At 47.1% G+C, this 268,624-nt stretch overlaps 2 protein-coding genes and 1 long non-coding RNA gene across 5 annotated transcripts; 2 read left to right on the top strand and 1 right to left on the bottom strand.

Moving 5' to 3' along the window:
• The first annotated feature begins 33,583 nt into the window (after positions 1–33,583).
• Positions 33,584–167,501, top strand: LOC141099689 (uncharacterized). Its single transcript, XM_073587650.1, is given in 10 exon segments — positions 33,584–33,619; positions 86,509–86,688; positions 86,763–86,886; positions 86,970–87,067; positions 87,266–87,356; positions 92,718–94,051; positions 141,457–141,469; positions 141,549–141,646; positions 141,844–141,934; positions 166,430–167,501. Coding segments are annotated over 10 exon segments (3,084 nt in total). The 3' UTR covers positions 167,449–167,501.
• Positions 167,502–188,656: 21,155 nt separating this feature from the next.
• On the bottom strand, positions 188,657–253,800 carry LOC141099673 (oocyte zinc finger protein XlCOF8.4-like). Of its 3 annotated transcripts, none has more exons than XM_073587634.1 (7): positions 253,702–253,800; positions 199,171–199,320; positions 198,862–199,041; positions 198,646–198,769; positions 198,408–198,562; positions 198,176–198,266; positions 188,657–189,538 (listed from the first exon to the last, which is right to left on the bottom strand). In XM_073587634.1, the coding sequence occupies exons 2-7, from the start codon at positions 199,246–199,248 to the stop codon at positions 188,853–188,855; spliced, it is 1,314 nt and encodes a 437-aa protein (XP_073443735.1). In that variant the 5' UTR covers positions 199,249–199,320; positions 253,702–253,800; the 3' UTR covers positions 188,657–188,852. The 3 variants fall into 3 exon arrangements, with proteins under 3 accessions (XP_073443735.1, XP_073443736.1, XP_073443737.1); XM_073587635.1 differs by having other exon boundaries at positions 188,657–189,535; XM_073587636.1 differs by having other exon boundaries at positions 198,465–198,562.
• Positions 216,105–222,829, top strand: LOC141099675 (uncharacterized). Its single transcript, XR_012234504.1, has 2 exons — positions 216,105–216,322; positions 221,699–222,829. It is a non-coding gene; the product is annotated as an uncharacterized lncRNA (long non-coding RNA).
• Positions 253,801–268,624: the final 14,824 nt, after the last annotated feature.

Here is a 268,624-nt window from a genome sequence, read left to right as displayed (position 1 = left end):
GTGTACGGAGCGGAGCCGCGTGTGTGCGAGGTGTACGGAGCGGAGCCGTGTGTGTACGAGGTGTACGGAGCGGAGCCGTGTGTGTACGGAGCGGAGCCGTGTGTGTACGAGGTGTACGGAGCGGAGCCGTGTGTGTACGAGGTGTACGGAGCGGAGCCATGTGTGTACGAGGTGTACGGAGCGGAGCCGTGTGTGTACAAGGTGTGCGCTGTGGAGCCCTTTGTGTACGAGGTGTACAGAGCGGAGCCGTGTGTGTACGAGGTGTACGGAGCGGAGACGTGTGTGTACGAGGTGTACGGAGCGGAGCCGTGTGTGTACGAGGTGTACGGAGCGGAGCCGTGTGTGTACGAGGTGAACGGAGCGGAGCCGTGTGTGTACGAGGTGTACGGAGCGGAGCCGTGTGTGTACAAGGTGTGCGGTGTGGAGCCCTTTGTGTACGAGGTGTACAGAGCGGAGCCGTGTGTGTACGAGGTGTACGGAGCGGAACAGTGTGTGTTCGAGGTGTACGGAGCGGAACAGTGTGTGTTCGAGGTGTACGGAGCGGAGCCGTGTGTGTTCGAGTTGTACGGAGCGGAACAGTGTGTGTTCGAGGTGTACGGAGCGGAGCCGCGTGTGTGCGAGGTGTACGGAGCGGAGCCGCGTGTGTGCGAGGTGTACGGAGCGGAGCCGCGTGTGTGCGAGGTGTACGGAGCGGAGCCGCGTGTGTGCGAGGTGTACGGAGCGGAGCTGTGTGTGTACGAGGTGTACGGAGCGGAGCCGTGTGTGTACGGAGCGGAGCCGTGTGTGTACGAGGTGTACGGAGCGGAGCCGTGTGTGTACGAGGTGTACGGAGCGGAGCCATGTGTGTACGAGGTGTACGGAGCGGAGCCGTGTGTGTACAAGGTGTGCGCTGTGGAGCCCTTTGTGTACGAGGTGTACAGAGCGGAGCCGTGTGTGTACGAGGTGTACGGAGCGGAGACGTGTGTGTACGAGGTGTACGGAGCGGAGCCGTGTGTGTACGAGGTGTACGGAGCGGAGCCGTGTGTGTACGAGGTGAACGGAGCGGAGCCGTGTGTGTACGAGGTGTACGGAGCGGAGCCGTGTGTGTACAAGGTGTGCGGTGTGGAGCCCTTTGTGTACGAGGTGTACAGAGCGGAGCCGTGTGTGTACGAGGTGTACGGAGCGGAGCCGTGTGTGTACGAGGTGTACGGAGCGGTGTGTGTACAAGGTGTGCGGTGCGGAGCCCTTTGTGTACGAGGTGTACAGAGCGGAGCCGTGTGTGTACGAGGTGTATGGAGCGGAGCCGTGTGTGTACGAGGTGTACGGAGCGGAGCCGTGTGTGTACGAGGTGTGCGGTGCGGAGCCCTTTGTGTACGTGGTGTACAGAGCGGAGCCGCGTGTGTACGAGGTGTAAGGAGCGCAGCCCTGTGTGTTCTATGTGTACGGAGCGGAGCCGTGTGTGTACGAGATGTACGGAGCGGAGTCATGTATGAGGTGTACGGTGCGGAGCCCTGTGTGTACGAGGTGTAAGGAGCACAGCTGTGTGTACGAGGTGTACAGAGTGGAGACGTGTGCGTACGAGGTGTACGGAGCGGAGCCGTGTTTGTACGTGGTGTACGGAGCAGAGCCATGTGTGTACGAGGTGTACGGAGCGGAGCCGTGTGTGTACGAGGTGCACGGAGCGGAGCCGCTTGTGTACGAGGTGTACAGAGCGGAGCCGCTTGTGTAGGAGGTGTACGGAGCGGAGCCGCGTGTGTACGAGGTGTACGGAGCAGAGCCGTGTGTGTACGAGGTGTACGGAGCGGAGCCGTGTGTGTATAAGGTGTGAGGTGCGGAGCCCTTTGTGTACGAGGTGTACGGAGCGGAGCCGCGTGTGTGCGAGGTGTACGGAGCGGAGCCGCGTGTGTGCGAGGTGTACGGAGCGGAGCCGCGTGTGTGCGAGGTGTACGGAGCGGAGCCGTGTGTGTACGAGGTGTACGGAGCGGAGCCGTGTGTGTACGGAGCGGAGCCGTGTGTGTACGAGGTGTACGGAGCGGAGCCGTGTGTGTACGAGGTGTACGGAGCGGAGCCATGTGTGTACGAGGTGTACGGAGCGGAGCCGTGTGTGTACAAGGTGTGCGCTGTGGAGCCCTTTGTGTACGAGGTGTACAGAGCGGAGCCGTGTGTGTACGAGGTGTACGGAGCGGAGACGTGTGTGTACGAGGTGTACGGAGCGGAGCCGTGTGTGTACGAGGTGTACGGAGCGGAGCCGTGTGTGTACGAGGTGAACGGAGCGGAGCCGTGTGTGTACGAGGTGTACGGAGCGGAGCTGTGTGTGTACAAGGTGTGCGGTGTGGAGCCCTTTGTGTACGAGGTGTACAGAGCGGAGCCGTGTGTGTACGAGGTGTACGGAGCGGAACAGTGTGTGTTCGAGGTGTACGGAGCGGAACAGTGTGTGTTCGAGGTGTACGGAGCGGAGCCGTGTGTGTTCGAGTTGTACGGAGCGGAACAGTGTGTGTTCGAGGTGTACGGAGCGGAGCCGCGTGTGTGCGAGGTGTACGGAGCGGAGCCGCGTGTGTGCGAGGTGTACGGAGCGGAGCCGCGTGTGTGCGAGGTGTACGGAGCGGAGCCGCGTGTGTGCGAGGTGTACGGAGCGGAGCCGTGTGTGTACGAGGTGTACGGAGCGGAGCCGTGTGTGTACGGAGCGGAGCCGTGTGTGTACGAGGTGTACGGAGCGGAGCCGTGTGTGTACGAGGTGTACGGAGCGGAGCCATGTGTGTACGAGGTGTACGGAGCGGAGCCGTGTGTGTACAAGGTGTGCGCTGTGGAGCCCTTTGTGTACGAGGTGTACAGAGCGGAGCCGTGTGTGTACGAGGTGTACGGAGCGGAGACGTGTGTGTACGAGGTGTACGGAGCGGAGCCGTGTGTGTACGAGGTGTACGGAGCGGAGCCGTGTGTGTACGAGGTGAACGGAGCGGAGCCGTGTGTGTACGAGGTGTACGGAGCGGAGCCGTGTGTGTACAAGGTGTGCGGTGTGGAGCCCTTTGTGTACGAGGTGTACAGAGCGGAGCCGTGTGTGTACGAGGTGTACGGAGCGGAGCCGTGTGTGTACGAGGTGTACGGAGCGGTGTGTGTACAAGGTGTGCGGTGCGGAGCCCTTTGTGTACGAGGTGTACAGAGCGGAGCCGTGTGTGTACGAGGTGTATGGAGCGGAGCCGTGTGTGTACGAGGTGTACGGAGCGGAGCCGTGTGTGTACGAGGTGTGCGGTGCGGAGCCCTTTGTGTACGTGGTGTACAGAGCGGAGCCGCGTGTGTACGAGGTGTAAGGAGCGCAGCCCTGTGTGTTCTATGTGTACGGAGCGGAGCCGTGTGTGTACGAGATGTACGGAGCGGAGTCATGTATGAGGTGTACGGTGCGGAGCCCTGTGTGTACGAGGTGTAAGGAGCACAGCTGTGTGTACGAGGTGTACAGAGTGGAGACGTGTGCGTACGAGGTGTACGGAGCGGAGCCGTGTTTGTACGTGGTGTACGGAGCAGAGCCATGTGTGTACGAGGTGTACGGAGCGGAGCCGTGTGTGTACGAGGTGCACGGAGCGGAGCCGCTTGTGTACGAGGTGTACAGAGCGGAGCCGCTTGTGTAGGAGGTGTACGGAGCGGAGCCGCGTGTGTACGAGGTGTACGGAGCAGAGCCGTGTGTGTACGAGGTGTACGGAGCGGAGCCGTGTGTGTATAAGGTGTGAGGTGCGGAGCCCTTTGTGTACGAGGTGTACAGAGCGGAGCCGTGTGTGTACGAGTTGTACGGAGCGGAGCCGTGTGTGTACGAGGTGTACGGAGCGGAGCCGCGTGTGTACGAGGTGTACGGAGTGGAGCTGTGTGTGTACAAGGTGTGCGGTGCGGAGCCCTTTGTGTACGAGGTGTACAGAGCGGAGCCGTGTGTGTACGAGGTGTACGGAGCGGAGCCGCATGTGTACGAGGTGTAAGGAGCACAGCCCTGTGTGAACTAGGTGTACGGAGCGGAGCCGTGTGTGTACGAGATGTACGGAGCGGAGTCATGTATGAGGTGTACGGTGCGGAGCCCTGTGTGTATGAGGTGTAAGGAGCACAGCCCTGTGTGTACAAGGTGTACGGAGCGGAGACGTGTGTGTACGAGGTGTACAGAGCAGAGACGTGTGTACGAGGTGTACGGAGCGGAGACGTGTGTGTACGAGGTGTACGGAGCGGAGCTGTGTGTGTACGAGGTGTACGGAGCGGAGCCGTGTGTGTACGAGGTGTACGGAGCGGAGCCGTGTGTGTACGAGGTGAAATGTTTTAGACTCAAATTTTTCTATTTCACAGAGAGTAAAATGGAGCCATAATTTACACGGAAATTTCTCCATAAACCTGAGGTCAGGAATGACTGCACACGGCCGGGTTCCAATGGGGAGAGTCACTGTTTTGCTTTTGGAGCACTAATTTGGCAGTCCTAGCTTGTGGGGGCCAATTGTAAAGCCCCCGATGTTTGTGGACAACATACGACCCCCTAAGGTTACCCCATTTCAGACCCTGTACCCATCAGGGAAGTCATCTATGAGTGTAATGGGCATTTTTATCTTACAGGTGTCACTGATTTCTTTACTACTTGCTGTGAAGATAATATTACATGTGTTCCGAGGTGCAGCGAGGGGTTCAGCCCAAGGACATCTGAGTGGGCTCCTAACCAGATGTTATGATGGTGCCTCACATGCCTTGTCAGTGCCTCTCTTCTCACTATGGTCACTGCAGCTTCTCAGTGGGTCGACCTCCCAGGGCTATGGGGTACTCGGAACCAGGCCCTATGAGCTTCAATGGGAGATGTCACGGCAGCTGGGACCCGGCCCGTGGCCCTGGGTGCCCATTGTAAAAGGAGTTGTTGCAGTGTGCTTAGAGTGATGAAAGTTTATGAGTGATTCGTGACGCCACCTGTGGTGTTCGGCAATACAGATTTAAGCCGACGCTGCAGACAGATCCTGTGGGACAGATGGTGTGGTGCAGCAGTGATGTTATAGCCCTCCACAGGCAGGGCTGTAGTCCCAGGGCAGTGTAGAGACGCGTTGCAGGAATGGTGCAGTGTAGGCACAGGGATGCAGCGGTGCCAGGTGTGTGTGAGGCGGGAATGAGTGGAGGACACCAGGGCATGTCGTTCCAAAGCTTTACTCACAGTCTGTTGTACAAACAGGTGCCTGCCTCCATGCCGTGTCCTCCAGGTCAGGGACTCAGTCAACCTCCAGGCCAGATGGAATACTCCTTTCCAACACTCCGCCAACATGTACCTTTCTGAACGTCTCCTCTTATAGCGCCTTTAAATGAAGTACTCCTAGTAATGAGTTACACTGGAGTTCCTCCTGTCCAATGTTCTTATGAACTCTACTTGTACGGCAGACAGCTGTAGCCTGCTTCGGGGACTCCTTGCTACTAAGTCCCGGCTCACTATCCAGTTGCTGTTGTGCCCCCAAGTCTTGTGTGGGAATAAAGCGGTCACTCCTTCTATTCCTCCGGTGTCTGCTGCAGGACCATTAGTTTTGTGAGTTCATTCTCCCCTTCACCTTTGATGTCTGATGAACTCCCTCTGCTGGTGAAGAGAGGTAGTGAAATTGATTGGGATGGGAAGAACCTGTCATCTGAATAGGCGGAGTGTGATTGGACATCTGGAATTTCTGAGTGGATATAAGGCAGCCGACGCCCTGCTGGGCTGCTGGTGATCCTTTCTGCTCTGAGCTCTTGCATCCAGTTTAGTTCCTGTCTACTAAAAGCTAAGTTTTTGCCCTGCTATTATTCCATGAGATTTTGTCTGGTTTCCTTAGTGTTTATATTCAGCCAGTCCTGGTTGGGACTGGCTGAATTCCATTTTTGTCTCTGATCAGTTTATCTCTTTGCTCTGTTTTCAGAATATACCTGAGTGCTGATATAGTGATTTTGAAGTCTAGCGACTTCAGGGCCTTTTTCCCTATCAGATGGTTGGGACATTTTTGGTAGGGTTTTTTGCGGATTGCAGCCAGCATCTTTTCTGTCCTGTCCTATCTAGTTAGTTGGGCCCCATCGTTTGCTCAGTCTGTCTTTCTGTCTGTGTTTGTGTTTTCATCTGTATTTCACCGACAATATATGTTGGGGGCTATCTATTGCTTTGGGGTCTGCTCTGGGGCAGTTTAGATTTCCCCTTTCCTTCTTTAGGCTTATGTAGTTCTCCGGCTGTGACGAGGGGTCTAGGGCACCGTAGGAACCCCCCATGGCTACTGTTAGTTGTGGTGTATAGGATCTGGGGTCTTCAATCTGATAGCTACCAACCTCTCCGGTTTTCTGGACTTAGCTTGTATTTTTGTTTTCTCCTCCTCCGGTGACTCATTCATAACACATTAGTATCCATACAACCTCGGGGATTGGGCTCCGGCCTTGCGCTTAGAACTTCTAGGAAGGGTTCTCTTTTAACCCACGTCCTCTGTTCTCTTTTACTGCTCACGTTCCTTACTAATCTTTCTTTCTTTGGAAAATCAGGCTTTCAGTCTATGTTGCTCTCTCTCTCTCTTCCTTTCCTGTGCCAGCAGACCCAGGTCACTGGGATCTGCTGCAGCACTTCCATCCATCTAACCCCCTCTCTCCGGGGATCTTCTTCTCTTTCCTTACTCAACAACTGACTCCTCTCCCAAACTCTTCCCGCTCTCTTTAATGTAAACTAAACTCCACCCACCACCCAGCACGTTTCGTGTTCCAAGCAGGGAGCCACCAATGGGTGCTTTGCTGCACTCCAAGCAGGGAGCCGCCGAAGGTGCTTTTCTACACTACATTGTGGTGTGGGGTGCAGGTGTTGGAGTGTGGTCAGGAGTCTCCAAGTTACCTGAATGGTGGGGTACCACACCTCAGGAGGAGGTGCAGTACCTCTGTGGCAGCTGAGCCTCAGGGGTGCCACATACCCCCCGTTAAACACAGCACGTCCGCAGGCTGCAAGGGAAACAAAGTTGACAATACAGGAACATACAAATTTTTATATTGCATAATGAACATGTCTTATACGAAACTTCCCAATGTGGGAGGCACTGTTTCTTGAATGTTACAAACAGTTCAACTGTCTATCAATATTTAAAGTTATGCTACCTAATTTAAAGTGCTATGGAAGCAAATAGTAACACTTTTTCTAGCAATACATTGCTTTCTGTCATTCTTCACATTTTCTACTTTTCTTCTTCTTACTCTTAATTGACAACTGCTGGTGTCTGGTTCATCATCTGCATATTTTTGTTCAATTCTCCCACCAGCTACTAACCTCCCTAAATCAGACATTTCCCTCTCTGTGGGTGGTACCACAATAACACCCCGGCAGCAGGCACGCTGTCTAGGCGTTATGTTTGACACCAATCTCTCCTTCACATCCCATATACAATCTCTTTCCCACTCTTGCCGCTTACACCTAAAGAACATCTCTAGAATCCACCCTTTTCTCACCATGGAAACAACAAAAACCCTCACTGTAGCATTGATCCACTCCCGCCTGGATTACTGCAATGCTCTATTAATTGGCCTCCCCGTCACTCGACTCTATCCCCTCTCCAGTCCATACTTAATGCAGCAGCCAGGGTTGTCCATCTGGCTAATCGGTACTCGGACGTGTCCTCTCTTCGTCAGTCATTACACTGGCTGCCCATTCATTATAGGATCCAATTCAAAGTACTTGTTCTCACCCACAAAGCTCTCCACGGTGCGGCACCCCCCTACATCTTTTCCCTCATTTCTGTCTATCGGCCTAGCCGATCGCTACGCTCTGCAAATAACTTTCGACTAACCTCTGCACTAATCCGTACCTCCCACTCCCGACTCCAAGACTTCTCCCGTGCTGCTCCTATCCTCTGGAATGCTCTACCCCAAGAAATTAGGACTAACCTCAATTTGCATAGTTTTAGGCGCTCCCTCAAAACACATTTGTTCAGAGTGGCTTATCACGTTCACTAATCAAAGTCATTCTATGTGTAAGTGTGCGTGTGTAGCCCATTCACTATCTCCATCCATCCTTCACTCCCTCAAGATGGCTGGATCTTCATTGTAAATATACAATTGTAAATACACACCTGTACTTTGTATCTCCCTCACCTCATTGTAGATTGTAAGCTCTCACGAGCAGGGTCGTCTTATTTCGTCTTATTTTGCTTTAATTATTGTATTGTTAACGTTGTTACTTATGGCTTGTGTTTTGAAACTGTTAAACTGTAAAGCGCTGCGGAATATGTTGGCACTATATAAATAAAGATTATTATTATTATTAATAATTCTCACATCTTTATTCAAACATTGTAAAACATTCACTATATTTCTTTCTCAATTAAACCCTATAAAATCTGTCATTAATACTTTCACTACACACTATCACTTTCTAGTTTCTTGTTCAAAAATACTAAGCATTATTTCTAAGTGCAAAGAGTAGACATTAGACCGGCCATCATGTCTGGAAATGTCCTTATAACGAGGTAGTCCTTGTTCCAAGGGAAGGTTCCTATGTAAAACCAAGAGAGAGCACCTAAAGAGGTGCAAACTATTTACATTAGCAGTTCTGGATCACTCAGCGTCCATGATCTCCACAGTTCAAGTGTAACGGCTACCAATCAAACTGGGCAACAACTGGATCCAATGGGAAAAAACAAGAAAACAAAAACATGATAACCAAAATAGAAAAACAAGCACTACGGTGGAAATACCCTCCTGGGTAACAAAAGTTAGTTTAAATCAACATTATGGCAGGTTATCCCCTCCTGGGGTTCTGGAAGCTGGTTGCTTGGGCTGCTTCCAGGGGAGATGCTCTGGGTATCCAGATGGGTTGATGAATCGCTGATCCTCGGTAGGAATTCTGGAGACAGCTGCTGCCTGAGGTACAGCAGGGGTAGGCATATCAGCTGTTGCTGGTGATGTCTCTGCCATCAGTAAGTCGGTAGGAGTGGCAGCTAGTATCAATGGATAATGTTCTTCATCCTCTGGGGGCACTGCTGCTCTGGTCCTTGGTCTAACATCTAGGGATGCCGTGGCCTGTTGTTGACGTAGGTAGGAGGCTACACGGGGGTTTTGCAGCTGCGGCCAAGAGAACCCATGATGCGTTTCAATGTCCCGAAGCAGCCTAGACTCGTCCAAGCCCTGAAGGTGTCGTGTGGTGCGCGCCTATTTCAACCGCACCCTCCTCAGCAGGGATTTCTTCCACCTTCCCATCTCCGTCAGCCTAATGCCCCTGGACAACTCGTCCAATACCCCCATTTCAAGCTCCAGCAGGCCAGCCTCCGACAATGAGAATTCGGGGGGTAGCCCGTTAGGAGGGCCAGCATCTATACCTAGTGCCTCCCGGCGGTGCAGTCTCGGCTCCGGTGCAGGCACGGTGCGGGTCCTGGTGGCAACGGTGGTAGTCAGGGCTGCCCGCGTAGATATGAGTGACGGCGGTGGAACAGATGGCGGCTCCCGGTCCGCGGGGGCCTCCGGTGGGACCTGCGCGGCCGTGTCAGGTCCAGACGGGAGCTCCTCTTCCTCCGCTTCAACTCCCAAAGCCTCACACAGCGGCGATGGTAATGGAGAGATTGCAAAGGATGCTGCAGGTGGTATTGCAGCAGTCGCAGGCTCTACAGGGTTTGCCTGGGGGAGATCCGGTGCAGCGATGGCGGGTACCGGTGACTGGGGTACCGCGGGTGTAGGCCCCTCCTGGGCACGCTGCAGATTCAAGGTCCATAAGGCTTCCTGTCTCAGTCGTAAACGGTGCGTCAGCTGGGCAATCTCGTCTTCCAGCTGCTGGCGGTTCATCCTGGAAGCCGGGTCAGAGCCTTCAGCCATTGCGCCGGGGAGATTCAGCTCAACCTCCTCGCGCTCCGCAGGCCTCCTCCCTTCTCCTTCCAATATGGCGTTCTCGCATTCTTCCTGCCTGGGCTCTTTTCCCGCCACTGGCTCTCGACCCTCCTTCTAAGGGTGGCGTCTTCTTCCTACTTCTCCATACCAAGCCAGTATGCGAACCCCTCGGGGGGTGGGCCATGTTGCTGTCGCATAGAAGTTCAGACAGGGGAGGCCCAGGACAGTCTGCGCTCTTTTCTTAGGACCACCCATATTGTCACACCCTTCTTCACCACACCGGCGGCCATTTTTAGCGTTCATTTTACAGTCTATTGAATTGGGTCTTCTGCACATTTCAAAAGATTTGAGTCTTAGGCACACAGAACCCGATGGCATCGGATCTCGTCATCCTGTTCGTGACGCCAAAGTTGGGTCGCCCTCCCAGGGCTGTGGGGTACTCGGTACCGGGCCCAATGAGCTTCAATGGGAGATGTCACGGCAGCTGGGACCCGGCCCGTGGCCCTGGGTGCCTATTGTAAAAGGAGTTGTTGCAGTGTGCTTAGAGTGATGAAAGTTTATGAGTGATTCGTGATGCCACCTGTGGCGTTCGGCAATAGAGATGTAAGCCGACGCTGCAGACAGATCCTCTGGGACAGATGGTGTGGTGCAGCATTGATGTTATAGCCCTCCACAGGCAGGGCTGTAGTCCCAGGGCAGTGTAGAGACGCGTTGCAGGAATGGTGCAGTGTAGGCACAGGGATGCAGCGGTGCCAGGTGTGTGTGATGCAGGAATGAGTAGAGGACACCAGGGCATGTAGTTCCAAAGCTTTACTCACAGTCTGTGGTACAAACAGATGCTGCAGCACTTCCATCCATCTATCCCTCTCTCCGGGGATCTTCTTCTCTTTCCTTACTCAACAACTGACTCCTCTCCCAAACTCTCCCCGCTCTCTTTAATGTAAACTAAACTCCACCCACCACCCAGCACGTTTCGTGTTCCAAGCAGGGAGCCACCAATGGGTGCTTTGCTGCACTCCAAGCAGGGAGCCGCCGAAGGTGCTTTTCTACACTACATTGTGGTGTGGGGTGCAGGTGTTGGAGTGTGGTCAGGAGTCTCCAAGTTACCTGAATGGTGGGGTACCACACCTCAGGAGGAGGTGCAGTACCTCTGTGGCAGCTGAGCCTCAGGGGTGCCACATACCCCCCCGTTAAACACAGCACGTCCGCAGGCTGCAAGGGAAACAAAGTTGACAATACAGGAACATACAAATTTTTATATTGCATAATGAACATGTCTTATACGAAACTTCCCAATGTGGGAGGCACTGTTTCTTGAACGTTACAAACAGTTCAACTGTCTATCAATATTTAAAGTTATGCTACCTAATTTAAAGTGCCATGGAAGCAAATAGTAACACATTTTCTAGCAATACATTGCTTTCTGTCATTCTTCACATTTTCTACTTTTCTTCTTCTTACTCTTAATTGACAACTGCTGGTGTCTGGTTCATCATCTGCATATTTTTGTTCAATTCTCCCACCAGCTACTAACCTCCCTAAATCAGACATTTCCCTCTCTGTGGGTGGTACCACAATAACACCCCGGCAGCAGGCACGCTGTCTAGGCGTTATGTTTGACACCAATCTCTCCTTCACATCCCATATACAATCTCTTTCCCACTCTTGCCGCTTACACCTAAAGAACATCTCTAGAATCCACCCTTTTCTCACCATGGAAACAACAAAAACCCTCACTGTAGCATTGATCCACTCCCGCCTTGATTACTGCAATGCTCTATTAATTGGCCTCCCCGTCACTCGACTCTATCCCCTCTCCAGTCCATACTTAATGCAGCAGCCAGGGTTGTCCATCTGGCTAATCGGTACTCGGACGTGTCCTCTCTTCGTCAGTCATTACACTGGCTGTCCATTCATTATAGGATCCAATTGAAAGTACTTGTTCTCACCCACAAAGCTCTCCACGGTGCGGCACCCCCCTACATCTTTTCCCTCATTTCTGTCTATCGGCCTAGCTGATCGCTGCGCTCTGCAAATGACTTTCGACTAACCTCTGCACTAATCCGTACCTCCCACTCCCGACTCCAAGACTTCTCCCGTGCTGCTCCTATCCTCTGGAATGCTCTACCCCAAGAAATTAGGACTAACCTCAATTTGCATAGTTTTAGGCGCTCCCTCAAAACACATTTGTTCAGAGTGGCTTATCACGTTCACTAATCAAAGTCATTCTATGTGTAAGTGTGCGTGTGTAGCCCATTCACTATCTCCATCCATCCTTCACTCCCTCAAGATGGCTGGATCTTCATTGTAAATATACAATTGTAAATACACACCTGTACTTTGTATCTCCCTCACCTCATTGTAGATTGTAAGCTCTCACGAGCAGGGTCGTCTTATTTCGTCTTATTTTGCTTTAATTATTGTATTGTTAACGTTGTTACTTATGGCTTGTGTTTTGAAACTGTTAAACTGTAAAGCGCTGCGGAATATGTTGGCGCTATATAAATAAAGATTATTATTATTATTAATAATTCTCACATCTTTATTCAAACATTGTAAAACATTCACTATATTTCTTTCTCAATTAAACCCTATAAAATCTGTCATTAATACTTTCACTACACACTATCACTTTCTAGTTTCTTGTTCAAAAATACTAAGCATTATTTCTAAGTGCAAAGAGTAGACATTGGACCGGCCATCATGTCTGGAAATGTCCTTATAACGAGGTAGTCCTTGTTCCAAGGGAAGGTTCCTATGTAAAACCAAGAGAGAGCACCTAAAGAGGTGCAAACTATTTACATTAGCAGTTCTGGATCACTCAGCGTCCATGATCTCCACAGTTCAAGTGTAACGGCTACCAATCAAACTGGGCAACAACTGGATCCAATGGGAAAAAACAAGAAAACAAAAACATGATAACCAAAATAGAAAAACAAGCACTACGGTGGAAATACCCTCCTGGGTAACAAAAGTTAGTTTAAATCAACATTATGGCTGGTTATCCCCTCCTGGGGTTCTGGAAGCTGGTTGCTTGGGCTGCTTCCAGGGGAGATGCTCTGGGTATCCAGATGGGTTGATGAATCGCTGATCCTCGGTAGGAATTCTGGAGACAGCTGCTGCCTGAGGTACAGCAGGGGTAGGCATATCAGCTGTTGCTGGTGATGTCTCTGCCATCAGTAAGTCGGTAGGAGTGGCAGCTGGTATCAATGGATAATGTTCTTCATCCTCTGGGGGCACTGCTGCTCTGGTCCTTGGTCTAACATCTAGGGATGCCGTGGCCTGTTGTTGACGTAGGTAGGAGGCTACACGGGGGTTTTGCAGCTGCGGCCAAGAGAACCCATGATGCGTTTCAATGTCCCGAAGCAGCCTAGACTCGTCCAAGCCCTGAAGGTGTCGTGTGGTGCGCGCCTATTCCAACCGCACCCTCCTCAGCAGGGATTTCTTCCACCTTCCCATCTCCGTCAGCCTAATGCCCCTGGACAACTCGTCCAATACCCCCATTTCAAGCTCCAGCAGGCCAGCCTCCGACAATGAGAATTCGGGGGGTAGCCCGTTAGGAGGGCCAGCATCTATACCTAGTGCCTCCCGGCAGTGCAGTCTCGGCTCCGGTGCAGGCACGGTGCGGGTCCTGGTGGCAACGGTGGTAGTCAGGGCTGCCCGGGTAGATATGAGTGACGGCGGTGGAACAGATGGCAGCTCCCGGTCCGCGGGGGCCTCCGGTGGGACCTGCGCGGCCGTGTCAGGTCCAGACGGGAGCTCCTCTTCCTCCGCTTCAACTCCCAAAGCCTCACACAGCGGCGATGGTAATGGAGAGATTGCAAAGGATGCTGCAGGTGGTATTGCAGCAGTCGCAGGCTCTACAGGGTTTGCCTGGGGGAGATCCGGTGCAGCGATGGCGGGTACCGGTGACTGGGGTACCGCGGGTGTAGGCCCCTCCTGGGCACGCTGCAGATTCAAGGTCCATAAGGCTTCCTGTCTCAGTCGTAAACGGTGCGTCAGCTGGGCAATCTCGTCTTCCAGCTGCTGGCGGTTCATCCTGGAAGCCGGGTCAGAGCCTTCAGCCATTGCGCCGGGGAGATTCAGCTCAACCTCCTCGCGCTCCGCAGGCCTCCTCCCTTCTCCTTCCAATATGGCGTTCTCGCATTCTTCCTGCCTGGGCTCTTTTCCCGCCACTGGCTCTCGACCCTCCTTCTAAGGGCGGCGTCTTCTTCCTACTTCTCCATACCAAGCCAGTATACGAACCCCTCGGGGGGTGGGCCATGTTGCTGTCGCATAGAAGTTCAGACAGGGGAGGCCCAGGACAGTCTGCGCTCTTTTCTTAGGACCACCCATATTGTCACACCCTTCTTCACCACACCGGTGGCCATTTTTAGCATTCATTTTACAGTCTATTGAATTGGGTCTTCTGCACATTTCAAAAGATTTGAGTCTTAGGCACACAGAACCCGATGGCATCGGATCTCGTCATCCTGTTCGTGACGCCAAAGTTGGGTCGCCCTCCCAGGGCTGTGGGGTACTCGGTACCGGGCCCAATGAGCTTCAATGGGAGATGTCACGGCAGCTGGGACCCGGCCCGTGGCCCTGGGTGCCCATTGTAAAAGGAGTTGTTGCAGTGTGCTTAGAGTGATGAAAGTTTATGAGTGATTCGTGATGCCACCTGTGGCGTTCGGCAATAGAGATGTAAGCCGACGCTGCAGACAGATCCTCTGGGACAGATGGTGTGGTGCAGCATTGATGTTATAGCCCTCCACAGGCAGGGCTGTAGTCCCAGGGCAGTGTAGAGACGCGTTGCAGGAATGGTGCAGTGTAGGCACAGGGATGCAGCGGTGCCAGGTGTGTGTGATGCAGGAATGAGTGGAGGACACCAGGGCATGTAGTTCCAAAGCTTTACTCACAGTCTGTGGTACAAACAGATGCTGCAGCACTTCCATCCATCTATCCCTCTCTCCGGGGATCTTCTTCTCTTTCCTTACTCAACAACTGACTCCTCTCCCAAACTCTCCTGGCTCTCTTTAATGTAAACTAAACTCCACCCACCACCCAGCACGTTTCGTGTTCCAAGCAGGGAGCCACCAATGGGTGCTTTGCTGCACTCCAAGCAGGGAGCCGCCGAAGGTGCTTTTCTACACTACATTGTGGTGTGGGGTGCAGGTGTTGGAGTGTGGTCAGGAGTCTCCAAGTTACCTGAATGGTGGGGTACCACACCTCAGGAGGAGGTGCAGTACCTCTGTGGCAGCTGAGCCTCAGGGGTGCCACATACCCCCCCGTTAAACACAGCACGTCCGCAGGCTGCAAGGGAAACAAAGTTGACAATACAGGAACATACAAATTTTTATATTGCATAATGAACATGTCTTATACGAAACTTCCCAATGTGGGAGGCACTGTTTCTTGAACGTTACAAACAGTTCAACTGTCTTTCAATATTTAAAGTTATGCTACCTAATTTAAAGTGCCATGGAAGCAAATAGTAACACATTTTCTAGCAATACATTGCTTTCTGTCATTCTTCACATTTTCTACTTTTCTTCTTCTTACTCTTAATTGACAACTGCTGGTGTCTGGTTCATCATCTGCATATTTTTGTTCAATTCTCCCACCAGCTACTAACCTCCCTAAATCAGACATTTCCCTCTCTGTGGGTGGTACCACAATAACACCCGGCAGCAGGCACACTGTCTAGGCGTTATGTTTGACACCAATCTCTCCTTCACATCCCATATACAATCTCTTTCCCACTCTTGCCGCTTACACCTAAAGAACATCTCTAGAATCCACCATTTTCTCACCATGGAAACAACAAAAACCCTCACTGTAGCATTGATCCACTCCCGCCTGGATTACTGCAATGCTCTATTAATTGGCCTCCCCGTCACTCGACTCTATCCCCTCTCCAGTCCATACTTAATGCAGCAGCCAGGGTTGTCCATCTGGCTAATCGGTACTCGGACGTGTCCTCTCTTCGTCAGTCATTACACTGGCTGCCCATTCATTATAGGATCCAATTCAAAGTACTTGTTCTCACCCACAAAGCTCTCCACAGTGCGGCACCCCCCTACATCTTTTCCCTCATTTCTGTCTATCGGCCTAGCCGATCGCTGCGCTCTGCAAATGACTTTCGACTAACCTCTGCACTAATCCGTACCTCCCATTCCCGACTCCAAGACTTCTCCCATGCTGCTCCTATCCTCTGGAATGCTCTACCCCAAGAAATTAGGACTAACCTCAATTTGCATAGTTTTAGGCGCTCCCTCAAAACACATTTGTTCAGAGTGGCTTATCACGTTCACTAATCAAAGTCATTCTATGTGTAAGTGTGCGTGTGTAGCCCATTCACTATCTCCATCCATCCTTCACTCCCTCAAGATGGCTGGATCTTCATTGTAAATATACAATTGTAAATACACACCTGTACTTTGTATCTCCCTCACCTCATTGTAGATTGTAAGCTCTCACGAGCAGGGTTGTCTTATTTCGTCTTATTTTGCTTTAATTATTGTATTGTTAACGTTGTTACTTATGGCTTGTGTTTTGAAACTGTTAAACTGTAAAGCGCTGCGGAATATGTTGGCGCTATATAAATAAAGATTATTATTATTATTAATAATTCTCACATCTTTATTCAAACATTGGCAGGGTTGTAGTCCCAGGGCAGTGTAGAGACGCGTTGCAGGAATGGTGCAGTGTAGGCACAGGGATGCAGCGGTGCCAGGTGTGTGTGATGCAGGAATGAGTGGAGGACACCAGGGCATGTAGTTCCAAAGCTTTACTCACAGTCTGTGGTACAAACAGGTGCCTGCCTCCGTGCCGTGTCCTCCGGGTCTGGGACTCAGTCAACCTCCAGGCCAGATGGAATACTCCTTTCCAAGATTCCGCCAACATGTGCCTTTCTAAACGTCTCCTCTTATAGCGCTTTTAAATGAAGTACTCCTAGTACTGAGTTACACTGGAGTGCCTCCTGTCCGATGTTTTTATGAACTCTACTTGTACAGCAGGCAGCTGTAGCCTGCTTCGGGGACTCCTTGCTACTAAGTCCCGGCTCACTATCCAGTTGCTGTTGTGCCCCCAAGTCTTGTGTGGGAATAAAGCAGTCACTCCTTCTATTCCTCCGGTGTCTGCTGCAGGACCATTAGTATCCATACAACCTCGGGGACCGGGCCCCGGCCTTGCGCTTAGAACTTCTAGGAAGTGTTCTCTTCTAACCCACGTCCTCTGTTCTCTTTTACTCCTCACGTTCCGTACTAATCTTTCTTTCTATGGAAAATCAGGCTTTCAGTCTATGTTTCTCTCTCTCTCTTCCTTTCCCGTGCCAGCAGACCCAGGTCACTGGGATCTGCTGCAGCACTTCCATCCATCTATCCCTCTCTCCGGGGATCTTCTTCTCTTTCCTTACTCAACAACTGACTCCTCTCCCAAACTCTCCCCGCTCTCTTTAATGTAAACTAAACTCCACCCACCACCCAGCACGTTTCGTGTTCCAAGCAGGGAGCCACCAATGGGTGCTTTGCTACACTCCAAGCAGGGAGCCGCCGAAGGTGCTTTGCTATACTACTTTGTGGTGTGGGGTGCAGGTGTTGGAGTGTGGTCAGGAGTCTCCACCTTACCTGAATGGTGAGTTACCACACCTCAGGAGGAGGTGCAGTACCTCTGTGGCGGCTGAGCCTCAGGAGCGCCACATCAGCATGTTGTTTCCATTTAGCCTTAGGGGGATTGGCCAGTCTGTACAGGAATTTAACCCCGCTGTGTCCTTCACAGATTAGGTTCCCCAGACTATCCCGTGCCGGCAGGTCCTATATTAGGCAGCTCCACCATCCGCCCTCTGCTTGATGTTGATTCGTAGGCAGTTCACTTTCCCTGTTGTACCTCACACTCGAGTCTCTGACCCACCAATCAGCTGAGGTAGTCTTGGGGACTACCCTGGAGTAGTTCCTGGTGTCTACCGGCTGTCCAGCCTGTCCTCTGCACCAGTAGCTCTAGTGAAGACCCGGTGGACACCTAGTTACACCTCTCTAGAGTAAGCCTGGCAGATGGTGCAGTGGGTCCACATCCACCAATGTTACACCAAGTAACTGTGCACACCTCACAACTTTTGAAGCACAGAAAGAGGCACAGATCATGAGACGCACATAGCAGCAAATTTTGGCCTCACCCTAATCCACGGCCATTTACCACTGCTTTCTCCCCCAGCAGGAGGAGTTGTCAGAAGGACACTGGTAGTGTGGGAAATTCAGCAGACGCCTGAGACTGCAGGGTGTAGACCCAAATCCGGGACTGACCGCTGTATCCGGGACAGTTGGGACTAGAGATGAGCAGGTGGATTCATGGCTCTCTGGTCCAGCGTGCGTGGGACCTGGGGATTATTTTTTGTGCCGTCATTCACAGTCGGAGCCTCCAGAACGTTCTCCTCTTTATGTAGTGTCACTATACGACATCCGGCTTATTTGTGCCTGTAAGGCCGTGTTCACACATTGCAGAAATACGGTGTTTTTTGTTTTCTGCAGGATCCGCACCATCTCCAATAACGATCTTCTCCCCCTTATTTGATACGTTCTTGGTGCAGATGTGAAGCCGCGGTTATAATGCGCTTTTTAGAGGACAGAAAAGCTTTGATTCTGCACTTAATAAAGTTTCTGCAGTTTTTTACCTGCAATTTTAGACACATAGAAGAGAAGAAAAAGCCCCAAATCGGCACAGATCAGCCGCGTCCTCGGGCGCACAGCGGGCACCTTTTATGGTAAAGTAGTTTTTATTAAAGATTTATTTACATAAATGAGGTAAAGAAAAAGGGGAGACAGATTATAAATACCCAGTAATACAGACAAGAACCAAACAACAGCAAAAAAGAGAAATGTAAAGTCATGAAAGAGAGAGGCAGAATAAAGGGGAGAAAGGGTTAAGGAGGAGAAAGGGTTAAGGAGGAGATTGGGGAAGGAAAAATAGGGTTTGTTAACCCCTTAGAGACCTTGCCCTTTTTCGTTTTTGCGTTTCTGTTTTTCGCTCCCCTTCTTCCCACAGCCATAACTTTTTTATGTTTCCGTCAGTATGGCCATGTTAGGACTTGTTTTTTGCGGGACAAGTTGTGCTTTGGAACGACATCATTGGTTTCACCATATCGTGTACTCAAAAATGGGAAAAAAATTCCAAGGGCAGTGAAATTGCAAAAAAGTGTAATGTCACAACTTCTTTTGGATTTTCTTTTTACCATATTCACCAAACGCTAAGACTGCCCTGCCATTATGATTCTCCAAGTCATTACAGGTTCATAGACACCAGACAGGTCTCAGTTCTTTTGTATTTAAGTGGTAAAAAAAATCCAAAAATTGTTGGAAAAAAATTGCTCCATTTTCGTGATTTGGGGTTGGGTGAGGGCTTATTGTTTGTGCGCCCAGCTGATGTTTTTATTGATCCCATTTTGGTGCAGATACGATTTTTTGATCATCCGTTATTACATTTTAATGCAATGTAGCGGCGACAAAAAAACCTTAATTCTGGCATTTTGCCTTTTTTTCTCACTACGCCGTCTAGTGATCGGGTTGTTCCTTTCTTTATTGATAGATCGGGCGATTCTGAACGCGGCGATACCAAACTTGTGTATGTTTTATTTTTCTTTTGTTTTATTTTGAATGGTGCGAAAGGGGGGGGATCTGAACTGTTATATTTTTTTATTTCTTTAATATTTTTAAAAACTTTTTTTTTACTTTTGGCCTGCTTCAATAGTTTCCATAACTTTGCAAAGGAATACATGGATTTCATCCGCGCTGCCCAATTGATGACATTCCAGAAGGGTAATAAAGTTTGACAGTGGTTTATTCTACGCATTTCAAGGTTTTTTGAACCTCTTCTTCAGGAATTACCACATGAAGCATACACAGGTGATGCATTAAGTACACACAGATTTAAAAAAATGAGCTCCAGTCAGATGACAGATGTGAAAGTTCATAGTTAGCAGACAGTATAAATATTCATAGTAAGAGTTAGAAGCTGTTCTTATATTCACGTCTATTATAATTTCACAGGTGGTGAACAAAAGGAAAAAAATAAGGAAAAATAAAAACACATATATACTGAGCAAGAAAAGCAAATCTCGGACACGAACTCCTAGAGATCTGCCTCAGCTTCCTCCAGCTCTGCCGCCCGACAATCGGACCACTCAGCTATACTAACAAGCTCCTGCAAGCGGATCCGATGTGGAAGAGACATAGGATGAAATAAACCATTAGATAAACATTAAATTGTAAGGATCTAAATTTTAATCAATTAAAAATAAATGTTTTATTAATAAAAAAATAATATACATTTTTTTTAAATCTCAGGTTTGGCTTATTATAAAAAAAAAGGGAATCACTCATCTGCCAAAGCTCAGTGGCAGAGTGGGAAGGACGATGTGCTCCCCACCCGCAATATTACACTCAGGATCGCACTGCAGGAGGAGCACACGGCGCTTCTCCCAATACCACACGGCTGTTACATCTCCCGCACAGAGCCAGATTATACAGCGACCGGTGTAAGTCACATCCCAAAGTTTAAAAACTCACTCCTTCAGCAGCGTTATTAACACCAAATGAGGATAGCAAATCATGTCAGAGGATGATTTCTTTAGGACAAAGGAATGATTGGTTCTATATAAATATTTCTGAGAGGAATATTAACAAACTTAGAAAAATATATATATATACCAGTAATCATTTTTATAATTGTACTGGGGTCCACAGACAGTCCGGAAAGAGGAGAGGGTTAATGCTCTGTAGAACTACTATTTCTCTGAGTGGAGATAGAGTAGAAAAAAAAACAGTGTTTAGGGCTTTCCCTTACCCGCTCTGCGGGAAAAAGAGAGAGTGACGCTATATTAGTAATTATGGTGTAAAATGTATCAGGAAGGACCAAGAACACCTAACAAGGGGGACAATCACTTATTTGGCGTTACTCATCCAATTTTCTAACCGCAGCACCATCAGTTTAATCCTATTACTGTGGAGTGCTTATAGTTAATAAGTCTCTAAATTTAAAGGGCTTACTAGACATAAAGGAGTATGATGGAAATAATTATATTAAAAACACATTAAAAATGCTTCCCTTATAAAACAAGAATAAGATCTTTTATAACAATTAAATAATCATCAGGTATTTCATGGTGAAATTCCTTATAAACTCCCATAGGAAAATAAATATCAAAGGGCCTCCATAAATATCAAAAAAATATAAATAAATACATATAACAACCTCCATTAATAAATTAAATAAAAACCTCTGTGATCTCATGAAGACCCTGTGGTTTGAGGCTTCTTAATTTATAGATCCAATACACCTGTTTCCTGTTTAATTTCAGAATCCTATTTGGAATATGAGTAGGGATATGATCAATAGGAATAATTTGTAACTTATTAAAATCTTTATTATGAACTAAGGTATAATGTCTCAAAAGACCATGGGTAAGAAGTAGAGATGAGCGACTTTGCCTTTTTTCGGGTCGAGTCGGGTTTCACGAAACCCGACTTTCGCAAAAGTCGGGTCGAACGAAATCGGCCGATTATTGTGAAAAGTCGAAGGCCGACTGAAACACGAAACCCAATGCAAGTCAATGGGGAAGAAAAGTCGGCAGGGAGTGGAGGACAGGAAACACACCTACAGTGCCCATTTTAATGCCAAAAGCATCAATTCTTATTCCTTAAGCTTGTCAACCTTAATTTACTTTATAATAATAGTTAGGCATTGAAAACTGGGGGTTATTTGGCTAAAGTTGTGGGGGTGTAGTGCTGGCTCCAGATTTTCATGGGCCCAGGGCCAAAGAGTGTCAGTGCGCCCCTTTAACACATGCCACAATTCATGATCCTTTGACACGGCAGAGAAATAGCGGTATAGTACAATGAAAAATACTTCACTTCTTACATCTCATGACTGATATCCATTTTAAATTCTCCAATAGCTCCAAAAGCAGACAGTATATTCCTCCATACAGTATTATGGCCACCGCATAGTGCGTCATACAGAGTAATGAGGCCCATATATTTCTCCATACAGAATCATTGGTCCCATATAATGTTCCATACAGTATATGATGAGCTCCACATAATGCTACAGTATATGTTGTTCACCATGGATGAAGCTCCAGTGTCTTATGGGCCCAAATAATGCTCCATATATAATGGGCCCCATTTCTAATGCTCCAGTGTATAATGGGCCCTGTAAATGCTGCTCCAGTGACTGATGTCCACCTTTGGAATGCTCCAGTGTATGGTGGGCCCCAGATATCATTCTCCAGAGTATCGTGCTCTCCAAAAATTGCTCCCAACCTTTAAAACAATTAAATAAGTCTCCTCGCTAGGGAATCCCTGTACTCTGGACTCCTCGTCGCCCCATCTTCCATCTCTCTGCACTTGGACTGTTTAGGTAGAGGGCGTACAGACGTGATGTCATCGCGCTCTTTGACCAGAATGTCACTGTCAGGAAAAGTGTTTGGTTTCCGGGGGCAGTATGGTTGCAAAGCTGAACCTTAAAGGAATGTCCAGAAGGGCACCACCAGGAGTGGAGCCTGCGGCTTAATTGGACTCAACATGGGCAACCTCAACCATGCCATCCACAAAAAAGCTGCACAGATTGCAAGCTTAATTCCGTTAACGAACAAGACTCAGGCATGCCCCCGCGGTCCGCGTCCAGCTTTCTAGAGGGACACGCAAGGCTCTGGCATGCGAGATCGGCCAATAACAGGTCTGTCATGCCCTTACATGTCTGGGGCTGCACACGTGCTACAATGAAAGGACCAGCGTGTATCGCTTACAGGTGCGGATAACACGCTGAACCCCGTTAGTGATGGGGATCTGGGATTACAAGCATTTCCCAGTGAGTGCAGGTCAACCGTAATTCAGGAATTAGGCCTAAAGGGCAATCCAGAAAGAATGTGAAAAAACTAAGTGCCCAAACCACAGGTGCTGTAGCTTGCTTAACAGCTGGGCTCCTCTGCTGAGTAGCACACAGTTCTTACATAAACAGGCGGCATAGCTTGGTTCACGGGTGCCCAACTCTGCTGAGTAGCATACACAGTTACTAGGCCCAAAGTATTAAGTGGTGTAAATGCAGTCAAAAACTGGTTCTTTCATAAACAGGCGGCATAGCTCGGTTCACGGGTGGGCTCCTCTTCTGAGTAGCAGACACAGTTACTAGGCCCAAAGGGATTTTCAGGACAATATTAAAAAATTATTAGAAACACACACAGTGTAGCTCCTTCACAGGTGTAGTACACCGCTGGCTACCAGACACCGCTACTATGCCCTAAAACTGTCTATTATCATTGAAAACCATTATTAATGTGAAAAAAAGATACACTTTTGTTTAACGAAACGTTCTCGAACGGAAACTCGAACAGCCGAATTTTAATCAAAGTGTTGTAGTTCGACGAACGGATCTAACACCGCCCAAAACAGCTAGAATTTGAACTTGGCCAACAGTTCCACTCAAACACCACTCATCTGTAATCAGGAGGCAGACTCAGATGGTCTCAGGCACAGTATGGATTCGACAAGATTGCAGAAAGTTGAGAAAGGGTACAGTATCTCCGGATAACAGGTATATATAGCAGAGTTTAAACATTTAAAATCTCCGTGTTTATTTCCGGAGTACGACAAAGACACTCACAGCCTCAGTATGGATTCGACAATATTGCAGAAAGTTGAGAAAGGGTACAGTATCTCCGGATAACAGGTATATATAGAATAGTTTAAACATTTAAAATCTCCGTGTTCTCAGTATGGATTAGACAACAATCTAAAAAGCAGAAAAAAGGAAATGTTTTTGAAGCATACACCAGTATACACTGTTGGGGTATTTTTAAATCTTCATATATATTTCTGTCTCAGTAAGACAGTCCAGACTCTCCGCAAGAGGAAACGAGATGGATAAAAGTACAGACATAAAGTCGAGTGATTGCAGAAATTTAGGAATTACTAATCACGGGAAAAACTCCCAGGAGAATTCTCAGAGGCGATGCTGACCCTCAATTACTTTGTGTGTGGAGACAGCGAAAACAGTTCTTTGTGAATAAAGTGTTGCTGTATCGCAGTACCGTTGATCCCATCAGCGTTACTCATCTCCATCAAATTTTGATCACAAGGAGAGATGTAGACATGGTCCTCACTGCCTATCATGATCTGTCAGGTAACTTTGGAGTGAAAAAGACACAAGCCACAGGCTGTAGGCGATTCTATTGGATTGGCATGAGAGGGCACATTTAAAAATGTGGGCAGGAATGTCACACGTCTGTGAGTAGGAAAACTGTGAAAGCTGATGATAAACCAGCACTGCATCTCATTGTGAGTCGACGTCCATAACAAATGGAAGCCATTGATCATCTGAAGAAAGAGCCCAGCAGGACAGGGCATAGCTACGTCTTAACCATCATCTATCAGTTCACCAAATTTGTAGTGGCAGTCCCAGTGAAGGATTTAACAGCCCAGACTACACAGTGGTGGAGCAGGGAGAGGTAAGTATTGCAAGTGCTGGGGCCCTGAGCCAGCAGGGGGGGCCCACTCGTGAGCGGCGGTACTGGCACAGGGCCCCACATAGTATGCCGGTGTGTCTGACGGCGGGTGTGCACCCCCACCATCAGAGACACTTGATTGTACTATGAGGGAACCTGTGCCAGTGCCGTCGCCCAAGAGTGTGCCCACCCACCTGTCCAGGGCAACGGCACTCGCACGGGTGTGTGCGCCAGGTGGTGACCCCGGCCCTGTGGGGGGAGGCAGCCCAGTTAGGGAGGTGGAAAAAATGTCATATGTTGATGTTGGACACTCAGCAGCTGCAAATGGAGGAATTGGAGAAGTCTGAGGAAGAGGAGGACAAAAGCGAGCCATTTTTCTGGCAACCTATGTGTCAGCAGGGGAAGGTGGGACAAAATCCTTTGAAACCCATGCATGGTTCATTTTAATGAAGGTTAGATCATCAACATTTTTGGTCGACATACGGGTCCTTTTTTCTGTCAGGATTGATCCAGCAGCACTGAAGACTCTTTCGGATAGCACACTAGCAGCAGGGCAAGCGAGCTCCAGTAAGGCATATTGTGCCAATTCAGGCCAGGTGTCCAGTTTACAGGCCTAATAGTCAAAGGGGAATGACCTGTGAGGGAGAACATCGATATGGGAGTAGTTTGTAACCATAGATGACAACTGCTGTCTCCTGTCACTTTCAATCGATGCAGTATTATCAGTCGTGTGAGCGGTACTTGAAAAACCAGTCCACAACATGGTCATGAAACCCCTGTCTCCAACGCCACTTCGGATGTGTGCACCACGAACACCTCTTCCATGTTGCACCATACGGCTCGTGTGAGAACCATCACCGCTGCTGTGCACTGGGAATGCCTTAAACAAACGGTTTACCAGAGTTGCTTGTTTGTTAGCCAATATTAGCTCTAGGTTCTCCTGTGGCATGATGTTTTGGAATTTGCCTTTATAGCATGGATCCAGGATGCTGGCCAATCAGTAGTCGTCATCGTTCATCATTTTGGCAATGCGGGGGTCCCTTTTTAGGATCTGCAAGGCATAATCACACATGTGGGCCAATGTTCCAGGTGTCAATGATGCACTGCGAGTGCTGGGTGGAGGAGCACTTTCTGGCAAATCCACTTCCCTCCAGTCATGCACAAACCCTGTACCTGACCTTGCCACGCCAACATTTTCTCTTGCCCCCTGAGAAGCATCCTCCTCCCCTAAATAATCATCCCCATCATCCTCGTCCTCCTTCTCTTCCTCTTCCTCCTCCACCTCATCCAGGAGAGTTCCCTGAGCAGACAATGGCTGACTGTCATCAAGGCTTCACCCTTCCTCTTCCTCCTCGGCTGCAGACACCTGCTCCTTAATGTGCGTCAAAGTTTGCATGAGCAGACGCATAAGTGGGATGCTCATGCTTATGATGGCGTCATCTGCGCTTACCAGCCATGTGCATTTCTCAGAACACTGAAGGACTTTACAGAAGTCTTTCAGCTTCGACCACTGCACATCAGACAACTCCATGTCTGCCCTCAAACTGCCTGCCCGTGTATCCTCCCACAAATGCATTACAGCCTGCCTCTGTTCGCAAAGCCTCTAAACCATGTGCAGGGTTGAGTTCCACCTTGTTGCAACATCGATAATTAAGCGGTGCTTGGGAAGGTGGAGCAATCGCTGCAGCTTCTGCATACGACTGAAGTGTACGGGCGACCGGCGGATGTGCGAGCACAGTCTTCGCACCTTATGGAGCAGGGCTGTTAACGCCGGATAATTATTGAGGAAGCACTGCACCACCAGGTTCAAGGTGTGAGCCAGGGCTATGGCTGCCACAAAATTCTGGCCTTTATCACTAACTACCTTGCCTGCCTCAAGATGTAGACTGCCCAGCCATGACTAAGTTTGTCGCTGCAAGTAGTCAGCCAGTACCACTGCGGTGTGTCTGTTGTCGCCCAAACACATCATCTTCAACACAGCCTGCTGACGCTTACCACTAGCTGATCGATAGTGGGACACCTCGGGTGCAACACTGGCAGCTGCGGATGGAGTGCTCGTGCGACTGCGCTCTGTGGATGACCTTTCGCTTCTGGAGGAGGAGGAGGAGGGTTGAACGCCTACAGCCAACTGTTTACTATACCGTGGGCTAGGCAGCACTGTCCCACCGCCGCTGTCCCCTGTGGACCCTGCATCCACCACATTAACCCAGTGCGCAGTGATGGACACGTAATGGCCCTGGCCATGCCTACTAGACCATGCATCTGTTGTGAGGTGCACCTTTCCACTCACTGATTGCTTGAGTGCATGGACAATGCGGTCTTTCAAATGCAGGTGGAGGGCTGGGATGGCTTTTCGAGAAAAGAAATGTTGACTGGGTAGATCATAGCGTGGTACTGCGTAGGCCATGAGCTCGCGGAAAGCTTCACTTTCAACCAACTGGCAGGGCATCATCTCTAACGAGATTAGTTTGACAATGTGGGCGTTCAAACACAGTGTACGCGGATGAGAGGATGAGTACTTTCTTGTCCTACTCAGAGTCTCTGGTAGGGTGAGCTGGACTTGAGAGCTGCATATGGTGGAACTAGCAGTGGACATGGCGTACTGAGAGAGGGTTGGTGATGGTGATGGTGTTAGTGGTCTTGCTGATGGCCTAGATTCAGTCTTTCGTAGCAATAACATTGTGATTCCCTGACTGCTTTGGCCTTGCGACGACACCTCAACATTTGCTGCTGGTGGTGTGCTAACCGGTGGGCTTACAGTGGGGGCAGCGATGTAGCATTGCTGACTACCTTCATTTGGAGCAGGTGCACATGTGGTACGTGAAGTTTGGTAGTCCATCCACGCTTACAAGTGCATGGTGGTTAAATGTCTAAGCATGCAACTGGTATTCAAATTTCTCAGATTTTTCCCTCGGTAAAGGTCTTTGCGCACTTCTTACAGATAACCTTTGCCTGATCATTAGGATTTTGTTCAAAAAAGTGCCACACTGCACTCTTCCTACTGTGGAAGACTTTGTGAAGCCTTGCACGCTGTGCTAATTTGACCGTCTGGCCAAGCTGTCCTGCAACTCTTTTGGCTTTTGTAACCCATTTTTGGACTGCTACGGGCCTGCCAGATAACAGCTGTTGCAATGTCGATGCCTGCTGCGGATCCTCCTCCTCTTCTGAGCTATTGGCAGCGGCACCCTCTTCCCCCAATGGATGCCAATCTGGGTCAACAACTGGGTCATCCATCACCTCCTCTTCAATTGCATGTGCACCTTCCTCTGTGTCACCGTGTAAGGTGGTATAGTATGCGGGAAGGGGCACCTGAGTCTCATCAGGGTCAGATTCTGGCTCAGTACACTGCGAGGACAATGTAGTGCTCTGAGTGAATGTACCAGCAGAAAAATCTAGCAGTGGCTGTGCATCAGTGCACTCCATGTCAGATTCATCCTGGACTGGGGAATTCACGATTTGACTTGATAACCCAGGCATGGTATGTGAAAAGAGCTCCATGGAGAAATCTGTAGTGTGGCCTGCCGCATCCTTCACTTTTGGTAGGGGTGAAGGACACAAGGAAAGGTGTTGTTCCTGACCAGGAGCCTCCACTGACAACTCAGTGCTTTTATTTTTTGAAACTTCAGAAGAGGAGGCGATAGAGCTTGAGGCTGTGTCAGCAATGTTAGCCAAAACTTGTTCCTGAAGCTCCGGCTTTAAAAGCGGTTTACCTACTCCCAGAAAAGGGAGCCTTTGAGGCCTTGTGGAGCCAGACGATGACGCAGGCTCAACACCTCCTGCCTTAGGTGCTATTGTGCTTTTGCCACTACCAGCAGATGCAGCACCACCACCACCACCATCAGTACCAGCTGGCCACCCCCGCCCACGTTCACGGCCTCTTCCACCATACTTCCTCATTTTTGGGAAAATGTACCCAAAATACCACCAGCTAGCTATATGGTACTGTAAAACAAGGTACAAGGTGTATATAGTATTGGGGAGAATTTGAAGCTCCCTACAGATGTTAATGAGGCTGACAATGATGCTCTCAGTCCAAGTATGGCGGCAGGCAGCCTAATAAGCAGGACTGCTGCACACAAATGTGTGGAAAAATGAACGCTTGGTAACTGTGCAGAAAAGAGGATGAAAAGTATTTTTGCTTTTAAAAAAGCAGTTTGCACAGCAGTGTGCAAACAGCAATGCAGCTATCAGGGAGCCTTATAAGGCGGCCTAATAACCAAGAAAGCTGATGCACAAAAATATAGCCTCCCCTGTCACTGCACACAGTGTTGTGTTGTAAGTGGAAATCGCTACCAGCAGAAGCAGTTTTTGATTTGTTCTTCCCTGCCTAACGCTCTCCCTTATTCAGAATCAGCAGCAGCAACCTCTCCCTCCCTATGCTAAGATCGGCAGAAGTAAGATGGCGGTTGACGTGCACGCCCTTTTATAGCCCCTGTGATGCCACACAAAGCCAGCCAATCACTTGCATGCCCTTCTCAAAGATGGTGGTGACCGCTGCCCATGTCATCGCATTGCCCACAGTGTGCGTCCTCCATCATTGGCTGAAAAAGGGCGCTGGAAGCATCATTTGAAACGCGACTTTGGCGCTCTGGTCGCCGACCTCATGGCCGACCTCACGCTATGGTCGGGTTTCGTTTCATGAAACCCGACTTTAGCAAAAGTCGGCGACTTATGAACTTGACCGACCCGTTTCGCTCAACTCTACCTATCGCATTATATTATGGGGGAGCATTATACCCCTATGGGGGAGCATTATACCCCTATGAGAGAGCATTATGGGGGTGCATAATACCCCTATGGGTTATATTATACCCCTATGGGGGTGCATTATACTGCTATATATGACTATGGGATGCATTATACAATTAGGGATGACTATGGGACAATATGCAGAGACATGAGGCAGAATGCGTGGACACGTGGGGTCCAGAATGTGGGATATTATTACTATAGGGGCTAATTAAAGGATATTATTTTTGAGGTTACTGTTTTCAGTGTGGGGGAGGAGAGGTCCTGTCACTATGCATGGTGACATGGTCGCTTTTTTCATCTGGCGTAGTATAGAAGTTGGGCAAAAATAGGGGAATGTACTATAGATTACTGTGTTATTTTATGCAGAGACGAGTCCTGGTTGGAAGAAGTGATCGTGGTCTGAACTGGATGAAGAAGAGAAGCGAAGATGAAGGACTTTAACTAGAGATGTCACTGGTGAGTCAGTGTGTTACCTGTACACTGACACTATGTAATGTATACTATATACATAGCTCCTGTGCATAATGTCACTAGTGATCACAGTATTACCTGTACACTGACACTATATACAGAGCTCCTGTGTATAATGTCACAGGTGATCACTGTATTACCTGTACACGGACACTGTATACTAAGTACAGATCCCCTGTGTATAATGGCATTAGTACTATGTTTTTATTTTATTAATGATCAGTATTGTAATATTCAATCACTATGTGGTGGTAATATGTGATCTGGTCATGATGTGGTGGCATTTGTTCCTTGTATGTGCTATTATTCGGTAACTATGTGGTGGTAATATGTGGTCAGGTCATGGTGTGGCAGTATTTCTTCCTTATATGTGCTATTATTCGGTCAATGTGGTGGTAATATATTGTCTAGTTATATTTTGGTGGTATTTATTCCCTGTATGTGGTAATATTTGGTCACTATGTGGTGGTAATATGTGATCTGGTCATGGTGCGGTGGTATTTTTCCCTTGTATGTGATGCTAATGGTCATTTTAAAAAGGGGGGAAGAAAGTAACAAAGTGATGAGACCACTGGAAAATTAGTGCAAGATGTGCCATTAATGAGGAAAGACTGCTATCTGCTGGCCAGCCAAAATCAAGTGGAACCAAAGTGCACTAGAAGATTTGCAGGATTAAGGACCTTGCAGTGCCAGACTGGCCATCTTGCAATTCTGGCAAATGGCAGAAGTGCCTGTCTGGTTGTGGGCTGCCTTATCTGCTATGTTGCTAACAGAATCGGCTTCCTCAAGATGCGCATACTTTTAACAGTTGTGACGGAGCACAAAGTCACTGGCTTCGTCACTTATCCCAGCCAGCTGTGGGCGTCCCTTCTATCTTCGGCCTGCTGGAGTCCAGCACTAAGCAAGGAACATTGTCGGTGCAAAGATCCATTGCGAGAATGGCTAGAAGAAGAGACAGACACTGCGGAGGATGAGGAATCTCGATTAGGTGAGTATAGGGATTATTTTTTCTTTTTTGGGAGCTCTGGGGTACAATCGCACTATATAGGGTGCTGAGAGTTGGACCATCATAGTAGATAAGGGGCTGTATGATTCATCCATGAGGTCTAGACTGGGGACAAGGTCTATGTGAATGCCGGGTCCATTAGTTTTGACGGTCCTTTTCAGGAATGGGACCGAGTGACATTTATTAAACAACAAGGGCCCCGTGGACAGTATGCTGTGGCGGTAAAAATGGTCTCCAGCATCAAAGAGAGACAGGCACAGGAAGCGCAGTATTGCGTGTAGCCGTCTGCAATGATCGTAGTCCCTACAGAAAGTCAGAGGCGCCCTTAAAGGAAGCGGTGGCCACAATTGGGTCACGGGAGCAGGAAGCTCCAGGTACCATGAATCTGCCGCTGATAGAGGAAAGGAGCAGGAGAAAGAGCGGAGAGTCCTCCTCCAGCTGGTCTTCTGGCAACACGTTTATAATAATTCAGGACCAGAATGCGGCCCATTATTCCAGTCGCAAGGAGAGCAAGGAGTGAAGGCAGCCCCTAAAATGAACTGGATGTGCTAGTTGCATGGATTGACGTGCAGGAGAGACTGTTCCGTATCTGTGAAAGGGTAGTGAGCCCTGGACGGGACCAGGACTTGGTGTCAGTGGTGGCCAGTATGGTCACAGTTGAAGGACTGTTTGTTTTTCTTCTACCCCATATCCAAGTTTATTTGTGCACGTTTGCACACCCCCTGCTGGATTACGGGACTAAAACCTGAAGGGGTTAATCACCCTTGGAAACAGTAATGGACTGTGTGTGGCTGCTTTATGTACTGGACTGTTTTAACCCTGAACTTTTCCTCTTTTAACCCTGTACTGTCCTCTGATAAAAGCAGCCCACTTGTTTTGTTAAGGGTCCGTACTCTGCTAAAGGAGGAAGGGGGAAAAATCTGAACAGGAGGAACCGAGGAGCAAGTCAGGTCAGGACTATATGTACTGTTGTTGTTAAAGGGAACCTGTCACCCCCCCAGGGCGTTTTTCACTTAAAGAGCCACCTTCAGCAGCACTAAGGCTGCATTCTGTGAAGGTGGCTCTTCTTTCTCTGATCCCCAGTAATGCCAAAATATTGACTTTTATAATTAGCTCCTCATACCTGTAATGTGTCCCACAGGTATGATGTGTCCCCCATATCAGTCGCCTACCATCCGTCAACCATGCCTGTGCAGCGCCTCGGCGCCGCCCACCATCTGTCCATCATGATGCCCTGTGTATCGCTGCCTCCTCTGGATTTGAATCCCGGCGCCTGCGCTGTGACAAGTGTTCTTGGGCATGCGCAGTGCGCGCTGCCTGAGAACGACATCAGGCTATTGCGTCTGCGCGTTGTGGAGGCTCCAGCCACGCAGTGTGAATATGTCATAACACATTGCAGGGCGGGATCTGGGGCCTCCACAACGCGTAGGCGCAATAGCCTGATATCGGTTCTAGGGCAGCGCGCACTACGCATGCCCGAGAATGCTTGTCACAGCGCAGGCACCAGGATTCAAATCAAGAGGAGGTAGCGACGCATGAGGCATCATGATGGACAGATGGTGGGTGGCGCTGAGGCCCTGCTCAGGCATGATTGACGGATGGTAGGCGGCTGATATGGGGGACACATCATACCTATGGGACACATTACAGGTAAGAGGAGCTAATTATAAAAGTCAATATTTTGGCATTACTGGGGGTCAGAAAAAGAAGATCCACCTTCACAGAATGCAGCCTTAGTGCTGCTGAAGGTGGCTCTTTAACTGAAAAATGCCCCTGGGGGGGTGACAGGTTCCCTTTAAGATGAGTCCCAGGAGACCGAGGTCAGTCGGACCCACACTAAAGGAACTTGAATTCATTTCTTGGTGGGCTCTAACCAAGTGGAGCCAGGGTCACGTTTGACCCTCAGCAGCATTGGACATAGGCTGTACCAACTGTATATATGTTTAAAAAAAAATTCTAACAGTTTTAAGCTTACAGGTACCGCCATGTTCAGGCATGACCATATTTTAGGAGGGAGGAGTGTAAGGAGGTGGCGGGGACCCTCACATTCCTCCTCTTCGCTGGACGCTGTTCTCATGGTTACATGTGGCACCTCATTGTTCACTAACATTATTATACTTGTTATGTACTGTAATGTGATGTATGTGTCATGTACAATGTATAGGCTTAGGGCCAGGATAGGATCTTAGATGGTATAGGACCGTAGGGGGATTAGAATAGAGGGGGTCATCATAGAGAAAAGGAATAGAATAAAATAGATTAGGAGTGTTAGTTAGGTACAGTTAGCATAGAGGTTTGTCAGTAGGGTGGAGTCAGAGTTGAGCAGGGCAGAGCATAGGGATATAGTCAGGACACTTCCTGGATAGGCAGCAGAGCCCGGGCAGCCTTGCCTAGGGCAAGGTGCAAGGAGCAGTGAAAGAGACAGTCTGCCGGCTGTGGAGGTACAGCTGCTACAGCAGGAAGGGGTCCCAGGCTGAGGATCGTGCAGGTGGGCACCAGCTTAAGGATTGTCTCAAGAAGGATCCGGGGTCTACGACCGAGGCAGGAGTAGCTGAGATGTCTTTCCTAGAACCTTTCCGTATTGGAACCGGACAAGGGAATGGCAGGGAGTTGGTGACACTGAAGGCATTGGATAACACCCGAGCATGCTTGGATCAGACGTTATCAGAGCATGTTCGCTCAACACTAAATACCATATACAGTAATTGACTTACAAGTTTAATTCGTTCTGTGGCCGAGCTCTTAACTCAATTTGCTTGTATATCAAATTTAATGTCCCCATTAAAATGAAATGAAATTAATCCGTTCCAGCCCCCCAAAAACCACACCAATTATTTTATTAGGAGTTTTAAAAAAGATTCATTAACAGCAAAATTAACAGAAGAATGAACCAAAAAATAACCATTATCCTATGAACAGCCCCATGTCAAATACATGCAGCATGCAGTGCTTAAAATAGAGTCCACCTGAGGAAAATGGCAACGTTGGTAATACCAAAAACCTGTGTGCAGCAAAAGATGGTAAGGTCCTGAATCACAAGAACAGGTAAAAAGATCTGACAGAGCAACTCACTTTTTTAGGACCCATAGTTGAAGAATGAAGCAATGACAGAGGTGCTTGCACGGCAGGGTAACCACGAGGTGAGTGGTGTAAGCTCGCTCGCTTGTAACTCAGATCTCGGCTCACATCATAAAGCTGACAGAGCGACGGCTCGCATCTCGCAAAATTCATAAGTAGATGCACTCGTTAGTCAAGGTATTACTATAATGTACTGCTTTTTATAAATTTTATAGAAAACAGCAACTGCTAGGGGAGGGCAGGAGGGGTATCTGCCCCCGGTTCAGCCGGCAAGGGAACACCGTTGATCCGGCGGTCCGAGGAGATTTCCCGGAGGTTGCATTATGGGTCAGGCAGACTATGAGTCGGCTGTTCTCTGAGACGGATGTCAAGCTCAGAGAAGATGAAGTGCGCCGGATCCCAGTGATCAATTGTACTTGCATTTTTCAGACGGACTGAGCACAATTGAAGTCCTGACCACCGGGATATGGCGATGTCAGCAGCGTGATCAAGTCTTGTGATCACCCTGTTGGCGTCATTCGACGGCGCCTCAGAGGCGCAAACAGCATCGGTGCTAAGTGCTCCAACGGAACTGAAGAAACTGACGATTTATTGTAATGGGGTTGGGTAGATTTGAATACACAGCTTGGGGGGCAAGGAAGAGATGTATGCGTATACAATATGGGGAGAGGGAAAAATCTGAGACAGCAAATAAACCCTAACTAAAGTCTACTAAAATATAACTTTTATTGATAAATTATATAATAATAAGATTAAAGTGCAATTAGAAATACAATAGTTGCTGATAGTAGAGGGATAAATTTAGCCAGACCATTAGCCAACAGGATAGGTATACTGTATAAAGCAGTAGAGCTATCACTACTGGGATACAATTTCCCAGGTACTGGAATATAAGGTATTTATCTGGCCAATGGGATACAATTATCCAGATTTAGAGACAACTAGCTGAAGAGCCCGGCGCTGCCCGGGCATAGTAACTAACTGTGGTTAGTTATAGCAAATTATAATTATCCTCCATCCCATAGACCCGTGCCCATATACCCATCATACATATCCACCATCCCATAGGCCTCTGCCCATATACCCATCATACATATCCTCCATCCCATAGTCGAGTGCCCATATACCCATCATACATATCCTCCATCCCATAGTCCCGTGCCCATATACCCATCACACATCCTTCATCTCATAGTCCCATGCCCATATACCCATCATACATATCCTCCATCCCATAGTCCCGTGCCCATATACCCATCATACATATCCACCATCCCATAGTCCCATGCCCATATACCCATCACACATCCTCCATCCCATAGTCCCGTGCCCATATACCAGTCATACATATCGTCCATCCCATAGTCCCATGCCCATATACCCGTCATACATATCCACCAACCCATAGGCCCGTGCCCATATACCCGTCATACATATCCACCAACCCATAGGCCCGTGCCCATATACCCGTCATACATATCCTCCATCCCACAGTCCGGTGCCCATATACCCATCACACATCCTCCATCCCATAGTCCCGTGCCCATATACCCGTCATACATATCCACCAACCCATAGGCCCGTACCCATATACCCGTCATACATATCCTCCATCCCATAGTCCCGTGCCCATATACCCGTCATACATATCCTCCATCCCATAGTCCCGTTCCCATATACCCGTCATACATATCCTCCATCCCATAGTCCGGTGCCCATATACTCATCACACATCCTCCATCCCATAGTCAACCATTATGACATCATAATGAGCGGTGGCAGGGCTTGCAACCTATGATGACATCAGCGTCACCATGGCAACCATTGTGACATCATAATGAGGGGCGGGGCTTGATGCGCACACACTGCTTCCCCAGTATGCAGATAGCGGCATTATGACATCATAATGAGGGGTGGGGCTTGACGCGCACACAGTTTTTCCCCTCAGTATGTAGATAGGGCAAAATTGTTTGGTGAATTGGAACGCGCAGGGTTAAAATTTCACCTCACAACATAGCTTAGGACGCTCTAGGGGTCCAGACGTGTGGCCAAATTTTGTGGCTGTAGCTGCGACGGTGCGGATGCCTATCCCGGACATACACACATACATACACACACACACACACACTTTGAGCTTTATATATTAGATGTATCAGTGACCATTCACTTACAGGATATAACTACACAGATTTAAGAGATAGAGGACTAAATAATAGTGTTAATAACAAGTCTCTACAGGAATACAGTTACCCCGGACAAAGCTCAACCTCTCTCTGTAGTGTTGTATATTAGTAATCGATGGTAATTGGTAATGCCAACTTGTCAGTTGTTATGTGCGGAGACTGATCGGAATACTGACCGGCATGTTGTAGCTCGTATTCAACTACTGCCCTCTGCTGCTCACAAACACTTGCCAACATATGTAATGTGGGGTTCCAGAGTATGGTCACGTCGCACACCAGTGTGTGAACTGGCACTTGCAAGAGCTGCTGAAGCACTGCTAGATCAGCGGCAGCTGTAGCTGACTTGTGGAAATGGGCGCACACGAGGCGTTCCTTCACAAGTTGCTCAGGCAAATCGGGGTGTTATGCCTGTGTGGTAACTCACTTGGGAAAATAGGTTATACACTAAATAGCTGCAACTGACCCTGACGGTTCTTGTACAGAATAGATCTCTTGGCACCGCAGTCCCTAGTGGTGCCGACGGGGCAGAGCTAGCCCAACCACAGACTAGGAGATGGCAACTTGGACCTATCTTCCTAAAAGGCTGTCAAATTGCTTCATGTTCCTTCTAAAGAACTGGAGGACAAAGCAGAATGTGAATTCAAGTATTTATTCCTTCCAGATTAAATATTAGAACATCCATGGTACAAGATTAAAAACATGTTCATTCTGACGCGTTTCTGGCTGAAGACCTTAGTCGTAAAATAATCTTGTACCATGAATGTTCTAACTTTTAACCTGGATGGAATAAAGGTGACTTGAATTTTATATTCTTCTGTGATACGCTCAGCCGCCACAGAGGTACTGCACCTCCTCCTGAGGTGTGTGGTGCCCCACCACCCAGGTAAGTTGGAGACTCCTGACCACGCTCCAGCACTCGCACCCCACACAACAGAGTAGTTCAGCAAAGCCACATTGCGGCTCCTTGATTAGAGAGTAGCAGAGCACCTTTGATGGTTCCCTGCTTGGAACACGAAACGTGCTGGGAGGCGGGTGGAGTTGAGAATACATAAGAGTGGGAAGGTTTTGGATTACAGGTCAGTCTGGGAGAGGAAGCCAGTCAGAGAGGAGTGAGGAAAGAAGATCCCTGAGAGAGGAATAGAGGAAGGAGGTGCTGCAGCAGACCTCAGTGACCTGGGTCTGCTGGCACGGGAAAGGAAAGAAGGAGAAAGACATTGAACAGAAACCTGATCTTCCATAAGAGAGAGAGATTAGAACGGAACGAAGGAGTAAAGGGAACAGAGAGGATGTGGGTTAGAGGAAGAACCCTGCCTAGAAGTTCTAAGCGCAAGGCCGGGGCCCGGTCCCCGAGGTTGTATGGACACTAATGGTTCTGCAGCAGACACCAGTGGAGTAGTGGGCTGTAAATGCACTACTCCCATCTAAGACTTGGGGGCACAACAGCAACTTGGATAGTGAGCCGGGACTCAGGAGTGAGGAGTCCCCGAAGCAGGCTACAGCTGTCTGCCGTACAAGTAGAGTTCTTGGGAACATCTGTCAGGAGGAACTCCAGTGTAACTCAGTACTAGGAGATCTTCACACTTAAAGGCGCTATAAGAGGAGACGTTCAGAAAGGTACATGTTGGCGGAGTGTTGGAAGGGAGCATTCCATCTGACCTGGAGATTGATTGAGCCTCTGACCCGGAGGACACAGTACGGAGGCAGGCACCTGTGTGTACTACAGACTGTGAGTAAAGCTTTGGAACTACAAGCCCTGGTGTCCTCCATTGATTCTTGCGTCAACACACCCAGCACTGCTACATCTGGGTACCAGCTTCGACACTGCTTGTGCCTCTCCTCTAACTCCACATCTACACTGCCCTGGGGCTATAGCTTCACCTGTGGGGAGCTTCACCATCTTGGCTGCAACACACCACCAGCCCCAGAGGATCTGCAAGCAGCATCGGCTTAACATCTCACTTGCCGAACACCACAGGTGGCCTCACGAACTATTCCATTCACTACATTCTACCATGCAAACTCCCCCTATTAATTGGGCGCCCAGGGCCACGGACCGGGTCCCCGCTGCTGTGACACATCCCGCCGACACCAGCCCGGTACCGAGTACCCCACAGCCCTGGGAGGGCGACCCATATCTGTCACTAGTAGTCAACAGTTACTGGATTTAGTCATAACTGACTCACGAAGCGGCGATACGCGTGGGGCCTCTTCCCACTCTCTCTTCTTGTCCCCCTCGGGACTTCTAGCCGCCCCCATGTCAGTGTCTGGCTTTCTCATTTTGGGTGATCATACTTTTATTTCATTATAGCATTCTCAGTCAGTTATGCCCATTTTTTGACGTCATCTGTATTGTCACAACTATTTTAGGGTGACTTCTTTGCATACATGCTTTGGTATATGTGGGAGTCTCTATTTTCTGACTGTTTATACCTGTGTAATGGGAAATGATGTTGATTAGTCGCATCCTGCATGTACCATCACCCATTCTGTTTATATTTGTAGTTATAGGTTCATTTATCATTATCACCGTATGACACATGTATTTTCTTTCTGCATATGCTGGGGGCGGCCATTCACCCATTACATGGGTTGTATTTAAGGCTTATGGGCCTTTTGGGGAGTTTTGGGCTATTGGTTTGTTGTGTATTTTAAATGTTTTTAAAGTTACCATGTCCATGATGAAATAAAGGTTTTCTCACTTTTTATATACGGAGGTGTATACCGTGTTATTTGGCTTTTCTTTTTCTCCGTGTCTTTTGGCTTCATTAGTTTATAGGCTAGGTGCTGCACTCTATTTGGGATCATTATTGACATTAGTGTACCCTTTTTTGGTTAGCGTTGGCCTCATACTATATACAAAGCGCTATGTGAGGGCTGATATTGAATATAGAGAGGATATGTGGGGGCTCATACTGTATATAGAGAGGCTAGGTGGGTTCTTACAGTGTATGTGGAGGGGCTATGTAAGGGCTCATACTGTATGTAGGAAGCTAGGTGTGAGCTCTTACAGTATATAGAGGTATAAAGGGGGCTGTATATGGGTTCATATGGTATGTAGGGGGTGTCAACATATTTAATTCTACTCAATATTAAGTTATACAATTATTATTAATATAAAATAATAATTGTAATTAATATGTTATGGTCTCTCATATAGCCCCTTGGGAAAATAGCCCAATCCTGGTATATAGTAACATTGTCTATAGTGTCCTCCCCTATTTACTGGCCATTTATCCTACAGTAGCATGTCCACCTCCACATCCAACCATCCATATCATCTAATCTTCTGTAATACTGGGATATATGGGTTATTATTGTTGATTTATCACTGTTCACATCAGTGGAAACTACTCCGGAATTACAATGTATGGTAATAATGACATTGTGGCATTTTTTGAAAGTTTTAAGAGGTCAAGATGGATAATTAGAGTCAATTTCATTTATATGGTAATGAATTGGTTGTATGGCCTGCTCTGGTCTCTTTAAATAACTGCTGCTCCTGCTGCTGATGTCACGGAATGTTGAGGTTTCTGGCTCCGCCCCCTTGCCTTATGACATCACACACATTGTGTATGGAGCTGCAGAGCCAACATTCCGTCTGACAGTTGCAGACGGTGGAGAGAGCGGTAAGTCGGCTCTATGTCATCTCTTGTTGTGTCCTTCATTCTCTTCTATCATCTATTTCTCATTTATTTTTTATTCATTATGGAGTCTTTATTCTATATAATACAAGCAGGTCCAAAATAATTAGTGAACCCCTCAGATTAGGAGCTGTCCAAGCATTACAGCTCTTCCACCAATAGTAAAGGGAGATATATAGGGTGTGACGGGATTTATCTACAAGCCCAGAAATGACAGCGATCTACCGATTATCCATCACATGATTCTGGCTTCTGACTTTCTTGCTCATCAGCTCCATAGATTAGTTATAATTGAGAGAATCCCCTCAGCCAGAACTGGAACATGACGACTTCTCGATTTTTAGGCCATGTATTGTTAGAGAATCATCCAAATCTGGGAGATTAAAGTTATATCCTGTAAAGGGAACACTTGTAACATGACGATAACTATGTAATTGTCGGATGTTATTGAGACATATAGTAATATACAGTCCAGATCAAAAATATAAATCCAACCAATATTGGGAAATCCTTGTACAAAACCGATGTATATACATATTAGCTCCATATGCAGTGAAGCTAGTCAGATCTTCCCCCACATTGGAGGATTCATATCGTTTGATCTCTAGTATATTGGGCAATGCACTTCAATGGAAGGGAGGTTCTTGGCTCCGCCCACTTTAGCTCTTTTTTGTCATTTCACGGAATGTTTTGGTGGTTAGTTTTGCCCCATAAGCTACTACTTGTGATGTCACCAAATGTTTTGGTTGTTGGCGTCACCTCCATTAGCTTCTACTTGTGATGTCACTAATGAGGATAGTAGCCCTTCAGAAGACAATGGCGCTTGACTGCCTGTTAGCAGTTGAAGGGGGCACTTGCGCTGTTATAGGTGAGCAATGCTGCTCCTAGAAGATGCACATGATTCAATAATGGATAAAGTAAAGGAGCTGCAGCAAAAAGCTGGAGATATATCCAAGGAGGGATGGAATCCCTTTTTCTGGATGGGGTCTATCAGAGTTGGGTTAAATAATTTACTCTCAACTTTTCAAAAGCCCACACAGTATTGGTAGTGATAGGATTGATGGTGTTGAGCTTGATTGCCTGGAAATTATTAATGTGCAGGAAATTAATTATATATTGGAGCCACTGGAAGACACAGGCAGAAGAGGGACACTGTGCACGAACAATATATGGATCCTTTGCAGCCCAATAACTCATCATAATGCCCAATTTCATCTGCTTTGGAGGTTGAAATGGGTCCCCTTACCTCTTGGCCCGTGGGCAGTTGCACAATTTGCACCAATAACATGTCCAACCCTGTCCACCCCTGAATGGAACCACAGCTACAGAGGTGACCGTCTGATAGCCTAGCTCGACTACCCACCTCTCCTGAAGACCCTTTCAGCTTTTTGAGACTTGGGTGGAGGACATCATCTCTGAAAATAGGGTCCCACAGCTGCACCCCAACAGTTTGAGCAGACACTCCTAAATGAGTAAATAGCCTGAGATCAGAAGGAGGCGCATAGCCCCTCACTGTGTCACTGAGGATGATAGCATTCTCCAGGGATTACTCTGGACTGTTTCTTGTGGTGGGATGCAGGTCTGGACAGCTGTCGTCATCCTATTAGATAGATAAGAATTAATATATGTGTGTTTATGCTTTAAAGGTAATCTGTCACCCCCAAGACGTATATGACCTATTAATATGGGCATACAGGTAATAGAAATGTTACGCTAGACCTACCTGTATGACTCATATTAATGGTCTTGTGGATATATTATGTCTTTATGCTAAAGATCAGCCCAATAACTCATCATAATGCACAATTGTATCTGCTTTGGAGGTGGAAATGGGTCCCCTTACCTCTTGGCCCGTGGGCAATTTCACAATTTGTACCAATAACATGTCCACCCCTGAATAGTACCATAGGAAGGATGACTACAGCTACAGAGGTGACCGTCTGATAGCCTAGCTCGACTACCCACCTCTCCTGAAGACCCTTTCAGCTTTTTGAGACTTGGGTGGAGGACATCATCTCTGAAAATAGGGTCCCACAGCTGTACCCCAACAGTTTGAGCAGACACTCCTAAATGAGTAAATAGCCTGAGATCAGAAGGGGGCGCATAGCCCCTCACTGTGTCACTGAGGATGATAGCATTCTCCAGGGATTACTCTGGACTGTTTCTTGTGGTGGGATGCAGGTCTGGACGGCTGTCGTCATCATATTATATATATTAATTCTTATCTATGTGTGTTTATGCTTTAAAGGTAATCTGTCACCCCTCCGAGACGTATATGACCTATTAATATGGGCATACAGGTAATAGAAATGTTACGCTAGTCCTACCTGTATGCCTCATATTAATGGTCTTGTTATGGAGAAATGTTACATTTTTTTAAGTTAATGAGTTCTTCCAGGCACTGGGGCTTGCATTGCCTGGAAGAAATCCCTGCCTTCTCTCTTCATTGTAATACTAACCCCCTCTCATGCACGGCAGTTTTGGCCCTGCAATCCCACTCCTGCGCCCTGCACTCCCCCAGAAATACATATCTCATCCTCCCTTCTATGGGTACTGCACTCAGGGATCTTCTGCAGAGGTGCCGGCGCCTTCCGCTCCAGTAATCTCTGGTGTGCGCGCCGACAAGGTGCATGGCTCAGGCGCAGGATTCTGGGGCTATTACTGGCGCTGATGGGAGGAGGGTAGTATTGTAATGAGGAGAGAGGGCAGGGATTTCTTCCAGGCAGAGAATGCCCCGGAGCCTGGAAGAAATCATTAATGTAAAGACAAAATATAACATTTCTCCACAACAAGACGGTTAATATGAGGCATACAGGTAAGACTAGTACCTATTACCTGTGTGCCCATATTAATAGGTCATATATGACCTTGGGGGGGTGACAGTTTCCTTTTAATATAGATTGACTGAATACTTAGATGAAATGGCAACTGTAAGTAGCCAGGAATGGATGCCTGACATCCCATGATCTATGTAGACTAGCTACATACTTCATGTAGGCAGGAACAGGGCCGCCATCAGGGCATTACTGCCCTTACTAGTGTATGGTGTCCGGTGAGCAGAAGCAAAGAGGGGGGTCGGAGCTGCTTCAGTTCCTTAGATTGTGTGCAATACTCTTTGTTGTTTTTATATTATGTTTCTCTGAACTCACAAAATGACCTTATTTTCATTGTGTTATATGTTATTGTTATATGTGTTGTTTTTGTTTTGTCTGTTTTCTTTGTTTTCTCTTTTGTTATTGGCACTGTAATTTTGCACTTTATGTAATTGACCAAAGGATTTAACTAAATGACTCTTATGAAAATAGATTTAGTTAGCAAAATATTTAGTGGGAATGTGTTATGAAGGTTTTATGTTTTGGGCATTGTCCACTCTCTAGTTATTATTAACCAATGAGTATATTATTATTATTTATTATTATAGCACCATTTATTCCATGGCGCTTTACATATGAGGAAGGGTATACATAATAAAAACAAGTAGCCTAATCTTAAACAATACAAGTCACGACTGGTACAGGAGGAGCGAGGACCCTGCCCGTGAGGCCTCACGATCTACAATTATATGAGATGATTAAAAGGCATTTAGTGCAGAAATTCAGCATAGCCTATATTTCTATTTCTCATATTCCATATTTGTTGCTGTAATTCAAGAAAGGCCATATTAGTAAGAGCCCTATCATCTCAAACACATTCGTGACCAATAACCAGAACATGGCCAATCCTTCATAGTTAATAAAGTTTTGCAATAATTGAGTTTAAAGTATGTAACCCTTATATCATAAAATAATAAATAAACAGAAACGACTTTTCTAATAGACTGGCACTTCCAGAAGAGATCCCTTATTAGCAGTCACCTCATAATTATAACAAGCAGGATTACAATGGGAGAAAACAGAATCAACCATTCTCAGTAGGTAATGTCACAGCTCACCTCTTCCCCCTTCCTGCACAATGACATCTGCATGTAATGTCACTAAACGTAAGAAAATGAATAGAAAACTCTCCCAAGGAAATAGAGTCCTCTATAACGTGTTATGATATATATACACATGTATATGTCACTAGATCCTTATACAGGTGTATAATGAGGCCTCACTGTACAGGAGAGACCGGAGCGAGGAGCAGGGGCCTGATCACAAGAGCTGACAATCTGAGGAGACAGCAATGCTGAATAACAGTCTACACTGCGTCACTAGAGCCTGATACAGGGGTATAATGAGGCCTCACTGTACAGGAGAGACCGGAGTGAGGAGCAGGGGCCTGATCACAAGAGCTGACAATCTGAGGAAACAGCAATGCTGAATAACAGTCTACACTGCATCACTAGATCCTTATACAGGGGTATAATGAGGCCTCACTGTACAGGAGAGACCGGAGCGAGGAGCAGGGGCCTGATCACAAGAGCTGACAATCTGAGGACACAGCAATGCTGAATAACAGTCTACACTGCGTCAATAGATCCTTATACAGGGATATAATGAGGCCTCACTGTACAGGAGAGACCGGAGCGAGGAGCAGGGGCCTGATCACAAGAGCTGACAATCTGAGGAGACAGCAATGCTGAATAACAGTCTACACTGCGTCACTAGATCCTTATACAGGGGTATAATGAGGCCTCACTGTACAGGAGAGACCGGAGCGAGGAGCAGGGGCCTGATCACAAGAGCTGACAATCTGAGGACACAGCAATGCTGAATAACAGTCTACACTGCGTCACTAGATCCTTATACAGGGGTATAATGAGGCCTCACTGTACAGGAGAGACCGGAGCGAGGAGCAGGGGCCTGATCACAAGAGCTGACAATCTGAGGACACAGCAATGCTGAATAACAGTCTACACTGCGTCAATAGATCCTTATACAGGGATATAATGAGGCCTCACTGTACAGGAGAGACCGGAGCGAGGAGCAGGGGCCTGATCACAAGAGCTGACAATCTGAGGAGACAGCAATGCTGAATAACAGTCTACACTGCGTCACTAGATCCTTATACAGGGGTATAATGAGGCCTCACTGTACAGGAGAGACCGGAGCGAGGAGCAGAGGCCTGATCACAAGAGCTGACAATCTGAGGAGACAGCAATGCTGAATAACAGTCTACACTGCGTCACTAGATCCTTATACAGGGGTATAATGAGGCCTCGCTGTACAGGAGAGACCGGAGCGAGGAGCAGGGGCCTGATCACAAGAGCTGACAATCTGAGGAGACAGCAATGCTGAATAACAGTCTACACTGCGTCACTAGATCCTTATACAGGGGTATAATGAGGCCTCACTGTACAGGAGAGACCGGAGCGAGGAGCAGAGGCCTGATCACAAGAGCTGACAATCTGAGGAAACAGCAATGCTCAATAACAGTCTACACTGCGTCACTAGATCCTTATACAGGGGTATAATGAGGCCTCACTGTACAGGAGAGACCGGAGCGAGGAGCAGGGGCCTGATCACAAGAGCTGACAATCTGAGGAGACAGCAATGCTGAATAACAGTCTACACTGCGTCACTAGATCCTTATACAGAGGTATAATGAGGCCTCACTGTACAGGAGAGACCGGAGCGAGTAGCAGGGGCCTGATCACAAGAGCTGACAATCTGAGGAGACAGCAATGCTGAATAAGAGTCTACACTGCGTCACTAGATCCTTATACAGGTGTATAATGAGGCCTCACTGTACAGGAGAGACCGGAGCGAGGAGCAGGGGCCTGATCACAAGAGCTGACAATCTGAGGAAACAGCAATGCTGAATAACAGTCTACACTGCGTCACTAGATCCTTATACAGGGGTATAATGAGGCCTCACTGTACAGGAGAGACCGGAGCGAGGAGCAGAGGCCTGATCACAAGAGCTGACAATCTGAGGAAACAGCAATGCTGAATAACAGTCTACACTGCGTCACTAGATCCTTATACAGGGGTATAATGAGGCCTCACTGTACAGGAGAGACCGGAGCGAGGAGCAGGGGCCTGATCACAAGAGCTGACAATCTGAGGAAACAGCAATGCTGAATAACAGTCTACACTGCGTCACTAGATCCTTATACAGGGGTATAATGAGGCCTCACTGTACAGGAGAGACCGGAGCGAGGAGCAGGGGCCTGATCACAAGAGCTGACAATCTGAGGAAACAGCAATGCTGAATAACAGTCTACACTGCGTCACTAGATCCTTATACAGGGGTATAATGGGGCCTCACTGTACAGGAGAGACCGGAGCGAGGAGCAGCGGCCTGATCACAAGAGCTGACAATCTGAGGAGACAGCAATGCTGAATAACAGTCTACACTGCGTCACTAGATCCTTATACAGGGGTATAATGAGGCCTCACTGTACAGGAGAGACCGGAGCGAGGAGCAGAGGCCTGATCACAAGAGCTGACAATCTGAGGAAACAGCAATGCTGAATAACAGTCTACACTGCGTCACTAGATCCTTATACAGGGGTATAATGAAGCCTCACTGTACAGGAGAGACCGGAGCGAGGAGCAGAGGCCTGATCACAAGAGCTGACAATCTGAGGAGACAGCAATGCTGAATAACAGTCTACACTGCGTCACTAGATCCTTATACAGGGGTATAATGAGGCCTCACTGTACAGGAGAGACCGGAGCGAGGAGCAGGGGCCTGATCACAAGAGCTGACAATCTGAGGAGACAGCAATGCTGAATAACAGTCTACACTGCGTCACTAGATCCTTATACAGGGGTATAATGAGGCCTCACTGTACAGGAGAGACCGGAGCGAGGAGCAGGGGCCTGATCACAAGAGCTGACAATCTGAGGAGACAGGAATGCTAAATAACAGTCTAAACTGCGTCACTAGATCCTTATACAGAGGTATAATGAGGCCTCACTGTACAGGAGAGAACGGAGCGAGGAGCGGGGGCCTGATCACAAGAGCCGACAATCTGAGGAAACAGCAATGCTGAATAACAGTCTACACTGCGTCACCAGATCCTTATACAGGGGTATAATGAGGCCTCACTGTACAGGAGAGACCGGAGCGAGGAGCAGAGGCCTGATCACAAGAGCTGACAATCTGAGGACACAGCAATGCTGAATAACAGTCTACACTGCGTCACTAGATCCTTATACAGGGGTATAATGAGACCTCACTGTACAGGAGAGACCGGAGCGAAGAGCCGGAGCCTGATCACAAGAGCTGACAATCTGAGGAGACAGCAATGCTGAATAACAGTCTACACTGCATCACTAGATCCTTATACAGGGGTATAATGAGGCCTCACTGTACAGGAGAGACCGGAGCGAGGAGCAGGAGCCTGATCACAAGAGCTGACAATCTGAGGAAGCAGCAATGCTGAATAACAGTCTACACTGCATCACTAGATCCTTATACAGGGGTATAATGAGGCCTCACTGTACAGGAGAGACCGGAGCGAGGAGCAGGGGCCTGATCACAAGAGCTGACAATCTGAGGAAACAGCAATGCTGAATAACAGTCTACACTGCGTCACTAGATCCTTATACAGGGGTATAATGAGGCCTCACTGTACAGGAGAGACTGGAGCGAGGAGCAGGGGCCTGATCACAAGAGCCGACAATCTGAGGAAACAGCAATGCTGAATAACAGTCTACACTGCGTCACTAGATCCTTATACAGGGGTATAATGAGGCCTCACTGTACAGGAGAGACCGGAGCGAGGAGCAGGGGCCTGATCACAAGAGCTGACAATCTGAGGAAACAGCAATGCTGAATAACAGTCTACACTGCGTCACTAGATCCTTATACAGGGGTATAATGAGGCCTCACTGTACAGGAGAGACCGGAGCGAGGAGCAGAGGCCTGATCACAAGAGCTGACAACCTGAGGACACAGCAATGCTGAATAACAGTCTACACTGCGTCACTAGATCCTTATACAGGGGTATAATGAGGCCTCACTGTACAGGAGAGACCGGAGCGAGGAGCAGGGGCCTGATCACAAGAGCTGACAATCTGAGGACACAGCAATGCTGAATAACAGTCTACACTGCGTCACTAGATCCTTATACAGGAGTATAATGAGGTCTCACTGTACAGGAGAGACCGGAGCGAGGAGCAGAGGCCTGATCACAAGAGCTGACAATCTGAGGACACAGCAATGCTGAATAACAGTCTACACTGCGTCACTAGATCCTTATACAGGGGTATAATGAGGCCTCACTGTACAGTAGAGACCGGAGGGAGGAGCGGGGGCCTGATCACAAGAGCTGACAATCTGAGGAGACAGGAATGCTGAATAACAGTCTAAACTGCGTCACTAGATCCTTATACAGGGGTATAATGAGGCCTCACTGTACAGGAGAGACCGGAGCGAGGAGCAGGGGCCTGATCACAAGAGCTGACAATCTGAGGAAACAGCAATGCTGAATAACAGTCTACACTGCGTCACTAGATCCTTATACAGGGGTATAATGAGGCCTCACTGTACAGGAGAGACCGGAGCGAGGAGCGGGGGCCTGATCACAAGAGCCGACAATCTGAGGAAACAGCAATGCTGAATAACAGTCTACACTGCGTCACTAGATCCTTATACAGGGGTATAATGAGGCATCACTGTACAGGAGAGACCGGAGCGAGGAGCGGGGGCCTGATCACAAGAGCTGACAATCTGAGGAAACAGCAATGCTGAATAACAGTCTACACTGCGTCACTAGATCCTTATACAGGGGTATAATGAGGCCTCACTGTACGGGAGAGACCGGAGCGAGGAGCAAGGGCCTGATCACAAGAGCTGACAATCTGAGGAGACAGCAATGCTGAATAACAGTCTACACTGCGTCACTAGCTCCTTATACAGGGGTATAATGAGGCCTCACTGTACAGGAAAGACCGGAGCGAGGAGCAGGGGCCTGATCACAAGAGCTGACAATCTGAGGACACAGCAATGCTGAATAACAGTCTACACTGCGTCACTAGATCCTTATACAGGTGTATAATGAGGTCTCACTGTACAGGAGAGACCGGAGCGAGGAGCAGGGGCCTGATCACAAGAGCTGACAATCTGAGGAAACAGCAATGCTGAATAACAGTCTACACTGCGTCACTAGATCCTTATACAGGGGTATAATGAGGCCTCACTGTACAGGAGAGACCGGAGCGAGGAGCAGGGGCCTGATCACAAGAGCTGACAATCTGAGGAAACAGCAATGCTGAATAACAGTCTACACTGCGTCACTAGATCCTTATACAGGGGTATAATGAGGCCTCACTGTACAGGAGAGACCGGAGCGAGGAGCAGTGGCCTGATCACAAGAGCTGACAATCTGAGGAGACAGCAATGCTGAATAACAGTCTACACTGCGTCACTAGCTCCTTATACAGGGGTATAATGAGGCCTCACTGTACAGGAGAGACCGGAGCGAGGAGCAGGGGAATGATCACAAGAGCTGACAATCTGACGAGACAGCGATGCTGAATAACAGTCTACACTGCGTCACTAGATCCTTATACAGGGGTATAATGAGGCCTCACTGTACAGGAGAGATCGGAGCGAGGAGCAGAGGCCTGATCACAAGAGCTGACAATCTGAGGAGACAGCAATGCTGAATAACAGTCTACACTGCGTCACTAGATCCTTATACAGGGGTATAATGAGGCCTCACTGTACAGGAGAGACCGGAGCGAGGAGCAGGAGCCTGATCACAAGAGCTGACAATCTGAGGAAGCAGCAATGCTGAATAACAGTCTACACTGCATCACTAGATCCTTATACAGGGGTATAATGAGGCCTCACTGTACAGGAGAGACCGGAGCGAGGAGCAGGGGCCTGATCACAAGAGCTGACAATCTGAGGAAACAGCAATGCTGAATAACAGTCTACACTGCATCACTAGATCCTTATACAGGGGTATAATGAGGCCTCACTGTACAGGAGAGACCGGAGCGAGGAGCACGGGCCTGATCACAAGAGCTGACAATCTGAGGAGACAGCAATGCTGAATAACAGTCTACACTGCGTCACTAGATCCTTATACAGGGGTATAATGAGGCCTCATTGTACAGGAGAGACCGGAGCGAGGAGCAGGGGCCTGATCACAAGAGCTGACAATCTGAGGAGACAGCAATGCTGAATAACAGTCTACACTGCCTCACTAGATCCTTATACAGTGGTATAATGAGGCCTCACTGTACAGGAGAGACCGGAGGGAGGAGCGGGGGCCTGATCACAAGAGCTGACAATCTGAGGAAACAGCAATGCTGAATAACAGTCTACACTGCATCACTAGATCCTTATACAGGGGTATAATGAGGCCTCACTGTACAGGAGAGACCGGAGCGAGGAGCACGGGCCTGATCACAAGAGCTGACAATCTGAGGAGACAGCAATGCTGAATAACAGTCTACACTGCGTCACTAGATCCTTATACAGGGGTATAATGAGGCCTCATTGTACAGGAGAGACCGTAGCGAGGAGCACGGGCCTGATCACAAGAGCTGACAATCTGAGGAGACAGCAATGCTGAATAACAGTCTACACTGCCTCACTAGATCCTTATACAGTGGTATAATGAGGCCTCACTGTACAGGAGAGACCGGAGGGAGGAGCGGGGGCCTGATCACAAGAGCTGACAATCTGAGGAGACAGCAATGCTGAATAACAGTCTACACTGGGTCACTAGATCCTTATACAGGTGTATAATGAGGTCTCACTGTACAGGAGAGACCGGAGCGAGGAGCAGGGGCCTGATGACAAGAGCTGACAATCTGAGGAAATAGCAATGCTGAATAACAGTCTACACTGCGTCACTAGATCCTTATACAGGGGTATAATGAGGCCTCACTGTACAGGAGAGACCGGAGCGAGGAGCAGGGGCCTGATCACAAGAGCTGACAATCTGAGGAGACAGCAATGCGGAATAACAGTCTACACTGCGTCACTAGATCCTTATACAGGGGTATAATGAGGCCTCACTGTACAGGAGAGACCGGAGCGAGGAGCCGGGGCCCGATCACAAGAGCTGACAATCTGAGGAGACAGCAATGCGGAATAACAGTCTACACTGCGTCACTAGATCCTTATACAGGGGTATAATGAGGCCTCACTGTACAGGAGAGACCGGAGCGAGGAGCCGGGGCCCGATCACAAGAGCTGACAATCTGAGGAGACAGCAATGCGGAATAACAGTCTACACTGCGTCACTAGATCCTTATACAGGGGTATAATGAGGCCTCACTGTACAGGAGAGACCGGAGCGAGGAGCAGGGGCCTGATCACAAGAGCTGACAATCTGAGGAGACAGCAATGCTGAATAACAGTCTACACTGTGTCACTAGATCCTTATACAGGGGTATAATGAGACCTCACTGTACAGGAGAGACCGGAGCGAGGAGCAGGGGCCTGATCACAAGAGCTGACAATCTGAGGAGACAGCAATGCTGAATAACAGTCTACACTGCGTCACTAGATCCTTATACAGGGGTATAATGAGGCCTCACTGTACAGGAGAGACCGGAGCGAGGAGCAGGGGCCTGATCACAAGAGCTGACAATTTGAGGAGACAGCAATGCGGAATAACAGTCTACACTGCGTCACTAGATCCTTATACAGGGGTATAATGAGGCCTCACTGTACAGGAGAGACCGGAGCGAGGAGCAGGGGCCTGATCACAAGAGCTGACAATCTGAGGAGACAGCAATGCTGAATAACAGTCTACACTGCGTCACTAGATCCTTATACAGGGGTATAATGAGGCCTTACTGTACAGGAGAGACCGGAGCGAGGAGCGGGGGCCTGATCACAAGAGCTGACAATCTGAGGAGACAGCAATGCTGAATAACAGTCTACACTGCGTCACTAGATCCTTATACAGGGGTATAATGATGTCTCACTGTACAGGAGAGACCGGAGCGAGGAGCAGAGGCCTGATCACAAGAGCTCACAATCTGAGGAGACAGCAATGCTGAATAACAGTCTACACTGCGTCACTAGATCCTTATACAGGGGTATAATGAGGCCTCACTATACAGGAGAGACCGGAGCGAGGAGCAGGGGCCTGATCACAAGAGCCGACAATCTGAGGACACAGCAATGCTGAATAACAGTCTACACTGCGTCACTAGATCCTTATACAGGGGTATAATGAGGCCTCATTGTACAGGAGAGATCGGAGCGAGGAGCGGGGGCCTGATCACAAGAGCTGACAATCTGAGGACACAGCAATGCTGAATAACAGTCTTCACTGCGTCACTAGATCCTTATACAGGGGTATAATGAGGCCTCACTGTACAGGAGAGACCGGAGCGAGGAGCAGGGGCCTGATCACAAGAGCTGACAATCTGAGGACACAGCAATGCTGAATAACAGTCTACACTGCCTCACTAGATCCTTATACAGGGGTATAATGAGGCCTCACTGTACAGGAGAGACCGGAGCGAGGAGCAGGGGCCTGATCACAAGAGCTGACAATCTGAGGACACAGCAATGCTGAATAACAGTCTTCACTGCGTCACTAGATCCTTATACAGGGGTATAATGAGACCTCACTGTACAGGAGAGACCAGAGCAAGGAGCAGGGGCCTGATCACAAGAGCTGACAATCTGAGGAGACAGCAATGCTGAATAACAGTCTACACTGCGTCACTAGATCCTTATACAGGGATAAAATAAGGCCTCACTGTACAGGAGAGACCAGAGCAAGGAGCAGTGGCCTGATCACAAGAGCTGACAATCTGAGGACACAGCAATGCTGAATAACAGTCTACACTGAATCACTAGATCCTTATACAGGGGTATAATGAGGTCTCACTGTACAGGAGAGACCGGAGCGAGGAGCCAGGGACTGATCACAAGAGCTGACAATCTGAGGACACAGCAATGCTGAATAACAGTCTACACTGAATCACTAGATCCTTATACAGGGGTATAATGAGGTCTCACTGTACAGGAGAGACCGGAGCGAGGAGCAGGGGCCTGATCACAAGAGCTGACAATCTGAGGACACAGCAATGCTGAATAACAGTCTACACTGCGTCACTAGATCCTTATACAGGGGTATAATGAGGCCTCACTGTACAGGAGAGACCGGAGCGAGGAGCAGGGGCCTGATCACAAGAGCTGACAATCTGAGGAGACAGCAATGCTGAATAACAGTCTACACTGTGTCACTAGATCCTTATACAGGGGTATAATGAGGCCTCACTGTACAGGAGAGACCGGAGCGAGGAGCAGGAGCCTGATCACAAGAGCTGACAATCTGAGGAAACAGCAATGCTGAATAACAGTCTACACTGCGTCACTAGATCCTTATACAGGGGTATAATGAGGCCTCACTGTACAGGAGAGACCGGAGCGAGGAGCAGGGGCCTGATCACAAGAGCTGACAATCTGAGGACACAGCAATGCTGAATAACAGTCTACACTGCGTCACTAGATCCTTAGACAGGGGTATAATGAGGCCTCACTGTACAGGAGAGACCGGAGCGAGGAGCAGAGGCCTGATCACAAGAGCTGACAATCTGAGGAGACAGCAATGCTGAATAACAGTCTACACTGTGTCACTAGATCCTTATACAGGGGTATAATGAGGCCTCACTGTACAGGAGAGACCGGAGCGAGGAGCAGGAGCCTGATCACAAGAGCTGACAATCTGAGGAAACAGCAATGCTGAATAACAGTCTACACTGCGTCACTAGATCCTTATACAGGGGTATAATGAGGCCTCACTGTACAGGAGAGACCGGAGCGAGGAGCGGGGGCCTGATCACAAGAGCTGACAATCTGAGGAAACAGCAATGCTGAATAACAGTCTACACTGCGTCACTAGATCCTTATACAGGGGTATAATGATGTCTCACTGTACAGGAGAGACCGGAGCGAGGAGCAGGGGCCTGATCACAAGAGCTGACAATCTGAGGAGACAGCAATGCTGAATAACAGTCTACACTGCGTCACTAGATCCTTATACAGGGGTATAATGAGGCCTCACTGTACAGGAGAGACCGGAGCGAGGAGCGGGGGCCTGATCACAAGAGCTGACAATCTGAGGAAACAGCAATGCTGAATAACAGACTACACTGCGTCACTAGATCCTTATACAGGGGTATAATGATGTCTCACTGTACAGGAGAGACCGGAGCGAGGAGCAGGGGCCTGATCACAAGAGCTGACAATCTGAGGAGACAGCAATGCTGAATAAAAGTCTACACTGCGTCACTAGATCCTTATACAGGGGTATAATGAGGCCTTACTGTACAGGAGAGACCGGAGCGAGGAGCGGGGGCCTGATCACAAGAGCTGACAATCTGAGGAAACAGCAATGCTGAATAACAGACTACACTGCGTCACTAGATCCTTATACAGGGGTATAATGATGTCTCACTGTACAGGAGAGACCGGAGCGAGGAGCAGGGGCCTGATCACAAGAGCTGACAATCTGAGGAGACAGCGATGCTGAATAACAGTCTACACTGCGTCACTAGATCCTTATACAGGGGTATAATGAGGCCTCACTGTACAGGAGAGACCGGAGCGAGGAGCAGAGGCCTGATCACAAGAGCTGACAATCTGAGGAGACAGCAATGCTGAATAACAGTCTACACTGCGTCACTAGATCCTTATACAGGGGTATAATGAGGCCTCATTGTACAGGAGAGATCGGAGCGAGGAGCGGGGGCCTGAACACAAGAGCTGACAATCTGAGGACACAGCAATGCTGAATAACAGTCTACACTGCGTCACTAGATCCTTATACAGGGGTATAATGAGGCCTCACTGTACAGGAGAGACCGGAGCGAGGAGCAGGGGCCTGATCACAAGAGCTGACAATCTGAGGACACAGCAATGCTGAATAACAGTCTTCACTGCGTCACTAGATCCTTATACAGGGGTATAATGAGACCTCACTGTACAGGAGAGACCAGAGCAAGGAGCAGGGGCCTGATCACAAGAGCTGACAATCTGAGGAGACAGCAATGCTGAATAACAGACTACACTGCGTCACTAGCTCCTTATACAGGGGTATAATGAGGCCTCACTGTACAGGAGAGACCGGAGCGAGGAGCAGGGGCCTGATCACAAGAGCTGACAATCTGAGGACACAGCAATGCTGAATAACAGTCTACACTGCGTCACTAGATCCTTATACAGGGGTATAATGAGGCCTCACTGTACAGGAGAGACCGGAGCGAGGAGCAGGGGCCTGATCACAAGAGCTGACAATCTGAGGACACAGCAATGCTGAATAACAGTCTACACTGAATCACTAGATCCTTATACAGGGGTATAATGAGGTCTCACCGTACAGAAGAGACCGGAACGAGGAGCAGGGGCCTGATCACAAGAGCTGACAATCTGAGGAGACAGCAATGCTGAATAACAGTCTACACTGCGTCACTAGAGCCTTATACAGGGGTATAATGAGGCCTCACTGTACAGGAGAGACCGGAGCGAGGAGCAGGGGCCTGATCACAAGAGCTGACAATCTGAGGAGACAGCAATGCTGAATAACAGTCTACACTGAATCACTAGATCCTTATACAGGGGTATAATGAGGTCTCACCGTACAGAAGAGACCGGAACGAGGAGCAGGGGCCTGATCACAAGAGCTGACAATCTGAGGAGACAGCAATGCTGAATAACAGTCTACACTGCGTCACTAGATCCTTATACAGGGGTATAATCAGGCCTCACTGTACAGGAGAGACCGGAGCGAGGAGCAGAGGCCTGATCACAAGAGCTGACAATCTGAGGAGACAGCAATGCTGAATAACAGACTACACTGCGTCACTAGATCCTTATACAGGGGTATAATGAGGCCTCACTGTACAGGAGATACCGGAGCGAGGAGCCGGGGCCTGATCACAAGAGCTGACAATCTGAGGAGACAGCAATGCTGAATAACAGACTACACTGCGTCACTATATTCTTATACAGGGGTATAATGAGGCCTCACTGTACAGGAGAGACCGGAGCGAGGAGCCGGGGCCTGATCACAAGAGCTGACAATCTGAGGAGACAGCAATGCGGAATAACAGTCTACACTGCGTCACTAGATCCTTATACAGGGGTATAATGAGGCCTCACTGTACAGGAGTGACCGGAGCGAGGAGCAGGGGCCTGATCACAAGAGCTGACAATCTGAGGAGACAGCAATGCTGAATAACAGTCTATACTGTGTCACTAGATCCTTATACAGGGGTATAATGAGGCCTCACTGAACAGGAGAGACCGGAGCGAGGAGCCGGGGCCTGATCACAAGAGCTGACAATCTGAGGAAACAGCAATGCTGAATAACAGTCTACACTGCGTCACTAGATCCTTATACAGGGGTATAATGAGGCCTCACTGAACAGGAGAGACCGGAGCGAGGAGCCGGGGCCTGATCACAAGAGCTGACAATCTGAGGAGACAGCAATGCTGAATAACAGTCTACACTGCGTCACTAGATCCTTATACAGGGGTATAATGAGGCCTCACTGAACAGGAGAGACCGGAGCGAGGAGCCGGGGCCTGATCACAAGAGCTGACAATCTGAGGAGACAGCAATGCTGAATAACAGTCTACACTGCGTCACTAGATCCTTATACAGGGGTATAATGAGGCCTCACTGAACAGGAGAGACCGGAGCGAGGAGCCGGGGCCTGATCACAAGAGCTGACAATCTGAGGAGACAGCAATGCTGAATAACAGTCTACACTGCATCACTAGATCCTTATACAGGGGTATAATGAGGCCTCACTGAACAGGAGAGACCGGAGCGAGGAGCCGGGGCCTGATCACAAGAGCTGACAATCTGAGGAAACAGCAATGCTGAATAACAGTCTACACTGCGTCACTAGATCCTTATACAGGGGTATAATGAGGCCTCACTGAACAGGAGAGACCGGAGCGAGGAGCAGAGGCCTGATCACAAGAGCTGACAATCTGAGGAAACAGCAATGCTGAATAACAGTCTACACTGCGTCACTAGATCCTTATACAGGGGTATAATGAGGCCTCACTGAACAGGAGAGACCGGAGCGAGGAGCAGAGGCCTGATCACAAGAGCTGACAATCTGAGGAAACAGCAATGCTGAATAACAGTCTACACTGCGTCACTAGATCCTTATACAGGGGTATAATGAGGCCTCACTGAACAGGAGAGACCGGAGCGAGGAGCAGAGGCCTGATCACAAGAGCTGACAATCTGAGGACACAGCAATGCTGAATAACAGTCTACACTGCATCACTAGATCCTTATACAGGGGTATAATGAGGCCTCACTGTACAGGAGAGACCGGAGCGAGGAGCAGAGGCCTGATCACAAGAGCTGACAATCTGAGGACACAGCAATGCTGAATAACAGTCTACACTGCGTCACTAGATCCTTATACAGGGGTATAATGAAGCCTCACTGTACAGGAGAGACCGGAGCGAGGAGCAGGGGCCTGATCACAAGAGCTGACAATCTGAGGAGACAGCAATGCTGAATAACAGTCTACACTGCGTCACTAGATCCTTATACAGGGGTATAATGAGGCCTCACTGAACAGGAGAGACCGGAGCGAGGAGCAGGGGCCTGATCACAAGAGCTGACAATCTGAGGACACAGCAATGCTGAATAACAGTCTACACTGCGTCACTAGATCCTTATACAGGGGTATAATGAGGCCTCACTGTACAGGAGAGACCGGAGCGAGGATCAGGGGCCTGTTCACAAGAGCTGACAATCTGAGGACACAGCAATGCTGAATAACAGTCTACACTGCATCACTAGATCCTTATACAGGGGTATAATGAGGCCTCACTGTACAGGAGAGACCGGAGCGAGGATCAGGGGCCTGTTCACAAGAGCTGACAATCTGAGGACACAGCAATGCTGAATAACAGTCTACACTGCATCACTAGATCCTTATACAGGGGTATAATGAGGCCTCACTGTACAGGAGAGACCGGAGCGAGGAGCAGGGGCCTGATCACAAGAGCTGACAATCTGAGGACACAGCAATGCTGAATAACAGTCTACACTGCATCACTAGATCCTTATACAGGGGTATAATGAGGCCTCACTGTATAGGAGAGACCGGAGCGAGGAGCAGGGGCCTGGTCACAAGAGCTGACAATCTGAGGAGACAGCAATGCTGAATAACAGTCTACACTGCGTCACTAGATCCTTATACAGGGGTATAATGAGGCCTCACTGTACAGGAGAGACCGGAGCGAGGAGCAGGGGCCTGATCACAAGAGCTGACAATCTGAGGGAACAGCAATGCTGAATAACAGTCTACACTGCGTCACTAGCTCCTTATACAGGGGTATAATGAGGACTCACTGTACAGGAGAGACCGGAGCGAGGAGCAGGGGCCTGATCACAAGAGCTGACAATCTGAGGAAACAGCAATGCTGAATAACAGTCTACACTGCGTCACTAGATCCTTATACAGGGGTATAATGAGACCTCACTGTACAGGAGAGACCGGAGCGAGGAGCAGGGGCCTGATCACAAGAGCTGACAATCTGAGGACACAGCAATGCTGAATAACAGTCTACACTGCGTCACTAGATCCTTATACAGGGGTATAATGAGGCCTCACTGTACAGGAGAGACCGGAGCGAGGAGCAGGGGCCTGATCACAAGAGCTGACAATCTGAGGAGACAGCAATGCTGAATAACAGTCTACACTGCGTCACTAGATCCTTATACAGGGGTATAATGAGGCCTCACTGTACAGGAGAGACCGGAGCGACGAGCAGGGGCCTGATCACAAGAGCTGACAATCTGAAGAGACAGCAATGCTGAATAACAGTCTACACTGCGTCACTAGATCCTTATACAGGGGTATAATGAGGCCTCACTGTACAGGAGAGACCGGAGCGAGGAGCAGAGGCCTGATCACAAGAGCTGACAATCTGAGGACACAGCAATGCTGAATAACAGTCTACACTGCATCACTAGATCCTTATACAGGGGTATAATGAGGCCTCACTGTACAGGAGAGACCGGAGCGAGGAGCAGGGGCCTGATCACAAGAGCTGACAATCTGAGGACACAGCAATGCTGAATAACAGTCTACACTGCATCACTAGATCCTTATACAGGGGTATAATGAGGCCTCACTGTACAGGAGAGACCGGAGCGAGGAGCAGGGGCCTGATCACAAGAGCTGACAATCTGAAGAGACAGCAATGCTGAATAACAGTCTACACTGCGTCACTAGATCCTTATACAGGGGTATAATGAGGCCTCACTGTACAGGAGAGACCGGAGCGAGAAGCAGAGGCCTGATCACAAGAGCTGACAATCTGAGGACACAGCAATGCTGAATAACAGTCTACACTGCATCACTAGATCCTTATACAGGGGTATAATGAGGCCTCACTGTACAGGAGAGACCGGAGCGAGGAGCAGGGGCCTGATCACAAGAGCTGACAATCTGAAGAGACAGCAATGCTGAATAACAGTCTACACTGCGTCACTAGATCCTTATACAGGGGTATAATGAGGCCTCACTGTACAGGAGAGACCGGAGCGAGGAGCAGGGGCCTGATCACAAGAGCTGACAATCTGAAGAGACAGCAATGCTGAATAACAGTCTACACTGCGTCACTAGATCCTTATACAGGGGTATAATGAGGCCTCACTGTACAGGAGAGACCGGAGCGAGGAGCAGAGGCCTGATCACAAGAGCTGACAATCTGAGGACACAGCAATGCTGAATAACAGTCTACACTGCATCACTAGATCCTTATACAGGGGTATAATGAGGCCTCACTGTACAGGAGAGACCGGAGCGAGGAGCAGGGGCCTGATCACAAGAGCTGACAATCTGAGGACACAGCAATGCTGAATAACAGTCTACACTGCATCACTAGATCCTTATACAGGGGTATAATGAGGCCTCACTGTACAGGAGAGACCGGAGCGAGGAGCAGGGGCCTGATCACAAGAGCTGACAATCTGAGGAGACAGCAATGCTGAATAACAGTCTACACTGCGTCACTAGATCCTTATACAGGGGTATAATGAGGCCTCACTGTACAGGAGAGACCGGAGCGAGGAGCAGAGGCCTGATCACAAGAGCTGACAATCTGAGGACACAGCAATGCTGAATAACAGTCTACACTGCATCACTAGATCCTTATACAGGGGTATAATGAGGCCTCACTGTACAGGAGAGACCGGAGCGAGGAGCAGGGGCCTGATCACAAGAGCTGACAATCTGAAGAGACAGCAATGCTGAATAACAGTCTACACTGCGTCACTAGATCCTTATACAGGGGTCTAATGAGGCCTCACTGTACAGGAGAGACCGGAGCGAGGAGCAGGTGCCTGATCACAAGAGCTGACAATCTGAGGACACAGCAATGCTGAATAACAGTCTACACTGCGTCACTAGATCCTTATACAGGGGTATAATGAGGCCTCACTGTACAGGACAGACCGGAGCGAGGAGCAGGGGCCTGATCACAAGAGCTGACAATCGGAGGAGACAGCAATGCTGAATAACAGTCTACATTGCGTCACTAGATCCTTATACAGGGGTATAATCAGGCCTCACTGTACAGGAGAGACCGGAGCGAGGAGCAGAGGCCTGACCACAAGAGCTGACAATCTGAGGAGACAGCAATGCTGAATAACAGTCTACACTGCGTCACTAGATCCTTATACAGGGGTATAATGAGGCCTCACTGTACAGGAGAGACCGGAGCGAGGAGCCGGGGCCTGATCACAAGAGCTGACAATCTGAGGAGACAGCAATGCTGAATAACAGACTACACTGCGTCACTATATTCTTATACAGGGGTATAATGAGGCCTCACTGTACAGGAGAGACCGGAGCGAGGAGCCGGGGCCCGATCACAAGAGCTGACAATCTGAGGAGACAGCAATGCGGAATAACAGTCTACACTGCATCACTAGAACCTTATAAAGGGGTATAATGAGGCCTCACTGTACAGGAGAGACCGGAGCGAGGAGCCGGGGCCTGATCACAAGAGCTGACAATCTGAGGAGACAGCAATGCGGAATAACAGTCTACACTGCGTCACTAGATCCTTATACAGGGGTATAATGAGGCCTCACTGTACAGGAGAGACCGGAGCGAGGAGCAGAGGCCTGATCACAAGAGCTGACAATCTGAGGAAACAGCAATGCTGAATAACAGTCTACACTGCGTCACTAGATCCTTATACAGGGGTATAATGAGGCCTCACTGAACAGGAGAGACCGGAGCGAGGAGCAGAGGCCTGATCACAAGAGCTGACAATCTGAGGAAACAGCAATGCTGAATAACAGTCTACACTGCGTCACTAGATCCTTATACAGGGGTATAATGAGGCCTCACTGTACAGGAGAGACCGGAGCGAGGAGCAGGGGCCTGATCACAAGAGCTGACAATCTGAGGAGACAGCAATGCTGAATAACAGTCTACACTGCGTCACTAGTCCTTATACAGGGGTATAATGAGGCCTCACTGTACAGGAGAGACCGGAGCGAGGAGCAGGGGCCTGATCACAAGAGCTGACAATCTGAGGAGACAGCAATGCTGAATAACAGTCTACACTGCGTCACTAGATCCTTATACAGGGGTATAATGAGGCATCACTGAACAGGAGAGACCGGAGCGAGGAGCCGGGGCCTGATCACAAGAGCTGACAATCTGAGGAGACAGCAATGCTGAATAACAGTCTACACTGCGTCACTAGATCCTTATACAGGGGTATAATGAGGCCTCACTGTACAGGAGAGACCGGAGCGAGGAGCAGGGGCCTGATCACAAGAGCTGACAATCTGAAGAGACAGCAATGCTGAATAACAGTCTACACTGCGTCACTAGATCCTTATACAGGGGTATAATGAGGCCTCACTGTACAGGAGAGACCGGAGCGAGGAGCAGGGGCCTGATCACAAGAGCTGACAATCTGAGGACACAGCAATGCTGAATAACAGACTACACTGCGTCACTAGATCCTTATACAGGGGTATAATGAGGCCTCACTGTACAGGAGAGACCGGAGCGAGGAGCAGGGGCCTGATCACAAGAGCTGACAATCTGAGGAAACAGCAATGCTGAATAACAGTCTACACTGCGTCACTAGATCCTTACACAGGGGAATAATGAGACCTCACTGTACAGGAGATACCGGAGCGAGGAGCAGGGGCCTGATCACAAGATCTGACAATCTGAGGAGACAGCAATGCTGAATAACAGTCTACACTGCATCACTAGATCCTTATACAGGGGTATAATGAGACCTCACTGTACAGGAGAGACCGGAGCGAGGAGCAGGGGCCTGATCACAAGAGCTGACAATCTGAGGAGACAGCAATGCTGAATAACAGTCTACACTGCGTCACTAGATCCTTATACAGGGGTATAATGAGGCCTCACTGTACAGGAGAGACCGGAGCGAGGAGCAGAGGCCTGATCACAAGAGCTGACAATCTGAGGACACAGCAATGCTGAATAACAGTCTACACTGCGTCACTAGATCCTTATACAGGGGTATAATGAGGCCTCACTGTACAGGAGAGACCGGAGCGAGGAGCAGGGGCCTGATCACAAGAGCTGACAATCTGAGGAGACAGCAATGCTGAATAACAGTCTACACTGCGTCACTAGATCCTTATACAGGGGTATAATGAGGCCTCACTGTACAGGAGAGACCGGAGCGAGGAGCAGAGGCCTGATCACAAGAGCTGACAATCTGAGGAGACAGCAATGCTGAATAACAGTCTACACTGCGTCACTAGTTCCTTATACAGGGGTATAATGAGGCCTCACTGAACAGGAGAGACCGGAGCGAGGAGCAGAGGCCTGATCACAAGAGCTGACAATCTGAGGAGACAGCAATGCTGAATAACAGGCTACACTGCGTCACTAGATCCTTATACAGGGGTATAATGAGGCCTCACTGTACAGGAGAGACCGGAGCGAGGAGCAGAGGCCTGATCACAAGAGCTGACAATCTGAGGACCCAGCAATGCTGAATAACAGTCTACACTGCGTCACTAGATCCTTATACAGGGGTATAATGAGGCCTCACTGTACAGGAGAGACCGGAGCGAGGAGCAGAGGCCTGATCACAAGAGCTGACAATCTGAGGACACAGCAATGCTGAATAACAGTCTACACTGCATCACTAGATCCTTATACAGGGGTATAATGAGGCCTCACTGTACAGGAGAGACCGGAGCGAGGAGCAGGGGCCTGATCACAAGAGCTGACAATCTGAGGAGACAGCAATGCTGAATAACAGTCTACACTGCGTCACTAGATCCTTATACAGGGGTATAATGAGGCCTCACTGAACAGGAGAGACCGGAGCGAGGAGCAGGGGCCTGATCACAAGAGCTGACAATCTGAGGAGACAGCAATGCTGAATAACAGTCTACACTGCGTCACTAGATCCTTATACAGGGGTATAATGAGGCCTCACTGTACAGGAGAGACCGGAGCGAGGAGCAGGGGCCTGATCACAAGAGCTGACAATCTGAGGAGACAGCAATGCTGAATAACAGTCTACACTGCGTCACTAGATCCTTATACAGGGGTATAATGAGGCCTCACTGTACAGGAGAGACCGGAGCGAGGAGCCGGGGCCTGATCACAAGAGCTGACAATCTGAGGAGACAGCAATGCTGAATAACAGTCTACACTGCGTCACTAGATCCTTATACAGGGGTATAATGAGGCCTCACTGAACAGGAGAGACCGGAGCGAGGAGCAGGGGCCTGATCACAAGAGCTGACAATCTGAGGAGACAGCAATGCTGAATAACAATCTACACTGCGTCACTAGATCCTTATACAGGGGTATAATGAAGCCTCACTGTACCGGACAGACCGGATCGAGGAGCAGGGGAATGATCACAAGAGCTGACAATCTGAGGACACAGCAATGCTGAATAACAGTCTACACTGCATCACTAGATCCTTATACAGGGGTATAATGAGGCCTCACTGTACAGGAGAGACCGGAGCGAGGAGCAGGGGCCTGATCACAAGAGCTGACAATCTGAGGAGACAGCAATGCTGAATAACAGTCTACACTGCATCACTAGATCCTTATACAGGGGTATAATGAGGCCTCACTGTACAGGAGAGACCGGAGCGAGGAGCAGGGGCCTGATCACAAGAGCTGAGAATCTGAGGAAACAGCAATGCTGAATAACAGTCTACACTGCGTCACTAGATCCTTATACAGGGGTATAATGAGGCCTCACTGTACAGGAGAGACTGGAGCGAGGAGCAGGGGCCTGATCACAAGAGCTGACAATCTGAGGAGACAGCAATGCTGAATAACAGTCTACACTGCGTCACTAGATCCTTATACAGGGGTATAATGAGGCCTCATTGTACAGGAGAGACCGGAGCGAGGAGCAGAGGCCTGATCACAAGAGCTGACAATCTGAGGAAACAGCAATGCTGAATAACAGACTACACTGCGTCACTAGATCCTTATACAGGGGTATAATGAAGCCTCACTGTACAGGAGAGACCGGAGCGAGGAGCCGGGGCCTGATCACAAGAGCTGACAATCTGAGGACACAGCAATGCTGAAAAACAGTCTACACTGCGTCACTAGATCCTTATACATGGGTATAATGAGACATCACTATACAGGAGAGACCGGAGCGAGGAGCAGGGGCCTGATCACAAGAGCTGACAATCTGAGGACACAGCAATGCTGAATAACAGTCTACACTGCGTCACTAGATCCTTATACAGGGGTATAATGAAGCCTCACTGTACAGGAGAGACCGGAGCGAGGAGCCGGGGCCTGATCACAAGAGCTGACAATCTGAGGACACAGCAATGCTGAAAAACAGTCTACACTGCGTCACTAGATCCTTATACATGGGTATAATGAGACATCACTATACAGGAGAGACCGGAGCGAGGAGCAGGGGCCTGATCACAAGAGCTGACAATCTGAGGACACAGCAATGCTGAATAACAGTCTACACTGCGTCACTAGATCCTTATACAGGGGTATAATGAGGCCTCACTGTACAGGAGAGACCGGAGCGAGGAGCAGAGGACTGATCACAAGAGCTGACAATCTGAGGAGACAGCAATGCTGAATAACAGTCTACACTGCGTCACTAGATCCTTATACAGGGGTATAATGAAACCTCACTGTACAGGAGAGAGCGGAGCGAGGAGCAGGGGCCTGATCACAAGAGCTGACAATCTGAGGAGACAGCAATGCTGAATAACAGTCTACACTGCGTCACTAGATCCTTATACAGGGGTATAATGAGGTCTCACTGTACAGGAGAGACCGGAGCGAGGAGCAGGGGCCTGATCACAAGAGCTGACAATCTTAGGACACAGCAATGCTGAATAACAGTCTACACTGCATCACTAGATCCTTATACAGGGGTATAATGAGGTCTCACTGTACAGGAGAGACCGGAGCGAGGAGCAGGAGCCTGATCACAAGAGCTGACAATCTGAGGAGACAGCAATGCTGAATAACAGTCTACACTGTGTCACTAGATCCTTATACAGGGGTATAATGAGGCCTCACTGTACAGGAGAGACCGGAGCGAGGAGCAGGGGCCTGATCACAAGAGCTGACAATCTGAGGAGACAGCAATGCTGAATAACAGTCTACACTGCGTCACTAGATCCTTATACAGGGGTATAATGAGGTCTCACTGTACAGGAGAGACCGGAGCGAGGAGCAGGGGCCTGATCACAAGAGCTGACAATCTTAGGACACAGCAATGCTGAATAACAGTCTACACTGCATCACTAGATCCTTATACAGGGGTATAATGAGGTCTCACTGTACAGGAGAGACCGGAGCGAGGAGCAGGAGCCTGATCACAAGAGCTGACAATCTGAGGAGACAGCAATGCTGAATAACAGTCTACACTGCATCACTAGAGCCTTATACAGGGGTATAATGAGGCCTCACTGTACAGGAGAGACCGGAGCGAGGAGCAGGGGCCTGATCACAAGAGCTGACAATCTGAGGAAACAGCAATGCTGAATAACAGTCTACACTGTGTCACTAGATCCTTATACAGGGGTATAATGAGGCCTCACTGTACAGGAGAGACCGGAGCGAGGAGCAGGGGCCTGATCACAAGAGCTGACAATCTGAGGACACAGCAATGCTGAATAACAGTCTACACTGCGTCACTAGATCCTTATACAGGGGTATAATGAGGCCTCACTGTACAGGAGAGACCGGAGCGAGGAGCGGAGGCCTGATCACAAGAGCTGACAATCTGAGGAGACAGCAATGCTGAATAACAGTCTACACTGCGTCACTAGATCCTTATACAGGGGTATAATGAGACCTCACTGTACAGGAGAGACCGGAGCGAGGAGCAGAGGCCTGATCACAAGAGCTGACAATCTGAGGAGACAGCAATGCTGAATAACAGTCTACACTGCGTCACTAGAGCCTTATACAGGGGTATAATGAGGCCTCACTGTACAGGAGAGACCGGAGCGAGGAGCAGGGGCCTGATCACAAGAGCTGACAATCTGAGGACACAGCAATGCTGAATAACAGTCTACACTGCGTCACTAGATCCTTATACAGGGGTATAATGAGGCCTCACTGTACAGGAGAGACCGAAGCGAGGAGCAGGAGCCTGATCACAAGAGCTGACAATCTGAGGAGACAGCAATGCTGAATAACAGTCTACACTGCGTCACTAGAGCCTTATACAGGGGTATAATGAGGCCTCACTGTGCAGGAGAGACCGGAGAGAGGAGCAGGGGCCTTATCACAAGAACTGACAATCTGAGGACACAGCAATGCTGAATAACATTCTACACTGCGTCACTAGCTCCTTATACAGGGGTATAATGAGACCTCACTGTACAGGAGAAACCGGAGCGAGGAGCAGGGGCCTTATCACAAGAACTGACAATCTGAGGAGACAGCAATGCTGAATAACAGTCTACACTGCGTCACTAGCTCCTTATACAGGGGTATAATGAGACCTCACTGTACAGGAGATAACGGAGCGAGGAGCAGGGGCCTGATCACAAGAGCTGACAATCTGAGGACACAGCAATGCTGAATAACAGTCTACACTGCGTCACTAGATCCTTATACAGGGGTATAATGAGACCTCACTGTACAGGAGAGACCGGAGCGAGGAGCAGGGGCCTGATCACAAGAGCTGACAATCTGAGGACACAGCAATGCTGAATAACAGTCTACACTGCGTCACTAGATCCTTATACAGGGGTATAATGAGGCCTCACTGTACAGGAGAGACTGGAGCGAGGAGCAGGGGCCTGATCACAAGAGCTGACAATCTGAGGACACAGCAATGCTGAATAACAGTCTACACTGCGTCACTAGATCCTTATACAGGTGTATAATGAGGCCTCACTGTACAGGAGAGACCGGAGCGAGGATCAGGGGCCTGTTCACAAGAGCTGACAATCTGAGGACACAGCAATGCTGAATAACAGTCTACACTGCGTCACTAGATCCTTATACAGGGGTATAATGAGGCCTCACTGTACAGGAGAGACCGGAGCGAGGAGCCGGGGCCTGTTCACAAGAGCTGACAATCTGAGGAGACAGCAATGCTGAATAACAGTCTACACTGCGTCACCAGATCCTTATACAGGGGTATAATGAGGCCTCACTGTACAGGAGAGACCGGAGCGAGGAGCGGAGGCCTGATCACAAGAGCTGACAATCTGAGGAGACAGCAATGCTGAATAACAGTCTACACTGCGTCACTAGATCCTTATACAGGGGTATAATGAGGCCTCACTCTACAGGAGAGACCGGAGCGAGGAGCGGAGGCCTGTTCACAAGAGCTGACAATCTGAGGAGACAGCAATGCTGAATAACAGTCTACACTGCGTCACTAGATCCTTATACAGGGGTATAATGTGGCCTCACTGTACAGGAGAGACCGGATCGAGGATCAGGGGCCTGTTCACAAGAGCTGACAATCTGAGGAGACAGCAATGCTGAATAACAGTCTACACTGCGTCACCAGATCCTTATACAGGGGTATAATGAGGCCTCACTGTACAGGAGAGACCGGAGCGAGGAGCAGGGGCCTGATCACAAGAGCTGACAATCTGAGGAGACAGCAATGCTGAATAACAGTCTACACTGCATCACTAGATCCTTATACAGGGGTATAATGAGGCCTCACTGTACAGGAGAGACCGGAGCGAGGAGCCGGGGCCTGATCACAAGAGCTGACAATCTGAGGAAACAGCAATGCTGAATAACAGTCTACACTGCATTACTAGATCCTTATACAGGGGTATAATGAGACCTCACTGTACAGGAGAGACCGGAGCGAGGAGCAGGGGCCTGATCACAAGAGCTGACAATCTGAGGAAACAGCAATGCTGAATAACAGTCTACACTGCATTACTAGATCCTTATACAGGGGTATAATGAGACCTCACTGTACAGGAGAGACCGGAGCGAGGAGCAGGGGCCTGTTCACAAGAGCTGACAATCTGAGGAAACAGCAATGCTGAATAACAGTCTACACTGCATTACTAGATCCTTATACAGGGGTATAATGAGACCTCACTGTACAGGAGAGACCGGAGCGAGGAGCAGGGGCCTCATCACAAGAGCTGACAATCTGAGGACACAGCAATGCTGAATAACAGTCTACACTGCATTACTAGATCCTTATACAGGGGTATAATGAGGCCTCACTGTACAGGAGAGAGCGGAGCGAGGATCAGGGGCCTGTTCACAAGAGCTGACAATCTGAGGACACAGCAATGCTGAATAACAGTCTACACTGCGTCACTAGATCCTTATACAGGAGTATAATGAGGCCTCACTGTACAGGAGAGACCGGAGCGAGGAGCAGGGGCCTGATCACAAGAGCTGACAATCTGAGGAGACAGCAATACTGAATAACAGTCTACACTGCGTCACTAGATCCTTATACAGGGGTATAATGAGGCCTCACTGTACAGGAGAGACCGGAGCGAGGAGCAGGGGCCTGATCACAAGAGCTGACAATCTGAGGAGACAGCAATGCTGAATAACAGTCTACACTGCGTCACTAGATCCTTATACAGGGGTATAATGAGGCCTCACTGTACAGGAGAGACCGGAGCGAGGAGCAGGGGCCTGTTCTCAAGAGCTGACAATCTGAGGACACAGCAATGCTGAATAACAGTCTACACTGCGTCACTAGATCCTTATACAGGGGTATAATGAGGCCTCACTGTACAGGAGAGACCGAAGCGAGGAGCAGGGGCCTGTTCACAAGAGCTGACAATCTGAGGACACAGCAATGCTGAATAACAGTCTACACTGCGTCACTAGATCCTTATACAGGGGTATAATGAGGCCTCACTTTACAGGAGAGACCGGAGCGAGGAGCAGGGGCCTGATCACAAGAGCTGACAATCTGAGGACACAGCAATGCTGAATAACAGTCTACACTGCGTCACTAGATCCTTATACAGGGGTATAATGAGGTCTCAATGTACAGGAGAGACCGGAGCGAGGAGCAGAGGCCTGATCACAAGAGCTGACAATCTGAGGAGACAGCAATGCTGAATAACAGTCTACACTGCGTCACTAGATCCTTATACAGGGGTATAATGAGGCCTCACTGTACAGGAGAGACCGGAGCGAGGAGCAGGGGCCTGTTCACAAGAGCTGACAATCTGAGGACACAGCAATGCTGAATAACAGTCTACACTGCGTCACTAGATCCTTATACAGGGGTATAATGAGGCCTCACTGTACAGGAGAGACCGGAGCAAAGAGCAGAGGCCTGATCACAAGAGCTGACAATCTGAGGAGACAGCAATGCTGAATAACAGTCTACACTGCGTCACTAGATCCTTATACAGGGGTATAATGAGGCCTCACTGTACAGGAGAGACCGGAGCGAGGAGCAGGGGCCTGATCACAAGAGCTGACAATCTGAGGAGACAGCAATGCTGAATAACAGTCTACACTGCGTCACTAGATCCTTATACAGGTGTATAATGAGGCCACACTGTACAGGAGAGACCGGAGCGAGGAGCAGAGGCCTGATCACAAGAGCTGACAATCTGAGGAGACAGCAATGCTGAATAACAGTCTACACTGCATCACTAGATCCTTATACAGGGGTATAATGAGGCCTCACTGTACAGGAGAGATCGGAGCGAGGAGCAGGGGCCTGATCACAAGAGCTGACAATCTGAGGAGACAGCAATGCTGAATAACAGACTACACTGCGTCACTAGCTCCTTATACAGGGGTATAATGAGGCCTCACTTTACAGGAGAGACCGGAGCGAGGAGCAGGGGCCTGATCACAAGAGCTGACAATCTGAGGACACAGCAATGCTGAATAACAGTCTACACTGCGTCACTAGCTCCTTATACAGGGGTATAATGAGGCCTCACTTTACAGGAGAGACCGGAGCGAGGAGCAGAGGCCTGATCACAAGAGCCGACAATCTGAGGACACAGCAATGCTGAATAACAGTCTACACTACGTCACTAGATCCTTATACAGGGGTATAATGAGGCCTCACTGTACAGGAGAGACCGGAGCGAGGAGCAGGGGCCTGATCACAAGAGCTGACAATCTGAGGACACAGCAATGCTGAATAACAGTCTACACTGCGTCACTAGCTCCTTATACAGGGGTATAATGAGGCCTCACTTTACAGGAGAGACCGGAGCGAGGAGCAGAGGCCTGATCACAAGAGCTGACAATCTGAGGAGACAGCAATGATGAATAACAGTCTACACTGCGTCACTAGATCCTTATACAGGGGTATAATGAGGCCTCACTGTACAGGAGAGACCGGAGCGAGGAGCAGGGGCCTGATCACAAGAGCTGACAATCTGAGGAGACAGCAATGCTGAATAACAGTCTACACTGCGTCACTAGATCCTTATACAGGAGTATAATGAGACCTCACTGTACAGGAGAGACCGGAGCGAGGAGCAGAGGCCTGATCACAAGAGCTGACAATCTGAGGAAACAGCAATGCTGAATAACAGTCTACACTGCGTCACTAGATCCTTATACAGGGGTATAATGAGGCCTCACTGTACAGGAGAGACCGGAGCGAGGAGCAGGGGCCTGATCACAAGAGCTGACAATCTGAGGAGACAGCAATGCTGAATAACAGTCTACACTGCGTCACTAGATCCTTATACAGGGGTATAATGAGGCCTCACTGTACAGGAGAGACCGGAGCGAGGAGCAGGGGCCTGATCACAAGAGCTGACAATCTGAGGAGACAGCAATGCTGAATAACAGTCTACACTGCGTCACTAGATCCTTATACAGGAGTATAATGAGACCTCACTGTACAGGAGAGACCGGAGCGAGGAGCAGAGGCCTGATCACAAGAGCTGACAATCTGAGGAAACAGCAATGCTGAATAACAGTCTACACTGCGTCACTAGATCCTTATACAGGGGTATAATGAGGCCTCACTGTACAGGAGAGACCGGAGCGAGGAGCAGGGGCCTGATCACAAGAGCTGACAATCTGAGGAGACAGCAATGCTGAATAACAGTCTACACTGCGTCACTAGATCCTTATACAGGGGTATAATGAGGCCTCACTGTACAGGAGAGACCGGAGCGAGGAGCAGAGGCCTGATCACAAGAGCTGACAATCTGAGGAGACAGCAATGCTGAATAACACTCTACACTGCGTCACTAGATCCTTATACAGGGGTATAATGAGGCCTCACTGTACAGGAGAGACCGGAGCGAGGAGCAGGGGCCTGATCACAAGAGCTGACAATCTGAGGAGACAGCAATGCTGAATAACACTCTACACTGCATCACTAGATCCTTATACAGGGGTATAATGAGGCCTCACTGTACAGGAGAGACCGGAGCGAGGAGCAGGGGCCTGATCACAAGAGCTGACAATCTGAGGACACAGCAATGCTGAATAACAGTCTACACTGCGTCACTAGATCCTTATACAGGGGTATAATGAGGCCTCACTGTACAGGAGAGACCGGAGCGAGGAGCATGGGCCTGACAACAAGAGCTGACAATCTGAGGAGACAGCAATGCTGAATAACAGTCTACACTGCGTCACTAGATCCTTATACAGGGGTATAATGAGGCCTCACTGTACAGGAGAGACTGGAGCGAGGAGCAGGGGCCTGATCACAAGAGCTGACAATCTGAGGAGACAGCAATGCTGAATAACAGTCTACACTGCGTCACTAGATCCTTATACAGGGGTATAATGAGGCCTCACTGTACAGGAGAGACCGGTGCGAGGAGCAGGGGCCTGATCACAAGAGCTGACAATCTGAGGAGACAGCAATGCTGAATAACACTCTACACTGCGTCACTAGATCCTTATACAGGGGTATAATGAGGCCTCACTGTACAGGAGAGACCGGAGCGAGGAGCAGGGGCCTGATCACAAGAGCTGACAATCTGAGGAGACAGCAATGCTGAATAACAGTCTACACTGCATCACTAGATCCTTATACAGGGGTATAATGAGGCCTCACTGTACAGGAGAGACTGGAGCGAGGAGCAGGGGCCTGATCACAAGAGCTGACAATCTGAGGACACAGCAATGCTGAATAACAGTCTACACTGCGTCACTAGATCCTTATACAGGGGTATAATGAGGCCTCACTGTACAGGAGAGAGCGGAGCGAGGAGCAGGGGCCTGATCACAAGAGCTGACAATCTGAGGACACAGCAATGCTGAATAACAGTCTACACTGCGTCACTAGATCCTTATACAGGTGTATAATGAGGCCTCACTGTACAGGAGAGACCGGAGCGAGGAGCAGGGGCCTGATCACAAGAGCTGACAATGTGAGGAGACTGCAATGCTGAATAACAGTCTACACTGCGTCACTAGATCCTTATACAGTGGTATAATGAGGACTCACTGTACAGGAGAGACCGGAGCGAGGAGCAGGGGCCTGATCACAAGAGCTGACAATCTGAGGACACAGCAATGCTGAATAACAGTCTACACTGCGTCACTAGATCCTTATACAGGGGAATAATGAGGCCTCACTGTACAGGAGAGACCGGAGCGAGGAGCAGGGGCCTGATCACAAGAGCTGACAATCTGAGGACACAGCAATGCTGAATAACAGTCTACACTGCATCACTAGATCCTTATACAGTGGTATAATGAGGACTCACTGTACAGGAGAGACCGGAGCGAGGAGCAGGGGCCTGATCACAAGAGCTGACAATGTGAGGAGACAGCAATGCTGAATAACAGTCTACACTGCGTCACTAGATCCTTATACAGGGGTATAATGAGGCCTCACTGTACAGGAGAGACTGGAGCGAGGAGCAGGGGCCTGATCACAAGAGCTGACAATCTGAGGAGACAGCAATGCTGAATAACAGTCTACACTGCGTCACTAGATCCTTATACAGGGGTATAATGAGGCCTCACTGTACAGGAGAGACCGGAGCGAGGAGCAGAGGCCTGATCACAAGAGCTGACAATCTGAGGAGACAGCAATGCTGAATAACACTCTACACTGCATCACTAGATCCTTATACAGGGGTATAATGAGGCCTCACTGTACAGGAGAGACCGGAGCGAGGAGCAGGGGCCTGATCACAAGAGCTGACAATCTGAGGACACAGCAATGCTGAATAACAGTCTACACTGCGTCACTAGATCCTTATACAGGGGTATAATGAGGCCTCACTGTACAGGAGAGACTGGAGCGAGGAGCAGGGGCCTGATCACAAGAGCTGACAATCTGAGGAGACAGCAATGCTGAATAACAGTCTACACTGCGTCACTAGATCCTTATACAGGGGTATAATGAGGCCTCACTGTACAGGAGAGACCGGAGCGAGGAGCAGAGGCCTGATCACAAGAGCTGACAATCTGAGGACACAGCAATGCTGAATAACAGTCTACACTGCGTCACTAGATCCTTATACAGGTGTATAATGAGGCCTCACTGTACAGGAGAGACTGGAGCGAGGAGCAGGGGCCTGATCACAAGAGCTGACAATCTGAGGAGACAGCAATGCTGAATAACAGTCTACACTGCGTCACTAGATCCTTATACAGGTGTATAATGAGGCCTCACTGTACAGGAGAGACCGGAGCGAGGAGCAGAGGCCTGATCACAAGAGCTGACAATGTGAGGAGACAGCAATGCTGAATAACAGTCTACACTGCGTCACTAGATCCTTATACAGGGGTATAATGAGGCCTCACTGTACAGGAGAGACCGGAGCGAGGAGCAGGGGCCTGATCACAAGAGCTGACAATCTGAGGAGACAGCAATGCTGAATAACAGTCTACACTGCGTTACTAGATCCTTATACAGGGGTATAATGAGGCCTCACTGTACAGGAGAGACTGGAGCGAGGAGCAGGGGCCTGATCACAAGAGCTGACAATCTGAGGAGACAGCAATGCTGAATAACAGTCTACACTGCGTCACTAGATCCTTATACAGGTGTATAATGAGGCCTCACTGTACAGGAGAGACCGGAGCGAGGAGCAGAGGCCTGATCACAAGAGCTGACAATGTGAGGAGACAGCAATGCTGAATAACAGTCTACACTGCGTCACTAGATCCTTATACAGGGGTATAATGAGGCCTCACTGTACAGGAGAGACCGGAGCGAGGAGCAGGGGCCTGATCACAAAAGCTGACAATCTGAGGACACAGCAATGCTGAATAACAGTCTACACTGCGTCACTAGATCCTTATACAGGGGTATAATGAGGCCTCACTGTACAGGAGAGACCGGAGCGAGGAGCAGGGGCCTGATCACAAGAGCTGACAATCTGAGGAAACAGCAATGCTGAATAACAGTCTACACTGCGTCACTAGATCCTTATACAGGGGTATAATGAGGCCTCACTGTACAGGAGAGACTGGAGCGAGGAGCAGGGGCCTGATCACAAGAGCTGACAATCTGAGGAGACAGCAATGCTGAATAACAGTCTACACTGCGTCACTAGATCCTTATACAGGGGTATAATGAGGCCTCACTGTACAGGAGAGACCGGAGCGAGAAGCAGGGGCCTGATCACAAGAGCTGACAATCTGAGGACACAGCAATGCTGAATAACAGTCTACACTGCGTCACTAGATCCTTATACAGGTGTATAATGAGGCCTCACTGTACAGGAGAGACCGGAGCGAGGAGCAGGGGCCTGATCACAAGAGCTGACAATCTGAGGACACAGCAATGCTGAATAACAGTCTACACTGCGTCACTAGATCCTTATACAGGGGTATAATGAGGCCTCACTGTACAGGAGAGACCGGAGCGAGGAGCAGGGGCCTGATCACAAGAGCTGACAATCTGAGGACACAGCAATGCTGAATAACAGTCTACACTGCGTCACTAGATCCTTATACAGGGGTATAATGAGGCCTCACTGTACAGGAGAGACCGGAGCGAGGAGCATGGGCCTGACAACAAGAGCTGACAATCTGAGGAGACAGCAATGCTGAATAACAGTCTACACTGCGTCACTAGATCCTTATACAGGGGTATAATGAGGCCTCACTGTACAGGAGAGACCGGAGCGAGGAGCAGAGGCCTGATCACAAGAGCTGACAATCTGAGGAGACAGCAATGCTGAATAACAGTCTACACTGCGTCACTAGATCCTTATACAGGGGTATAATGAGGCCTCACTGTACAGGAGAGACCGGAGCGAGGAGCAGGGGCCTGATCACAAGAGCTGACAATCTGAGGACACAGCAATGCTGAATAACACTCTACACTGCGTCACTAGATCCTTATACAGGGGTATAATGAGGCCTCACTGTACAGGAGAGACCGGAGCGAGGAGCAGGGGCCTGATCACAAGAGCTGACAATCTGAGGACACAGCAATGCTGAATAACAGTCTACACTGCGTCACTAGATCCTTATACAGGGGTATAATGAGGCCTCACTGTACAGGAGAGACCGGAGCGAGGAGCAGAGGCCTGATCACAAGAGCTGACAATCTGAGGAGACAGCAATGCTGAATAACACTCTACACTGCGTCACTAGATCCTTATACAGGGGTATAATGAGGCCTCACTGTACAGGAGAGACCGGAGCGAGGAGCAGGGGCCTGATCACAAGAGCTGACAATCTGAGGACACAGCAATGCTGAATAACAGTCTACACTGCGTCACTAGATCCTTATACAGGGGTATAATGAGGCCTCACTGTACAGGAGAGACTGGAGCGAGGAGCAGGGGCCTGATCACAAGAGCTGACAATCTGAGGAGACAGCAATGCTGAATAACAGTCTACACTGCGTCACTAGATCCTTATACAGGGGTATAATGAGGCCTCACTGTACAGGAGAGACCGGAGCGAGGAGCAGAGGCCTGATCACAAGAGCTGACAATCTGAGGACACAGCAATGCTGAATAACAGTCTACACTGCGTCACTAGATCCTTATACAGGTGTATAATGAGGCCTCACTGTACAGGAGATACCGGAGCGAGGAGCAGGGGCCTGATCACAAGAGCTGACAATCTGAGGAGACAGCAATGCTGAATAACAGTCTACACTGCGTCACTAGATCCTTATACAGGTGTATAATGAGGCCTCACTGTACAGGAGAGACCGGAGCGAGGAGCGGGGGCCTGATCACAAGAGCTGACAATGTGAGGAGACAGCAATGCTGAATAACAGTCTACACTGCGTCACTAGATCCTTATACAGGGGTATAATGAGGCCTCACTGTACAGGAGAGACTGGAGCGAGGAGCAGGGGCCTGATCACAAGAGCTGACAATCTGAGGAGACAGCAATGCTGAATAACAGTCTACACTGCGTCACTAGATCCTTATACAGGGGTATAATGAGGCCTCACTGTACAGGAGAGACCGGAGCGAGGAGCAGAGGCCTGATCACAAGAGCTGACAATGTGAGGAGACAGCAATGCTGAATAACAGTCTACACTGCGTCACTAGATCCTTATACAGGGGTATAATGAGGCCTCACTGTACAGGAGAGACTGGAGCGAGGAGCAGGGGCCTGATCACAAGAGCTGACAATCTGAGGAGACAGCAATGCTGAATAACAGTCTACACTGCGTCACTAGATCCTTATACAGGGGTATAATGAGGCCTCACTGTACAGGAGAGACCGGAGCGAGAAGCAGGGGCCTGATCACAAGAGCTGACAATCTGAGGACACAGCAATGCTGAATAACAGTCTACACTGCGTCACTAGATCCTTATACAGGTGTATAATGAGGCCTCACTGTACAGGAGAGACCGGAGCGAGGAGCAGGGGCCTGATCACAAGAGCTGACAATCTGAGGACACAGCAATGCTGAATAACAGTCTACACTGCGTCACTAGATCCTTATACAGGGGTATAATGAGGCCTCACTGTACAGGAGAGACCGGAGCGAGGAGCAGGGGCCTGATCACAAGAGCTGACAATCTGAGGACACAGCAATGCTGAATAACAGTCTACACTGCGTCACTAGATCCTTATACAGGGGTATAATGAGGCCTCACTGTACAGGAGAGACCGGAGCGAGGAGCATGGGCCTGACAACAAGAGCTGACAATCTGAGGAGACAGCAATGCTGAATAACAGTCTACACTGCGTCACTAGATCCTTATACAGGGGTATAATGAGGCCTCACTGTACAGGAGAGACTGGAGCGAGGAGCAGGGGCCTGATCACAAGAGCTGACAATCTGAGGAGACAGCAATGCTGAATAACAGTCTACACTGCGTCACTAGATCCTTATACAGGGGTATAATGAGGCCTCACTGTACAGGAGAGACCGGAGCGAGGAGCAGAGGCCTGATCACAAGAGCTGACAATCTGAGGAGACAGCAATGCTGAATAACACTCTACACTGCGTCACTAGATCCTCATACAGGGGTATAATGAGGCCTCACTGTACAGGAGAGACCGGAGCGAGGAGCAGGGGCCTGATCACAAGAGCTGACAATCTGAGGAGACAGCAATGCTGAATAACACTCTACACTGCATCACTAGATCCTTATACAGGGGTATAATGAGGCCTCACTGTACAGGAGAGACCGGAGCGAGGAGCAGGGGCCTGATCACAAGAGCTGACAATCTGAGGACACAGCAATGCTGAATAACAGTCTACACTGCATCACTAGATCCTTATACAGGGGTATAATGAGGCCTCACTGTACAGGAGAGACTGGAGCGAGGAGCAGGGGCCTGATCACAAGAGCTGACAATCTGAGGACACAGCAATGCTGAATAACAGTCTACACTGCGTCACTAGATCCTTATACAGGGGTATAATGAGGCCTCACTGTACAGGAGAGACCGGAGCGAGGAGCAGGGGCCTGATCACAAGAGCTGACAATCTGAGGACACAGCAATGCTGAATAACAGTCTACACTGCGTCACTAGATCCTTATACAGGGGTATAATGAGGCCTCACTGTACAGGAGAGACCGGAGCGAGGAGCGGGGGCCTGATCACAAGAGCTGACAATCTGAGGAGACAGCAATGCTGAATAACAGTCTACACTGCGTCACTAGATCCTTATACAGGGGTATAATGAGGCCTCACTGTACAGGAGAGACCGGAGCAAGGAGCATGGGCCTGACAACAAGAGCTGACAATCTGAGGAGACAGCAATGCTGAATAACAGTCTACACTGCGTCACTAGATCCTTATACAGGGGTATAATGAGGCCTCACTGTACAGGAGAGACCGGAGCGAGGAGCAGAGGCCTGATCACAAGAGCTGACAATCTGAGGAGACAGCAATGCTGAATAACAGTCTACACTGCGTCACTAGATCCTTATACAGGGGTATAATGAGGCCTCACTGTACAGGAGAGACCGGAGCGAGGAGCAGAGGCCTGATCACAAGAGCTGACAATCTGAGGAGACAGCAATGCTGAATAACACTCTACACTGCGTCACTAGATCCTTATACAGGGGTATAATGAGGCCTCACTGTACAGGAGAGACCGGAGCGAGGAGCAGGGGCCTGATCACAAGAGCTGACAATGTGAGGAGACAGCAATGCTGAATAACAGTCTACACTGCGTCACTAGATCCTTATACAGGGGTATAATGAGGCCTCACTGTACAGGAGAGACTGGAGCGAGGAGCAGGGGCCTGATCACAAGAGCTGACAATCTGAGGAGACAGCAATGCTGAATAACAGTCTACACTGCGTCACTAGATCCTTATACAGGGGTATAATGAGGCCTCACTGTACAGGAGAGACCGGAGCGAGGAGCAGAGGCCTGATCACAAGAGCTGACAATCTGAGGAGACAGCAATGCTGAATAACAGTCTACACTGCGTCACTAGATCCTTATACAGGGGTATAATGAGGCCTCACTGTACAGGAGAGACTGGAGCGAGGAGCAGGGGCCTGATCACAAGAGCTGACAATCTGAGGAGACAGCAATGCTGAATAACAGTCTACACTGCGTCACTAGATCCTTATACAGGGGTATAATGAGGCCTCACTGTACAGGAGAGACCGGAGCGAGAAGCAGGGGCCTGATCACAAGAGCTGACAATCTGAGGACACAGCAATGCTGAATAACAGTCTACACTGCGTCACTAGATCCTTATACAGGTGTATAATGAGGCCTCACTGTACAGGAGAGACCGGAGCGAGGAGCAGGGGCCTGATCTCAAGAGCTGACAATCTGAGGACACAGCAATGCTGAATAACAGTCTACACTGCGTCACTAGATCCTTATACAGGGGTATAATGAGGCCTCACTGTACAGGAGAGACCGGAGCGAGGAGCAGGGGCCTGATCACAAGAGCTGACAATCTGAGGACACAGCAATGCTGAATAACAGTCTACACTGCGTCACTAGATCCTTATACAGGGGTATAATGAGGCCTCACTGTACAGGAGAGACCGGAGCGAGGAGCATGGGCCTGACAACAAGAGCTGACAATCTGAGGAGACAGCAATGCTGAATAACAGTCTACACTGCGTCACTAGATCCTTATACAGGGGTATAATGAGGCCTCACTGTACAGGAGAGACTGGAGCGAGGAGCAGGGGCCTGATCACAAGAGCTGACAATCTGAGGAGACAGCAATGCTGAATAACAGTCTACACTGCGTCACTAGATCCTTATACAGGGGTATAATGAGGCCTCACTGTACAGGAGAGACCGGAGCGAGGAGCAGAGGCCTGATCACAAGAGCTGACAATCTGAGGAGACAGCAATGCTGAATAACACTCTACACTGCGTCACTAGATCCTTATACAGGGGTATAATGAGGCCTCACCGTACAGGAGAGACCGGAGCGAGGAGCAGGGGCCTGATCACAAGAGCTGACAATCTGAGGAGACAGCAATGCTGAATAACACTCTACACTGCATCACTAGATCCTTATACAGGGGTATAATGAGGCCTCACTGTACAGGAGAGACCGGAGCGAGGAGCAGGGGCCTGATCACAAGAGCTGACAATCTGAGGACACAGCAATGCTGAATAACAGTCTACACTGCATCACTAGATCCTTATACAGGGGTATAATGAGGCCTCACTGTACAGGAGAGACTGGAGCGAGGAGCAGGGGCCTGATCACAAGAGCTGACAATCTGAGGACACAGCAATGCTGAATAACAGTCTACACTGCGTCACTAGATCCTTATACAGGGGTATAATGAGGCCTCACTGTACAGGAGAGACCGGAGCGAGGAGCAGGGGCCTGATCACAAGAGCTGACAATCTGAGGACACAGCAATGCTGAATAACAGTCTACACTGCGTCACTAGATCCTTATACAGGGGTATAATGAGGCCTCACTGTACAGGAGAGACCGGAGCGAGGAGCAGGGGCCTGACAACAAGAGCTGACAATCTGAGGAGACAGCAATGCTGAATAACAGTCTACACTGCGTCACTAGATCCTTATACAGGGGTATAATGAGGCCTCACTGTACAGGAGAGACCGGAGCGAGGAGCAGGGGCCTGATCACAAGAGCTGACAATCTGAGGACACAGCAATGCTGAATAACAGTCTACACTGCGTCACTAGATCCTTATACAGGGGTATAATGAGGCCTCACTGTACAGGAGAGACCGGAGCGAGGAGCAGGGGCCTGATCACAAGAGCTGACAATCTGAGGAGACAGCAATGCTGAATAACAGTCTACACTGCGTCACTAGATCCTTATACAGGGGTATAATGAGGCCTCACTGTACAGGAGAGACCGGAGCGAGGAGCAGAGGCCTGATCACAAGAGCTGACAATCTGAGGAGACAGCAATGCTGAATAACAGTCTACACTGCCTCACTAGTTCCTTATACAGGGGTATAATGAGGCCTCACTGTACAGGAGAGACCGGAGCGAGGAGCAGGGGCCTGATCACAAGAGCTGACAATCTGAGGAGACAGCAATGCTGAATAACAGTCTACACTGCGTCACTAGAGCCTTATACAGGGGTATAATGAGGCCTCACTGTACAGGAGACACCGGAGCGAGGAGCAGGGGCCTGATCACAAGAGCTGACAATCTGAGGAGACAGCAATGCTGAATAACAGTCTACACTGCGTCACTAGATCCTTATACAGGGGTATAATGAGGCCTCACTGTACAGGAGAGACCGGAGCGAGGAGCAGGGGCCTGATCACAAGAGCTGACAATCTGAGGAGACAGCTATGCTGAATAACAGTCTACACTGCGTCACTAGATCCTTATACAGGGGTATAATGAGGCCTCACTGTACAGGAGAGACCGGAGCGAGGAGCAGGGGCCTGACAACAAGAGCTGACAATCTGAGGAGACAGCAATGCTGAATAACAGTCTACACTGCGTCACTAGATCCTTATACAGGGGTATAATGAGGCCTCACTGTACAGGAGAGACCGGAGCGAGGAGCAGGGGCCTGATCACAAGAGCTGACAATCTGAGGAAACAGTAATGCTGAATAACAGTCTACACTGCGTCACTATATCCTTATACAGGGGTATAATGAGGCCTCACTGTACAGGAGAGACCGGAGCGAGGAGCAGGGGCCTGATCACAAGAGCTGACAATCTGAGGAGACAGCTATGCTGAATAACAGTCTACACTGCGTCACTAGATCCTTATACAGGGGTATAATGAGGACTCACTGTACAGGAGAGACCGGAGCGAGGAGCAGGGGCCTGATCACAAGAGCTGACAATCTGAGGACACAGCAATGCTGAATAACAGTCTACACTGCGTCACTAGATCCTTATACAGGGGTATAATGAGGCCTCACTGTACAGGAGAGACCGGAGCGAGGAGCAGAGGCCTGATCACAAGAGCTGACAATCTGAGGAGACAGCAATGCTGAATAACAGTCTACACTGCCTCACTAGATCCTTATACAGGGGTATAATGAGGCCTCACTGTACAGGAGAGACCGGAGCGAGGAGCAGAGGCCTGATCACAAGAGCTGACAATCTGAGGAGACAGCAATGCTGAATAACAGTCTACACTGCATCACTAGATCCTTATACAGGGGTATAATGAGGCCTCACTGTACAGGAGAGACCGGAGCGAGGAGCAGGGGCCTGATCACAAGAGCTGACAATCTGAGGAGACAGCAATGCTGAATAACAGTCTACACTGCGTCACTAGATCCTTATACAGGGGTATAATGAGGCCTCACTGTACAGGAGAGACCGGAGCGAGGAGCAGGGGCCTGATCACAAGAGCTGACAATCTGAGGAGACAGCAATGCTGAATAACAGTCTACACTGCCTCACTAGATCCTTATACAGGGGTATAATGAGGCCTCACTGTACAGGAGAGACCGGAGCGAGGAGCAGGGGCCTGATCACAAGAGCTGACAATCTGAGGAGACAGCAATGCTGAATAACAGTCTACACTGCGTCACTAGATCCTTATACAGGGGTATAATGAGGCCTCACTGTACAGGAGAGACCGGAGCGAGGAGCAGGGGCCTGATCACAAGAGCTGACAATCTGAGGAGACAGCAATGCTGAATAACAGTCTACACTGCCTCACTAGATCCTTATACAGGGGTATAATGAGGCCTCACTGTACAGGAGAGACCGGAGCGAGGAGCAGGGGCCTGATCACAAGAGCTGACAATCTGAGGAGACAGCAATGCTGAATAACAGTCTACACTGCGTCACTAGATCCTTATACAGGGGTATAATGAGGCCTCACTGTACAGGAGAGACCGGAGCGAGGAGCAGGGGCCTGATCACAAGAGCTGACAATCTGAGGAGACAGCAATGCTGAATAACAGTCTACACTGCGTCACTAGATCCTTATACAGGGGTATAATGAGGCCTCACTGTACAGGAGAGACCGGAGCGAGGAGCTGGGGCCTGATCACAAGAGCTGACAATCTGAGGAAACAGCAATGCTGAATAACAGTCTACACTGCATCACTAGATCCTTATACAGGGGTATAATGAGGCCTCACTGTACAGGAGAGACCGGAGCGAGGAGCAGGGGCCTGATCACAAGAGCTGACAATCTGAGGAGACAGCAATGCTGAATAACAGTCTACACTGCGTCACTAGATCCTTATACAGGGGTATACTGAGACCTCACTGTATAGGAGAGACTGGAGCGAGGAGAAGGGGCCTGATCACAAGAGCTGACAATCTGAGGAAACAGCAATGCTGAATAACAGTCTACACTGCGTCACTAGATCCTTATACAGGGGTATAATGAGACCTCACTGTACAGGAGAGACCGGAGCGAGGAGCAGGGGCCTGATCACAAGAGCTGACAATCTGAGGAGACAGCAATGCTGAATAACAGTCTACACTGCGTCACTAGATCCTTATACAGGGGTATAATGAGGCCTCACTGTACAGGAGAGACCGGAGCGAGGAGCAGAGGCCTGATCACAAGAGCTTACAATCTGAAGACACAGCAATGCTGAATAACAGTCTACACTGCCTCACTAGATCCTTATACAGGGGTATAATGAGGCCTCACTGTACAGGAGAGACTGGAGCGAGGAGCAGGGGCCTGATCACAAGAGCTGACAATCTGAGGAGACAGCAATGCTGAATAACAGTCTACACTGCGTCACTAGATCCTTATACAGGGGTATAATGAGGCCTCACTGTACAGGAGAGACCGGAGCGAGGAGCAGGGGCCTGATCACAAGAGCTGACAATCTGAGGACACAGCAATGCTGAATAACAGTCTACACTGCGTCACTAGATCCTTATACAGGGGTATAATGAGGCCTCACTGTACAGGAGAGACCGGAGCGAGGAGCAGAGGCCTGATCACAAGAGCTGACAATCTGAGGACACAGCAATGCTGAATAACAGTCTACACTGCGTCACTAGATCCTTATACAGGGGTATAATGAGGCCTCACTGTACAGGAGAGACCGGAGCGAGGAGCAGAGGCCTGATCACAAGAGCTGACAATCTGAGGAGACAGCAATGCTGAATAACAGTCTACACTGCGTCACTAGATCCTTATACAGGGGTATAATGAGGCCTCACTGTACAGGAGAGACTGGAGCGAGGAGCAGGAGCCTGATCACAAGAGCTGACAATCTGAGGACACAGCAATGCTGAATAACAGTCTACACTGCATCACTAGATCCTTATACAGGGGTATAATGAGGCCTCACTGTACAGGAGAGACCGGAGCGAGGAGCAGGGGCCTGATCACAAAAGCTGACAATCTGAGGACACAGCAATGCTGAATAACAGTCTACACTGCGTCACTAGATCCTTATACAGGGGTATAATGAGGCCTCACTGTACAGGAGAGACCGGAGCGAGGAGCAGAGGCCTGATCACAAGAGCTGACAATCTGAGGACACAGCAATGCTGAATAACAGTCTACACTGCGTCACTAGATCCTTATACAGGGGTATAATGAGGCCTCACTGTACAGGAGAGACCGGAGCGAGGAGCAGGGGCCTGATCACAAAAGCTGACAATCTGAGGACACAGCAATGCTGAATAACAGTCTACACTGCGTCACTAGATCCTTATACAGGGGTATAATGAGGCCTCACTGTACAGGAGAGACCGGAGCGAGGAGCAGGGGCCTGATCACAAGAGCTGACAATCTGAGGACACAGCAATGCTGAATAACAGTCTACACTGCGTCACTAGATCCTTATACAGGGGTATAATGAGGCCTCACTGTACAGGAGAGACCGGAGCGAGGAGCAGGGGCCTGATCACAAAAGCTGACAATCTGAGGACACAGCAATGCTGAATAACAGTCTACACTGCGTCACTAGATCCTTATACAGGGGTATAATGAGGCCTCACTGTACAGGCAAAGACCTAAAACGAGGACTGTGGAAAACGGATTTCTATTTAAAAAAGAGCAAAACTTCCCATCACGTCTTCACTCCGGAGATCATGTGACCCCTGACTCCTCCCCTCCTGTGACCTCATCACAGGTCCTGTGCACAGAGCAGTCATATATGTGGCGGACACTCCTGGACCTTCTGCTTTCTGGGCCGATTCCTCCTGTGAGTCCTATTAACCCTTTCGCTCCCTCTCTTCTCCTTTCTGACAGGACAATCTCTGAATTCGGACAGTGTGACAGGAATTTCAGCAATGTGGAAGGAGAAAATGACAATTTTACTGTTTTCCTCACAGAAATGTGACTTTCCCCCCAATGTATCATTGTCCTAAAGGTGACAGGAGCGCTGAGGCCGCACAGTGCGCCGTGTCTCCTGAGTGCCGATACCCCACAGGCTCGGGAGGGAAGGGGCGCCATTGTGGCTGGGATAGACGGCGGACGCCGTGTGACGTGTGAAGAGCGCCGACACCAGAACAGCAGAGACCCCACAAGTGGCCCCGTGTTACCCCCTCCACCTCTGGGGACTCATCTAGGGGGCCGGGAGGATTATTAACCCTCAGGGGTTCACAGAATTGTGTAACATTGAGCGGAGGAATGAAATGTTCCCACTAAAATGTCGCTCTGTCCCCAAATCTGTAATTATCACACGGGAGAAGAGGAGAAAACAGAAACCACTTGTTCCACAATTTCCCCTGAGCGCCGATACCCCATAAGGGGCCGGACACTCCTCAGGAGGGAAGGAGCGCCGTCTGACAGGGCATAGTCTGCTCTTATGGTGTTAGGGGCCATGTCACATTATCAGAGCCCCCAATAAGAGGCGCCATGTTACACCCGCCACCTCTCAATTACTCATCTGTCTCCCAGAATTTTATACCATTGGGCGATGAAGAAAAAATAATTACATTTTACCACAAAAATAGTCTTAGCCCCAGATCATGCCATAGAAGGTGACAGAGCTGAGAGAGACTGGATTGTTGGAGCCGCCTGAAGAAGGAGCCGCTGTGCTCTGCAAGCTGCAAACATTCTATTATCTGGTTATAAAGGCGTCACTCCGAGAATAGTTATATCATCATTGGGCACAAAAGTCTTCACATCCATCTTGTAATATAGGAAAGCCTAAGGCCAGAAATAAACCCCATAAATCACTGTACATGGAGACTTTGGGGTCAGATCATTTCTGTCCGTTGTGTTTGTGGAAACTAAAAATCTTTTCTAAAAGCCTCAAACTTCTGTGTGTGACTCAGAGCTGAGATCTAACGTGAGAGAAGATTCCAGTGCGGGAAGACGGGAAACCTTCATATAGACGGCCGGTGGGGATGGAGGCAGTGACCGACTCTGGCCAAATCTGTCTCTAGAGCCGCAGTAGAAGATGAAGATGTCGCCTCATCATGAAGGAGTTATTTCTCATGTCGCGTGTAATGAATATCTCCTGCAGTATTGCTAATGCCGATTCCAGTGTCGGTAATGAGACGAGAATTAGCGTTATGGAAGATGAGTCTATGAGGAACGTGTTCAGCTGCCGACTCCGAGGAGGAAACTGCTTGTTGTCTGTGGCCTAAATATATAGGTTTTATTAGTAGATGTCAGGGAAGAAAACTAAACCCTGTAAGATAATAAATCTCCTCATATGTTTCCCTTATTATCTCCAGTAATTGTATTATTACACAGGATTCTTATGATGTTACATCGGATCATCTTCTTCTCATTCAGGTCTCTACAATATCGGATCCTCTCAGTGAAGATCTTCTACAGAAGAGAATTTTCCTGATTTACCCATCAAGGATGGATATGGACAGAGACAGGATGGCGGAGAGGATGTTACACCTCACCCTAGAGATCCTCTTCCGTCTCACTGGAGAGGTGAGAGATTCTGATGACGTCACATTACATCATTCTTATCTATGGGAATAACAGATGAACAGAACTGGAGAGGTGAGGACTCTGGGAATGTCTGTAGTGAGATTTATTAATGTGTCTCTCCATAACCAGGATTACACAGTGGTGAAGAAGACCTCTAGTGATCGCTGTCAGGACCCTGTGTCTGAGGGATGGGGAAGACCCCTGAGCCCAATCACGGGGCCTCCACCTCAACCCTTGATCCATGAGGACATCAATGACCAGAAGATCCTAGAACTCACCTACAAGATGATTGAGCTGCTGACTGGAGAGGTGACACTGCTGGGACATTATACAGTAACACTATGAAGGGATCGGGGGGATGACGGTATCATTGTATGTGTCAGGTTCCTATAAGGTGTCAGGATGTCGCTGTCTATTTCTCCATGGAGGAGTGGGAGTATTTAGAAGGACATAGAGATCTGTACAAGAACGTCATAATGGAGGTTCCCCAGCCCCTCACATCTCCAGGTAATAGACAGGACTAAATACACACGGCCTATAATTATCTGTATGTAGAGAATGAATTCAGTCCCTGTATGTGTTTCCTCCAGATCTATCCAGTAAGAGGACAACACCAGAGAGATGTCCCCGTCCTCTTCCTCCACAGGACTGTAACCAAGAAGATCCCAGTGCTCCTCAGGATCATCAGGTAGATGGAGAGAACGTGTCAGGAGATCTCCCCTGTGATGTGTAGACGGCTGTGAAGGTCTTGTGCTCAATCTTGTTTTATCCACCAGTATTATATGTTTTATACTTGTGTAATGAGAACGGTGGAGATGGCAGGATTAGAGCTGATCATAGATGGGACGTCTCCATCTGTCAGTGACTTTTACAATATTTGTTTCAGGGTGAAGATCTGACCCATATTAATACTACAGACACATATGTGAGGGGTGATGAGCGGTGTAAAGAGGAGATTCCCACATATGACTACCCAGGTGAGTAGTAACCACTGAATGCAGAGAAGTCACAGATTCCTCTCAGTCACCGGCTGTGGCTGCTTTATCGGTGGGGTAGTCCGGCCGTATTACCATGATCACCATTTTTCCTCTAGACCACAACATTCTCCTCCACCCAAAACTGTTCAAATTACTTTGGGCAGTGAAAGCCCTTTTCTATAGAACTTACAGCCAATTACATTGTTTTTGATCCTAAGGAATTCAGATTACTGCACAATCTCTCCTGATATGGGGAGCAATATTATTTTCTCTGATCTTCTGGTCAGGATCCATAGTAGCTCCAATGGTCCACCATAAATGAGGGCAACTCTGGTTTACTGTTGTGTAATCTGTATTTGTAGTTTTCAGTTAATGAGATTCTCGTGCTCTGGGGCGGGGCTGTGGGTGGGGCTGTGGGCGGGGCTTTATGTGGTGCTCTGATTACATATTCATCTGTATTGGCTTATGACAGGTCGCTGACCCCTCACTGACCTGCCCCCATTATTACATAATGCATATAATAGCATTGATATTATTGGTGATAATGCCTATAATATTGTGGCTATTGTGAGGCTTAGAAAAAAATTACATCCAGCAAAATGTCACCGGCGATGGCGGCGCCTGCGCAGTAGCCTCTATATCAACTATATCAATTTTTTTTGTTAGGAAGTTATAAGGGTTAAAAGTTAAACAGTGATTTCTCATTTTTACAACAAAATTTACAAAACCATTTTTTTAGGGACCACCTCACATTTGAAGTGAGTTTGGGGGGTCAATATGACAGAAAATACCCAAAAGTGACACCATTCTAAAAACTGCACCCCTCCAGGTGCTCAAAACCACATTCAAGAAGTTTATTAACCCTTCAGGTGCTTCACAGGAATGAATGGAATGTGGAAATAAAAATAAACCTTTACTTTTCTTTCACACAAATTTTCCTTTAGACTTATTTTTTTTTTTACTTTCACAAGGGTAACAGGAGAAAATGGACGATCTACTGTGGGAGATCTACTGTTTGGGCACACGGTAGGGCTGAGAAGGGAAGGCGCTCCATTTGATTTTTTGAATGTAAAATATGCTGGAATAATTAGCGGTTGCCATGTTGCGTTTGGAGAGCCCCTGATGTGTCTAACCAGTGGAAACCCTCAACAAGTGACACCATTTTGGAAACTAGACCCCTTAGGGAACTTATCTAGATGTGTATTGAGCACCTTCAACCCACAGGTGCTTCACAGAAGTTTATAACATGGCACCATGCAAATAAAAAAAAAAAAAGATTTTTCACAAATCTTTTTAGCTCCATATTTTCCTTTTTCATAAGGGGAACAGGAGAAATTTCTCCATACAATTTATTGTGCACTTTCTCCTGAGCACGCCGATACCCCATATGTGGGAGAATACTACTGTTTGGGCGCATGGCAGAGCTCGGAAAGGAAGGAGCGCCATATTGGAGAGCAGATTTTGCTGGAATTGTTTGTGGGTGACATGTCACATTGTCAGAGCCCCTGAGGTGCCAGAACTGCATAAGCCCCAAAAGTGACTGCATTTTACCAAATACTTCCCTGAATGAATTCTTCTCGTGGTGCAGTGAGCATACTGACACCACAGCTGTTCCATAGAAAATTATACCATTGGGCAGTGAAGAAAAAATAATTACATTTTTACCACTAAAATGTTGTTTTAACCCCTGATATTACATTGGAAAATATATAGATAGGTAAATGGTCACTACACCCAGAGATGAATTAACAGAGAGGAGTCGTTTCCAATTCCCAGAGGGGTGTCATTTCCAAAATGGGGTCACTTCAGGGGGGATTCTGCTGTTGTGGCACTTTGGAGAGCCGCTAAGTGCCAGAACAACAGAATCCCCCCTGAAGTGACCCCATTTTGGAAATGACCCCCCTCTGGGAATTCATCTATGGATATAGTGACCATTTTCACTACATGGATGATTTCCAGAAACACGTAGAGGAAGATTCAGAGCAAAAATTGTAAAAATGTCATTGTAGTGCCCAATATATTGTGCCCAGCTTGTGTCTGGAGACCTCCCCCCACCTACCCCCGGAAATTGTTAAGTCAGCTCTACTCAAATGTGTCTGTCACTAAATAAACCAAATGCTTGAATGTCAAAACAGTTCAAAAACGTGGTTCTGTGTGGGAGATTGTAAAGCAGTCATGGAGGCATAAGGCTGGCAGTGATGGGCATTGTGGGTAATAATAGCGGGGATCATGCCTCATTCCTCTCTAGGAACATACACGACATCTTCTCTGGGGGTTCTTTCTTGTTTCAGTTACTGGGATGAGTGCAATAAAATGTCGCTCAGTGAGTCTTCTGACATCTTCACATTCTAAAGGATTGGCGGGGACAAAATTATCAAAAACAAGATTTTCAGTGACCTTTTCATGATGATCAAGGAAAGTATCTGCATTTCTGGCTTTTTTGTATAACGCAAAGGAATTATATGTGGCCACCTGCAACAAATACATGACTAACTTTTTATACCAGACATATGATTTTCTTGATACCTGGTATCGCTGTAGAACCTGATCTGCAAGGTCCACACCCCCATATATTTGTTGTAGTCACTGACAGACACAGGTTTTGGAGTAGTGGATCCCTGTTGGTCTGCAGTGGCCCTTGTGGCATCTGTGTGGATCGAGCTCAGGATAAATATATCTTTTTTATCCTTATACTTAAGCGCAAGCAGCTCTCCATTGTGTAAAGCCCCTGACTGCCCCTTTCAGAACTTTTTGCTGACCAATGATTGTGGAAACCCCTGACGGTTTTTGCGAATGGTCCCACAAGCCCCTATGTTATGTTCAACCAGACTTTTAAATAGGGGTATGCTGGTGTAGTAGTTGTCAACATACAGATTGGAGCCTTTTTGTAGAATTGGAGTTATCAGCTCCCAACCAATTTTTCCAGATGTCCCCAGATAAGTAGGGCCTCCTGGTGGGTTTAGTTGGCTGTCTTTCCCCTCATAAATGTGAAAAGCTGATGTGTATCCGGTTGAACTCTCGCACATTTTATAGAGCTTTATTCTGAACCTTGCCCTCTTAGAAGGAATAAATTGCTTGAGGTGCAGTCTTCCTTTGAATTTTACAAGGGACTCATCAATGGAAATGTTTTCTGTTGGGGTGTAGAGCTTTAAGAACTTTTCTGTCAAGTCTTTGATGATGGGTCTGATTTTGAATAGTCTGTCATGTTCTGGGGCATTTCTGGGCAGACATTGACTATTGTCATTAAAATGCTAAAATCTCATGAGCATTTGATAACGGGTCCTCGGAAGAACAGCAGAAAACATAGGGGTGGCTTGAACAGGGCGGTTGGACCAATAGGACTGAATGCTCGTTTTTTAACAAGCCCCATAGCGAATGTAAGTCCTAAAAATGTTTTCATTTCTAGGACATTAGTTGGTTCCATAAATTTGACCTAGCATAATAGGATCGTGGATTCTGGCTGATGAATTGGGACGCATATAATTTGTAGGACAATATGCTCTAGCAAGCTATCTGTCAGAAACAAATTAAAAATAATAATTGGTCCAAAATTTTCCACCTCCACATTTATACCAGGAATGGCATTAAAATTAGGGATGAATGGAGTAGCCGAATCCGAATCTTTCCATCTAGGAAATGCTACATCAAGAGGCAAAGCCCCTTGGACATTGGTGTGCACCAATTCACGAGCACTAGGGACAGTTCTAGTACTGGGCATTGTTCCCTGAGTTGGAGACATTTCTCCAGAAGCGCTATTTGTCCTTCTTGTTGTACTGGTCCTTGTGTGTGAGGATGGACCAGAATCACTGCTCATTTCTGAGCTATCACTGTCGCTGCTACTAAAGCCCTCGAAATCCACATCGCCATCTGACACTGCACTTTCTTCACTGTCAGAACATAAAAGTGCATAAGCCTCCTCTGCACTATAAAACTGACCGGCCATTTTATTCGTTTTTATTTTTTTACCGGAAATTGAAAACTACGACGTGACCAAATATTTGGGGAAACATTTGAGAAAAGCCTAATTCTTTAGCCTAATCCTAACTTTAGGATAAACCCTAGCTTTAGCCCCAACACTAACCCTAACTATAGCACTAACCCTAACCTGCCTTATCTGTTTTTTACTTTATAGCACAATCACTGACTGACACAGCTGTTCCCAGCAGCACTTGTAACACTGTTTCTCCTCTAATCTCTCACTGACAGGAGATCTGAGGAGAAACAGCGTTTTTATGGGGCAGATCGCCCGGGAAAGTTCACTGCTGCAACAAACTTTCCTAGTGATTTGACTCATTGGCTGGTGTGACGCTGACGTCATCAGGACCTGAACCAGTCAGATGTCAATGAGGTCGAGGGTCACAGGATGTGTTGTGCGGCGAAATCCCCTAGTTATAAGGTACGTGGGGTCCCGATGAGCACAAAACCGCCGACTGTAGACAAACGTCCGCGCTGCACAAAGCCCTGCTAGCGCCGATGTTTATCTAACGTTGGTGGTCACGAAGCGGTTAAGTTAAGGGTACAATCATTTCTATCCAGGCCTATTTCATGAGTTTTATTTTTTTTTTCATTCTGTGGAAGCATGGCTGAAAAGCAATGTCTGACTTTCATTTGCTCATTTTCATAGATTTTTTATTTATTATTACTTTTGTCAGATTCAAGTTATTTCTGTGACCATTGTGGGTTTTTCTGTCATCAAACGAGGGGTATCAACAATTTTAACCACGTGTGTAGGAGGAGTGAATATTTTGACTCCACGGCCACTTCCCGGAAATTAACACGCAGTGGATGTTGGAGAGTGAAAATTACACATTTGCCATTTTCTTACCCAGCACATAGTGCCCAGATTGTGCTCCAGGAGACACACACCACAAATTAAGTGGGTTCTTCTCACTATAATATTGCTAAATACAGGGATCCTAAATGTTGTTTGCGCACACTGCAAGACTCTGAAGTGAGAGCGGATTTTGCTGGATTGGTTTATGGAAACCTTGTTGCTTTTCAACAGCCTTTGAGTCACTAATAGTGCGGGAACCTCTGTCTTTCCAATGACAGATGATGGACCTGAGTGGGGACTTGTTTTTGTGAGATGAGAATTGGTATTATTTTCTCCCACATAACATTGATTGTTCATTCTGCCTCCCAAATATTGAATAAAAAGAAACCAAACAGTTGAACACCGCACACTACTGGTTCATCCAACAAGGTTTTCTATTAGACTGTGAACGGTCATTGTCTTGGTAAATAATTAAAGTTTTTTACATAGCTTGCCATTTTTATGGACAGTTTAAGTAGAAATGTTCAAAAATATAAAACTCAAGGATATTTTATTAAAAATAATTGTTTTATTTTATTTTATTTTAGCAGATGACTGTACCAGGAGATCAGAGGGACAGCTGACATCTTCAAGTTTTAAATCTGATGATCTTGAGATCCTACAAGATACAACTGAAGTGAATGCCATTACTCCAGATATACCATCATCCATTCACAGCAAAGATCTGTCATCTGATCCTATGAAACAGGTCCCATCTTCTGATTCATTACTGACTACTAAGAAAAATCAAAGTCACAAAAGAGGCATTACAAAACAAACTGCTCCTTTAGCAAAGAAGCTTTTTTCATGTTCAGAATGTGGGAAATGTTTTGCACGTAAATCACTGCTTGTTGCTCACCATAGAACTCACACAGGGGAGAAGCCTTTTTCCTGTTCAGAATGTGGGAAATGTTTTAATCAGAAATCGGTTCTTGATAGACACCAGAGAACTCACACAGGGGAGAAGCCTTTTTCCTGTTCAGAATGTGGGAAATGTTTTACACATAAATCAGATTTTGTTACACACCATAGAACGCACACAGGAGAGAAGCCTTTTTCCTGTTCAGAATGTGGGAAATGTTTTCACAAAAAATCACTTTTTCTTATTCACCATAGAACTCACACAGGAGAGAAGGCTTTTTCCTGTTCAGAATGTGGGAAATGTTTTAACCAGAAATGGCATCTTGTTAGTCACCAGAGAACTCACACGGGGGAGAAGCCATTTTCCTGTTCAGAATGTGGGAAATGTTTTAACCAGAAAAGGAATCTTAATGAACACCAAAGAACTCACACAGGAGAGAAGCCTTTTTCCTGTTCAGAATGTGGGAAATGTTTTAACCAGAAATGGCATCTTGTTAGTCACCAGAGAACTCACACGGGGGAGAAGCCATTTTCCTGTTCAGAATGTGGGAAATGTTTTAACCAGAAATGGCATCTTGATCGCCATCAGAGCAGTCACACAGGGGAGAAGCCTTTTTCCTGTTCAAAATGTGGGAAATGTTTTAACCAGAAAGGGAATCTTAATGAACACCAAAGAACTCACACAGGGGAGAAGCCTTTTTCATGTTCAGAATGTGGGAAATGTTTTAACCAGAAAGGGAATCTTGATATACACCAAAGAACTCACACAGGAGAGAAGCCTTTTTCCTGTTCAGAATGTGGGAAATGTTTTAACCAGAAATCAGATTTGGTTACTCACCATAGAACTCACACAGGGGAGAAGCCTTTTTCCTGTTCAGATTGTGGGAAATATTTTAACCGGAAAGGGAATCTTGTTAGACATCAGAGCAGTCACACAGAGGAGAAGCCTTTTTCATTTTCTTAATGTGGGAAATATTTTACTTGGAAATCAACTGTTAATAAACATCAGAGATGTCACATAGGGGAGAAGCCTTTTTTATGTTCATAATGTTGAAATAGTTTTAATGGCGAGTACTCCGGCAGCTGTGCTCTGCTTGTGAGCAACGCATTATGTCCCTGCCATGTGCTGCTTACAAGCATGAACCAGTTGCTGGTATCAGAGCAGGATTCAGCAAGGGAGCGCCGGGTAGGTAAGTGTAATGCTTTTTAATAATGTTTTGTGATGGGGCCATGGATACCAGGATGGGGGCCAATTATAAGGATTGGGCTATGCATACCAGGACTGGAATGGGGGGCCAGTCATACCCGAATAGTGATGGTGCCCTGCATACTAGGAAGAGATGGGGGCCCTGCATACCAGGATAAGGATGGGGGCCAAGCATACTACGATGAGATGGGGCACTGCATACCAGGAGCGGGATGGGGCCAATCATGCCACAATAGGATGGGACCCTGCATACTAGGATAAGGATGGGGCCATGCATACTAGGATAGGGATGAGGGATCTATGTATACCAGGGTAGGGATGAGGGGGCCATGTGTATCAGAATAGGGATGAGGGGACCATATATACCAGGATAAGGGATATTAAGTACAGAATTAACCACATTTTTTGCTTCTATTTTTTTTTCCTAATTTCCTCTAAACCTAGGTGCGTCTTATAGTCCAAAAAACACGGTATATATTTTTTTTTTCTCCGTGAACTCATTCCTTATGTTTGGCCTCATTAAAATAAAAACACTCATACTCCGCTGGCGTGCCGGCTCCACTTCAGTGGTGTTGAGACTCACTGTCCCGAGGCTTATGTGAGGTTCTCACATCACACGAGCCCTGCGCCCAATCAGCATCAGCTTCACTGTTCCTTCCTTTGGATATATTGAACATGAACAGGAAGCCAGGGCTGCGGCTGCTCTCTGACGGCCTCATGATGCTTGATTTGTCCGAAGGTGGGGACAGTGACGTCAGTGCTGATTGGGCACAGGGCTCACATCACGTAGCAACCTCAAGAGACCCAAGAAAGCAGATACCGACAACCTTTTTAAACATCAAAAATCCAACACAGGGAAAAGTCATTATTATACCTAGAGTGTGAGAAATGAATTACAGGAAAATCGTATTTTGTTAACAATGAAAAATAACTCAGACGAGGAGAACCTATATATATTATTCACAAATTGTACAAAAACATGATGCACGCGGCGTGCGTTCAAGAATGGAATATTATATGGGAGTTTTATAGGATAAATTCAAGGTGAGAATATTATATGGGAGTTTTATAGGATAAATTCAAGGTGAGAATATTATATGGGAGTTTTATAGGATAAATTCAAGGTGAGAATATTATATGGGAGTTTTATAGAATAAATTCAAGGTGAGAATATTATATGGGAGTTTTATAGGATAAACCAAATACCAACAGAAAATAAACCACCCAAAACAAACATTTATCAGTAAAAATAACTCTTTATTAGGTAAAGTATGAAAGAATTGCTCCATATTCCGATACCCGTCACATCTTCATTTTTCATGATCTTGGGTTGGGTGAAGGCTTATTTTTTGTGTGCCGAGCTGACGTTTTTAATGATACTATTTTGGTGCAGATATGATCTTCTGATCGCCTATTATTGTATTTTAATGCAATAGTGTGGGAACCAAAAAAAACTTAATTCTGGCATTTTTTTACGTTTTTCTCATTATGCCGTTTAGTGATCGGGTTAATTCTTTTTTTATGTTGATAGATCGGGTGATTCTGAATGCAGCAATACCAAATATGTATTTTTTTATTGTTTTATTTTAAATGGGGCAAAAGGGGAATTTGAACTTTTATATTTTTTTTTTACTTTTTTAATATTTTTAAAAACATTTTTTTTTTTTTACTTTTGGCATTGTGAAGATATAGAGCATTGTTCCTTAATTAACCAGACGACTATTTTTTAGCAAACGAAGAATAATAGAATGTTATCTGTATGTTGGCTTTAAATTTAAGTGTTGATTTCTAGTTGGTCAAGAAAACAGACTTTTGTTTGTGTAAGCCGGTGATATTGACTTTTATTGTGCGCTTATCCTTGATCACTAGTGATGTTTGCTGATATGCTAATTATGCATTGTGTTATGGAGCCAGTTTGTTGACTTCTAAAGCAGAGAGGGAAAAATGATGCAAATAGTTTAAATAATCAAGTAATGCTATAATAATCTCATCTCCATTCTTACCCTTTATGTAAATACTGAATGAGGGACACTTGTTAAGTGTTCAAATAGGTTACAGGCCTCTGTATAAAGAGACAGAGAGAGAAACAGCCAGAGAGATTCTGCCAAGACATCCATACATCCCAAAAGGACCAGAGACAGGACGGCAGCCATTTACATCATGGCTCCATCACGAAGGTCACGGATCTATCATTCTATAGGAAACAACCTAGGGGTTTTCAGCCTTGGTTGGAAGAAAACAGATCTGCTCCATTGACCATCGCTGAACCATGGATACGTTTGGGGAAGCCAGGTTGTGATTCTCGGATCAAGTGGCCTTGCACCTTGTATGGACTCAATGGACTGTCATCTTCCTACACTTGTTGTTACCCCATCTCTGTGTGCGTGCCACAGGTGGAGTAGTTGACAGCTGACATGTGCCGGAAAAGATGTGGGCTCAGTGATGGAGCCCACATCAAAGGAAGGGAGTCCGACATTGGAATACATTTATGCCAAATGTCGGAAAGGGATTAAAGGGGATTGTTTTTACAGAGACAGAAGTGGTAATCAATCATGTATACATACAGATAATTACAAAAATACACAGCTTCTAATGGTAAATAGTATAGAGTTAAGACAAAAAAATATAATTTGTGTAAACCATGTGTAGCTATAAAAATGCAGGCAAATGTCAAATGTTGTAACTCCACAAATAATTAAGAGTGGTGTAAGGTATGAAAGTGTGGTGTACTTAATTATTTGTACCAACTGGGGGTCTGTATGTGGGAGAGACAGGGCAAAAACTTAGAACAAGGATGAATTCTCACAACTACACAATAAGAGAAAAAAGAATAGATCTACCTGTGGCAAAACATTTTTGTAGCCCTGATCACAGCACCATGGACATGAAATTACTTGTATTAAAAAGGTAACTTCAAATCTCAGAGAAACAGAAGGATCTGGGAGTATAAACTCATGACAGCCTTTGACACTCAATGCAGGAATGAATGTGTCGCATGGATTCATGTCTTTTTATATCAATTAAGGAATTTTCTCAGACCTAGTGGGGCATCACAACACAGAACCAGACCCCTATCAGGGGACAATAAAACTTTCACACTCCTAATCTATGAACTGTTCCAATATTTATGACCACCACTGTTTATCCCTCTCCCATAATGATAGTTCTACTTCACGTCATTTGTCTTACCTATTGCATTATGTCTGTGCTATGTGATTCTTCAGATTTTGTATTATTCTATGCCTGAAGAGACCTGAATTGTCTGGAAAGCTTGCAATGTGTTACCATCTTTTCAGTTAGCCATTAACCCCTTTACCCCAAGGGTGGTTTGCACGTTAATGCCCGGGCCAATTTTTACAATTCTGACCACTGTCCCTTTATGAGATAATAACTCTGGAACGCTTCCATGGATCCCGGTGATTCTGACATTGTTTTCTCATGACATATTTTACTTCATGTTAGTTTTAAAATTTCTTTGACATGACTTGCGTTTATTTGTAAAAAAATGGAAATTTGGTGGAAAATTTTGCAATTTTCCAATTTTGAATTTTCATGCCCATTAATCACACAGATATGTCACACAAAAGACTTAATAACATTTCCCACATGTCTACTTTACATCAACACAATTTTGGAACCAAAATTTTTTTGTTAGGAAGTTATAAAAGTTAGAAGTTGACCAGCCATTTCTCATTTCTACAACACCATTTTTTTTTTAGGGACCACATCAAATTTGAAGTCACTTTGAGGGGTCTATATGATAGAAAATACCCAAAAGTGATACCATTTTGAGAGCTGCATCCCTCAAGGTGCTCAAAACCACATGTCAGAAGTTTATTAACCCTTCTGGTGCTTCACAGGAATTTTTGGAATGTTTTAAAAAAAAAAAAAATGAACATTTAACTTTTTTTTATAAAAACATTGCTTCAGATCCAATTATTTTTTTCCCCAAGGCTAACAGGAGATTTTGGACTGCAAAAGTTATTGTGCAATTTTTTCTGAGTACGCTGATACCTGATATGTGGGGGTAAACCACTGTTTGGGCGCATGGTAGAGCTTGGAAGGGAAGGAGCGCCGTTTGACTTTTTCAACACAAAATTGGCTGGAATTGAGATTGGACGCCATGTTGCGTTTGGATAGCCCCTGATGTGCATAAACAGTGGAAACCCCCACAAGTGACCCCTTTTTGGAAAATACACACCCCAAGGAACTTATCTAGATGTGTGATATGAACTTTGAACCCCCAGGTATTTCACTAAAGTTTATAGCGTCTGGGCGTAAAAATATGAAAATCATTTTTTCCACAAACATGATTTTTAGTCCCCAATATTTTATTTTCCCAAGGGTAACAGTAGAAATTGGACGTCAAAAGTTGTTGTCCAATTTGTCCTGAGTACACTGATGCACCATATGTGGCAGAAAACTACTGTATGGGTGCACATTGGGGCTCGGAAGGGAAGTAGTGACGTTTTAGAATGCAGACTTTGATGGAATGGTCTGCCGGTGTCATGTCGCATTTGGAGAGCCCCTGATGTGCCTAAACAGTGGAAACCTCCCACAAGTGACCCCATTTTGGAAACTAGACCCCCCAGGGAACTTATCTAAATGTGTGGTGAGCACTTTGAACCTCAAGTGCTTCACAGAAGTTTATAACGTAGAGCCATAAAAGTAAAAAATATTTTTTTCCACAAAAATGATATTTTCTAAGCCAATTTTTTATTTTCTCAAGGGAAACAGAAGAAATTGGACCCCAAGAGTTATTGTGCTAATTGTCCTGAGTGCGCTGATACCCCATATGTTGGGGTAAGCCACTGTTTAGGTGCATGGCAGAGCTCAAAATGGAAGGAGCGCCACATTTTACTGTTATGGTTTGAAGGTGCCATGACACACTGGGAGAGCCCATGAAGTGCCAGAACAGTAGAACCCCCTATAAGTGACCCCATTTTATGAATTACACCTCATAATGAATTCATCTAGGGTTTGCAGTGATCATATAGACATCATAGGTGTGTCACAGAATTTTATACCATTGGGCAGCCATGCGGAGAGACTCGGGAGGAACGGAGCACTATTTGCCTATTCAAGTGAATGGGTCTGTGCACATGTCAGTGTGTTTCCACGGACCGTTTGTCCATGAGCAAAACACGCTGATGTCGATTTTTAATGTCAGCGTGGGCCACAAAACAGCCAGCATACGTGCACACATAAAACACATGGATGTCATTCATGTGACACGCATCGGCACCGGGGAAGAAGCGGTACAGTAAGCGCTGTTCCCCAGCTCCAGGTGCTGAACACGACTCTCATCATTCTCCCCTGCTTGTGCCGATCGCCGCCACAGTACCAGTACCAGAAATATCAGGACATGTGAATGAGGTGTTATAGCGGGTTTTTACGCTTGGCAGCTGTCACACACTAAAAGATGCTTTTCATTGTAAAAATAGTTTTTGCATCACCACATTTTGAGAGCTATAATTTTTTGACATTTTTTGATTGCTTTTTATTCTGATTTTTGGACGCAGAATGAACAAAAACCATCAATTCATGAATTTCTTTTGGGGGGGGGGCGTTTATACCGTTCCAGGTGTGGTAAAATTGATAAAGCAGTTTTATTCTTCGGGTCAGTACGATTACAGCAATACCTCATTTATATCATTTTTTTATGTTTATACAATAAAAACTTTTATATAAAAAATTATTTTTTCATCGCTTTTTCTTAGAGCTATAACTTTTTTATTTTTCCGCTGATGACACTGTATGGGGGCTTTTTTTTTTGCGGGACAAGATGTTTTCAGCGGTACCATGTTTATTTATTGATCACGTGTTTTTCCACTTTTTGCTTGGCGGTATGATGACAAAGCGTTGTTTTTTGCCTTTGCTTTTATGGTGTTCACTAAAGGGGTTACCTAGTGGAACAGTTTTATAGGGCGGGTCGTTATGGACTTGGCAATACCAAATATGTGTACTTTTATTGTTTAGATTTTTTTAATTCAAATATTTAATGTTAATAAAAAAGTCAATATTTATTCTATTATTTTTTATTTATTTTTTTTATATTTTTACAATTAGTTACATGTTTTTTTATTTCATTCTATCTTTTACACTTTGTCCCACTATGGGACAGTCATTTTTTGCAGGCTGATCGCTTTTATGGCAGGCAGATGAAGCAGCATCCCCATGTTATAGAACAGGGGTGGGGAATCTTCTTTCTTCCAATGGCCATTTGGATATTTATACCATCCTTCGGGGGCCGTACAAACTCCGCCCACAAAGTACATCCTGACTCTGGCACTGGTTTCATGACTCAATCTTTTATTGTATGCCCTTCAATGTTCAGTAGTGAACACTGCGTGTGTGTGCTAACAGAGCAAGAAGAAATTAATGAGCTTCTGGCAATCAAAATACAACTCCCTGCCCAAGAATGCAGTCCCTGAGAATATGCTCGGGGGCCTGATAAAAGGTCATTGAGGGCCGTAAATGGCCCTGGAGCTTGAGGTTACCCACCCCTGCTATAGAAGCTGTCAGCGCTACACTTAGTGCCGTGACACTGAGAGACCGCCTGACTTGCACTGCGCATGACCAGGAAGTTTCTTAACCCCCGGATCGTGACAACATCGGGTTACCATGGCAGTGATCACGACCTTGCGTCATGTTGTGGGGTCTCCGATCCAAAGGCAGAGGGACTGTCAGCCCTCTGCCTGCTCCTGGAATGCTGTGATCGTGTTCGATTGCAGTATTTCAGGGGTTAAAATGCCGGGAGCGGTCTGTGACTGCTCCTGGCACTTAGTGCTGGGTGTCAGCTGTGAGAATCAGCTGACACCTGGCCGCGATCGGCCGCACACCACTCGTGTGTGCGGGCGATCGCCGAGACATACTATTCCGTCAATGGTCAAATTGGCCCAGGTAACATGGACGGAATAGTACGTCTGATGTCAGAAAGGGCTTAAACACTATACCACCCTGTTATGAATGGGTCACCGACGAGAAAAAAGCAAAACAAGTTAAGTCACAGAAAACCAGAGAGGTTGGTAACTATGCAGATTGCAGATCCCTGATCCTACCACACAACTAGCAGCAGCCGTGGAGTGTACCTACGATGTTCCTAGACGCCCGTCACGGCCGGAGGACTAAATAAGCCTGAAGCATGAAAAGGGGAAAACTAACTGCCCCAGAGCAGACCCCAAAGGAATAGATAGCCCCCACACATGTATTGACGGTGAAAAAAGATGAAGGCACAAACAGGCAGGAAAATAGGTTGAGCAAACAATGGGACCCAAACTAACTAGAGAGGAAAGGAAAGACACTGTCTGCAACCTGCAAAAAACCCTACAAAAATAATGTCCAACACTTCTGATAGCAAAATTAACCCTGAAGTCACTAGACTTCTCCCACTATATCAGCACTCTGAAATATTCTGAGACAGAGCAAAAAGAGACCAAACTAGTAAGGGACAAAAAGCAAATTGGCAAAATACTGATAAATAAGAGTGGAAATTAAGCACAGCCCCCAGCAGGGGCTGGCTGACCACACAAAAAACTGAATAGACCAACAAAATCAAGTGTGAACATTAGCAGAAAAACAGCTTTAGATGACTGGAACAGAGCTGAAAACCAAGACCTGACAAGCCAGAAGGAATCACCAGCAACTGAATAGGGCATCGGCTGTCTTAAATCCAATCTGAGACTCCTGAGATCCAATCATCATCCTCATTCTCAGGTGGCAGATCACCGATCAAATCAGCCTCACTACCTCCTGTTACCACCAGAGGGAGTCTGGAAGGAGAACTCACAACTGGTGAACCAGAGAATGAACTCACAACAGTAGACCCCTTGAGGAGGGGTCACCGAAGCCTCATCCACGCCACCAGGCCGATCAGGATGGGCCCGGTGAAAAGCACGAACCAATCTATTGGCATGAATATCGGAGGCAGAGACCCAAGAATTATCCTCCTGACCATAACCCTTCCATTTGACCAAATACTGGAGTCTCCGTCTAACCAAACGAGAATCCCATATTTTCTCTACCTCATATTCCACATTGCCTTCAACCAACACAGGGTCAGGAGGTGCTGCCATAGGAACCACTGGCTCAACAAACCTCTTCAACAGAAATTTGTGAAATACGTTATGGATCTTGAACATAACTGGAAGAGCCAATCGAAACGAAACAGGATTAAGAATTTCCAAACTCTTATAAGGACCAATAAATCTTGGCTTAAATTTAGGAGATGCAACCTTCATAGGAATATTCTTAGACGACAACCAAACCATATCACCCACTTTAAACTGGGGACCAATGGTCCTATGTCGGTTGGAAAATCGCTGGGCCTTTTCCTGAGAGAGTGACAACTTATCCACCACTTGGTCCCATATCTGATGCATTCTCTTAACCACAGTGTCCACACCTGGGCAGGACGAAGATTCCACTTGCCCTGAAGAGAATCGAGGATGAAACCCAAAATTACAGAAAAAGCGTGACATCAAAGTGGCAGAACTAGCTCTATTGTTCAGTGCGAATTCGGCCAAGGGCAAAAATTAGACCCAATCATCCTGATCAGCAGATATAAAGCATCTCAAATAAGACTCCAAGGTCTGGTTTGTTCTCTCAGTCTGTCCATTGGTCTGGGGATGAAATGCGGAGGATAAGGATAACTGAATTCTCAGATAGGAACAAAAGGCTTTCCAGAATCTGGAAACAAACTGGACTCCTGTCGGACACAAAGTTCTCAGGAATCCCATGTAACCGAACCACCTGTTGTAAAAACAAGGGCACCAACTCAGCGGAAGATGGCAACTTTGGGAGTGGTACAAGATGGACCATCTTTGAAAATCTATCACAAATCACCCAGATAACAGTCATTGTCTGAGAGACAGGAAGATCAGAAATACAATCCATTGAGATATGGGTCCATGGCCTCTTGGGCACCGGCAAGGGCATCAGCAACCCACTAGAATAAGAACAGGGTTTAGACCGAGAACAAGTCCCACAGGACTGTACAAAATTCCTGACGTCACGAGATAAGGTAGGCCACCAAAAGGACCGACTCACCAAATCTATGGTACCAAAAATACCTGGATGACCAGCCAATCCGGAGCAATGAATTTCAGACATCACTCTCTTTCTCCACTGGTCAGGAACATGCAATTTTCCCATAGGGCAACACTCAGGTTTATCCTCCTGAAATTCCTCCAGGGCACGTCTCAAATCGGGCGAAATGGCAGAAAGAACTACCCCCTCACCTAGGATGGTAACAGGCTTGGTCACATTAAGAGAATCAGCAAAGAAACTCCTAGAAAGGGCATCTGCCTTAACATTCTTAGTGCCCGGAAGAAAAGAGACCACAAAATTAAAACGCGTGAAAAAGAAGGCCCATCTAGCCTGTCTAGGATTCAAGCGTTTGGCCGACTCCAGATAAATTAAATTCTTGTGATCGGTGAGGACCACAACTTGATGTCTAGCTCCCTCCAACCAATGTCTCCACTCCTCAAATGCCCACTTCATGGCCAACAATTCCCGATTCCCCACGTCATAGTTGCGTTCAGATGGGGAGAACTTTTGAGAAAAGAAGGTACAGGGATTCATCTTAGAAGTCACAGGGTCTTTTTGGGACAAAACAGCTCCTGCACCAATCTCAGAAGCATCTACCTCCACCTGAAATGGAAGTGAGACATCAGGTTGTCGTAAAACTGGAGCTGAAGTAAATCTCTGCTTAAGCTCCTGAAATGCTGAGATAGCCTCGGGAGACCAATTCAGCACATCAGCGCCCTTCTTGGTCAGATCAGTCAGTGGTTTGACAATACCAGAAAAATTACCTGTAAATTTACGATAGAAATTAGCAAAACCCAAAAACTTCTGGAGGGCCTTCAAAGAAGTAGGCTGAACCCAATCATAAATGGCCTGTACCTTGGCCGGGTCCATTTCAATAGTCGATGGAGATAAGATAAATCCCAAAAATGAAATCCTCTGTACACCAAAGAGGCATTTCGATCCCTTAACAAACGGAATTCTCCCTCAAAATCCGGAACACAGTCCGGACGTGTGCCACATGAGAATCCCAATCACTAGAAAAGATCAAAATATCATCCAGATAGATGATCAAAAACTTATCCACAAAGTCACGGAAAATATCATTCATAAAGGACTGGAAGACAGAAGGGGCATTAGTGAGCCCAAAAGGCATCACCAGGTACTCAAAATGTCCCTCCGGAGTATTAAAGGCCGTCTTCCATTCATCCCCGTGCTTGATGTGAATAAGATTATATGCCCCCCTGAGGTCAAGCTTAGTAAACCAGCAGGCACTCTTAACTCTGGAGAATAAATCAGACATCAGAGGTAACGGGTACTGATATTTAACCATCATCTTGTTAAGGGAACGATAATCAATACACGGTCTTAATGAACCATCTTTCTTGGCCACAAAAAAAAACCCAGCACCTAAAGGTGACGAGGATGGTCTAATATGACCCTTCTCCAATGACTCCTTAATATAGGATCACATAGCTTCATGTTCGGGTACTGATAAGTTGAAAAGCCGACCCTTGGGAAATTTACACCCAGGCATCAACTCAATTGCACAGTCATAACTCCTATGAGGAGGCAAAGACGCAGACTTACTCTCACTAAATACATCAGAAAAATCAGCCAGATAATCAGGAATATCATGAGACTGAGGAGAGGTGGAGAAAACAGGAGCGTCTCTAAGAACACACTGACAACCCCAACTCACCACAGACCCAGATTTCCAATCCAAAACTGGATTATGAGTTTGCAACCAAGGAAAACCCAGAACAATAGTATCATGCAAATTATGCAGCACCAAAAATTTACAATTTTCTTGGTGGTCTGGGGCAACTCGCATTGTCACCTGGGTCCAAAACTGAGGTTTATTCTCCGCCAAAGGAGTAGCATCAATACCCCTCAAAGGAATTGGCATCCGCAGAGGCGTCATGGACAAACCACAATGTTTAGCAAAGTTCAAATCCATCAGATTCAATGCTGCTCCTGAATCCACAAAAGACTTCGTGGAAAACGCGGATAAGGAGCAGATCAGAGTAATTGCCAAAAGGAACTTAGGTTGTATACTGCCCACAGCAAATGTGTGTGCAAAACGTTTCTCTCGTTTTGGGCAGACAGAAATAATATGAGAGGCATCTCCACAGAAAAAACACAGCTTATTACGCCTTCTAAACTCCTGACGTTGCGCCCTAGACAAAACCCCATCACATTGCATAGGTTCAGACGTTTGTTCAAAAGGTGGCAGCGCCTCCCGTGTAGTTTTACGTTCACGTAAACGCTGATCAACTTGAATGGCTAATGACATAGAATCATCCAGACCAGGGGGAATAGGAAATCCCACCATAACATCTTTTACAGTCTCTGATAAACCCTTCTGAAAGAGAGCTGCCAATGCACCATCATTCCATGTAGTAAGGACCGCCCACTTTTGGAATTTTTGACAGTATAACTCTGCAGAATCCTGACCCTGGTTTAATGCCAACAGGGTTCTCTCAGCTTGATCAACAGCATTAGGTTCATCATACAACAACCCCAAGGCTTGAAAAAATGCATCCACATTAGTCAGAATAGGATTTTCAGGTGTCAGAGAAAAAGCCCAATCCTGGGGATCGCCGCGCAGCAAGGAGATGACAATTTTAACCTACTGCACAGACCTCCCCGATGAGTTAGGCTTCAAGGCCAGAAATAATTTACAATTATTCTTAAAATTCAAAAATTTAGACCGATCCCCAGAAAACACATCAGGAGTAGGGATCTTAGGTTCAGCAGCATGTGACTGAATGAGGTAGATGGAAATTCCCTGCACTTCAGCAGCCAGCTGCTCCACACGATCAGACAATTGCTTTATCTCCATTAGGAAAAAGAAAAAAAAATCCTCCTACGGCCCCAGAGAAAAAAGAGGAAAAAATATTTTTAAAAAAATTCTGACACTTTTTTTAACAACTTTTTCCTGCTTTTGAGTACCGTAGAATCTGCGGTATGGCTGGTGATTCTGTTATGAATGGGTCACCGAGGAGAAAAAAGCAAAACAAGCTAAGCCACAGAAAACCAGAAAGGTTGGTAACTATGCAGATTTCAGATCCCTGATCCTACCACACAACTAGCAGCAGCCGTGGAGCGTACCTACGATGTTCCTAGACGCCCGTCACGGCCGGAGGACTAAATAAGCCTGAAGCATGAAAAGGGGAAAACTAACTGCCCCAGAGCAGACCCCAAAGGAATAGATAGCCCCCACACATGTATTGACGGTGAAACAAGATGAAAGCACAAACACAGGCAGGAAAATAGGTTGAGCAAGCGATGGGGCCCAAACTAACTAGAGAGGAAAGGAAAGGAAAGACACTGCAAAAAACCCTACAAAAATAATGTCCAACACTTCTGATAGCAAAATTAACCCTGAAGTCACTAGACTTCTCCCACTATATCAGCACTCTCAAATATTCTGAGACAGAGCAAAAAGAGACCAAACTAGTACGGGACAAAAAGCAAATTGGCAAAATACTGATAAATAAGAGTGGAAATTCGGCACAGCCCTCAGCAGGGGCTGGCTGACCACACAAAAAACTGAATAGACCAACAAAATCAAGTGTGAACATTAGCAGAAAAACTTGGCTTAGATGACTGGAACAGAGCTGAAAACCAAGAGCTGACAAGCCAGAAGGAATCACCAGCAACTGAATAGGGCGTCGGCTGTATTAAATCCAATCTGAGACTCCTGAGATCCAATCGTCATCCTCATTCTCAGGTGGCAGATCTCCAGCGATCAAATCATCCTCACTACCTCCTGTTACCACCAGAGGGAGTCTGGAAGGAGAACTCACAACTGGTGAACCAGAGAATGAACTCACAACACCACCCCTCTTATTTATTGTATTACGCTGCCTTTGAAACTAAATAATTACCGCATGATGAAAATCAGCTTAAAGTTTCATGGAGCAATGTATACCTTTCCCTCTTACCCCCCCCCTTAGTTCGTATGATCCCTATTTTTTGTGCTTCAGTTTTCCTTGTTTTTCCTTTTCTCTAGGAGCCAAGTCATATGTGATGCCCCTATCACCGACTCTATGGTCTCTGCGCTGACTGTAGGACTTGTAGCTGTTTAACATTTAATAAAAATTCATTGGTTATAAAGAAGCTGTCCGGTTGAGTTATGAAACGAGCCGTGTCCTCCTGATTCTCCCCTTCTGAATTCAGGTCTGACAATGACAATTTTACTTGTCCCTTGTTTCTACGATATCTACAAGTTTTCCTTTTACCGCTACATGTTATTGATACATAATAGTTTCAGGACTCGGAAACATTATTTTTGCAAATATAAAGATGCGTAATATTTTGTTAGGCCAATTGTCTGATACTTAGAGGAAGCTTAGCAGCAATTCCAATATCTAAGACATATCTAAACACTATTACGGATTACACACAGTCACAGAAATTGCATTATAAGCTGTGGCCCTCATTCAGTGACGGCTCTTTTTCTTGTCTCTTGTACTCCTGCACCGGGTCATCTCTTACAATGGTCCAACGTTATCTACAAGCATTGATGGATTCCATTGTCCTTGATCTCTTTTTTCCATAGGTGCAATATCTTGGTGGAATCTCTCACCGTGCTCATCGCTCACGACTTCACAGTTTGGTTGAAAAATGTCGATGCGAATGTAAGAAATGAATCTTTAATGACCTGTACAGCCAAGATCCTGACACAGTGCGGAAAATAAGTATTTGATACGCTGCCGGTTTGCAAGTTTTCCCTCCTACAAAGAATGGAGAAGTCACAGTATTTATCACAGGTACACTTCAACGGTGACAGAAAATCTAAAAATAAAAAACAGAAAATCACACTGTATGATTTTAAAATAATGAAATTGCATGTTATTGCATGAAATAAGTGTATGATCCCCGATACTTGCGGTATCGGAATGCTCAACACTACTGGCCACACTGGGGCAAGGAATACAGGTTTAGGACACTAGCCAAACTAGGACCAGGGGACCGCATAACTCACTAGTAGTACACCTTACTGACTAATGATTCTACACGTCGCATGGCGAATCCCTAAGGGAGAGGGAGTCTTTTATATAGGATGACTCCCAGCAATTAGCTGGAAGCCATCTTCCAGGCGTAGTAATTATACTAAATATCTCTGAGTAACAAGCTAAGGGTATTTAGTATATACTTGCTCTGCCCCTTTAGTGCGCGCATGTGTGTACTAGGTGCACCGCTGGGAGCTGCGGGGCTCACACAACCAGGAAGCAGGAGAGCGCTGAGGATTGTGCCGAGGGTCTGAGGCAGTGAGTAAGCTGGCGTCCCACCATGCAGGGGTTCCGGTAATAGAGCTACAAGCACACTATGCCATCATGGATTAACATCTTCCAGGGCACGCAAGGTCCTGCTACTCACACCAGCATATGTCAAGGCCCATTAGAAGTTTGCCAATGGCCATCTGTATGTTAGGAATCTGGTTTCTACCATGCCTATGCAGGAATCCAGATTCTCACATTTATCTCCAGAGGCTAAGTCCTTTGTGCCATCTTCTGAGCATGCTCACGAGATGAGCTCCCACTGGAGTTCAGGAGTCAGGTGCTCAGGTCCTGCTCCGGATCCTATTGGCTCCTTTTGGAGACCTGGAGATTTCTGGCAGGTTCCGTACGCTATAAAAAGTGCTCATGGCCGTTCCGCCATGCGCTAGTATTTTCAAGGGAGAAAACAAGGGGAACTGCTACCTTGGATCTAATCCTTATAAACAGGGAGGAAATGGTTGAGGAGGTAAAAGTGGCTGGGACCCTAGGAGGTAGCGACCATGCTATTTTAGAATTTTGGATAACTAGAGGCGGAAGACCTGTGAAGACTCAGACGTCAAGGTTAGATTTCAGAAAGGCAGATTTTAAGGGATTCAGAAAGAGAATTGGAGGGATCCAATGGCTGGATATCCTTAAAGACAAAAATGTCCAGGAAGGATGGGAAATCTTGAAAAATGAAATTCTCAAAGCACAGTTTTTAACAATTCCGAAAAGAGGGAAGCAGGAAGATAAAGATAGGAAGCATTTAAAGAAACCAGGATGGATGAACACAGAACTTAAGCACATGCTAAAAAGGAAGAAAAAAATGTTTATAAAATGGAAAGAGGGAGGCATATCTAAAGAAGAATATAATGCTGTCTGCAGAACCTGCAGGGCACAAATCAGATTATCCAAAGCTGAAAATGAATTGAGGCTTGCAAGAGATGTCAAAAGCAATAATAAAGGATTTTGGGGATATGTCAAAAGTAAAAGAAAAGTCAAAGATGCTATAGGGTTTTTACAGGATGAAAATGATGAAATGGTAAGACAGGATGTTGAGAAGGCTGAACTTTTAAATTCCTATTTTGCATCTGTTTTCTCTCAGAAAGGAAATGTAACATCAACTGTTATTCACTGTCCTATTAAGGGAATAGAAGAATCCAGGATATCTATAAACAGAAAGATAGTGAGGAAACACTTAGCTAACCTAAATGAATTCAAGTCTCCAGGTCCAGATGAATTACACCCCAGAGTACTGAAGGAGATAGCAGAAGAAATTTTTGAACCCCTCTCCATAATCTTTGAAAATTCTTGGAGAACAGGAGAAGTGCCAGAAGACTGGAGAAGAGCAAATGTTGTTCCTATCTTCAAAAAGGGGAAGAAGGTGGACCCAGGCAACTATAGGCCGGTGAGTCTGACTTCTATACCAGGAAAGATCTTTGAACAAATTATTAAACAACATGTATGTCAATACCTGGATAAGAATGAAGTGATTAAACAGAGTCAGCATGGGTTTGTAACTAATAAGTCATGTCAGACTAACTTAATTTCCTTCTATGACGGAATCACTGATTGGGTGGATCAGGGAAATGCTGTAGATATAGTATATCTTGACATCAGCAAAGCATTTGACAAAGTCTCTCATACAATCCTTATTGAAAAAATGACTAAGTATGCAATGGACAAGGCAACTGTTAGGTGGATTCATAACTGGCTTAGTGATCGGACCCAAAGAGTGGTCGTAAATGGCTGCACATCCAGTTGGAAGAATGTCTCAAGTGGGGTACCACAGGGCTCTGTCCTGGGCCCTGTATTGTTCAACATCTTTATCAACGATTTAGATGAAGGAATTGAGGGTAAACTGATTAAATTTGCTGATGACTAGTGTTGAGCATTCCGATACCGCAAGTATCGGGTATCGGCCGATACTTGCTGTATCGGAATTCCGATACCGACTTCCGATATTTTTTCAATATCGGAATTCGGCATCGGAATCGGAAGTTCAGTTGATTGACGGCCTGACGTCATCATGATGCGCGGTGTGTGCGCATCATGATGCGCCGTCATTTCGGGCCTTCCGGGGGTCTCTGCCGGCCTGCCGGGGGGCTGTGCCGGCCTGCCGGGGGGCTGTGTGGACTGCCCGGGGTCTGTACCGGCCTGCCGGGGGGCTGTGCCGGCCTGCCGGTGGTCTGTGCACCCTGTGGGGGTCTGTACCGGCCTGCCGGGGGGCTGTGCCGGCCTGCCGGGGGGCTGTGCTGATGTCCGGGGGTCTGTGCAAGCATCGTCCGATGGGACTACAAGTCCCATCGGGCGATGCCTGCTACCATGACAGTGATTGACACATTAGCCAATGATGGGACAGTAGTAGTCCCATCATCCGGCTAATGTGTTAAATGTTAAAAAAAAAAAAAAAAAAAATACTACATACATACTACATGCATGCTACATACATACTACATGCTACATACATACTACATATATACTACATACATACTACATACATGCTACATACATACTACATGCATGCTACATACATACTACATGCTACATACATACTACATGCATGCTACATACATACTACATATATACTACATACATACTACATACATGCTACATACATACTGCATGCTACATACATACTACATACATACTACATACATACTACATATATACTACATGCATGCTACATACATACTACATACTACATATATACTACATACATACTACATACATGCTACATACATACTGCATGCTACATACATACTACATACATACTACATACATACTACATGCATGCTACATACATACTACATGCATGCTACATGCATGCTACATACATACTACATGCTACATACATACCACATACATACTACATACATACTACATGCATGCTACATGCTACATACATACCACATACATACTACATACATACTACATACATACTACATGCTACATACATACTACATATATACTACATGCATGCTACATACATACTACATGCTACATACATACCACATACATACTACATACATACTACATACATACTACATGCTACATACATACTACATATATACTACATGCATGCTACATACCACATACATACTACATACATACTACATACATACTACATGCTACATACATACTACATATATACTACATGCATGCTACATACATACTACATGCTACATACATACCACATACATACTACATACATGCTACATATATACTACATGCATGCTACATACATACTACATATATACTACATGCATGCTACATACATACTACATGCTACATGCATGCTACATACATACTACATGCTACATGCATGCTACATACATACTACATACATACTACATGCTACATACATACCACATATATACTACATACATACAATACATTCATACAATACATACATAGACATACAGTACATATAACATAGAGTAACATACTTACCAATACTTGTCACATTGTTCCCCGAAGCCATTGTCGTTTCCGGAATAAATATTAACATAACAAACCACAAAAATACTCACCCACGATCCGAAGCAGTCCACGAGTGTGTCCCACGACGATCTTGGGTAGAGAACTGCAGCATCAGATGATGCTGCCGTTCTCTACGGGCTGCAGGAATCCAATGACGGAAGGTAGGTATCCTTCCGCACTGTATTCCTCCGCCACTTAAAAAAAAAAAGTCCCTAGTCTCACTTTATGCCATTGCTGCGTGGGAATTTCCCACACAGCAATGGCATAAAGTGAGACTAGGGACTTTTTTTTTTTTAAGTGGCGGAGGAATACAGTGCGAAAGGATACCTACCTTCCGTCATTGGATTCCTGCAGCCCGTAGAGAACGGCAGCAACAGCTGATGCTGCAGTTCTCTACCCAAGATCGTCGTGGGACACACTCGTGGACTGCTTCGGATCGTGGGTGAGTATTTTTGTGGTTTGTTATGTTAATATTTATTCCGAAAAGACAATGGCTTCGGGGAACAATGTGACAAGTATTGGTAAGTATGTTACTCTATGTTATATGTACTGTATGTCTATGTATGTATTGTATGAATGTATTGTATGTATGTAGTATATATGTGGTATGTATGTAGCATGTAGTATGTATGTAGTATGTATGTAGTATGTATGTAGCATGCATGTAGCATGCAGTATGTATGTAGCATGCATGTAGTATATATGTAGTATGTATGTGGTATGTATGTAGCATGTAGTATGTATGTAGCATGCATGTAGTATGTATGTAGCATGCATGTAGTATATATGTAGTATGTATGTAGCATGTAGTATGTAGCATGCATGTAGTATATATGTAGTATGTATGTAGCATGTAGTATGTATGTAGCATGCATGTAGTATATATGTAGTATGTATGTAGCATGTAGTATGTATGTAGCATGCATGTAGTATGTATGTAGCATGCATGTAGTATGTATATGGTATGTATGTAGCATGTAGTATGTATGTAGCATGCATGTAGTATATATGTGTTATGTATGTGGTATGTATGTAGCATGCATGTAGCATGCATGTAGTATGTATGTAGTATGTATGTAGTATATATGTAGTATGTATGTAGCATGTAGTATGTATGTAGCATGCATGTAGCATGCAGTATGTATGTAGCATGCATGTAGTATATATGTAGTATGTATGTAGCATGTAGTATGTAGCATGCATGTAGTATATATGTAGTATGTAGCATGTAGTATGTATGTAGCATGCATGTAGTATATATGTGTTATGTATGTAGCATGCATGTAGTATGTATGTAGTATATATGTGGTATGTATGTAGCATGCAGTATGTATGTAGCATGCATGTAGTATATATGTAGTATGTATGTAGCATGCATGTAGTATATATGTAGTATGTATGTTGCATGTAGTATTTATGTAGTATGAATGTAGCATGTATGTAGTATGTAGTATGAATGTAGCATGTATGTAGTATGTAGTATGAATGTAGCATGTATGTAGTATGCATGTTGTATGTATGTAGCATGTAATTTTTTTTTTTTAATTTTTTTTTTTTACATTTAACACATTAGCCGGATGATGGGACTACTACTGTCCCATCATTGGCTAATGTGTCAATCACTGTCATGATAGCAGGCATCGCCCGATGGGACTTGTAGTCCCATCGGACGATGCCTGCACAGACCCCCGGAGCCTGCACAGCCCCCCGGCAGGCCGGCACAGCCCCCCGGCAGGCCGGCACAGCCCCCCGGAGCCTGCACAGCCCCCCGGCAGGCCGGCACAGACCACCGGAGCCTGCACAGACCCCCTGGCAGGCCGGCACAGCCCCCCGAAAGGCCCGTACAGACCCCAGAGAGGCTGTACAAGGGCAGGAAAGGGTTTTTCTTATTCCGATACCGGAAGTCCCATAGACTTGAATGGGACTTCCGGTATCGGAATCGGCGATACCGATACTTTTTTTAAAGATCGGCCGATACCATCCGATACGATACTTTGAAGTATCGGACGGTATCGCTCAACTCTACTGATGACACAAAGCTAGGAGGGATAGCTAATACTAGAGAAGAGAGAGAGAGGATTCAAAAAGATTTAAATAAACTGGAGAAGTGGGCAGCAACTAACAGAATGGTTTTTAACAGGGAGAAATGCAAAGTACTACATCTGGGCAATAAAAATAAAAAAAGCATATATAGTATGGGAGGAATAGGGCTAAGTGACAGCACATGTGAAAAAGACTTGGGTATACTAATAGATCACAGACTGAATATGAGTCAACAGTGTGATGCAGCAGCAAAAAAGGCAAATGCAATTCTAGGATGTATTAACAGAAGCATACAGTCTAGAGCACGTGAAGTCATTATTTCCCTCTACTCCTCTTTGGTCAGACCTCATCTGGAATATTGTGTCCAGTTTTGGGCACCACATTTTAAAAAAGACATCAACAAACTGGAGCAAGTTCAGAAAAGAGCGACCAGAATGGTGACCGGTCTGCAAACCCTGTCTTATGAGGAAAGGTTGCAGGATTTGGGAATGTTTAGTTTGCAAAAGAGAAGACTGAGAGGAGACTTAATAGCTGTCTACAAATATCTCAAGGGCTGTCACATTGTAGAAGGATCAACTTTATTCTCATTTGCACAAGGAAAGACTAGAAGCAATGGGATGAAACTGAATGGGAGGAGACACAGATTAGATATTAGAAAAAACTTTTTGACAGTTAGAGTGATCAATGAGTGGAACAGGCTGCCACGAGAAGTGGTGAGTTCTCCTTCAATGGAAGTCTTCAAACAGAGGCTGGACAGACATCTGACTGGGATGATTTAGCGAATCCTGTTTTGAGCAGGGGGTTGGACCAGATGGCCCAGGAGGTCCCTTCCAACTCTACGATTCTATGATTCTATGATTCTATGATTCATACGGCTGCTGTATGTATGGTGATGGATGCTTGGACTGGTGACTGACTTATTAAGAACCCCTTCCCTCTGATAATACGTCTGTGTGAGTGTTTGGGCGTCTGTCAGTATTAGCGTCAGCACCAGCGCACTCCAGCTTCATCTTTGCCAGCAGCTAGCGTCCTGCATCGCGCTTGCAGCATAAAGGTGCTTTCTCTGCGGCTCAGTTCACGCCGCGCTGCGGTTGCAGCCTGTTGGGCGTTCGCAGTTGTGACGTTCCGCATCCTATTTTTACGGTAGGTCTAGAAGGAGTAGTCCTGGTGTTTAAGGCTACTTCCGTGACCTTTAATACCGTATCTGCATCACTGGAAGTCTGTGACCCTGTACAGACTCAGCGTTATTTATGCTTTTGTTTGCAGCTCTGTGCATATAACAGTCTGCTTCAGTGCACTGGGTACAGCTAAAACCCTGTGCACATTACCGCCTTAGTGCTCTGCCTCTTTTAGCAGCGGTTATTCCATCCACCGCATGGTGGACCCTGAGTGACGAAGGCAATTTATTTATTTTTTATTTAGTGTCTTCCTTCACTCATAACAATGGATGATCCAGAGGAGGCAAGCGAGAATGTCACTTGGTCAGATAAGACCAAAATAGAACTTTTTGCTATCATCACCACCCGCCATGTTTGGAGGAAGAAGATGAGTGCAAATCCAAGAACACAATCCCAACCATGAAGCACGGTGGGCGGAAACATCATACTTTAGGGGTGTCTTTCTGCAAAACAGACAAGATGACTTCACCATATTTAAGGGAGGATGGATGGGTCAAGGATCGCGAGATTTTAGCCAAAAACCTCCTTCCCTCAGTTGGAACATAGAAAATGGGTCGTGGCTGGGTCCTCCAGCATGGCAATGACCCAAAACACAGCAAGAGGAACTAAGGAGCATTTCAAGGTCCTGGAGTGGCCTAGCCAGTCTCAAATCCTGAACCCAATAGAAAATCTTTGGCGGGAGCTTAAAATCAATGTTGCCCAGCGACAGCCCTGAAACCTGAAAGATTAGGAGATCTGTATGGAAGTATGGGTTAAAATCCCTGCTGCAGTGTGTGCAAACTTGGTCAAGAACTACAGGAAACGTCTGACCTCTGTAATTACAAACAAAGGTTTCTGTACCAAATATTAAAACAGTTATCCACTACCCTAATTCATTTAATTTTGTATTCATTAATCTTACTATTATGTGCCAGTAATGGATCCATACTCTTATTATAGTAATATATACCTTTATAAGGCAGATAGCATCACTTGGTGTCTGCCAGATGCAGCTCTGATGTTTATCAATCACTTCTTGTCCCCCGGCGTACTGCGCTCTAATACTACAAGCTCCGTTATGCGTTGCAGTGGCCTGTGAGCCAGCACTTAGCACGCCTCCTCCATTTTCCACACAAACTCCTCCCTGCCTCCTCACCATCACCATATATACACACACACACTGTATATATGTATACATAGACATATGCATACACATTTCCTATTCTTTGGCATGTTTGTCACACTTACATGTATCAGATCACCAAACAAATGTAAATATTAGCCAAAGATAACACAAAATGCAGTTTTTTAATGAAGATCTTTATTATATGGGGAAAAAGAAATCCAAACCTTCAGGGCCCTGTGTGAAAAAGTGATTGTCCCTAAACCTTATAACTGGTTGGGCCACTCTTAGTAGCAACAACTGCAATCAAGCGCTTGCAATAACTGGCAGTAAGTTTCTGGAGGAATTTTGGCCACTCATCTTAGCAGAATTTCCGAGCATGGACCGCCTTGTTAAGGTAATGACACAACAGCGTCTCAATTGCATAGCTCCCAACCATCCCAGATTCAGCTGGACTGTCATGTCCCATCTCAGCTGTTCTCCCAACCTCTATATTCCTCTCTCTGACATTTTCATTGCTCCTGTAGCTCTTCCTGCTCGGAGGGATTGGCCGCTTCTCTGCTAAGTGCATATATTAGATTATAGATTCACTTCCTCTCCCTTCAGTGATTGGTCTCCCCAGGAGTATGAGCTTCCATCTCAGTCTCCACAGGCTGCTGTTTTACCAGTGAGCCACAGCTCACAATGCTGGAGATGGGAGAATTTGGTCATATTGACCGCTATATTGCCGGCAATGAACTCAGAAGCAGAGTATACATATCCATAGCAATACATTGTGTATAAGAATGCTTTTTTTATGGTGCCTGTATACTGAGGGGAAGAAAAATATATATTTTTGTTCCTATAAAAGTATTTAAAATAATATTTTTTAATGTTACACTCCCAGATCCTGAACCCACAGCCTCAACATTACTGACAGGCACTGTAAGCTGCTGAGCCACAAGCTCCGGTGAAGTGACTGCAGGATTGTGTGCACTTGATCCATATTCCAGGCTCTGACTACAGGCAGATTATTCTGATAGAAATACACTGCTGTGTACAATGGATGTTTCTGTATTCTAGGAGAATAAGAGATTTTTTCATCCTATAACATTACTAATAATAACGAAAAACACTTGATAATGAAAAAAAATGTCATTTTAATGCGTTTTTTAAATAATAAGCATCACAAATCAGTGAATAACCCGGACATAGTTGTGCCAATATAACTGTAATGACCCGCAGAACACAGCGATCAGATTATTTACAGGAATCGGTAAATTACGGGAGAAACAAAATGTGTAATTGATATTTTTCTCTATAAAACCCATAAAATAATGTGATAAAGCTGTGATGCGGAGGACGTGTTCACACGTAGCGTAAATGCTGCGTTCTTTCTTCTGTAAGTGTCTGACCCAGATGACGCAGTGACAATCCTCCCTGATTATTGTGCGTTTGCTGCGCTTCTTCTTTTTTGCATTTTCCTCCATATTTGATGTTATTTGGCAGATATGAAGCCGCGTTTAACACTCTTTTATTAGTACAGAAAAGCTTTGATTCTGCGCTTATAAATGTGACGGCGGTTTTCTCTTCATACATTTTTTTCTTAATACGTTTTTTTCAGAAGAAGCCTATAAAGGGAAAATGCATCAAAACCCCAGAGGTCCGCAGGGTCTTCAGACCACAGAGAGCGCAGAGTTCATGAGAACTGCGGCGCTATCAGACTCCAACAATCAGTATCTTCCATGGTGTAACAGTCAGGATTCCTCTAGATTCTCGTCTCTCCGCCTGGTTACAGCTGTTCTTCCTTTCTCCCCTTTTCTTTCCTCGCCTTTCCCATTCCTTCTCTTCCCCTCCTGCCTCTTAAATGTTTTATATATAAGGTATTATATGTGTCCCGTAACCCCTTTCCCGGCCTATCCGGTGCAGACCAATCTTTTTCATTTTCTTTCTATCCCTTTCATTTTTCCCTTTTCCCCATTTTCCTTAACCCCTCCATGACCATACTAGTACGGTGCAGGTAGCTTCTCTCCCTTTGATGTCGGCTCCGGTGGTGAGCCCGCATCTTTCCCAGCACACGTCAGCTCAGGTGATGTATTCTGCTACATACAGGTGACCTGATCATCGCCTGTACGTAGCAGAGCCGATCGAGTTATGGCAGCTTCTAGTCTCCCATGGAAACTATTGAAGCAGACCAAAAGTGAAAAAAAAGTTTTTAAAAATATAAAAAAATATAAAAGTTTAAATCCCCCCCTTTCACCCCACTCAAAATAAAACAATAGAAAAACCAAACATACACAAATTAGGTATCGCCGCGTTCAGAATCGCCCGATCTATCAATAAAAAAAAGGAACAACCCGATCACTAGACGGTGTAGTGAGAAAAAAAGGCAAAATGCCAGAATTAAGGTTTTTTGGTTGCTGCGACATTGAATTAAAATGTAATAACGGATGTTCAAAAGATTGTATCTGCACCAACATGGGATCAATAAAAACATCAGCTCAGCGCGCAAACAATAAGCCCCCACCCAACCCAAGATCATGAAAAATGGAGACGCTACGGACCTCAGAAAATGGCGCATTTTTTTTCCAACAAATTTTGGATTTTTTTTCACCACTTAAATACAAAAGAACTGAGACATGTTTGGTGTCTATGAACCTGGAATGACTTGGAGAATCATAATGGCAGGGCAGTCTTAGCATTTGGTGAATATGGTAGAAAGTAAATCCAAAAAAATTTTTGGCATTACACTTTTTTTTGCAATTTCACCGCACTTGGAATTTTTTCCCATTTTTGAGTACACGATATGGTAAAACCAATGATGTCGTTCCAAAGCACAACTTGACCCGCAAAAAACAAGCCCTCACATGGCCATACTGACGGAGACATAAAAAAGTTATGTCTGTGGGAAGAAGGGGAGCGAAAAACAAAAACGCAAAAACGAAAAAGGGCAAGGTCTCCAAGGGGTTAACAAACCCTATTTTTTCTTCCCCAGTCTCCTCCTTAACCCTTTCTCCCCTTTATTCTGCCTCTGTCTTTCATGACTTTACATTTCTCTTTTTTGCTGTTGTTTGGTTCTTCTCTGTATTACTGGGTATTTATAATCTGTCTCCACTTTTCTTTACCTCATTTATGTAAATAAATCCTTAATAAAAACTACTTTACCATAAAAGGCGCCCGCTGTGCGCCCAAGGCACGCGGCTGATCTGTGCCGATTTGGGGCTTTTCTCACTCTAATAAAATCGCAGGTAAAAAACTGCAGAAACTTTATTAAGTGCAGAATCAAAGCTTTTCTGTCCTCTAAAAAGCGCATTAAAAACGCGGCTTCACATCTGCACCAAGAACGCATCAAATAAGGGGGAGAAGATCGTTATTGTAGATGGTGCGGATCCTGCAGAAAACAAAAAACACCGTATTTCTGCAATGTGTGAACACGGCCTTACAGACACAAATAAGCCGGGTGTCGTATAGTGACGCTACATAAAGAGGAGAACGTTCTGGAGGCTACGACTGTGAATGACGGCACAAAAAATAATCCCCAGGTCCCATGCACGCTGGACCAGAGACCCATGAATCCACCTGCTCATCTTTACTCCCAACTGTCCCGGATACAGCGGTCAGTCCCGGATTTGGGTCTACGCCCTGCAGTCTCAGGCGTCTGCTGAATTTCCCACACTACCAGCGCCCCTCTGACAACTCCTCCTGCCGGTAGAGAAAGCAGTGGTAAATGGCCATGGATTAGGGTGAGGCCAAAGTTTGCTGCTATGTGCGCCGCATGCTCTGTGCCTCTATCTGTGCTTCAAAAGTTGTGAGGTGTGCACAGTTACTTGGTGTAACATTGGTGGATGTGGACCCACTGCAACATCAGCCAGGCTTACCCTAGAGAGGTGTAAGTAGGTGTCCACCAGGACTTCACTAGAGTTACTGGTGGAGAGGATAGGCTGGACAGCTGGTAGACACCAGGAACTACTCCAGGGTAGTCCCCAAGACTACCTCAGCTGATTGGTGGGTCAGAGACATAAGTGTGAGGTGCAACAGGCAAAGTGAACTGCCTACGAATCAACATCCAGCAGAAAGCGGATGGTGGAGCTGCCTAATATAGGACCTGCCGGCACGGGATAGGCTGGGGAACCTAATCTGTGAAGGACACAGCAGGGTTACATTCCTGTAGAGACTGGCCAATCCCCCAAGGCTAAATGGAAGCAACATGCTGAGAAGCTGCAGTGACCATAGTGAGTAGGGAGGCGCTGAGAGGGCATGTGAGGGACCACCATAACACCTGGTTAGGAGCCCACTCAGATGTCCCTGCGCTGAACCCCGCGCTGCACCTCGGAACAAATGTAATATTATCTTCACAGCAAGTGGTAAAGAAATCAGTGACACCTGTAAAATAAAAATGCCCATTACACCCTTAGATGACTTCCCTGATGGGTACAGTGTCTGAAATGGGGTCACTTTAGGGGATTGTATGTTGTCTACAATCATCGGGGGCTTTACAATTGGTCCCCACAAGAGAGGACTGCCAAATTAGTGCTCCAAAAGCAAAACAGTGATTCTCCCCATTGGAGCCCGGCCGTGTGCAGTCATTCCTGACCTCAAGTTTATGGAGAAATTACTGTGTAAACTGTGCCGCCATTTTACTCTGTGAAATTGAAAAATTTGATTCTAAAACATTACACCTTACACACAGTGCTCCGCTCCGAACACCTCGTACACACACGGCTCCGCTCCGTACACCTCGTACACACGCGGCTCCGCTCCGTACACCTCGTACACACAGGGCTCCGCTCCGTACACCTCGTACACACACGGCTCCGCTCCGTACACCTCGTACACACACGGCTCCGCTCCGTACACCTCGTACACACACGGCTCCGCTCCGTACACCTCGTACACACGCGGCTCCGCTCCGTACACCTCGTACACACGCGGCTCCGCTCCGTACACCTCGTACACACGCGGCTCCGCTCCGTACACCTCATACACACGCGGCTCCGCTCCGTACACCTCGTACACACGCGGCTCCGCTCCGAACACCTCGTACACACGCGGCTCCGCTCCGTACACCTCGTACACACGCGGCTCCGCTCCGTACACCTCGTACACACGCGGCTCCGCTCCGTACACCTCGTACACACAGGGCTCCGCTCCGTACACCTCGTACACACACGGCTCCGCTCCGTACACCTCGTACACACGCGACTCCGCTCCGTACACCTCGTACACACGCGGCTCCGCTCCGTACACCTCGTACACACGCGGCTCCGCTCCGTACACCTCGTACACACAGGGCTCCGCTCCGTACACCTCGTACACACACGGCTCCGCTCCGTACACCTCGTACACACACGACTCCGCTCCGTACACCTCGTACACACACGGCTCCGCTCCGTACACCTCGTATACACGCGGCTCCGCTCCGTACACCTCGTACACACGCGGCTCCGCTCCGTGCACCTCGTACACACGCGGCTCCGCTCCGTGCACCTCGTACACACGCGGCTCCGCTCCGTACACCTCGTACACACGCGGCTCCGCTCCGTACACCTCGTACACACGCGGCTCCGCTCCGTACACCTCGTACACACGCGGCTCCGCTCCGTGCACCTCGTACACACACGGCTCCGCTCCGTACACCTCGTACACACAGGGCTCCGCTCCGTACACCTCGTACACACGCGGCTCCGCTCCGTACACCTCGTACACACGCGGCTCCGCTCCGTACACCTCGTACACACGCGGCTCCGCTCCGTACACCTCGTACACACGCGGCTCCGCTCCGTACACCTCGTACACACAGGGCTCCGCTCCATACACCTCGTACACACGCGGCTCCGCTCAGTACACCTCGTACACACGCGGCTCCGCTCCGTACACCTCGTACACACGCGGCTCCGCTCCGTACACCTCGTACACACGCGGCTCCGCTCCGTACACCTCGTACACACAGGGCTCCGCTCCGCACACCTCGTACACACGCGGCTCCGCTCCGTACACCTCGCACACACGCGGCTCCGCTCCGTACACCTCGCACACACGCGGCTCCGCTCCGTACACCTCGTACACACACGGCTCCGCTCCGTACACCTTGTACACACGCGGCTCTGCTACATCCACCCTGTAAACCCCTCCTGACCCCACACAGAAACTTCCCCTCATCCAGCACCATGACAACCAGCACAGCAGAGTCCTGCACACACTGAGGCCCCTGATCATGTGACCCCTGACTCCTCCCCTCCTGTGACCTCATCACAGGTCCTGTGCACAGAGCAGTCATACATGTGGAGTGCGGCTCTACAGGTTAGTGATGGGCAGTCCGGCTCTTCTGGCTCCTTTCTCCACTTTTCTCCCTCCTGTCCCTTCACTATAAAGCCTGGGCCTCATTATACAGCTGTACAGGGGTCTAGTGAAGGCTTTTTAGCCCTTTCCTCATACTGTAGCTCCTGGGAACAGGCCCTCACTCCTGTCCCTTCACTATAAAGCCTGGGCCTCATTATACAGCTGTACAGGGGTCTAGTGAAGGCTTTTTAGCCCTTTCCTCAGACTGTAGCTCCTGGGAACAGGCCCTCACTCCTGTCCCTTCACTATAAAGCCTGGGCCTCATTATACAGCTGTACAGGGGTCTAGTGAAGGCTTTTTAGCCCTTTCCTCAGACTGTAGCTCCTGGGCACAGGCCCTCACTCCTGTCCCTTCACTATAAAGCCTGGGCCTCATTATTCAGCTGTACAGGGATCTAGTGAAGGCTTTTTAGCCCTTTCCGCAGACTGTAGCTCCTGGGAACAGGCCCTCACTCCTGTCCCTTCACTATAAAGCCTGGGCCTCATTATACAGCTGTACAGGGGTCTAGTGAAGGCTTTTTAGCCCTTTCCTCAGACTGTAGCTCCTGGGAACAGGCCCTCACTCCTGTCCCTTCACTATAAAGCCTGGGCCTCATTATACAGCTGTACAGGGGTCTAGTGAAGGCTTTTTAGCCCTTTCCTCAGACTGTAGCTCCTGGGAACAGGCCCTCACTCCTGTCCCTTCACTATAAAGTCTGGGCCTCATTATACAGCTGTACAGGGGTCTAGTGAAGGCTTTTTAGCCCTTTCCTCAGACTGTAGCTCCTGGGAACAGGCCCTCACTCCTGTCCCTTCACTATAAAGTCTGGGCCTCATTATACAGCTGTACAGGGGTCTAGTGAAGGCTTTTTAGCACTTTCCTCAGACTGTAGCTCCTGGGAACAGGCCCTCACTCCTGTCCCTTCACTATAAAGTCTGGGCCTCATTATACAGCTGTACAGGGGTCTAGTGAAGGCTTTTTAGCCCTTTCCTCAGACTGTAGCTCCTGGGAACAGGCCCTCACTCCTGTCCCTTCACTAAAAAGCCTGGGCCTCATTATACAGCTGTACAGGGGTCTAGTGAAGGCTTTTTAACCCTTTCCTCAGACTGTAGCTCCTGGGCACAGGCCCTCACTCCTGTCCCTTCACTATAGAGCCCGGGCCTCATTATACAGCTGTACAGGGGTCTAGTGAAGGCTTTTTAGCCCTTTCCTCAGACTGTAGCTCCTGGGAACAGGCCCTCACTCCTGTCCCTTCACTGTAAAGCCTGGGCCTCATTATACAGCTGTACAGGGCTCTAGTGAAGGCTTTTTAACCCTTTCCTCAGACTGTAGCTCCTGGGCACAGGCCCTCCTGTCCCTTCACTATAAAGCCTGGGCCTCATTATACAGCTGTACAGGGGTCTAGTGAAGGCTTTTTAGCCCTTTCCTCAGACTGTAGCTCCTGGAAACAGGCCCTCACTCCTGTCCCTTCACTATAAAGCCTGGGCCTCATTATACAGCTGTACAGGGGTCTAGTGAAGGCTTTTTAGCCCTTTCCTCAGACTGTAGCTCCTGGTCACAGACCTTCACTCCTGTCCCTTCACTATAAAGCCTGGGCCTCATTATACAGCTGTACAGGGGTCTAGTGAAGGCTTTTTAGCCCTTTCCTCAGACTGTAGCTCCTGGGAACAGGCCCTCACTCCTGTCCCTTCACTATAAAGCCTGGGCCTCATTATACAGCTGTACAGGGGTCTAGTGAAGGCTTTTTAGCCCTTTCCTCAGACTGTAGCTCCTGGTCACAGACCCTCACTCCTGTCCCTTCACTATAAAGCCTGGGCCTCATTATACAGCTGTACAGGGGTCTAGTGAAGGCTTTTTAGCCCTTTCCTCAGACTGTAGCTCCTGGGAACAGGCCCTCACTCCTGTCCCTTCACTATAAAGCCTGGGCCTCATTATACAGCTGTACAGGGGTCTAGTGAAGGCTTTTTAGCCCTTTCCTCAGACTGTAGCTCCTGGGAACAGGCCCTCACTCCTGTCCCTTCACTATAAAGTCTGGGCCTCATTATACAGCTGTACAGGGGTCTAGTGAAGGCTTTTTAGCCCTTTCCTCAGACTGTAGCTCCTGGGAACAGGCCCTCACTCCTGTCCCTTCACTGTAAAGCCTGGGCCTCATTATACAGCTGTACAGGGCTCTAGTGAAGGCTTTTTAACCCTTTCCTCAGACTGTAGCTCCTGGGCACAGGCCCTCACTCCTGTCCCTTCACTATAAAGCCTGGGCCTCATTATACAGCTGTACAGGGGTCTAGTGAAGGCTTTTTAGCCCTTTCCTCAGACTGTAGCTCCTGGAAACAGGCCCTCACTCCTGTCCCTTCACTATAAAGCCTGGGCCTCATTATACAGCAGTACAGGGGTCTAGTGAAGGCTTTTTAGCCCTCTCCTCAGACTGTAGCTCCTGGGATCAGGCCCTCACTCCTGTCCCTTCACTATGAAGCCTGGGCCTCATTATACAGCTGCACAGGGGTCTAGTGAAGGCTTTTTAGCCCTTTCCTCAGACTGTAGCTCCTTGGAACAGGCCCTCACTCCTGTCCCTTCACTATGAAGCCTGGGCCTCATTATACAGCTGCACAGGGGTCTAGTGAAGGCTTTTTAGCCCTTTCCTCAGTCTGTAACTCCTGGGAACAGGCCCTCACTCCTGTCCCTTCACTATAAAGCCTGGGCCTCAATATACAACTGTACAGGGGTCTAGTGAAGGCATTTTAGCCCTTTCCTCAGACTGTAGCTCCTGGGCACAGTCCCTCACTCCTGCCCCTTCACTATAAAGCCTGGGCCTCATTATACAGCTGTACAGGGGTCTAGCGAAGGTTTTTTAGCCCTTTCCTCAGACTAGCTCCTGAGCACAGGCCCTCACTCCTGTCCCTTCACTATAAAGCCTGGGCCTCATTATACAGCTGTACAGGGGTCTAGTGAAGGTTTTTTAGCCTTTTCCTCAGACTGTAGCTCCTGGGCACAGGCCCTCACTCCTGTCCCTTCACTATAAAGCCTGGGCCTCATTATACAGCTGTACAGGGGTCTAGTGAAGGCTTTTTAGCCCTTTCCTCAGTCTGTAGCTCCTGGGAACAGGCCCTCACACCTGTCCCTTCACTATAAAGCCTGGGCCTCATTGTACAGCTGTACAGGGGTCTAGTGAAGGTTTTTTAGCCCTTTCCTCAGACTGTAGCTCCTGGGCACAGGCCCTAACTCCTGTCCCTTCACTATAAAGCCTGGGCCTCATTATACAGCTGTACAGGGGTCTAGTGAAGGCTTTTTAGCCCTTTCCTCAGTCTGTAGCTCCTGGGAACAGGCCCTCACACCTGTCCCTTCACTGTAAAGCCTGGGCCTCATTATATACAGTCATATGTAAAAGTTTGGGCACCCCTATTAATGTTAACCTTTTTTCTTTATAACAATTTTGGTTTTTGCAACAGCTATTTCAGTTTCATATATCTAATAACTGATGGACTCAGTTATATTTCTGGATTCAAATGAGGTTTATTGTACTAACAGAAAATGTGCAATCTGCATTTAAACAAAATTTGACCGGTGCAAATGTATGGGCACCCTTATCATTTTCTTGAACACTCCTAACTACTTTTTACTGACTTCCTGAAGCACTAAATTGGTTTTGTAACCTCATTGAGCTTTGAACTTCTTAGCCAGGTGTATCAAATCATGAGAAAAGGTATTTAAAGTGGCATTTGCCTTTTTTGCTGCTGCATCACACTGTTGACTCATATTCAATCTGTGATCTATTAGTATACCCAAGTCTTTTTCACATGTGCTGTTGCTTAGCCCTACTCCTCCCATTCTATATATGCTTTTTTCATTTTTATTGCCCAGATGTAGTACTTTGCATTTTTCCCTGTTAAAAACCATTCTGTTAGTTGCTGCCCACTTCTCCAGTTTATTTATATCTTTTTGAATCCTCTCTCTCTCTTCTCTAGTATTAGCTATCCCTCCTAGCTTTGTGTCATCAGCAAATTTAATCAGTTTACCCTCAATTCCTTCATCTAAATCGTTGATAAAGATGTTGAACAATACAGGGCCCAGGACAGAGCCCTGTGGTACCCCACTTGAGACATTCTTCCAACTGGATGTGCAGCCATTTACGACCACTCTTTGGGTCCGATCACCAAGCCAGTAATGAATCCACCTAACAGTTGCCTTGTCCATTCCATACTTAGTCATTTTTTCAATAAGGATTGTATGAGATACTTTGTCAAATGCTTTGCTGAAGTCAAGATATACTATATCTACAGCATTTCCTTGATCCACCCAATCAGTGATTCCATCATAGAAGGAAATTAAGTTAGTCTGACATGACTTATTAGTTACAAACCCATGCTGACTCTGTTTAATCACTTCATTCTTATCCAGGTACAAACATACATGTTGTTTAATAATTTGTTCAAAGATCTTTCCTGGTATGGAAGTCAGACTCACCGGCCTATAGTTGCCTTGGTCCACCTTCTTCCCCTTCTTGAAGATAGGAACAACATTTGCTCTTCTCCAGTCTTCTGGGACTTCTCCTGTTCTCCAAGAATTTTCAAAGATTATGGAGAGGGGTTCAAAAATTTCCTCTGCTATCTCCTTCAGTACTCTGGGGTGTAATTCATCTGGACCTGGAGACTTGAATTCATTTAGGTTAGCTAAGGCTAGTTTCACACTTGCTTTTTTTTGCAGCGCGTTTTTCCCGCAAAAAAACGCATTAAAAAAACGCATACAAATGCATACAAACGCTGCGTTTTTTTCAAGCATTTTTGTGCGCATGCAGGAAAAAAACGCAGCGTTTTTGCGCGTTTGTATGCGTTTTTTGTGCGTTTGCGTTTTTTTACAGATTTTGGAAAAACCCCACAAAAATGAAAAAACAACCATTCAACAACACACAAGACCAATGGGACTTCATTGTGGGTGTGGTATGTTAATATATAGACCCTGTCTACAGTATTCTTCACATTTGCTTGATTCTTCTCGTGACCATGGATCTGCGCTGGAAGAGTTTTCACTTCAACTTGGATTTGGACATCGCGATGGCTCAGGCGTATGCAGTTGCTTGCCATGAACAAAGGAAGAGAGAGAGGCAGCGAAGACGGCGGCGTATGTGGATACATCCGATTGTTGAACTCCGGGAGAGCCGTGGGGCATACCAGACCCTCTACAGCGAGCTCCAGTCAAACCCGGAGAAATTTACAGATTATATCCGGATGTCCCACGAAAGTTTCATGGATTTGCTTGCTCGTGTCCAACAAAACATCCGGAGACAGGACACACAGCTCCGTCGTGCGATTCCTCCTGAGGAACGGCTACTGGTGACATTACGGTATGTTTTAAAAACCAAGGGGTGCGGTCTGATGGTTTTTTTTTAAATTTAGTATTCAAAACCGTGGGTAATTAGTTTTCGTGAATGTACTAATATTTTATTTTATAGTTTTTTAAAATAATATACATAAATATTAATTTTACTTCTTTGTCTGTTCACAGATTCCTGGCGACTGGAGAAACCCTATCTTCACTACACTTCCAGTACCGTATTGGAATCTCTACCTTGTCTGGAATTGTTGCTGACACCTGCCGGGCTCTCTGGAATGTTCTTTGCCCAGAATTTATGCCCCTGCCCACCGCTGAAAAGTGGATGGAAATTGCTGACAAATTCTGGACAGTATGCAATTTTCCCAACTGTTTGGGAGCTGTTGATGGTAAACACATACGGATCATCAAACCCCAAAGAACGGGATCTGAGTACTATAATTACAAAAAGTACTTTTCAATAGTACTCATTGTGAATGCGGATGCCGGATGTATGTTTGTAGCAGTGGACATTGGAGCATTTGGCCGTGGTAATGACTCACAGGCTTTTAAAAACTCAGACATGGGCCGGAGGTTGTATGGCAACCAATTTAATTTCCCTATGCCACGGCCTCTTCCTCACACCGAAGCTCCGCCACTGCCCTTTGTAATGGTTGGCGATGAGGCTTTTCAAATGTGCGGAAACTTACTGAAACCCTACTCCAGCCGGGACTTGGACCACACCAAAAAAATATTTAATTACAGGCTGACCAGGGCCAGAAGAACTGTCGAGTGTGCTTTTGGGATTCTTGTTTCCAGATGGCGAATTCTGGGCACGGCCATTAATCTTAAACTTGAAACAGTCGATGAGGTGGTGAAGGCCTGTGTGGTTCTACATAACTTTGTGATGGCTAAAGAGCACCCGACCTTTGAACTGGACGATGATGCTCCTAACCCATTGCCGGAATTCACTCAGCACACTCTCAGGTCATCCGTTGAAGTTGGCCAAATGAGGGACCAATTTGCGGCCTACTTTATTTCTGATGTAGGACGGGTGCACTGGCAAGATGAAATGGTGTAATATTTTTGTTTGTTTATGGTAATAAAAAACCTTATTTGATACCATTACTGAGTGCACTATATTTTTTAAACTCCAATTTAATAAACTTCCCATGTATAACTGAATTTTTTGATGTTCACACACCTGGGCAGGTAAATACACATATGAGTTAAAATGCAGCATTGCTATTCTGCGTGAAATATATTGGAACGAGCAAAGCTGCAGGCCATGAATCAGGAAACCATTTTTTTTCAAGAGAAAATTGTGCAACTAGTTGAAAACAAAGTATGTGATTTTCTCAAAACACAACCCTCAAAACCCAACCCCAATGAAAGTCCATGGGGAATACAAGTCAGCATTGAGTGGATGAATGTAATCTGCTCCATTCCAACTTACAAGTTATTACACTAGGCCTTGGAATGACTATACTAGGCCGTGGTATTTCAAATATGAGTATAGTAGGCCTTGGGCCTACTAGTATAGTCATATGTGAAATACCACGGCCTAGTATAGTCATACCAAGGCCTACTGTAATAACTCGATTTTTAACAACTAGCATCTTGTTTCACAAAAAACAAACTGGTGAAACTAGAAAGAAACTTATTTTTAAGACAAGTTTCAACAGTTTGTTTTTCATGAAACCAGATCCAAGTTGGTAAAACTCGAGTTATTACACTAGGCCTTGGTATGACTATACTAGTCCGTGTTATTTCACATATGACTATACTAGGCCTTGGGTTGGTTTTTAACATGTATTTACCCATCAGTGTGTGTGAGCGGCGCAAACAACATTAATGAAACTTAGTAATGGTGAACCACAAATGTAAATTTATTTTTTATCACAAAAATAAACCAAAAAATTATTTTTTCCGGCGTTTGGGGGCAGATGGTTTCAATTTGGGGGTGTGCAGGGAATATGCAACACTTGCTGTTGAAGACGGTGTTTGAGGGGAAGGGGCAACAAAACTTGTGGGGGAAGGTAGTCCAGTTAAGGGAATCAAACTAGGAACACTTGGAGGAGAGGAAATCTGTTCAGGTACATTAGTTGTAATGGCATGTCGCCGTAGGCTTGTGTGCCTGGACCGACTTTGGCCCAATGCCCGCCTTGATGGATTTCGCCTTGAAGTAGGGGCAAATATTGAGTGTAGGTCCCCCGTCTGCAGGTGTGGCTGCTGCTGCTGCTGAGGTGGCGGCTGCTGCTGCTAAGGTGGCGGCTGCTGCTGAGGTGGCGACTGCTGCTGAGGTGGCTGCTGCTGCTGAGGTGGTTGCAGCTGCTGCTGAGGTGGTTGCAGCTGCTGCTGAGGTGGTTGCAGCTGCTGCTGAGGTGGTTGCAGCTGCTGCTGAGGTGGCTGCTGCTGCTGCTGAGGTGGCTGCTGCTGCTGCTGAGGTGGCTGCTGCTGCTGCTGAGGTGGCTGCTGCTGCTGAGGTGGCTGCTGATGAGGTGGCTGGAGCTGCTGCTGAGGTGGCTGCTGCTGCTGCTCTTCGTTGTCAGTGCTCGTCCTTGCAGGAGGACTGGTGGCGGCAGTGATGGTCCAGGTTTGCAGAGTGGTGGTGGCAGGGCTACTACACGTTGTAGTAGCGGCAGGGCTGTTCCATGTTTGCCTAGTGGTGGCTGAGCTCCACGCATGCATGGGAGTGGCGGTGGTGCTCCAGACAGGAGCAGCGCTTGCCATGGTGGTGTCGGTGAAGTGACCAGCTGCACTCAGACTTGTGGTGGTGTAACGGTGGGTGTCCTGGCTTTGAATAGAGGTGTCCGTGCAGTGGTATGCAGCACAAGTCGGTAGTGAGGTGAAGCGAGTCAATGGTGGCACAGGTGGAAAGGACACCACTGACTGCTGACCGTACCGATTATGCTGCATAGCCTGCAAGAAAGCATTATTGCAGGCCTGCAGCACATTCAGCTGTTGATCAGGACTAAGGTGTTCCGCCATGCCCTTTTCAATCTTACTAAAAAAATGGTGTGCTGGTCTGTTGAGGTCGGCCTCCAGACGGTCAAGGCGCTGTTCTACAGAATTGAAGCGGTGTTCAAAGTGGTTAAAACCACGTTCCATGAGTGCAAAACCGCTTTCAACTCTGTCGGACAGTGACTTGAGGCTGGAATTAAATGTCTCGCTCAAATGCATAAACTCGGGCAAGACATTCCTGTCCAAGGCCCTCTGCCGCTGGCGGGTAGTGCCCGCATAACCAGTGGCAGAGACCTGGGACAGGGGAACACCTGATGGCCCAGCTTCCTGGTCACCAGCTGTGTGTGTGGTTGACCTGCAAGGTGCTTCCTGGCTGTCGGATGGCTGGGACGGGTCAGAGGACGTCCGAGGAAGGACCGCTCCAGGGCCAGGTTGCAGGGTGCTGCTCCAGGTGCTGTTGAAGAAAGGAAAATCATTACTACCATGCCTTTACAAGAAGCATCAGCTGTGGATTAGAAAAACACAGATTAATAAAAATAAAAACCCAAAATTTATAATACTTACGATCTCGTGGCAAGGACCGGTCTTAGGAACTGCAACGCGTTATAGTGACGGTATCTAGTTCTGGTCCTTGACGCAGATCCACTGCGAACCTGGCCCTCAGCACGAACATCACTGTTGAAGCGGTCCTTGATCGAACGCCAACGTGTTCGGACTTTGTCCACTGTTGATAAAAAAAAACAGTGCCGTCAAGGACAACAGTCACTGCGGCACAATGTAGCAATACAATACTCAAAGCAGTCACTGTAGACCCCGATGACACTGTTGGGTTTCCTGCTAGAATACACCTAGCACGAAACCCAACAGTGCCGTCAAGGACAACAGTCACTGCGGCACAATGTAGCAATACAATACTCAAAGCAGTCACTGTAGACCCCGATGACACTGTTGGGTTTCCTGCTAGAATACACCTAGCACGAAACCCAACAGTGCCGTCAAGGACAACAGTCACTGCGGCACAATGTAGCAATACAATACTCAAAGCAGTCACTGTAGACCACGATGACACTGTTGGGTTTCCTGCTAGAATACACCTAGCACGAAACCCAACAGTGCCGTCAAGGACAACAGTCACTGCGGCACAATGTAGCAATACAATACTCAAAGCAGTCACTGTAGACCCCGATGACACTGTTGGGTTTCCTGCTAGAATACACCTAGCACGAAACCCAACAGTGCCGTCAAGGACAACAGTCACTGTGGCACAATGTAGCAATACAATACTCAAAGCAGTCACTGTAGACCACGATGACACTGTTGGGTTTCCTGCTAGAATACACCTAGCACGAAACCCAACAGTGCCGTCAAGGACAACAGTCACTGCGGCACAATGTAGCAATACAATACTCAAAGCAGTCACTGTAGACCACGATGACACTGTTGGGTTTCCTGCTAGAATACACCTAGCACGAAACCCAACAGTGCCGTCAAGGACAACAGTCACTGCGGCACAATACAGAGCAGGGAAATACTCACTAAACGCCTTTTTGTAGGATGCTGTGGCGCTGTCCCAGCCATCCATCAACGCTGCGGCCACCTCATTCCATAGCCGCCGGGTCACCACAATGTCCTTGTGCAGCCGGTCACGGCTGTCCCACAACGGCGAATGCTCCTGGACCAGGCTGATGAGCTGCTCATTATCCAGGTACACGTCTTCATCTCGTTGTGGAACCTAGACAAAACACATTCATTAGAATAATCCAATTTAAATTGAATAAAAAGTTACAAAAAAAGAAACATAAAAAAGAGTAAAAATAGAAGATAAAAAATAAAGAACATTACAAATCATTTGATACTTACATTCCGTATCACCACCGGGACTTGGCTTCGCTGCTCCTGCTCTTCGCCCTCACTAGTCCCGTCCACAGAAGAGGATGATGACGATGTCTTAAAAAAGTTGAAAAAAACGTAAGAGATTTGGAGAAGCAGCAGATATACTTACCAGATGCACAAAAATAATCACCTCACGGTCTGCTTGCGCCAATTCCTGCCGCGATGGGGAATACTCTGATTCTGAAGACATACTGCATGTAAAAATAATAAAAATCATTAGTACATACATAATTTAAAAGGACAGGCATATAATGTAATATACTCACATTCTTCGCTGATCAGATGGGTTCTTGGTTGACTGTCTGCTCTTCAATCTGTCAGTGTAGTAGTGGCAGAGTTTTGGCAGGCACCTCCTTTATATAGACTTTTTTTTTTGACTTTAGAAGATTATAACTAGGACAACAAGTGGACACCACCAAAAAAACGCAGCGCTAAAAAAACGCATACCTGCGCATGCCAGTGCGCACGTATGCGCATCCATAGGCTATAATGGCCATTTTTAGCGCAAAACGTGCGCATACGTGCGCATGCGCTTTTTTCAAGGGCCAAAAAATGCAACATGCTGCGTCTGGAAAATACCAACGCACACCCCAAAAAAACGCAGCGCATGAAAATCGCATACTTGCGCTGACCAGTGCGCAGGTATGCGCACCCATGTTAAATATAGGGGAAAAAACGCATGCGCAGGTATGCGTTTTTTTCCAGCGCTAAAAAACGCAAATGTGAAACCAGCCTAAGTGTTTCCTCACTATCTTTCTGTTTATAGATATCCTGGATTCTTCTATTCCCTTAATAGGACAGTGAAGAACAGTTGATGTTACATTTCCTTTCTGAGAGAAAACAAATGCAAAATAGGAATTTAAAAGTTCGGCCTTCTCAACATCCTGTCTTACCATTTCATCATTTTCATCCTGTAAAAATCCTATAGCATCTTTGACTTTTCTTTTACTTTTGACATATCCCCACAATCCTTTATTACTGCTTTTGACATCTCTTGCAAGCCTCAATTCATTGTCAGCTTTAGTTAATCTGATTTGTGCCCTGCAGGTTCTGCAGACAGCATTATATTCTTCTTTAGATATAACTCCCTCTTTCCATTTTATAAACATTTTTTTCTTCCTTTTTAGCATGTGCTTAAGTTCTGTGTTCATCCATCGGCTTCCTTAAATGCTTCCTATTCTTCCCTCTTTTTGGAATTGTTAACAATTGTGCTTTGAGAATTTCATTTTTCAAGATTTCCCATCCTTCCTGGACATTTTTGTCTTTAAGGATATCCAGCCATTGGATCCCACCAATTCTCTTTCTGAATCCCTTAAAATCTGCCTTTCTGAAATCTAAACTTGACGTCTGAGTCTTCACAGGTCTTCCTCCTCTAGTTATCCAAAATTCTAAAATAGCATGGTCGCTACCTCCTAGGGTCCCAGCCACTTTTACCTCCTCAACCATTTCCTCCCTGTTTATAAGGATTAGGTCCAAGGTAGCAGTTCCCCTTGTTTTCTCCCCTACGTTTTGGAAGATAAAGTTGTCAGCAAGAGAGGATAAGAATTTCCTTGACCTGTTAGTTTTGCCTGAGAGAGATTCCCAACAAATGTCTGGATAGTTGAAATCTCCCATGACAACTATGTCATATTTCCAGGACGTCCACCTGACAGCACCATGGAGGACGTCCTCCTCCTCCTTACAGGGACAGGAAAGCACACGGGAGGTTAAAAGCCCATGTCCCACCCCCTTTCCCTCAGTGTTTTCCTGTCCCTGCATGGAGGGACACACGAGAGCTTACCGGAGGGGCTCAGGGGATCGTGCGGCCGGTCCAATCCTTCCACTGTCAAGAGGTCCCGGGGCCGAAACTCCCCGATGGGGAGTCCCTCTGCTCCAAAGGCCAGGAGCAGGACGACGCTCCTGGAGGGAGCCGTTCCTCCCGGTGGGAGGCTCTCGGCTCCAGGACGGGTCGGCTCCCCGCAGGCGGCTGGCCGAGCGGGCACCGACAGAAGAAGGCGCAATCGGGGCTGCCAGCCTGACTACCCGGGCAGGAGAGCCGGGCCCCGCGGCGGGCCGAGTACCCGCAGGATGGCGCCGACGACTGGCGCGCTGGGAGCCGCCAGCGGAACGCCATGGCAGGCGGGGAGGTGGTTTCCCTGCAGGCGGCGGGCACCGGGGACCGAGCGCGGTCGCGCGCAGAAGCCCGACAGGAAGTGGAGGCGCGGCTTACCAGCGTCACATCCGGTGACGTCAGACGCCGGTTTCAAATCCAGGGCGCGTGCGCTCCTGGACCACAGCGCCTCCAGGGTCGCCACAGGCATTCTAGGCTGTGTGACTGCATTTGTCGGTGATTGGATACTCAGCAGCTTGAGCCTGGAGCAGGATGGAAGGCAACGCTGCAGCCGGTGGAGGGGTAAGTGCGCATAGCGCAGACCACCCTCCCCTCCCATCCCCGCAGCCCAGATCTGAATAGGTGCCCCTTATATTACTAGGAAAAGGGAATCCCGGCAGAATCCCCCTCGGGGAAGGATCCGGCAAAGGCCACCTCCAAATCGGTCAGATGTCCGGTGTGCAGAGCAAAGCTGCCAGACACCTATTGCAAGACCCTATGCGGACCCTGTACCTCCAGGGTCATAGGCGAGGAACAGCCATCCCTCCTTTCCGAAATGAGGTCGCTGATAAGGGAAGAGATTCAGGCCTCTACAGCCCGGCGTCAGTCCCCCAGCCCTGGGCCAAGTCGCAAGCGTCCAAGGTGGGAACCTGATCCAGTATCAGAAGTGAGCCCTAGTGAGGAATCCGACTTCCGGGACTCAGACCAGGAGGAAGAAGGCGAGATCCTGGGGGATAGACAGGATCAGAGCAGGAAGTACCTATTCAGACTGGAGGATACGGACGAGCTGGTTCACGCAGAAATACCATGCAGATGGAAGAAGTCCCTAAACCACAGTCCAGACAGGACTTAATGTTTGGAGGACTGGTGTCCCGCAAACAGGTGGTGTTCCCTGTAAGCGAACATATCAAAGCAATGATCCAGGAGGAGTGGAAGTAAGCAGAACGTTGGTTGACACTCTCCCGAGACTTTAAAAATAGACTGCCTTTCGATCCCGAGGAAACTCGGGCGTGGGAAGAAGTCCCTAAGATAGATGTCCCAGTCGCCAAGGTTACTAAAAAGACTGCTATCCCATCCGAGGACTCATCAGGTCTTCGAGACCCGATGGATAGAAAGGCGGACGTCTTGTTAAAAAGAGCATGGGAGACGTCGGCGGCCCTGATTAGAGCCAACATAGCAGCCACCTCGGTGGCCAGGTCTATGTTCTTGTGGATGGGGCAGTTGGAGGAACACCTAACCGACAAGACCCCGAGGTCAGAGATACTAGCATCTCTTCCTCTCTTAAAATCAGCCACGGCATTCCTGTCGGATTCGTCGGCTGAATCAGTAAGGTTCGCGGCCAGAAACAGCTCCCTCTCTAATGCGGCCCGGAGAGCAGTCTGGCTTAAGTCCTGGTCGGGGGATAACCCTTCTAAATCAAAGCTATGTGCCATCCCTTTCTCAGGCCTGAGGGTGTTTGGTCCAGCCCTTGATAATATCCCAGAGCTGGTGTCCGATAAGAATAAGGGATTCCCGGAGGGAAAACCCAGGCGGCCCCAGTCCTTTCGGAGAGGCTCCTTCTTCAGAGGACAGTCGGAGTTTAGGGGTCGGGTGAGGTCTAATAGAAGCTCCTACAAAGGCCCCTTCAGCCAAGGTGGGAGGAACAGAGGTCCCCCATTTGCATCAACATCTAGGTCGAGGAGACAATGACGCCATAGGCATTGGGGGGAGACTTCGCCACTTTGCAGCAAACTGGTCCCGAGTCACCAACAATCAGTGGGTCCTCAGAACCATCAGGGAAGGCTACAGGATAGAGCTCTATTCACCTCCCCCCCCGACAGATATATTGCCCCCACCATGATCCGGGAGGACTCCGCAATGTGGTCGGATCTTCAGGACATGTTAAATTCAGGGGTCATAATGCCAGTTTCACCGTCAGAAAGAGGGAGAGGGCACTACTCTTCCCTGTTTGCAATCACAAAGCAATCAGGCGAGGCCCGCACCATCATAAACCTGAAGCCACTAAATACTTGGGTCAGATACAGGAGGTTCCGGATGGAATCCATCCGGTCCGCAATTCCCCTAATAGACAGGGACGCAGTTATGTGCACCCTAGACCTAAAAAAGGCATACTACCAGGTCCCTATCCATCCCTCCTCCCAAAGCCTACTAAGGTTCGCGATCAGCTCACCAGCCCGGACCTGCCATTTCCAGTTCCAGGGTCTTCCATTCGGGCTGGCCTCAGCTCCCAGAATCTTTACGAAACTGGTGGTAGAGGTGGTGGCCTACCTGAGAGATCAGGGTATCGTGATTGTTCCATACCTGGACGACTTCTTGCTGGTGGCAAGATCCAAAGAAGCGCTCATCCGAGACAGGATCCGAACAACTACTGTAATGGAGTTCCTGGGCTGGGTGATCAACTGGGAGAAGTCGGACCTCACACCAGACACCAGAAAAGTATTCCTGGGAGTCCTCCTAGACTCAGCCGACAGAATATCATGGCTACCCGAGCAGAAGCAGAAGACCATTCAGGCCAGAACCAGAGGCCTGTTGAAGCGTCAATGCTCCATAAGAGAAGCAATGGAGGTCCTGGGCCTCATGACGGCCTGCATCCAGTGTGTCCGATGGGCCCAATTCCACTCGCAATCGTTACAAAGAGAAATCCTCGCAAGGTGGGACAGAAGTCAGGCGTCGCTAGACAAACCCCTAAGGCTGCCAGAACGAGTGAAAGAGTCCCTTCGCTGGTGGACACAGTCCAGGAACCTTCAGGTGGGCGTGCAATGGACAACCTCTCCATACGTGGTAGTCACCACAGACGCAAGTGCGTGGGGATGGGGAGCCCACATAGAAGGAAAGATCTTCCAGGGGAAGTGGCCAGCAAGCATCAAGGCCAGATCCTCCAATTTCAGGGAACTCTTCGCGGTCTGGGAAGCGTTGCGAAGAAACCGGTCGGCACTAAAGAGTCGTCATGTCCGCATATTATCCGACAATATAACAACAGTGGCATTCCTGAAACACCAGGGAGGAACCAGACATCAACCGCTACAGGCACTGGCGGAAAAGATATTCACGTGGGCAGAACGAACAGTCCGATCCGTGACCGCGGTACACCTATAAGGTTCCCAAAACGAAGTGGCAGACTACCTGAGCAGACAACAGATCCACCCGACGGAGTGGGAGTTGAACATAGAGATCTTCGACCAGCTTTGTCAGCGCTGGGGGACCCCCAGTATAGATCTTTTCGCAAGCCGGAAGAACTCGAAGGTTCCCAGATTCTACTCCCTAAATCCGATGGACCATCCAGAAGGCGTAGACGCCCTGAGTCAGACTTGGGGAGAATCCCTCTCTTATGCGTTCCCACCACTGGCCCTCATACCGGCAGTGCTCAGGAAGATACGCGAAGACCACGCAAGAGTGATGGTGATAGTGCCGTACTGGCCGAGGAGAAGCTGGTTTCCCCTTCTAGGAGCCATGGCAGTAGAAGGCCCTGTCGAATTACCCCCGTGGAAGAACATCATCCACCAGGGCCCGATCCACCACCCAGACCCAGCAAGACTCCATCTATCGGCTTGGATCCTGAGAGGGACATCCTGAAGGCAAAAGGACTGTCGGATCAGGTCATCTCCACCCTTCAGGCCAGTAGGAAGCCGGTAACGTCGGCAATTTATCGGAAGATATGGAAAAAATTCTGTCTGGAGGGGGGCAGGTCCGAGCTCGTGGCAGGCACCCCTGATCTCCCTAACATACTAGGGTTCCTGCAGGCAGGTTTTAACAAAGGCCTCAGGCCCAGCACTCTAAAAGTCCAGGTTTCAGCTTTGAGCGCCTTCTTCGATTACCAGTTAGCTGCACATCCCTGGGTAATAAGGTTTATAAAAGCCACACAGCGCCTGCGCCCCACGATCAGGCAGCTCACCCCGCCATGGGACCTGGGCCTGGTACTTCGGTTCCTCTGCTCAGACACTTTCGCCCTTAGTGAGAAGATAACCATCCCTGCTCTCACTCGTAAAACGGCCTTCCTAGTAGCCATTACCACGGCCAAAAGAATAGGGGAGATCCAGGCCCTATCCACTAAGGACCCATACCTCCAGATAAGAGAGGACCGTATAATCCTAAGATTAGACCCGGCATTTACCCCGAAGGTAGCCTCTACAAAAAATCTGAACCAGGAGGTAGTGTTACCCTCTTTCTGCGATAACCCCCGAAATAAGAAGGAGCAGCGGCTCCACTCGCTAGACGTGAGGCGCGCAGTTATAGGCTACTTAGAGGCCACCAATAGTTGGCACGTCGACCCGAACCTGTTTGTCCTCTTTGGGGGTAAGAATAAGGGGAAGAAGGCCTCTAAGGCGTCCATCGCGCGTTGGATTACCTCAGTAATCTCGGATGCCTACCAAGCTGAAGGCGCCAGCCCGCCAGACTCCATAAAAGCCCACTCTACGAGGGCGGTATCGGCCTCATGGGCCGAGCAGGGGCGTCAGTTGATCAGATCTGTCGAGCGGCAACCTGGGCTAGTCTTAATACCTTCTGCAAACACTACAAGCTAGATGTGTTAGCTGGTCAACAAACCGCATTTGGGAGGAAAGTTCTCCAGGCGGTAATCCCACCCTGAGGAGGTGCTTTGGTACTCTCCATGGTGCTGTCAGGTGGACGTCCTGGAAAATAGGTATTAGACCTATCGGTAATGATGTTTCCAGGAGTCCATCCTGACAGCACGGGTAGTTCCCTCCCGGTTGTGTTATACTACAATGTATTATGTCATGTCATATGCTGTAATATGATCGTTTCATTAAACCGTTTCTAGTATCATCCACCTTGTGGTACTTGTCAAATCACTGAGGGAAAGGGGGTGGGACATGGGCTTTTAACCTCTCGTGTGCTTTCCTGTCCCTGTAAGGAGGAGGACGTCCTCCATGGTGCTGTCAGGATGGACTCCTGGAAACATCATTACCGGTAGGTCTAATACCTATTTTTTTGGAGAACTTGGCCATTTGATGCATAAAGAGTTCATCCATATCTTCAGCTTGAACAGGCGGCCTGTAGTAAATGCCTACAATGGTGTCCTTTCCATTGTTCTGTACTTGTATTCTTACCCAAACAGTTTCCACAGAACTCCCAGTCTCTGAAGCTTCAATCTCTGTGCAGATATACGCGTTTCTAACATACAATGTGACACCTCCTCCTCGTTTAACAAGTCTGTTTCTTGCAAATAAGTTGGATCCTTCTAGTCTTGTATTCCAATCATGTGTATTGTCCCACCAAGTGTCAGTGATTCCAATGACATCATATTTCTTTTCCTGTGTTAGTAGTTCCAATTCTCCTTGTTTGTTGCCCATGCTTTGTGCATTAGTATAGAAACATTTTAGCTTGTGATTGGTTTCTCTTTCTCCAATATTTTTATTATTTAGATTCTTTTGTCTTTGTTCTTCCTTTCCACTTCTAATAGCAGAGTTCTCAATAGCATTTGTCAGGTGTATGGCTTTTTCTGGTCTATCTAACATGACAGAAGATTCCAGTGCGGGGAAGACGGGAAACCTTCATATAGACGGCCGGTGGGGATGGAGGCAGTGACCGACTCTGGCCAAATCTGTCTCTAGAGCCGTAGTAGAAGATGGAGATGTCGTCCTCATCATGAAGGAGTTATTTCTCATGTCGCGTGTAATGAATATCTCCTGCAGTATCGCTAATGCCGATTCCAGTGTCGGTAATGAGACGAGAATTAGCGTTATGGAAGATGAGTCTATGAGGAACGTGTTCAGCTGCCGACTCCGAGGAGGAAACTGCTTGTTGTCTGTGGCCTAAATATATAGGTTTTATTAGTAGATGTCAGGGAAGAAAACTAAACCCTGTAAAATAATAAATCTCCTCATATGTTTCCCTTATTATCTCCAGTAATTGTATTATTACACAGGATTCTTATGATGTTACATCGGCTCATCTTCTTCTCATTCAGGTCTCTACAATATCGGATCCTCTCAGGGAAGATCTTCTACAGAAGAGAATTTTCCTGATTTACCCATCAGGGATGGATATGGACAGAGACAAGATGGCGGAGAGGATGTTACACCTCACCCTAGAGATCCTCTTCCGTCTCACTGGAGAGGTGAGAGATTCTGATGACGTCACATTACATCATTCTTATCTATGGGAATAACAGATGGACAGAACTGGAGAGGTGAGGACTCTGGAAATGTCTGTAGTGAGATTTATTAATGTGTCTCTCCATAACCAGGATTACACAGTGGTGAAGAAGACCTCTAGTGATCGCTGTCAGGACCCTGTGTCTGAGGGATGGGGAAGACTCCTGAGCCCAATCACGGGGCCTCAACCTCAGCCCCTGATCCATGAGGACATCAATGACCAGAAGATCCTAGAACTCACCTACAAGATGATTGAGCTGCTGACTGGAGAGGTGACACTGCTGGGAATGCTGGGACATTATACAGTAACACTATGAAGGGATCGGGGGATGACGGTATCATTGTATGTGTCAGGTTCCTCTAAGGTGTCAGGATGTCGCCGTCTATTTCTCCATGGAGGAGTGGGAGTATTTAGAAGGACACAGAGATTTGTACAAGAACGTCATAATGGAGGTTCCCCAGCCCCTCACATCTCCAGGTAATAGGACTAAATACACACGGCCTATAATTATCTGTATGTAGAGAATGAATTCAGTCCCTGTATGTGTTTCCTCCAGATCTATCCAGTAAGAGGACAACGCCAGAGAGATGTCCCCGTCCTCTTCTTCCACAGGACTGTAACCAAGAAGATCCCAGTGCTCCTCAGGATCATCAGGTAGCTGGAGAGAAGGTGTCAGGAGATCGCCCCTATGATGTGTAGACGGCTGTGAAGGTCTTGTGCTCAGTCTTGTTTTATCCACCAGTATTATGTGTTTTATACTTGTGTAATGAGAGCGGTGGAGATGGCAGGATTAGAGCTGATCATAGATGGGACTTCTCCATCTGTCGGTGACTTTACAATATTTGTTTCAGGGTGAAGATCTGACCCATATTAACACTACAGAGACATATGTGAGGGGTGATGAGTGGTGTAAAGAGGAGATTCCCACATATGACTACCCAGGTGAGTAGTAACCACTGAATGCAGAGAAGTCACAGATTCCTCTCAGTCACCGGCTGTGGCTGCTTTATCGGTGGTGTAGTCCGGCCGTATTACCATGATCACCATTTTGCCTCTAGACCACAACATTCTCCTCCACCCAAAACTGTTCAAATGACTTTGGGCATTGAAAGCCCTTTTCTATAGAACTTACAACCTGGAGGATCCACCTACCCCCTTACAGCCAATTACATTGTTTTTGATCCTAAGGAATTCAGATTACTGCACAATCTCTCCTGAAATGGGGAGCAATATTATTTTCTCTAATCTTCTGGTCAGGATCCATAGTAGCTCCAATGGTCCACCATAAATGAGGGCAACTCTGGTTTACTGTTGTGTAATCTGTATTTGTAGTTTTCAGTAATGAGATTCTCGTGCTCTGGGGCGGGGCTGTGGGCGGGGCTGTGGGTAGGGCTGTGGGCAGGGCTTTATGTGGTGCTCTGATTACATATTCATCTGTATTGGCTTATGACAGGTCGCTGACACCTCACTGACCTGCCCCCCATTTTTACATAATGCATATAATAGTGTTGATATTATTGTTGATACTATTGTGACTATTGTGAGGCTTAGAAAAAAATTACATCCAGCAAAATGTCACTGGTGATGGCGGTTCCTGCGCAGTAGCCTCTATATCAACTATATCAAATTTTTTGGTTAGTAAGTTATAAGGGTTAAAAGTTAAACAGCGATTTCTCATTTTTACAACAAAATTTACAAAACCATTTTTTTAGGGACCACTTCACATTTTAAGTGAGTTTGGGGGGTCAATATGACAGAAAATACCCAAAAGTGACCCCATTCTAAAGACTGCACCCCTCAAGGTGCTCAAAACCACATTCAAGAAGTTTATTAACCCTTCAGGTGCTTCACAGGAATGAATGGAATGTGGAAGGAAATAATAAACTTTCACACAAATTTTCATTTGCACCTAATTTTTTTTTACTTTTGCAAGGGTAACAGGAGAAAATGGATTATACATTTTGTTTTAGAATTTCTCCTGAGCATGCCGATACCCCATAAGTGGGGGAAATCTACTGTCTGGGTGCACGGCAGGGCTCGGAAGGGAAGGAGCGCCATTTGACTTTTTGAATGTAAAATATGCTGGAATAATTAGCTGTTGCCATGTCACGTTTGGAGAGCCCCTGATGTGCCTAAACAGTGGAGACCCCCAACAAGGGACCCCATTTTGGAAACTAGACCCCCTAGGGAACTTATCCAGATGTGTATTGAGCACCTTGAACCCACAGGTTCTTCACAGAAGTTTATATCGTAGAGCCGTGGCAATAAAAAAATAAGATTTTTCACAAATCTTTTGAGCTCCATATTTTGCATTTTCATAAGGGTAACAGGAGAAATTGCTCCATACAGTTTGTTGTGCAGTTTCTCCTGAGCTCGCCGGTACCCCTTGTGTGGGAGAATACTACTGTTTGGGTGCATGGCAGAACTCAGAAGGGAATGAGCACCATATTGGAGAGCAGATTTTGCTGGAATTGTTTGTGGGTGACATGTCACATTGTCAGAGCCCCTGAAAATCCCATCCCAGCTGGTGCGGCAGCAGTGCTCTGTGCTGGAGCGGTGGCAGCACTGTGTTCTGTGGCGGCGGCAGCGCTCTGTGCTGGGGCAGCGGCACTCTGTGCTGCGTGGGGTGGCTCCGCCGCCATTTTGTCAAAGGCGGAGGCCGCTGCAGCTCCATTGTTGCGATGCGGTGGCCTCCGGGAGAATGGCAGCTGGGGGCGGCGCATGCTCAGATTCAGATCTTGGCAACGAGATCTCGGGGCGAGTTCTGAATCTGAGCATGCGCCGTTCACAGCGGCCATTTTTCTGGAGACCACCGCATCGCAGCAATGGAACTGCGGGGATCTCTGGACTTTGACAAAATTCCGGTGGAGCCCTCCACGCAGCACAGAGTGCCGCCGCCACAGCATTTGTAAGTATATTCCTAATATAAGACACACCCCCATTTCCCCACAAAATTTTTTGGGAAAAAGTGCGTCTTATAGTCCGGAAAATATGGTACGTTTTTACGACTAAAATGTTGTTTTAACCCCAGATATTACATTGGAAATTAGGTAGATAGGTAAATGGTCACTACAACCATAGATGAATTCACAGAGGGGTGTCATTTCCAATTCCCAGAGGGGTGTCATTTCCAAAATGGGGTCACTTCAGGGGGGATTCTGCTGTTGTGGCACTTTGGAGAGCCGCTAAGTGCCAGAACAACAGAATCCTCTCTGAAGTGACCCCTTTCCAGAAATTACACCCCTCTGAGAATTCATGTATGGATATAGTGACCATTTTCATTTAGGTCATTATAGTGACCTAAATAACTCACCGCTTCCACTCTCTGACCACAACATTCTCTCCTTCACGCTCACAAATCCTCGCCCACCCCAGCTCACTCCTACCTACCACACAGCCAGAAATCTACAAGCCATTAACCCTCAGACACTTTCAGACTCCCTACACTCATCACTGTCCCCAATCTCTTCTTCCTGTCCTAATCTGGCTGTTCATCACTACAATGACACTCTTAGAAGCACCCTTGACCAGGTAGCGCCCCTCACCCTCAGAACCTCCAAGCACAGAGTAAAACAGCCTTGGCTCACATCGCAAACTAAACTTCTCCAGCGATGCTCTAGGAGTGCTCAACGCCTATGGAGAAAAACCCGCACACCAGAAGACTTCATCCACTTCAAATTTATGTTAAGAACCTATACCGCTGCCCTTCACCTTGCCAAACAGACCTACTTCACCACCCTGATCTCCTCACTAGCCAACAACCCCAAGAAACTTTTTGACACTTTTCACTCCCTCCTCAGGCCAAAAGCACAAGCCCCTATCACAGACATTTGTGCTGATGACCTGGCCTCCCACTTTACAGAAAAAATAGATAATATCCGTCAAGAAATCTGCTCCCAACCACCAAGTGCTGTGACTCCCATCCCTTCCTGCATCTCCCCTGGCTCACTTTCCACATTTGATCCCATCACAGAAGAAGAAGTCTCCAGACTCCTCTCTTCTTCTCATCCGACTACATGCACTACCGACCCCATGCCCTCACATCTCCTCCAGTCTCTCTCTCCAGTCGTCACAACCCACCTAACTACAATCTTTAATCTCTCCCTCTCCTCGGGCATTTTCCCATCCTCCTTCAAACACGCCATCGTTACTCCAATACTAAAGAAACCTGCTCTCGACCCATCCTGCACATACAACTACAGACCAGTCTCCAATCTCCCCTTCATCTCTAAACTTTTGGAGCGCCTTGTCTACTCCCGCCTTACCCGTTACCTCTCCACTCACTCCCTTCTAGACCCTTCACAGTCCGGCTTCCGCCCCCTTCATTCGACTGAAACTGCACTCATCAAAGTGACCAATGACCTTCTGACAGCAAAATGTAATGGTGACCACTCTCTGCTCAATCTTCTTGACCTATCTGCAGCTTTCGATACTGTTGACCACCGTCTCCTACTCCATAGGCTCCAGTCACTAGGCATTAAGGACACTGCTCTCTCCTGGTTCTCTTCCTATCTCTCTGACCGCTCCTTCAGTGTTTTGTTCTCTGGCTCCACTTCATCTCCTCTTCCTCTCACTGTTGGGGTACCTCAGGGCTCAGTCCTTGGCCCTTCTCTTCTCTCTCTACACAGCCCCAATTGGACAGACCATCAGCAGATTTGGCTTTCAGTACCATCTTTATGCTGATGACACACAACTATACACGTCATTCCCCGACCTTACCCCCGCTGTACTACAGAACGCCAGTGACTGTCTGTCCGCAGTCTCCAACATCATGTCCACTCTCTATCTGAAACTCAACCTCTCCAAAACTGAACTTCTTCTGCTCCCGCCGTCTACTAACCTCCCTAAATCTGGGAGGGGGGGGGGAGGGGGAGGGGAGTTCATTCTAGTTGGGAAGTTGAGATAGGGGCTGGAGGTGGGAAGGTGGGGGGGAAGACCGAGATTCTAGTTATAACGTGTCTAATGTTTGGCATTGCAACATATCATGGGGGATAAGATTAAGATTCTAAGCTGGAATGTTAGGGGTCTCGCTAACGCTTCAAAACGGGGTGCAATTTTACAATATATGCTGAAACTGAGGCCCTCAGTGATTTGCCTCTAAGAGACGCACCTGGTAAATGATAAAGTAGCTATGTTACAAAAAAGATGGGTGAGGAAGGCGTATCATTCGACGTACTCGGCCTATGCAAGGGGAGTGTCGGTGTTAATCCACAATTCTACTCCATATGAAGAAGTGGAGGCTATAATAGATAGGGACGGGCAATACGTGTTTATTGTATGTAAAATTTTGAATAGATTATTATGTATTGTGTCCTTGTATATCCCTCCACCATTCTCTAGAAAAAAGATACAGGAAATTCTGGACTTATCTGGGAAATGGATGGGAGTCCCGCTGCTCGTAGTAGGTGATGTGAATAATATTGCAAATGATCATTGGGATAAAGGTAAACACACGGGGGGTGGGAAGGGGGGAACGTGACACCTTTTGGACATTACATGAGGGAAATTGGTTGGTTAGACTTGTGGAGAGTTCGGAATATGGAGAAATATATTTATTCGTGTTACTCGGCGACATATGGATCATTGTCTCGCATCGATGTGGCTTTGGGAAATGAGGGAATGAATGATTTGGTACAGGAAGTGGAATATCTGCCCAGGGTCCTATCGGATCATTGCCCACTGTTGGTGTCTCTACAATTGGGAGGACGAGGAAGGTTGACAGGAATGGGATGGAAGATTCACCCCTTTTGGTTACGGTTGCTGGATATGGAAAAGGTAGGAGAGGAATTGGGAGAATTTTTTAGGATAAATGAAGGTAGTGCCGAGTGCCATATAGTCTGGGATACTATGAAGGCCTTTTTGAGAGGGATTTTATTCAGAGAAGTATCTAGATATAAGACCAAGTCTCAAAATCAAGATAAAGCAGTGATGGAGGAACTAAGGGCAGCGGAGGAGGCATTGAGTGCGCAGAGTAATGCAGATACGCAGACCCGTATGAAAGTGGCCCAATCGGAAGTTAATAAACTTCATATCCGTAAGGCAGAGAGACGGCAGGCATTTCAGAATGAGGCATTCTACGCGGAGGGTGAAAAAGTGGGGCACCTGCTCTCGGTGGTGGCGTCGGCACAGCGGGAATCCTCCCATGTATATGCAATTAAAAATAAGAAAGGTATCGTGGTTTCACAGGGGGATCAAATCTTGGAAGTATTTAAACAGTTTTACAGTGAGTTATATTCCTCACAGGTACATAAAGGTCAAGAGGAGATGGATAGTTATTTGGGGGCGATTGAGTTTCCTAGATTGGGGGATGAAGATAGAGAGTGGATGGATAGGCCGCTTACGGAGGAGGAGCTGAGGGTGGCATTGGCGGACATGGCGGGTAATAAGGCCCCAGGGGCAGATGGTATTCCGACGGAGGTCTATAAAATACTTAATGAAGAAGTAATAAATAATTTGGTGACGGTATTTGATGAATCGTTGGGGAGGGGACTGTTGCCTACTTCTATGAGAGAGGCCATAGTTGTGGTCATTCCCAAAGCCGATAGAGACCCTTTGGATCCGGAGTCCTACAGACCGATCTCACTCCTTACGGCAGATATAAAGATTTTGGCAAAGGCCTTGGCCAACAGGTTGACCCGTGTGGTGGCTAAAATAATTCACCCAGATCAATCGGGTTTTATGCCCAATAAATCTACAGCAATCAATCTAAGAAGATTATATTTAAATATGCAAATTCCGGCCGATAATGCGGGAAAAAGAGTGGTGGTGTCTTTGGATGCACATAAGGCTTTTGATTGCGTAGAATGGAAGTACTTGTGGTCGGTCTTGTTGGGCTTTGGATTCGGGCCTAGGTTTATGTCTTGGGTGGGGTTGCTTTACTCCTCTCCAACGGCAAAAATCAGAGTAAACAATAAATTATCTGACAGTTTCTCACTACATAGGGGTACGAGACAGGGATGCCCATTATCTCCGTTGCTGTTCGCCCTCGCCGTGGAGCCTCTGGCCATTAAAATAAGGAATACACAAGAGATAAAGGGATTTGTTTATGGTGGGAAGGAGGAGAAGGTGTCTTTGTACGCTGACGATATTCTGTTATACCTGGGGGACTCTGGGGAGAATTTGGATAATGTGATGACATTAATTGAGGAATTTGGGGAATTTTCCGGACTCAAAATTAACTGGGATAAATCGTGCATTATGCCCATTGATACGGTGGATGGAGATATTGGGGAGATTGAAATATCACCGAAATTGAGAGTAATTTCGAGATTTAAATATCTGGGGATACAGATCGCCCTTCCTTTGAGTAGTTTTGAAGAACTCAATTTAAGCCCTCTGTAACAAAAAATTCGCTCTAAGGTCTCGGCGTGGAACAAATTACATCTCTCGGTGATTGGAAGGGTGAATCTTCTTAAAATGATTGTGATGCCGCAGCTGCTATATGTATTGCATAATTCTCCAATTTGGATCCCACAGAGTAGGTTCGGTAAAATTAAATCGTTGTTGGGCGACCTAATATGTGGGGGAAAAAGCCCACGGTTTAAACAAGAAACGTTGCAGAGGCCAAAAGAGGACGGGGGGTTGGCGCTTCCTAATCCCTGGGTGTATTTTCTAGCGGCACAATGTCAGCATATGGGAGGATGGGGGGAGGAGACGGGACAGGATCAATCGCCCAGTAGTTTGAGAAAGCTGTTTGGGAAATGGCCTCTGGGAGAGAGCTTGGAAGGGGGGCGGTTTCTTAAATTTGGCTCTAGGTTTCCTACGGTTTTCCTTATTCATAAGGTATGGGAGAAAGTTAAACAAATTAGGGGGGTCACGGGCCTTACTAAATACTCTCCAGTATGGGATAACATTAATTTGCAAGAGTTCCAACGAATGGAGGGATTTGGGCTTTGGAGAAAGGCAGGAATCAGAAGGATGAGTCAGCTTGTGGATCAGGGGAGACTAAAATCATTCATAGAGCTACAATCGGAGTTCCAACTTCCACATTTTAATTTGTATCAGTATAAAAGAATTCAGCATGCATATCGGTCACAGTGCCAGGTGAGGCCTGTTGAGATCCAGACTGATGTCGCGCTGGCCTCCATTTTGGGGAACAGCGAGACGAAGGGGGCAATCTCGGAGGTGTACAGAGATTTACTTTTTACTTTTCTAGCTAGTCATCCCATCAAGGCTAGAGCGAAGTGGGAAGCTGAACTGGGAGATATAGGGGATGATAGATGGGAATCTATTTTAGAATATGTGCCTAAGATATCTATGAGCGAACCTGGAAGGATGTCTCAACTGTATGTAATTCATAGAGCTTATAGAACTCCTGATAGATTGTTCAAGATGGGTTTGAGGTCTGATTCCGATTGTCCACGATGTTCGCAGGAACGGTCAGATATGATGCACATGCTGTGGTGTTGCCCCAGATTGTCTACATACTGGACAGTTGTACTGAATCGGATCAAATGGATATATAGATGTGAAATCCCCAGGGACCCTTTGATTTGTATTCTAGGTTTTGTTGAAGAATTGGAAGTGACGGCTATGGTCAAATTGGCGATTGCCAGACTGTTGTTCATAGCAAGGAAATTGATTGCCCGGTTTTGGATCAGGGAAGAGCCCCCGACTAGACGGGAATTTCTTGTGCAGGCGGAGCATATAATTTCATTGGAAAAAAGTATCTATACTAAGAGAAATAAACTTGAGGTGTTTCACAAGATATGGCAGCCATGGGTAGATTGGAGTTAGAGGGGTGGGAGGGTGGCATTGGCTATGGAAGATACGCACATTGCATAACTATATATATGGATGATGGAAAGTGTACTGGACGAGGATCGGGGAAGACACCGAAGGGATCTCGGAGGGGGGGGTTGGGGGGGGAAAGGGAGGGGGAAGTTTTGTTAATATAAACATGATTGTATGTTAAAAAAAATTGCTTGATGTCATGCATATGATGTAATTGGTAATATTAATAAAAATTTATCTGATTAAAAAAAAACCTCCCTAAATCTGACATTTCCCTCTCCGTCAGTGGCACCACAATAACACCCCGGCAGCAGGCGCGCTGTTATGTTTGACACCAATCTCTCCTTCACATTCCATATACAATCTCTTGCCCGCTCTTGCCGCTTACACTTAAAGAACATCTCTAGAATCCGCCCTTTTCTCACCATGGGAACGACAAAAACCCTCACTGTTGCATTGATCCACTCCCGCCTGGATTACTGCAATGCTCTATTAATTGGCCTCCCCGTCACTCGACTATACCCTCTCCAGTCCATACTTAATGCAGCAGCCAGGGTCATCCATCTGGCTAATCGGTACTCGGACGTGTCCTCTCTTCGCCAGTCCTTACATTGGCTGCCCATTCATTATAGGATCCAATTCAAAGTGCTTGTTCTCACCCACAAAGCTCTCCACGGGGCGGCACCCCCCTACATCTCCTCCCTCATTTCTGTCTATCGGCCCAGCCGATCGCTGCGCTCTGCAAGCGACTTTCGACTAATCTCTGCACTAATCCGTACCTCCCACTCCCGACTCCAAGACTTCTCCCGTGCTGCTCCTATCCTCTGGAATACTCTACCCCAAGAAATTAGGACTAACCACAATTTGCACAGTTTTAGGCGCTCCCTCAAAACACATTTGTTCAGAGCGGCTTATCACATTCACTAATCAAAGTCATTCTCTGTGTAAGTGTGCGTGTGTAGCCCATTCACTATCTCCATCCATCTTTCACTCCTTCAAGATGGCTGGACCTTCATTATAAATACACCATTGTAAATACACCCCTGTACTCTGTGTCTCCCCCACCTCATTGTAGAGTGTAAGCTCTCACCAGCAGGGGCGACTTATTTCGTCTTATTTTGCTTTAATTATTGTATTGTTAATGTTGTTACTTATGACTTGTGTTTTGAAACTGTTAAACTGTAAAGCGCTGCAGAATATGTTGGCGCTATATAAATAAAGATTATTATTATTATTTTCACTACATGGATGATTTCCAGAAACACGTAGTAGAAGTTTCAGAGCAAAAATTGCAAAAATGTCATTGTAGTGCCCAATATATTGTGCCCAACTTGTGTCTCTGGAGACCTCCCCCCACCTACCCCCGGAAATTGTTAAGTCAGCTCTACTCAAATGTGTCTGTTACCAAATAATCCAAATGCTTGAATGTCAAAACAGTTCAAAAACGTGGTTCTGTGTGGAAGATTTTAACCCCTTTCTGCCATCTGATGTACTATCCCATCCATGGGACCCGGGCCCCTCTGCCCATGGACGGGTTACTACGTGGTGAGTGCAGCTGATCGCGGCCGGGTGTCAGCTGATTATCACAGCTGACACCCGGCACTACGTGTCAGGGGCGGTCACGGACCACCCCCGACATGTTAACCCCTGGCACACTGCAATCAAACACGATCGCAGTGGACCAGGAGTTTAGGGAAGCATCGGCAGGGAGGGGGCTCCCTCCGTGCTTCCCTGAGACCCCCGCAGCAGCGCAATGTGCAGTGCTGCTGCGGGGGCCTCCTTCCCTGCACGTCCCCGGATCCAAAATGGCGGCGGGGACCTTCGGGGGCCTGCAGGGAGCTGACTTCCTCAGAGCCTGCAAAGCGCCAGCATGAGGAAGCCTGCAGCACTGACTGTGACAGATCGCTGATCTGTCACAACGATCTGTGATGTGACAGTTATGTCCCCCCTGGGACAATGTAATAAAGTAAAAAAAAAAAAAAAAGTGTAAAAATAATTTGTAAAAAAATCACTAAATAAATTAAAAAAAATATATATATTCCCTAATAAATTCATTTTTTGGAAATAAAAAAAAACCCAAAACAATAAAAGTACACATATTTAATATCTCCGCGTCCGTAACGACCAGTCCTATAAAACTGTCGCCCTAGTTAACCCCTTTAGTGAACTCCTTATAAAAAACAAACAAGGCAAAAAACAATGCTTTATTATCATACCGCCGAACAAAAAGTGCAATAACGCGCAATCAAAAAGACAGATATAAATATCCATGGTACCGATGAAAATGTCATCTTGTCCCGCAAAAAACGAGCCACCACATAGTATCATCAGCGAAAAAATAAAAAAAAGTTATAGCTCGCAGAAAAAAGCGATGCAAGAATAATTATTTTTTATATAAAATTGTTTTTATTGCATAAAACCGACAAAACATAAAAAAAGACATAAATGAGGTATCGCTGTAATCGTACAGACCCGAAGAATAAACCTGCCTTATCAATTTCACCGCATGCGGAACGTTGTAAACGCCCCCCCCCCCCCCAAAAGAAATTCTTGAGATGCTGGTTTTTGTTCATTTTGCATCCCAAAAATCGGAATAAAAAGCGATCAAAAAATGTCACGTGCCCGAAAATGGTACCAATAAAACCGTCAACTCGTACCGCAAAAAATAAGACCTCACATGACTGGGTGGGTCAAAATATGGAAAAGTTATAGCTCTCAATATGTGGTGATACAAAAACTATTTTTACAATAAAAAGCGTCTTTTAGCGTGCGACAGCCGCCAAACATAAAAACTGCCATAAATAGTAAATCAAACCCCCCGCTATCACCCCCTTAGTTAGGGAAAAATAATAAAATTAAAAGAAAATGTATTTATTTCCATTTTCCCATTAGGGTTAGGGTCTGGGCTGAGATTAGGGTTAGGGGTGTGTTGGGGTTAGGGTTGGAGTTAAAATTGGGGGTTTCCACTGTTTGGGCACATCAGGGGCTCTCCAAACGCAACCTGGCATCTGATCTCAATTCCAGCCAATTCTGCGCTGAAAGAGTCAACGGTGCTCCTTCCCTTCCAAGCTCTGCCATGCGCCCCAACAGTGTTTTACCCCCACATATGGGATATCAGCCTACTCAGGACAAATTGCAAAACAACTTTTGGGGTCCAATTTATCCTGTTACCCTTAGGAAGATAGAAAATTGGGGGCAAAAACATAATTTTTGTGGAAAAAAATGATTTTTTTATTTTCACGCCTGGGTGTTATAAACTTCTGTGAATCTCTTGGGGGTTCAAAGTGCTCACCACACATCTAAATAAGTTCCGTGGGGGGTCTAGTTTCCAAAATGGGGTCACTTGTGGGGAGTTTCAATAGTTTAGGTACATCAGGGGCTCTCCAAACGCACATGACACCAGCAGACCATTCCATCAAAGTCTGCATTCCAAAACGTCACTACTTCCCTTCCGAGCCCCGACGTGTGCCCACATATTGGGTATCAGCGTACTCAAGAAAAATTGGATAACAACTTTTGGGGTCCAATTTCTCCTGTTACCCTTGGGAAAATAAAAAAATTGGGGACTAAAAGATCATGTTTGTGGAAAAAATATGATTTTTTTATTTTCACGCCCGGGCGTTATAATCTTCTGTGAAGCCCTTGGGCTTTCAAAGTGCTCACCACACATCTAGATAAGTTCCTTGGGGGGTCTAGTTTCCAAATTGGTGTTATTTGTGGGGAAAATTGGTGTCATTTGTGGGGGGTTTCCACTGTTTTGGCACATCAGGGGCTTTCCAAATGCGACATGGTGTCCGATCTCAATTCCAGCCAAAAAAGCCAAATGGCGCTGCTTCCCTTCTGAGCTCTGCCATGCGCCCAAATAGTTGTTTACTCCCACATATGGGGTATCAGCGTACTCAGGAGAAATTGCACAATAACTTTTAGGGTCCTCTTACCCTTGGGAAAATAAAAATTGGGGGTGAAAAGATCATTTTTGTGGAAAAAAATATGATTTTTTTAATTGTACGGCTGTACATTATAAACTTCTGTGAAGCCCTTGTGGGTTCAAAGTTCTCACCACATATCTAGATAAGTTCCTTGGGGGGTCTAGTTTCCAAAATGGGGTCACTTGTGGGGGGTTTCCACTGTTTAGGTTCATCAGGGGCTCTCCAAACGTGAAATGGTGTCCGATCTGAATTCCAGGCAATTTTACATTGAAAAAGTCAAACGGCGCTCCTTCCCTTCTGAGCTCTGCCATGTGCCCGAACAGTGGTTCCCCCCCACATATCAGGTATCAGTGTACTCAGGATAAATTGCACAATAACTTTTGCAGTCCAATTTATCCTGTTACCCTTGGTAAAATAAAAAAAAATTGAACCTGACGTAATTTTTTTATGAAAAAAAGTTAAATGTTCTTTTTTTTAAACATTAAAAAAATTCATGTGAAGCACCTGAAGGGTTAATAAACTTCATGAATGTGGTTTTGAACACCTTGAGGGGTGCAGTTTTTAGAATGGTGTCACTTTTGGGCATTTTCTATCATGTAGACCCCTCAAAGTGACTTCAAATGTGATGTGGTCCGTAAAAATAAAATGGTGTTGTAAAAATGAGAAATGGCTGGTCAACTTTTAACCCTTATAACTTCCTAACAAAAAAAAATTTTGGTTCCAAAATTGTGCTGATGTAAAGTAAATATGTGGGAAATGTTACTTATTAAGTATTTTGTGTGTCGTATCTCTGTGATTTAAAGGCATAAAAATTCAAATTTGGAAAACTGCGAAATTTTCAAAATTTTTGCCAAATTTCCATTGTTTCACAAATAAACACAAGTTATTTGAATAAAATTTTACCACTAACATGAAGTACAATATGTCATGAGAAAACATTGTCAGAATCACCGGGATCCATGGAAGCGTTTCAGAGTTATTAACTCATAAAGGGACAGTGGTCAGAATTGTAAAAATTGGCCCGGTCATGAACGTGGAAACCACCCTTGGGGGTTAAAGCAGACATGGAGGCATAAGGCTGGCAATGATGGGCATTGTGGGTAATAATAGCGGGTATCATGCCTCATTCCTCTCTTGGAACATACACGACATCTTCTCTGGGGGTTCTTTCTTGTTTCAGTCCCTGGGATGAGTACAATAAAATGTCGCTCAGTGAGTCTTCTGACATCTTCACATTCTAAAGGGTTGGCGGGGACAAAATTATCAAAAACAAGATTTTCAGTGACCTTTTCCTGATAATCAAGGAAAGTATCTGCATTTCCTGCTTTTTTGTATAACTCAAAAGAATTATATGTGGCCACCTGAAAAAAAATACATGACTAACTTTTTATGCCAGATATATGATTTTCTTGATACCTGGTATGGCTGTAGAACCTGATCTGCAAGGTCCACACCCCATATATTTGTTGTAGTCAATGACAGACACAGGTTTTGGAGTAGTGGATCCCTGTTGGTCTGCAGTGGCCCTTGTGGCATCTGTGTGGATCGAGCTCAGGATAAAAATATCTTTTTTTTATCCTTATACTTAAGCGCAAGCAGCTCTCCATTGTGTAAAGCCCCTGACTGCCCCTTTCGGAAATTTTCTTTGACCAATGATTGTGGAAACCCCTGACGGTTTTTGCGAATGGTCCCACAAGTCTCTGTTTTGTTCAACCAGACTTTTAAATAGGGGTATGCTGGTGTAGTAGTTGTCAACATACAGATTGTAGCCTTTTTGTAAAAATGGAGTTATCAGCTCCCAAACGATTTTTCCAGATGTCCCCAGATAAGTAGGGCCTCCTGGTGGGTTTAGTTCGCTGTCTTTCCCCTCATAAATGTGAAAAGCTGATGTGTATCCGGTTGAACTCTCGCACATTTTATAGAGCTTTATTCCGAACCTTGCCCTCTTAGAAGGAATAAATGGCTTGAGGTGCAGTCTTCCTTTGAATTTTACAAGGGACTCATCAATGGAAATGTTTTCTGTTGGGGTGTAGAGCTTTAAGAACTTTTATGTCAAGTCTTCGATGATAGGTCTGATTTTGAATAGTCTGTCATGTTCTGGGGCATTTCTGGGCAGGCATTGACTATTGTCGTTAAAATGCCAAAATCTCATGAGCATTTCATAACGGGTCCTAGGAAGAACAGCAGAAAACATAGGGGTGGCTTGAACAGGGCGGTTGGACCAATAGGACTGAATGCTCGTTTATTTAACAAGCCCCATAGCGAATATAAGTCCTAAAAATGTTTTCATTTCTAGGACATTAGTTGGTTCCATAAATGTGACCTAGCATAATAGGATTGTGGATTCTGGCTGATGAATTGGGACGCTTATAAATTTGTAGGACAATATGCTCTAGCAAGCTGTCTGTCAGAAACAAATTAAAAAAATAATTGGTAGATAAAAATAATATTAGGCGCATGCAACTCGGATACCGGCTCCAATAGCAGCAAAATGTAGACAGTGCCACTAAAAAAGTCCCAGGGTAAAAATCAAAAATACATAAAATTCATTTGCGCTTACGTGGAAAGCCGAGGGTATACTCAGTACATGTGCCTCTTATTCATATAAATTGATAGTAAGGTTTGGATAAATTAAAGTGATTAGTGACTACTAAAAATAATTTTTTATAAAAAATGGTGTTTTTGGTCCTAATTAGAAGTATTAAAGATAAAAAAGGCAACAGTCCAAGGAATCCTAAGCAGCTGAAAGATATCTGTCTTAATTGGTGACAGGACTGGTGGTTTTGGGAGCTAAATGTTCACATCAAAATGCAAATTAATGAATGCAAGCATAGAGTCATACCTGAGATCATGAATAGTAGCGGTTGGAAAGAGTGAGAAATGTAGGTAACTTGGTCCTTTTTTCAACGGTGATGATAGCGCTGAAAGTTCCCGTCCACAGACAGATGTCTGAGTCTCCAATCACATGTATTTACTTCTGATGCCGTAAATCCTGAGATCAAGGCTGTCTTCCAGCGAAGAGTGCACGTGGACGTGCTGTCAGGAGCAAAGTCTGAAGAGCAACGATGGATAATCTGACACAATGGGTTCTGTCACGGCCAATGACAGATAGCCCACCCGCCGCGTAATCGTCGTTGCAAGACGGTAATTTAGGCACGTGAATGGTTAGCAGGCACTGGTTGGACCTGACAAATTTCTGACGCGTTTCAGAATCAGCGGATTCCTTCATCAGAGAAGGTCCGTTAGAGTTCTATCAGTGCTTATATATCCACGGCTCTCCTATGACTAAGTTCAGACATTAAAAGCGAACAGCTCAATTTCACTGTTTAGGCCATTCGGGATCAAGGTGTTCATCTCAAAAATAATTTTACTCTCCTCCCTGGACATTTGCTGAATAAAGTTCCCTTTCCTCCAGCTCCTTTTAACTATTCATATACCAGTGGTTATAATGCCCTTAATAGAACCCCCATGGTGGGTAAGGAAATGCTGAGAGAGTGGGTGGCCAGTAAATCTGTTAGTAATATTGCGCAAATGCTCAGCTATTCGAATATGCATCGGGCGTATAGTACGGCCAATGTATATCTTGCCACAAGGGCAAGTAATACCATATATAACACCAGTTGTGTTGCATGTGATAAACTCCTTTATGTGTAGCTCTGCAAATTTATTGGCAATTGACTTTTGTTTCTTATTGGCCAGTTTTTTGCAAGGTCCACATTTTTTACAGGGAAAAAAACCGGCTGGTAGTGTAACCTCATTATTACTGCCCGTTTCGAAAGGTTTAGAAATAGAGGGGGCTATCATATTGCCCAGGTTTTGCGCTTTGCGAAAAATAAATTTAGGATATGGTGGTAAAGATTCTCCTATAATCCTATCATTTCTCAAAATATTCCAATTTCTCTTAACAATTTTCTTGAGAATTGCACTATTTGCATTGTATTGTATGATTATAGGTATGTCCTCTACAGCTGCATATTCATTTTTCTGCTTGCATGGTTGTAACAGCTGTTCCCTCAGTATTTTCTCTGTTTCTTTCGTTTTTTGTAAAAACTCTCGATCTTATCCCTTATTGGCAAACCTATCTATCATAGCCACTGCCTCTTGATTAAAGTCCTCTTTTTTGGAGCAGTTCCGATGTGCTCTTATTAGCTGACTTTTCGGGATGTTCAATAGCCAGCTGGGTAGATGGCAGCTATCCAATGATATAAAGTCATTAGAATCAGTGGGCTTATGGTATACTCGTGTCATTATTTTATTATCTTCTGTAAAGATCTTTAAATCAAGAAAGTTGATCTCACTAGTGCTGGTGGTCATAGAAAATTTTAAAAAATACATATTTTTATTAAGTTCATTAAAAAATTGTTTCAGTGAATCAGGACCACCAGACCATATAAATATAATATCGTCTATAAAACGATGCCAAAGTACCAGGTTCGCCCGTAGCTTGCCTCCCGGATAGATGGTTTCATGTTCCCATCGTCCGACATACAGATTTGCATAGCTAGGAGCGAACCTGGTACCCATGGCTGTACCCCACTGCTGGGAGTAGTAGTGCATCCCGAATTTAAAATAATTATGAGTTAAAATAAAATTAATACATTCTAAAATAAAATCAATTTGGTCATGGGGTAATGTGTCTACCATCCCCAAAAAGTACCTAACCGCTTCACAACCTTTCTGGTGCTGAATGACAGTATATAGAGAGGTGATATCCATTGTACCTATAATGTAATGTTCACGCCATTTTACATCCATTAGAATATTTAAAATGTGGGTACTGTCTTTAAGATATGCTGGAAGTTTCGGTATCAATGGTTGTAAATGACAGTTCACAAATTTAGATAAATTTGATGTTAGACCCCCAATAGCAGAAATAATTGGTCTCCCGGGTGGATTTTTTAGGTCTTTGTGCACTTTTGGTAAGTAATAAAAATAGGGAACTTTTGGACATGGAGTATCTATAAAATCAAATTCTTGCTTGTTGAGGAGCCCATTCATAAGGCCCCTCTTAATCAAGTCACGCATTTCTATTAGATATATATCAGAGGGGTCATTAACCCCTTCCTGACATGAGACGTACTATCCCGTCCACGGTACCCGGGCCCGTATGACTGGGGACGGGATAGTACGTCTACCGCGATCAGCGGCGCCCATGTGGTGAGCGCCGCTGATCGCGGCCGGGTGTCAGCTGATTATCACAGCTGACACCCGGCACAATGTGTCAGGGGCGGTCACGGACCGCCCCCGACACGTTAACCCCTTGCACACCGCGATCAAACGCGATCGCGGTGTACCGGGAGTTAAAGGGAAGCATCGGCAGGGAGGGGGCTCCCTCCGTGCTTCCCTGAGCCCCCCACGGCAGCGCAATGTGCAGCGCTGCTGCGGGGGGCTCCTTTCCTCCAGGCCCCCGAATCCAAGATGGCGACGGGGGCCTGGGGAAGCTGGCTTCCTCAGTGCCTGCAAAGCGCAGGCATGAGGAAGCCTTGTGCACTGCCTGTGACAGATTGCTGATCTGTCACAGTGATCTGTGATGTGACAGATCAGCGATCTGTCACAGGACAGTGATGTCCCACCTGGGACTATGTAATAAAGTAAAAAAAAAATTAAAAAAAAGTGTAAAAATAAATTTAAAAAAATCGCCAAATAAATTAGTAAAAAAAAAAAAATATTCCCCAATAAATTCATTTTTTGAAAATAATAAAAAAAAATAAATAAAAGTACACATATTAGGTATCGCCGCGTCCGTAATGACCTGCCCTATAAAACTGTCCCATTAGTTAACCCCTTTAGCGAACCCCTTAAAAAATAAAAATAAAAAACGAAGCAAAAAATAATGATTTATTATCATACCGCCAAACAAAAAGTGCAATAACGCGCGATCAAAAAGACGCATATAAATATGCATGGTACCGCTGAAAACGTCATCTTGTCCCGCAAAAAACAAGCTGCCACACAGCATCATCAGCAAAAAAATAAAAAAGTTATAACTCGCAGAATAAAGCGATGCAAAAATAATTATTTTTTATATAAAATGGTTTTCATTGCATAAAACCGACAAAAACATAAAAAAAAGACCTAAATGAGGTATCGCTGTAACCGTACTGACCCGAAGAATAAAACCGCTTTATCAATTTTACCGCACGCGGAACGGTGTAAACGCACCCCCCCCAAAAGAAATTCATGAAACGCTGGTTTTTGTTCATTCTGCGTCCCAAAAATCGGAATAAAAAGCGATCAAAAAATTTCACGTGCCCGAAAATGGTACCAATAAAAACGTCAACTCGTCCCGCAAAAAATAAGACCTCACATGACTCGGTGAAAATACGGAAAAATTATAGCTCTCAATATGTGGTGATGCAAAAACTATTTTTACAATAAAAAGCGTCTTTTAGCGTGCGACAGCTGCCAAATATAAAAACCGCCATAAATAGTAAAATCAAACCCCCCGTTATCACCCCCTTAGTTAGGGAAAAATAATAAAATAAAAAAAATGTATTTATTTCCATTTTTCCATTAGGGTTAGGGCTAGGGTTAGGGCTAGGGGTGTGTTGGGGTAGGGTTGGGGTAGGGTTAGGGCTAGGGTTAGGGTTAGGGCTAGGGTTAGGGCTAGGGTTAGGGCTAGGGTTAGGGGCGTGTTGGGGTTCGGGTTGGAGTTAGAATTGGGGGTTTCCACTGTTTGGGCACATCAGGGGCTCTCCAAATGCAACATGGCGTCTGATCTCAATTCCAGCCAATTCTGAGTTGAAAAAGTCAAATGGTGCTCCTTCCCTTCCAAGCTCTGCTATGCGCCCAAACAGTGTTTTACCCCCACATGTAGGGTAGCAGCCTACTCAGGACAAATTGCAAAACAATTTTTGGGGTCCAATTTCTCCTGTTACCCTTAGGAAAATAAAAAATTGGGGGCAAAAATATCATTTTTGTGGAAAAAAATGATTTTTTTATTTTCACATCCGAGTGTTATAAACTTCTGTGAAGCACTTGGGGGTTCAAAGTGCTCACCACACATCTAGATAAGTTCCGTGGGGGGTCTAGTGTCCAAAATGGGGTCACTTGGGAGTTTCAATAGTTTAGGTACATCGGGGCTCTCCAAACGCACATGACACCCGCAGACCATTCCATCAAAGTCTGCATTCCAAAACGTCACTGCTTCCCTTCCGAGCCCCGACGTGTGTCCATACAGTAGTTTTCTCCCACATATGGGGTGTCAGCGTACTCAGGACAAATTGGACAACAACTTTTGGGGTCCAATTTCTCCTGGTACCCTTGGGAAAATAAAAAAATGGTGACTAAAAGATCATGTTTGTGGAAAAAATACGAATTTTTTATTTTCACGCCCGGGCGTTGTAAACTTCTGTGAAGCACTGGGGGGGTCAAAGTGCTCACCACACATCTAGATAAGTTCCTTGGGGGGTCTAGTTTACAAAATGGTGTCATTTGTGGGGGGTTTCCACTGTTTAGGTACATTAGGGGCTCTCCAAAGGCAACATGACACCCGCAGACCATTCCATCAAAGTCTGCATTCCAAAAACGTCACTACTTCCCTTCCGAGCCCCCGACGTGTGCCCATACAGTAGTTTTCTCCCACATATGGGGTATCAGCATACTCAGGACAAATTGGACAACAACTTTTGGGGTCCAATTTATCCTGGTACCCTTGGGAAAATAAAAAAAATGGTGACTAAAAGATCATGTTTGTGGAAAAAATACGAATTTTTTATTTTCACGCCCGGGCGTTGTAAACTTCTGTGAAGCACTGGGGGGGGTCAAAGTGCTCACCACACATCTAGATAAGTTCCTTAGGGGGTCTAGTTTCCAAAATGGTGTCATTTGTGGGGGGGTTCCACTGTTTTGGTACATCAGGAGTTTTCCAAACGCGACATAGTGTCCGATCTCAATTCCAGCCAAAAACGTCAAATGGCGCTGCTTCCCTTCCGAGCTCTGCCATGCGCCCAAATAGTGGTTTACCCCCACATGTGGGGTATCAGCGTACTCAGGACAAATTGCACAATAACTTTTAGGGTCCTGTTACCCTTGGAAAAATAAGAATTGAGGGTGAAAAGATCATTTTTGTGGAAAAAATATGATTTTTTAATTGTATGGCTTTATGTTATAAACTTCTGTGAAGCCCATGGGGGTTCAAAGTTCTCACCACACATCTAGATAAGTTCCTTAGGGGGTCTAGTTTCCAAAATGGTGTCATTTGTGGGGGGTTTCCACTGTTTTGGTACATCAGGGGTTTTCCCAAACGCGACATGGTGTCCGATCTCAATTCCAGCCAAAAACGTCAAATGGCGCTGCTTCCCTTCCGAGCTCTGCCATGCGCCCAAATAGTGGTTTACCCCCACATGTGGGGTATCGGCGTACTCAGGACAAATTGCACAATAACTTTTAGGGTCCTGTTACCCTTGGAAAAATAAGAATTGAGGGTGAAAAGATCATTTTTGTTGAAAAAAATATGATTTTTTAATTGTATGGCTTTATGTTATAAACTTCTGTGAAGCCCATAGGGGTTCAAAGTTCTCACCACACATCTAGATAAGTTCCTTAGGGGGTCTATTTTCCAAAATGGTGTCATTTGTGGGGGGTTTCCACTGTTTTGATACATCAGGGGTTTTCCAAACGCGACATGGTGTCCGATCTCAATTCCAGCCAAAAACGTCAAATGGTGCTGCTTCCCTTCCGAGCTCTGCCATGCGCCCAAATAGTGGTTTACCCCCACATGTGGGGTATCAGCGTACTCAGGACAAATTGCACAATAACTTTTAGGGTCCTGCTACCCTTGGGAAAATAAAAATTGGAGTGAAAAGATCATTTTTGTGGAAAAAATATGATTTTTTAATTGTACCGCTGTACGTTATAAACTTCTGTAAAGCCCTTGTGGGTTCAAAGTTCTCACCACATATCTAGATAAGTTCCTTGGGGGATCTAGTTTCCAAAATGGGGTCACTTGTAGGGGGTTTCCACTGTTTAGGTACATCAGGGACTCTCCAAACGTGACATGGCGTCCAATCTGAATTCCAGCCAATTTTGCATTGAAAAAGTCAAACGGCGCTCCTTCCATTCTGAGCTCTGCCATGCGCCGAAACAGTCGTTCCCCCCCACATATCAGGTATCTGCGTACTCAGGACAAATTGCACAATAACTTTTGCAGTTCAATTTCGCCTGTTACCCTTGGTAAAATAAAAAAAATTGAACCTGAAGTATTTTTTTTATGAAAAAAAGTTAGATGTTCATTTTTTTTTAAATATTCAAAAAAATTCCTGTGACGCACCTAAAGGGTTAATAAACTTCTTGAATGTGGTTTTGAGCACCTTAAGGGGTGCAGTTTTTAGAATGGTGTCACTTTTGGGTATTTTCTATCATATAGACCCCTCAAAGTGGCTTCAAATGTGATGTGGTCCTAAAAATAAAATGGTGTTGTAAAAATGAGAAATCGCTGGTCAACTTTTAACCCTTATAACTTCCTAACAAAAAAAAATTTTGGTTCCAAAATTGTGCTGATGTAAAGTAAACATGTGGGAAATGTTAGTTATCAAGTTTTTTGTGTGCCGTATCTCTGTGATTTAAGGGCATAAAAATTCAAAGTTGGAAAAGTGCGAAATTTTCAAAATTTTCGCCAAATTTCCGTTTTTCTCACAAATAAACGCAAGTTATTTGAATGAAATTTTACCACTATCATGAAGTACAATATGTCACGAGAAAACAATGTCAGAATCACCGGGATCCATGGAAGCGTTCGAGAGTTATGACCTCATAAAGGTACAGTGGTCAGAATTGTAAAAATTGGCCCGGTCATGAACGTGCAAACCACCCTTGGGGGTGAAGGGGTTAAGTAATACTTTATAGGTATTTGTATCACCAAGAATGCGGGAAGATTCGTTCTCATAGTCTGAAGTATTAAGTATCACTATACCCCCGCCCTTGTCTGCCGGTCATATTGTTAGTTCCTTATTCCACTGTAATTGTCTCAGAGCTTTGGTTTCTTGATAAGACAAATTGCGTTTAAATTTATTGCATCTTTTTTCAGATACTTTTCTGATCTCATGTATAACATTACTTTGGAATGCTTCAAAGGCTTCTGAATATTCTTGAAGCGGGTTAAAGTTCGATTTTTTTCTTTAAAGCAGTATGCTGATAGGGGTCGGTTACGCAAGGGGAGATGTTGGGATTAATTCCAATATTATTCTTTTTCATATAATGCTTTTTCAAAGCCAATTTCCTCAAATAATTTGATCCCAATAAATGCCTGAAATTTGTTGAACTTGGCACTGGGAGCATACTTCAAACCTTTCTTTAGTAAACAAAGTTCATTGTCTTGTAGAGGGTGTCGGCTTAAATTAAATATTTTCTGTTCAGATATTAGTGTTTGGTTGATTTTTGCTGAATATGTTGACTGATTCTTTTTTTTGGTAAATTGCCCGCCCCTACATCCCCTTTTGGGTTTCGTTTTAGTCCCACCTGAAAAAAAGGAAGGTGGCTCTGTTTTGTTTTTACTGGTTGTTTCCTCTGTAATTTGGGACCTGGTTTATCAGTGATTTTCCGTGGTTGCTTGTCCCTAGATGTAGAGGGGGTATTATCTAAATTGTCCAGAACTGCAAATCTATCCTGAGAACTTATAGAGGTTACTGGTGTTGATATATTAGGAGGTTCTTCCATATGCATTGTTGCCAATACTTCTTCAATGGGTACTTCATTGCATGTAGGGTTTTCCATATCTGAGGTCAGGTGAATGGAGAACCTCTCACTGGAGGTGAAGAGAGTAGTGTCCCCTCCTTGTATCTCATCCAAAGTCAATAATTTGGAAGATTGGCAGTCCCCATCCCGATTAATACTTTGTTCATTTCCATGTTCCGATACTGTTACTAATGTAGTTTTATCTATGATGGTGGTAGAAAAATCCCTCCCAAATTTTTTACGTTTTTTCTCCATAATTTCATTTTCCTTATTGCGTAACCTCTTTTTGATATTATCGGAAAGATGTATGATTTCTGGATGAAATTCATAAGGCTTAATCTCCTCAAACAGATCAATAATTTCTTTACGCACCCTCATTAATTCTTTCCTCCTTTTCTCTATAATAAAGGAGACTGCTCTTTTCGAAAAATCGTGAAACATGGCATCCCATTCCATTAAGATTTCTGGGTCTCCAATATCTCCTGTTAGTGTTTTGTGTACCCTCAGTCCCTTTGGTACACAGTTAAAGGTCAGATATTTTTCCAATGTGGAAATTTCCCAAAGATCCAGACACGCTGCCTAAATTACCGTCTTGCAACGACGATTACGCGGCGGGTGGGCTGTCATTGGCCGTGACAGAACCCACTGTGTCAGATTATCCATCGTTGCTCTTCAGACTTTGCTCCTGACAGCACGTCCACGTGCACTCTTCGCTGGAAGACAGCCTTGATCTCAGGATTTACGGCATCAGCAGTAACTACATGTGATTGGAGACTCAGACATCTGTCTGTGGACGGGAACTTTCAGCGCTATCATCACCATTGAAAAAAGGACCAAGTTACCTACATTTCTCACTCTTTCCAACCGCTACTATTCATGATCTCAGGTATGGCTCTATGCTTGCATTCATTAATTTGCATTTTGATGTGAACATTTAGCTCCCAAAACCACCAGTCCTGTCACCAATTAAGACAGATATCTTTCAGCTGCTTAGGATTCCTTGGACTGTTGCCTTTTTTATCTTTAATACTTCTAATTAGGACCAAAAACACCATTTTTTATAAAAAATTATTTTTAGTAGTCACTAATCACTTTAATTTATCCAAACCTTACTATCAATTTATATGAATAAGAGGCACATGTACTGAGTATACCCTCGGCTTTCCATGTAAGTGCAAATTAATTTTATGTATTTTTAAAAAAATAATTGGTCCAAAATTTTCCACCTCCACATTTATACCAGGAATGGCATTAAAATTAGGGATGAATGGAGTAGCCGAATCCGAAGCCTCCTATCTGGGAAATGCTACATCAAGAGGCAAAGGCCCTTGGACATTGGTGTGCGCCAATTCACGAGCACTAGGGACAGCGCTAGTACTGGGCATTGTTCCCTGAGTTGGAGACATTTCTCCAGAAGCGCTATTTGTCCTTCTTGTTGTACTGGTCCTTGTGTGTGAGGATGGACCGGAATCACTGCTCATTTCTGAGCTATCACTGTCACTGCTACTAAAACCCTCGAAATCCACATCGCCATCTGACACTGCACTTTCTTCACTGTCAGAACATAAAAGTGCATAAGCCTCCCTATAATACTGACCGGCCATTTTATTTGTTTTTATTTTTTTTTCCGGAAACAAAACTCTGACGTGACTGATGTGATTAAATTATTGGGTAAACAATTGAGAAAAGCAAAATTCTTTAGCCTAACCCTAACTTTAGAATAAACCCTGACTATAGCCCCAACACTAACCCTAACTATAGCATTGACTGTAACCTGCCTTATCTGTTTTTCTATTGACAGATGATGGACCTGAGTGGGGTCTTGTTTTTGTGAGATGAGAATTGGTATTATTTTCGCCTACATTGATTGGTTTCTTTTTATTCGATATTTGGGAGGCAGAATGAACAAACAGTTGAACACCGCACACTACTGGTTCATCCAACAAGGTTTTCTATTAGACTGTGAACTGTCATTGTCTTGGTAAATAATCAAAGTTTTTTACATAAACTGTCCATAAAAATGGCAAGCTAAGTAGAAACATTCAAAAATATAAAACTCAAGGATATTTTATTAAAAAAAAATTGTTTTTTATCTTAGCAGATGACTGTACCAGGAGATCAGAGGGACAGCTGACATCTTCAATTTTCAAATCTGATGATCTTGAGATCCTACAAGATACAACTGAAGTGATTGCTATTACTCCAGATATATCATCATCCATTCACAGCAAAGTTCTGTCATCTGATCCTATGAAACAGGTCCCATCTTCTGATTCATTACTGACTACTAAGGAAAATCAAAGTCAAAAAAGAGGCAATAAAAAACAAACTGCTCCTAAAGCAAAGAAGTCATTTTCATGTTCAGAATGTGGGAAATGTTTTGCATATAAATCACTGCTTGTTAATCACCATAGAACTCACACAGGGGAAAAGCCTTTTTCCTGTTCAGAATGTGGAAAATGTTTTAACCGGAATTCAAGTCTTGTTACACATCAGAGAATTCACACAGCAGAGAAGCCATATTCATGTTCAGAATGTGGGCATTGTTTTAACAAGAAATCTCATTTTGTTACTCACCAGAGAACTCACACAGGGGAGAAGCCTTTTTCCTGTTCAGAATGTGGGAAATGTTTTATCCAGAAAGGGAATCTTGATGAACACCAAAGAACCCACACAGGAGAGAAGCCTTTTTCATGTTCAGAATGTGGGAAATGTTTTACTCAGAATTCAAGTCTTGTTAGACATCAGAGAATTCACACAGCAGAGAAGCCATATTCATGTTCAGAATGTGGGACAGGTTTTAAATGGAAAACAAGTCTTGATCGCCATCAAAGAACCCACACAGGGGAGAAGCCTTTTTCCTGTTCAGAATGTGGGAAATGTTTTAACGAGAAATCACGTTTTGTTAGACACCAAAGATCTCACACAGGGGAGAGGCCTTTCTCCTGTTCAGAATGTGGGAAATGTTTTAACCAGAAAGGGAATCTTGATGAACACCAAAGAACCCACACAGGAGAGAAGCTTTTTTCCTGTTCAGAATGTGGGAAATGTTTTAACCAGAAATCAGATTTAGTTAATCACCATAGAGCTGACACAGGGGAGAAGCCTTTTTCCTGTTAATGTGGGAAATATTTTACTTGAAAATCAACCGTTAATAAACATCACAGACGTCACATAGGGGAGAAGCCTTTTTTATGTTCATAGTGTTGGAATAGTTTTAACCAAAACTGAATCTTCTCAAATGGGTTGTCTCTTGTCATTCCTCATGTTTGCTGACAAAAGGATAAAACTAAACTTTATTAATTCCAAATGTAAAACTATACCCATAATTCACCCCCTGAGGGTTAGTCAGTAGGTGACTAATAGAAAAAACATGTACCCCACAGTTCAGTACATAGGATGAGGTGACGTATACACACTCACTCTCCAACCTCTCATTTCTATGGGCTTCATCGTCCTCAAAGGCGACTCATCAGGAGACTATTTAATATTGACCTATATTCAAGCGAGACTAGACAAAAAAAACTAAAATCATGTTATCCGAAACAGTCAGAAAACTAGCCCCATATTGGCAGATCCCAGACCTCAGACTATATACTGTGTAAGTTTATAAGCCCCTCCAGTGTCAGGAATAGATAGTATGTGATAATACAGTATAATTCTTGTGTTTTTCCCCTATAGGGACTGCCCTAGTTTGGTAATGTAACTGCTGATAATTAGTAGTGCAGACAAATTGTCCTAGACTAAACGCAGTCTTCAGACGGCCCAATATGTACCACTCAGGGAAAACTTACCTGCTCCAAAGATCATTAGCAGCTTCTAACTAATGGCCATGCTGCGGTCTGTCAGGGAATGAGTGCAATATCGTTATAGAGACTAGGGATATGTGCAGTCATAATGTCTGGGAGATCTGTGCCATTACTTAGTATGGATATGGAAATTATCTCTGAAAGGTAAGTGTTCCCTGAGCGGTATATACGGGATTGTCACATACTATCTATTCCTGACACTGGAGGGGCTTATACGAGGGGCGATCCAAAAGTAATGATAATGAATAATAAACACAATGAATATAGTAAAAAAAAAAAAATTTATTTTTCTACATAGTCTCCTAACAAGTCTATACATTTAGTCCATCTCGTAAACTTACACAGTATATAGTTTGAGGTCTGCGGTCGGCCAATATGTGGCTAGTTTTCTGACTGTTTCAGATAACATGATACATGGTTTTAGGGTTTTCTTCGTCTAGTCCCGCTTGAATATGGTTCAGTATTAAATAGTCTCCTAATGAATGAATGATGAATCCAATGAATATTCATTTCTCTTAAGTAGCGGCACACGTGACCGCCGGCAGCAGCAGGAAGCCGGTGGCTGACACTGCGCGCTACTGAAGAGGAATGAATACTCACTGCTCTCTGTGCGCACAGTCCCGGTGAGTACTCCGGCAGCTGAGCTCTGCTTGTGAGCAACGTATGACATCCATGCCATGTGCTGCTTATAAGCATAAAGCAGTTGCTGACATCGGAGCAGGATGCTATGAAGGAGCGCCGGGTAGGTAATTGTAATTTTTTTTTTATGTTTTCTGATGGGGCCATGCATACCAGGACCGGGATGGGTGCCAATCATACCAGAATAAGGATGGGGCGCTGCATACCAGGACGAGATGGGGCCCTGCATACTACGACGAGATGGGCAACCTATATACCAGGGCGAGATGGGGCCATGCATACCAGGTTAAAGATGGGGACCATGCATACCAGGATAGGATAGTGATGAGGGTGATCATTCCTGCCAGGATAGGGATGAGGGATCCATGCATACCAGGATAGGGATGAGGGCCATGCATACCAGGATATGGATGAGGGATCCATGCATACCAGTATAGGGATGAGGGGGGCCATGTGTATCGGGGGATTTGGATGTTTCGCCCCCGGGTACATTTCGCCCCCCCCACATTTCGTCCCCAGCATTTGGCCCCCAGGATGTTTCCCCAGGGGCGAAACATCCAGGGGCGAACTGCTGGGGGTGAAACATCCGGGGGGAACTGCTGGGCGAGAAACTGCTGGGGGCGATATGTGCGGGGGCACAGCCGTTCGCCCCTAGATGTTTCGCCCAAGGATGTTTCACCCCAGCAGTTCGCCCAAGGATTTTTCACCCCCCTCAGTTCACCCCTGGATGTTTCACTCCCAGCAGTTTTCCCCCGGATGTTTCACCTACAGAATTTTGTCCCTGGATGTTTTGCCATCTGATGTTTTGCCCCTAGCATTTTGACCCCAGATGTTTCACCCTCAGCTTGCAGGGAACAAAACAACATGCAGGGAACAAAACATCTAGAGCTGAACATACCTGGGGGTAAAATATACAGGACTCCAATTGCTGGGGATTCTTGTGGCTGCCTTTTCAGTAGCTCTTCTGGCTGGCCTTAAAGGAGTATTATCACCCTAGAACACAAAAAAACTCACATACTTCCCTGTCGCAACTGCAGCTCCTTGGGTCCCGGAGTACAGTCTAGCGGTTCCCTGTGTCTTCTTCTCCTGCTTCCGGCTGTCTTTTCATCTTGCCTGGATCACTGATCCATGAAACATGAAGAATGTCGTGGAAGTGAGGCCAAATGTCTCCTGGCCACTCACTGACATGACGTCACTCCTGTCCCATTCATCAGTCAATCCAGGGGGCAGGATGCCTCTCCTGTCACCATGACACTGCTGCGCATGCGCAGTGCTGCAATGAGATCAGGCAGAAGAAGAGGATGCTGGAAAGAAGAAGAGGACTCGTGGCCTCCAGATCCAGCATGGCGATCGCCAGCCCACACAGCCAGGAGATCAGGCAAAGATGAGCAGAAGACCTCTAGTTAAGTACTAGGAGGAGAAGATCATAGTAACATAGTTTTGAAGGCTGAAGGAAGACCTTATGTCCATCTAGTTCAGCCTATTTTTAGTGCAGCTGTTCTGCATTGTTGATCCTGGGGAAGGCAAAAAAACGCACAGAGTAGAAGCCAATTTTCTCCATAGGGAAAAAAATTCCTTCCCCTAAGCTGGGTCAACCATCTACCTATAATATTCTGTTATTCGTAACCTTCTATACTGTTACTCACAAGAAAAGCATCCATTCCTTTCTTAAATTCATTCAGTGAGTTGGCCATCACCACTTCCTCAGGAAGAGAATTCCAGAGCCTCACTGCTCTTACCGTGAAGAACCCTCTTCTATGCTGGTGCAGAAATTGTCTTTCCTCCAAACGAAGAGAATGCCCCCGTGTTCTTGTCACAGTCCTTGGTACAAACAGTGCATTGGAGAGATCTCTGTATTGCCCTCTGATATACTTGTACATATATATTAGGTCTCCCCTAAGTCTTCTCTTTTCTAGAGTAAATAGACCTAATTTTGATAACCTTTCGGGGTATTGTAGTGAACCAACTCCATTTATCATTTTAGTAGCCCGCCTTTGAACCCTTTCAAGTTCAGTAATGTATTTCTTGAGCACCGGCGTCCAAAATTACACACAATACTCCAAGTGTGGTCTGACGAGTGATTTGTACAGAGGGAGAATTATGTTTTCATCTCGTGTCCCCAGACCTCTTCTAATGCATCCCATGACCGGATTTGCTTTGGTGGCAGCTGCCTGACACTGGGCACTCCAATTTAGCTTCTTATTGACTAAGATGACTAAGTCTTTTTCCATGTCTGATTTCCCCAGCAGTTTCCCATTTAGTAAGTAATTATAGCATCTGTTTCTCCTTCCCATGATTGCTGAAAGCATGCTGCCTTATTTTGCTGTTCGGCATGAGAATACCCCTTTAATGCAGGCTATGTATTTAAGCAGGGGGACTGTTGACTGACTACAGGGTTAATCCCACCAACGATCGCTGCAGAACTGAGATATTGGCTTTGCTGAACTAAAGTGGTGGTTAACCAGCTTCTACAGAACCTGCAGAGTAACAAACGGCCCTTCGGGGACAACCATAAATTGGTGTGGCCCTTGGTGAATAACTGTGATATATTCCTGTTTAAAAATGCTTCCAAGCTTCAAAAATGTCACATTTTCAAAGTCGTGAAAGGATTAACGGCAGCAGAAACTAGCAAAATGCAGAATTCCATGAAAATAAAAGGTTTACATCAGGAAAAACAAGCAAACATGTAAGAAGTATTTGTGAAGAAAAAGCATGCTAACTCAACGGTTCATTAGGTTGGGGTCATATGCAGCATAAAGGTCTAAATCCCATCCACATGGATGCAGTGCAGCAGTGGCGTGCCTACCATGTAGGCAGGGGACGCCACTGCCCTCGGGCTGTCAGGGGCCTGCCGCCGAGGGTTGTAATGCCCCCTGTATCTACCATCCTCTGGTAGGTGCCTGTCACCTACTGGAGCCTGGCAAGGATAAATTAATACTGCCTGCTGCTGCAGGGTTAGGGTTAGATGCAGATCCTGAGATGTGAGCGATCACATGATTGCATACATCGTTCCAGGTCCTGTATCAATGCAGAGGAACGCAGCGTGTGGCAGCAGGTGGTGAATATTAATTCACCCCCTGCCATGCTCCGGTAGGTGACCGGCACCTACCGGAGCACGGTGTACCCTCTTCCCAGCACTAATTCAGCATTGGAACTTCATTTCAGGCTGTTGGCAGGGGGCGTGGCTACAGGGGCAGGGCATCGCGGAGGAAGGGGGGCCCAGGCCCCTTCAAAACTTTTTGCACCAACAAGCTAATCCTCTAAATTTGAAGCTGTAGCTTCATAAACACAATCATGGGTATAACATATAACCAAAATGTGAGCACATATTCTATTAAATAGATATAACTATATAGAAATGAGATCACCATAAAAGGATTTTTTAATTCAGTACAAAATTTATTTAGTAAAATACTAACAATGTCTATGATAACAAGTCATAACAAAAAAAATACATATTTTTTTTTTGTGAGAATTGATACACAGCGTGAACCCTCATCACAGAACCCATAAAGGACTCACTGAACAATGAACACCTAGAAATGGCTGAAGGTTCAAATAAGTCAGCAACTGACTATATATTATGGAAGGCGCTTTAACAATGTAAGTATCTAAATATACCACCTCTATTCCAGTTACAAGGAACCTTAGTCATAAGTAGATATACACATGTCTGGACTGCATAGTCTGTATAAAATAGTAATAGAATAACAGTATAAATAACACTACCACTGAATGGCTAATAATCAGTCCAGACACATGTCTAAGGCTGGTTTCACACTTGCGTTTTTTTGCACACTTTTATAGCGCTGAAAAACGCATGCGTTTTTTTTCCCTATATTTTGCATGGGATGCGCTTATGTGAATGCGTTTTTTTATGCGTTTTTGCGCGCATGCGTTTTTTTACTGTGCGCTCGGGCGCACAAACTGCATCTTGTTGCATTTTTTGAGCGTCCAACTTGCCCCAAAAAAACGCATGCGCACGCATTGCGTTTTTTTACAGCAAGAAACCCATTATAAGTCTATGGGTGCGCATATTGCGCATATACATGCGTTTTTTATGCGTTTTTTTGTGCATGCGTTTTTTTTTGTACAATGGTTATGGTAAAGGTTAGGATGAGTTAGGGTTAGTAAAGTCAAGGTTTAGGGTTAGGTTAAGGGTTAGGGTTAGTTAGGGTTAGTATGGTCAGGATTTAGGGTTAGGGTTTGTAGGGTTAGGTTAAAGGTTAGGGGTTAGGGTTAGGTTAAGGGTTAGGGTTGGGTTAAGGTTTGGGATAGTACTACTAACCCTAACTAACCCTTACCCTAACCCTTAACCCAACCCTAACCCTTAACCTAACCCTTAACCTAACCCTAACCCTTAACCCTAAACCCTGACCATACTAACCCTTAACCTAACCCTTAACCTAACCATAACCCCAACCCTAATAATTGTTATCTTGATTTTTTTGGTTGAGGAAAAAAAATGTAGAAAAAACGCAAACGCACTAAAAACGCATACAAACACATAAAAACGCTGCATTTTTTTCCAGCATGCGCATAAAAATGCTGGAAAAAACGCAGCATTTGTATGCGTTTGTATGCGTTTTTTTCATGCGTTTTTTTGCGCAAAAAACGTGCAGCAAAAAAACGCAAGTGTGAAACTAGCCTAACAAAGAGCCCAAATGAATTATCTAAGCATACCCACTAATGAGGGTGAAATATTATACCTGAAGTCATGGTGCCGACAGCAAAAGGTAGGTGCCCCTGCAGGAGTCCCACCCTGCAACCTCAACGTACGTTTCGCCCTAAACAGCTTAGTCAGGAGGCATAACTTTGTTATGGGGCCAGGGCCAAGCTACTTATGTCCCTGCATGTGAATGTATGCTGCCAGTATGCAAAGAAGATTCCAGCCATTCAGACAAGGGGCTAAAATCCTGCACTAAAACCTGCACCTAAATCCATAGAGCTAAATAGAGATTTTGGTGTAGAATTATCTCCACCAGAGTAGCTGTAGATCTACAGTCATGGACAATCCACAGAGGTTAGGAGACATGTTAATGAATCCTTAAGGTCCATTCACATGCACTAAGGAGTTGCAATAGATAATCTGCAGCTAATTTAAAGCAGAAAATTCTACACTAAAATTGACATCTATTGGTGCTGGTCTGATGCGACAACCTTGTCCTCTGGCTGTGATTGACAATGGCTGGATACCTGCAAATCATGGTTGGTGGACAAGGTTGCCACTCTGCTTATGAACATGGCAGACCACTGTATCTCAAAGGCAGGACTTCTACTTTGAAGCTGAGCAGAGACTCAGACTGCAAATAAACAAGTGAGGCATAGTTGGAATTATTAGGCCTCATCCTACATTATACTATCCTCAAAGTTTCCCTTTACCCCCTTCCGACCTTTGACGCCACATAGGCGTCATGAAAAGTCGTGCCAATATGACCCATCATGCCTATGTGGCGTCATGAATTGATTGCCCCCCTGTGGGTCGGGTGACCGGGGTCACTGAAAGGTCACCCGACCCGCACACAGAGGACACTTTATAGTTAACCTCAGGGGGCATGGCTTAGCCCCCACATGCCTACGATCGCTCAGATTGGCTGGTAAAAGTGAAACAGCCAATCAGAGCGATTTGTAATATTTCACCAATGAAATTTGGTGAAAGATTACAATCCAGCCATGGCCGATACTGCAATAGTATCTGCCATGGCTGGAGACTGAGACCCGACCCCCCCACACCGACTGGTGGGGGCGATCGGCCCCCGCCACCGACAGACGGCTGCGATCGGTCGCCGCAGTCATCATCTGCCCCCCTTCCCTCCGCTCCCCCTCACCTTCCGATCCCCCCCTCACCCCCCACAGTACTTACAAAGTCCCTCTGGCCGTCCCGGTGTCCCGCCGTCTCGGATCATGGGCGCCGCCATCTTGGAAAACAGCTGTCACATGCGCAGTGCGCCTGTCGAATCTGCAATGCTGCAGATTCATTTTTTCATTTTGATCACTGTGATAAACTCTCACAGTGATCAAAATAAAAAAAAGTAAATACACCCACCCTTTATCACCCCCATAGGTAGGGACATATAATAATATAAAAAAAAATTTTTATTTTTCCATTACAGTTAGAATTAGGGTTAGGGTTGTAATTAAGGTTAGGGTTGGAATTAGGGTTAGAGATAGGGTTAGGGTTAGAAATAGGGTTAGAAATAGGGTTAGGGTTGGAATTAGGGATAGGGTTAGAATTAGGGTTAGGGGTGGAGTTAGGGGTGGCTTGGGGTTGGGATTAGGGCTAGGCTTGTGGTTAGGGTTAGAGTTGGGATTAGGGTTAGGGGTGTGTTGGGGTTAGGGTTATGATTAGGGTTGCGATTAGGGTTAAGGGTGTGTTGGGGTTAGAGTTAGAATTGAGGGGTTCCACTGTTTAGGCACATCACAGGGTCTCCAAACGTGACATGGCGCCACCATTTATTCCAGCCAATTTTACGTTCAAAAAGTCAAACATTACTCCGTCCATTCCGAGCCCCGACGTGTACCCAAACAGTGATTTACCCTCACATATGGGGTATAAGCGTACTCAGGAAAAATTGCACAACTTTGGGGGTCTAATTTCTCCTGTTACCCTTGGGAAAATAAAAAATTGAGGGCTAAAAAAAATTATTTTTGTGGAAAAAAAATGATTTTTTATTTTCACGGCTCTGTGTTATAAACTTCTGTGAAGCACTTGGGGGTTCAAAGCGCTCACCACACATCTAGATAAGTTCCTTAGGTGGTCTAATTTCCAAAATGGGGTCACTTGTGGGGGGGGTTTCCACAGATTAGGCACATCAGAGGCTCTGCAAACGTAACATGACGCCCGCAGACCATTCCATCAAGTCGGTATTTCAAAACGTCACTACTTCCCTTCCGAGTCCCGATGTGTGCCCAAACAGTGGTCCTCCCCCACATATGGGGTATCGGCGTACTCAGGACAAACTGGACAACAAATTTTGGGGTCCAATTTCTCCTGTTACCCTTGTGAAAATAAAAAATTGTGGGCTAAAAATCATTTTTTGAGGAAAAAAATGATTTTTTATTTTCACAGCTCTGCGTTATAAACTTCTGTTAAGCACTTGGGGGTCAAAATGCTCACCACACATATAGATAAGTTCCTTGGGGGGTCTAGTTTCCAAAATTGGGTCACTTGTGGAGTTTCCTCTGTTTAGGCACATCAGGGGCTCTGCAAACGTACATGATGCCTGCAGACCATTCCATCAAAGTTGACATTTCAAAACATCACTACTTCCGTTCCGAGCCCCGACGTGTGCCCGAACAGTGGTTCCCCCCCACATATTGGGTACCAGTGTACGCAGGACAAACTATACAACAACTTTTGGGGTCCAATTTCTCCTGTTACCCTTGTGAAGATAAAAAATTGTGGATTAAAATATCATTTTTTGAGGAAAAAAAGATTTTTTATTTTCATGGCTCTACTTTATAAACTGTGAAGCACTTGGGAGTTTAAAGTGCTCACCACACATCTAGATAAGTTCCCTGGGTGGTCTAGTTTCCAAAATGGGGTCACTTGTCAGGGGTTTCCACTGTTTAGGCACATCAGAGGCTCTGCAAACTTAACATGACACCCGCAAACCATTCCATCAAGTCGGCATTTCAAAACGTCACTACTTCCGACGTGTGCCCAAACAGTGGTCCCCCCAAATATGGGGTACCAGCATACTCCGGACAAACTGGACAACAACTTTTGTGGTCCAATTTCTCCTGTTACCATTGTGAAAATAAAAAATAGTGGGCTAAAAGTGGGGGTTCAAAGTGCTCACAACACATCTAGATAAGTTCCTTAGTGGGTCTAGTTTCCAAAATAGGGTCATTTGTGGAGGAGCTCCAAAGTTTAGGCACACAGGGGCTCTCCAAACACGACATGGTGTCCGCTAATGATTGGAGCTAATTTTACATAAAAGTCAAATGGTGCTCCTTCCCTTCCAGGCCCTGCCGTGCGCCCAAACAGTGGTTTATGACACATATGAGGTATCGGTGTAACCAGGAGAAATTGCCCAACAAATTTTAGGATCCATTTTATGATGTTGCCCATGTGAAAATGAAAAAACTGAGGCTAAAAGAAGTTTTTTGTGAAAAAAAGGTCCTTTATTTTTTACGGATCAATTTGTAAAGCACCTGGGGGTTCAAAGTTCTCACTATGCATCTAGATAAATTCCTTGGAGGGTCTAGTTCCAAAATGGGGTCACTTGTGGGGGAGCTCCAATGTTTAGGCACACAGGGACAGTGACATGGCAACCGCTAAATATTCCAGCATATTTTCCATTCAAAAAGTCAAATGGCACTCCTTCCCTTCTGAGCCCTGCCGTGTGCCCAAACAGTGGTTTATGACCACATAGGTATTGGTGTACTCAGGAGAAATTGCCCAACAAATTTTAGGATCCATTTTATCCTGTTACCCATGAGAAAATGAAAAAATTGATGCTAAAAGAAAATTTTTGTTGGAAAAATTAAAATGTCCATTTTTTCCTTCCACGTTGCTTTAGCTCCTGTGAAGCACCTGTAACCTTCTTGAATGTAGTTTTGAGTAGGCTGAGGGCTGCAGTTTTAAGAATGGTGTCACTTTTGGGTATTTTCTGCCATACACACCTCTCAAAGTGACTTCAAATGTGAGGTGGTCCCTAAAAAAAATGGTTTTGTAAATTTGTTTGTAAAAATGAGAAATCGCTGGTCAACCCTTATAACGTCCTAACAAAAAAAAATTTGTCTCCAAAATTGTGCTAATGTACAGTAGACATGTGGGAAATGTTATTTATTAACTATTTTGTGTCACATAACTGTCTGGTTTAACAAAATAAAATTAAAAAATTTGAAAATTGCAACATTTTTGCCAAATTTCCGTTTTTTTCACAAATAAAGGCAAAAATTATCGACCTAAATTTACCACTAACATGAAGCCCAATATGTCACGAAAAAACAATCTCAGAATCGCTAGGATGCGTTGAAGCGTTCCTGAGTTATTACCTCATAAAGGGAAATTGGTCAGAAGTGTAAAAAATGGCCAGGTCATTAAGGTCAAAATAGGCTGGGTCATGAAGGGGTTAAGACAAAAAAAAATCACATAGTGTTCTATATCAGCACTGTGTAATATATAATTTTTCACATTTGTGCAACATAAACTTTGCAATGATTCTGCTTTATGGAAATGTTAAATGCTCACCAGAGTCAAGCAGAAGGAACTGCTGCTGGATACCATCAATACTGATCTCCTGGAACTCCTGGGGAATAACAAGTGGATCAAGGGTTTGGGGCAACCTTGGAATATTGCCAAGTCGCCTTGATCATTGCATTGTTCTCTTCAGTGATGCTTTCTTTGGGAGAAGTGCTACAACATTAGCATGGGCTCCTGAGATGCCTTCTGTGAGAATCTGTGGTGGTGTCTCCGGTGTGGTCCTTGCCCTGGTGACCGCCTCATTGACGAGTCGGATTGCGTCAGGTCCTGCTGCTTGTGCTGCGTGGTTGTGGGGATTGGTTACTTGCAAGTCGACCGTTTTTCACAGACCCAGATGGAATGGACATCGTCAGCCGTCCGTTTGGAACATACGTAAATGTGATTCTCGTAGACCAACTTCTTCCCACGTTTGGATAGAACTGACTTCATACTTGTAGACAGTGACTTGCTGTGGAAGCTTTGTAGAGATCATTGACACTGCTGTATTCTGATGTAACGATGGAATAAGAGCTCGTCTAATGTAACTTGCAGGACACCCGACATGAAAATTGTTACATCTGCAACAAAACTTGCAAAAAAGCAGGTCAGGGCTGGGTCAGGAAAAAGGTCACAAAATGTTTGGATTTTTGAGTGGTTTACATTCCCCACCTAAATCAGGCCTCATTCACACTACATTTTTTGAATCTGTTTATTTTTTTCGTGTTATGTTTTTGCAACACAAAAATGTTTTATATCCAAGAAGTATTGTTTCTCCTTGCGGAGAATGACATGCTAAACATGCCGAGATGAGGAGACTTAAAGCCGCAATGCTCCTCTGGGAAATATGTAAATTGTCTCTTCAGAGAGGAAGAGGGCTAGAACTCTAGTGCCACCTATTGGAAGTAGCAATCCTAAAAGTCAATGTCGACCCTTTAACGAGCCTTGTTACATGACTTAGGATAAAAGCCAAAATGAGAATCTCAATTTGCAAACACTGTGTTTCGGGGTACTGCCCCTCGTCAGTGCAAAGTGTGAGATCTGGTTTGGCTGGGTTAGAGGCGTCTGACCGATATCCAAGAAGTACTGTTTCTCCTTGCGGAGAATGACCTGAAACGTTTTGGAAAATGGCTTGTTAAAAGTGCGGGCAAAATGCTCTGACACTATAATTCAATCAGTTGTGAGGTTTACAGATTTAACAAGTCACAAAAGTGCAGCACTCTGTACAGTACTTTTGTGACATGTGGATTGATGACGGACGGGAATTTATGAACCACAAGGACAAACTTGTGAAACATCCAAATGCAAAATTGTGGGGGCAAAACGGTACAAACATCCGAGGGCGAAGCATCCGGGGGCAAACTGCTGGGGGCGAAACATCCAGGGGTGAAAAATCGGGGGGCGAAACATCTGGGGGCAAACTGCTGGGGGCGAAACATTTGGGATCGAACTGCCGGAACGAAAAAATACGGGGGCAAAACATCCGGGGGCGAACTGCTGGGGCGAAACATCCGGGGGCAAACTTCTGGGGGAGAAACATCCGGGGGCAAACTGCTGTTGGGGACGAAACATCCGGGGGCAAACTGCTGGGGGCGAAACATCCAGGGGCGAAATGCTGGGGGAGAAACATCCAGGGGTGAAATGCTGGGGGCGAAACATCCAGGGGCGAAATGCTGGGGGCGAATCTTCCTGGGGGTGAAATGATAGGGGTGAAATGTGAGGGGGTGAAATGTACCTGGGGGCGAGCTGCTGGGGGCGAAACTTCCTATAACCTATTAAAGGATAAGCGCACAATAAAAGTCAATATTTCAGGCTTACACAAACAAAAGTCTGTTTTCTTGACCAATTAGAAATCAACACTTAGATTTGAAAGCCAACATACAGATAACATTCTATTATTCTTCATTGCTAAAAAAGTCATCTGGTTAATTAAGATACAATGCTGTATGTCTTCACAATGCCCCCTGAAGGAGCATAGCGCTCCGAAACGCGCATCGGGGAGACGCCTGTACTCTGACCGCTTCTATCTCTCCTCTCCTGCTGCCTGCTCTTGCAATAAGTGGATTCCTTAGGTATGTTTATCTCATTGATTGTTAACTTTCTATGCTAATATGAGTGCCCTTTGTTTTAGGCACATACACTATGGTACATGATATGTCAATAGGCTCAGGAGAGATTACCTTGTCTTTATATGCAAAGCTATTAGACTCTTATTGGTCTTATATATGGGATATTTGTGTGATGAGTCAGCGTCATTAGTTTTGTAAGCTATAATCACGTTGTGGTGTTTTAGCCTTCTTTCATGTTCCAATCAATCAATCAATCAAATTTATTATCGCCAAGTACATATTACATATATACAAGGAATTCTTTGTGGCAAAGAGGCAACATAATATATAACAACAGATACAACAAGTAACATCTAACAAGACAGATACAGTATATAGTCTACACATGACGATTTAATTGTTGAACAGAGAGTGGATAGAAGCTGTTCATATGGCGGTTGGTGCTGCATTTGGGGACTCTGAAGCGACGTCCTGAAGGGAGTAGTTGGAATGAGGAGTGTCCCGGGTGAGAGGGATCGAATGAAATTTTCAATGCGTGGGATCAAATACTCTTATCATAAAGATCCTGGATTTTAGGCAGGGGGGAGCCTATAATTCTCTCTGCTGTTCTGAAAGTCCTTTGTAAGCGGAGTTTGTCATGCGCAGTGGCTCCCCCATACCAGACTATCAGAGAGGAACAAATCACAGATCTGATGACAGCATTAAAGAATAAGATCAGCAGATTCTTAAGACAAACCATATCTTTTCAGCTGACGCAGGAAGAACATCCTCTGTTGTGCTTTTCTTATAACAGCATCCACGTTTTTCCCCCATTTAAGATCATGAGAGATGATAACACCAAGGAATTTGGTCTCTGTGACCCTAAGAACCACTTCGTCATGGATGTAGATTGGAAGTATCTCATGTTGATCTTTCCTAAAATCCACAACCATCTCAGCAGTTTTTTTAGTGTTGAGTACAAGATTATTGGCTTTACACCAGTCACATATTCTTTCCACCTCACTCCGATACAAGTCTTCAGCATTTCCCCTGATGAGACCAATCAGTGTCATATCATCGGCAAATTTCAAGATTTTTACTGAGTCTGCTGAAGAGATGCAATCATTCGTATAGAGAGAAAACAGTAACGGGGACAAAACACACCCCTGAGGTGCCCCGATGTTTGTGACCAAGGTGTCCGAAGTGAATGGTCCAACTTTTACACTCTGTATCCTGGCTGTCAGGAAGTTATAAATCCACAAGCATAAGTTGAGAGGGACTCCAAGAGCTACCATTTTCTTATGAAGTAAATTCGGATCAATGGTATTGAACGCTGAGCTAAAGTCCATGAAAAGAATCCGGACATATGAGTGCCGTTCATCTGTATGATCATAGAATCATAGAATCATAGAATCATAGAATCGTAGAGTTGGAAGGGACCTCCTGGGCCATCTGGTCCAACCCCCTGCTCAAAGCAGGATTCGCTAAATCATCCCAGTCAGATGTCTGTCCAGCCTCTGTTTGAAGACTTCCATTGAAGGAGAACTCACCACTTCTCGTGGCAGCCTGTTCCACTCATTGATCACTCTAACTGTCAAAAAGTTTTTTCTAATATCTAATCTGTGTCTCTTCCCATTCAGTTTCATCCCATTGCTTCTAGTCTTTCCTTGTGCAAATGAGAATAAAGTTGATCCTTCTACAATGTGACATCCCTTTAGATATTTGTAGACAGCTATTAAGTCTCCTCTCAGTCTTCTCTTTTGCAAACTAAACATTCCCAAATCCTGCAACCTTTCCTCATAAGACAGGGTTTGCAGACCGGTCACCATTCTGGTCGCTCTTTTCTGAACTTGCTCCAGTTTGTTGATGTCTTTTTTAAAATGTGGTGTCCAAAACTGGACACAATATTCCAGATGAGGTCTGACCAAAGAGGAGTAGAGGGAAATAATGACTTCACGTGATCTAGACTGTATGCTTCTGTTAATACATCCTAGAATTGCATTTGCCTTTTTTGCTGCTGCATCACACTGTTGACTCATATTCAGTCTGTGATCTATTAGTATACCCAAGTCTTTTTCACATGTGCTGTCACTTAGCCCTATTCCTCCCATTCTATATATGCTTTTTTCATTTTTATTGCCCAGATGTAGTACTTTGCATTTCTCCCTGTTAAAAACCATTCTGTTAGTTGCTGCCCACTTCTCCAGTTTATTTAAATCTTTTTGAATCCTCTCTCTCTCTTCTCTAGTATTAGCTATCCCTCCTAGCTTTGTGTCATCAGCAAATTTAATCAGTTTACCCTCAATTCCTTCATCTAAATCGTTGATAAAGATGTTGAACAATACAGGGCCCAGGACAGAGCCCTGTGGTACCCCACTTGAGACATTCTTCCAACTGGATGTGCAGCCATTTACGACCACTCTTTGGGTCCGATCACTAAGCCAGTTATGAATCCACCTAACAGTTGCCTTGTCCATTCCATACTTAGTCATTTTTTCAATAAGGATTGTATGAGAGACTTTGTCAAATGCTTTGCTGAAGTCAAGATATACTATATCTACAGCATTTCCTTGATCCACCCAATCAGTGATACCGTCATAGAAGGAAATTAAGTTAGTCTGACATGACTTATTAGTTACAAACCCATGCTGACTCTGTTTAATCACTTCATTCTTATCCAGGTATTGACATACATGTTGTTTAATAATTTGTTCAAAGATCTTTCCTGGTATAGAAGTCAGACTCACCGGCCTATAGTTGCCTGGGTCCACCTTCTTCCCCTTTTTGAAGATAGGAACAACATTTGCTCTTCTCCAGTCTTCTGGCACTTCTCCTGTTCTCCAAGAATTTTCAAAGATTATGGAGAGGGGTTCAAAAATTTCTTCTGCTATCTCCTTCAGTACTCTGGGGTGTAATTCATCTGGACCTGGAGACTTGAATTCATTTAGGTTAGCTAAGTGTTTCCTCACTATCTTTCTGTTTATAGATATCCTGGATTCTTCTATTCCCTTAATAGGACAGTGAATAACAGTTGATGTTGCATTTCCTTTCTGAGAGAAAACAGATGCAAAATAGGAATTTAAAAGTTCAGCCTTCTCAACATCCTGTCTTACCATTTCATCATTTTCATCCTGTAAAAATCCTACAGCATCTTTGACTTTTCTTTTACTTTTGACATATCCCCAAAATCCTTTATTATTGCTTTTGACATCTCTTGCAAGCCTCAGTTCATTTTCAGCTTTAGCTAATCTGATTTGTGCCCTGCAGGTTCTGCAGACAGCATTATATTCTTCTTTAGATATGCCTCCCTCTTTCCATTTTATAAACATTTTTTTCTTCCTTTTTAGCATGTATGATCCAAAATGTACTTCAGTGCCAGATTGACAGTGTTGTTTGCCGAACGATTCTCCTTATAGGCAAACTGAAGCGGGTCCCATAGCTTCTGCGTGAATTTTATCAGGTGGGACATCATAATTCTTTCGAAGACTTTCATAGCTACAGATGTGAGTGCTACTGGTCTATAGTCGTTCAACTCAGAGGATCCCACTTTCTTGGGGACAGGGATAATTGTGGAATTTTTCCAACACTGAGGTACAACGCACTCTTTCAGTGACACATTGTATATATTTGTCAGTATAGGGGCAAGCTGGGTAGCACATACTTTCAGACACATTGGAGATACACCATCAGGGCCAGGTGCCTTTTTGACCTTAAGTCCCTTCAGGATGCGTATCACCTCTGCCTCGGAGATCACTACTTGGGTGTTGCACAATGAATGATCTTTATATGAACAGACTGAGGAGCTTAGAGATGAATTGCCACTGTGTGTAGAGCTTGCCTCAAATCTGCAGTAGAATTCATTTAACTCTGCTGCCAGACTTCTGCTGGGGTTCACTATAGTGGGGTGGCTTTTATAATTGGTGACCTCTCTTAATCCTCTCCATGCAGATCTAGTATCTTTTGATGAGAACCTTTCCTCCAGAATCTTTGCATACTCGTGTTTGGCTAACTTGATCTCTTTAGATAGCGAGTTCCTAAGTTTCTTGAATTCAGTAATATCGCCTGCTTTATAAGCCTCCTCTATTCTCTTACGGATCAACCTGACTTTATTTGTAAACCACGGCTTGTTGTTTCCCCGAAAGTGGACAGATTTGGATGGAATAAACGTGTCTTCACAAAAACGGATATATGAGGACACTGCATCAACCCATTCATCCAGACCCGAGCATGTTTCCTGGAATACCACCCAGTCCGTGCATTCAAAGCATGCTTGTAGTTGCAATTTTGCCTCCTCAGACCATGTCTTCTTTGTATAAACTGTAGGTTTGGATGTTTTCAACCTTTGCCTGTAGGCTGGAATTAAATGAATTAGACAATGATCTGAAAAGCCCACTGCTGCTCTCCTCACTGCCCTGTAGGCCCCTTTTAAGACAGTATAGCAGTGATCAAGATCCTATTATAATAAAGAACTTTTTATGAATTTTTCACATCAATTGCTGGACTTTGGGATCGTTCTTTTTGTTCTGTGTGTATGACAATGCCAAAAGTAAAAAAAATATTTTTAAAAATATAAAAAAAATAAAAGTTCAAATCACCCCCCTTTCGCCACTTTCAAAATAAAACAATAACAAAATCAAACATATACATATTTGTTATAGAAGGGTTCAGAATCGCCCGATCTATCACTATAAAAAATAACTAACCCGATCGTGAAATGGCGTAACAAGAAAAAATGTCAAAACGCCAGAATTACTTTTTTTTGGTTGCCGCAACATTGCATTAAAATGCAATAAAGGATGACCAAAAGATCATATCTGCACCAAAATGGTCTCCATTAATAACGTCAGCTCGGCACACAGAAAATAAGCCTTCACCCAACCCGAGGTCATGAAAAATGGAGACGCGACGGGTATCGGAAAATGGTGCAATTCTTTTAAACTTTACCTAATAAAGAGGAGTTATTTTTACTGATACAGTGGGTATGGAAAGTATTCAGACCCCTTTATATTTTTCACTCTTTGTTTCATTGCAGCCACTTGGTAAATTCAAATTCATACTATCTATTCCTGACACTGGAGTGGCTTATAAACTTCCGAAGTATATAGTCTGAGGTCTGGGATCTGCCAATATGTGGCTAGTTTTCTGACTGTTTCAGATAACATGATACATGATTTTAGTCTTCATTTTTTCGTTTAGTTTCGCTTGAATATACAGTTAGGTCTATATATATTTGAACTGAGACAACATTTTTCTAATTTTGGTTCTAGACATTACCACAATGAATTTTAAGCAAAACAATTCAGATGCAGTTGAAGTTCAGACTTTCAGCTTTCATTTGAGGCTATCCACATTAACATTGGATGAAGGGTTTAGGAGTTTCAGCTCCTTAACGCGTGCGACCCTGTTTTTAAAGGGACCAAAAGTAATTGGACAATTGACTCCAAGGCTATTTCATGGACAGGTGTGGGCAATCCATTCATTGTGTTATTCTCAATTAAGCAGATAAAAGGCCTGGAGTTGATCTGAGGTGTGATGCTTGCATTTCGAAGGTTTTGCTGTGAAGGAAACAAGCGGTCAAAGGAGCTCTCCATGCAGGTGAAACAAGCCATCTTTAAGCTGCAAAAACAGAAAAAACCCATCCGAGAAATTGCTACAACATTAGGAGTGGCAAAATCTACAGTTTGGTAAATCCTGAGAAAGAAAGAAAGCACTGGTGAACTCATCAATGCAAAAAGACCTGGGGCCCACGGAAGACAACAGTGGTGGATTATCGCAGAATAGTCTCCATGGTGAAGAGAAACCCCTTCACAACAGCCAACCAAGTGACCAACACTCTCCAGGAGGTCGGCGAATCAATATCCAAATCTACCATAAAGAGAAGACTGCATGAAAGTGAATACAGAGGGTTCACTGCATGGTGAACGCCACTCATAAGCATCAAGAATAAAAAGGCTAGACTGGACTTTGCTAAAAAAACATCTAAAAAAGCCAGCACAGTTCTGGAAGAACATTCTTTGGACAGATGACACCAAGATCAACCTCTACCAGAATGATGGAAAGAGAAAAGTATGGCGAAGGCGTGGTACAGCTCATGATCCAAAGCATACCACATCATCTGTAAAACACGGCGGAGGCAGTGTGGTGACTTGGGCATGCATGGCTGCCAGTGGCACTGGGTCACTAGTGTTTATTGATGATGTGACACAGGACAGAAGCAGCCGAATGAATTCTGAGGTATTCAGAGCCATACTGTGTGCTCAGATCCAGCCAAATGCAGCCAAACTGATTGCTCGTCGTTTCATACTACAGATGGGCAATGACCCAAAACATAAAGCCAAAGCAACCCAGGAGTTTATTAAAGCAAAGAAGTGGAATATTCTGGAATGGCCAAGTCAGTCACCGGATCTCAACCCAATTGAGCATGTATTTCACTTGTTAAAGACTAAACTTCAGACAAAGGCCCACAAACAAACAGCAACTGAAAACCACCTCAGTGAAGGCCCGGCCGAGCATCAAAAAGGAGGAAACACAGCGTCTGGTGATGTCCATGAGTCCAAGACTTCAGGCAGTCATTGCCAACAAAGGGTCTTCAACCAAGTACTAGAAATGAACATTTTATTTACAATTATTTAATCTGTCCAATTACTTTTGGTCCCTTTAAAAACAGGGTGGCACATGTTAAGGAGCTGAAACTCCTAAACCCTTCATCCAGTTTTAATGTGGATACCCTCAAACAAAAGCTGAAAGTCTGAACTTCAACTGCATCTGAATTGTTTTGTTTAAAATTCATTGTGGTAATGTCTAGAACCAAAATTAGAAAAATGTTGTCTCTGTCCAAATATATATGGACCTAACTGCAGGTCAATATTAAATAGTCTCTTGATGAGTCGTCTTTGGTGAGGACGATGAAACCCGTAGAAATAAGAGGCTTGGAGAGTGAGTGTATATGTCACCTCACCCTATATACTGAGATGTGGGGTATATGTCACCTATTGACTAACCTTCAGGGGTGAATTATGGGTATAGTTTTACATTTGGACTTAATAAAGTTTAGTTTTATCCTTTTGTCTGCAATCATGAGGAATGACAAGAGACAACCCATTTAACCCTGCTGTACTGTTCGGGTCAATATGACCCGAAATGATTTTTGAGACCCTGCAGATTTTTTTTAATGAGGATTTGAAACTAGTGGTTCCTTGACTTCTCCTCATTTGTGGAGCTCTACATTTTTGTTTTTTTGTTTACTTTTTGCTACACACTGATTGTTACACTTGTACTGTTCGGGTCAATATGACCCGATAGCATTTTATACTGTTCTACAGGTCTCTGATTATTTCTGACTGCAAAAGTTATGTTTTTTTATGTGTACTTTTGTGACAGCAAAAGTTCATATGCTCTAAATGTTCAAGTGTATACAGGAAAAACCCCTGATGAAAGACCTGAAAAAAATCAGGGTATGCGAGTTGTTCTAGATTTGACTCATGGACTAAAAGGACAAAATGTCACATGTGACAACTTTTTTACATCCTATCAACTAGGCCAGATGTTGAAGAAAAAACAACTTACCATGCTGGGTACTATGAGAAAAAACAAACCTGAACTACCGCAAGGTATCCTTAGCAAGAGAGAGGTGTACAGTTCTACTTTTTATTTTTCTGGAAATACAACTGTTGTTTCTTATGTTCCAAAAACAAACAAACAGGTAATTCTAATGAGCACAATGCACCATGACAATGCCGTAAGTGATAGAGAAGACAGAAAGCCTGACATTATTTTGGATTATAATGCCACAAAGGGAGCAGTTGATACTTTAGACCAAGCAATATCAACATATACATGCAAACGCAAAACCAATCGGTGGCCAATGATTTTATTTTATAACATACTGGACGTTTCTGCATACAATGCATTTGTCTTATGGAGAGAAATCGACCCCGATTGGAACCGGAATAAGCTGTATAAAAGAAGATTATTTCTTGAGGAATTGGGAAAAACCCTGGTGAGGCCATATATTGAGAGCAGAAAAGTGACCCCCAGAAGTGATGGAGCAACAGCCATTGTAAAAAGTGTCCAGCATGCTCAAGAAAGACACTCCACATCCACGGCCTCCACCAGCACAGCTACCAGCAAAAAAAGGAAGAGATGTAGCTTCTGTCCATCTTCCTGTGACAATAAGACTAATCTGACATGTGCTGGATGTTCAAAATATCTGTGTAAAGGACATGTGTCTTATTATTGTGTAAAAACGCATGAACATGTTCAGTTTTTTCTTTTTTCTTTCTAAAATGGTTGAAGTTTTTATGATTTTTCATTTGTTGATTTATAAAATTTGTTTTCAAAAAGTTAAATTTCATGTTTTAGTAATAGTAATGCAAAGCTTCTTTATTATTTGTGTGCAGAATGTCAACAATCGAAGATAATTGCAAAAAGCCTATGTAACCTTTTTATGAAAAAAAAAAAAAAAATTAAGTTTGAATTTAAAATTTTCATTTGCTTATGATCAACCATGTTCACATACAGTATTTCAATGAAAAAAGTATTCAAATAAAACAATTAGAGTAGCGAAAAATCAAGAATTAATAGGTCGGGTCATATTGACCCGGGAACAGTACAAGTGTATAGCAAATGCGAACAGAACAGCAGGGTTAAGAAGATTCAATTTTGTTTAAAACTATTCCAACATTATGAATATAAAAAAGTATTCTCCCCTATGTGACATCTCTGATGTTTATTAACAGTTGATTTCCAAGTAAAATATTAAGAAAATGAAAAAGGCTTCTCCTCTGCGTGACTGCTCTGATGGCGATCAAGAAGCGCTTTCTGGGTAAAATATTTCCCACATTAACAGGAAAAAGGCTTCTCCCCTGTGTGAGTTCTCTGGTGCTTAACACAAACTGATTTATTGCTTAAACATTTCCCACATTCTGAACATGAAAAAGGCTTCTCCCCTATGTGAGTTCTCTGGTGGGTAACAAAACTTGATTTCTGTGCAAAACATTTCCCACATTCTAAACATGAAAAGGGCTTCTCCCCTGTGTGAGTTCTCTGGTGGGTAACAAAATTTGATTTATGTGCAAAACATTTCCCACATTCTGAACATGAAAATGGTTTCTCCCCTGTGTGAATTCTCTGGTGCTTAATACAATCTGATTTATTGTTAAAACATTTCCCACATTCTGAACAAGAAAAAGGCTTCTCCCCTGTGTGAGTTCTCTGGTGGGTAACAAAATTTGATTTTTGTGCAAAATATTTCCCACATTCTGAACAGGAAAATGGCTTCTTTGCTTTAGGAGCAGTTTGTTTTTTATTGCCTCTTTTGTGACTTTGATTTCCCTTAGTAGTCAGTAATGAATCAGAAGATGGGACCTGTTTCATAGGATCAGATGACAGATCTTTGCTGTGAATGGATGATGGTATATCTGGAGTAACAGCAATCACTTCAGTTGTATCTTCTAGGATCTGAAGATCATCAGATTTAAAAAATGAAGATGTCAGCTGTCCCTCTGATCTCCTGGTACAGTCATCTGCTAAGATAAAAAAAAAACAATTATTTTTTATTAAAATATCCTTGAGTTTTATATTTTTGAACATTTCTACTTAAACTGTCCATAATAATGGCAAGCTATGTAAAAAACTTTATTGACCAAGACAATGACAGTTCACAGTGTAATAGAAAACCTTGTTGGATGAGCCAGTAGTGTGCGGTGTTCAACTGTTTGTTCATTCTGCCTCCCAAATATCAATTAAAAAGAAACCAATCAATGTTACCTAGGCGAAAATAATACCTATTCTCATCTCACAAAAAACAAGTCCCCACTCAAGTCGATCATCTGTCAATGGAAAAACCAGAGGTTCCCACACTATTAGTGGCTCAAAGGCTGTTGAAAAGCAACAAGGTTTCTATAAACTAATCCAGCAAAATCCGCTCTCAGTTCGGAGTCTTGCAGTGTGCGCAAACAACATTTAGGATCCCTGTGTAACACATGCACAGGGAACTGTCAGAGCATCTACCGGCATGCTGGAGCTTACAGACTCTAAGAAGAGTTTTGCAGTGGCTGTTAAACAGAGACCTACAGACACTAATCGTTTTTCTCCTGAGTGGCAGAAGACTACAACTCCCAAGGATCCTTGTTCCAGTGAGATGATAGAAGGGAGGAGGGACTTGGGGGAGGACGCTGAGGAGAAAGTGAAAGTAAAGAGGGAGAGGAGAGAAAACGTGGCTGCTGCTGCTGGTTATGAGAAACAGAGCAGTGTGGATCTTGATTCCCCTAAGTTGCAGAGTGTGGGGGACCCCGCGGAGATACCAGTGTTGCCGGAGAGAGCAAAGATCCAGAGAGTTCTGCCAGCACTCCCATCGGATAAAGGTCTAAATCCTGCAGCCCTCAGCTGGAATCTAAAGAATCCTCTGATTTTTGGAGACACAGTGAGTGTTCTGCTGAGACTTGTGATACTATCAGCGCGACTTACAGTGAGTACACTGCGACCGAGACAATTGACAGCAACATTCATTTAAGTGCACCTACGTTTTCTACTTTGCGCGCCAACCTTCCTTTGCGCGCCAACATCCGCGGCAACTGGGCCCCAATGGTCGAACTAAGTAAATGCAAAAGAGGGGGAATTGGCCACGTTATATCTGCAGGGTTGGGGTTTAATTAGTCTGTGATGGGTATATGACTTTTATAGAGCACAGTAAATCACATTGTATGTTTATTCCTGTAAATCCATTTTAATTCTGCTTCATAACAATAAATTTGTTAAACTGTTTTACTCCTGCTTCCTGAGTGTGTTCCGAGCTGTGGCAGGGGTTTCCCGAATCAGCCCCTGGCAGAAGATAACTGTCCTTCTGCAGCCCAGAGACAGAGCTCCAATCAAGATTCGGGGGGAGGCACTGTGTACAGAAGAGGTGGCATTTCCTGAAGAAGAGGTTGCAAAAAACCTTGAAACGCGTAGAATAAACCACTGTCAAACTTTATCAACCTCTGGAATTTCATCATTTGGGCAGCGCGGACGAAATCCACATATTCCTTTGCAGAGTTTTGTTTCAGATAGTCGGTGACCGACTTTTGGATCTGCAGCAGCCCTTATCTATACATGCTTTCAATACCTACTACCAGGTGAGCAGTTTTTTGTCAAACCGCTTACTTTATTTGTGGGATAAGACCCTATATTGCGCTTGTGTCTCCCTCTTTCCTCACAATACTGTGTACAGAAGAGGTGAGACCCCCCATAACACCCAGGGTACAGTGGTAGCCATAAAGGGGTGTTACACCTGTATTTAGCAATATTATATTGAGAAGAATCCACTTAATTTGCGGTGTCTCCTGGAGCACAATCTGGGCACTATGTGCTGGGTAATAAAATGGCAGATGTGTAATTTTCACTCTCCAGCATCAACTGCGTGTTAATTTCCAGAAAGTGGCTGTGGAGTCAAAATATTCACTCCTCCTAAGGATTATAACCCTCAGTGAATTGATTTATAAAATGGAATCACTTTATGGGGATTTCTACTATTCTGGTTTTCTGTCATTTAGTTATATTAGGGCTTCTGCATATGGTGTGTCCAATCTCATCTGGGATCTGTTCCTGCTGTCCAGCTGGAGTAATCTGCTCCCTACTTCAGCCAATTGGAAAGTACCACACCCTACTAAAGCGCAAAGCACATGGCCGGAATCTGCCAGATACAGCGCTGTTCTCCTCTGGTTCAGTCCTCTGTGCTCAGCTTGTGGCTTGTGTATTTGTTTCATGTTGTGACCGTGGCCCGTTTACTGACTACTCTTGCGTCTTCTGATTCTGTATTCTGTCCTTCTGATTCTGACCCAGCTACCTGACTATTCCACTTGCCATCTAACACCACAGAATAGCAGGTAACACCATGGTCCAAGCCTAGGGGTCCCTGTATAAGTCCAGATTCCATGTGAGGGTGTTAAAGGGCGATGAGCAAGGCAATCCTTGGGATATGGCAAGCAGAGAAGATAGAGCCAAGCATGTTCATGGTGGACATCTTTTGAGCTGCCAGTTGACCATGAACAGTGCTCCCAATACATTGTGTCTACAAATTATTCCAGCAAGATCTGCATTCATATAGCTAAATGGCGCTCCTTCCCTTCTGAACACTGCCATGTGCCCAGACAGTAGTGTACAACCGTATGTAGGGTATAGTGCGAAGCTGGAGAATAATTTGTAAGATCCATTTGTTTTCTATTATTCTTTGTGAAGAATTCCAAACTTACCACCACATAAAGTAACACACGTCAGATATTAATAATGGGGCCTGATTAGGAACTACTGAAATGATCAAACTCCACAGTCTCCATCAGTAATAAATGAGTAGCTAGTGGTGAAACCTCTCTGGTGTAATTAGAGTATGGGTCTCAGAGACTTCACAATCTATACTATCGTAAGCTCCAATATTTTCTGTCAGATGAGATTCAAGAAGAAATATTAGGGATTTAAAGAGAACTGTGTATAAGGCCGGTTTCACACGTCCTGATATTTCTGGTACCGGAGATGTCCATGTGTGTAATACTTGTGGCACACGTGTGACACCTATGTGCCGCCCGTTTGCAGCATCAGTACCACAAGGATGGCCGACAGGGAAGAAGCGCTACCGTAAGCGCTGTTCCCCGGCGGGTGCTGAAGACGCTCTCATCATTCTCCCCTGCTCTGCCAGCGGGGAGAATAATGAGAGTTATATAAAAGTCAGAATGATGACAGCAGGTGGGGGCTTTTGGGACTATTACTCCCATCAACCTGCACCTGCTGCTGCTAAGAACAGTGACAGCAGGAGCGGATGATGGGAGTATTCCTCACTCACCGCCTGCGCTATAACTAAATAAATGAATGAAAAAACGGCGTGGGTTCCCTTGTATTTTCTATAACCAGTCTGGAAAACTCACAACTGGGGGCTGCAACCCTCTGCTGTCAGCTTCAGCAAGGCTGGTTATCAAGAATAGAGGGGTCCCCACACTGTTTTTTTTATTAAAGAAATAATTTAAAAAAAACGGCGTGGGGTCCTCATCATTTTTGATAAACAGCCTTGCTAAAGATGACAACTGGGGGCTGGTATTCTCATGCTAGTAAGGGGCCATGGATATTGACCCCTAGCCTAAAAATAGCAGCCCACAGCTGCCCAGAAAAGGCATATCTATTAGATGCGCCAATTCTGGCGCTTTGCCCGGCTCTTCCCACTTGCCCTGTAGTGGTGGAGAGTGGGGTTGATATTTGTGGGGTTTATGTCACCCTTGTATTGTCAGGTGACATCAAGCCCACGACATAGTAATGGAGAGGTGTCTATAAGACACCTATCCATTACTAATATTATAGTTATATGGTGAATAAAGACACAGCCAGAATAAAGTCTTTTATTAGAAATAAAACAAAACACAGTTTTTGTTTTTTTATTTAAAGCTAACAGAGAATTCTCACGGTGATCTGCTGTGAAGTCACTTAGCTTGAACTGTGGTGACTTCATCACTGACTTTTTCCCTTGGTCCTGTGGCCACTGCGGTTTAGCCTGGATGGAAACCTTGATGATGTCACTGCTGGTCAATGATACTGCGCTTACAGCAGCTCATTCACCAGTGGTTCTTAGCCTGGACGGTCGCATCTTGGCACCGTCCAGGTTGAAAACTAATTATCCTCCAGACATGGATTACGGCGTGGGACAGAGCGACAGACAGGTATGGTATATTGTTGTTTTTTTATTTTACTTTTATTACAGAACGAGGTCTTTGGTGGAAATAGCCGTTAGGTGAGTATAACTGTTTGTTATTTTTAATTAAAAAAGAAAAAAACGTTTTGTTTTATTTCTAATAAAAGACTTTATTCTGACTGTGTCTTTATTTACCATGTAGCTATGGGGTTAGTAATGGATAGACACCTTTCCATTACTAAGCCATGGGCTTGATGTCACCTGACATTACAAGGGTGACATCAACCCCACAAATATGAACCCCACTTGCCACCGCTACAGGGCAAGTGGGAAGAGCCGGGCAAAGCATCAGAATTGGCGCATCTAATAGATATGCCTTTTCTGGGCATCTGGGGGCTGGTTATTGTTTAATCTGTATTTGTAGTTTTCAGTTAATGAGATTCTCGTGCTTCGGGGTGGGTTGTGGGAGTGGCTGTGGGTTGGGCTGTGGGCGGGGCCTTATGTGTTGCTCTGCGTAAATATTCATCTGTATTGGCTTATGACACTGATCCTTCAGTGACCTGCCCCCTATTTTACATAAAAAATTACATCCAGAAAAATGTCACTGGCGATGGCGGCACTTGCGCAGTAGCATCTATAAGTAAGCGATAGAGGCTACTGGACAGGCGCCGCCAGTGTCATTTGTAAATTTTTTTTTCTAAGCCTCCCAATAGCCACAGTATTATAGGCATTATCAACAATAATATCAACACTATTATATGCATTATGTAATAATGGGGGCAGGTCAGTGAGGGGTCAGCGACCTGTCATAAGCCAATACAGATAAATATGTAAATCAAAAAGAAAAAAATAGAATGGCAATAAGAAACAGTCAACTTACTGGTGGAGTGGGTGGACTCTGAATCAGAAACACTTTGCAGGGTGAAAGCACGGTAGTAAAGGTGCTTGCTTGAAGAAGCACACGAGACAATCCAAAAAATAAGGAAAAAAGCAGCACACTCCGTTTACAGCATCATAAGAAAACCTAAGTCCCTTATTTCAGAAAAGCATACATGGACAAGGTTTGTGAGGGCAGGATAAATGCAGGCAAGAAACAGGACTATGGCCTTTTCGTGCTGCTCTTTTCCTTATTTTTTGGACAGATGAATATGTAATCCTCACACCACATAAAGCCACGCCCACAGCCCAACCCACAGCCCCGCCCCAGAGCACGAGAATCTCATTAACTGAAAACTACAAATAAAGATTAAACAACAACCACAAGACGGATTTCATCACCAGGTATCACTGTAATCAGTATAACGGCGCTGACCTGACAGTGTCTGTAGGTTACTGAGCACAATCCTGCAGACAGGGGCACTTTAAATTTAGATCTTAGGCATTTGGAAGAGGCAATGGAGAGCTTTTTTCAAGACTATCAGGGAGTTACAGACTCACATTAGGCAGGAAGGCCGATCCCACCACAATCAAACTATCATACAGAAGGAACAGGTTAAAAAAATGACATAGAATAAAAAATATGTTACATGCCCAACAACAACGTATGTACGAGGGGAGAACACTAAACCGGAGTTGCACTCGTTTATGGTGGACCATTGGAGCCACTATGAATCCTGATCAGAAGAGTAGAGAAAGTATTAGCGCCCCCATTTCAGGAGAGATTGTGCAGTAATCTGAATTCCTTAGGATGGAAAATATAATGTAATTCATGACATTTAGTAAATCTATGAAACCAGGGCTGGAGCCAACACATGTCCTGCAGGCGGGAATAAATGTATATTACAGCCATCAGCCATGCACAGCATAGAGATATATCATGGCACAGGTGTAATGTTTGTCCTGTAGTTTATCACAATCCTCCTTGAAGTTACCGTATTTTTTGGACCATAAGACGCACCTAGGTTTTAGAGGAAGAAATTAGGAAAAAAATTGAAGCAAAAAATGTGGTCAATTCTGTACTTAATATCCCTTATCCTGGCATATATGGTCCCCTCACCCCCATTCTGATACACATTGCCCCCTCATCGCTATCCTGGTATACATGGCCCCCATCCTGTCCTGGTATGCAGGGCCCCCATCTCATCCTAGTATGCATGCCGCCTTATCTCGTCCTGGCATGCATAGCCGCATGTCGTCCTGATATACAGGGCCCCCATCTCGTCCTAGTATGCATGGTCCCATCCCTATCCTGGTATGCAGGGCCCCATCTCATCCTGGTATGCATGGCCCCATCTCGTCCTGGTATGCAGGGCCCCAGCTCGTCCTGGTATGCAGGGCCCCATCCTTATAAGTGGCCTCCACCCCAGATTCCTATCCTGGTATACATGGCCCCATCACAAAACATTAAAAAAACAAACCATTACACTTACCTACCCGGTGGCTCCCTTACAGCGTACTGCTCCGGTGCCAGCAACTGCTTTATGCTTGTAAGCAGCGCTGAGAACAGTGAGAATTCATGAATATTCATTTATCTTAAGTAGCGGCACATGTGACCGCCGGTAGCAGCAGGGAGCCGGAGGCTGACACTGTGCACTACTGAAGAGAAATGAATACTCACTGCCCTTTGCGTGCATAGTCCTGGCAGCTGTGCTCTGCTTGTGATGTCCATGCCATGCGCTGCTTACAAGCATATAGCAGTTGCTGGCAACGGAGCAGGACGCTGCGAGGGAGTGCGGGGTAGGTAAGTGCGGCGCCCCTGTGGGTTCAGTCGCCACAGAGGTACTGCACCTCCTCCTGAGGTGTGGTACCCCACCATCCAGGTAAGGTGGAGACACCTGACCATGCTCCAACACCTGCACCCCACACCACAAAGTAGTGTAGCAAAGCACCTTCGGCGGCTCCCTGCTTGGAGTGTAGCATAGCACCCCTTGGTGGCTCCCTGCTTGGAACACGAAACGTGCTGGGAGGTGGGTGGAGTTTAGTTCACCTAAAAGAGCGGGAAGAGCTGAGTTCAGGCAGTCAGTCCTTGCACTCAGTCAGAGAGTGAGGATGTAGACGGACAGAGTGTGAGACAGAGAAGATCCCCGGGAGAGGGATGGAAGAAGGAAGTGCTGCAGCAGGCCACAGTGATCTGGGTCTGCTGGCACAGGAAAGAGAGAGAGAAAGGAAGCTTGATTCTCCATTGGGAAGAAGGATTAGCATGGAACATGAGGAGAATAAGAGAACAAGGACCAGGGTTAGAGGAGAACCCTTTTCAAGTTCTAAGCGCAAGTCCGGGGTCCGGTCCCCGAGGTGGTACGGATACTAATGGTCCTGCAGCAGACACCAGAGGAATAGAAGTAGTGACCACTTTATTCCCACACAAGACTTGGGGGCACAACAGCAACATATTAGTGAGCCGGGACTCAGTAGCAAGGTGTCCCCGAAGCAGGCTACAGCTGTCTGCCGTACAAGTAGAGTTCATAGGAACATTTGACAGGAGGAACTCCAGTGTAACTCAGTACTAGGAGTACTTCATTCTTAGGCGCTATAAGAGGAGACGTTCAGAAAAAGCACATATGTTGGCGGAGTGTTGGAAGGGAGTACTTCATCTTGCCTGGATGTTGGCTGAGCTCCTGACCCAGAGGACACGGCACGGATGCGGGCACCTGTACCTGCAACAGACTGAGTAAAGCTTTGGAACTGCATGCCTGGTGTCCTCCGCTTATTCCTGCGCCAACCTGCCCAGCATGACTACATCTCTTGCGCCTGACACTACACCATCTAAGTGTCACTTCACCCACACTGCCTTGGGACTACAGCCCTGCCTGTGGAGGGCTATAACATCATTGCTGCACCACACCATCTGTCCCAGAGGATCTGTCTGCAGCGTCGGCTTACATCTCTATTGCCGAACACCACAGGTGGCGTCACGAATCACTTATAAACTTTCACCACCATAAGCACACTGAAACAACCCCCCTTTGTAATGGAGCCCCAGGGCCACGGACCGGGTCACTGCTGCCGTGACGACACCCCGTTGAGAAGATCAACCGGCCCGGTACCGAGTACCCCATGGCCCTGGTGAGTGAGGGTGCTCCAATCTTGGCGTCACGAACAGGATGACGAGACCTGAAGCCATCGGGTTATTTGTGGGACCATGAGACATTCAGCAGCACAGAAGGGAGAGAAGATTCATCCGATAAGATCTCAGGGATCTAGGAAGCCAACAGCATCATTACCCTCCACTTTCTCTTACAGACCCATCATAATATTTTTCTTCAAGTGATATCCTAACCTGTCAGCACATTCTACGTACGCTGTCATTTGGCTTTATAGTTACAGATCTGGGCAGGTAACGGTCAGCGTCTCCTAATCCCAGGGGATAGGTGGATACTCCAGGTCGTAAGTTCTATAGAAAAGGGTTTTCTATGCCCAAAGTCATTTGAACAGTTTTGGGTGGAGGAGAATGTTGTGGCCTAGAGGGAAAATGGTGATCATGATAATACGGCCGGACTACACCACCGATAAAGCAGCCACAGCCGGTGACCGAGAAGAATCTGTGACTTCTCTGCATTCAGTGGTCACTACTCACCTGGGTAGTCATATGTGGGAATCTCCTCTTTACACCACTCATCACCCCTCACATATGTCTCTGTAGTATTAATATGGGTCAGATCTTCACCCTGAAATAAATATTGTAAGAGTCACAGACAGATGGAGAAGTCCCATCTATGATCAGCTCTAATCCTGCCATCTCCACCGTTCTCATTACACAAGTATAAAACATATAATACTAGTGGATAAAACAAGACTGAGCACAAGACCTTCACAGCCGTCCACACATCATAGGGGAGATCTCCTGACACCTTCTCTCCATCTACCTGATGATCCTGAGGAACATTGGGATCTTCTTGGTTACAGTCCTGTGGAAGAAGAGGACGGGGACATCTCTCTGGTGTTGTCCTCTTACTGGATAGATCTGGAGGAAACACATACAGGGACTGAATTCATTCTCTACATACAGATAATTATAGGCCGTGTGTATTTAGTCCTGTCTATTACCTGGTGATGTGAGGGGCTGGGGCACCTCCATTATGACGTTCTTGTACAGATCTTTGTGTCCTTCTAAATACTCCCACTCCTCCATGGAGAAATAGACAGCGACATCCTGACACCTTATAGGAACCTAACACATACAATGATACCAATGATACCATCATCCCCCCGATCCCTTCCTAGTGTTACTGTATAATGTCCCAGCATTCCCAGCAGTGTCACCTCTCCAGTCAGCAGCTCAATCATCTTGTAGGTGAGTTCTAGGTTCTTCTGGTCATTGATGTCCTCATGGATCAGGGGGTGAGGTGGAGGTCCCGTGATTAGGCTCAGGGGTCTTCCCCATCCCTCAGACACAGGGTCCTGACAGCGATCAGTAGAGGTCTTCTTCACCACTGTGTAATCCTGGTTATGGAGAGACACATTAATAAATCTCACAACAGACATTTCCGGAGTCCTCACCTCTCCAGTTCTGTCCATCTGTTATTCCCATAGATAAGAATGATGTAATGTGACGTCATCAGAATCTCTCACCTCTCCAGTGAGACGGAAGAGGATCTCTAGGGTGAGGTGTAACATCCTCTCCGCCATCTTGTCTCTGTCCATATCCATTCTTGATGGGTAAATCACGAAAATTCTCTTTTGTAGAAGATCTTCACTGAGAGGATCCGATATTGTAGAGACCTGAATGAGAAGATGATCCGATGTAACATCATAAGAATCCTGTGTAATAATACAATTACTGGAGATAATAAGGGAAACATATGAGGAGATTTATTATTTTACAGGGTTTAGTTTTCTTCCCTGACATCTACTAATAAAACCTATATATTTAGGCCACAGACAACAAGCAGTTTCCTCCTCGGAGTCGGCAGTTGAACACGTTCCTCATAGACTCATCTTCCATAACGCTAATTCTCGTCTCATTACCGACTCTGGAATCGGCATTACCAATACTGCAGGAGATATTCATTACACGTGATGTAATAACGCGCAGGAGGAATATATGTCACCACAGAGCAGGCAGACCAACAGTAAAAGGGGAGGTTTATTTACAGGGAGAATATCTGGTGAACATATAATGTAACAGAGAAAATGCTATAACAGGTGATAACAGAGACTGAAGAAATAACAAGTGTAAAATAACAGACAGATATTCTCTTATGGGGATGAAACGTATCAGTTCCTGGAGATCTTGCTTGTAGAGATCACTCTTGTCCCACGTAGGCACCCAGGCACCAGGGGTGCTTGATGTCATCTGTCTCTGGGGTCCTAGGTATAGTCCAACTGGCGTATGGGGGGGTTAACGTGAGAGCTCAAGGGGTATGCGGATGGCGGTATCCCCCTGTATGCAAGGTTCCTCCCTCTGCTGCGGCAACGGCGTTCCCTCACCAGGGTCAGGGGCTCTGCCTGCGACAGTCTCTCTTGGCAGGTCAGAGTCACGTTACCGTATGTTCCTCGGTCACAGGGAAGCATCTCAGAATTAAGCAGCGCCTCACTGCAGGGGAGCGTCTTGTCAGTGCGTGCAGTCTGTCGGTGTGAGATAGTCTCTAACAGGAGGGGAGCGACCAGCCCTCCAAGAGGTGCAGGGACAGGCTTCTCGTACTCAATGCTCAGCGCCTGTGTCTGCGGTTCCTCAGTGTTCAGTCGCTGCGCCTGTCTCCTGTCCTCTCCTCTGTCAGCATCCTCTCTGCTCCCGTCCATGCGCTGCTCTGCTGAAAGCGCGCCCAATTCTCCCGATCTCCGTCCTGCCCTCTTCCTGTTCCTGGTACTCACGCAGTCCCCCAAAGCATCCCCCGGGGAGCCTAATGCCCTGCTCGATGGTCCCGGGCACGGAGCTAGGAAGGCAACTCCCCCTCGGCTCCTTCGGTGCTTCACCCCCTTACATTCCCCCTCTCTGTGAGCTCGCCATTCCACGGGCGACAGTTTCTGGAGTTTTTGCTGACAATCGTCCAGACCTCGCACAATTTGCTGCCAAATGAATTCGTCCTGATTGTAGCGTCTGGGGGGCACACCTGCTGTTGATTCCTCAGAACGTCTCAGATCAGTGGAGGTAGTGGAATCAGCCACCGGAAAAGTGGAAGTTGGAGCCTCCTCAGTTACTTCCGTCGCTTCAGGCACCAGCCCAGTTTCTGCATCTCCGTGAAGGAGTAGAGAGTCTCCGTCTTCTTTGCTTCAGGAACGAACACGGGTTCAGCCACCGGGGGCGCTGGGACAGCTGGCACCACTGGAGGATCTTGAGACAAACAGAGACGCAGCATATTCCGATGTAATGTATGAGTGGGGAGTTCTTCACCTGCTTCAGGCTGAACTTCGTAGAAGAGTCCTCGCCTCCCGAGCCGTCGCTTCCCCCTATACGGGCTCTTCTCCCACCGACACCCCAATTTGCTGTTAGGGCGCTTCTCTCTGATTAAGACTCAATCCCCTGGACGTAGGGCTGTCCCTTTCTGGGGAGGGACCTGCGGGTGTTCCAACCCCCGGAGCCGATTCTGCACCAACCGTTGAATGGCCGTCCGGCTACCGGCGACGATGCTCTCGAACCCAGGAGTACACCCCCGTCCGCGGGTAGTCCTCCTCGTGCTCTAACGCCAATTCAATCAGTCCCTTCCCGGGTCGGCCGAAGAACAGTGAATAGGGTGTGAACCCTGTGGTACTGTGTTGACGGTTATTGTATGCCCACACCAATTCGGGGACAGACTCAGTCCAGAGTGCTTTCTGATCTTCAAGTTTCCTCAGCATTTGGATCAGGGTGCGGTTGAACCTCTCACAATCTCCGTTCCCCTGTGGATGGTAAGGGGTGGTCCGAGACTTATCGATTTTGTACAAGTGATGCAACTCTTCCATCACCTTCCTCAGAAAGCAGGCCCCTTGATCCGAATGGATTCGCTTGGGACACCCGTATACTTGAATGAAGTATTTACAGATAGCATGGGCCGCAGATTCGGCAGTCTGGTCCCGAGTGGGTGGGACCACAGCAAATTTGGAGCAGTGATCGATCATCACCAGGCAATGTTCATAGCCCTGGTGTGCTGGGCCAATCATCAAGTAGTCTACGGCCAGTAGCTCCATGGGTGCAGAGGACCTCACCGTTTCTGTGGGGGCTCGCTGTTCTGGTGGCTTAACTAGTTCACAATTTCGGCACTGCTGACATACTTTCTCCATGACGGTCCTCATGTGGGGGTGATAGAACAACCGTTGCAGCCACTGAAATGTTTTTTCCGTCCCGAAGTGTGCTCCCTTCTCGTGTGCTTCCTTAGCCACCGGCTCAACCAGGGACAAGGGGATGGTCGTTTGCCAAACGAAGCCCAGTTCAGATTGTAGGTACACTTTCCTGTGCAAGTTTCCATCCCATAACTGTAGCTGTTCCCACTGGCGCACCATTTTCAACATCTCAGGGGGCATGTCTGCTCGCTCACTCTGGACGGGCATCTGTTCGGCTACGAGCCACCGCCTCAGCTGGGCTATCTCTCGATCTTCTTGCTGCATCCAGACCCACTCATCACGGGGTTGTTCCAACAAATTCTCGGGTGTACTCTCCTGAGCTGTTTCCCGCATCGCTGCCACCGTCCTGGCAGCCCCTCCAAATTCTGGAACCTCAATAGCCTCCAACTCTTCATCCCGGCTGGGCGCTTGTGGCTGGTAGTTTACTCGCGAAAGGGCATCAGCATGAGTATTTTCCACTCCTCTTCTGTAGGAGATCCTGTACCGGAATTTTGCCATTCGTGCCACCCACCTTTGTTCTAAGGCCCCAAGCTTGGCTGTTTCGAGGTGGGCCAACGGATTGTTACCCTTACGCATGTGTACTTCCGAGCCAGCCGGATACTCTGCAAACTTTTCAGTCATCGCCCACACCAGTGCCATCAGCTCCAGCTTGAACGAGCTGTAATTTTCCGGATTTCTTTTGGAATCATGTAAGGAGCTACTGGCGTACGTGATGACACGCTCCTTCCCGTCCTGCATCTGTGAGAGTACTGCCCCGAGTCCTAGTAGACTTCCATCAGTGTGCAAGACGAACGGCTGGGTGAAATCAGCATAGGCCAACACCGGGGCCTCAGTCAGGGCCTTCTTCAGGGCTTGGAATGCCTTCTCTTGTTGTTCTCCCCAAGGCACATTCCTGTTCTTCGCACATGAGGGTACTCCTTTCAGCAATTCGAGGAGGGGGTTTGCGATGCGGGCGAAATCGTTTACAAAGCGCCGGAAGTATCCTGTGAGTCCTAGGAACGCTCGTACATCCTTCACGGTTTTTGGGGTCGGCCACTCTTGCACCGCAGCGATCTTCTCCTGCGAGGACTTCACTCCCTCAGCGGAGACCACATGCCCCAGACAGTCAATTTGTGTTCAGTAGAGGTGGCATTTCTGGGGTTTCACCTTCAAACCAAATTTTTGTAGCCGACTCAGAACTTGCTCCAGTCTCCGGAGGTGTTCTTCAACGGTGGGGGCAAAGATGTTTATATCATCAAGGTAAATCAGGGTGGCTTCGAAGTTCAGGTCCCCCAGACACCGCTCCATGAGACGCTGAAATGTTCCCGGGGCGTTGGCCAGCCCAAAGGGCATGCGGGCGAACTCAAATAGTCCCATTGGGAGAATGAAGGCCGTCTTGGCTTGGTCTTGATCAGACATGGGTACTTGCCAGTACCCGCTGGCCAGGTCTAGTGTGGAAAAATATCAGGCGTTTCCCAGTGCTGACAGGGACTCCTCTATCCGTGGCAGTGGATATGAATCTCGCACTGTGCAAGCGTTGAGCCGGCGGTAATCCACACAGAAACGTAGAGTTCCATCTTTTTTCCACACCAAGACGATGGGGGCAGCCCACGGGCTCTGGCTCTCATGGATTACTCCCTTCTTCAGCATCTGTGACAGCATTCCCTTAACCTCCTGATACATTTGTGGGGGTATCTGGCGATATCTCTCCCGTATCGGTGCCGGGTCCCCAGTGGGTATCTCATGGGTAATGGCCGTCGTGCGTCCAAAATCATCGTCATCCTTTGCGAACACCTCCTGGAACTTCCCCAGCAAGGCCTCCACCTGGGGAATCTGGTGAGAGGGCATTTCTGAGAGTTCTGCCCGCATTTGCTCTAGTATCCGGCGGCCTTCTTGTAACATCTAGGGATCTGGGGCAACCTCCACCACCAACCATGGGTCTTCCGCTTTGGTGGTCAACTGCGCTGTTTCGGAGGGCACCAGCTCGTCTGGTACACCTAGAATGTGGGCCAATTCTGCTCTGGGAGCCAGGGTCACATCAGTCTCTCCCAAGTTCACACAGCGCACGAGGACGGTGCCGTTTCGCACAGTGGCGAGGGTCCGTGCGACTAGTACCCCTGACGTCAATTGGTCGGCTGGGCTAGGCTCCACCTGCACCTCCGCTCCTTCTAGTGGGACTCCTGCTCGCACTGGCAGGGGAAGCACGGTCTGTCCAGGGGGTAGCACTCGATTCACAGAAGCAGGGATGAAGACTTTGCCTAGTTCCTTTCCACCGCTGCAGATTTCCCGGACCCGTGCTGCCCGGATCAGTTGTTGAAAGACCTTCTTCTGTGGGGTCTGATCACTCCACTGTCGTAAGAATTGATCTGGGGTCTTGTTGAGTAGTAAGCTTCTGAGGTCTTTAAGAACGTTCATGCCCAGGGTCACAGTATGGTCCCGAGCGGCTTCTCCATCTACCAATACTGCTCCTTTTCTTCCCACATCTTTTCCACGGACTTCTATGTTCAGCCACACCACCCCTGCGACCGGGATGGGTAGGTGATTGGCTGCCGTAAGTCTAATGACTGGGCCCCACTCAGGTCGCAGTGCCTCCGTGAAGTGTCTACAAAAAAATTTTTCAGGCATGGTTGTCACTTGTGACCTGGTATCTACCAGGCATCGCACAGCTCTCCCGTTGATTTCGGCCCAAACCAAGGGGCACATGGAAACAAGGTTAGTGGGACTGTTTTCACTCTTCCTCTGCTCTTCTCGCGGTGTCCCTCGCGCTCGGAGCCCCCTAGTTTAACGGGAGCCGCGGGGATGGTCGGCTCCGCTGGGGACACCACCGGGCAATATGACCGGGCTCTCCACAAGTATAGCATGTGAGAGGGCATCTTCTCGGGGTAGCTGTAGCTTCTCTTCGGGGAACAGCTCCTCTTCCCCGCATCCGTGATTCGGGCCCCTCTGCCTGGGCCCTCCTGGTAGTCACCATTTCCTCTCGGAACTGACTGATCTCCATCCTCAGGTCTTCCACCCATCGGGGGACTTTGTCTTCAGTGCTAGCTGCCTCCCCACTCTGCACCTTTCCCACCGAGCCTGTCACATCCTGCTCTTGCTCACGCGTGCGCGCCTCGCTACCTACTTCAGAAAAGGACATGCCTGGCTTCACCCGCAGGCGTTCTCGCATAGCCTCCTTCAGCATTCCGTCACGTAACCCTGTCACCATCTGGTCTCTGAGCACCATGTCTACTGCCCCTACACCTACCCCGTCCTTTCTTTTGATAGCAGTGTGAAGCTCTTGTAGGGAGTTCATAAACTGTGTCACTGTCTCCCCTTCTCTTTGCACCCGATGGAACAGTCACATCCGTAGTTCCCCTACGTCAGTGGGGTCCCCATGTGTCTCCTCTAAGATACGTAACACTTTCTGCAGAGTATTTCTTTCTAGGGGGGTCTGTGCATGACAGAGTCCCGTGCCTCCCCCTCTAGGGCCATCAAGGCTATTTCTGCCTCTAGGGCTGGTGCCAAGGGGTGCATCCTCAGTAACCCCTGAATTCTCTCTGTCCAGTTCCATAACAAAACATTATTCCCTGTAAACCTCGGCAGGTTATTCAACATGGCCCCCAAGGAGATGTGTGGCGCCCCTGAGGCTCAGCCGCCACAGAGGTACTGCACCTCCTCCTGAGGTGTGGTGCCCCACCATCCAGGTAAGTTGGAGGCTCCCGACCACACTCCAACACTCGCATCCCACACAACAGAGTAGTTCAGCAAAGCCACAATGCGGCTCCTTGCTTAGAGTGTAGCAGAGCACCTTTGGTGGCTCCCTGCTTGGAACACTAAACGTGCTGGGAGGCGGGTGGAATTAGAATATATAAAAGAGCGGGGAGGTTTAGGATTAGAGGTCAGTCAGACGGGGAGTCTGAGGGAGGAAGTCACTCAGAGAGGACTGTGGGGAGCTTCACCATCTTGGCTGCAACACACCACTAGCCCCAGAGGATCTGCATGCAGCGTTGGCCTAACATCTCACTTGCCGAACACCACAGGTGGCGTCACAAACTATTCATCTAACTACATTCCACAATTGCATTCCCCATTACTTGGGCGCCCAGGGCCACGGACCGGATCAACGCTGCTGTGACACATCCCGCCGACACCGACCCGGTACCGAGTACCCCACGGCCCTGGGAGGGGGACCCAGATGCTGGTCTTGGGGCCTTCTCTGACTGCTTGGTCCGCTCTGTCCGTGTCTTCGTGTGACATCCTGCCGACTACACCAAATGTAATAACGTGCAGGAGGAATATATGTCACCATGGAGCAGGCAGACCAACAGTAAAAGGGGAGGTTTATTTACAGGGAGAATATCTAGTGAACATATAATGTAACAGAGAAAATGCTGTAACAGGTGATATAAGAGACTGAAGAAATAGCAGAAGTGTAAAACAACAGACAGTTATTCTCTTATGGGGATGAAACTTATCAGTTCCTGGAGATCTTGCTTATAGAGATCACTCTTCTCCCACGTAGGCACCCAGGCACCAGGGGTGCTTTATGTCATCTGTCTCTGGGGTCCTAGGTATAGTCCAACTGGCATATGGGAGGTTAACGTGAGAACTCAAGGGGTATGCAGATGGCGGTATCCCCCTGTATGCAAGGTTCTTCCCTCTGCTGCGGCAGCGACGTTCCCTCACCAGGGTCAGGGGCTCTGCCTGCGACAGTCTCTCTTGGCAGGTCAGTGTCACGTTACCGTATGTTCCTCGATCACAGGGAAGCGTCTCAGGATGAAGCAGCGCCTCACTGCAGGGAAGCGTCTTGTCAGGGCGCACAGTCTGTCGGTGTGAGATAGTCTCTAACAGGAGGGGAGCAACCAGCCCTCCAAGAGGTGCAGGGACAGGCTTCTCGTACTCAGTGCTCAGCGCCTGTGTCTGCGGTCCCTCAGTGTTCAGTCGCTGTGCCTGTCTCCTGTCCTCTCCTCTGTCAGCATCCTCTCTGCTCCCGTCCCTGCGCTGCTCTGCTGAAAGCGTGCCCAATTCTCCCGCTCTCTGTCATGCCCTCTTCCTGTTCCTGGTACTCGCGCAGTCCCTTAAAGCATCCCCCGGGGAACCTAATGCCCTGCTCGATGGTTCCGGGCACGGAGCTAGGAAGGAAATTCCCCCTCGGCTCCTTCGGTGCTTCACCCCCTTACATTGACATGAGAAATAACTACTTCATGATGAGGACGACATCTTCATTTTCTACTACAGCTCTAGAAACATATTTGGCCAGAGTCGGTCACTGCCTCCATCCCCACCGGCCGTCTATATGAAGGTTTCCCGTCTTCCCCGCACTGGAATCTTCTATCACTGTAGATCTCAGCTCTGAGTCACACACAGAAGTTTGAGGCTTTTTAGAAAAGATTTTTTGTTTCCACAATCAACGCGGACAGAAATGATCTGATCCCAAAGTCTCCATGTACAGTGATTTATGGGGATTATTTCTGGCCTTGGGCTTTCCTATATTACAAGGAAAATTCTAGAAAAAGCCGATATTAACCCCTTCACCCCCAAGGGTGGTTTGCACGTTCATGACCGGGCCAATTTTTACAATTCTGACCACTGTCCCTTTATGAGGTCATAACTCTGGAACGCTTCTATGGATCCCGGTGATTCTGACATTGTTTTCTCGTGACATATTGTACTTCATGATAGTGGTAAAATTTCATTCAAATAACTTGCGTTTATTTGTAAAAAAAACAGAAATTTGGAGAAAATTTTGAATATTTCGCAATTTTTCAACTTTGAATTTTTATGTCCTTAAATCACAGAGATACGGCACACAAAAAACTTGATAAGTAACATTTCCCACATGTTTACTCTACATCAGCACAATTTTGGAACCAAAATTTTTTTTTGTTAGGAAGTTATAAGGGTTAAAAATTGACCAGCGATTTCTCATTTCACACCATTTTATTTTTAGGGACCACATCACATTTGAAGCCACTTTGAGGGGTCTATATGATAGAAAATACCCAAAAGTGACACCATTCTAAAAACTGCACCCCTTAAGGTGCTCAAAACCACATTCAAGAAGTTTATTAACCCTTTAGGTGCGTCACAGGAATTTTTTGAATATTTAAAAAAAAAAAAAAAATGAACCTCTAACTTTTTTCCACAAAAAAAATACTTCAGGTTCAATTTTTTTTATTTTACCAAGGGTAACAGGAGAAATTGGACTGCAAAACTTATTGTGCAATTTATCCTGAGTACGCTGATACCTGATATGTGGGGGGGAACCACTGTTTCGGTGCATGGCAGAGCTCAGAATGGAAGGAGCGCCGTTTGACTTTTTCAATGCAAAATTGGCTGGAATTCAGATCGGACGCCATGTCACGTTTGGAGAGCCCCTGATGTACCTAAACAGTGGAAACCCCCCACAAGTGACCCCATTTTGGAAACTAGACCCCCCAAGGAACTTATCTAGATATGTGGTGAAAACTTTGAACCCACAAAGGCTTCACAGAAGTTTATAACGTACAGCGGTACAATTAAAAAATCATATTTTTTCCACAAAAATGATCTTTTCACCCCCAATTTTTATTTTCCCAAGGGTAACAGGACCCTAAAAGTTATTGGGCAATTTGTCCTGAGTACGCTGATACCCCACATGTGGGGGTAAACCACTATTTGGGGGCATGGCAGAGCTCAGAAGTGAAGCAGCGCCATTTGACGTTTTTGGCTGGAATTGAGATTGGACACCATGTCACGATTGGAAAACCCCTGATGTACCAAAACAGTAGAAACCCCCCACAAATGACACCATTTTGGAAACTAGACCCCCTAAGGAACTTATCTAGATATGTGGTGAGAACTTTGAACCCACAAGGGTTTCACAGAAGTTTATAACGTACAGCGGTACAATTAAAAAATCATATTTTTTCCACAAAAATGATCTTTTCACCCCCAATTTTTATTTTCCCAAGGGTAACAGGACCCTAAAAGTTATTGTGCAATTTGTCCTGAGTACGCTGATACCCCACATGTGAGGGTAAACCACTATTTGGGCGCATGGCAGAGCTTGGAAGGGAAGCAGCGCCATTTGACGTTTTTGGCTGGAATTGAGATCGGACACCATGTCGTGAGTAGAAAACCCCTGATGTACCAAAACAGTGGAAACCCCCCCACAAATGACACCATTTTTGAAACTAGACCCCCCAAGGAACTTATCTAGATGTGTGGTGAGCACTTTGAACCCCCAAGGGCTTCACAGAAGTTTATAATGCCTGGGCATGAAAATAAAAAAAATTGTATTTTTTCCACAAACATGATCAATTAGTCCCCAATTTTTGTATTTTCCCAAGGGTAACAAGAGAAATTGGACCCTAAAAGTTGTTGTCCAATTTGTCCTGAGTACGCTGATACCCCATATGTGGGAGAAAACTATTGTATGGGCACACGTTGGGGCTCGGAAGGGAAGTAGTGACGTTTTCGAATGCAGACTGATGGAATGGTCTGCGGGTGTCATGTGCGTTTGGAGAGCCCCTGAGGTACCTAAACTATTGAAACTCCCCACAAGTGTCCCCACTTTGGACACTAGACCCCCCACGGAACTTATCTAGATGTGTGGTGAGCACTTTGAACCCCCAAGTGCTTCACAGAAGTTTATAACGCCAGGGCGTGAAAATAAAAAAATTATATTTTTCCACAAAAATGATATTTTTGCCCCCAATTTTTTATTTTCCTAATGGTAACAGGAGAAATTGGACCCCAAAAGATGTTTTGCAATTTGTCCTGAGGAGGCTGATACCCTATATGTGGGGGTAAAACACTGTTTGGGCGCATGGAATAGCTTGGAAGGGAAGGAGCACCATTTAACTTTTTCAACGCAGAATTGGCTGGAATTGAGATCAGACGCCATGTTGCATTTGGAGAGCACCTGATGTGCCCAAACAGTGGAAAGCCCCAATTCTAACTCCATCCCTAACCCCAACACACCCCTAACCCTAATCTCAGCCCTAACCCTAACCCTAGCCCTAACCCTAATGGGAAAAGGGAAATAAATACATTTTCTTTTTATTTTATTATTTTTCCCTAAGGGGGTGATAACGGGGGGTTTGACTTACTATTTATGGCGGTTTTTATGTTTGGCAGCTGTCATACGCTAAAAGACGCTTTTTATTGTAAAAATAGTTTTTGCATCACCACATACTGAGAGCTATAATTTTTCCGTATTTTGACCCACCGAGTCATGTGTGGTCTTATTCTTTGCGGGACGAGTTGACATTTTTATTGGTACCATTTTCGGGCACGTGACATTTTTTGATCGCTTTTTATTCTGATTTTTGGGACGCAGAATGAACAAAAACCAGCGTTTCATGAATTTCTTTTGGGGGGTGCGTTTACACCGTTCTGCGTGCGGTAAAATTGATAAAGCGGTTTTATTCTTCGGGTCAGTACGGTTACAGCGATACCTCATTTAGGTCGTTTTTTTATGTTTTGTCGGTTTTATGCAATGAAGACTATTTTATATAAAAAATAATTATTTTTCCATCGCTTTATTCTGCGAGCTAAAACTTTTTTATTTTTTCGCTGATGATGCTGTGTGGCGGATCGTTTTTTGCGGGACAAGATGACGTTTTCAGCGGTACCATGGATATTTATATGCATCTTTTTGATCGTGCGTTATTGCACTTTTTGTTTGGCGGTATGATGATAAATCATTTTTTTTTGCTTTGTTTTTTATTTTTATTTTTTAAGGGGTTCACTAAAGGGGTTAACAAATGGGACAGTTTTATAGGGCAGGTCGTTACGGACGCGGCGATACTTAATATGTGAACTTTTATTGTTTTGGGTTTTTTTTATTTCCAAAAAATGAATTTATTGGGGGAATATTTTTTTTTTTTTCTAATTTATTTGGCGATTTTTTTAAAATTATTCTTACACTTTTTTTTTTTTTTTTCACTTTATTATATTGTCCCAGGTGGGACATCACTGTGCTGTGACAGATCGCTGATCTGTCACATCACAGATCACCAATCTGTCACAGACACTACACAGGTTTCCTCATGCCTGCGCTTTGCAGGCACTGAGGAAGCCGGCTCCCTGCAGGCCCCCGACGCCATCTTGGATTCGGGGGCCTGCAGGGAAGGAGCCCCCCGCAGCAGCGCTGCACATTGCGCTGCCGTGGGGGGCTCAGGGAAGCATGGAGGGAGCCCCCTCCCTGCCGATGCTTCCCTTTAACCCCCGGTACACCGCGATCATGTTTGATCACGGTGTGCAAGGGGTTAACGTGTCGGGGGCGGTCCGTGACCGCCCCTGACACATTGTGCCGGGTGTCAGCTGTGATAATCAGCTGACACCCGGCCGCGATCAGCGGCGCTCACCCCGTGGGCGCCGCTGATCGCTGTAGACGTACTATCCCGTCCATGGGCATAGGGGCCCGGGTCCCAGGAACGGGATCAGCGTCGGACTGGCCCACCGGGGAGCCGGAGGATTCTCCGGTGGGCCCTGGCCCCTGCTGGCATACAGGGCCAGCAGTTGCCTTGGGCCCCCACTGCTCCAGGGGCTCCCAGCCAGTGCCACACAGCTGCTATGGGGGCCCTGCCAGCGGAGCAGCAGCGGGTGTCAGGAGCCCCTGTCCCAGCTACTAAAGAGAAATGAATATTCACTGCGAAGCAGTGAATATCATTTCACTCTCGGTCTCCACTCCCCGGGGCCCCGCCCCCAGCCTAGGCAGCCGGCCCCGCCCTCAATTGCAGTGGAAGAGAGAGCGTCTCTCTCCCATCAGTCCCCTCTGCTCCTGACTCACAGCCGATGCGCGATGACGTCACCATCGTGCACCCGCTGTGTGTCTGGCAGATGGGACAGCTCCTGAGTCTGAAGCCGGCATCAGCGTGGGAGCGAGGAGGAGAGGTGAGTATTGTGGTTTTTTTTTATCTATCTCTATATCCATCTATCTCTATATTCATCTATCTATCTTATCCATCTATCTATCTCTATATCTATCTACAGTATCTCTATATCTATCTATCTCTCTATATCTCTCTATCTATTTCTATCTGTATATCTATCTCTATCTATATCTCTCTCTATATCTATCTATCTCTATCTGTATATCTATCTATATCTATCTATCTCTATATCTATCTGTCTGTCTATCTCTATATCTATCCCTATAGCAATCTCTCTATCTATCTCTATCTATATCTCTCTATCCATCTCTATCTGTATATCTATCTATATCCCCATATCTATTAATCTCTCTATTTCTATCTCTAGCTATCTATATCTCTCTATATATCTCTCTCTATATCTATCTATCTCTATTTCTATCTCTAGCTATCTATATCTCTCTCTATATCTATCTATTTCTATCTGTATATCTATCTATCTCTATTTCTATATCTGTCTCTATCTTACATATAGAGATAGATATAGAGATAGATTTAGATAGATATAGATAGATAGATAAAGAGATAGATACAGAGATAGATAGATATAGAGATAGACTATCTATATCTATCTCTATATCTATCTCTGTATCTATCTATCTATATCTATCTCTATCTATCTATCTCTATCTATCTCTATCTATCTCTATACCTATCTATAGCTATCTATATGTATATTATCTTTATATCTATCCATCTATCATCTATCCATAGATCTATTTATCCTTTATCTATCTATCTATCCATCTATCTCTATATCTATTATCTTCATATCTATCTATCCATCGATCTATCTATTTATCCCCTACCTATCTATCTACCTATCTCTCTCTCTATCTATTTCTATATATCTATCTCTATATCTACAGTATCTATTTATCCATTATCTATCTTCTATCTATCTATTTATCTAGTGTTATACCCTATGAGGGGGCAGCATTATATTCTATGAGGAGGTACATTATACCCTATGAGGGGGGCAGCATTATACCCTATGAGTAGGGGAAGCATTATACCCTATGAGGGGGTGCATTATACCCTATGAGTAGGGGAAGCATTATACCCTATGAGGGGGGCAGTATTATACCCTATGAGGGGGCAGCATTATACCCTATGAGTAGGGGAAGCATTATACCCTATGAGGGGGTGCATTATACCCTATGAGGGGGGCAGCATTATACCCTATGAGGGGGGCAGCATTATACCCTATGAGGGGGGCAGCATTATACCCTATGAGGGGGGCAGCATTATACCCTATGAGTAGGGGAAGCATTATACCCTATGAGGGGGGCAGCATTATACCCTATGAGGGGGGCAGCATTATACCCTAAGAGGGGGGCAGCATTATACCCTATGAGGAGGCAGCATTATATTCTATGAGATGGCTGCATTATATTCTATTAGGGAGGCTACCCCAACTCCTGCTACATAACTAAGACCTGTACTGCCTTATATATACCCTGATATTAGCGCGTTTTACCGCACAATTGGTGGTCTTGTATTTCTTTCTATGTAGCTACATAGTGGGCCCCAAGAATGATTTTCTCTGGTGGGCCCAAGGTGTTCCAGTCCGACGCTGGACGGGATAGTACGTCTCATGTCAGAAAGGGGTTAAGGGATCTGTATATGGAGTCTACAAACTACAGTGGGGAAAATAAGGATTTGTTACGCTGCCAATTTTGGGGTAAAGTCACATTTTTGTGAGGAAAAATAGTAAAATTGTCATTTTTTCCTTCCACATTGCTTAAATTCCTGTCACACTGTCCGAATTCAGAAATTGTCCTGTCAGAAAGGAGAAAACAGGGAGCGAAAGGGTTAATAGGACTCACAGGAGGAACCGGCCCAGAAACCAGAAGATCCAGGAGTGTCCGCCACATATATGACTGCTCTGTGCACACAGGACCTGTGATGAGGTCACAGGAGGGGAGGAGTCAGGGGTCACATGATCAGGGGCCTCAGTGTGTGCAGGACTCAGTGTGCTGGAGCGCTCCCGATAATCAGCTGCGTGTGTCACGCTGTGTGATAGTCACAGCACCTGCATGGAGGGCGACACATGCAGCTGATTATCGGGAGCGCTCCAGGGATCCGGGGTCCCGATGCAGCTATTCGGTAAGTGATATTAGCCAATAACAACTTCTCCGACGATATTTGCTCATCTCTAGTAATAACAGCTCAAAGAAATTCACCAAACTTTTCATTAAGTTTAGTAAGACGCTATTAAATATTGAGCACCAGCGGGATGAAGCATTGACAGCGGCATGTAAAAGTGTGGGCGCCCCTGGTCAAAATGACCGTTATTGTGAGTAGTAAGATGAAGATGAAATGATCTCTAAAAGGCCGAACCTCTAAGATGACACATGGCCTTTGTATTTTAGGCAAAAATAATAATAAGAATAAAAATATATATAGAGAGACACATTTATTACAATTTCATAATTACAGCTGTATAATGAGGCCCAGGCTTTATAGTGAAGGGACAGGAGTGAGGGCCTGTTCCCAGGACCTACAGACTGAGGAAAGGGATAAAAAGCCTTCACTAGACCCCTGTACAGCTGTATAATGAGGCCCAGGCTTTATAGTGAAGGGACAGGAGTGAGGGCCTGTGCCCAGGAGCTACAGTCTGAGGAAAGGGCTAAAAAGCCTTCACTAGACCCCTGTACAGCTGTACAATGAGGCCCAGGCTTTATAGTGAAGGGACTGGAGTGAGGGCCTGTGCCCAGGAGCTACAGTCTGAGGAAAGGGCTAAAAAGCCTTCACTAGACCCCTGTACAGCTGTATAATGAGGCCCAGGCTTTATAGTGAAGGGACAGGAGTGAGGGTCTGTGCCCAGGAGCTACAGTCTGAGGAAAGGGCTAAAAAGCCTTCACTAGACCCCTGTACAGCTGTATAATGAGGCCCAGGCTTTATAGTGAAGGAACAGGAGTGAGGGCCTGTTCCCAGGAGCTACAGTCTGAGGAAAGGGCTAAAAAGCCTTCACTAGACCCCTGTACAGCTGTATAATGAGGCCCAGGCTTTATAGTGAGGGGTCAGGAGTGAGGGCCTGTTCCCAGGAGCTACAGTCTGAGGAAAGGGCTAAAAAGCCTTCACTAGACCCCTGTACAGCTGTATAATGAGGCCCAGGCTTTATAGTGAAGGGACAGGAGTGAGGGCCTGTGCCCAGGAGCTACATTCTGAGGAAAGGGCTAAAAAGCCTTCACTAGACCCCTGTACAGCTGTATAATGAGGCCCAGGCTTTATAGTGAAGGGACAGGAGTGAGGGCCTGTTCCCAGGAGCTACAGTCTGAGGAAAGGGCTAAAAAGCCTTCACTAGACCCCTGTACAGCTGTATAATGAGGCCCAGGCTTTATAGTGAGGGGTCAGGAGTGAGGGCCTGTTCCCAGGAGCTACAGTCTGAGGAAAGGGCTAAAAAGCCTTCACTAGACCCCTGTACAGCTGTATAATGAGGCCCAGGCTTTATAGTGAAGGGACAGGAGTGAGGGCCTGTGCCCAGGAGCTACATTCTGAGGAAAGGGCTAAAAAGCCTTCACTAGACCCCTGTACAGCTGAATAATGAGGCCCAGGCTTTATAGTGAAGGGACAGGAGTGAGGGCCTGTTCCCAGGAGCTACAGTCTGAGGAAAGGGCTAAAAAGCCTTCACTAGACCCCTGTACAGCTGTATAATGAGGTCCAGGCTTTATAGTGAAGGGACAGGAGTGAGGGCCTGTGCCCAGGAGCTACAGTCTGAGGAAAGGGCTAAAAAGCCTTCACTAGACCCCTGTACAGCTGTATAATGAGGCCCAGGCTTTATAGTGAAGGGACAGGAGTGAAGGTCTGTGCCCAGGAGCTACAGTCTGAGGAAAGGGCTAAAAAGCCTTCACTAGACCCCTGTACAGCTGTATAATGAGGCCCAGGCTTTATAGTGAAGGGACAGGAGTGAGGGCCTGTTCCCAGGAGCTACAGTCTGAGGAAAGGGCTAAAAAGCCTTCACTAGACCCCTGTACAGCTGTATAATGAGGTCCAGGCTTTATAGTGAAGGGACAGGAGTGAGGGCCTGTGCCCAGGAGCTACAGTCTGAGGAAAGGGCTAAAAAGCCTTCACTAGACCCCTGTACAGCTGTATAATGAGGCCCAGGCTTTATAGTGAAGGGACAGGAGTGAGGGCCTGTTCCCAGGAGCTACAGTCTGAGGAAAGGGCTAAAAAGCCTTCACTAGACCCCTGTACAGCTGTATAATGAGGCCCAGGCTTTATAGTGAGGGGACAGGAGTGAGGGCCTGTTCCCAGGAGCTACAGTCTGAGGAAAGGGCTAAAAAGCCTTCACTAGACCCCTGTACAGCTGTGTAATGAGGCCCAGGCTTTATGGTAAATGCTAGACTGTATGGGCTCCTTCCAGGTGTGATGTCAGCTCTGGGGGCGTGTCATACCAGGGGGGCGTGTTCTGACAGCAAAGGCAGGAAGAGAAGACGCCATTACACGTGTCTGTACCTTCTGGTGCAGAGAGAGAAGCCTACATTACATACTGTCTTGGCTGTCTCTCTGATGCCGGCGTCTGTGAGCAGTGTGGAGTTAGGTCAGCCGCGTCGGTGACAGACAGGAGGGTTTAGTAACAGGTTGGTGTCTTCTTAGATGTTTGGTTGATGGGGCTGATACTTGGGGCTAACTAGTGGGATTTGGGGGCTTACCTGGGAGCTGTTGGGCTCCCGGAGGGGAGGGGGGGATTAATGCACGCTGGTGGGGTCTGGGGGGGTTAATGCACGCTTACGGGGTCTGTTTAGGGTCTGGAAGGGTTAATGCTTGTGGGGTCTGCTTGGGCTCCCAGAGGGGTTCATGCATGCTTGTGGGGTCTGTTTGGGGCAGGGGGCTTGGGGTATATAATGCACACTTGTGGGGTCTGGTTGTACTTTGGGGGGTACTAATGCATGCTTGTGGGATCTGGTTGGGGAAGGGGGGTGGGGTGTTAATCAGGGCTGTGGAGTCGGTAAGCCAAATCTGCGACTCCGACTCCTCAATTTCCCTTACACCAACTCCGACTCCACGACTCCGACTCCCACACATATTGCTTATATTTAAGTGAAAAATTTATTGTAGTACAATGTGAACCTCAGACATTTAATCATTTTTATGATCCAATAATCAAGATATTTAGATAGAACAGAATATATATTGGTGTACTACCCGGTTTTCATTCTTTTTGGTACAGATATGATATGGATAGACAGATATGGATAAATGGATAGATAGAGCAGATTTCTAATCTGCTTTTGCTATTGAAAACATTATCTATGAGCTCAAAAACCTTTCAGGTGATGCGGTTTTTTAAAAAGATGATCAGCTTTTGCAACTGAAAAACGTATCCTCAAAAAACACAGGGAAAACGCTGTGTGTGAATGTAGCCTTAGATCAGGAATATAACAGCCATTTATAGGACATTTCATAACTTTCCTAAAATCCTATGAAAAAATATTCAGCACATCCTGCATTGAATTACTGTACCCAATTTATTATATATTTTAGGAGTCGGTCCATTTTATACCGACTCCAACTCCGACTCCGACTCCACCAAAATGAGCACCGACTGACTCCACGACTCCGACTCCACAGCCCTGGTGTTAATGCACGCTTGTGGGGTCTGGTTGTACTTTGGGGGGTTCTAATGCATGCTTGTGGGGTCGGGGTGGGGGGTTAATGCATGCTTGTGGGGTCTGGTTGTACTTTGGGGGGGTTCTAATATATGCTTGTGGGGTCTGTTTGGGGGGTGGGGGTTAATGCACGCTTACGGGTCTGGTGGGTTAATGCATGCTTGTGGGGTCTGGTTGTACTTCGGGGGGTACTAATGCATGCTTCTGGGGTCTGTTTGGGGCAGGGGGTGGGGGTTAATGCACGCTTGTGGGGGTCTGGTTGTACTTGGGGGGGTTACTAATGCATGTTTGTGGGGTCTGGTTGGGGGTGGGGGTTAATGCACGCTTGTGGGATCTGGTTGTACTTCTGGGGGTACTAATGCATGCATGTGAGGTCTGCTTTTGGCTCCCAGGGGGGGTTAATGCATGCTTGCAGGGTCTGTTTTGTCAGGGGGGTGGGGGTTAATGCACACTTGTGGGGTCCGCTTGGGCTCCCAGGGGGGCTAAGGCTGGCTTGTGGGGTCTGTTTGTCCTGGGGGGGGTTAATGCACGTCTGAGGGGTCTGGTTGGGTCTCCGGGGGGGGGGGGGGGGGGGGGGTGTTAATGCATGCTCCCGTGGTCTGGCTGGGTACAGGGTGTGTTAGTGCACGTTTCTGGTGTCTGCTGGTCCCGGGAGAGAGGGGTTAATGCACGCTTGTGGTGTCTGGTAGTCCCGGGAGAGGGGGGTTAATGCACGCTTGTGGTGTCTGGTAGTCCTGGGAGAGGGGGGTTAATGCACGCTTGTGGTGTCTGGTAGTCCCGGGAGAGGAGGGTTGATGATGCACGCTTGTGGTGTCTGGTAGTCCTGGGAGAGGAGGGTTGATGATGCACGCTTGTGGTGTCTGGTAGTCCCGGGAGAGGAGGGTTGATGATGCACGCTTGTGGTGTCTGGTAGTCCCGGGAGAGGAAGGTTGATGATGCACGCTTGTGGCGTCTGGTAGTCCCGGGAGAGGAGGGTTGATGATGCACGCTTGTGGTGTCTGGTAGTCCCGGGAGAGGAGGGTTGATGATGCACGCTTGTGGTGTCTGGTAGTCCCGGGAGAGGGGGTTTAATGATGCACGCTTGGGGTGTCTGGCAGTCCCGGGAGAGGGGAGTTAATGATGCATGCTTGGGGTGTCTGGCAATCCCGGGAGAGAGGGTTAATGATGCACGCTTGGGGTGTCTGGCAGTCCCGGGAGAGGGGGGTTAATGATGCATGCTTGTGGGGTCTGGTTGGGGGTTAATGCACGCTTGTGGGCTCTGGTTGTACTTCGGGGGGTACTAATGCATGCTTGTGGGGTCTGCTTGGGCTCCCAGGAGGGTTAATGCACGCTTGCCGTGTCTGGTTGGGCCCCGGGGGGGGTTAATGCACGCTTGCCGTGTTTGGTTGGGCCCCGGGGGGTTAATGCACGCTTGCCGTGTTTGGTTGGGTCCCGGGGGGGTTAATGCACGCTTGCCGTGTTTGGTTGGGTCCCGGGGGGGTTAATGCACGCTTGCTGTGTTTGGTTGGGTCCCGGGGGGGGGTTAATTGGGTCCCGGGGGGGGTTAATTCACTCTTGCCGTGTTTGGTTGGGTCCCGGGGGGGGGGTTAATGCACGCTTGCCGTGTTTGGTTGGGTCCCGGGGGGGGGGGGTTTAATGCGCGCTTGCCGTGTTTGGTTGGGTCCCGGGGGGGGGGGGGGGTTAATGCACGCTTGCCGTGTTTGGTTGGGTCCCGGGGGGGAGGTTAATGCACACGCAGGGTTGGGTAGTCCCGGGGGGGGGGGGTTAATGCACGTTTGTGAGGTCTGGTTGGGCTCCCGGGGGATTAATGCACGCTTATGGGTTCTGGTTGGATCTCAGGGGTTTTTAATGTACGCTTGTGGGTTCTGTTTGGGTTTCTGGCGGGATTAATGCATGCTTGTGGGGTCTGGGTGGGCTCCTTACTGTGGGGGGGATTATTGCACGTTTTTGTGGTTTGGTTGGGCTCCAGGGGTGGTTAATGCATGCTTTTGGGGTCTAGTTGGGCCCTGGGGGGGTTAATGCACGTTTGCGGGGTCTGAGTGGACCCTGCATTAACCCACCCCAGAAGCCCACCAGATCCCACAAGCGCGGAGGGTTTAATTCACACTTGTGTGTCTGGTTGGGCTCACGGGGAGGGGGTTAATGCATGCGTTTGTGGTCTGGTGGGCTCCTTGGGGGTCTAATGCAGGGCCCAACCAGACCTCTCAAGCATGCATCAACCCTTCCCCGGGGCCCTACCAGACCCCACAAGCATGCGTTAATCGACCCCCAGAAGCCCAACCAGACCCCACGAGCGTGCATTATCCCCAGTAGGGCCCCCCGGGGACAAACAGACCCCACAAGCGTGCATTAACGCCTCCTGGTCTGGTTGGGATCTTGGGACGGGGGGGGATTTAATGCGCAATTGTGGTGTCTTGGGGACTTGATGCTAGGGCGAAGGGGCCTGTCTGCATCTGTTGTGACTTGAAAGGGGTGGATTTATTTTGGGGTAGGCGCTCGACTGGTAGGGCTTTTTGTTTGGGGAAGAGGTGCCATCTGGTGGGGGTTTATACTTTCGGGGGATGGACATCCGACGGGGGATGGACATCCGATGGGGGTTTATGATGGGGAAGCTGGACATCCGATGGGACTTATGCTGGGAGGGGGTGGACGTCCGATGAGGTTTATGCTGGGGAGGGGTCAGGGGTCGACGTTCGATGAGGTTTTATGCGGGGGGGTGAATGTCCAATGATGGTTTTATGCTGGGAATGGCATCCAATAGGGGCTTAAGGGGGGTGGACGTCCGATAGGGGCTTAGGCTTAAGGGGGTGGACGTCCGATAGGGGTTTATGCCGGGGGGGGTGGACGTCCGATGGGGGCTTATGCTTGGGGGCGTGTGGACGTCCGATGGGGGCTTATGCTTGGGGGCGTGTGGACGTCCGATGGGGGCTTATGCTTGGGGGCGTGTGGACGTCCGATGGGGGCTTATGCTTGGGGGCGTGTGGACGTCCGATGGGGGCTTATGCTTGGGGGCGTGTGGACGTCCGATGGGGGCTTATGCTTGGGGGCGTGTGGACGTCCGATGGGGGCTTATGCTTGGGGGCGTGTGGACGTCCGATGGGGGCTTATGCTTGGGGGCGTGTGGACGTCCGATGGGGGCTTATGCTTGGGGGCGTGTGGACGTCCGATGGGGGCTTATGCTTGGGGGCGTGTGGACGTCCGATGGGGGCTTATGCTTGGGGGCGTGTGGACGTCCGATGGGGGCTTATGCTTGGGGGCGTGTGGACGTCCGATGGGGGCTTATGCTTGGGGGCGTGTGGACGTCCGATGGGGGCTTATGCTTGGGGGCGTGTGGACGTCCGATGGGGGCTTATGCTTGGGGGCGTGTGGACGTCCGATGGGGGCTTATGCTTGGGGGCGTGTGGACGTCCGATGGGGGCTTATGCTTGGAGGCGTGTGGACGTCCGATGGGGGTTTATGCTTGGGGGCGTGTGGACGTCCGATGGGGGCTTATGCTTGGGGGCGTGTGGACGTCCGATGGGGGCTTATGCTTGGGGGCGTGTGGACGTCCGATGGGGGCTTGTGCGCTTGGGGGCGTGTGGACGTCCGATGGGGGCTTGTGCGCTTGGGGGCGTGTGGACGTCCGATGGGGGCTTGTGCGCTTGGGGGCGTGTGGACGTCCGATGGGGGCTTGTGCGCTTGGGGGCGTGTGGACGTCCGATGGGGGCTTGTGCGCTTGGGGGCGTGTGGACGTCCGATGGGGGCTTGGGGGCGTGGGGACGTCCGATGGGGGCTTGTGCGCATGGGGGCGTGGGGACATCCGGTGGGGGCGTGGGGACGTCCGGTGGGGGCGTGGGGACGTCCGGTGGGGGCGTGGGGACGTCCGGTGGGGGCGTGGGGACGTCCGGTGGGGGCGTGGGGACGTCCGATGGGGGCTTGCGCGCTTGGGGGTGTGTGGACGTCCGATGAGGGGTTTTGCTTGGGGGTGGAGGGTGCATGCTGGGGATTTATGCTTGAGCGGGCATCTGATGGGGATTTATGCTTGGGGGAAGGGAGCATTTGGGCTTTGATGGGTTTATCCTGTGGGGTCCACTGATTAGTGTGAGGTGGAGGTTTATGATTGGACAGGGGGGGGGTTACCCTGTGTGGCCTTCTGGTTGGTGTGCGGGGTGGTTAATGCTTCATTTGGGCACACAAAAAGCTATGTTTGTATGCTGCTTATGCTTGGAGGGTACACCACCAACTGGCATGAAGCTAATCCGTTTTCGCTTAGTGTCAGTAGGAGGCAGACATGGGTCCGGACCACCCAGGCTGGTTTCTGCCTTAGGTCTTGATTTTTTTTATTAATGATTTCCCTTTTTCTTTCAGATATGGCGTTTAAGGGCGACAGAGTGGAGTTATCACTCTGATCTCCCACCTAGAATTGTCACTACCATATCATCTGTGGTCTACGAGGCAGGGCCCTAACACATCAAGAGTGTTTGCGGTTTTCCGGCGGACAGTCCTTGCCACTAATCCCCCTACCCTCTCGCCCCCCCATATCCAGATAGAGTAGGGAGGGAAGACAAATCCCGTTACCTGCCAGTCGCCTGAAAGTCTGTGTAAAGGTTAGGATTTGAAATCTTCAGGACAGGTATATCCTACCAGGCAGTGAGGGGGCTCCATTAAAAAAAATGAAGGGACAAGACAAATATGTCCTAGTTTTCCCCTGAGCAATATGGACATCTCCTGGGGAAACCTTCCTATTCATGCGGCCTCCACGTTTGACAGAGGCTCCTGCGACCCTACTCTTAAAAATCCAGGCTCTCGTCTAGCCTCTGGTGGCCGGGCCACACCACCTGCGCCCTGAACAATCATGCACGCCAACTTTCTAGTGCTTCCTGCCCTCTACCTATCAGGGTAAGAGTACTTTTCTTCGGCAACAGAAGCCTAAACTCCTGCTTCCCAAGAGGTGCACAGTCCAATTGTGGTTTCGGAAATGTTCAGTCCAAAAAAGCAACCAACAGGACAACTCTCCTACCCGCCAGGAAAAGAAACCTTCCTTCAGGCCCAACCCCCTCCTGGCGTCCACAAACCCATCAGCGCTGGTCTACTACGCCTGGATCTAGCAGACTCCCTTTGGCATGACGGGGCGTTCCCACCTTGGATGTCTCTCAGGGTTGGTTGCTGTCTCCTTCTATTCAAGGCTGGTATTATGGTATCTGGTCCTAGACACCGGAAACAGGCCATGGGGGGCCGAGCCACAGATCCATCAGTCCTGCCCGCATGCACCAACAGCATATTACAGTTGTACAATACATAAGAAATGCATTGCATGAAACAAGCAAAATTTTTCAATGCAAAAAAATGCACTTTTATAAAATTAAAGGTTTCTATATATGTAAGAATGTTATTTAGCCAATATTTCTGTAAGTAAAAGTCTGAGATTTCTGTGGGAAATCTTAATTTGTTCCTCTTAAACTGGTTCTGAATGTAAATAAAACACTGCTCTGATCTCCATGTTGTAATTTAGCCTTTTATTTCATGCATGGACAAGCCCATGATGCATCTGTGTAACACATGGAAGGTACTGTAATAACTGGGTTAGGCTAGTTTCACACTAGCGTATCTACACGCAGTGCACGGCGCCCCCTCTGGTCATCTACTATCGCACATCGCTGCATGCCATCTGCGCCCCCTATCTTGAGCATAGGGTGCGCAGACTGCGCTAGTAGGATTTTGCGTGCGCTGCGCTCTTTTTGACTGTGCGCCAAGCGCCCCAAAATGCAACATGGTGCGCTCGGCGCACCGTCAAAAGGGCGCAGCACACGCAAAATCCTACTAGCACACAGTCTGCGCACCCTATGCTAAAGGTAGGGTGCGCAGATCGCATGCAGTGATGTGCGATAGTAGGAGATGACCGGAGGAGGAGGGGCTTAGTGGCGCCGTGCGCTGCATGTAGATACACTAGTGTGAAACTAGCCTTAAACAGGTAAACCACTTTTGAGACAGTGAAGTTCACTTGTACAATCTGCATAGATGTAAGCCTGCCTAAAGGGAACATGTCACCAGGATTCCCCATAAAAAAGATACAATCTGGTGTGCATGGAGCGTGTAAGCGCGCGTTCACACTGGCCACTGAACAGAAAAAAAACACAAACATGATTGAATACCCTGCAGTAAATGGCACAGTGCGTGAAAATAATATAGGAGATTTAGTTAACATGTTCTTTATTAAAAAAGCCAAAGCCATCCCACCACTTCACGGTGACGTAATTGGGACAGTCCTAACTAATATTAAAAACCTTACCGCTTTGTCCTGTGACGTGCTTGTGGATAAGGACTGAGAAGGATTAGGCCCAAATAGTGGACACAGGAATGGGAAACCACATCAATATATAAAGGGTTTTAATATTAGTTATCACTGTCCCAATTAGGGTCACTGTGAAGTGGTAGATGGCTTATGGCTTCTGCATTTTTTTTAAATCGAGCGTGTTACCCAAGTACCTTATATTTTCATGCATTATTGCTGTTTACTACAGGGTATTCAATCATTTTTATGCCCCCCCCCGTATAAAGTACTACCACTACCTGTATGTCGCCATATACAGCATTCTAGAATGCTGTGTATATAGTACGACCACTACCTGTATACCCTCTATATACAGCATTTTATAAAGCACGTCCACTATCTGAATGCCCTTATATATACACACAACATTCTAGAATGCCAATCTGCATAACTTTGTTTTTTTTTTTTTTGTTTTTTTTTATTAGATTTGCCCTTGGGGCACCCCCATCCAATGGGCTTCGCTTGTCTTAATCCGGTGCCTCCTCCTATCCTTCTTTGAGTCGACGACGCGTCCTAAGTGCATCCACACAGTGTCTTACATCGCGCTTCGGTGCAGACTTCTCTTTGTGCTTTGCAGTACTTTGCTTTGTGATCGGCAGGGCAGAGACGTGTTCCTGCACCGAAGCATCATGGGGGAGGTTGTGTGGATGATGTAGGACGCATCATCCACGGGAAGGAGGACTGTACTGGAAGAAGAACAGTGACAAACACAATACCAGACCGCCCTGTAGGTGAGTATAAGATGTTCACATTTGCCTCAGACCACACGTGAGGACGTTTCGAGACCGTGCCTCAGACCACACGTGAGGACGTTTCGAGACCGTGCCTCAGACCACACGTGAGGACGTTTCGAGACCGTGCCTCAGACCACACGTGAGGACGTTTCGAGACCGTGCCTCAGACCACACGCGAGGACGTTTCGAGACCGTGCCTCAGACCACACGCGAGGACGTTTCGAGACCGTGCCTCAGACCACACGCGAGGACGTTTCGAGACCGTGCCTCAGACCACACGCGAGGACGTTTCGAGACCGTGCCTCAGACCACACGCGAGGACGTTTCGAGACCGTGCCTCAGACCACACGCGAGGACGTTTCGAGACCGTGCCTCAGACCACACGCGAGGACGTTTCGAGACCGTGCCTCAGACCACACGCGAGGACGTTTCGAGACCGTGCCTCAGACCACACGCGAGGACGTTTCGAGACCGTGCCTCAGACCACACGCGAGGACGTTTCGAGACCGTGCCTCAGACCACACGCGAGGACGTTTCGAGACCGTGCCTCAGACCACACGCGAGGACGTTTCGAGACCGTGCCTCAGACCACACGTGAGGACGTTTCGAGACCGTGCCTCAGACCACACGTGAGGACGTTTCGAGACCGTGCCTCAGACCACACGTGAGGACGTTTCGAGACCGTGCCTCAGACCACACGTGAGGACGTTTCGAGACCGTGCCTCAGACCACACGTGAGAACGTTTCGAGACCGTGCCTCAGACCACACGTGAGGACGTTTCGAGACCGTGCCTCAGACCACACGTGAGGACTAGAGCTGAGCGACTTTTGGTTTTTTAGGGTCGCGTTTCGTTTCGTGAAACCCGACTTTTCCAAAAGTCGGGTCGAGCAAGATCGTCTGATTATAGGGAAAAGTCGGGGTCGTCCCGAAACACGAAACCCAATGTAAGTCAATGGGGAATAAAAGTCGGCAGTGAGAGGACAGGAAACACACCTACAGTGCCCATTTGAATGCCAAAAGCATCAATTCTTCTTACTTAAGCTTGTCAACCTTAATTAACTTCATAATATAAGTTACGCACTGAAAAATGGGGGTTATTTGGCTAAAGTTGTGGGGGGGGGGGGGGGGGGGGAGGGCTGGCTGCAGGTTTTCATGTGCCCTGGGCGAAAGAGCGCCCCTTTAACACATACCACAACTCATCATGCTCCGATACGGCAGATAAATAGCTGTATGGTACAATGAAAAATACCTCACTTTTTACATCTCATGACGAGGCCCATCTATTTCTCCATACAGAATCATTGGTCCCATATAATGTTTGAAACAGTATATGATGAGCTCCACATAATGCTACAGTATATGTTGGTCCCCATGGATGAAGCTCCACTGTCTTATGGGCCCAAATAATGCTCCAAACATAATGGGCCCCATTTCTAATGCTCTAGTGTATAATGGGCCCTGTAAATGCTGCTCCAGTGTCTGATGTCCACCTTTGGAATGTTCCAGTGTATGGTGGGCCCCATCTATCATTCTCCAGAGTATAGTGCTCCCCAAAAATTGCTGTCCCAACATTGAAAACAATCAAATAAGTCTCCTCGCTAGGGAATCCCTGTACTTGTCTGGACAGGTGCTGTAGCTTGCTTAACAGCTCGCCAGCCGTTCTCACGCCCAGTATGGATTGCACGTGATTGCACAAAGGTTAGAAAGGGTACCGTATCCCTGGATAACATGTATGGATAGCGTACACATTCAAAATATATGTCTCAGGAGGCAGGCTCAGACGGTGTTAGCCCCAGTATGGATTGCACGTGATTGCACAAAGGTTAGAAAGGGTACCGTATCCCCGGATAACATGTATGGATAGCGTACACATTCAAAATATATGTCTCAGGAGGCAGGCTCAGACGGTGTTAGGCCCAGTATGGATTGCACATGATTGCACAAAGGTTAGAAAGGGTACCGTATCCCCGGATAACATGTATGGATAGCGTACACATTCAAAATATATGTCTCAGGAGGCAGGCTCAGACGGTGTTAGGCCCAGTATGGATTGCACGTGATTGCACAAAGGTTAGAAAGGGTACCGTATCCCCGGATAACATGTATGGATAGCGTACACATTCAAAATATATGTCTCAGGAGGCAGGCTCAGACGGTGTTAGGCCCAGTATGGATTGCACGTGATTGCACAAAGGTTAGAAAGGGTACCGTATCCCTGGATAACATGTATGGATAGCGTACACATTCAAAATATATGTCTCAGGAGGCAGGCTCAGACGGTGTCAGGCACAGTATGGATTTGACGGCCCAGATTACACAGCGGAGGAGCAGGGAGAGGTAAAGATTGCAAATGCTGGGGCCCTGCCCAAGCAAGGCGGGCCCACTCGTGGGCGTCGGTACTGGCACTGGGCCCCTCATAGTACAGCGGTGTGTCTGACGGCGGGTGTGCACCACCACCGTCAGAGACACTTGATTGCACTATGAGGGACCCTGTGCCAGTGCCCGCGCCTAAGAGTCGGCCTACCCACCTGTCCAGGGCAACGGCACTCGCACGGTGTCGTGCGCTAGGTGGTGACCCCGGCCATGGGGGGGGGGGAGGCAGCACAGTTAGGGAGTTTTAGAAAGTGGCATATGTTGATGTTGGACATTCAGCTGATGCAAAAGGCGAAATAGGTGAAGTACCAGGAAGAGGTGGACCAAAGCAAGCCATTTTTCTGTCACCCTATGTGTCATCAGGGGAAGGTGGGACAAAATCCTTGGAAACCCATGCGTGGTTCATTTTAATGAAGGTTAGATCATCCACATTTTGGGTTGACAAGACGGGTCCTTTTTTCTGTCAGGATTGATCCAGCTGCACTGAAGACTCTTTCCGATAGCACACTTGCAGCTGGGCAAGCGAGCTCCTGTAAGGCATATTGGGCCAATTCAGGCCAGGTGTCCAGTTTAGCGGCCCAATAGTCAAAGGGGAATGACCTGTGTGGGAGAACATCGATATGGGAGGAAAAGTAGTTTGTAACCATAGTTGACAACTGCTGTCTCCTGTCACTTTCCATCGATGCAGTATTACCAGTTGTGTGAGCGGTATTTGAAAAATCAGTCCACAACATTGTCATGAAACCCCTGTCTCCAACGCCACTTCTGCTGTGTGCACCACGAACACCTCTGCCAAGCTGCCCCCGGCCCGTACGGCTCGTGTGAGAACCATCACCGCTGCTGTGTGCTGGGAATGCCTCAAGCAACCGATTTACCAGAGTTGCTTGTTTATTAGCCAATATTAGGTCAAGGTTCTCCTGTGGCATGATGTTTTGTAATTTGCCTTTATAGCGTGGATCCAGGATGCTGGCCAACCAGTAGTCGTCATCGTTCATCATTTTGGCAATGCGGGGGTCCCTTTTTAGGATCCGCAAGGCATAATCTGACATGTGGGCCAATGTTCCCGGTGTCAATGATGCACTGCGAGTGCTGGGTGGAGGAGCACTTTCTGGCAAATCCACATCCCTCCAGTCACGCACAAACCCTGTACCAGACCTTGCCACGCCAACATTTTCACTTGCCCCACGAGATGCATCCTCCTCCCCTAAGTAATCATCCCCATCCTCCTCCTCCTCCTCTTCTTCCTCCACCTCGTCCAGGAGAGGTCCCTGAGCAGACAATGGCTGAATGTCATCAAGGATTCCCTCCTCCTCTTCCTCCTCATCAACATTGGCTGCAGACGCCTGCTCCTTAAGGTGCGTCAAAGTTTGCATGAGCAGACGCATAAGTGGGATGCTCATGCTTAGGATGGCGTCATCTGCGCTTACCAGCCGTGTGCATTCCTCAAAACACTGAAGGACTTTACAAAGGTCTTTCAGCTTCGACCACTGCACACCTGTCAACTCCATGTCTGCTCTCAAAGTGCCTGGCCGTGTATCCTCCCACAAATGCATTATGGCCTGCCTCTGCTCGCACAGCCGCTCCACCATGTGCAGGGTGGAGTTCCACCTTGTTGCAATGTCGATAATGAGGCGGTGGTTGGGAAGGTGGAGCAATCGCTGCAGCTTCTGCATACGAACGGAGTGTACAGGCGACCGGCGGATGTGCGCACAGTCTTCGCACCTTCTGGAGCAGGGCTGTTAACTCCGGATAATTTTTGAGGAAGCACTGCACCACCAGGTTCAAGGTGTGAGCCAAGCAAGGTATGTGGCTGAGTTTTGAAAGGTCTATGGCTGCCACAAAATTACGCCCGTTATCACTAACTACCTTGCCTGCCTCAAGATGTACACTACCCAGCCATGACTCAGTTTGTCGCTTCAAGTACTCGGCCAGCACCTCGGCGGTGTTTGGGCGACAGACACACATCATCTGCAACACAACCTGCTGACGCTTTCCACTAGCTGCTCGATAGGGGGACACATCGTGTGCAACAGTGGCAGCTGCAGATGGAGTGCTCGTACGACTGCGCTCTGTGGACGAGCTTTCGCTTCTGGAGGAGGAGGAGGAGGGTCGAACGCCTACAGCCAACTGTTTCCTATACCGTGGGCTAGGCAGCAATGTCACACCACCGCTGTCCCCTGTGGACCCTGCATCCACCACATTAACCCAGTGTGCAGTGATGGACACGTAACGGCCCTGGCCATGCCGACTGGACCATGCATCAGTTGTGAGGTGCACCTTTCCGCTCACTGACTGCTTGAGTGCATGGACAATGCGGTCTTTCACATGATGGTGGAGGGCTGGGATGGCTTTGCGAGAGAAGTGGCGACTGGGTAGGTCATAGCGTGGTACTCCATAGGCCATGAGTTCGCGGAAAGCTGTGCTTTCCACCAACCGAAAGGGCATCATCTCAAACGAGATTAGTTTGGCAATGTGGGCGTTCAAACCCAGTGTACGCGGATGAGAGACTGAGTACTTTCTTGACCTACTCATAGTGTCTGGGAGGGTGAGCTGGACTTGAGAGCTGCATATGGTGGAAGTAGCGGTGGACAGGGCGGACTGAGAGAGGGTTGATGATGGTGATGGAGTTGGTGTTCTTTCTGATGGCCTAGAATCAGTCTTTCGTTGATATAACAGTGGGATTCCCTGACTGCTGTGGCCTTGCAACGACACCTCAACATTTGCTGCTGTGCTAACCGGTGGGCTTACAGTGGGGGAAACAATGTAGCGTTGCTGACTACCTTCGTTGTGATCAGTTGCACATGTGGCAGTTGAGGTTTGGTGTTGTGTCCACGCTTGCAAGTGCATGCTGGTTAAATGTCTAAGCATGCAACTGGTATTCAAATTTTTCAGATTTTTCCCTTGGCTAAAGGTCTTTGCGCACTTCATACAGTTAACCTTGGCCTGATCATGAGGATTTTGTTCAAAAAAGTGCCACACTGCACTCTTCCTACTTTGGCAGACATTTTGCGGCCTAGCACGCTGTGATCTTTTGACCCTCTGGACAAGCTGTCCAGCAACTCTTTTGATGTTTGGAACCTGTCTTTGGAGTGCTCCAGGCCTGCCAGATAACAGCTGTTGTGATGTCGATGTCTGCTGTGGATGCTCCTCATCTGAGCTATTGGAGGCAGCACTCTCTTCCCCCAATGGATGCCAATCTGGGTCAACAACTGGGTCATCCATCACCTCCTCTTCTATGTCATGTGCACCTTTCTCTGTGTCACCGTGTATGGTGGTATAGTGTGCGGGAAGGGGCACCTGAGTCTCATCAGGGTCAAAATCTGGCTCTGTACACTGCGAGGACAATGTAGTGCTCTGAGTGAATGTACCAGCAGAATCATCCATCAGCGGCTGTGCATCAGTGCACTCCATGTCAGATTCATCTTGGCCTGGGTAATTCACCATTTGACTTGATAATCCAGGCATGGTATGTGAAAACAGCAGTATGGCCTGCGTCATCCTTCAATCTTGGTTGGGGTGAAGGACACAAGGAAAGGTGTGGTTCATGAACATGAGCCTCCAATGACGACTCAGTGCTTTTACTTTTTACAACTGAAGAAGAGGAGGCGATAGAGCTGGAGGCTGAGTCAGCAATGTAAGACAAAACTTTTTCCTGATGCTCTGCCTTTAAAAGCGGTTTGCCAACTCCTAGAAAACTAAGCGTTCGAGGCCTTATGTAGACAGACGATGACACAGGGTCAGCACCTCCTGCATTCGGTCCTATTTTGCTCTTGCCACTACCATCAGATCCACCACCAACACCATCATTACCAGTTGCCAACCCCCGCCCAATTCCACGGCCTCTTCCACCAGCCTTCCTCATTTTTGGTAGAAATGTAGACAAAATCCAACAAACTATATAGTAATGTAAAACAAGGTACAAGGTGTCTATAGGACAGGGGAGATTTAGAATTTCTGCACACACTTGTGGACAGTGGACACTTTTGGATTGTGTGAGGCCCACTGATATCTGAGCGCTATGTGACATGCTCGATGGCACAGCTGCCTGTGACCAAAGTGACGAGAGGATAATGGAGATTTTGAATCTCTGCGCACACTTTTGGACACTGGACACTTGTGGATTGTGTGAGGCCCACTGATATCTGAGCGCTATGTGACACGCTCGATGGCACAGCTGTCTGTGACCAAAGTGACGAGAGGATAATGGAGATTTTGAATCTCTGCGCACACTTTTGGACACTGGACACTTGTGGATTGTGTGAGGCCCACTGATATCTGAGCGCTATGTGACACGCTCGATGGCACAGCTGTCTGTGACCAAAGTGACGAGAGGATAATGGAGATTTTGAATCTCTGCGCACACTTTTGGACACTGGACACTTGTGGATTGTGTGAGGCCCACTGATATCTGAGCGCTATGTGACACGCTCGATGGCACAGCTGTGACAAAAGTGACTAGAGGATAAGGGAGATTGGATTGCTTTTAAAAAAGCAGTTTGCGGAGCAGTGGGTAAACAGCAATGCCAGCGTGTCAGGAAGCCTTAAAAGGCAGCCCAACAACCAACACCACTGATACACCACTATATAGCCTCCCCTTGCACTGCACACACAGTGACTTGTGTGTTGTGCAGGCCAAATCGCTAGCAGCAGAAGCAGTTTTTTTGTCTTCTTCCCTGCCTAACGCTCTCCCTACAGAATCAGCAGCAACCTCTCCCTATACTAAGATCGGCAGAAGTAAGATGGCGGTCGGCGTGCACGCCCTTTTATACCCCCTGTGACGCCCACCAAAGCAAGCCAATCACTTGCATGCCCTTCTGAAAGATGGTGGTGACCCGTGCCTAGGTCATCACGTTGCCCACAGTGTCCGTGGATCCTGATTGGCTGAAAAAGAGCGCAAAACAAACTTTTGAAACGCGACTTTGGCGCGTAAGTCGCCGACCTCGTGGCCGACCTCATCCTAGGGTCGGGTTTCGTTTCATGAAACCCGACTTTGCCAAAAGTCGGCGACTTTTGAATTTTTTCGACCCGTTTCGCTCAACTCTAGTGAGGACGTTTTGAGACCGTGCCTCAGACAACACGTGAGGACGTTTCGAGACTGTACCCGCCAGACATCAGACCACATGGGAGAACATTCCTACGTTGTGCCTGCCATGCCTCAAAGTGGCACAGAAAGCAGAGTAGAAAGTTGGTCATTGTATTTTAACCCCTTCATGACCAAGCCTATTTTGACCTTAATGACCAGGCCATTTTTTGCAATTATGACCAGTGTCCCTTTATGAGGTAATAACTCTGGAACACTTCCAACAGATCCTAGCGATTCTGAGATTATTTTTTCGTGACATATTTAGCTTCATGTTAGTGGTAAATTTAGGTCGATAATTTTTGCGTTTATTTGTGATAAAATCAGAAATTTGGCAAATTTTGCAATTTTCAAATTTTGAATTTTTATTCTGTTAAACCAGAGACTATAACATTTCCCACATGTCTACTTTACATCAGCACAATTTTGGAAACAAATTTTTTTTTTGTTAGGAAGTTAAAAGGGTTAAAAGTTGACCAGTGATTTCTCATTTTTACAACAAAATTTACAAAAAAAAAAAAAAATTTTTTTAGGGACCACCTCACATTTGAAGTCACTTTGAGGGGTCTATATGGCAGAAAACACCCAAAAGTGACACCATTCTAAAAACTGCACCCCTCAAGCTACTCAAAACTACATTCAGGAAGATTAGTAACCCTTCAGGTGCGTCACAGGAACTAAACCAACGTGGAAGGAAAAAATGGACATTTTAATTTTTCCAACAAAAATTTTAGCATCAATTTTTTTTTTTTTTATTTTCACATGGGCAACAGGATAAAATGGATCCTAAAATTTGTTGGGCAATATCTCCTGAGTACATGGATACTTTTTTGGGTGCACAGCAGGGCTCAGAAGGGATGGAGCGCCATTTGACTTTTTGAATGGAAAATATGCTGGAATATTTAGCGGTTGCCATGTCGTGTTTGGAGAGCCCCTGTGTGCCTAAACATTGGAGCTCCCCACAACTGACCCCATTTTGGAAACTAGACCCCCCCAAGGAACTTATCTAGATGCATAGTGACCACTTTGAACCCCCAGGTGCTTCACAAATTGATCCTTAAAAAAAATTACTTTTTTTCACAAAAATTTTCCTTTAGCCTCAGTTTTTTCATTTTCACATGGGCAACAGGATAAAATGGATCCTAAAATTTGTTGGGCAATTTCTCCTGAGTGCACGGATACCTCATATGTGGTCATAAACCACTGTTTCGGTGCATAGAAGGGAAGGAGCTCCATTTGACTTTTTGAATGGAAAATTACGGTAGCTCCAATCGTTATTGGACGCCATGTCACGTTTGGAGAGCCCCTGTGTGCCTAAACAGTGAAAACCCCCTACAAGTAACACCATTTTGGAAACTAGACCCCTTAAAGAACGTATCTAGATGTCTAGTGATCACTTTGAAACCCCAAGTGCTTTACAAAAGTTTATAACAGCAGTGAAAATAATCTTTTTTTAATCAAAAATGATTTTTTAGCACGCTACTTTTTATTTTCCTAAGGGTAATAGGAGAAATTAGCCCCCCAAAGTTGTTGTGCAATTTGTCCTGAGTACGCTGATACCCCATATGTTGGGGTAAACCACTGTTTGGACACACGTCGGGGCCTGGAAGGGGGTGAGCACCGTTTGACTTTTGGAAAGCAAAATTGGCTGGAATCAATGGTGGCACCATGACGTGTTTGGAGACCCCCTGTGATGTGCCTAAATAGTGGAAACCACTCAATTCTAACTCCAACCCTAATCCCAATACACCCCTAACCACAACCCTAACCCCAACACACCCCTAATCCCAACCCTAACCCCAAAACACCCCTAACCCTAATTCTAACACAAATTCCATCTGAAACTCTAGTTGCACCCTAACCCTAATTTCAACCCTAACCATAATGGAAAAATAAAAATATGTTCTTTATTTCATTATATGTGGCTACCTATGGGGGTGATAAAGGGGGGGTTTATTTACTTTGATCGCTGTTAAAGTTTGTCACAGTGATCAAAATGAATGAATGAAATCTGCAGCCACAGATTCTGGTGGGCGCACTGCGCATGCGCCTGCCATTTTCTAAGATGGCAGTGCCCATGATCTGGGACCGCGGGACACCGGGAGCAGCACTTGGAAAGGTACCAGGGGGTGGGAGGGGAGGTGATCGGAAGGTGGGGGGAGCAGATGATGACAGCGGCAGCCGATCGCTACTGTCATTCAGCGGCGGGGGGCAGATCAACCCCGTTAACCGTGTGGGGGGGTCAGATTGGTGTCTTCAGCCATGTTCGATGCTACTGCAGCATCGGCCATGGCTGGTTTGTAATATTTCATCAAATTTCATTGATGAAATATTACTATCGCTGATTGGCTGTTTCACTTTTAACAGCCAATCAGAGCGATCGTAGCCACGTGGGGGCGAAGCCACCCCCCCGGTGAAGTACAAAGCCCCCTGTATCTGCGGGTTGGGTGACCTTTCATTGACCCCGGGCACCCGACCCGCAGGGGGACTTTAAATCCATGACACAGCATATGCGTCATTGGTCGGATTGGCACCGACTTTCATGACGCATACGCTGCCACTGGTCGGGAAGGGGTTAAGTCATTACTTGTAGGTGGTCATTACTGTATATACAGGAGATCTTCATATAAAGATCTGTGTGGCCCGGTAGTGTACAGTGATGTGAAATACTTTTTGCCCACCCCTCCTGGTTTTTTACTCTCTTGCATGTTTGTCATACTTAAATGTTTCAGAGTAACAAACAAATTAAAATATTTGACAGCACAAGTAAACAAAATTCAATTTGTAAATGAAGGTCTTTATTATTTATTGGGAAGAAAATACAGGGCCCTGTGTGAAAGTTATTGCCCCCTACTTTTTTTTTTTTTTTTTTTTTTTTTTTTTTTTAACTGTGGTTTGTCACATCTTCGAAAAGCAAAGTTCAGTTTCCGTAGCCCTACCCAGGCCTGATTACTGCCACACCTATCCTCAATCAAAAAATCACTTAAATAGGACCTGCCTGACAAAGTGAAGTAGACAAAAAGATCCTCAAAAAGTAGACATCATGCTGCGATCCGAAGAAATGCATGAACAAATGAGATGGAAAGTAATTCAGATCTATCAGTCTGGAGAAGGTTATAAAGCCATTTCTAAAGCTTTGATATTCCAGCGAACCACCTTGAGACCCATTATCCACAAATGGAGAAAACATGGTACAGTGGTGAAACTTCCCAGGAGTGGTCTGGTCATTAAAGATAAAAAATACTGGGGGGATGAAAAGGTTATTGAAATTGGCATTTTTTAAAGTTTATTTTATATGAAAAAAATATTTTCTTCAACTGTACAATATAGGAACATAGAGATACATAGTACATAGCAATGCATCTCTGTACTTATATCCTCTGCTTCTGAACTCACAACCTGCAGTACAGCTCACTATTAACAAATGTTCCAATATTTTTTCAGTGTGGGCGGGAGATCACTGACAGAGCTGTTAGGCCTCTTTCACACTTCAGTTTTTTACAATCAGTCACAATCCGCCAGGTTTTGAAAAAAACGGATCCGCAATTTTCTTTTGAGGATCCGTTTTTTTCACCATTGACTTCCATTATTGACGGATTGGCGTCCGTTGCATCCGTTTTTTTTGCGGATCCGCCAAAAGTTGCTGTCCGTCACCATCCTCAAAGATTTCAAAACGGAGCTTGCAACGTTTTTTTTCTCTGGCGGATCCTCCAGACACTGATTTAACCCGAAATTCTTTCTGGGTGCCGGATCTCTCTCTCTTTCTCTCTATTTTAATGTTTTGAATAAAGTTTTTCGTTTATTTCTATTTTTTAATGGTGATGCAGAGTTTTTTTTCTCTCTTTATACTCCATTCCGATGTCATCACTGATACAATTGTGCTCAAAAGTTTACATACCGCCGTAGAACTTTTGCTTTCTTGGCCTTTTTTCAGAGAATATGAATGATAACATCAAAACCTTTTGGTGGTCAGCTTTACCATCTGAGAAAATAAAGAACCTTATCCATAACTACCACAAACGACTTCAAGCAGTCAATTGATATTAGAGGGGGCTATACATGGTATTACAAAAAATGCGGTATGTAAACTATGATCAGGGTGATTTGGATGTTTTGGGTTGTCATACTTAAAAAAAGAGAAAACACAGTAGTATGACAATAAATGGCTTCACCCAAACACTAACCATGAGTGGAGAAAACATCAAGACTTTATCATTCATATTCTCTGAAAAAAGGCCAAGAAAGCAATAATTCTGCCAGGCTATGTAAACTTTTGAGCACAACTATACACCTGACAGGCCCATACATTCTGATATCATCACTAATATATACCTGACAGGAGCCCATACAGTCTATATCTACAATAATATATACCTGACAGGAGCCATACAGTCTGTATCTACAATAATATATACCTGACAGGAGCCCGTACAGTCTATATCTACAATAATATATACCTGACAGGAGCCCGTACAGTCTATATCTACAATAATATATACCTGACAGGAGCCCGTACAGTCTATATCTACAATAATATATACCTGACAGGAGCCCATACAGTCTATATCTACAATAATATATACCTGACAGGAGCCCGTACAGTCTATATCTACAATAATATATACCTGACAGGAGCCCGTACAGTCTATATCTACAATAATATATACCTGACAGGAGCCCGTACAGTCTGTATCTACAATAATATATACCTGACAGGAGCCCATACAGTCTGTATCTACAATAATATATACCTGACAGGAGCCCGTACAGTCTGTATCTACAATAATATATACCTGACAGGAGCCCATACAGTCTATATCTACAATAATATATACCTGACAGGAGCCCACACAGTCTGATATCATCACTAGAGTTGAGCGATACCAGCCGATACTTGAAAATATCGGATCGGAATGGATCGGCCGATCTTTAAAAAAAAGTATCGGTATCGCCGATTCCGATACCGGGAACCAATGCAAGTCAATGGGGCCAAAATATCGGAATTAAAAAAAACCCTTTCTTTCCTTGTAGGTTAATTCTACATGAAGAAAAACAACTAAGAATAATGTAGAATGTATTGTGGGAGGTGGAGGAGACATTAAAGCCATAGAGGTTTAGCCCAATCAAATGGAATAGCAGGAATTAAACTTTTTTTTTTAAAGATGTTAGGAGTTACAAAGATCTTATTCTTCTTATTCTTATTCTTCTTATTCTTCTTATTCTTATTCTTCCATTCTTCATATTCTTCATATTCAACAATTATTATTCTACATATTCAGCTTATTCATCTTCTTCCTATTCTTCTTCATCATATTCTTGTTTGTGTCAGGCATTCCTGTAGTTGTTATCTAGAAAAGTTAGAAGTTTACACCTTCCGTTCTGCCTGTCACAAAAGATTTACAACAGGATTTGTCCGCGTTCAGTTTGGCCTGCAGCAGCAGGCCTTTTCCAGGGGCACCACGAGGAGGAACGGACTCACCCCCATACACTGCTTAGTCTTCTTCTGCTTATAAATAAGATAATATCATTTGCTCAGAGTATTAGTCTTATGCTTAATGTTCTTCTGCTTTGTTTTTTTTATGCTTCTTTGTCTTCTCTCTCTTGTTGTTCTGCATCTTGGTGGTTGTCTTCCTGTTCTTTGTCCTCTTGAACCAGCTGACGGTACTGGCACCCGGAGGGGTATCAGAAGTTACCCCTGAAAAGCAAAGTTGGCATGCCGCAAGCTGGCCGCAGTTACCGAATCACACAGTCCTACAGGGGGTGCTTGTCCTACTGGCACTATGGAACAAACCTTTCTTACCAGAACCCGCAGTCCACATAGGAAGCACCTAAACTGCTGGCACCCTAGCCTCGGCTAACCCAACCGCAACACGACATGGCAACTTGGGGTGGCAAACTGACATTGACACTTCCCGGAAACAGCAGGCAGGGCTGGAACCAAGCTGGGCAGGAGGGAGTACCCGTGCCAAAGTCAGTTATGAGCAGCAACTGGCGATGTTGGAGCCCAGGACAAGCACTTAGCAGGCTGAGGCCTGATGTGCTGTCAATTGGGAGGCAGCAGGACAGATTGCCATCAAAACAGCAGGGGAACAGCTGACGTTACTGAACCCCACAAACACAGGAGCTAGTGTTTTACTCTGTGAAGACGGCACTTCCGAGCAACAACTGGCTGTGTTGAAGCCCAGGGACAAGCACGGAGCAGGCTTAGGCTGCATTGAAGAAATTTTAAGATCGGTTGTAGACTACTAATTTGAACCAAGCTCCACTTAGGCCTGTGGCTTCACTGATTTTCGTATTTCCCCTGTCCTCCAACCCTGCCAGTTACAGCTCCGAAGTGGCGTCTGCACAATCCACACTTGTTCCTGTGTTACAGGTGTTCAGTCCGGTCAGTTAATCCCCTGATGTGTGTCCGGCAATGTCGCCTGCTCTGTCCACATTCCCATAATGGGAATGTGGACAGAGAAGGCGACATTGCCGGACACACATCAGGGGATTAACTGACCGGACTGAACACCTGTAACACAGGAACAAGTGTGGATTGTGCAGACGCCACTTCGGAGCTGTAACTGGCAGGGTTGGAGGACAGGGGAAATACGAGAGACAGTGGAGCCACAGGCCTAATTGGAGCACGGTTAAAAATCAGTAGTGGTACGACTGTGTAGGCAGCAGGAGACTTTGCCATCCACACAGCAGGGGATCAGCTGACATTACTGAACCCCACTGAGACACGGGAGCAAGTATCTCTTTCCGTGTGGACGGCACTTCCGAACTACAACTGGCTGTGTTGAAGCCCAGGAAATAGGAGGGTGTAGGCAGAGGCCTACTGTCTTTTGATTGAGGTGACAGCAGGAGAGACTGCCATCCACACAGCAGGGGATCAGCTGACGTTACTGAACCCCACTGAGACACGGGAGCAAGTATCTCTTTCCGTGTGGACGGCACTTCCGAACTACAACTGGCTGTGTTGAAGCCCAGGAAATAGGAGGGTGTAGGCAGAGGCCTACTGTATTTTGATTGAGGTGACAGCAGGAGAGACTGCCATCCACACAGCAGGGGATCAGCTGACGTTACTGAACCCCACTGAGACACGGGAGCAAGTATCTCTTTCCGTGTGGACGGCACTTCCGAACTACAACTGGCTGTGTTGAAGCCCAGGAAATAGGAGGGTGTAGGCAGAGGCCTACTGTATTTTGAATGAGTTTACAGCAGGAGAGACTGCCATCCACACAGCAGGGGATCAGCTGACGTTACTGAACCCCACTGAGACACGGGAGCAAGTATCTCTTTCCGTGTGGACGGCACTTCCGAACTACAACTGGCTGTGTTGAAGCCCAGGAAATAGGAGGGTGTAGGCAGAGGCCTACTGTATTTTGAATGAGTTTACAGCAGGAGAGACTGCCATCCACACAGCAGGGGATCAGCTGACGTTACTGAACCCCACTGAGACACGGGAGCAAGTATCTCTTTCCGTGTGGACGGCACTTCCGAACTACAACTGGCTGTGTTGAAGCCCAGAAAATAGGAGGGTGTAGGCAGAGGCCTACTGTCTTTGTAATGCGGAGACAGCAGGAGAGACTGCCATCTCCACAGCAGGGGATCAGCTGGCAATGATGAACCCCACTAACACTTGAACGAATGTGTTTGGCTCTGTGGAGACGACACTTCTGAACACCAACTGACGCTGTTGGAGCCCAGGATTAGGCGAGGAGCAGGCTGTGGCCTACTGGATTTTGGCACGTGAAGGCAGCAGGAGACTTGCCATCTCCACAGCAGGGGAACAGCTGGCAGTGCTGAACCCCACTAACACTCTAACGAAGGTGTTTGGCTCTGTGGAGACGACACTTCTGAACACCAACTGACGCTGTTGGAGCCCAGGATTAGGCGAGGAGCAGGCTGGGGCCTACTGGATTTTGGCAGGTGAAGGCAGCAGGAGACTTGCCATCTCCACAGCAGGGGAACAGCTGGCAGTGCTGAACCCCACTAACACTCTAACGAAGGTGTTTGGCTCTGTGGAGACGACACTTCTGAACACCAACTGACGCTGTTGGAGCCCAGGATTAGGCGAGGAGCAGGCTGGGGCCTACTGGATTTTGGCAGGTGAAGGCAGCAGGAGACTTGCCATCTCCACAGCAGGGGAACAGCTGGCAGTGCTGAACCCCACTAACACTCTAACGAAGGTGTTTGGCTCTGTGGAGACGACACTTCTGAACACCAACTGACGCTGTTGGAGCCCAGGATTAGGCGAGGAGCAGGCTGGGGCCTACTGGATTTTGGCAGGTGAAGGCAGCAGGAGACTTGCCATCTCCACAGCAGGGGAACAGCTGGCAGTGCTGAACCCCACTAACACTCTAACGAAGGTGTTTGGCTCTGTGGAGACGACACTTCTGAACACCAACTGAAGCTGTTGGAGCCCAGGATTACGCATGCCGCATGCAGAGGCCAATGGGCAGCGGTTTTTGTGGAGGTTGTGGACTACTACTGATTCTAACCATGCTCCACTTAGGCCTCTGGCTCCACTGTCTCTACTATTTACCCTGGCCTCCAACCCCGCCAGCTACATCTCTGAAGTGGCGTCAGCACAATCTACACTTGTTCCTGTGTTACTGGTGCTCAGTCCCGTCAGTTGATCCCCTGATGTTTGTCCGGCAAGTTCGCCAGCTCTGTCCTCATTCCCACTACTGGTTATGGGAATGTGGACAGAGCAGGAGACCTTGCCGGACACACATCAGGGGATAAACTGATGGGACTGAGCCACAGGAACACAGGAACAAGTGTAGATTGTGCTGACGCCACTTCAGAGATGTAGATGGCGGGGTTGGAGGTCAGGGGAAATAGTAGAGACAGTGGAGCCAGAGACCCAAGTTGGGCACGGTTAAAAATCAGTAGTGGTTTGAATGTTGATGGAGCTGGTGACTTTGCCGTCCACACAGCAGGGGATCAGCTGGCATTACTGAACCCCACTAACACAGGAGCTAGTGTGTTTCTCTGTGCAGACGACACATCTGAGCGACAACTGGCTGTGTTGAAGCAAAGGGATTATAGTTCAGGTGGTAGAAAAATGAACACACCAGCAGACCTGGATACAGTTGCCAACCACTAATTTAGTCTGTAAGAGGAATGGCAAAGTCTTTGGAGATCCAGGCCTTGTTCATTTTCAGAAAAGTCAGCCGGTCAACATTATCGGAAGATAGTCGCGTGCGACGGTCTGTTAGTACACCACCTGCGGCACTAAAGACACGTTCCGATAATACACTGGCAGCAGGGCAAGCCAGCACCTCCAATGCATACTGGCTAAGCTCTGGCCATGTATCCAGCTTAGAGACCCAAAACTTGAAGGGGGAAGAGCCATCTGGGAGTACAGCGACAGGGCAAGACATGTAGTCTGACACCATCTGACGGAAGCGTTGCCTCCTGCTGACTCGAGGCGTCGCTGATGGTGTAGACAATTGTGGTGGACACAAAACTTTGCCACATTTGGGCCATAGTGGTCTTGCCTTGTGCTGCGGCGCTGCCTCTGCTCCCTCTTTGTGCAGTTTCCTCCACTGCCTCGACGCACAGAGCTGCTTTGTAAAGCACTAGCAACAATGCTGTCGGGTGTAATGGAAAACATTATGGACTGCACCAGTGACTCTTCGTACTCCCGCATTTTACGCTCCCGGTTCAACGTTGGTATGAGCCTTTGTACGCTGTCCCGGTAGCGAGGATCTAGGAGGGTGTACACCCAATAATCAGCCGAGACGAGAATGTGGGCGATGCGGCGGTCGTTTCTCAGGCACTGCAGCATGAAATCAACCATGTGCTGCAGACTCCCAACTGCCAAAGAACCGCTGTCCCCTGTTTGAGGCGTGACCTCGGCCTGCTCTGCATCACCCCACCCTCGCTGTACATACTGAGTAGAGGTTTGTGTACCTCCCTCCTCTGGAGAGATGTCTTCCTCCTCCATCGACTCCTCCTCATCCTCCTCACAAAGTGTCCCCTGCCTAGGCCTTTGTGAGGAAACACGTAGCGCAGACTGTCCAGAAGCAGATGGCATTTGGGACTCCTCATCCTCCACCTCTTCTGAAACCTCATCCCTTAGTGCTTGCAGTGTTTGTTGAAGCAGGCAGATAAGGGGGACAGTCATGCTGACTAGTGCATCATCTGCACTCGCCATCCGCGTGGATTCATCGAAGGCACGCAAAACGAGGCAGATGTCCTTCATAGAGGCCCACTCAATGGTGCTGAAGTGTGAACGGCGCACAGTGCGACTTGTTTGCGCCTGATGCAGCTGGTACTCCATGACTGCTGCCTGCTGCTCACACAACCGCTCCAACATATGTAACGTTGAATTCCACCGGGTGGGTAGGTCACATATGATGCGATGTTCCGGAATGCCAAATCGTCGCTGCAGAGCAGCGAGGCGCGATCTTGCCGTGCTGGAACGTCGCAAGTGAGCGCACTCTATGCGGACCTTGTGCAACAGTGCAGCAAGATCCGGATAGTCCCTCAGAAAGCTCTGCACGACCAAGTTAAGAACATGTGCCAGACATGGGATGTGTGTGAGGTTGCCTAGGCCAAGAGCTGCCACCAGATTTCGGCCATTGTCACACACTACCAAGCCCGGCTGGAGATTCGCTGGCCCAAACCACACATCGCTCTCCAGCTTGATAGCATTCCAGAGCTCCTGCGCTGTGTGGCTTCGATTCCCCAAAGAAATTAATTTGAGTACAGCCTGTTGACGTTTGGCCACGGCTGTGCTCATATCGGTCGTAACAGGCTCCTGCTCTGCTGTTTCTGAGGAACTTGAGTAGGAGGAGGAGTCTATGTGTACAGACTGGAGTCCTGCAATCCGTGGCGTTGGAAGAACAAGTACAGCTCCACTCTCCAGATCCGTACCCGGCTCCACAACATTGACCCAGTGGGCAGTGAGGGAAAGGTATCGTCCCTGTCCATGGTTACTGGTCCACGCATCGGTGGTCAGGTGGACCTTGCTACTAACGGCGTTTAGTAGCGCATGTTTTATTTTGCCCTCAACATGTTTCTGCAGGGCAGGGACGGCTCGCCTGCTGAAATAAAAGCGGCTGGGCACGTTGTATTGGGGGACTGCCAATGCCATTAAGTCCCGGAAGGTGTCAGTGTCCACCAGCCTGAATGACAGCATTTCAACTGCCAGAAGTTTGGCAATGCCAGCATTCAGAGACTGTGCTCGGGGATGGTTTGCCGAGTAAGGGCGCCTTTTATCCCATGCCTGTGCTACCGATGGCTGTGATGGATGGGAACGTGCTGCTATGGGTGGAATCTGACAGGGTCTCCGGACAACAGTGGCAGAGGTTCTTCCTTGGCGATCCTGTGAGGAAGCCGAACCAGCAGTGTGTGAGCTGGAGGAAGAGGGCCCAACACGAACTGAAGAGGTGGTAGGTGGTGCTGTACGTTGGCCTACGTCTTCAGGGTGTCTCTGCAACTCCAACTCGTGCTTGGTGCGCACATGTTTCCACATATTTGTGGTATTGAGGTTGCTGACATTTCTCCCTCTTTTGACTCTCTGATGACACAGCTTGCATTTGACAAAGCAAATGTCATCTGCAACTGTGTCAAAAAAGGACCACGCACTGCAACTCTTGTGAGCGCCCGGTTTGCCTTTGGAAGGAGGAATGCTCCTAACGGGTGCCGAAGTGGAGGGTACAGGCAACCAAGTCTTCCCCCTCCCTCTGCCTCCTGTTTTGGCCGGTAGGGGAATCTCTTCCTCCGAGCTGCTCCCACCACCTTCCTGTTGCTCACGCCATGATGGGTCAAGGACCTCATCATCTTCCCTCCCCTCTTCAAACAGCTGCTTCTCCGGGGTTGTCTCGCCAGCACCGTACGCACCAGAAAGTGGCAACTGAGTCTCGTCATCATCTGATGCGTACTGAGGTGTGCTGACCATAGGCACTGGCACACTCGCCTCTTCAGATTCAGAGGGACAAAGAAGTTGCGCATCACTGCATACTCCCTCTTCTTCACATTCAGGAATGCTGCTTGGCTGGCCCCCTCTTTCCAAGCCAACAGATTCCGAGAACAGAAGTAGAGACTGTGATGGCTCCTGTCCATGTCTCTCTGACTGCCTGGGCACTTTGGCAGGTGGTGAAGAGACAGATGGTTGCTCTTCGGTGCTCTGACCCTGAGAGGATGCGGAAGTAATTGAAGTCGATGCGTTAGCTGCCATCCATCCGACAACGGCTTCAATTTGTTCCTCCCGCAGCAGTGGGGTACGTTGAGGTCCTACAAAGCTGCGCATAAAGGACTGTTGCCTGCTAAAACTGGGGGATGCTGATCCACTGGTGCCCGCAGCAGGCCCAGAATCCCCACGTCCTCTACCTGTAGAATCCCCACGTCCTCTCCCTGCAGAATCCCCACGTCCTCTCCCTGCAGAATCCCCACGCCCATGCGCCTTACTCCCTGCCTTCTTCATCTTGCAAGACTGCTTAAGATAGGCAAAAAAGTACAAAGGGGGGCCTTAGTGTGCTTATTCCTGAACAGCTGGTTGGGCACAAGCCAGAAAAAAAGGCTCCTCTATCTACTCCTATATAGTGTTTGCAACCAACCAATGTTGATGGATACGGATGGATGCACACTAATAGGAGAAGAAAAAATGAGCTGCACTCAAAGACAAATATGTGTGAGGCAGTGACGCACGTTGAGCGTCCTACAACCAGACGTAGCTGCAGGACACTCTACTCAGCGTGAGCTGCACTCACACACAGTCAGAGGCCTCTCAGACAGCCGTCAACAGTGCAGCTAAGTGGGCACTGGCACTGACAGGCTGCAGAAAGGCTCCGCTGTGTACTCCTTTATAGTGTTTGCAACCACCGTAGATGGAGACGGATGGATGCACACTAATAGAAGAAAAAATGAGCTGCACTCAAAGACAAATATGTGTGAGGCACTGACGCACGCTGAGCGTCCTACAGCCAGACGTAGCTGCAGGACACACTACTCAGCGTGAGCTGCACTCACACACAGTCAGAGACCTCTCAGACAGCCGTGAACAGTGCAGCAAAGTGGACACTAGCACTGAAAGGCTGCAGAAAGGCTCCGCTGTCTACTACTAGTGTCTGCAACCAACGTATATGGATACGGATGGAAGCACACTAGATTGAAATTATGTAAAAAATGCAGCTCAAAAAATAAAAGATGTATGAGGCAGCAGTGATCACACTGGGTGGCCTACAGCCTGACGTGGCTGCAGGACCCACTCCACAGCGTGAGCTGCACTCACACAGCCCTTGCAGACAGCTGTGAACACTGCTGCTAGGGCAAAGAAGGCTACAGTGGTGGTTTATGTAGCCTGGGTAAAGCACTAGATGTTTGGTGGAATCGCTATTTCTAACTGTCCCTCACAGTCTTCTACAGCAGCCTGTCCCTAACTGAATTCACAGCAGAGTGACCAGAAATGGCGGCTGCGGTGGCTTTTATAGTGCATCATGACATCATTTCGGCAGCCAATCACAGCCATGCCAATAGTTAACATGCCTACATGCCTAACAGGATGTGCCCACACTTCGGAGGATTCCCATTGGCTTAATCAAAGCAAGCAGGCTCATAGCATGATGGGAACTTCCTATTCCGATTCCGATTCCGGAATCCGATATGACAAAAGTATCGGAATTAAGTATCGGAATTCCGATACCGCTAATATCGGCCGATACCCGATACTTGCGGTATCGGAATGCTCAACACTAATCATCACTAATATATGCCTGACAGGAGCCCGTACAGTCTATATCTACAATAATATATACCTGACAGGAGCCCGTACAGTCTATATCTACAATAATATATACCTGACAGGAGCCCGTACAGTCTATATCTACAATAATATATACCTGACAGGAGCCCATACAGTCTATATCTACAATAATATATACCTGACAGGAGCCCATACAGTCTGTATCTACAATAATATATACCTGACAGGAGCCCGTACAGTCTGTATCTACAATAATATATACCTGACAGGAGCCATACAGTCTGTATCTACAATAATATATACCTGACAGGAGCCCGTACAGTCTATATCTACAATAATATATACCTGACAGGAGCCCATACAGTCTGTATCTACAATAATATATACCTGACAGGAGCCATACAGTCTGTATCTACAATAATATATACCTGACAGGAGCCATACAGTCTGTAGCTACAATAATATATACCTGACAGGAGTCCGTACAGTCTGTATCTACAATAATATATACCTGACAGGAGCCATACAGTCTGTATCTACAATAATATATACCTGACAGGAGCCCATACAGTCTATATCTACAATAATATATACCTGACAGGAGCCCGTACAGTCTATATCTACAATAATATATACCTGACAGGAGCCCATACAGTCTATATCTACAATAATATATACCTGACAGGAGCCCGTACAGTCTGTATCTACAATAATATATACCTGACAGGAGCCCGTACAGTCTATATCTACAATAACACTGGTCAACAGCATTTTTGGTGCCAAAGATATTTCATCGAATTTAGGGTATTTTTGGGGTGCTGATTCTGAATATGTCATCAGTTTTGCCAGATTGGCTCAAGTTTTTGAGATTTTTGGTATCTTATTTATAGCACTTGTTGGTAAATGCGACGCATCATCTCATTAATTTCTTTGGATTAGTACTTGAACTGAGCAGTTCTCAATATAGTTTTGTGTTAATTAGTGTTCTAAAAGTTTGTTCATAGCTTGATTTTTGCACTAACTTTATGTTGTTGTCTGTTTTCCAGTGAAAAGCATGAACTCATCAAGAAGAAGTTGTCTTAACGATCCAGACTCATTCTGTTACATTTGTGGTGAATACACACTGCCAAAACATAGAAGAAACATAACAGACTTCGTAAAAAAAGTGTATTTTGCCTATTTTGGGGTTATGCTTGGGGACCAAGACAAGTTTTGGGCACCACACATAGTGTGCAAAGCATGTATCGAATTATTACGAAAATGGAGCAAAGGACAAAGAAAAAGCTTCAAATTTGGTGTTCCAATGGTGTGGAGAGAGCCAAAAAATCATCATGATGACTGTTATTTATGGTAAACACAGGTACAGGCACATCTTCACAATGAGGGACAGGCCTTCTTGCAGATTCCATGTTACTCCCATTTTCGTTTCTTATGCTTATTGAATCCTTGCACTTGCACTGCACAGAAATAACAGTCATCATGATGATTTTTTGGCTCTCTCCACACCATTGGAACACCAAATTTGAAGCTTTTTCTTTGTCCTTTGCTCCATTTTCGTAATAATTCGATACATGCTTTGCACACTATGTGTGGTGCCCAAAACTTGTCTTGGTCCCCAAGCATAACCCCAAAATAGGCAAAATACACTTTTTTTACGAAGTGTGTTATGTTTCTTCTATGTTTTGGCAGTGTATATTCACCACAAATGTAACAGAATGAGTCTGGATCGTTAAGACAACTTCTTCATGATGAGTTCATGCTTTTCACTGGAAAACAGACAACAACATAAAGTTAGTGCAAAAATCAAGCTATGAACAAACTTTTAGAACACTAATTAACACAAAACTATATTGAGAACTGCTCAGTTCAAGTACTAATCCAAAGAAATTAATGAGATGATGCGTCGCATTTACCAACAAGTGCTATAAATAAGATACCAAAAATCTCAAAAACTTGAGCCAATCTGGCAAAACTGATGACATATTCAGAATCAGCACCCCAAAAATACCCCAAATTCATTAAAATATTTTGGACACCAGAAAAAAAATTTTTTTTCGTTGACCTGTGTAATATATACCTGACAGGAGCCCATACAGTATATATCTACAATAATATATACCTGACAGGAGCCCGTACAGTCTGTATCTACAATAATATATACCTGACAGGAGCCCGTACAGTCTGTATCTGCAATAATATTGTCATGATTTGTAGTTTTGCCCTGTCCTGTATTTTGTATAATATGTCATTTAACGTTTCTCTGGTTAACCATGTTTCCTTCCCCCAATACTTTGCAATGTCTTGTGATGTACCTGGACCATAATCTAATTTAGGCTTGTGTCAACAGCTAGTGGAACTTTGGCTATTGTTTTCCTAAGCAGAAGATAACCTACAATACACATCCTGTAGACTCAGTGGAGCCCTTACATTTCTAGAATCTTCTGATGAACCAAACCATTGAATAGTAGGTGTGACCCCTACCCCCTTCAGATGGGCTGATCCCAGGAGCCCTGACAATACATTCTTGTTTTAAGTTCAGTTGTGATTTGAGTGCGGACGTGGAAGGAGTCACGAACTGAGTTGAGGCCAGCTCGTGACGTCCGTGGGATTGTGTGGAATCCTGTGGACTATTGCAAGGATTATTGTTATCGTATCCGGCACAAGGACTATCGTGAGGTGCCCGGATTTGTTTCCATTGTGTGGACTTATTGTGGTCTTCTCATGGACTCCAAGGACATTATGGATATTTGATGTTGTATGCTCCCTGCCTTAATAAATCTCATTGGATCGTCCCTCGCCAGTTGTCCCTTCTTGCTCTGTCGTATACCCCATCACAAATTGGTTGGCAGCGCTGGGATCAGAGCAGAAGGAATGGAGGACAACGGCCCATCAACATCTGGAACCAGCACCGCAGAGTACAAGAACTGGACTGCGGTGAACCTACAAACAAAGGCCCGTGAACTGGGAGTCAGCTACAAGGGACTCTCCGAGGAGCAGCTGATTGAGGCTTTGGAAGGAGATCGCCTGCAAGATGACGCTGAGGAAGGATCTCCACAGCAAACGGAGGAAAGGCTGCAGCCGGAGGTAAATACCCAAAAAAGTCAGTGGGTTGTGTGGTACGAGGAGGAGTCGGCATTGCTGGGAGAAGAGGCTACCATAGAAGATAAGAGGGAGGCCATTCATAGAGCTCAAGAGAGGGCATTGCTGGAGAGGCAGCTCGCTGTGGAAGCAGCTAGAAGCTCCAGACAGACTGCAACCCCAGCACCCACCATGAGGGAACTCTCCAGAGTGTCCCGAAAAAACTTCAAGCCGTTTAATGAGGCTTCAGGTGACATTGAGCATCAGTGTCGATTAATGGAAGTCCCGGAAAGGGAGCGAGTCCGACATCTGGTGGGGCTCTTAGAGGGTGGAGCTGCCGGAGCCTATAGAGCTATGGACCCTCGGTGGAACTGAGTATGCGGAGATTAAACAGACTATTCTAGAACATTATGCTGTGACCCAGACACTTACAGGACCCAGTTTCGTACTTTAGCCTGTAATGAGGAAGTGTCCTTCAAGATGTATGCCCACAGACTCAAACAAATATGTCATCGCTGGCTGGAGGGAGAGGAGGCCTTAACTTGGGAGACCTTCCTCCAAGTCATCCTAAAAGAGCAGTTTTACTTCAAGTGCCCCGCTGAGATGCGGGAATGGGTGCATGAAAGGAGACCAGCCACTGTGGAGGAAGCTGCAGCACTAGCTGATGAGGCTCTCACCATCAAGCCTCAGTGGAAAAAACTACTACTCAGTGAGAAAAAAAAAAAACTACCAGCCCCCCAACGCTGGCGGCCCCTGGTCCGTCGGCCTCCAATATTCACCATCCCACTAGACCATCAACTCATGGTGACCTTCGTGTGACTGTGCCACGCAGCCCCATGCAAGCAACATCACCCCCTTCTCCCCAGGCAGACCCCCCCTCCAGCATGCACATGCAGCCCCATGCAAGCAACATCACCCCCTTCTCCCCAGGCAGACCCCCCCTCCAGCATGCACACGCAGCCCCATGCAAGCAACATCAACCCCTTCTCCCCAGGCAGACCCCCCCTCCAGCATGAACATGCAGCCCCATGCAAGCAACATCACCCCCTTCTCCCCAGGCAGACCCCCCCTCCAGCATGCACACGCAGACCCATGCAAGCAACATCAACCCCTTCTCCCCAGGCAGACCCCCCCTCCAGCATGAACATGCAGCCCCATGCAAGCAACATCACCCCTTCTTCCCAGGCAGACCCCCCCTCCAGCATGCACACGCAGCCCCATGCAACATCACCCCTTCTTCCCAGGCAGACAACCCCCTCCAGCAAGCACACGCAGCCCCATGTAAGCAACATCACCCCCTTCTCCCAAGGCAGACCCTCCTCCAGCATGCAGCCCCATGTAAGCAACATCACCCCCTTCTCCCCAGGCAGACCCTCCTCCAGCATGCAGCCCCATGCAAGCAACATCAACCCCTTCTCCCCAGCAGGGTGGATAAAAATTTTGATTTTTTTAAAAAAATCAAAAAAATCAGATTTTTTTGATTTAAATCAGATTTTTTTGATTTAAATCATTTTTCTTTTCATAGACTTTAACCATCCCAGTAAAATGTCTGTTAAAAAAATAGGTTGTAAATTAATTGCCAGACTTACCACTAGTACTAGGCTCCTGGTGCATAAGAAGCTGTGGGGGTTCATTGACATTAGTTGTATCACTATCAACATCTTCATTTCCCTTCTGGTTGCAGTTTTCATAATGTGATTTCAAACGGCAAACAAGTCCTTGGATATCCTTTTGACAGTATTTGCACTTTACTCTTGCACCTTTCTTTCCAAGATCTGCTGCTGGCATCTCAACAAAATGAACCCAAATAGGGTCTCTCTTACGACCTGCTGCCATGGCTCACACAGATCACTTATGAAGTTTGATTGTTACTACAGCCTGAGCCAAGCACTGCTGATGTTACTACAGCCTGAGCCAAGTACTGCTGACTATCCAACAAGTTTGGGCATGTCAACTGAATGCAGGGAAAAAGAAACTAAACCAAAACTGAAACCAAGCTAGAAGTGTGGAATTAAAGGGGCAGTATGAACAAAATGTGGAGGCTATTAATAGTTTATACAATTAAGACATGCTGCTTTTAAACACCTACCTATTGCCATATAGTAAAACAAAAAAGATTTTTACTTACTTTGGGGTCCCCCCTCACCCTGGCGTTAGATCGTTGCCCCTAGTTTCGTCCGTGTAACTATGGGCGCACATGCACACTGCTCTCACTTCTCATTTTAATCGTGATTTATATTAAAAAAAAACCTTTTGATTTAAATCAGTGATTTAAATCATGATTAAAATCATGATTTAAATCGATCCGATTTAAATAGAAAAAAATCTTTTGATTTAAATCGTGATTTAAATCATGATTTAAATCGGCGTGATTTAAATCAATCCACCCTGCTCCCCAGGCAGACCCTCCTCCAGCATGCAGCCCCATGCAAGCAACATCACCCCCTTCTTCCCAGGCAGACCACCCTCCAGCATACACATGCAGCCCCATGCAAGCAACATCACCGCCTTCTTCCCAGGCAGACCCTCCTCCAGCATGCAGCCCCATGTAAGCATCACCCCCTTCTCCCCAGGCAGACCCTCCTCCAGCATGCAGCCCCATGCAAGCAACATCACCCTCTTCTTCCCAGGCAGACCCCCCCTCCAGCATGCACACACAGCCCCATGCAAGCAACATGACCCCCTTCTTCCCAGGCAGACCCTCCTCCAGCATGCAGCCCCATGCAAACAACATCACCCCCTTCTCCCCAGGCAGACCCCCCCTCCAGCATGCAGCCCCATGCAAGCATCACCCCCTTCTCCCCAGGCAGACCCCTCCTCCAGCATGAACATGCAGCCCCATGCACGCAACATTACCCCCTTCTCCCCAGGCAGACCCTCCTCCAGCATGCAGCCCCATGTAAGCAACATTACCCCCTTCTCCCCAGGCAGACCCTCCTCCAGCATGCAGCCCCATGTAAGCAACATCACCCCCTTCTCCCCAGGCAGACCCTCCTCCAGCATGCAGCCCCATGCAAGCAACATCACCCTCTTCTTCCCAGGCAGACCCCCCCCTCCAGCATGCACACACAGCCCCATGCAAGCAACATCACCCCCTTCTTCCCAGGCAGACCCTCCTCCAGCATGCAGCCCCATGCAAACATCAACCCCTTCTCCCCAGGCAGACCCCCCCTCCAGCATGCAGCCCCATGCAAGCAACATCACCCCCTTCTCCCTAGACCCCCCCCTCCAGCATGCGGCCCCATGCAAGCAACATCACCCCCTTCTTCCCAGGCAGACCCTCCTCCAGCATGCAGCCCCATGTAAGCAACATCACCCCCTTCTTCCCAGGCAGACCCTCCTCCAGCATGCAGCCCCATGTAAGCAACATCACCCCCTTCTTCCCAGGCAGACCCTCTTCCAGCATGCAGCCCCATGTAAGCATCACCCCCTTCATCCCAGGCAGACCCTCCTCCAGCATGCAGCCCCATGCAAACAACATCACCCCCTTCTTCCCAGGCAGACCACCCTCCAGCATGAACATGCAGCCCCATGCAAGCAACATCACCCCCTTCTCCCTAGGCAGTCCACCCCTCCAGCATGCGCACGCAGCCCCATGCAAGCATCACCCCCTTCTCCCCAGGCAGACCACCCTCCAGCATGAACATGCAGCCCCAGGTAAGGAACATCACCCCCTTCTCCCCAGGCAGACCCCCCCTCCAGCACGCAGCCCCATGCAAGCAACATCACCCCCTTCTCCCTAGGCAGACCCCCCTCCAGCATGAACATGCAGCCCCACGCAAGCAACATTACCCCCTTCTCCCCAAGCAGCCCCCCTCCAGCATGAACATGCAGCCCCACGCAAGCAACATCACCCCCTTCTCCCCAGGCAGACCCTCCTCCAGCATGCAGCCCCATGTAAGCAACATCACCCCCTTCTCCCCAGGCAGACCCTCCTCCAGCATGCAGCCCCATGTAAGCAACATCACCCCCTTCTCCCCAGGCAGACCCTCCTCCAGCATGCAGCCCCATGTAAGCATCACCCCCTTCTCCCCAGGCAGACCCTCTTCCAGCATGCACACAGCCCCATGCAAGCAACATCACCCCCTTCTCCCCAGGCAGACCCTCCTCCAGCATGCAGCCCCATGTAAGCATCACCCCATTCTCCCCAGGCAGACCCTCCTCCAGCATGCAGCCCCATGTAAGCATCACCCCTTCATCCCAGGCAGACCCTCCTCCAGCATGCAGCCCCATGCAAGCAACATTACCCCCTTCTCCCCAGGCAGACCCTCCTCCAGCATGCAGCCCCATGTAAGCAACATCACCCCCTTCTCCCCAGGCAGACCCTCCTCCAGCATGCAGCCCCATGTAAGCAACATCACCCCCTTCTCCCCAGGCAGACCCTCCTCCAGCATTCACACACAGCCCCATGCAAGCAACATCACCCCCTTCTCCCCAGGCAGACCCTCCTCCAGCATGCAGCCCCATGTAAGCATCACCCCATTCTCCCCAGGCAGACCCTCCTCCAGCATGCAGCCCCATGTAAGCATCACCCCCTTCATCCCAGGCAGACCCCCCTAAAGCATGCAGCCCCATGCAAGCAACATTACCCCCTTCATCCCAGGCAGACCCCCCTCCAGCATGCAGCCCCATGCAAGCAACATTACCCCCTTCTCCCCATGCAGACCCTCCTCCAGCATGCAGCCCCATGTAAGCAACATCACCCCCTTCTCCCCAGGCAGACCCTCCTCCAGCATGCAGCCCCATGTAAGCAACATCACCCCCTTCTCCCAGGCAGACCCTCCTCCAGCATGCAGCCCCATGTAAGCATCACCCCCTTCTCCCCAGGCAGACCCTCCTCCAGCATGCAGCCCCATGTAAGCCCCCTTCTCCCCAGGCAGACCCAACTCCAGCATGCAGCCCCATGTAAGCATCACCCCCTTCTTCCCAGGCAGACCCCCCTCCAGCATGCACATGCAGCCCCATGTAAGCAACATCACCCCTTTCTCCCCAGGCAGACCCTCCTCCAGCATGCAGCCCCATGCAAGCAACATCACCCCCTCCCAGCTCGTGCATGAACATCCACTTACCTGCCATGACACCGGCAGCTTCCTGTGTGCTGCTCTGCTCCATGGAGGAGGAGGCCCCGCCCCTTCTGGTCACATGGGCACGACGTCAGCACAGCTCCAAGCCGACTTGGATTTAGCCTCTACTTTTTTTTTTTTTAACAGCTGTAACCGGAAGTAGAAGCGGCTCACTTCCGGTATCACATCGCTCTTGTGTGGAGCGACAGGAGAGCAGTGTGGAGAGCGCGCAGCACAGGAGCGGAGCAGTCAGCGGGGAAGAGCGCGGAGGAGGGAGCGGCGACACCCCGCAGAGGACAGAAGGGAGACGGTGTGTGGAGGGGGGAGGGAGAGCTGGCGCGTGGCGGACGGGGGCGGAGCCGGAGCGTGGCAGACGGGGGCGGAGCTGGGACGGGGCGGAGCCTTAGGCGTCGGACGGGGGCGGAGCTGGTGCTTGGCGGAGGGGGCGAAGCCTGAGCTGGCGCTTTGTGGACGGGGCGGAGCCTGAGCTGGCGCATGGCGGACGGGGCGAAGCCTGAGCTGGCGCTTTGTGGACGGGGCGGAGCCTGAGCTGGGGCATGGCGGACGGGGCGGAGCCTGAGCTGGCGCTTGGCGGACGGGGCGAAGCCTGAGCTGGCGCTTGGCGGACGGGGCGGAGCCTGAGCTGGGGCATGGCGGACGGGGCGGAGCCTGAGCTGGGGCATGGCGGACGGGGCGAAGCCTGAGCTGGCGCATGGCGGACGGGGCGGAGCCTGAGCTGGCGCTTGGCGGACGGGGCGGAGCCTGAGATGGCGCACGGGGCGAAGCCTGAGCTGGGGCATGGCGGACGGGGCGAAGCCTGAGCTGGGGCATGGCGGACGGGGCGGAGCCTGAGCTGGCGCTTGGCGGACGGGGGCGGAGCCTTAGGCGGCGGACGGGGGCGAAGCCTGAGCTGGCGCTTTGTGGACGGGGCGGAGCCTGAGCTGGCGCTTGGCGGACGGGGGCGGAGCTGGGACGGGGCGGAGCCTTAGGCGGCGGACGGGGGCGAAGCCTGAGCTGGCGCTTTGTGGACGGGGCGGAGCCTGAGCTGGCGCTTGGCGGACGGGGGCGGAGCTGGGACGGGGCGGAGCCTTAGGCGGCGGACGGGGGCGAAGCCTGAGCTGGCGCTTTGTGGACGGGGCGGAGCCTGAGCTGGCGCATGGCGGACGGGGCGAAGCCTGAGCTGGCGCATGGCGGACGGGGCGAAGCCTGAGCTGGGGCATGGCGGACGGGGCGGAGCCTGAGCTGGCGCTTGGCGGACGGGGGCGGAGCTGGCGCCTGGTGGACGAGGCGGAGCCTGAGCTGGCGCGTGGCGGACAGGGCGGAGCCTGAGCTGGCGCGTGGCGAACGGGGGCGGAGCTGGCGCATGGCGGAAGGGGCGAAGCCTGAGCTGGCGCATGGCGGAAGGGGCGAAGCCTGAGCTGGCGCTTGGCGGACGGGGCAGAGCCTGAGCTGGGACGGGGCGGAGCCTGAGCTGGCGCTTGGCGGACGGGGGCGGAGCTGGTGCCTGGTGGACGGGGCGGAGCCTGAGCTGGCGCGTGGCGGACGGGAGCGGAGCTGGCGCGTGGCGAACGGGGGCGGAGCTGGCGGACGGGGCGGAGCCTGAGCTGGGGCGTGGCGGACGGGGTGGAGCCTGAGCTGGCACGTGGCGAACGGGGGCGGAGCTGGGGCGTGGCGGACGGGGTGGAGCCTGAGCTGGCACGTGGCGGACGGGGTGGAGCCTGAGCTGGCACGTGGCGGACGGGGGCAGAGCTGGCACGTGGCGGACAAGGGCAGAGCTGGCACGTGGCGGACGGGGGCGGAGCTGGCATTTGGCGGACGGGGGCGGAGCTGGCACGTGGCGGACAGGGGCGGAGCCAGAGCTGTTGTATGTTGTGTGTGTATATGTATGTGTATATATATATGTATGTGTATATATATGTATATAAGGATATATGCAAGTGAGATCTATATGAAATATATTTCCATCACAATCCCCCCTTAGATATCACTTGCCCTAAGAATCCTGCTCCTGTCACAAGCGCTGCAGCTCTTCTATGCTGCCAGTGGGTTGTCGCATGCCTGATGCATACGCCCCCCCCTCCATACAGACTTTTGTAAATGGGCGGTCAGGAGGTCTGTCCCTAGCGGGGGTTCATTGCATTGTAAAGTCTCTTAGATAGCAGTCTATGCAGTCAGTGGTGTGTATTCTCTAGCGGGTAGGTAATTCAGTCAGGTAGGGCTTCCACAGCATCATTCCAGCTCAGGTGTATCTCTTGGTATGAGAGCTTTCTTGCAATGCGATGCGTGGATCCAGGTGGGGGTTCTCCCTCCAGGTTTGTGGCGTCAGCACTTGGAGAAGCGCCATCAAATCTGGAATCGAGTGCTCTCCTTACAAACTTTTTCCACCAACACTCCGTCTCCTGACTTCAGGGCGTGCATACCAGGCACCGAATCTGGACCTGGCCATGAAGAAGAAACTCGAGAGTGGACATTAGCAAGATTCTTGATAAATTCAATTACACAAGCAAAGTATCACTTTGCATAGTCAACTGCTGGGAAGAATACCCCTAACCTGAGTTTAGACCCAAATAAAATGTAATATTGGTGACAGCTTTTACTGAGCCTATGGGAGTGTCTAATGCCATGGTTTGTCTCTTGGGCAATTTTTTAGCATGCTGCTCTTAAGTGTCCCACTTAGTCTATGGTGCGGGATGGTGGGAAATGTGTAGGCCTAAGTCTGACCCTACTGCTGATCGGATCTCTTGTGTCAGGTTTGCTGTGAATGTGGGTCCTTGATCACTTGCTATTACTTCTGGAACCCCATATCTGCACACTATTTTTGAGAGTACAATCATGGCCAAAAGTTTTGAGAATGACACAAATATTAATTTTTACAAAGTCTACTGCTTCATTTTTTCTAATGGCAATTTGCATATACTCCAGAATGTTATAAAGAGTGATCAGCTTAACAGCAATTACTTGCAAAGTCAATATTTGCCTAGAAAATGAACTTTATCCCCCAAAACACATTTCAACATCATTGCAGCCCTGCCCTAAAAGGACCAGCTAACATCATTTCAGTGATTGCTCCATTAACACAGGTGTGGGTGTTGATGAGGACAGGGCTGGAGATCAATCTGTCATGATTAAGTAAGAATGGCACCACTGGACACTTTAAAAGGAGGCTGGTGCTTGGCATCATTGTTTCTCTTCTGTTAACCATGGTTATCTCTAAAGAAACACGTGCAGTCATGATTGCACTGCACAAAAATGGCCTAAAAGGGAAGAGTATCGCAGCTAGAAAGATTGCACCTCAGTCAACAATCTATCGCATCATCAAGAACTTCAAGGAGAAGAGGTTCCCTTGTTGCCAAAAAGGCTCCAGGGCGCCCAAGAAAGACCAGCAAGTGCCAGGACCGTCTCTTAAAAGTGTTTCAGCTGCGGGATCGGGCTACCAGCAGTGCAGAGCTTGCTCAGGAATGGCAGCAGGCAGGTGTGAGTGCATCTGCACGCACTGTGAGGCGGAGACTCTTGAAGCAAGGCCTGGTCTCAAGGAGGGCAGCAAAGAAGCCACTTCTCTCCAGGAAAAACATCATGGACAGACTGATATTCTGCAAGAGGTACAGGGAGTGGACTGCTGAGGACTGGGGTAAAGTCATTTTCTCTGATGAATCCCCTTTTCGATTGTTTGGGATATCTGGAAAACGGCTTATTCAGAGAAGACCAGGTGAGCGCTACCACCAGTCTTGTCTCATGCCAACTGTCAAGCATCCTGAAACCATTCATGTGTGGGGTTGCTTCTCAGCCAAGGGAATGGGCTCTCTCTCAGTCTTGCCTAAAACCACAGCCATGAATAAAGAATGGTACCAGAATGTCCTCCAAGAGCAACTTCTCCCAACTGTCCAAGAGCAGTTTGGCGATCAACAATGCCTTTTTCAACATGATGGAGCACCTTGCCATAAAGCAAAGGTGATAACTAAATGGCTCAGGGAACAAAACATAGAGATTTTGGGACCATGGCCTGGAAACTCCCCAGATCTTAATCCCATTGAGAACTTGTGGTCAATCATCAAGAGACGGGTGGACAAACAAAAAGCTTCAAATTCAGACAAAATAAAAGCATTGATTTTGCAAGAATGGACTATCAGTCAGGATTTGATACAGAAGTTGATTGAGAGCATGCCAGGGAGAATTGCAGAGGTCCTGAAGAAGAAGGGTCAACACTGCAAATATTGACTTGCTGCATTAACTCATTCTAACTGTCAATATAACCTTTTGCTACTCATAATATGATTGCAATTATATTTCTGTATGTGATAAAAACATCTGACAAACACACATAAAAACCAGAGGCCAGCAGATCATGTGAAAATATAATATTTGTGTCATTCTCAAAACTTTTGGCCATGACTGTAGCTTCTTTGCAGTAGTCTTCACCAACTGGTTTCTTACTGGGAAAGCTTCAGGCCAGATGATGTGGGAGAACTTTTTCCACTCGCCCAATGTTGCATTTGTCAGGTGCTAGACATCTGCTGGAAATTTGGCTGTTAAGGTGGGAGTCCAGACCAATCAGGTCATTCATCTGTGTCTTCAATTCTGTGCGGGGGCGATGTATCCATTGAACCACCATAGGGTACATACTTTGAGGTAGACTGGGTGTGCCTTGAGGTAGACAGGGTTTTGGACTTCAGTGCTTTTTCCCTTCAGCATCCAGCTTTCCTTTGGGGTCTGGTCCTACTACTTCTTGAACAGATCCCAGAACGTCATTTTTTGTCAGGTTTTCTCGTCTTCAGTCGTTATGTAGTTGCCGTCCGGGCTCTATGAACTCTCCCACTTTTCAATATGGTCTTCCTTTGGCTGCCATGTCGATACCCCATGCCTCTACTGTGTTCAGTTTTCCGTGTGCCTTGACCTTTAACACTGCCACCACTTTTAGAAGTTGAAGAGCATCCAGCAGGTCTCTGATTGCACCATGATGCTTCACGGTTGACCCGCTTGCTATGATGAAGTCTCTTGCAGCCCAGATGGGTCCGAAGTCGTGTGCCATGCCAAGCGAGTACTTTCATCAGCGCTATCAGTTCTGCTTCTTGGGCTGACAGACTTCTGGACCATAGGATGTCTTGATTGCTGGTTACTGCAGATCTACGGTATCCTGCAGATTTTTCTCTGAAGAGTCCTTATCCGCATTCCCCTCTTGGGAGTGGGAGTAGAATGGCGGTGGAAGACGTATCTGCATCCCCCCCCCTTGGGAGTGGGAGTAGAGTCAGGCAACGGCTGAGAGCACTGAAGAGTGGTGGAGAGAGAATCTCCATTGGTTGTCCAATAATGACATCAGCAGCCTTGTCCAGGAGGGCGTGTGCTGCAAATATTGTTTTCATGCAGGAGGGACCCCCCCCCTTGCAACTGGATCCAGGCCAGCGGAGAGTTAGTCTAGAGGCCTCTGGTTTTCCTCAGAGGCATGACCTTCTTTTTCCATTCGGTAAAGATGGAATGGCTTCTCGTAGTCAGGGAGGCCTGGAGCTGGCACAGAGACTATGGAGTCTTTCAGTTTCCTGTACGAGATGAAGGCTGCAATGCGTTGATGCAATTGTACAGAGGCTGCATTAAGACTGGAGCACCAGGGATCCAAGTTCTGCAGTACGAGACTAGACCAAGGAAGGCCTGCATCAGCCATCTTCTCCTCAGCGGTCTTCCGGTCATCTGTCAAGCGGTTTGTCTGGCCGGCAATACGGTGTCTTCAGGAACGTAACTTGCTTTTGACACCTGGACTCTGTTTTTCCAGAACTTGCGTTGCTGCTCCACCAGATAGAGTAGAGGAGACGAAAGGGCTATGCAGGTAGAGATGTCGATGACTTCTGCATGTTCTGCAATCCAGTTGACGAGGATGAAGGACAATGCTTTGGTGAGCTGTGAAAGGCTGTTCTGGGCCCTCTTGGGCATCACTGTCCATGTGTTCTGCACCCCCCTTATGCGTTTTCAGGTCGTCTAGGTGAACATTGAAGGAAGCATTGGACAGATCCATCACCGTGAGCACTGTTGCTGTGACTGGCATGTTTGACTGCAGAGTGTGCAGATCTGGCACAACTGGGGTTTCAAACATGGTTGCTTTGTTCACAGCCCTCAGGTCATGCACCATTCTGAACCTGGCTGCTTCTCCTTTCACAGGTTTCCTCCTGATCGGGAAAAGCTGGGACTGCACGATGATTCCTATGGACGAGGCGGCTCAATCTGGCCTTGCTCTTCACAATTCCGTGAGGGACTACCATCTTCTGGCACAGAGCCGGCAGGGAAACAAGCCGTTTACTGGGGTCCTCTTCATCAGAGATGACGTCCAGCTGAGCTTTCTTGCTCTCCACCAAGGCGGTCATTGTGGTAACCCCTGCTCAGATCACAGGGGGTCTTTTTGCTGGGACGTCTTCTTTACCAGCCAAAACACAAGCCGAGGAGACACCATCACGTTTCTCAATGCAAGCAATGACTAGCCAGGTCTTTCCCCGGGAAGGAACAACCACGGGAAGGGCAGTCTCCAGTGAAGGAAACCACCTATGCCAAAACATGGTATCCATCCACAGACAGCTGTTTCGGGGTATTGCCCCTCATCAGTGTGGAGTAGGAAACTGGCCAGTAGGAGCAATGTCTAGTAGAAGACTGTGAAAAATGAGGATGAATGAACTCATGGAGATTAACATCCAACACTGCGGAGACACCATCATATGTTTCTCAACGCAGTGATTCTAGAGCAATGCCCCCATCCCTTATGGGAAATATGTAAAAACATGCAAAACACAAGCCGCGGATACACCATCACATGTTTCTCAACGCAAGCAATGACTAGCCAGGACTTTCCCTGGGAAGGAACAACCACGGGAAGGGCAGTCTCCAATGAAGGAAACCACCTATGCCTCTAGATATTGCTCCTACTGGCCATTTTCCTACTCCACACTGATGAGGGGCAATACCCCGAAACAGCTGTCTGTGGATGGATACCATGTTTTGGCATAGGTGGTTTCCTTCATTGGAGACTGCGCTTCCCGTGGTTGTTCCTTCCCGGGGAAAGACCTGGCTAGTTATTGCTTGCGTTGAGAAACGTGATGGTGTCTCCGCGGCTTGTTTTGCATGTTTTTACATAATTTCCCATAAGGGATGGGGGGCATTGCTCTAGAATCACTGCGTTGAGAAACGTGATGGTGTCTCCGCAGTGTTGGATGTTGATCTTCATGAGTTCATTCATCCTCATTTTTCACATTCTTTACCAGCCAGCAGCCGTTCCTTTCACCCAGCTTGATCTCAGGTCAGAATTTGTTAACCAGTTTGAGGAGCTGAGTGGCCTTCTTCTGGTCAAGGGCCTGGATAAACTTCAGGGAGCACCTTCAGAATCTTGTCCAAGATGATCCTCTGGAGCCGGAAACAGTGCAGCCATTTCATGAAGCGTGTAAGGTCCCTTTGGGTTGAAAATTTCCTGGCCCATACCAAAGTTCTTAGGCCGTTTGTTGAACAGCGATTCCACTCAGACCTCCAGTTGGTCAGAGACAGTTTGACTCTGGGTGGTGGACAGGGGATGCTGGGCATTGTGAGGGTACGGAGTTCCAGACTTTAGTGACACCCACCCTGGCGCAACTTGAAGTCTCCCTTGGGCCACAGGCTATTGGGTACTATATCCAGCACCTCCTTGAGTAGGCTTGCACCGGTTGTTCGAGGCTCTTGTAGGGCAACCAGCATGATGGATTCTTCTTGGGTCAGAGGTGGAGAAATTGTCATGTCAATGTCTCTCATCAGGTGGGGTGGGCTGGTCTTCACCATAAACTGAAACAGGATGGAGTGTCCTGGCTGTGTCCACACGCTCAGGGGCTTGTAAAGCCCCCATCACACATAGCGATCTCGCTAGCGAGATCGCTGCTGAGTCACAAGTTTTGTGACGCAACAGCCATCTCACCAGCGAGATCATTGTGTGTGACAGCTATCAGCGACCGGCCCCTCTGCCGGGTATCGCTGATCGTTGTTGAAACATCTGGACATTTTTGGGGTCGCTGGTCTCCCGCTGGCCAGCACGCATTGCTGCGTGTGACAGGCGGGAGACCAGCGAGCTGGAGCTGGTAACCAAGGTACACATCGGGTTTCTAAGGGGCGCGCCCCCCTTAGAAACCCGATGTGTACCTTGGTTACCAGCTCCCTGCATCAGCACGCTGGTAACTAAAATACAATGCGGGTAACTAAGCGACGTGCGTCGCTTGTTACCCGCGTGTCGCTGGTACTGATCGCTGGTGAAGCTGCCTGTTTGACAGCTCACCGGCGATCATGTAGCGACACACCAGCGATCCTGACAAGGTGATATCGTTGTCGGGATCGCTGGTGAGTCGCTATGTGTCACATGCCTCATCACACTTCTGACTGCACCAGTGTCCACAAGGAAAGATATGAAAACCCCCGGAGATTTGAGGTATTGGGTCCGCTGATGGAGTTTTACATGTCAGGGGCGTGATGTCTTGCGGACCTGGCTTGCCTCTGTCCTATAGACAGGGTTCTTCACTGTTTCCTGTGTTTCTTGCTTGGCCTATTCCCCTGCGTGATGTCCTGGGCTGCCAGGGGTGCTGTGCACTGGTTCTGGACATGACCAAGGTTGCCTCAGTTGTAACACCTGATGGGTCTCCCATCCCTGCAGGGTGGGTGCTCTTCCACATCGGTGGCCACCATAGGAGGGGCTATCTTGCGCACTCCTGGGTGGGACTGAATTCTTCTGGATACTGCGAGCAGGGCATCTACGGCTATTGACCTGTACTCAGGCCTGGTCACTGTCAGCAGCTTCTTGATTGGTTCTCTTAGTCCATGCCTAAAGGCCTCTGCCAACATTTGTCTGTGTATCTGATCATGAATAGTGAAGCCTAAGTCTTGGAATATTTGCCTCACTCTGCCATGAAACTTGTCTACAGACTCTGTCTCGGCTTGGCTCATGTTATGTAGGCTGAGTGCTTGTCTGGCTTCGGCCCACTCTCTGAGCTGCTCAATTAGCTTTGATCCTGACTCCCAGGAGTGCACATCTAATTCTGATGGAAGCTTGAAGTGTTCCTTCATGATTGGCCAGAGTGTTTCACCTGCTTTTAATTCCATTATGGACCACAGATCAATCCAGATTGCAGATGTTTGCTGGCTCTGCTACATTCTTCGGTAAAATGGCATGGGGTCCATATCTGGGTCTGGCAGATTTTTCAGAGGGGTGAATGGCACATAGTGTAAGAGTTCTGGCTCTATCTGCCCCTGCCTACTTGGTGTCTGTGGGTTTCTTCACCTAGTACTGGGCAGCATGTATGATGTCCCCTCTTCATATTCATCAGAGGAGAAACTGTGACATTGTGTGGGTGCTCCCCCCTTCTGAGGTTGCAGGTCTGCCTGGCACTTAGGATCCTCATTGTAAGACCCAGCAGCAGCAGACGCTGATGACTCACACCTCCCTTCTGCTAGCTGTTGTATTGGGGGGGCACCTGTGGTGTTATGTGTAGGGAGTGTTTCACTTTCTTCTCCTGGTATCATAGCTGGCTCTTTAGAGAGGGTGCCCTGTGGAGATAAGGACACCTCATTTTCTGGATTTGGCACTGGCCCAGCTGGGGACAATGAACGGAGAGGGCGAGGAGCAGGGAGGGGTAAAGGAGAGAGTGGAAAGGTGGGGAGATGAAAAAAGAAAGAGGGAGGAGGAAGGTGATAGAAGAGGAGGGGGATGAAGGAGGAGGAAAGACAGAGGGAAAAGATGAGGGAGGAGGAAATATAGATGAGTGGAGATGGAGGGAGGAGAGAGATGGGAGGAGCGGACTCCTTCACTTTTTCTGCAGTCAGAGAAGGCATGCTTGGACTTGTGCCTTCTCCCGGGGGGGGGGGGGGCGGGGGCGGGGTGCCTCACAGACGGCACAGCTTAGGATTCCGCTGAAAACACCTTTTTCTCTCTTGTACACGTAAAAATAATCCTTTCCTGTTCACCTAACTCTCAGTACTTCTATGCTGTAAATCCGCTGCCACTTTATAAAACGCGGACTTCAATTCAGCTCAACTAAATAACTTCCCTTTTTTCTTCTCAATACATTATGCCATGCTGCAGCTTAAAAGCTGCCCCTGTAAATCTACATACTTAACTTTCTGAATAACACGTACTATGTCTATTCCAAAAACTTCAAAAAAAAGTGATTAAAACTTCACAACCCTTTTTTAAACTTGCTTAAAAAGGAAAGAAAAAAGCAAAAAAAAAAACTATTTATAAAAGCTTCAAAAGAAAATGGAAAACTAATAAAAACTCAGAAAATGGAGAAAAAAGAAAACAGAATAATCAGGAAGTTGGAAAAACTTGGAAAGAACACCTCCAAAAAGAAATCAAAAATCCAAAATTCAGTAAAACTTCCAACAATAAAATGTCCGTGCACAAATGGAGGATACACACTTCCCCTTTCCTCTGCCTGCGTCTCTCAGTAAAATCTTCTGAGAACAATGGAAACAAAAGAGCAAACTGAGACAATGGTATATATTCAACAACCCAGCATTCCCAAAAATTCTCACACTACAGTAAAAAACTTCCACCAAATGCAAGATAAAACAAGGGAAAAGCAGAGTACAGAACAAATGTGACAATATGAAAAATATCAGACGCACCCCACGGGCAAAAGAGGAAGTGTAAAAGGAAAGGAAAAAAACTTTCTGCTTCAGATCTTCATGGAGAACAGCAGTGAATTTACAGGTTGATGCACATATAGAGGTCCGGGGAGAAATCGAGGCCCTCTTTAGTGACACGTAGCACAAGCAGCTCTGGTAACCAACAACTGCCAATCACACTGGGTGTACTGCACTCGGTCACCCGGGAATGTTAACACACTGTACCGGTCGTCCCGCCGGTAGCAGGAATCCGTTTTAACTCCCACAAAATTGCCACCATCTGTACCTGGCCGGCCTCTCCTGTCCTTCCGATGTACAGGTGAATCGGTGGCAACCTGTCAAGTGATTTGGCTTGCGATATCTCCCCCAAGCTAAACACCACCACGTACCTGGCGATCTGGGTGCTCCTGTCCCTTCCGATGCATGGGTGTATATGTGATAGCTTGATAGGAGACTAGACTAGTGATATCTCTCTAAGCCCCCACAACCCATACCTGGATAGGCCTCTCCTGTCCTCCCTGTGTACAGGTTTATTTGTGAGGACTTAGCAGGGGAAGTTGAATCTCTCAGATATCGGTTTCCCAGCAACCACATGCACAATCAATCACCGTTCCACCAGCTCTCTCCCGGATCTAGACACAAACAGGACACAAAGCAGACACCTTGGCTTATCCCAGGGTTTGGTTATGGGTGTGGACTTTTACACTACCTGGGAATGCGGTGGTGACCACACCTGGCCGGCTAGAGGTACAGACCCGGACTGGGCACAGGGGACATTCAGGTAAGATAACCAGATTTTCTTACCTTACTTATGGAGTTGCGCAAATCTCCGTCCCCACGAGCCAAGGCCTTAGTCGGCACCTCCGTCTCTCTGGTCAGCAGGGTCCCCGTGCGTTTCGTCCACAGCCACGCGTCTCTGCGCCAGATGATATGGAAATTTAGATAGATATATCTCTGTGTGCTGCGGCCTGTCCTAATTAGAACAGTCTCATTGAGCGCTCAACAGAAAAGACACCCTAAACACATTGTTAGCAGTTTCTCTTTCCAGCAGGACTCTGCTGGTTTATTGCACATATATGGTTTTATCATTACATACAGAAAGGAGTGGTTAGTCAATTAACATAAGGCTTGTGTTTTAATGCTATTGGCTATTTGAGTAAATGAACTTATATGGCAGTGTCCGACATGATGGTGATTTAGCATCATTTGATTTACTCTTATGCATTGTCTTGCAATGTCAGCAAACCTCCGATATCAGCTAGTGCATCTGGTCCAACTTCCTCCTTTCCCATGGCTGGCTGATATATCACAAGACAATGCTACCACGAGACTATGCTGGTTCTCCAGACTGGCTCATGGGGTTAGTAGGTCATTTTCAGCAATTGATTATAAGGTTCAAGATGGCTATGAAAATGTGTCTATCAGTATATAAGGATATATGCAAGTGAGATCTGTATGAAATGTATATATTTCCATCACAGCTGGAGTGTGGTGGACGGGAGATAAAACATAACCTTTAGTAAGATAGTAGGATAAAAACAATTTTGTGTCCCCCAGAGTGAATGAATATACATGTTTGGGTGAAGTCACAAAGGGGCGTGAGGAGCACAGCCCGATCAGGAGGAATGATTCCCACTTGCAATGGCCGAACTGCAACCAGCAAGTCCCAGAATCTCACATTATGGATCTGGGAGAATCCCACAGAACCCCGCAAACAACGACTGACAGGTTCTGGCTGCATATAACAGTAATGACTGGAATCTGGATGACATTAATAGAGTTACCACCCGAAATATGCCAGAGCAATAAGTGAGGAAAGGCACAAGCTCAGCAATTTATGAAGGGGGTGCGGGAGGAAAAGGAGATCTTGGGTCCAGGATGATCCATATAGGACAAGGGGAAGAAAATGCCCTACAAGACCCTAAAGGGCTAACAGTAGTCTATCCCCAAGATTCCCCCTGACCGTCCACAGCTCCCCCTGTGCTAAACAAGCCCTGCACACCCCCATGGAAGGGCCCAACGCGTTTCTTCCATGCTGAGTCATCAGGGGACTTATCCTTGTGATAGGAGGTGAGGGGCCATAGTGCTGAGCTAAAGGGGGGGGGGGGTTGGGAGTATGAAATACATACCATGGTACTTCCGGTGGTTGAAACACACGCCAGGGTGCCATAAAGGTGCGTGAGCTGCAAGGAAAAAATCTGCGACACTCAAAGGCGAACTAATTGTGTCCCATGAGGCAGAGGCGTGCACTCCACAACCTAGTGTTTCCATTAAGTGGAACGCACGCCAAAATAACTTGTGGTTTCTTGAACCACATAGAAGTAGAATATGCAACAGATTTGGCTTGATGACGCGCGGTCCACAGCCATTTATGTCCGGCATGTGGAACGCACGCCAATGCCACAATCGGCATGTGGAACGCACGTCAATGCCACAATCGGCATGTGGAACGCACGCCAATGCCACAATCGGCATGTGGAACGCACGCCAATGCCACAATCGGCATGTGGAACGCACGCCAATGCCACAATCGGCATGTGGAACGCACGCCAATGCCACAATCGGCATGTGGAACGCACGCCAATGCCACAATCGGCATGTGGAACGCACGCCAATGCCACATGCGGCATGTGGAACGCACGCCAAGGCCACATCCGGCTTTGATGGCTTCTTCCCTTTAAACTGCCATGTTTTTTGTTGCAGCCGCTCCTGTGCCGTCCCTGCGGTGTTCATCTATGTTATGGTTCCAAAAAGAGTTAATTTGTAAAAAAAAACAAAAAAAAGTTTCGCTTGTTAAAAAATAGTAAAATGTGTCTTCTGCTTTGTTTTTCTTTTTACAAGAATTGTTGGAGCCAATTTTTCATTAGAAACGTTTTAATATCAGATTTTTCTGGAGTTTTTCTTGTAATATAGGAAAGCCTAAGGCCAGAAATAATCCCCATAAATCACTGTACATGGAGACTTTGGGATCAGATCATTTCTGTCCGTTGTGTTTGTGGAAACAAAAAATCTTTTCTAAAAGCCTCAAACTTCTGTGTGTGACTCAGAGCTGAGATCTAACGTGAGAGAAGATTCCAGTGCGGGGAAGACGGGAAACCTTCATATAGACGGCCGGTGGGGATGGAGGCAGTGACCGACTCTGGCCAAATCTGTCTCTAGAGCCGCAGTAGAAGATGAAGATGTCGTCCTCATCATGAAGGAGTTATTTCTCATGTCGCGTGTAATGAATCTCTCCTGCAGTATTGCTAATGCCGATTCCAGTGTCGGTAATGAGATGAGAATTAGCGTTATGGAAGATGAGTCTATGAGGAACGTGTTCAGCTGCCGACTCCGAGGAGGAAACTGCTTGTTGTCTTTGGCCTAAATATATAGGTTTTATTAGTAGATGTCAGGGAAGAAAACAACCCTGTAAAATAATAAATCTCCTCATATGTTTCCCTTATTATCTCCAGTAATTGTATTATTACACAGGATTCTTATGATGTTACATCGGATCATCTTCTTCTCATTCAGGTCTCTTCAATATCGGATCCTCTCAGTGAAGATCTTCTACAAAAGAGAATTTTCCTGGTTTACCCATCAAGGATGGATATGGACAGAGACAAGATGGCGGAGAGGATATTACACCTCACCCTAGAGATCCTCTTCCGTCTCACTGGAGAGGTGAGAGATTCTGATGACGTCACATTACATCATTCTTATCTATGGGAATAACAGGTGGACAGAACTGGAGAGGTGAGGACTCTGGGAATGTCTGTAGTGAGATTTATTCATGCGTCTCTCCATAACCAGGATTACACAGTGGTGAAGAAGACCTCTAGTGATCGCTGTCAGGACCCTGTGTCTGAGGGATGGGGAAGACCCCTGAGCCCAATCACGGGGCCTCCACCTCACCCCCTGATCCATGAGGACATCAATGACCAGAAGATCCTAGAACTCACCTACAAGATGATTGAGCTGCTGACTGGAGAGGTGACACTGCTGGGAATGCTGGGACATTATACAGTAACACTATGAAGGGATCGGGGGATGACGGTATCATTGTATGTGTCAGGTTCCTATAAGGTGTCAGGATGTCGCTGTCTATTTCTCCATGGAGGAGTGGGAGTATTTAGAAGGACACAGCGATCTGTACAAGAACGTCATAATGGAGGTTCCCCAGCCCCTCACATCACCAGGTAATAGACAGGACTAAATACACACGGCCTATAATTATCTGTATGTAGAGAATGAATTCAGTCCCTGTATGTGTTTCCTCCAGATCTATCCAGTAAGAGGACAACACCAGAGAGATGTCCCCGTCCTCTTCTTCCACAGGACT

The sequence above is a fragment of the Dendrobates tinctorius genome, unplaced genomic scaffold (assembly GCF_039654945.1).
Source record: "Dendrobates tinctorius isolate UK_male_01 unplaced genomic scaffold, ASM3965494v1 ptg000101l, whole genome shotgun sequence".
NCBI classification, from domain to species: Eukaryota; Metazoa; Chordata; class Amphibia; order Anura; family Dendrobatidae; genus Dendrobates; species Dendrobates tinctorius.
This window is presented reverse-complemented; position numbering and strand designations above follow the sequence as displayed.

Coding starts and splice junctions, on each gene's coding strand:
- LOC141099673 (XM_073587634.1), bottom strand. CDS start 199,248: ATGGATATGGACAGAGACAAGATGGCGGAGAGGATGTTACACCTCACC. Junction 198,563..198,645: donor CCAGCCCCTCACATCACCAG/GTAATAGACAGG, acceptor TGTTTCCTCCAG/ATCTATCCAGTAAGAGGACA. Junction 189,539..198,175: donor TCCCACATATGACTACCCAG/GTGAGTAGTGAC, acceptor TTTTTATCTTAG/CAGATGACTGTACCAGGAGA.